This window comes from Oncorhynchus kisutch, linkage group LG5 (assembly GCF_002021735.2).
Source record: "Oncorhynchus kisutch isolate 150728-3 linkage group LG5, Okis_V2, whole genome shotgun sequence".
Taxonomy (NCBI): Eukaryota; Metazoa; Chordata; class Actinopteri; order Salmoniformes; family Salmonidae; genus Oncorhynchus; species Oncorhynchus kisutch.
The window spans coordinates 40727608-41015965 of record NC_034178.2 but is presented as its reverse complement, the minus strand read 5'-3'; the positions used below and the strand labels follow the sequence as shown (position 1 = coordinate 41015965).

The 288358-nt window shown below is 42.3% G+C and overlaps 13 protein-coding genes across 51 annotated transcripts; 8 read left to right on the top strand and 5 right to left on the bottom strand.

Moving 5' to 3' along the window:
• Positions 1-14650: 14650 nt before the first annotated feature.
• Positions 14651-27891, top strand: LOC109891534 (putative beta-lactamase-like 1). The gene is made up of 6 exons (XM_031825089.1): positions 14651-15933; positions 19984-20090; positions 20899-21056; positions 24741-24988; positions 25678-25783; positions 26036-27891. Exons 1-6 carry the CDS (start codon positions 15756-15758, stop codon positions 27012-27014), a joined length of 1776 nt encoding a protein of 591 aa, XP_031680949.1. The 5' UTR covers positions 14651-15755; the 3' UTR covers positions 27015-27891.
• Positions 27892-33762: 5871 nt separating this feature from the next.
• LOC109890202 (neuromedin-U receptor 2) lies at positions 33763-38620 on the bottom strand. The gene is made up of 2 exons (XM_031825088.1): positions 37651-38620; positions 33763-34295 (listed from the first exon to the last, which is right to left on the bottom strand). The coding sequence occupies exons 1-2, from the start codon at positions 38507-38509 to the stop codon at positions 33853-33855; spliced, it is 1302 nt and encodes a 433-aa protein (XP_031680948.1). The 5' UTR covers positions 38510-38620; the 3' UTR covers positions 33763-33852.
• A 25476-nt stretch (positions 38621-64096) lies between these two features.
• On the top strand, positions 64097-65441 carry LOC109890201 (guanylin-like). The gene is made up of 3 exons (XM_020482182.2): positions 64097-64256; positions 64579-64774; positions 64991-65441. Exons 1-3 carry the CDS (start codon positions 64173-64175, stop codon positions 65047-65049), a joined length of 339 nt encoding a protein of 112 aa, XP_020337771.1. The 5' UTR covers positions 64097-64172; the 3' UTR covers positions 65050-65441.
• Positions 65442-67800: 2359 nt separating this feature from the next.
• LOC109890200 (guanylin) lies at positions 67801-72702 on the top strand. Its single transcript, XM_020482181.2, has 3 exons — positions 67801-67944; positions 68561-68747; positions 72293-72702. Exons 1-3 carry the CDS (start codon positions 67873-67875, stop codon positions 72361-72363), a joined length of 330 nt encoding a protein of 109 aa, XP_020337770.1. The 5' UTR covers positions 67801-67872; the 3' UTR covers positions 72364-72702.
• Positions 72703-88194: 15492 nt separating this feature from the next.
• Positions 88195-106596, bottom strand: LOC109891045 (alkaline phosphatase). Of its 4 annotated transcripts, none has more exons than XM_020483328.1 (13): positions 104447-104599; positions 104123-104204; positions 101947-102069; positions 100700-100819; positions 98837-98952; positions 96967-97141; positions 96322-96497; positions 95972-96112; positions 95717-95786; positions 90876-91010; positions 90515-90706; positions 89472-89591; positions 88195-89322 (listed from the first exon to the last, which is right to left on the bottom strand). In XM_020483328.1, the coding sequence occupies exons 3-13, from the start codon at positions 102050-102052 to the stop codon at positions 89057-89059; spliced, it is 1617 nt and encodes a 538-aa protein (XP_020338917.1). In that variant the 5' UTR covers positions 102053-102069; positions 104123-104204; positions 104447-104599; the 3' UTR covers positions 88195-89056. The 4 variants fall into 4 exon arrangements, with proteins under 4 accessions (XP_020338917.1, XP_020338918.1, XP_020338920.1 ...); XM_020483329.1 differs by lacking the exon at positions 104123-104204 and adding an exon at positions 102730-102808; XM_020483331.2 differs by lacking the exons at positions 104123-104204; positions 104447-104599 and adding an exon at positions 106357-106596.
• Positions 105666-134594, top strand: ece1 (endothelin converting enzyme 1). 3 transcript variants are annotated; one of them, XM_020483326.2, is made up of 19 exons: positions 105666-105804; positions 120220-120306; positions 121795-121933; positions 123217-123429; positions 123746-123870; positions 124090-124236; positions 124601-124666; positions 125063-125251; positions 125558-125700; positions 129368-129482; positions 130555-130665; positions 130764-130862; positions 131364-131441; positions 131759-131862; positions 132192-132302; positions 132511-132578; positions 132903-133093; positions 133625-133720; positions 133901-134594. In XM_020483326.2, exons 2-19 carry the CDS (start codon positions 120220-120222, stop codon positions 134075-134077), a joined length of 2259 nt encoding a protein of 752 aa, XP_020338915.1. In that variant the 5' UTR covers positions 105666-105804; the 3' UTR covers positions 134078-134594. The 3 variants fall into 3 exon arrangements, with proteins under 3 accessions (XP_020338915.1, XP_031680946.1, XP_020338914.1); XM_031825086.1 differs by lacking the exon at positions 105666-105804 and adding an exon at positions 119707-119911; XM_020483325.2 differs by lacking the exon at positions 105666-105804 and having other exon boundaries at positions 119707-120306.
• A 1163-nt stretch (positions 134595-135757) lies between these two features.
• Positions 135758-205437, top strand: LOC109891042 (eukaryotic translation initiation factor 4 gamma 3). Of its 13 annotated transcripts, none has more exons than XM_020483321.2 (36): positions 135758-136351; positions 155588-155660; positions 180667-180834; positions 183395-183487; positions 183843-183893; positions 184101-184133; positions 186517-186537; positions 189052-189231; positions 189342-189453; positions 189668-189774; positions 191634-191768; positions 192843-193020; positions 193169-193933; positions 194238-194326; positions 194624-194885; positions 195011-195132; positions 195810-195959; positions 196282-196446; positions 196650-196847; positions 197119-197262; positions 197441-197677; positions 198172-198276; positions 198647-198785; positions 199021-199163; positions 200124-200214; positions 201437-201563; positions 201668-201870; positions 201980-202095; positions 202211-202383; positions 202483-202608; positions 202948-203029; positions 203243-203341; positions 203454-203600; positions 203802-203883; positions 203990-204136; positions 204416-205437. In XM_020483321.2, exons 1-36 carry the CDS (start codon positions 136188-136190, stop codon positions 204595-204597), a joined length of 5409 nt encoding a protein of 1802 aa, XP_020338910.1. In that variant the 5' UTR covers positions 135758-136187; the 3' UTR covers positions 204598-205437. The 13 variants fall into 13 exon arrangements, with proteins under 13 accessions (XP_020338910.1, XP_020338907.1, XP_020338905.1 ...); XM_020483318.2 differs by having other exon boundaries at positions 155561-155660; positions 191643-191768; XM_020483316.2 differs by having other exon boundaries at positions 155561-155660.
• A 471-nt stretch (positions 205438-205908) lies between these two features.
• LOC109891041 (heterochromatin protein 1-binding protein 3-like) lies at positions 205909-219674 on the top strand. 7 transcript variants are annotated; one of them, XM_031825076.1, is made up of 12 exons: positions 205909-206018; positions 214567-214642; positions 215421-215616; positions 215709-215868; positions 215964-216101; positions 216274-216345; positions 216614-216768; positions 216997-217087; positions 217188-217347; positions 217488-217599; positions 217800-217961; positions 218079-219674. In XM_031825076.1, the coding sequence occupies exons 2-12, from the start codon at positions 214576-214578 to the stop codon at positions 218572-218574; spliced, it is 1809 nt and encodes a 602-aa protein (XP_031680936.1). In that variant the 5' UTR covers positions 205909-206018; positions 214567-214575; the 3' UTR covers positions 218575-219674. The 7 variants fall into 7 exon arrangements, with proteins under 7 accessions (XP_031680936.1, XP_031680937.1, XP_031680939.1 ...); XM_031825077.1 differs by having other exon boundaries at positions 205969-206150; XM_031825079.1 differs by having other exon boundaries at positions 206005-206150; positions 216617-216768.
• A 291-nt stretch (positions 219675-219965) lies between these two features.
• On the top strand, positions 219966-231296 carry LOC109890198 (SH2 domain-containing protein 5). 3 transcript variants are annotated; one of them, XM_020482176.2, is made up of 10 exons: positions 220058-220352; positions 225066-225180; positions 226461-226541; positions 226705-226779; positions 226864-227010; positions 227135-227335; positions 227479-227674; positions 227812-227917; positions 230283-230442; positions 230544-231296. In XM_020482176.2, exons 2-10 carry the CDS (start codon positions 225127-225129, stop codon positions 230748-230750), a joined length of 1227 nt encoding a protein of 408 aa, XP_020337765.1. In that variant the 5' UTR covers positions 220058-220352; positions 225066-225126; the 3' UTR covers positions 230751-231296. The 3 variants fall into 3 exon arrangements, with proteins under 3 accessions (XP_020337768.1, XP_020337765.1, XP_020337766.1); XM_020482177.2 differs by lacking the exon at positions 220058-220352 and adding an exon at positions 223571-224723; XM_020482179.2 differs by lacking the exon at positions 226461-226541 and having other exon boundaries at positions 219966-220352.
• A 4577-nt stretch (positions 231297-235873) lies between these two features.
• kif17 (kinesin family member 17) lies at positions 235874-248401 on the top strand. 3 transcript variants are annotated; one of them, XM_020482173.2, is made up of 14 exons: positions 235874-236906; positions 237262-237408; positions 237643-237744; positions 238007-238196; positions 244438-244890; positions 245022-245116; positions 245206-245371; positions 245555-245658; positions 245777-245901; positions 245992-246220; positions 246440-246698; positions 246842-246909; positions 247006-247126; positions 247809-248401. In XM_020482173.2, exons 1-14 carry the CDS (start codon positions 236676-236678, stop codon positions 247997-247999), a joined length of 2481 nt encoding a protein of 826 aa, XP_020337762.1. In that variant the 5' UTR covers positions 235874-236675; the 3' UTR covers positions 248000-248401. The 3 variants fall into 3 exon arrangements, with proteins under 3 accessions (XP_020337762.1, XP_020337761.1, XP_020337764.1); XM_020482172.2 differs by having other exon boundaries at positions 235875-236906; positions 246839-246909; XM_020482175.2 differs by having other exon boundaries at positions 236791-237144; positions 246839-246909.
• Positions 248402-249564: 1163 nt separating this feature from the next.
• LOC109891039 (specifically androgen-regulated gene protein) lies at positions 249565-256337 on the bottom strand. Its single transcript, XM_020483312.2, has 4 exons — positions 256242-256337; positions 253509-253680; positions 253054-253249; positions 249565-251574 (listed from the first exon to the last, which is right to left on the bottom strand). The coding sequence occupies exons 2-4, from the start codon at positions 253557-253559 to the stop codon at positions 250385-250387; spliced, it is 1437 nt and encodes a 478-aa protein (XP_020338901.1). The 5' UTR covers positions 253560-253680; positions 256242-256337; the 3' UTR covers positions 249565-250384.
• Positions 256338-264551: 8214 nt separating this feature from the next.
• LOC109891038 (ubiquitin thioesterase OTU1) lies at positions 264552-269386 on the bottom strand. Of its 3 annotated transcripts, none has more exons than XM_020483309.2 (3): positions 269269-269386; positions 268256-268479; positions 264552-268134 (listed from the first exon to the last, which is right to left on the bottom strand). In XM_020483309.2, exons 2-3 carry the CDS (start codon positions 268461-268463, stop codon positions 267434-267436), a joined length of 909 nt encoding a protein of 302 aa, XP_020338898.1. In that variant the 5' UTR covers positions 268464-268479; positions 269269-269386; the 3' UTR covers positions 264552-267433. The 3 variants fall into 3 exon arrangements, with proteins under 3 accessions (XP_020338898.1, XP_020338899.1, XP_031680935.1); XM_020483310.2 differs by lacking the exon at positions 269269-269386 and adding an exon at positions 269161-269257; XM_031825075.1 differs by lacking the exon at positions 269269-269386 and adding an exon at positions 268587-269222.
• A 4753-nt stretch (positions 269387-274139) lies between these two features.
• Positions 274140-287370, bottom strand: LOC109891037 (6-phosphofructo-2-kinase/fructose-2,6-bisphosphatase 2). Of its 10 annotated transcripts, XM_031825072.1 has the most exons (17): positions 287043-287365; positions 286289-286416; positions 285451-285576; positions 285001-285097; positions 282547-282613; positions 282373-282447; positions 282126-282182; positions 281850-281974; positions 279923-280130; positions 279448-279594; positions 279118-279222; positions 278896-279025; positions 278747-278809; positions 278526-278590; positions 277856-278011; positions 277198-277220; positions 274140-274993 (listed from the first exon to the last, which is right to left on the bottom strand). In XM_031825072.1, exons 2-17 carry the CDS (start codon positions 286374-286376, stop codon positions 274927-274929), a joined length of 1599 nt encoding a protein of 532 aa, XP_031680932.1. In that variant the 5' UTR covers positions 286377-286416; positions 287043-287365; the 3' UTR covers positions 274140-274926. The 10 variants fall into 10 exon arrangements, 7 of the variants coding, with proteins under 7 accessions (XP_031680932.1, XP_020338896.1, XP_031680934.1 ...); XR_002255485.2 differs by lacking the exon at positions 277198-277220 and having other exon boundaries at positions 278526-278627; XR_002255484.2 differs by having other exon boundaries at positions 277198-278011.
• Positions 287371-288358: the final 988 nt, after the last annotated feature.

Here is a 288358-nt window from a genome sequence, read left to right as displayed (position 1 = left end):
AGTATAGAGTACAGTATATACATATGGGATGGATGATGCAATATTTACAAACAATTAAAGTGACTAAGATACAATAGAATAGTGTGGAGTACAGTTTATACATATGAAATTAGTAATGCAAAATATGGAGACATTATTAAAGTGGCTAGTGTTTCATTTCCTTAAAGTGACCAGTGATTCCTAATCTATGTCTATAGGCAGCAGCCTCTAATGTGCTGGAGATGGATGTTTAACAGTCAGTGGTGTAGTCTAGAATACAATACGGTATAGACATATGAAATGGGTGATATGTAAACACAATTTGTAAACACAATTTAAAAGTGACTAAGATACCGTGGAATAGTGTGGAGTGCGGTATATACATATGAGATGAGTAACGCTAGATACGGAACATTATTAAAGTGACCAGTGATTCCTAATCTATGTCTATAGGCAGCCGCCCCTGATGTGCTAGTGATGGCTGTTTAGCAGTCTGATGGCCTTGAGATAGAAGCTGTTTTTCAGTCTCTCGGTCCCTGCTTTGATGCACCTGTACTAACCTCACCTTCTGGATGATAGCTTGGTGAACAGGCAGTGGCTCGTGTGGTTGATGTCTTTGATGAACTTTTTTGTCTTCCTATGGCATCGGGTGCTGTAGATGTCCTGGAGGGTGGTAAGTTTGCCCGTGGTAATGCTTTGGGCAGACCGCACCATCCTCTGGAGATCTTTGCAGTTGTGGGCGGTGCAGTTGCCATACCAGGCGGTGATACAGCCCGACAGGATGCTCACAATTGTGTATCTCAAATCAAATCAAAATCAAATGTATTTGTCACGTACACATGGTTAGCAGATGTTAATGCGAGTGTAGCGAAATGCTTGTGCTTCTAGTTCCGACAATGCAATAATAACCAACGAGTAATCTAACCTAACAATTCCAAAACTACTACCTTATACACAAAAGTGTAAAGGGATAAAGAATATGTACATAAAGATATGAATGAGTGATGGTACAGAACGGCATAGGCAAGATGCAGTAGATGGTATCGAGTACAGTACTGTATATACATATGAGATTAGTAATGTAGGGTATGTAAACAAAGTGGCATAGTTTAAAGTGGCTAGTGATACATGTATTACATAAAGATGCAGTAGATGATATAGAGTACAGTATATACATATACGTTGAATAATGTAGGGTATGTAAACATTATATTAAGTTGCATTGTTTAAAGTGGCTATCTGTAAAAGTTTGTGAGGGTTTTAGGTGTTAAGCCACATTTCTTTAGCCTCCTGAGGTTGAAGAGGTGCTGCTGCATCACTCCTATCAAATCGCATCGAGAGCATACGTCATTAACAGAAACATCTTGAATTGTTGGATCTCGTTGTGTTGTCCTCCGGTGGATAGTTAGCTAGCTAAAATTGCCGCTTTCCTAAATTAGCCATGGATGGAGATAGGGATCTGGACTTGTGGTTTTACTTAATTCTTCATACATGGACATATTTTAACCATATTTAGCTTGCGGTGATTGGACTAAATTGTTTTGGTATATTTTAGTTGTCACTGTATTAGACTAAGCATAGGTGATTTGATGATGTTGAAATGTTGAAGTTGAAATGGTGCTGGAATAGTGGAGTCAGCTCCTGTTTTATGCGACTTGCGGTAACTCTCTGTGTTTCTAAATCAATAGTTGGTTAGTGGTCAGAAAATGTGGGAAACGTTATCTTACTTGACCATGCTGTAGGTCATGTAACTGTTTGTTACATGCAATATGCTTTCTGGACTTCACAGGATAGAGGTTCTCTCTGGTTTTGTGATGAAACAAATGTGTGTCTTATTGTCTCAGGCTTTAGGCCTATATATCACCGTCACAAGGCATATGAACTAACAGGTTATAGAGCAAACAACGCAATTATCACAACACATAGGTTGTAATATGTTATTTTTTTCTGGCTTCCCCAGTGATTTTACCCAAGCACCGCTGATGGAAGCACCGTAAGTGAAGATTGTATGTGCGTGTGTGTAGAGTCAATATAAATGTGTGTGCATGTTCTGTGTGTGTTGGAGTGTCAGTGTGTGTGAGTGTGTAGAGTCCTGTGAGTGTGCATAGAGACAGTGCAATAATACATATAAATACAAGGGTCATCTCAGATAGCACATGTAGCCATTTTGTTAACTATTTAGCAGACTTGGGGATAGAAGCTGTTGGTGTCAGACTTGATGCACCAGTACCGCTTGGCGTGCGGAAGCGGAGAGAACAATCTATGGCTTGGGTGGCTGGAGTATTTAACGATTTTCCGGGCCTTCCTTTCACACTGCCTGGTATAGAGGTCCTGGATGACAGAGAGCTCGGCCTCAGTGATGTTCTGGGCTGTCCACACCAAACTCTGTGGTGCCATGTAATCGAGGGTGGTGCTGATGCCTTACCAAGCAGTGATGCAGCCAATCAAGATGCTCTCAAGGGTGCAGCTATAGAACATTTTAAGGATTTGAGGGCCCATGCCAAGCTTTTTCAACCTCCTGAGGGGAAAGAGGAGGTGTAGCGCCTTATTCACGACTCTGCACGTGTGTGTGGACCATTTTAAGTTCTTAATGATTTGGACCCTGAGGAACTTGAAGCTCTCGACCCGCTCAAATGCAGCCCTGTCGATGTGGATGGGGCTTGCTCGCCTCACAGTTTCATGTAGTCCACGATCAGCTCCTTGGTCTTACTGACATTGAGGGAGAGGTTGTTGTCCCGGCATCACACTCCCAGGTAACTGTCTTTCTCCCTGTAGGCTGTCTCATCGTCGCTGGTGATCAGGCCTACCATATCATGTCATCAGCAAACTTGATGATGGTGTTGAAGTCATGCGTGGTTATGCAGTCGTGGGTGAACAGGGAGTACAGGCGAAGAATAAGCACACACACACCTGTTAAGCCCCCGTGTTGAGGACGAGATGTTGCTTATCCTCACTATCCGGTGTCGGCCAGTCAGGAAGTCCAGGATCCAGAAGCAGAAGTAGGTATTCAGTCCCAGGGTCCTAAGCTTGGTGACAAGCTTGGAAGGGGACAATGATGTTGAACATTGAGCTGTAGTCAATGAACAGCATTCTCACATAGGTATTCCTCTTATCTAGGTGGGTGAGGGGAGTATGGAGTGCAATTGAGATTGCGTCGTCTATGGATCTGTTCGGGCGGTACGCAAATTGGAGTGGGTGTCTGGGATGATGGAGTTGATGTGTGCCATAACCATCCTTTCAAAGCGCTTCATGATTACAGATGTGAGTGCTACAAGGTGGTAGTCATTGTGGTATGAAGCCTTAGAGTTCTTGGGAACAGGAATGATGGTTGTCATTTTAAAACATGTGGGGATTACAGACTGGGACAAGGAGAGGTTGACAATTACCGTGAATATGCCTGCCAGCTGATCTGCACATGTTCTGAGAATGCGCCCTGTGTTCCACTCTGCGTTAGTAAGTTAGCTATTGGTTTGAGTCTGAAATGGGGAATTATTATTTGAACGGTTTGAATATCATTTGAATCTAATTTGAATCTAATTATTTGTCAAATCCATGAAAGAAAAGTAAAACTGAAAAATATATTCTTGTCTCCTAATTTCTGCTGGTTAGCCTAGTGTCTGCAAAGGTTATTACATTGTAACTACATAGTAATTACAAATATGTGTTACTACATGTGTACATTGTTCATACATTACACTTGATTTGGTAGAGCCTTTAACCCAGGTCTTAAAGGTGCACTACGCAGAAATCGCTTTGGCATCATTTCCGTTTTGTTATTTTATTGTATTTATACTATTTCCTTTTCTTATTTGCTTCTTTTTTGGTTACTTTTTAACTCTGCATTCTTAGGAAAGGCCTTGTAAGTCAGCATTTCATGGTAAAGTCTACACCTGTTGTATTCGTCGCATGTGACAAATAATATGTTATTTGATATGGAATAACCTAAAGCAAATAACACATTATTTGTTCCAATTGTGTAATAGCCAAGACTGCTACCACCCTATTAGCATGTAATTACATAGCAATATCTATGTAACTACAATGTTATTATAGTTATTACTGTGTAGTTGCATAGTAATAAGGGCAACTTAATGTAAAGCGTTACCCAGATGTCTTTAGTTTTCTTATCCAACCAAAAATCATAGCAACAGGAATAAATAGGTCAGGTCCTGCAAATAACCAAAAAGAAAAACATAATCGGTTAGTTTCTGCATGACATGAGTAGCTACTGCCAGTGTGCTTGTTTGTTGTGACTAACACTAATCCATTTAAAGACTTTCTAAAAATGTTCCTTCAACATGAACTTTCTGGACCCCAAATGAAAGTCAAGGAGTACGCTTCTGTTTGCATATTCAATCTGTTGATTAACTCAAAGGTGTAATTAATGGGGGAAATTATAATATATATATTTATTCTGATCAACAGATGACATTACAGTGATACTGTAACACTTGTGACTCCCTAAATTATGACCATACAATCTTCCCTAAGTGACTGTCAGGTAATGTGAAATGACATCCATCTTTGTAGTTGCCCACGTCGGCCACGATTTGAGGATAACACAGTGATAACACAGGAAAACACAGTGCCACCAACGTGGCCAGCTACCAAGGACTGTGGGCCGTGTCCTCAGAGCATGCACAGACCAGCTGGCTGGAGTGTTTATGGACAATCTCTCCTTATCCCAGTCTGCTGTCCCCACATGCTTCAAGATGGCCACCATTGTTCCTGTACCTAAGGTAACTGAACTAAATGACTACCTCCCCGGAGCACTCACTTCTGTCATCATGAAGTGCTTTGAGAGACTAGTCAAGGATCATATCACCTCTACTTTACCTGACACCCTAGAAGACAAACTTCAATTTGCAGATGCACTCACACCTGCCTGCTGCCATTCCTGAGCAAGCTCTGTACTGGTGGTACCCCGATCCCACAGCTGAACCAACTTTAGGAGACAGTCCTGGCGCTTGCTGGACCTTCTTGGGCACCCTGAAGCCTTCTTCACAACAATTGAACCGCTCTCCTTGAAGTTCTTGATGATCCAATAAATGGTTGATTTAGGTGCAATCTTACTGGCAGCAATATCCTTGCCTGTGAAGCCCTTTTTGTGCAAAGCAATGATGACGGCACATGTCTCCTTGCAGGTAACCATGTTGACAGAGGAAGAACAATGATTCCAAGCACCACCCTCCTTTTGAAGCTTCCAGTCTGTTATTGGAACTCAATCAGCATGACAGAGTGATCTCCAGCCTTGTCCTCGTCAACACTCTGTCATGATGTTGCCCTCTTGGGGTACAGCAAGCCCCATAGCCCTCTCCCTCTTGCCTCCTTCAACTAGGCTGCTGTGGTCAGAGAGAGGTCGTAAATTCCTGAGGAGATGATCTCCTCGTGGCCACACAGTATAGAGAGAGAGTGAAGTTTCATAGAGAACAAAGGAATTTCTTCCACCTCACAGAACTTGAGGTCCGAACAACGTTTACGTTCCGGAGAAGGTATAAAAGATCGGTGAATAATCCAGCTACGAACTAGTCCGTTTGTTACAACTTGGGGAAGCTCATGGGAGAAGGTGTGGCCACATTACCATAACGCTGTATATATAATAGCCTCAGATATGAGGTTTACATCTAATTGTTGAATAAGATGAATGAGTGAGTATGATACTGTTTGTAAAATTGTGTAATGTGATTTAGGACTGTTTTATAAAGGAAACTCCAATTCCCTTTTGAGTTGAACTAAATCAGAGGACCACCCATGAGGCCAGTAGGGTCAGGCATCCTGGGACAGCCCCTTTTCTGCAATTCCGAATAAAAACCCAATCTTGAGAATTACTCAAGTAGACCATGTTTCTCTCAATCACGGGAGGACGAAGGTTGCAGACCATTGCTGAATATTTTAACCATACCACGTGGTTAAACTCTTAGACTATCGATACCGACAGAATAAGAACAAGTCTTTGATATTAATTATTAGTCTGCAGCTAGGAATTCGGGATCATTGAACGCGAAGAACGACAACTGCCAAAACATCCATTCTACAACAACATGAATGAATGTCGCTCTGAACTATCCCCTCTAACCGAGAGAGAGAGAGAGAGAGAGAGAGAGAGAGAGAGAGACTTTTCAACAGCAATCAAGACAACACACTGAGCGTAAATATGTACAGTATATTGATTGCAATTGTTCGCGAATGAGTGAGCATTCATGTGCAAAGGATTAGCATTTAAATTGTTATAATTATCAACTCTCTAAGAACATCTCAGCTGACCCCCACTCCCCTTTTTGTCCATCAAGCCGCGATATCGGTTTAGCCCACTAGGGCACATTTCCCTATCATTTCTTGTAACCATATTTACCTTGTTTGTTTGTTTATGCATTTCTGTGAATTACTTAGTTAGTAATAAATAAATTATTTAAGACAATTGATGTATGGACGACTCTTAGTGAAGACTGGATTCGTGCAGATAACCAACCATTTACGACGTTTGGAATGAGACTAACGTGAGGTAATGTAAATAATTCATTAATCAGAAGACTATTGATCAGATATGAAAATATCTGAAAGGTTATATTGGGAAATTATAACTTTGTTATCTGAATATTTTCCTTGGTGCCCCGACTTCCTAGTTAATTACAGTTACATTACTAATCAGTTTGATCGCGTAATACTAATTACAGAGAAGTCTTCAATGTAATGATAGTAAAGACACGACAACTCACACCTGTGTTAACGAGAGAATCACTGACATGATGTCAGCTGGTCCTATTGTGGCAGGGCTGAAATGCAGTGAAAATGTTTTGTGGGGATTCAGTTCATTTGCATGGCAAAGAGGGACTTTGCAATTAATTGCAAATCATCTGATCACTCTTCATAACATTCTGTAGTATATGCAAACTGAGGCAGCAGACTTTGTGAAAATTAATATTTGTGTCATTCTCAAAACTTTTGGCAATGACTGTACATACATTGAAATCACTGGCCACTTTAATAATGGAACACTAATCACTTTAATAATGTTTACATATTTTGCATTACTCATCTCATATGTATATACTGTATTCTATTCTACTGTAGTCTATGCCACTCCGAAATTGCTCTTCCAAATAATGTGTATCGTTGTGAAATTGATAGATTTGACTTGTTAGATATTACTGCACTGTTGGAGCTAGAAACACAAGCATTTCGCTACACCCGCAATAACATCTGCTAAATGTGCATGTGACCAATCAAATTTGATTTGATATTGTCCCTTTATTTGGTGGACTTTTCTGCCATCGAAAACACACTTAAACTAATTGAATTACTTACTTATTGACACAGACATACACCAACAAACACACAGCACATGCACAATCACTCACACACTCATTCTCCTACTGCAGGGGCACACATTTTCCTGGCAGATGTCGCTGATGGCAGTGGCAGATAATCCAGGATCCTGGTTTTGATACAAGTTGGATTTAGCCATGGCCATGATAGCAACATCTGTCAGGATGCTGCAGTGATCATCCAAACACACACAGAGCAACAGCACAGGATATTGTACATTTCCATTCTGGTAAAAGAGGGGCAAGACCTACTACCCAGAATCAAGATTTGTGGTAAGTTTATGGAAAATTGATGGGTTCTGATGTTTCATGGACAAGAATAACTACTTTATCTATGGTTGTCTCACGACAAGAACATTTATTGTCGTAATGTTTGGCAAAAAGAGCTATGGTTGGTTATATTTTATAATCTAGAAAAATATATGCTATTTTACAAAATTTACATTTATTGAATGTGGTGATTGAATATTTTTGCAATACATATCATGTTATGTTTCATACATGATATACATGATTATATCCAGTACCAGTCATAAGTTGGGACATACCTACTCATTCAAGGGTTTTTCTCTAGTTTTACTATTATCTACATTGCAGACATCAAAACTATGAAATAACACATGGAATCATGTAGTAACCATAAAACGTTTTAAACAAATCTAAATATATTTGAGATTTGAGATTCTTGCCACCCTTTGCCTTGATGACAGCTTTGCATACTCCTGACATTCTCTCAACCTGTTTCATGAGGAATGCTTTTCCAACATTCTTGGAGTTCCCACATATGCTGAGAACTTTTGGGCTGCTTTTCCTTCATTCTGCGGTCCAACTCATCCCAAACAATCTCAATTGGGTTGAGGTCAGGTGATTGTGGAGGCCAGGTCATCTGATGCAGTACTCTCCTTGGTCAAATAGCCCTTCCACAGCCAGGTGTGTTTTGGATCATTGTCCTGTTGAAAAACAAATGCTAGTCCAACTAAGCACAAACCAGATGGGATGGTGTATCGCTGCAGAATGCTGTGGTAGCAATGCTGGTTAAGTGTGCCTTGAATTCTAAATAAATCACAGACAGTGTCAGCAGCAAAGCACCCTCACACCATCACAACTCCTCCTCCATGCTTCACGGTGGGAACCACACGAGAATATCATACGTTCACCTACTCTGCGTCTCACAAAGACACGGCAGTTGGAACGAAAAATCTCAAATTGGACTCATCAGACCAAAGGACAGATTTCCACCGGTCTAATGTCCATTGCTCGTGTTTCTTGGCCCAAGCAAGTCTCTTATTATTATTTTTTGTCCTTTAGTTGTGGTTTCTTTGCAGCAATTCGACCATGAAGGCCTGACTCACGCAGTCTCCTCTGAACAGTTGATGTTGAGATGGGTTTGTTACTTAAACTATGTGAAGCATTTATTTGGGCTGCAATCTCAGGTGCAGTTAATTCAAATGAACGTATCTGCAGCAGAGGTAACTCCGGGTCTTCCTTTCCTGTGGTGGTCCTCATGAGAGCCAGTTTCATCATAGCACTTGAAGAAACTTTCAAAGTTCTTGACATTTTCCGGATTGACTGACCTTCATGTCTTAAAGTAATGATGGACTGTCGTTTCTCTTTGCTTATTTGAGCTGTTCTTGACATAATATGGACTTGGTCTTTAACCAAATATGGCTATACCCCCCTACCTTGTCACAACACTACTGATTGGTTCAAACACATTAAGAAGGAAAGAAATTCAACAAATTAACAGGTCACACCTGTTAATTGAAATGCATTCCAGGTGACTACCTTATAAAGTTGGTTGAGAGAATGCCAAGAGTGTGCAAAGCTGTCATCAAGGCAAACGGTGGCTACTTTGAATCATCTCAAATATAAAATAAATGTTGTTTAAAACTTTTTTGGTTACTACAAGAATCGATGTGTGTTATTTCATTGTTTTGATGTCCACAATGCAAAAAATAGTAAAACCCTTGAATGAGTAGCTGTGTCCAAACGTTTTACTGGTACTATATATAATCATGTACACTGCTCAAAGGGAACACTTAAACAACACAATGTAACTCCAAGTCAATCACACTTCTGTGAAGTCAAACTGTCCACTTAGGAAGCAACACTGATTGACAATAAATGTCACATGCTGTTGTGCAAATGGAATAGACAACAATTGCAAATTTTAGGCAATTAGCAAGACACCCCCAATAAAGGAGTGGTTCTGCAGGTGGTGACCAAAGACCACTTCTCAGTTCCTATGCTTCCTGGCTGATGTTTTGGTCACTTTTGAATGCTGGCGGTGCTTTCACTCTAGTGGTAGCATGAGACGGAGTCTACAACCCACACAAGTGGCTCAGGTAGTGCAGCTCATCCAGGATGGCACATCGATGCGAACTGTGGCAAGAAGGTTTGCTGTGTCTGTCAGCGTAGTGTCCAGAGCATGGAAGCGCTACCAGGAGACAGGCCAGTACATCAGGAGACGTGGAGGAGGCCGTAGGAGGGCAACAACCCAGCAGCAGGACCGCTACCTCCGCCTTTGTGCAAGGAGGAGCAGGAGGAGCCCTGCAAAATGACCTCCAGCAGGCCACAAATGTGCATGTGCCTGCTCAAACGGTCAGAAACAGACTCCATAAGGGCCCGACGTCCACAGGTGGGGGTTGTGCTTACAGCCCAACACCGTGCACGACGTTTGGCATTTGCCAGAGAACACCAAGATTGGCAAATTCGCCACTGGCTCCCTGTGCTCTTCACAGATGAAAGCAGGTTCACACTGAGCACATGTGACAGACGTGACAGTCTAGAGACGCCGTGGAGAATGTTCTGCTGCCTGCAACATCCTCCAGCATGACCGGTTTTGCGGTGGGTCAGTCAAGGTGTGGGGTGGCATTTCTTTGGGGGGCCGCACAGCCCTCCATGTGCTCGCCAGAGGTAGCCTGACTGCCATTAGGTACCGAGATGAGATCCTCAGACCCCTTGTGAGACCATATGCTGGTGCGGTTGGCCCTGGGTTCCTCCTAATGCAAGACAATGCTAGACCTCATGTGGCTGGAGTGTGTCAGCAGTTCCTGCAAGAGGAAGGCATTGATGCAATGGACTGGCCCGCCCGTTCCCCAGACCTGAATCCAATTGAGCACATCTGGGACATCATGTCTCACTCCATCCACCAACGCCACGTTGCACCACAGAGTGTCCAGGAGTCGGTGGATGCTTTAGTCCAGGTCTGGGAGGAGATCCCTCAGGAGACCATCCGCCACCTCATCAGGAGCATGCCCAGGTGTTGTAAGGAGATCATACAGGCACGTGGAGGCCACACACACTACTGAGCCTCATTTCGACTTGTTTTAAGGACATTACATCAAAGTTGGATCAGCCTGTAGTGTAGTTTTCCACTTTAATTTTGAGTGTGACTCCAAATCCAGACCTCCATGGGTTGATAAATTTGATTTCCATTGATAATTGCTGTTTGATTTTGTTGTCAGCACATTCAACTATGTAAAGAAAAAAGTGTTAAATAAGAATATTTCGTTCATTCAGATCTAGGATGTGTTATTTTAGTGTTCCCTTTATTTTTTGAGCAGTGTATATCACTTTTTTGGTTACTACATGATGTCATATGTGTTATTTTGTAGTTTTGATGTCTTCACTGTTACTTTACAATGTAGAAAATAAAAACCTGAATGAGTAGGTGTGTCCGAATGTTTGACTGGTACTATATATGATGTAGACATAGTAGCCCTTTAAAACTGGAATATTATTTTAAATCTTAAACAAATACTGAAAAAATTAACACTGTACCGAGCATTTAAGTCAGTGCAATTGTTCTTAGTAGTTAGTAATTCAATAGAGCATCATAATTCACAGTAAACTATTGCTCAACAATCTTTTAGAGATGATCATTATACTGTCTTGAGCATTTACATTGCATTCTATGCAAGTGCACACAGACGTGAATACATTTAGATAAACATTTGAATTAAAGTACATCAGATAGCCAGTCTGAATAAAACAATATACATTTTGGATTCTGTTGTACTCATGTTTGCCAAATTAGCATATTGACAGGTGTACAACATTTCAAACAATTTTATATGTATTGTCAGATATATTTTTACAGGAGAAAATGCAAATCCCAAACCAATAAAAAAATATTAAAGGAAGTATGTGAGTAGATGAGTAATTATCAAAAGTGTTTACAGAAGTAGAACACACTATACAACCTCCTTTTGCCATCACAAATCTGAAATGTTACGCTTGCTAGTCAGTGACTCAGCTATAGATGGTTAATAAGACATCACCGACGTCACTAAAGTATGAATTCATAGTTATTATTAGTGGGTAGATCAAAACACTTGGCAGCAGAAGAGAAAATGCATAGCATTCATTTGTAAACATCCTCACATGGCTTCTGCATGCGCTCCTTAATGGGTTCATCTTTTCAAGAGCATGAATAAGATTACGTGAGATGTCCAGTTCATCATATTTTCTTGTAGGAAAGGTCTAAGCCTCTCAGTGAGCAGTGCTTTACTCAGTTTGATTCACTTTGAATGCAAAGCATGATCTGTGAATGACGTCAGTCAAATAAACGACAGTATCTGAAATGTTACTTTTAAATCTGAATTTATTCTTGAAACAAATGTTTTAATTGTTGAAAGCATGATGTTGTTGATGTTATATCAATATGACATCATATACTGTAACCTGTCTGCTGCCAAACTTGCCTGCATGATAATTGCATAAACATTATGCAACTAATGTAGAACTAAACCAGATCTGCAAGAAATTATTCCTTTGGATATGATCTGAGTGGCTGAAGTAGAACATGTAAGTGATAAATTATTGGACAAATTATAGGGGGAAACATTTCTAGCAATGCCTGGACAGTATAAGTAAACCAAAATTGGCCATCAACAAGATTTGGATCAACAGGATCAACAGGAATTGGAGACAAGTCAATATGTAAAAGATTGCGACTGTTTAGTGCAGTAGGCTGTGTGTTTTATTGGCAAGCACAAGATGTACCAAAAGCCCTTTGTTTGCGCATGTAACCTACTCTATTCCAATATGAATCACCCCAGCCCAGGCAAACAGCAAGGAACCTTTTGTAACATTTGAAGACCATGCATCTTTAACAGGTCAACATCATTTATAGGATTGAACAAATATTAAAGTACAAAAGCTTGTTTCGCAATTAATTAAGAATCTCAAACTGTCCATATCCAACATTGGAAAAACATAGTTTTGTCTCACACACAATAACAATATCACACAATCACCAAATACATGAAGCGATATAATGTCATTTGTCTTTTACCTCAAAGTCATAAAGTTGTTGAACTCTTGTGAGCCCTGAGTTCCACTTGAAAATATTATTTTTAAAAGAATAGTGCTGCTGGATAGCACTTGATGGGGTTCAGGGGGCTGCACCAAATGATTGATGTATTATCATAATTGATTATGCTTATGTTTTATTAATAGAAGGGGAAGGGCAATAAGACCCCTCCCCCACTACATTTATAGGGTCCTGGACTGCAGATTAGCAATATATACATGCATTATAAGGTTTAATATTGTTCCACAGTTATTTTCTAGTCTCTGCTTCTTATAAGAAACGGTCTGAGAGATGTGTGAGTTATTGCAGTCAAAACAAGGTGTCTGTCAAGGCTAAAAGAGATGCATAGACACAGAACTCTGCAGGGGAGTGAAAGAGATAAGAGACAAGTCATACCACTATAAAGCAACTTGGGGAGTGGAAATGACTGCTGAGCCCTTAGAAAACACTGGAACTATTGTTTGCTCCTGCAAGTTTGTATAACTGTATATGCATGGGCTTGGTCTCATGAGTAGAAGGTGTTGACGTAGGCAGCTACATCACTAGGGGTTGACTGCAAGCATATTAAAGCAACTTGAACCCTTTCCTATTTTGTAGAACTTATTCGGAAACATGCGTGCTATGTCTGCAATTGCGTTAATAAATTAATGATTGATTTACTTAAAGATATTGTCTGATTACTGATTTCACCAAAAAGCAAATGATTGACAAGGAACAAGGAACCTACCCCAACACACTCAAGCATGCAATTTACCAGCTTTACCTCAGATAAATAGTCTCAATAGCTTCATTAAGAAGGCAATCCAAGTCCCATGGCGTCATCAGGAAACCTGTGAATTGCATTAGTAACAACAGGGGTGTTTATCTATGGCAGCACCTGGGAGCTGTTCTATGCTGAGAAACCAGTTTGGTTCTTTCTGTATGCTTGACAGCTTGGTGTAATGACAGGAGTGACTTAGTCAGCTTTAATTGTAATCTTTCTTGTGCCAGACTGCACACCTGCACTCTTCACACTTTCAGAAAAAAGAGAAAGTCTAGACAAGATGGCTTCATAGTTCACTTAGATAAGGCCTGCCTTACTATCTTATTTGATGTGTTGATCTATTTGTTTGATATTTCATCAGCTCAGTTTGACATTGACTACCTGCAAGTGTTTTTATTGGCTGTATTGAATTATTTATACAAATTATCTTATTAATATACTTCTATCATACAGGTATTAAAGCTATAGTGATGTCTTTTCAGTATTGCTGACTGCTAAAACTGCAAAAAAAAGTCCTGTTTGATGTAGACATCTTTTCATGTTTCAGAATGTGCTCATGAGTAATGGGGAAGACAGGCAGCAAAGTGCTGAGAGAGACATCTTTGGATGGAGTTCAGCCACAGCAGGTAAAGGCTTATATACAACACTACACACACTTCCTTAGTGGGAGACTGCAGGTCATTTGTGTGTCTGCGCTGGAGCTTATCTGACTCTGTGCCGCTTACTCACCACATCTCCTGACTCCGTTCAAATGGGACAGCTGCGTGTTCCACAGCCATCAACTGGTTATGCAATCAGGATCAACTCCAGATTACTTTCACACATTATCTCTTTCTGTAGCATCATTAGTCCTATGTATATCAGAATACATTACTGGGCCTACAATAATTCACAGCCTTCCACAGCCATCATTCTAGCTGAATTTAGAAAGATTGAATGATTCACTGGAAATGTGATGAAACTTAAGTCCAATCTATGAGAGATGGTAATTGCTGAGTAAGACAGGTTTTTGATGTTGGGCATTATATAAGTTCTGCTTTTTTCTGAACCTTGAGAAGTGCTTGAAATCCTTGATTCCTGCTTAGCTACTCTGTTTGGAAAGCCCATTCCCTGTTTAATCGAAACACAATTATCTATTTAATGAAAACAGCCAATCCCTGTTTAAACGTTTTTTTAAAAACGTTAAAATAATAAAGAAATATTTAAAAAATACAACCATTCCTAATTGATTACAACAACATTCATTAATTTATTGATTATTGAGCTAAGTCTAATGCAAACAGTCATTACTAGAGCTTGGTGCCTGTATTTAGTTTATATATATTGGTGGTTACCTCTCTCTGCAGCCAAGCAGGACCGTAACCCTAGGAACACCTAGTCTGCCCCGAGCAGACTCAGGCCCACGATCCGCCCACTGACACCTGATACAATGACCTGAGGCCTGAGTCACACAAATAGATCAATGAATCAATCAATGAATCATAGCCAAGGAACATACACCCATACACTATGCATAGTTGTACTTTACAGGATGCAGCCTATGTGTACAGTGTGTATGTTGTGTGACTGTTAGCTATGGAATAGAGAGAGTGAAGTTGTATTCCTTCCTAAGATGTCTCAGTCAGTGTCCTTCTCTTAACATATTAGTCCGATGGAGCGCTCTAACTCTGTGTGCCCATGTGATTTCCCTTGTCAACTCATGTTCCCTGCTAATGTGCCTCATGCGGCAAACATACCCTCCTCCTGTAAGGGTTGAGTAGACGCTATGTTTTTCAGCCGGGACTACTCGGTAGGTCCCAGCAGTGGCAGAAACTGGACTGAAGTGAATTGATTCGTGGGGGATTAGAGATTAAGATTTCCCCTCCCGCTCAGATGGGCTTTAGTGGAGTAAATCTGGGGATTATGATGTCAGAGGCCCGTGCTTGTCAGAGAGGAAATTTAATTGTCAGAGGAGTGCTGATGGCTAGGATTATGGCACGGCCAGTGAGGAAATGTAAGAATGGGAAGCCATGTCTGTGCCATATCCCTGTACAGTGAAACCTACAGGGAAGAACATCAACCACTATTGGAATTTGAGAGTTGGTGGTCCATGGCGCTGAGTGGATTGTTCAGATGCTTAGTCAGTGAGAGAGAGAGAGTTTTTTTATTATCTTCTGCCTGCCCTTAATGCATCCATGTCAAGTGGTAAGTAGTCTTGATTGTGTTTATTATCTAAGTACTGTACGCACTATAATTCAGCAAGTTAGCTCACTAATGTTCTAAAATGACATATGCCACATGGTAAAACCCCTCGTTCCTGTTGATCTCTTCGCATTCTTAAAGCCCATTCCTAACCGTGTGTGTGTGTGTGCGCGCGCGCCCGCGCACGTGTATGTGTGCGTGGGCGTGCATGTTTCAGCCTGCCCCTGCTGCTGCTATTGAGGGGCTCACCAAGACCAAGAAGATGAAGGTGAAATGGACTCAGTTGGGCATGGTGTTCTTCCTGTTGCTCTCCCTGGTCATGACAGGATGTTTCCTCTGGCAGTACCAGCTGCCAAAGTTACTGCCAGGTAAGGCTCACTCCCTGCATTCAACCTTGTCCGTGAAAACATTAGTACCAAACTGAAAATCATGTCAGGAGCAAGCAATTCAACATATTATGTAGTAAACAGCATCAATTCACTCTAAACATTTCAGCCTGTCAATCTCTTGGAGTTTTGTTACATTGTGTCTGAGGTAAATGGGTAAAGATTTCTCAAAGCTTATGAGAATATTAGTGGTTACAGTATCTTTACATGTAATCTCTCTTGGACAGATCTACAGAAACATAACTGGTACCATAGAATCTGTCAGGGAGGAATGGGATGTGTAGGATGAAAGCAGCAGAAATTCTTTTTTTTTTTTTTTTGTTACTGGTTATTTAGACATGATTTTGCAGGCATTAGCATCGTTCAAATTTCGGAAAGGGAGGGGACATTTCACCCATAACTTGCAAAAAAAGAGGGTGGAGCTCCTTGTTACAGTTCTGCTCATCTTTCTAGCATCTCATCATCTCTTCTATTAACACGCATGGATCCAGAACTTAATTGAGCAGCTGACCAATTTCCTGACACTTTAGTTCTGGGTTAACCGAGATTACAGTATGTAGCTCCTGCTTCCTCTGCATTAACGTTGACACATACAATCTGAGATTTTGCACACAAAGAAACGTCTAGAAATGAGTTAGAAAGTCCATTGTTTTAGGGAAATAGAGAAAAGTTCCAACACATGGCAGTTCTCCCTTCAGAATGGATTTATTTGCCTGGAAGCCACATGAGGATACATTGAAGTGCTTCCAAGCAAGTCATTACAGTTGTCTGAGGTGTGATTGTGAAATCCTATTAGCTGTTTTCTGTGTGTGGCCAATGGATTAGACGGACAGTGCTTGAAATATGGATTTTCAGGTGAATAAAAGAGAAGAGCAGTTGTGGATGAAGTCAATCAAAATCATTCTGGTTTAATACAAGTTGCAACAGAGAGACAATATCCAGCATTAGAGCAAAGAAAATGTCTAACTGGCCTCCACTATCAGCAAACAACTGTTCTGTGAACAAGGTCACTAAATCTTCTTAAAGACTCCAACTCAGACAGCAGGCTTAGCCACTGTCTGCGGAGTTTACAAGAAAGTATACAGTTGAAGTTGGAAGTTTACATACACTTAGGTTGGGGTCATTAAAACTCATTTTTCAACCACTCCACAAATGTCTTGTTAACAAACTATAGTTTTGGCAAGTCAGTTAGGACATTACTTTGTGCAATTTTTCCAACAATTGTTTACAGACAGATTATTTCACTTATAATTCACTGTATCCCAATTCCAATGGGTCAGAAGTTTACATACACTAAGTTGACTGTGCCTTTAAACAGCTTGAAAAATTCCATAAAATGATATCATGGCTTTAGAAGCTTCTGATAGGCTAATTGACATCATTCGAGTCAATTGGAGGTGTACCTGTGGATGTATTTCAAGGCCTACCTTCAAACTCTGTGCCTCTTTGCATGACATCATGGGAAAATGAAAAGAAATCAGCCAAGACCTCAGAAAATAAATTGTAGACCTCCACAAGTCTGGTTCATTCTTGGGAGCAATTTACAAATGCTTGAAGATACCACGTTCATCTGTACAAACAATAGTACACAAGTATAAACACCATGGGACCATGCAGCCGTCATACCGCTCAGGAGGGAGACGCGTTCTGTCTCCTAGAGATGAACGTACTTTGATGAGAAAAATGCAAATCAATCCCAGAACAACAGCAAAGGACCCTGTGAAGATTCTAGAGGAAACAGGTACAAAAGTATCTATATCCACAGTAAAACGAGTCCTATATCGACATAACCTGAAAGGCCGCTCAGCAAGGAAGAAGCCACTGCTCCAAAACTGCCATAAAAAAGCCAGATCACGGTTTGCAACTGCACATGGGGAAAAATATTGTACTTTTTGGAGACATGTTCTCTGGTCTGATGAAATAAAAATAGAATTGTTTGCCCATAATGACCATCGGATGAAAAAGGGGGAGGCTTGCAAGCCGAAGAACGTCATCCCATCCTCGAAGCACGGGGGTGGCGGCATCATGTTGTGGGGGTGCTTTGCTACAGGAGGGACTGGTGCACTTCACAAAATAGATGGCATCATGAGGGAAAAAATTATGTCGATATATTGAATCTCAAGACATCAGTCAGGAAGTTACAGCTTGGTTACAAATGGGTCTTCCAAATGGACAATGACCCCAAGCATACCTTCAAAGTTGTAGCAAAATGGCTTAGGGACAACAAAATCAAGGTATTGGATTGTCTAGCACAAAGCCCTGACCTCAATCCTATAGAAAATGTGTGGGCAGAACTGAAAAAGTGTGTGTGAGCAAGGAGGCCTACACACCTGACTCAGTATCACCAGCTCTGTCAGGAGGAATGGACCAAACTTCACCCAACTTATTGTGGAAGGCTACCCAAAACATTTGACCCAAGTTAAACAATTTAAAGGCAATGCCACCAAATACTAATTGAGTGTATGAAAACTTCTGACCAACTGGGAATGCGATGAAAGAAAGGAAACCTGAAATAACTCATTCTCTCTACTATTATTCTGACATTCTGACACTTAAAATAAAGTGGTGATCCTAACTGACCTAAGACAGGGAATTTGTACTAGGATCAAATGTCAGGGATTGTGAAATACTGAGTTTAAATGTATTTGGCTAAGGTGTATGTAAACATCATACTTCAACTGTAACATCAGCACTTAAACAGGCCAAAGGTCTGTTTGAGAAGTAAAATGATCATCAGTAGTCAGTTACAACAGATAATTGCAGACTAACATGAGAAAATTACCTGACCAAACATGTCATTAACACTATGTTAGCATGGGGTTTTAACATGATATTTAAAATATATGGTTAACTCCGGTTTCTCCAAACAATGGAATGCCTATGTCAGCATCTCTCCGCTCGTATAATAATTTGTATTGCATATCATTCATAATCAACATTACAGTAGATAACCAAATCAAACACAGGAAATAATTCATCATAATTTCCCCCTACAGTGCTCACAGTGAAGCAACCTACTTTCGTGCTAAAAGTGTTTTTAGATTGTCCGCCTATTTCTGATGACAGTGAGATACTACTGTACTTTCCCCTTAATTTCCTCTTTGCTAAAAGTTTCTGTGGCAGCTATCTGAGAAAGTAATATTATAGAGAACTTCTAGAGAAATATAAAGTGTAGTCAATGGTTTTATTTTCCAAATTCATCGTTACCCCTAGGCTTTATGTAACGGCTTTCTTCCTGGGAAGGATTGGCAGACCAAAAGCTTGGTTATAGTTCATGGTAATTTAATAAGGTAACTTAAACATGAACAGGATACAAAACAATAAACGTGAAAACCAAAACAGCCCTATCTGGTGCAGAAAACACAAAGACAGGAAACAAGCACCCACAAATCCCAACACAAAACAGGCTACCTAAATATGGTTCCCAATCAGAGACCATGACTAACACCTGCCTCTGATTGGGAACCATATCAGGCCAGACATAGAAATAGACAAACCAGATACACAACATAGAATGCCCACCCAGCTCACGTCCTGACCAACACTAAAACAAGGAAAACACAAAAGAACTATGGTCAGAACGTGAGACATTAGTTGCATTCTTTACTGAAGTGCTGCTTCTTACACTTTTACTCTTTCAGTTGCACACCATGGCTGTATGATCTAGTACTGAATCTGAATTCATTAACATACTGTAGGCCCATGGGCCTGTTGACTATAGTAACTCTAGGAGCTATAAAGGCAAGATCTAATCCTGTGTAAATGAAAGTCTCCGTTAACTGCTCATTCGAAATTCACAGTGCGTTCGAAATGATCACCTTTATGACTGTGTTTGTGTGCAAATTGGATCCTTTGTGGTAGCCTATAGACATGGGAACTCAGGTGATTAATGAAGCCCTGTGCAAGTCCATTATGGCACATTGTGTTCATCTCCTTGTCATGTCATACATATTACTCCACCAACATCAAGTGCGAATTTCAATAAACGCTTCTTTCCCCTTCTTCCTATATCTGTCTCTGTCTCTCTGCCAGATGAAGGCATGGGAGGCAATGCCAAATCAGAACGGATGTGCCCACGGTTCCCGGAGCCTCTCCCCCTGGAACACCCTATCCCTACCCTGAAAGAGGCACTAGAAAAGGTAAGAGCTCCCGTGGGCCATTCAGACTATGCACATTCTGTCATGTCCAACTAAGAACAGGGAACATGTGTTAGTGATAAAGCTTTCTAACAATTTCCTAGACACACTCCCCCAGAGGGGTTGTATTACCATGCAGAGAAATGTGTTTGATAAAGAAAGTATGTTTGATAAAGAAGCCTCTGAGTTGGACGTGACCGGTTCCTGCATTAATATAACTCAGACAGTGAAGGGCATTCTACAAAACAGAGAGGAGAGGAGAGCAGTCCTACCAGTCCCAGCACATATCTATATAAGCAGCGGTCTATTATGGATGAGTGTTGAAATTCCCATTGGAATCCTATTAACAATGTCCTCAGAATGACAAAACCACATTGGAACTCCTTGTATCTTTTATACTAACTGAATATCCCTGCATACATTAAGACATTACTGCTTTGCACCTCATAAAAACAGAGAGACGTAATCTATAAGGTTTCTGACTGTGTCCATTGTATGAAGTCATTCCATCTGCCTATTACCTGTGACAGTTAAGAATAATGTCAGTTCATTCAGCATCTGCCAAGCCTTGGCAGTAAATGCACCTCCATCACAACAAATCAATAGGAAGCAGTCTATTTTTGTCCACATAGTGCCTTAAAAAGTTTCAAGACCCAGGGTAACTTTTGAAAGTCTTGTTTCCTGAAACTACAGTTCAACCTTGAGGGAGAGTCTCTGAATCAATTTGTTTCTCAGTAAGAATTTCTGTTTTGTAGTGTTTACAGCTGTAGTAGTCGATATAAATGCTCATAAGTGTTATGTTCTCACTCAGGTGGACACACTGCTGCGCCAGAGTGTCAACCCTGCCAGTCTTCCCTCTTTGTCGGCCATTGTGATTTTCAATGACACCGTTCTGTGGACTGGTAACTTTGGCAAGAGGAACGGAAGTGACCCACTCTCAGCTCCACCCAATGAATACACCATCTATAGGTAAGGAGCAGCAGAGATCTCAGGGCTCTTTGGGCCCTCCAGAGTGATGACCAAGACCGGTCTGTTCTTTTTGGTTTCATGGTCATTCATTATAAGCACCCTTAACCCTTTCTTATTCATTTCTTAATTCGGGGACATGCGTGTAATTCTGTTGTCCGATTGCATTAGCTTGCAATCATAGCACTATTACATTGTATGACGTATTACGTGCTCTGAGCATGTGAATGTCCTATCAGTCACAGCTTTCTTGCTGCTCTTGATAGAGGCATTGATGTCACACAGCAATTAGCCTCTGACACAGTTAGCCACTACAATGCACCGTCATGTACCAAAAAGCTGTAATAGGTATTCTGGCTTCAGAGTAAAGTTGTCAACACTGACCAACAGGAATCTATATTCACTGATGCATAGCTTCCAGTTAGAGTGATCATTACCGAATGAAATGAGAGATGTTAAAGTCATGTGACTTTGCTTTAGGGCTTTACTTAAAGATAGACTCAGTGAGATGACTGCAACGAACAGCACCGGAGATATTTAAATGAGCGGCATGCAAGACTTCGCTCTCACACAGTCACACAGAGTATCTGTGCGCTTCACGCTGCTACAATGTGCTACTTTAAAAAACTTTAGTTTTATTTTTTATTTATTTAACTATAGCTTTGGGACCAGCTTCAACGATTTTAGTTGTTGCGGACATTGACCCACTAAGGCTGTTTACACAGCCACCGTAAGAACCAAATCTGATTTTCTGATCCAATATTTTTTTCTGACTGTCCACACTAGGTTTTAGATGTAACCCATATCAGATTTAGGCAATCACACAGATGTAGCCTCAATCACACTGAAGTATCACACAGATGCAATGCTCATTTCTTGTTACTGATCCTTTAACTTTTGAGGTGGTTGTCATGGTAACGGCAGGTCATGCGCAAAAAAAACTACTTTATATGGCTGTTGTATAAATCAGAAGTGAAAAGATCAGATTCCATGTGTATTTTTTGCTGTTTACACATTAGCAATAGATCATATAGGTTTCAGATATGCAAATAATTGGTCAAATATTGGAATTTGGATGCCTGTGTAAACAGCCTACAGTATGTGTTTGCTTTGTGCATGCAATGTCATCTCGGGGGGGCTACCTTTAATTTTGACACCTGTATTTGGGGAGTTTCTCCCATTCCTCTCTGCAGATCCTCTCGAGCTCTGTCAGGTTGAATGGGGAGCGTTGCTGTACAGCTATTTTCAGGTCTCTCCGGAGAGGTTTGATCTGGTTCAAGTCCAGGCTCTGGCTGGGTCACTCAAGGACATTCAGAGACTTGTCCTGAAGCCACTCCGGCATTGTCTTGGCTGTGTGCTTAGGGTTGTTGTCCTGTTGGAAGGTGAACCTTCACCCCAGTCTGATATCTTGAGTGAGCTGGAGCAAGTTTTCATGATGTATCTCTCTGTACTTTGCTCCGTTCATCTTTCCCTCGATCATGACTAGTCTCCCAGTCCCTACCACTGAAAACATCCCCATAGCTTGATGCTGTCACCACCATGCTTCACCGTAGGGATGGTGCAAGGTTTCCTACAGACGTGACACTTGGCATTCAGGCCTAAGAGTTCAATCTTGGTTTCGTCAGACGAGATAATATTGTTTCTCATGGTCTGAGAGTCCTTTAGGTAACTTTTAGCAAACTCCAAGCGGGCTGTCATGTGCCTTTGTCATGGTTGTGTAGAGAGACGGACCAAAAAGAAACAAACAATGAACCGTGACATCAGAGGTGCCACATGCACTAACTCAAAACAAGATCCCACAAAACCCAGTGGGGAAATGGCTGCCTAAATATGATCCCCAATCAGAGACAACGATAAGCTTCCTCTGATTGGGAACCATACCAGGCCAACATAGAAATACAACAACCTAGATTACCCACCCTAGTCACACCCCGACCTAACCAAAATAGAGAATATGGCCGCAAAACCTGACTCTATAGGGGAGGGTCCGGGTGGGCATCTAGCGCTGGTGGCGGCTCTGGTGCGGGAAGAAGAACCCACTCATCCCGTGGATCCAGCATCGGTGGCGGCTCTGGTGCGGAACTTTGCCCCTGTCCAGACCACGGGTCCGGCCCCGGAGCCAGGTGGAACGCCATGCCTCGGACTGGACTCTGCAACAGCGCAGAGGGAGGCTCCGGCCTTGGAGCGGGACTGGACATCGGCACCGAAGAAGGCTTCGGCCATGGAGCTGGACTGGATGCCGTGCCTGGACTGGGCACTGGCGCAGAGGAAGGCTCCAGCCTTGGAGCGGGACAGGACACCGTGCCTGGACATCGGCGCAGAGGAAGGCTCCTGCCATGGAGTGGGACTGGACTCCGTGCCTGGACTGGACATCGGCGCAGGGGAAGGCTCCAGCCTTGAAGCGGGACTGGACGCCGTGCCTGGCCTGGACATCGGCGCAGAGGAAGGCTCCGCCTTGGAGCGGGACTGGACGCCGTGCCTGGACATCGGCGCAGAGGAAGGCTCCTGCCATGGAGAGGGACTGGAGAGGCGCACTGGAGGCCTGGTGCATGGAGCCGGCACAGGTGGCACCGGACTGGTGACACACACTTCAGGGCAAATGTGAGGAGGAGGCACAGGACGTACCGGACTGGGGAGACGTACTGGAGACCTGGTGCGTAGAGCTGGCACAAATTGTACCGGAAAGATAACACACTCCGCACAGTGAGTGCAGGGAGCTGGCACAGGACATACTGGGCTGTGGAGGCGTACTAGAGACCTGGTGCGTGGAGCCGGCACACATTGTACCGGACAGATAACACGCTCCTCAAGGCGAGTGCAGACAGCTGAGCAAAGAGAGAGAATTCAAGAGCAAAGAGAGAGAATTCAGCAGACAGAGTGGGAGGGTCGTCACAGGGCACACACTTAATATGTTGTGAAATCTGTTGTGAATGTATTGTAATGTTTACCATTTTTTATAACTGCCTTAATTTTGCTGGAGCCCAGGAAGAGTAGTTGCTGCCTTGGCAGCACTGCTGTATTTTTTTCTTCAGATTTGTGGTATGTTGTCATCTCAGCAATAAATTGGAGACCAAAATTGGCTTGAAAATGTATGGCCAGGATGAAATCAAAGGAGTGTTGTCGACAAGCCCATTGTACCGTCAACAATGCCCGTTTCAAATCCAATTGACTTGATGTTTGTGGAGATTGCATTCACGATAAATTAAGCGGATTAAGCGTAAATTACCTTTAAAAGTTGACTGCAATACTCTTGTCTGCCATGCGCCTTTGATTGAATACTGACCAACTTTATGTCTTGAACTATGTATGGGCTATTATTCATCATGTCTTCATCAACATTGGCTCCAGATTTTCTCCAGCCCTGTCTTGAGTGGTGTCAGCATGGCCCTTGAATAGACATATACTGTGGTATGATGATGTCATTTTAAACTCCAAACCCCTGTGTGTTAATGGAGTTAAAAATTATGCTGTTGCAAGAATGTCTGCGAGATGAGGCAGAGAAAACATTGTGAGGTCAAAAGCCTGAGTGTAGAAAGCTTCAGAGAGTGCATGTACAAATGAAAGATGGTTACAATAAGAAGAATAGTACTCATTTGTGCATGCTTGCCATGATTTCTTTAAAAGCTTTTTGCAGGCATCAGGGGAATTACAGTAGTAATTAACACCTGTTTGATTCCTGCCCTACAGGATTGCCAGCCTTTCAAAGATCTTCCCAACGCTGATGCTGTACAGGCTGTGGGAGGATGGGAAGATTGCCTCTCTGGATGACCCACTTGAGAAATATGTGGAGAACTTCACCATTAAAAACCCTCTGGGCAAGTCACGGGACTCTGAGCTCAAGTACGTGACAGATGGTCTGATCTTTCTGGACAGTGGAGAGGTTCAGATCCGCTCCTCCTCTGTCACCCTGCGCAGGATGGCCAGCCAGCTCTCAGGTGAGATACGGACCTCACCCCCCCCCCCCCCCCCCCCCCCCCACCCCATCCCAGGTCATGCCGACCCTTTACACGACAGTGAGGGAAAACCCGTTTTGTACCTTATGTGCTCAGCTGCAGTGTTGAAAACTTTCATGCTATTATGACCAAAATGGCCACTATAATGTAATATTGATGATCTTATTCATTGATTTAATTTAAATGCCACCATACTGCAATCTCTAGCCAGAGCCCTTAAACCTCTAAGCAGGTTTCCAGATTGCCTTCTAAACACCTCTGAAGTTACAGAAACTGTTCAGATTGTCACTGCATCTGCTTATCATCAGAAATAGATCCTGTGAGTGCTGAGGGACGATGAGTTCCACTTATTGATGGGTGACGCTCTGAATTGACAAAAACCTTGGTAATGGTAACATCTACACAAATATAGAGGCCAATGTACCAGTGACATACACCTCCCACAGAATAGTATGTCTTGTCTTTTTATTAGCATATTACACCACAAAATCCAAGCCTGTTACTTCAATATGGCACCCTACAATTCCTTGCTTTGAAACATAGATTTGATTTGATTAGGTTTGCACTTTGATCATTGAGGCATGAAGGTTATAATAGCTAAATTAATGTATTTAATGTATTTGCTTTCTTGATACGTAAACACTAAAGATGTTGTGTTTTGTTAACTGCAGGTCTACCCAGAAGACTTAGAGCCACTAACCTGCTATGGAAGGGGAAAACACAGGCTGCAGTGAATCTGCTGCAAGACGATGTCCTCGTTGCAGACCCTGGCACCAAGTAAGACCTTAGTCATTCCCATCGTTCGATATCACAAGAGCAATATAGTAATTAAAATGTTGTGCATGTCCTTGTGCCATTTAACATTCAGTCAATATTTACGTGTGTAATATAATGGAGCATATTTTCTACACTCATTTGGATGTAAATAGACGGCTCAAGTGTTTAATTCCATCAATCCTGTGGGCTGTATTAACCCTGCAGTCTGCCCTATCAGAATGACTTCTCACTCTGCTGCTCTGTGTTTTGCAGATGCCACTACAGTAACCTAGCCTTCTCCTTATTGGCCCACGTCATGGCTGAGAAGGTGGTGGGCATGGACTACCAGCGCTGGATCAATGATAACATCCTGGATCGGCTGGGGATGGAGGATACAGGCTTCGACATCACCCCAGGGATCCACAGCCAGATGGCTGTGGGCGTCTACTCCAGTGGCCAGCCAGCCCCTCTGTATGACCTGGGTTGGTACCGCCCCTCAGGCCAGATGTTCTCCACTGCCGCTGACCTTGCCAAGCTGGCTATGATGCTGTTGGGGGCCTACCATCGCAAGCTCCTGGAGCCTGACACCCTGAAAATCATGCTGACCCCTTTGTTCCGCTGTGATAAGGACTACTTTGCCAACCGCACCGGCACACCATGGGAGGTGAATGAGCAGTTGGGCTACGAGGTGGTGCGTAAAGATGGAGACCTAGACGGCTACTCAGCCACCTTCTCACTGGTGCCCAGGCTCAAGCTGGGCCTGGTAGTGCTGATGGCTGGCACCAGACCTCAGAAGCAGGATGTGTTGGCCAAGGCTTACAGCCACATAATACCGGCTATGGAGAGGGCTTTCCGGGAGTCCAAGAAGATCCTCATCCCTCCCCCTAATCCAGACCCTTACATAGGCTTCTTCACCTACGGAAACATCACTTTCTATGAGATCAAAGCTGGGGCAGACGGAGTTCTGATCATGCAGCAGTTTGGTCCCCAGATTGAGGACCTGATCCCAGAGAGATATCGGACAATAAAGCTCAACTACCTGGTGGACAGGGTGTTTAGGGTGGTGTTTGAGAAAGAGTACCCTTGTGTCTTGCGGGTCAGCACCGCGTCTGTCTCCCTTGAGGCCCAAGACGGGCAGCTCTTTAACTTTTATGTGTTTGACAAGCGAGGTCTGTCCCCTGGCTTCGATGCACCAGGACTGAATACATACAATGTGGTCAGGATAGCCCATAGGCCGACTTTCTCAAACTAACTGAACTCATACATTGGAAAGGCGCATGAATGTGCAGGATGAAGGTCCTGTTTGGGTCTGTCGCCTATATTTAATAGTGATATTCTATATTGAAAGAGCACATTGCTGGAGGACAGTGAGTGGACAATACCATGATGCATTGCAAAAGAAGGTACACAGCCAGACAAAAAGGTGTTTAATTTACCCATTGTTGTCAACTCTTGTACATAATGTTTTCTTTGATTTCCATGTCAAATAATGGCATTGTACAAATTCATACTTTTTATACAGTTGGTAACCTGACCTTAAGCATATTATACTGTACACAGTTACTGTATTGTGGCACAGTAATAGAGGGGTTGGTTGTTTAGCAACAAAACCGACGCGTGTGCAGCCATGGGGCAAAATAGACAGGTTTGGCTTGGATTGTTGACAACATGTACACTTTATTTAGTCTCTTGAAAACATAAATACATTTGCACAATGAGAAGTTGTTGTCTCTCAAATACATTGTTACAGTTGTTGGTGAGCTAGCTAGCAACTTTTTGCCATATTAGCATTGACATGACATCAGTCAAAACACCTCAAAACAAGACATCGTATCAATAACAAGATGGCAAGAGCTGAAACAAGCCCCACATGGCAGTTTCTTGTCGTTCTTTGTAACAATCTGGCCATCCAGAATGACAACAACATGCTGTCTTCTGCCCCATGGAAGCGTGCACATCGTTTTCGTGATGTTGTCAGCTATCCCATCTATTGAGTCTTTCCTATGTTCTGCACATTGTTACTTTTATCAGTTTGTTCTGTCCTTACATTGCATTTGTAAGCAAAAACTGCATGGAAATATGGCATGCGGGAATCAATCAACACAATTAAATTGTAACACTTTAATTTGCATGTGGAAGTTAATTCTTGTTTTTGCCCTATGAATTTCATTTTGATTAATCAAAAGATGTGCAATCTATGTTTCTACTGCAGCAAAACATGGATTTATTTTGATTTGTTATCAATGAATTGCCTGATCATTTTTGACCTACGAAAAATCCACAAGATATGTTCATGCCAAACAAAAATTAAGTCTCATTTTTAAATAGTGATCATGTTGGCATGTTTTGGCAAGGAGACCTTTTACAGTATCTGTAGCCATACTGTACGGTAAGTATACTGTATGTGAGAACAGACCAAAATCCTTTTGGCAGTCCAACCTTTGAGCAAAAATATATGCTTAAAAGGGGGATTGGGGACATAGTGGTATAGTTCCAGGAATGACTGTGCACGTTATCATCCCAATTCGGACTCATTTAAATCCTCCTTAGGAATAGATTTATATGACAAATATCTGTAGCTCATAAACTGACTCACAAAGAAGAACCTTATGTGGTCCTCTTCTTTGGCATTTAGATTTTCTAATGTAATACTAAGTAGGGGAAAAACATACAGCTATGACTAACTAGTGTTCCCTCAAAGAGGGAAACAAGGTACAGCACACCTATGGGGGAGTTTGAGTGCTAGCTACTGCCTAACCAGAAGCCCCGCCCTCCACAGGTGGTAAACTTGAGGCACTGATTCATTCCTTCAATTCAGTTCCTCTCTTCACCAAGCCCAAGAACAGGTGTTGTACCTCGTTTTCCTCCTTCAGGGACCTGTAGTTATAGTAATATCGGTATGTTCCCTTTTAGTAGGTCAACTTGGTACAATAGCTATGGGGACATGAAATCAAGCCCTAAACCGACCCCAGTGGACACCAAATGAAATGGCCCATGGCAGACCACCCAGAGTTCCAACCCAACAGGTTGGTACCCGGTATTGCGCAATAAGCGCGCTGCCTAATGACCCTCTTCTGCCTCAGTCGTAAGCACACTGTGGGCTACACTAGGGTCAGTGAAATCCAAGCAATAAAACCTCAAAAGTGTGGTGATGCCTAACTCGGCGCAGCACAAATAACTCTAACAGGCAACCCTCCACACAACAATATGCCACCAGACCGCTGGTGGTGTGGGCGCATACACCATTAGGTAATCCCTGCCTTTTGCTGTCATATGCCAGAGAAAATAGCCTCCACAATCCAGTGGGAGAGACGCTGCTTAGCCGGATTAGCAAAACAGACAACAAATTGGTCACACAAACAGACACCCCAAAAGCATCTTAAGGCTAAATTCATTGTTAGGACCTTCATAAGAGCATATTTAAATTTTCAAGCCATTTCCCAAAACCATCTTCATTAACGTTGCACTTAAAATCACTTGTAATCTGTAAACGCCTGTCTCATACAACTTGTAGAACAGCTAAGTTCTTAATTAGATCACTGTTTGCCCTCCCGCGTCCCTTTACACACAGAAAATCTCAGCTAAACAAGATTTACTAAAAAGTTTGAAATGTTTTAACAAGCGAAGCAAGGATACATTTTTTTTAATGAAACCCGAGATGATATAATAGCTCAATTAGGCTACATACATCTCTTTCACATGTGCAATCGATACATCTACCTAGTATTAAGCCATTAGGCTACCCATGATCCTCTTCAATATTTGTATCTATTAGTCCTATAGGCTTCTACTACCTGAAAATTCACACATTTCACTGTAGCCCAACCAGTAACCTAAATATTAACATATTAGGTCTATGGCAGCTTCGCTTAACGTGTAGCCTAGCCTAATTTTTTAATTGTAGAATATCTGTAGGCCTACTTGAAACTCAATTCCTGCCTGTCATTAGGCTAAACAGGGCCGGCAGCAGAACAAATCATTTGAATGGACATTTGGGAGGGCACGTTTTTTTGTATGATTTTCCTATGTATGCATGCGCCTGCTTAATTTCCAGTGGTGTAGAACAACTTTTTTAGGTGTTGGAGCACCATATACATCTTTTTTATGAAGTCATCATTTCTCAGTCAAAGTTTGTACCGACAGATGTAGCGATGTGCCCGTCCCCGGAGCCTGACCAGAAGACCACTTCGTTTGCCCCTTTTATGACGTCGTTGTTTTGGGTCGCCGGCTGGGATCCGATCCATTGTCCTGGGTGGAAGGCAGAACACAGGATCCGCTTCGGGAAAGTCATATTCCTGGTCTTAATGATGTAATGATGATGTATATTCAGTAGTTCCTCCCGACTGTATGTAATGAAACCTAAGATTACCTGGGGTACCAATGTAAGAAATAACACGTAAAAAAAACATAATACTGTACAGTTTTCTAGGAACGCGAAGCGAAGCGGCCATCTCTGTCAGCGCCGGAAGTGACCCCAATCTTTTGTCTGCACTGCATTTCTGATCAATTTGATGTTATATTAATGGACAAAAAAATCGCTTTTCTGTCAAAAAAATTGACATTTCAAACATGGACATTTCAAAAAACCCAATCTTTCGAATGGTAGTGTATGTACATATTAAAATCAACACACTACGTTTTAAGTGAGAATAGGCATTGGTCTGAGGTCAAAAAAGAAAGGAAATTCACGAGCACCACAATGCCTCTTCCACACATGCTCTACAACGGTTTTCCAGCACACAGCTTGATCTACTACAGTAGCTATGTTGGTATTGTACTTCAAACAATGTGTAGGCAGGTTGCTTAGGATTCAAACCTTCTCAAACAGCCTAATTCATACTCTTAGAGGAGGTGCTTCTACAATAATTCCTCGGCGTACACATCACTTACAAACTGAAAGGGTCCACCCACACAGAAATGGTCATAATAAGATCCTTTTTGGTCAGTTGGTACCCAACATAACAACAGGTGGTGGTTTGTTGGACACAGTAGCTCAGACAGATAGAGCCTGTCTGAATTCCTGATTTCTGTAACTATTAGCTTACCTGTGTAATATTGACAGAAGCTATATTCTGTTTTTGCAATAAAGATGATGACGCAACAATAATACATATTTACAGTAGGCCTACGTCTAAAAATGCATACAGCCAAATGATATATGTATATACTGTTTATACACAGTCAGTATCTGTTAACATGAAGAGACAAAATTGTATGCCACTCTTCTCAGGATATTGAATGAGGAAATGTCCATGTGTGATATTCGGCGTAATCCCAATATCATATATGTCTATAAGACACATCTGTATTCGGTATTTGTCAGAATACGGTGCATATCCACAAAATATGCATTGAAAATGGTCTGTATTCTGTATAATCTCAAAAATGTGTCATGTAAAGAGACATCCCCTGATAATGACCCATTTCGATATCTCCATGTGATCCGACCACGGACCCAGATCCATAATGTTAGCACACACAAGCGATGGAGCTCTTCAATATGCTGTCATAAATACAGGCAGAAAATGGCCTTCAATATCTTCCTTCCAGTGGATTTTATGTGGCAGTCAAAACTAATTTGTTTTGTAGAGAATAACAATTCATCCATAGAGGCTGCCAGGAGGCGTTAAAGAATCTGTGGTCAAAAGCTTGAAGTGCTTTAATTGTCTCTCATGCTGGTTTCTCTGCATTTTTAGACACTACAAGAACACTGTGTTCGCCCTCCATTATACTGCCACTCACACTTTGAGACTACCTGTTGGTGTTGTTGTTAGGGTCCCCAAGAGACTCATGCGATACATTATCATCATAATGCTCTTTCTGTTTCAGACATTTTAAACTGCAGCTACAGTATCTGCTTTACAGGGACACCTCGTGAAATGACTACAGGTTCTGGAAAGGATGAGAAGATAATGTAGAAACAAAAGAAAATGTATGCTAACACACTGGTGAAAACCTTTTATTTGAATATTTCAAACATCAAATGAATGTCAAGCAACATAAATATGTTTAGTAAGAAAAAGCTTTACATGGATACTCAATAGACTTTGTGCAGTTATGTTGGGCATCGGTCAACGGACATAATCTCAGTCTGAAATTTACAGAGATTTACATACCGTAGGTGCAAGCAAATAAAGCAATCAATAACGGCTAGAAAACAATGCAATTCCTGAAATAATCACCAAACAATACATTAATGTTTTCCTGTTTTTCACAGAAAGGGAATAAATATTGATTTACATGAAATTACACACAATTTCTAAGTCGAAGGACAGCTGTGCTACATATGTACATTCAATTATTTGACCAGGTGAAATACACATGGGGAAGTGTTGACATACACAATAAATTAAGGGGCAGGACTAGGTGGTTATGAATACATAACTGCAGTTGACATAAGTCAATGTCACAAAGGTAAATATGGGATAATCAATCATTAGAGTTAATTATCATGTGCAACCAAGTCTCTCATTTACATACCCCTAAATCAGTTGTTTTCAGATAAATGTTTATGCTATGAGGATTTATGCTGTTTCAATAACAAGTTCACATATCACCTCATGAAATATTTACTTATCCAATTGTGCACAACGTATCATCTGCTCATTAGTCAAATCCACCTCCTGACAGACATACACATTAAACCAGACATGGGACCAAGTCACAATTTAGGAAGTCCTAAGCAAGTCAAGTCTTAACCTTCAGTCTCAAGTCAAGTTTCAAGTAATAATGGGCAAATCTCAAGTCAGGTCCCAAGTTCCAGAGATCAGGTCAAGTCACAAGTCCCTAATTTGGGGTTTTGAGTCAATAGTTAAAGGGATACTTCAGGATTTTGGCAATGAGGCATTGTATCTACTTCCCCAGAGTCAGGTGAACTTGTGGATACCATTTGTATGTCTTTGCGTGCAGTTTGAAGGAAGTTGCTAACTAGCGTCATAGATTTAAAAAAAATCTTTGCTGGAACTAGTGCAATTGCTAACTAGCATTTAGCAGATACCAATAGACTTCCAGTCATTGTGCTAACACTAGCTAGCATTGGCTTACAAAACTACCTCTAACTTACTTCCTACTGGAAAATGGTATCCACGAGTTCATGTGACTCTGGGGAGGTAGATTGCCAAAATCCCAAAGTATCTATTTTTATACCAATTTTATACCAATTTGTTTTATACCAATTTCAAAGCAATTTTTTAAATCAGGATATTTACTGTTTTCCTTACACTAGACCTACTAGTACAGTACATAGGCCTACATATTAAACTTCACAGATCATTAACTTAATGTTTTTTTATCATCATTACTAATAAAAAGGCCATCCAAATGATGATGTACAGCTACTGTTGATAGTACAACTACAGTTTGACTTATTTTATGAAATCTCCAATTACAATAAAGTGTTGTTTTTCCCCTACCCACTGAATGCACATTGAGAGGTCTGTGGATGGCTGAGAATTAACATTCACAGAAACTCAAGCTCAGAGCTCATATTTTCAAGCGACAAGCATTGAAATATAGGACAGTGCTCTATTCTTCCCCTTGCCTTTCCGCACTTGCTGGTGCAGCGGCGCTAGGCAGAACAGAATTTAACCAATACGATTCTCCGCTTTGAGCAATGGAATTGCCGTGAATGTTCACTGTGTACGAAACATTAGGAACACATTCCTAATATTGAGTTACACCCTCTTTTGCCCTCAGAACAGCCTCAATTCATCAGGGCATGGACTCTACAAGGTGTCAAAAGCAGCATTGCAGTTCTTGACACACTCAAGCCGCTGCACCTACTACCCTGTTCAAAGGCACTTCAATCTTTTGTCTTGCCCATTCACCATCTGAATAGCACACATACACAATAATTGTCTCAAGGCTTAAAAATACTTATTTAACCTGTCTATTCTCCTTCATCTACATTGAACAGGTGACATCTAAGGGATCATATCTTTCTCCTGGATCCACCTGGTCAGTCTATGTCATGAAAAAAGATTTTGTACGCTCAGTGTATGTTCACGGTGTAATAACAGAATTTAACAGGAAATTAAGTGTCCAAGTCACGTGATTCGAGTCTACATCTCTGCATTAAATATGAAATATGATTAAAAAGCAGTAGCAGTGAAGTCAGAGTCTACCACGCACAAATGTTTACTTGTCAGTGTTGTGATCTCTGTGTTCCCAATTGGAGATAACAGGGGAGTGAGGGAGTTGTGGTCACTGGGCCTGGCTTGGGTCTTAGGAACTGGGCCCGAGGGGACCAGCAGGATCTTGGCGGAGGGTGTGAAATCTTTTCCAGCAGTGGTGTCTTCTGTATGGGTGCAGACGAGATCCCAGAAGCATTCCCGGAAGCGTGTGGAGAGCAGGTTATAGATAACGGGGTTGACTGCAGAGCTGAGGTAGAAGAGGATGCCTGAAAGGAGGTGCACACACTGGTACACGGCTTGGTTGAGGTCTGTCCAGACAGACCACTGCATGATGCAGCTCCACAGGATCCGGTCAATGTGGAAAGGTGCCCAGCAGATGGCAAACACCAGCACGACCACAGCTACATTACAACAGACAGTGAAAATAGGAGTAAGACAGTAAGGGACATAGATGGAGGATGAATTAAGTGACGTGTACAGAGAGAGAAAAGGGGGCAACAACAGTCAGGGTGGGAATCCTGTTCGGTGTTCCCTGCAAAACTTGGTCCTCATAAAACTGAGACAATGTACTCATATAACTAGGGCTGGCACAATTAATGTGTAATCGTGTAACCGATGACTATGGATGAAAGCTGTCATGAAATAAAATAGCAGCCATAAATGTAATTTAAATTTTTTATTTAAAGGGTTTGCTTTTTGTTTTTGGAGAATTAATCGCTGAATGAAAACTGGAGGGCTGGGAATTTGTGCGGTTGAGTTGAGCAAGTTAGGTCTCCTAAAAATATTTTCAGTTAGAGGTTTGATGATACTTCCAACTAGGCACACTACATCATTTCAACGTGGAAATGTGGGTAATATTTGGTTGAGACATTAATCAATGAGATTTCAACCTTTAGTCATCCATTCAAAAAGACAACCAGAAGTTTGTTGAATTCCCAATGTGTTCGATATGAGGTCCGAAACATAATTTCAATATGAGGTCCTAAACATAGCATGAAAGTGCATCCTTGTAGCTGTGTGGTCAAAATGTTAGTCAAAATGTTTGCCTTTGGGTAAGTTGAGCCAATGGTTGAGCCAATGGCAAGTAGAGCAAAGTTAAGTGTTTTCTTTCCAGGTGTAATGCAAGGCGTTATCACTGGGTTCTAAAATACAGTAACAACAATGCCTGGTCTATGTTTAAAGTGTTTTTAAAAAGTGCAAACGTGTTTGTTACGAGTATGTTTAAAATTATTAAAAGACAAAAAGTGAATGTGTTGATTTGTGTTTGGAAAAAAGAAAAGTAAAGAAACATCTCAACTTACTCCATACCCGGGAGTAAGTTGTGACGAGACCATGTTTTTTGGACAAGCTATGTTTTCAAAACTGCAATGTTTACTTGAATTCTGATTATTTCCAGGGATACACAACATCCTGAAATATACGTAGATATATTTGTTAGAAAGAATACTAGATTTCCTTTGACAGAGTGATACTGATTGTAAAAAAATGGCAGAACTTATCCCATTCTCCCCTACTAAAATATATATTTGTATATTATTATTGTGCCTCAGAGAAAGAGATTTTGTTCAACAAGTATTTATTTTTTTAACAAAAAATATAGGGGTCAAAATTATTGGCACCCCTGTTTTCAATACCTTTCAATACCTTACCTTGCTATCAGGGGCATCAGTTGGGTATGGTAGGGTATGGCAGTTGCCAAACCCTACCTCAAGACCAAAAATGTAAAGTTAGCAAAAAAAGTAGATTCAAATCATTCAATCCCAATTAAAATGCGATTTCAGATTAGCATATTCATTGGTTGGCTTTAGGATCATGCGGAGCATCACTCAGAGAGCAGCTGCCAGCCTGCTGCCTTTTTCTCTCACTTTTAGAAAGCAGAGACAGTGCCAATTTGCCGGTCAGCCTTTTCGGCAGTGTGCCCATTGCTTTGAATGAATGTAATGTTGGCATTTGAGCTCGGCCTTGTAAGCCTTGTTGTAATCTGATAGCCACAGGTTAATTGAATTCAGAGGTGGGGGAGCCCTCCTTTTTGGTTACCATATCGAAACCAAAATATATTTTATTGCTATTAAAATATTGGTTGTGTTAGCTGTAGGTTTTTCATTAATTTGCCCAGTAGGTTAGTGAAATTATGGTTTCATGTATGGAAATAAACATAGCTGAACACCTTGCTATTTAGAGCATTTCCCCAAAATGCATGTCCTGTTTTTGGCTTCAAAGACAAAAGCAATTGCAGGCAATAAGAAATGTGCATTGTCATACAGTGACAGAATGATAATTGAGATAATGCAAATCATTAATAACTTCTTATTTGGGGTGAATGTTGTTACCCTCCTACTGTAGGCCTTCATCATCATTCTCTGTCTGCATCCCTAATCCTTACCTGTAGCCTACCTGCCTCTGGTATAATCCATTTCCACCTCTCACTATCAGACTTGCTTAATCATTTCCCTGAATTAAAATGATATAATCTAACAGATCTTGCTGGCCACACCACTGTGTGTAAGGATAACGGCACTGAGCGAGAATACATTGGGAGGGATCTTAGACCATTGCTCCATACAGAATCTTTTCAGATTCTTAATTTCTGGTCTTATGGGGTGCCCTCTTCAACTCAAACCATAGGCTTCCAATGGGGTTCAAGTTTGGAGACTAAGTTGGCCATTGCACAATGTTGATTTTGTGGTCAATTAACCATTCTTTGTAGATGTTGATACGTGCTTGGGGTTATTGTCTTGATGGAAGATCCAAATTTCCTGGCAGAGGCAACAAGGTTTTTGGCTAAAATGTCCTGGTACTGGGTTAGGTTCATGATGCCATTGACCTGAACAAGTTCCCCAGGACCAGTGGGTGAAAAATATCCCCATAACATCAAAGATCCCACCACCATAATTTACAATAAGTATGGGGTTATTTTTTATACAGTATATGAGTCCTCTTTTCGACGTCAGACCCACCACTGGAGTACGTGGCCAAAGAGCTCTATTTTCATGTCATCCAACAAATGTAAACGCCTGGATTTTGCTAAATGGTATTGGCGCTTGGATTGGAGCCAGTGCTATGGTCAGATGACATGAATATAGAGCTCTTTGGACAAATACAATATACCTCAATATAGCTCAGTATTTGTATTATTCATTTTATACAGTCTTTTTTGCTCTTCTTTATCAACGGTGCCAATAATTTTGGACCTGACTGTATATTTGGACGGGAGCTAAAATCCAGTTATAATACAACAAAAAGTACATTGTGTGTGTTCTTATTGCTTTGGCTGAACTGCTTTCAGTGGGGAAAGATTGATTTGGTACCCTGCTTCCATGATTTAAGTTGAAAACGTCACCTTCCCATGTGGACCATTGCCGCCAGGAGCGGAGGAGAGGAGAAAATGTGAGTCATGTTGTTCCTTTTGCTATTCAAAAGATTATAACGGTGACCGAGGTCACTTGCCTGACCAATTTGACTGAAGACGGGACAGCCGAGCATTCATGCGGTTGAGTTTGTTTCCGTGGTAACATGGACTCTTTACAATGTGATGAAACTTTGTTGTAGCAAACAAGTCATTGGTTGCCTAGGCAATGCCCCCCTTCCTGCGGCAGCAGCACATACCTTATCACAGAGTAACGTTTCACTGTGGTTACGTAGGTCGTACTCCCTCAAAAAAAAAAAAATCAGTTGAAAGTCTAAGTTATGTTTACCGTAGTAGTGATGCTTGTGACTGTGACAATGGTTAGACATGGAAATGGATGCAGAACTCACCAAGCATCTTGGTGACTTGTCTCCTGCGCACTTGCTCCACATGGATTCTCCAGCTGATGTTAGCGCTACAGTTCTTCCTCATCGTCCCCCGGGAGAGGTGTCGCTCCCTGCCCAGCTTGATACCAATCCCCAGGTACAGCCCGCTGATCACCGTCACGGGAACAATGTAGAAGCATGCGGTGGTGATCAGAATCACCAGGTTGTAGATCCACGGGGAACCTATCAAACTGCATATGGCTGACTCTGCCACCTTCTCCGGGAGATTCAAGTAGTAGATGCCATGCAGGGAGGTGTTAGGGATGGCACAAACCAGGGACAGCACCCATACAGCACTGATGACACGCTTGGCATGCTTGTTGGTGGCAACATAGCGTGTTTTTAGTGGATGGACCACTGCGATATACCTCTCCACACTCAGCACTGTCACATTGAGGATGGAGGCAAAGCATACAGTCTCGAAGAGGAAAATCTTGAAGTAGCAGACTCCCTCTCCGAAGGGGAAGGGGTAGTTCTGCCACAGGTCGTAGATCTCCAGGGGCATCCCAAAGAAGAGCACCAGGAGGTCTGACACAGCCAGGCTGAACAGGTACAGGTTGGTGGGGGTGCACATCTTCTTGTGTTTGGATATCACTGTGCATGTGAGCAGGTTGCCAGACACGCCCAGGAGGAAGATGAGCAGGTAAACCAGGGAGATAGGGAGAAAGACGGGGGAGCGCTTCGGCCCTAGAACTTCCAGTAGTCTGTCTTCAATGGACTTGGTTCCAGTGTCATTTCCTGTAACATTTAGCAACGTGATGTTACAGAACATGCCATGCTGTTCTGAGATGTTGGAAAGAGAATCCAGGCAGTACTTCTCCATTTCAGAGTAGGGGCGTGTAGTAAGTGGGAGTAGAGAGGACGGGATCACTGGTAATGTCGGCACATCGTTTGCATATGTCTGAGAGACTTCATTCCATACAGATAGAAATACAACACCTAGAGAAACACAGCAACCATTTATATTACAGTATATTACTTTCTGCTAAATAATTTCTTGCTAATAATCCTAATTCTACATGAGGTGATGTAAAAGCTTTCAAATGATGACTGAGACATCTCAGTAAAGCCTCACAAGAGATTTCTGTTTTGCATGATTGTCTTGACTTAAGGCCATAAATTCAATTACATTTTTATGTTGGTGGTATGAAACTTTGAAACAAATGAATGTAGTGCATGGAGGCACTCATTACCTGATATTATACAATGAAGGGGTAGTACAATCAATTTCACCAAGCTCAGTTTATTGATAGTCTATGGGCTTTTGTCATGCATAACAGTACCATCTGCTTTCTGCTGTCAGTTATGGTGCTGAATCACAGCTGTGCAGCTTGGGTAAATACAGAGCTGATCAGATTCAACCAGGTATAACTGTCAATTATGAATTAACATCACAAAAACACACTTTGGCTCTTACTGTAATAGTACATTGGTAGATTCACCCGTGTGTATAACATGAGTGCTGTAGAATATCTTGTGTGTATAACATGAATGCTGTAGAATATCTTGTGTATCCACAATTCTCATGTTTGTCACATTTATCTACTGCATTCTGTTCTGTGCAGAAACATGTACACTATATATGCAAAAGTATGTTGACACCCCTTCAAATTAGTGGATTTGGGTATTTCAGCCACACTCATTGCTGACAAGTGTATAAAATAGAGCACACAGCCAAGCAATCTCCATAGACAAACATTGGCAGTAGAATGGCCTTAATGAAGAGCTCAGTGAATTCCGATGTGGCACCATCATGGATGCCACCTTTCCAACAAGTCAGTTTGTCAAATTTATTCCCTACTAGAGCTGCCCAGTTCAACTGAAAGTACTGTTATTGTGAAGAGAAAATGTCTAGGAGCAACAACGCCTCAGCCACGAAGTGATAGGCCACACAAGCTCACAGAATGGGACCGCCGTCTTTCCTCAGTTGCAACACTCACTACCGAGTTCCAAATTGCCTCTGAAAGCAACGTCAGCACAAGAACTTATCGCCAGGAGCTTTATGAAAGGGGTTTCCATGGCCGAGCAGCCGCTCACAAGCCCAAAATCACCATGCGCAATGCCAATCGTAGGCTGGAGTGATGTAAAGCTAGTCCCCATTGGACTCTGGAACAGTGTTGGAGTGTTGAATCTAGCAGTCCTACGGACTTATCTGAGATCGCTACCTCCCCCAATGCAGGGTTCTAACCTCAAAGTTTGGTGGAAGAGGAATAATGGTCTGGGGCTGTTTTTCCTGATCCGGGCTAGGCCCCTTAGTTCCAGTGAAGGGAAATCTTAACGCTACAGCATACAATGACATTCTAGATGATTCTGTACTTCCAACTTTGTGGCAACAGTTTGGGGAAGGAACTTTCCTGTTTCAGTATGACATTGCCCCCATAAACAAAGCAAGGTCCATACAGATATTGTTTGTTGAGATCGGTGTGAAACAGTGGAGGCTGCTGAGGGGAGGAAGGCTCATAATAATGTCCAGAATGGATTCAATGGAATGGCATGAAACACATGTTTTGGGGGGTTTTCATGTGTTTGATACCATTCCATTCACTCCATTCTGGGAGTGGTGGAAAAAAGTACTCAATTGTCATCATTGAGTAAAATTAAAGATACCTTAATAGAAAATGACTCAATTAAAAGTTAAATTGACCCAGTAAAATACTAATTGAGTAAAAGTATTTGGCTTTAAATATACTCAAGTAGCAAAAGTAAATGTAATTTCTAAAATATACTTACGTAGCAAAAGTACAAGTATACATAATTTCAAATTCCTTATATTAAGCAAAGCAGATGGCCACACTTTCTAACATTATTTATGGATAGCCAGGTACAAGCTCCAACTCTCAGACATCATTTACAAATGAAGCATGTGTTTAGTGAGTCCGCAAGATCAGATGCAGTAGGGATGACCAGGGATGTGTGTGAATTAGACAAAAAAAAATGTAAGTACTTTTGGGTGTCAGGGAAAATGTATTGATAATTGTCTTTAGGAATGTAAGTGAAGTAATATAAAAAATACTAATAGTAAAGTACAGATACCCTAAAAAAAACGACTGAAGTAATACTTTAAAGTATAAAGTACTGAAGTACTTTACACAACTGTATTCTGCCCATTATTATGAGCCGTCCTCCCTTCAGCAGCCTCCACTGGTGTGGAAGAACTTGACTGGCCTGCACAGAGCCCTGACCTCAACCCCATCAAACACCTTTGTGATGAATTGGAATGCCGACTGTGAGCCAGGCCTAATCACCCAACATCAGTGCCCAACCTCACTAATGCTCTTGTGGCTGAATTGAAGCAAGTCCCCGCAGCAATGTTCCAAAATCTAGTGGAAAGCCTTCCCAGAAGAATGGAGGCTGTTATAGCAGCAAAGAGGGGTTCAACTCCATACTAATGCCCATGATTTTGGAATGAGATGTTCGTCGAGTAGATGCCTACATACTGTTGGTCATGTAGTGTATGTGAATGATGTTAGCTAATTAAAATAAAAAGCATTCTTCATTATATCTTATTACTTACTTCTTGAACTCAATTCGAAATAATGGTTCTTAATTGTCGACTCAAAAAAAAAGCAACCAACTTTGTTCAAGACTACCATTACTGTATAATGTAATTTGAGAAATGTTTGTAGCTCAGTAGAATTTTAACACTCACCTTTGATGCCTGTTCAGAGCTGCTAAAGATTGCTCTCAGAGAAAATGAAGTCCCTCTTGAAAAAGTCTGGACAAGCTTTTAAGAAATTGCAGGTGGTGAATGGAAATGAGATAAGTCATCCCCTGCAAGAAAACTTGACTGAAGACGGGGATAAACTGCTCCTTGGGTACCTGAAGCAAAGGGGCTGATGTACGCAGCATGCGATAGAGAGAGAGAGGGGAGGGAGGGTGTTCAGTGGGTGTCTGTAGCCATACTTTTTGTTTATTCATTTACTTACGCAACTGTAAGTCATTTGAGAACATGTTGTCATTTATGAATGTGCTAATGATGACACCTGCTAATAACATTGGAACTGTGCCGTGGCAGCATGTCTGAAGAGAGACATGGTTAGATCAACCGTTGTGACCTAAAATGGTTTGGTAACAGCACTTGAAAATGTTTTGCAGTACAAAAAAACATAAAAACACATAATGCCTTATGTAGCCTAGACTATATGCCCTTCAAGTTGGCTAAAGTGTTCTCCTATGGAGAACTTGCAGCATTTAAGAATCAAATACTTTACCTCATGATGACAACAACAACAAAAACACTTTAAAAGGTATTTGCACTTTGAGTAAGTGGTTTTACAAAATGTTATTTTGTGTTTATGGACATCATTTGTGCTTTTCTCCATTTGGACCATCCTGTATCTTTGGACCATTTAAGACATTTCAGTGCCCGTTGGTGGTGCATTAATTAATCACAATTTAATGTAATCACTGCTCCATTTCTGAGATTTTTTAAGATGCAGTGTTTTGAGAGATTTCTTGCCTTAAGTCAAGTCTCTCAGAGAGCACTTTAGCTTTATGCCCATGTCATATCTGTATGCATGAGCTGTGGCAACAGGAGTTACATGGTGTTTTCTTGCCAATGACCTTAATCACATCGTCTGGTTTTATGTTGTTTGGGGTGTACAAAGCCAGTATGTACGCTGCATGCACAGAACTGGTCAAAAGTTCAGGTTATCTTCAATTCAGGTCCCAACTTCCTTGGGTGTATTGGCGCTGCTTACTGTGCCCTCTGCAGGGTGTGGATTTCAGGTTGACCAGGCCTGAGCCAAGTGGCTTGTCCACTGCTTCTCCATCTTCAGACACAGCAACTGCAGATCTTCTTTCACTGAGCTGCTCTTATTCCCAGAAACATCTGTGCCCTTCACAGTGATTGACCTGGAGCACCTGTCATAAGAGACACCTGTCATAACCTCTTGACCCACCTTCCACTATGAAGCAATTAACCTTCCATCCCTTGTCCATGCACTACAGGCTCTACAGAGGGTAGTGCATACGTCCTAGTACATCACTGTGGCAGAGCACCCTGTCATCTAGGGAAGCTACCATCCCCCTGGGCATGGTGACGCAGGGGGGTCACGAGGAGATAATCAGTCTCTTCCTCATTGACTCTCCTGCGTTTCCCGTGGTACTAGGCCTTCCATGGTTAGCTCGTCATGACCCCACCATTTCATGGCAACAGAGGGCTCTCACGGGGTGGTCGCGAGAGTGCTCAGGGAGGTGTTTAGGAGTTTCCGTTGGTGCTACTACGGTGGAAAGTCCAGACCAGGTCTCCACGATGCGCATTCCCCCCCGAAAATGCCGATTTGGCTCTCGCCTTCTCCAAAAAGAAGGCGACTCAATTGCCACCCCATTGACGGGGCGATTGTGCAATAAATCTCCTGGTAGACGCTGCACTTCCCAGGAGTCACGTGTGAGGCGGAGACGGAGGCTATGGAAACAAATGTCTCCGAATCCCTGCATCAGGGGAACATTCGGTCCTTCACCCGCCTCCTCAAGTTTATTTTTTGTGAAGAAGGAGGGAGGTCTGCGCCTGTGTATTGACTATCGAGGTCTAAACCAGATCACTGTGAGGTATAGTTACCCACTACCGCTCATCGCCACAGTGATTGAGTCAATGCATGGGGCGCGCTTCTTCACCAAATTAGATCTCAGGAGCGCTTACAACCTGGTGCGTATCCCGGAGGGAGACAAGTGGAAGACGGCGTTCAGTACCACCTCAGGGCATTATGAGTACCACGTCATGCCATACGGGTTAATGAATGCTCCATCAGTCTTCCAAGCCTTTGTAGACAGGCAGGGTGTAGTGGTGTATATTGATGACATTCTAATATACTCCGCTACACGTGCCGAGCATGTGTCCCTGGTGCGCAGGGTGCTTGGTCGACTGTTGGAGCATGACCTGTACGTCAAGGCTGAGAAATTCCTGTTCTTCCAGCAGAGGGTCTCCTTCCTAGGGTACCACATTTCCACCCCGGGGGTGGAGATGGAGAGTGACCGCATTTCAGCCGTGTGTAATTGGTCGACTCCCACCACGGGGCCGACAGAGATGGCCGCCTCGCTTCGCGTTCCTAGGAAACTATGCAGTTTTTTGTTTTTTTTACGTGTTATTTCTTACATTGGTACCCCAGGTCATCTTAGGTTTCATTACATACAGTCAAGAAGAACTACTGAACATAAGAGCAGCGTCAACTCACCATCAGTACGACCAAGAATATGACTTTCGTGAAGCGGACCCTGTGTTCTGCCTTTCACCCAGGACAACGGAATGGATCCCAGCCGGCGACCCCAAAAAACGACTTCGTAAAAGGGGAAAACGAAGCGGTCTTCTGGTCAGACTCCGGAGACGGGCACATCGTGCACCACTCCCTAGCATTCTCCTTGCCAATGTCCTGTCTCTTGACAACAAGGTTGATGAAATCCGAGCAAGGGTAGCATTCCAGAGGGACATCAGAGACTGTAACGTTCTTTGCTTCACGGAAACATGGCTCACTGGAGAGACACTATCGGAGACGGTGCAGCCAGCTGGTTTCTCCACGCATCGCGCCGACAGAAACAAACATCTTTCTGGTAAGAAGAGGGGTGGGGGCGTATGCTTTATGGTTAACGGGATGTGGTGTGGCCAAAACAACATACAGGAACTCAAGTCCTTCTGTTCACCTGATTTAGAATTCCTCACAATCAAATGTAGACCGCATTATCTACCAAGGGAATTCTCTTCGATTATAATCACAGTCGTATATATATTCCCCCCCAAGCAGACACATCGATGGCTCTGAACAAACTTTATTTGACTCTTTGCAAACTGGAATCCATATATCCAGAGGCTGCATTCATTGTAGCTGGGGATTTTAACAAGGCTAATCTGAAAACAAGACTCCCTAAATTTTATCAGCATATCGATAGCGCAACCAGGGCGGGAAAAACCTTGGATCATTGTTTTTCCAACTTCCGCGACGCATATAAGGCCCTGCCCCGCCCTCCTTTCGGAAAAGCTGACCACGACTCCATTTTGTTGATCCCTGACTACAGACAGAAACTAAAACAAGAAGCTCCCGCGCTGAGGTCTGTTCAACGCTGGTCCGACCAATCTGATTCCACACTCCAAGACTGCTTCAATCACGTGGACTGGGATATGTTCCGTATTGCGTCAGACGACAACATTGACGAATACGCTGATTCGGTGTGCGAGTTCATTAGAACGTGCGTTGAAGATGTCGTTCCCATAGCAACGATTAAAACATTCCCAAACCAGAAACCGTGGATTGATGGCAGCATTCGCGTCAAACTGAAAGCGCGAACCACTGCTTTTAATCAGGGCAAGGTGACTGGAAACATGACCGAATACAAACAGTGTAACTATTCCCTCCGCAAGGCAATCAAACAAGCTAAGCGTCAGTATAGAGACAAAGTAGAATCTCAATTCAACGGCAGAAACAAGAGGTATGTGGCAGGGTCTACAGTCAATCACGGATTACAAAAAGAAAACCAGCACTGTCACGGACCAGGATGCCTTGCTCCCAGGCAGACTAAATAACTTTTTTGCCCGCTTTGAGGACAATACAGTGCCACTGACACGGCCCGCAACTAAAACATGCGGACTCTCCTTCACTGCAGCCGACGTGAGGAAAACATTTAAACGTGTCAACCTTCGCAAGGCTGCAGGCCCAGACGGCATCCCCAGCCGCGCCCTCAGAGCATGCGCAGACCAGCTGGCTGGTGTGTTTACGGACATATTCAATCAATCCCTATCCCAGTCTGTTGTTCCCACATGCTTCAAGAGGGCCACCATTGTTCCTGTTCCCAAGAAAGCTAAGGTAACTGAGCTAAACGACTACCGCCCCGTAGCACTCACTTCCGTCATCATGAAGTGCTTTGAGAGACTAGTCAAGGACCATATCACCTCCACCCTACCTGACACCCTAGACCCACTCCAATTTGCTTACCGCCCAAATAGGTCCACAGACGATGCAATCTCAACCACACTGCACACTGCCCTAACCCATCTGGACAAGAGGAATACCTATGTGAGAATGCTGTTCATCGACTACAGCTCGGCATTTAACACCATAGTGCCCTCCAAGCTCGTCATCAAGCTCGAGACCCTGGGTCTCGACCCCGCCCTGTGCAACTGGGTACTGGACTTCCTGACGGGCCGCCCCCAGGTGGTGAGGGTAGGCAACAACATCTCCACCCCGCTGATCCTCAACACTGGGGCCCCACAAGGGTGCGTTCTGAGCCCTCTCCTGTACTCCCTGTTCACCCACGACTGCGTGGCCACGCACGCCTCCAACTCAATCATCAAGTTTGAGGACGACACAACTGGGGTAGGCTTGATTACCAACAACGACGAGACGGCCTACAGGGAGGAGGTGAGGGCCCTCGGAGTGTGGTGTCAGGAAAATAACCTCACACTCAACGTCAACAAAACTAAGGAGATGATTGTGGACTTCAGGAAACAGCAGAGGGAACACCCCCCTATCCACATCGATGGAACAGTAGTGGAGAGGGTAGTAAGTTTTAAGTTCCTCAGCGTACACACAGACAGCATCGTGAAGAAGGCGCAGCAGCGCCTCTTCAACCTCAGGAGGCTGAAGAAATTCAGCTTGTCACCAAAAGCACTCACAAACTTCTACAGATGCACAATCGAGAGCATCCTGTCGGGCTGTATCACCGCCTGGTACGGCAACTGCTCCGCCCACAACCGTAAGGCTCTCCAGAGGGTAGTGAGGTCTGCACAACGCATCACCGGGGGCAAACTACCTGCCCTCCAGGACACCTACACCACCCAATGTCACAGGAAGGCCATAAAGATCATCAAGGAAAGCAACCACCCGAGCCACTGCCTGTTCACCCCGCTATCATCCAGAAGGCGAGGTCAGTACAGGTGCATCAAAGCTGGGACCGAGAGACTGAAAAACAGCTTCTATCTCAAGGCCATCAGACTGTTAAACAGCCACCACTAACATTGAGTGGCTGCTGCCAACACACTGACTCAACTCCAGCCACTTTAATAATGGGAATTGATGGGAATTGATGTAAAATATATCACTAGCCACTTTAAACAATGCTACCTAATATAATGTTTACATACCCTACATTATTCATCTCATATGTATACGTATATACTGTACTCTATATCATCTACTGCATCCTTATGTAATACATGTATCACTTGCCACTTTAACTATGCCACTTTGTTTACATACTCTTCTCATATGTATATACTGCACTCAATACCATCTACTGTATCTTGCCTATGCCGCTCTGTACCATCACTCATTCATATATCTTTATGTACATATTCTTTATCCCCTTACACTTGTGTCTATAAGGTAGTAGTTTTGGAATTACTTGTTGGTTATTACTGCATTGTCGGAACTAGAAGCACAAGCATTTCGCTACACTCGCACTAACATCTGCTAACCATGTGTATGTGACAAATACATTTTGATTTGATTTGATTTTAAAGGAAGTGCAGCGGTTCCAAGGCTTAGCCAATTACTACTGGAGGTTTATTAAGGGTTTTGGTCAGCTAGCAGCTCTCATTACCTTACTGCTGAAGGGGGGCCCGGTACGTTTGCAGTGGTCGGCTCAGGCGGACAGGGCTTTTGGTGACCTGAGGGCTCTGTTTACCTCGGCTTCTGTGCTGGCCCATCCAGATCCCTCTTTGGATAGGAGCCGTGCTCTCTCAGCGCTCGGGTACGCCACCGAAGCTCTGCCACTGTGCCTTCTTCTCGAAGAAGCTCAGCCCGGCGGAGCGAAACTATGATGTGGGGGACAGGGAGCTGTTGGCTGTTGTCAAGGCTCTGAAGACGTGGAGACATTTGCTTGAGGGGGCGTAACACCCTTTTCTAATCTGGACTGACCACCGCAATCTGGAGTGCATCATGGCAGCGAGGAGACTTAACCCTCGCCAGGCAAGGCGGGCCATGTCTTTCACCCGTTTTGTTTTTTACCTTTCCTACAGACCAGGTTCCCAAAACGTTAATGCAGACGCACTGTCCCAACTGTATGACACAGAAGAGCTGCCCAGGGATCCCACTCCCATACTCCCGGCCTCCTGCCTGGTGGCACCGGTAGTGTGGGAGCTGGACGCGGACATTGAGCAGGCGTTGCGTGCAGACCCCGTTCCCCACCAGTGTCCCCCTGGGTGTCTGTACGTTCCGTCTGTTGTTCGTGACCAGTTGATCTATTGGACCCACACGTCACCCTCCTCTGGTCATCCTGGGATCGGTCGGATGGTGAACTGTTTGGCTGGGAAGTACTGGTGGCCTACTTTGGCCACGGACGTGAGGGTTTATGTTTCCTCCGGTTCAGTGTGCACAGAGTGTAAGGCTCCTAGGCACCTGCCCAAAGGGAAGCTACACCCCTTACCCACAGTGGCCTTGGTCGCACCTGTCGGTGGATTTTCTTACTGATCTCCCCCTCACAGGGAAACACCACAATCCTGGTCGTTATGGATCGGTTCTCTAAGTCCTGCCGTCTCGTCCCTCTGCCCGGTCTCCCTACGGCCCTACAGACTGCGGAGGCCTTGTTTACGCGCGTCTTCCGTCACTACGAGGTGCCTGAGGATATAGTGTCCGATCGAGGTCCCCAGTTCACTTCAAGGGTTTGGAAGGCGTTCATGGAATGTCTGGGAGTCTCGATCAGCCTTTCCTCTGGGTTTCATCCTGAGAGTAATGGGCAGGTGGAGAGAGTGAACCAGGATGTGGGCAGTTTTCTGCGGTCTTATTGCCAGGATCGGCCGTGGGAGTGGACAGCATTCTTGCCCTGGGCTGAGATGGCTCAGAACTCGCTCCGCCACTCCTCCACTAACCTCTCCCCCTTCCAGTGCGTACTAGGGTACCAGCCGGTTCTGGCACCTTGGCATCAGAGTCAGACCGAGGCTCCTATGGTGGACGACTGGTTAAGGCGCATGGAGGAGACATGGGACGCTGCCCATGTTCACCTTCAGCGGGCCGTGCTGCGCCAGAAAACCAGTGCAGACCGTCACCGCAGTGAGGCCCCGGTGTTCGACCGGGGGATCGGGTATGGCTCTCAACCCGAAACCTGCTCCTCCGCCTGCCCTGCCAGAAGCTGGGCCCTCGGTTTGTAGGGACATTTAAAGTCCTGAGGAGAGTGAACAAGGTTTGTTATAGGTTACAGCTTCCCCCCGATTACCGTATTAACCCCTCGTTCCATGTGTCTCTCTTCAGGCCGGTGGTGGTTGGACCGCTCTAGGAGTCTGAGGTGCGGGAGGTTCCTCCGCCCCCTCTGGACATCGAGGGTGCCCCGGCGTACTCCGTTCACCCTATACTGGATTCGAGGCGTAGGGCGAGGGGCCTTCAGTACCTCATGGAGTGGGAGGGGTACGGTCCGGAGGAGACCTGCTGGGTTCCGGTGGAGGACGTGTTTGACCCTTCAATGCTGCGGGAGATCCACCGTCTCCGTATGGATCGCCCTGGAGCCACGGGGCTACTGTCACGACTTCCGCCGAAGTCGGGTCTTCTCCTTTTTCTGGTGGCGCTCGTCTTGTTTTCCTCACACCTGGTTTCAATCCCCTCAATCACTTGTTTTGTATTTAACCCTCTGTTCCCCCCATGTCTTTGTGTGGGATTGTTTATTGTTTGATGTATGTGCACGTTAGGCTGGTTGTGCTGGGTTATGTCAACCCGTATTGTATTTCGTGTTCGCTGTGCCGTGTGTTTTTGTTCGCCTAAATAAAAGGCTCTGTTTGCTACCCAATATCTGCTCTCCTGCGCCTGACTCCCTTATAGCCATTTCCGCATACCTTACAGTGTCAGAGGAAAGCCTAGAAAATTTTAAAAGACTCCAGTCACCTAAGAAATAGACTGTTCACTCTGCTACTGCACGGCAAGCGGTGCCAGAGCACCAAGTCTGGGACCAAAAGGCACCTGAACAGCTTCTACCCCCAGGCCATAAGACTGCTGAACAGTTAATCAAATGCCTACCATGACTTTTGCATTGACCATTTTTTAAACTGACTATATGACACTGAATCTATGCATGCCCGCACGCACACACACACACACACACACACACACACACACACACACACACACACACTGCTACTCAGTTTATTATCTATCCTGATTGCCTAGTCACGTTTAACCCTTCCTACATGTACATATTACATCAACTACCTAGTACCCCTGCACATTGACTCAGTACTGATACTCCTTGTATATAGCCTCAATATGTGTATTTAATGTGCTACTGTTTTCTATTTTTATTTGACTTCTTAACTCTGGATTGTTGGGAAAAGTAAGTATTTTACAGTAAATTCTACACCTTTTGTATTAAAAGCATGTGACAAATACATGTTTATTTTATTTGATAACATCCTTGGGGAAGATGATGTCAGCTCTTATTTCCCAGTCCCCTGCTGTTTCCAGTAAGACAAACTCATGGGAGCCTGATGAATTGTTTTTACTTTTTAAAATGTTTACCTTTATTTAACTAGGCAAGTCAGTTAAGAACAAATTCAAATTTTACAATAACGGCCTACCCCGGCCAAACCCTCCCCTAACCCGGACAACGCTGGGCCAATTGTGCGCCGCCCTATGGGACTCCCGATCACGGCCGGTTGTGATACAGCCCGGGATCAAACCAGAGTCTGTAGTGACACCTCCAGCACTGAGATGCAGTGCCTTAGAACTCTGCGGGAGTTCCAAAAAAGTAGAGGAAGACGGTGTGACACTGCCACAAATGTGAGGTGACACACACATACACACATACATATGACTGGTTTAACGTTATAAAACCCTTGTAAGGTTAAACCTTTCTATGCGTCTTTCATTTTCATACTGTTTATGTGAGGTAGTATCCGCCTGTTCTGATTGCATTATTTGCACCATCCTGGTGCTCATCTCTTTAAGACATAATGTCCCTTTATGAGGATCTTTACACAAACATTGTAAAAATTCTTAGAACATTTTATTGAGGATTTTGTATACTTAGAAGTATTTCACCAGTAGTACTCTACATCTGTTGTCAAGACATTTGGGGGGAAAACATGTTGTTTACTGATGATTCAGAAGATGAAAGCTTATGTAATACCACTCAGACAATTCAATAGCGTTGCTTTGTTGACACCACAGATTGTTCCGTTTGCTGTTTTCCATAAGTATAGAATTGCAAAACTTAAAGTCAATTGAGCCCCACATTTCTTGTGGGAGACCACACACAATCTGTGTTTTGTTGTTCATTCAACTATTTGATTCAGAAAAAATTGTAGGCTACCAATATTCTTTTAAGGAAATCCTGTTTATATGGCAACAGAGAAAGTAGCTGAAAATACTCTTTGACAAAGATGAATAGAAGGTACACAAAGCCAAAATGCACATTCCACCATTCAAATTCAGATTCCATGAGATTGGGATCATACATCTTCTCAGGGAGCATTCTCTAGCAATGTAGGCTAGGCAACATAGAAAATACTTACTAAAATAAAATAATTTGTGTGAAATAATTTGTGTGAAAGAAGTGTTGCAGCAAAGCACCCCCACAACATAATGCTGCCACCCCCGTGCTTCACGGTTGTGATGATGTTCTTCGGCTTGCAAGCCTCCCCCTTTTTCCTGCAAACATAACGATGGTCATTATGGCCAAACAGTTCTATTTTTGTTTCATCAGACCAGAGAACATTTCTCCAAAAAGTACAATCTGTGTCCCCATGTGCCGTTGCAAACCGTAGTCTGGCTATTTTATGGCGGTTTTGGAGCAGTGGCTTCTTCCTTGCTGAGCGGCCTTTCAGGTTATGTCGATATAGGACTCATTTTACTGTGGATATAGATACTTTTGTACCTGTTTCCTCCAGCGTCTTCACATGGTCCTTTGCTGTTGTTCTGGGATTGATTTGTACTTTTCGCACCAAAGTACGTTCATCTCTAGGAGACAGAACGCATCTCCTTCCTGAGCGGTATGACTGTCCCATGGTGTTAATACTTGCGTACTATTATTTGTACAGATGAACGTGGTACCTTCAGGAGTTTGGAAATGGCTCCCAAGGATGAACCAGACTTGTGGATATCTACAATGTTTTTCCTGGGGTCTTGGCTGAGTTCTTTTCATTTTCCCATGACGTCAAGCAAAGAGGCACTGTGTTTGAAGGTAGGCCTTGAAATGCATCCACAGGTACACCTCCAATTTACTCAAATTATGACAATTAGCCTATCAGAAGTTTCTAAAGCCATTACATAATTTTATGGAATTTTCCAAGCTGTTTAAAGGCACAGTCAACTTAGTGTATGTAAACTTCTGACCCATTGGAATTGTGATACAGTGAATTATAAGTGAAATAATCTGTCTGTAAACTATTGTAAATTAAATTACTTGTGTCATGCACAAAGTAGATGTCCTAACCGACTTGCCAAAACTATAGTTTGTTAACAAGAAATTTGTGGAGCGGTTGAAAAAAGAGTTTGAACTATTTAGCAGTCATATAGCTTGGGGGTAGAAGCTGTTCAGGGTCCTGTTAGTTCCAGACTTAGTGCATCAGTACCGCTTGCCATGTGGTAGCAGAGAGAACAGTCTATGACTTGGATGGTCGGAGTCTTTGACAATTTTTTTTGGCCTTACTCTGACACCGCCTGGTATAGAGATCCTGGTTGGCAGGGAGCTTGGCCTTAGTGATGTACTGGGGCGTATGCACTACCCTCTGTAGCTCCTTGCGGTCGGATGCCAAACAGTTGCCATACCAAGTGATGACGCAGCCAGTCAAGATGCTCTCAATGATGCAGCTGTTGAACTTTGTGAGCCTCCTGAGGGGGAAGAGGCATTCATGACTGTGTTGATGTGTGTGGACCATGAAAGTTCCTTAGTGATGTGAACACTGAGGAACTTGAACCTCTCAACCTGTTCCACAACAGCCCCGTTGAAGTGGATGGGGGTGTGCTCGGCCCTCCGTTTCCTATCGTCCACGATAAGCTCCTTTCTCTTGCTGATGTTGAGGTATAGGTTGTTGTCTTGACCACTTCCATATTGACTGCGTCACTGTTACTTCCTGTTTGAGTTTTGTCTTGTAAGCAGGAATCAGGAGGATGGAGCTATGGTCAGATTTGACAAACAGAGGGCAAGGGAGTGCTTTGTGTGTGTGTGTGTGTGTGTGTGTGTGTGTGTGTGTGTGTGTGTGTGTGTGTGTGTGTGTGTGTGTGTGTGTGTGTGTGTGTGTGTGTGTGTGTGTGTGTGTGTGTGTGTGTGTGTAATAAACATGATCAAGAGTTTTCTTGCCTTTAGTGGCACAGGTGACATGCTGGTAGAAATTAGGTCAAACGGATTTCAGTTTTCCTGCATTAAAGTCACCGGCCACTAGGAGTGCCACCTCTTTGTGAACATTCACTAGTTTGCTTATTGTAAGGAGTGCGGTGAGAGTTGGTAAGCAAGTTCAGGAAATGAGTTTTAATAAAATAAATGGAACACAATACAAAACAAGAAACACTAACAGCACACAGACATTAAACTGAAACAGAAACAATAACGCCTGGGGAAGGAACCAAAGTGAGAGACATATATAGGGAAGGTAATCAGGGAGGTGATGGAGTCCAGGTGAGTTTGAAGACACCCAGGTGCACGTAACAATGGTGACAGGTGTGTGCCATATCGAGCAGCCTGGTGACCTAGAGACCGGAGCGGGAGCACATGTGACACTTATGGCCCTATACAGCTAGTTGAGTGCAGTCTTAGTACCTGCATCGGTTTGTGGTGGTAAAGGTAAGGGTTAAGGTTTATGACTTTGTGGCTGTGCCAGCTTGTGACCACTCTGAAGAGCTGCCTCCTGTACATGAGTCATGTTACATTGATTATATAGTAAGATTTTAAATGTGGCCATCACTGCTACTCAGTATAAGCTATTTATCGCCCTTGTTTTTTCAGTAAACAGATGTCTAATAAGATACACAAATGTAATTTCCTATGATTTGTTTGTAGCATTCTTTCCAATGAGCAGCTGTGTACTGAGCTGCTGCAATATAAACATTGTCCAAAGACATAGCTTAACAATAGAGGGCAGAGTAAGTTTAAATAGCGTCACTGTTTAAACAATGCTCACCGCTGTGGAGGAGAGGTCATGAATACGTAGGTAAGATGCGCTTGAGAGTGTTACAACTTTAGCTTGTTTGACACCAGCCAATTGGGGAGTTACAATAAGCCTATGTGTATCTAAACAGGACGTCATTAGAATTAAGTTGAATGGACGATTCCTCATATAGTGTGCATTGTTGGGTGCAGCTACTGTACATACACTTTGCATGTGGAATGACAATGGTAGGTTACAGGTATAGCTGCGTCATTGTGTGAGGAAGCAATATGATCTGAAAGATTGTGGGAGCATTAATCTCTCATAGACAGGCTCACATAATATAAATGGTATCTCATACCTCTCCCTCCAGAAACGAATCGAGTAGCTGGCGCAATATTTTAGTTCTGGGTTGCTGATCAGGGCAGCAGCACCACATGTTGACTCAGACAGGTTTACTCATCATCATCTCTGTATTCAGTGCTGCCAGCTTCATTCAATATGACTGTAATAAAGGTGTGAATAAACAACAGGCCATGTAGACATCAGACAATGTTTTCTTTACAGGTGGGGTATCTATAATCTCCAATATGAGGTTCTAGACATGAAATGAAAGTGCATCCTTGTAGCTGTGTGGGCTAATATATTCAAAATGTTTGCCTTGGCGTCAGTTGAGCCAATGGTTGAGCCAATGGTAAGTTGAGCAAATTGAAGTGTTTTCTTCCCAGGTGTAATGCAAGGCTTTATCGCAGGGGCCTGGCCTATGTTAAAAGTGTTTTTTAAAAGTACATGGTTTTAAAAGTACATTGTTAGATGTTACGCCTGTGTTAAAAGATGCAAAAAACAATATTAAAAGACAAAAAACAAGAGCCTCCCGGGTGGCGCAGTGGTCTAGGGCACTGCACCGCAGTGCTAGCTGTGCCCCCATAGACTCTGGGTTCGAGCCCAGGCTCTGTCGCAGCCGGCCGCGACCGGGAGGTCCGTGGGGCGCCGCACAATTGGCATAGCGTCGTCCGGGTTAGGGAGGGTTTGGCCAGTAGGGATATCCTTGTCTCACTAGCAACTCCTGTGGCAGGCCGAGTGCAGTGCACGCTGACCAGGTCACCAGGTTCACAGTGTTTCCTCCGACACATTGGTGTGGCTTGCTTCTGGGTTGGATGCGCGCTGTGTTAAGGCTTGGTTGGGTTGTGTTTCGGAGGACGCATGGCTTTTGACCTTTGTCTCTCCCGAGCCCGTACTGGAGTTGTAGCGATGAGACAAGATAGTAACTACTAACAATTGGATACCATGAAAAGGGGGTAAAAGACAAAAAAACGATTGTGATTGTGTTGAATTGTGTTTTGGAAATAAAGATAGACATGGTTTGAAAATAGATATTTGTAGGCGGCTGATTATTTCCAGGGATACACAACATCCTTAAATATATATAGATATATATATAGAGAAATAATACAACATCCTTAAATATATATATATATATATATATATATATATATATATATATATATATATATATATAGAAATAATACTATATTCCTCTTGACAGATTGATGCTGAATGTAAAAAATGGCTCTCCCCTATAAAGAGTCTGTCTGTCTACCTTCCCTGGGCTGACTCACCATTAAGCCTATGAGTGAACACACATCCTATTATATTTCACACTGTCACACCTTACAGGTGCAAAAAGGCTCGTTCTTGCGCTGCTCATCAGGTCCCACTCAGCTTCGAATGCATGAATGAGCTACTTGGGGTCAGGACCCTACATCTGTCACCTGATAAAAAAAATAGGTAGCGAGAGAAAATTATATTCATTAACCATCTGTAAATTGGTTTAACACTCATCAAATGAAATAGGGAGTGTATAAGTAGTGAGTCCCTATCCGCAAGCTCACTACTTCTCCCTCTACTCACACTAAGGACAGGTGGATGGACGACACTGTGATATGACCCATGGGGTCTTATCCAAGATATGAATATATGAATAAAACTAGGGCATCAATCTTCTCTAGGAAACATAAACACTGATTTATCTTTAGGACTTTAGATACAGTATATCTAAAGTCTCCAATTGTTTGCTAGAATGACATGCAATATAAAGTAACTGACTTTGAGCCATCATGCCAATAAAAATGAAATCTATATAGCTTTCTCGTGAAAACTGTCTGTCAGTGTCTCTCATCAAAAGATTGTCAGAGCTTGAAGTGAATATTCAGTTGTTGTTGTGCTTATTTGGAGATTTTATCCATTTCATCATGATGCTACATTACAATGTGATCTGTTTTGCTAAAGCCTTAAACCAGTTAGTCATCAAGTTATTATACTGTTGTGCTCTGCCAAAGCAGGGATCAATGCAATCACAAAACATTCAGATAGAATGTTTGACACAATATATCTCTATCTTGATGCATTCCATCTGCAACACTCCACGCCAATCAACCCAGGGGGCACTGGACAGGTCCTAAGTCCTACTATTTGCAAGTGTCATTGAGTCGAAGATTCAATCAATCAAATTCAATCAATCACATTAATTTTATAAAGCCCTTTTTACATCAGCAGTTGTCACAAAGAGCTTTATAGTGACAGCAAACAAAGCAGAAGCGAGCAGAAAAAGAGGATTGTGCAGATTGACCGCTGTTTCAAATGTGCAATCAATGAAGGTTTCCGTACAAACACTTCATGCACTACAATATAGTTATTGTAACATAATATATTTCTATGAGGAATATCTCATGTGATAACTGTAAGGTAATTGATAGTAAACCTAGTAAATACTGTATATAACAATATCAGAAGTGTCATCAGCAGCTGACTAGTACGACCACCAACTTCCCTTTATTGGCTGTCCTATGACGTAAGCCTGTTGGACATGGAGCACTTGTTCAGTTTACAGCCCAGACATGATGGTATATAGTGTGCTCATCTGACCATAGGCTGCGATAAGCGATAAGGTGGCATACGCAAAAAGTCTGACACCTGGAAAACTTGCAGTATATCATGTGCAGTATACTGAACTAGATACTTATTTGATGATTATGGAAATATAAACTTGTTGTTTTTGAAAATGTGTTGAATCACTGATTATTTGGAGGTGATATGAATAATGTAAACCGGGGTTTCCCATAGTCGGTCCTGGGCTTGATGATGAGTTGGTTAATTGAATCAGCTGTGTAGTGCTAGGGCCTATGAACGAGTTAGGGAAACCTTGAAGTAAACAACAGACGAGTCAAGAATCCTTGTCCTGCTTTGTGTTATTACTTTATCACTTTCAGACAGATTGATAACATTGTTCATTTGTTCTGAAGATTTGTAACTTTGCCAAAGTTGTTGTTGTGAAGGCGCATGTGATTAAGGTACAGTATGTGTGTTCGGTTGGAATTGTTATATTGCCTCTAAATTAGCCACTAATACTCTCTTTCACACACACACACACACACTTCCTCCACAACAATTGAGTCCTGGAAATTGAAGCCTAAAACGTATCAATGGCAATAGTTTCACCATTCATTTCACTCACCATCGACATTAATGATCCATTTATATGGCAGCTCTGTCAAAACTGATAGAAGGCCTGCTTTGCATTAGTGGATAAATAAATGTGCATTTTTATGATGATTCAAATGTCAAATGGTCTTCAGAGAAAAACTAAAATGATCGCTATCTATCGCTATCTACCCTTTACGAGGGTTTGGTCAGCAGTGGTCTGTATGTTAAAACACATGTAGTCGCCTTAGTATAGCGATGCAGCTAAATATACACTGAACAAAAATATTAACTTAACATGCAAGAATTTCAAACATTTTACTGAGCTATAGGTCATATAAGGAAATCATTAAATAAAGATAAATGCTTTAGGAATGCAGATATGCATACGTTGGTCACAGATACCTTAATAAAAAAGTAGGGGCATGGATCAGAAAACCAGCACGTAGCTGGTTTGACCACCATTTGCCTCATGCAGCACGACACATCTCCTTCGCATAGAGTTGATCAGGTTGTTGATTGTGGCCTGTGAATGTTGTCCCACTCCTCTTCAAGGGCTGTGCGAAGTTGTTGGATAGTGGCGGGAACTGGAGCACGCTGTCGTACATGTTGATCCAGAGTATCCCAAACATTTCTAGTGAGTATATAGGCAAGAACTGGAACATTTTCAGCTTCCAGGAATTGTGTATAGATCCTTGTGACATGGGGCTGTGCATTATCATGCTGAAACATGAGGTGATGGTGGCGGATGAATGGCACGACAATGGGCCCCAGGATCTCGTTACAGTATCGCTGTGCATTCAAATTGCCATCAATAAAAAATGCAATTGTGTTCATTGTCCGTAGCTTATGCTTGCCCATACCATATCCCCACTGCCACCATGGGGCACTCTGTTCACAACGTTGACATCAGCAAACCGCTTGCCCACACGGCATCATACACGCTCTCTGCCATCTGCCCGGTACAGTTGAAACCATGATTCATCCTTGAAGAGCACACTTCTTGAGCATGCTAGTGGCCATCGAAGGTAAACATTTGCCCACTGTAGTCAGTTACGATGCCAAACTGCAGTCAGGTCAAGACCCTGGTGAGGATAAACTTCCCTGAGAGGGTTTCTGACAGTTTGTTGGGCAAACCCATAGATTTATCAGCTGTCCGGGTGGCTGGTCTCAGATGATCCCGCAGGTGAAGAAGCCAGATGTGGAGGCCCTGGGCTGGCGTGGTTATACGTGGTCTGCTGTTGTGAGGCCGGTTGGACATACTGCCAAATTCTCTAAAACAATATCAGCTTATGATAGAGAAATAAACATTAAAGTCTCTGGCAACAGCTCTGGTGGACATTTCTACAGTCAGCATACCAATAGTATACTGTCATACCCTGATCTGTTTCACCTGTCCTTGTGCTTGTCTCCACCCCCTCCAGGTGTCACCCATCTTCCCCATTATCCCCTGGGTATTTATACCTCTGTTTTCTGTCTGTCTGTACCAATTCGTCTTGTTTTGTCAAGTCAACCAGTGTGTTACTCCGTGCTCCTGCTGTTCCTTTTCTCTGTTCTTGCTAGTCCTCCCAGTTTTGACCCTTGCCTGCCTTGACTCTGAACTCGCCTGCCTGACCATACTGCCTGCCCTGACCTCGAGCCTGCCTGCCTCTCTGTACCTCCTGGACTCTGACCTTGTTATGAGACTTGAACCATCTGCCTCTCGTGTTTGCATCTGAGTGTTGTCCTGTGCCCTTATAGTATACAACCTTAAAACTTGAGACATCTGTGGCATTGTGTTGTGACAAAACTGCACATTTTAGGGTGGCCTTTTGTTGACCCCAACACAAGATGCACCTGTGTAATGATCATGCTGTTAAAACAGCTGTCAGGTCAATGGATTATATTGGCAAAGGACAAATGCTCACTAACAGGGATATAAACTAATTTGTGCACAAAAATGTAGAGAAATAAGCATTTTGTGCGTATGGAAAATGTCTGGGATCTTTTATTTCAGCTCATGAAACATGGGACCAACACTGTACATGTTGCGTTTATATTTTTGTTCAGTGTGTAGCTCAAAGCAATAGAAATGTACAGGAATAGTGTAATGATTCATATTCAGCTAATAGAATACAGGTGAACACACATTAATTTATTCACAGCAACACATCAACAGTCTCAGTTATCCCTCCCTCAGCTTGAATTCTAGAGAATCTGAGAGATCTGGCAGTTGTGTAGCTGATCTACTCCACCGGGATGGGAAACTCTCTAGTCAAGGGTTGTTTGATTATTCATACTTTAGGACCAGATGTGACTGTGCAACAACATCATTATTGGCGCTTCAAAATAGAGACAGGTATCTCAGTTTGGAGAGTTTGGCATTCATTTCAAGTAGTCAGTTGTCTGCACTACTGTACATACACTAAGAAACATCATTAGGATATATTAATGCATCTTGGACATATAGACCTGTAAAAACAGAGGTAAAATAGGCGGAAATATCAACTATAAATATTTATGATGAATGTAAGCTTAGTTTTTTGGTAGCTGATTAATTGACAACTTTCCAAGTCAAATGTGGTCTCATTCAGTGCTGTATGGTCTTGTCTGACAAAATACATACAGTTACACATGTTGTTTTAAATATTGTGGCTATTGTAATCTAATCGGCTCTATGGAAAACAAGTTGCCTCAGACACTGAAAAGGTTTCTCTGTGGATTTTATTTGTTCAGCCCCTACTCTTGCAATTACATTAGCCCCCACCACCTAGATTTGACTCCAGATCTAATATGGTGTCCAAAATCAAATATGGCTGCCACAATTCCATTAAATGGTGGTTTAACCGCCTGTATGTATACAGAGATATGGATATAATGATCAGATACTTATGTCTCTGCCCTAACAATGAGATTCGTTGTCCACAGAGCGGAACAGCGGCCTGTCAAGCTCCCGCCTATGCCTCTCTTTCGATTGGTGGAATCATCTCGTTATTAGAATTATTTTCCAATATTCGATGTGGGTGTTGACGTCAACCGCCTGTATTCAATGGAGAAAAGATGCTATGCTAGCCTCATGAATATGCAGATTCTCAAATTCCAACAGGGACAAATCCAGTATAAAGTGTTTTCTCTCAAAGTTGCCAGGATATCACGTGCGTCACACTTCTATCAGTACACTCATAACAACCTAAGCATTACAAAACTATTAGATCAAATAAACCTGACATCAAAGTATCAATTAATCTTTATCTACACTAAATTTGACACTCTTTCATTATCTCTCATACAAAAGCTCCTCGCCTGCTTAGTAATTAAGGATCTGCTTATTTTTATTTATTTATTTAACCTTTATTTAACGAGTCCCTATGGGACTCCCAATCACGGTCGGTTGTGATACAGCCTGGAATGGAACCAGGGTCTGTAGTGAAGTCTCTAGCACCGAGATGCAGTGCCTTAGACTGCTGTGTCACTCAGGAGCCCAAAAGTGGACAGTGCTTAAAAGTGGAGAGATTTTGGGCAGACATAGGGCTCTCGCTTCACCTCTGTGTCAGTCTATACATGTTTTAAATGAGAGACATTATTCAGATTTGTGTACTGTTCTTATGACCTGTACTCAATACTATTTTCGTGCAATTCAACTAGGTTGGGAATCTAATATGCTTGCCATAACTACACTCAAACACCTTTGTCTAGATATAGAAAAGGGAGCAGACTGCTTGGCATGACAACACCAAGTATTCCAAGTCACAAACCTTTTTGATGATCATTGAGGGAAGTGGGAGGCTCCAACAAAAGGAAAGAGAATCCAACCCTGGACTCTGACACCATCTCCCTAGCTCTACAACTTGCCCCCACTGTGGTATAACTTGTGCCTCCAGGATTGGGCTCTTAATTCACCTCCTTATCATTTAGAAGTGAGCTTTGATTCATGGCTAGTCAAATATGGCTACCTGAATCCAAGATGTATTTCTGCTGGCTCACTACATTCGTGATGCAAATTGGGATGTTCTGGTGCACTCTTATGCTGTTCAGGTTGAGATGGCACATTGCTTTTTCCAGAAAATCATGTCCAACATCATGTTTGTCTGCCCTGGAGTTGCTGTGATCTAGTGACATTTTTGTTAGGGCCCTATGTTTTGGTTAATCATGTCAAATGTCCTGGATTTGAACCTTTATTTGAACCTTTATTTTCCAGAAATGAGAATTAAATGAGTCACCCCAACATGAGAGCTGATGTCTGAGGGTGGTGCTGGGCCATCTGACATAAAAAAGAAAAGGGGACAGTTGAATGAAAAAGCTTTAAATAAAGGCTACTCCACCATCAGCCCTCCCTTCTGGCAGTTAGTACAGACAGAGTTAGTACAGACAGAGACATTATGGAACTGGGCTGCCACATGTCAGGAGGCCATTAAACAGCCAACATTCCATCTGGAAAGTGCTGGCGTGTATTGCCATAGCGTGTACATATTTTGCTCCAACCATGGCTGGCCAGCCCATGTGATCCCTGAACTGGACTTGCATGTAAAGAATGAGCTCCCATGTTGAGGTGACTCATGCATTGGTCTTGGAAACTGTGCAGTAATCCCAAAATCCCAATGCCCCGCCAGTCTTACAGCAAGGATGCTGGCCTTGTCGCAGCAGCTTGCCCAGAATGACCAGTTAGCTGTGCTAGATGGTCAAACCACAGAACTACAACCACCACTGGCTACTTTGTCTCCTCACCCCGCTGACTTGGAAATGTGTCTATAAATTAGCAACCAAAAAGTAAAGCTTACATTCATAGTTAACGTTTCCAACTATTGTATCTCTATTTACATGTTCATTTTTATTTAACCTTTATTTAACTAGGCAAGTCAGTAAAGAACAAATTCTCATTTTACAACGACTGCCTACCCCAGCCAAACCTGGACGATGCTTGGCCAATTGTGTGCCGCCCTATGGGACTCTCGATCACGGCTGGTTGTGATACTGAGATGCAGTGCCTTAGACCGCTGCGCCACTCGGGAACCAAATATATGTTTACAGGTCTATATTTCCAAGATGCATTAAGATATCCTAATGCTGTTTGTTTGTTTGTGTACGTAGGGCAGACAACTGACTACTTGTTTTCCACATTTTTGCAATATCAGAGCTTGCAATATTGGGTTATATGAGCTTCAGCTAGGCATTCACAATATCTATCAATTTAACCACTTTTGCAGTAAAAATATTTATAAACAACCATCCATTTCATTAATGGGAGACATTACAGATGTGAAAAAATATGGTTGTTTTGTTCTACCTTGGGTAGGGGTATCATAAAAAATGTGGGGGCCTTGCCACTAGCCTATCAGTTATAATACAGGGAGCTGCGATTGGGGCGGCAGGTAGCCTAGTGGTTGGGCCAGTAACCGAAAGGCTGATGGATTGAATCCCTAAACTGACAAGGTAAAAATCTGTTGTTCTGCCCCTGAACAAGGCAGTTAACCCTGTTCCCTGGTAGGCCGTCATTGTAAATAAGAATTTGTTCTTAACTGACTTGCCTAGTTAATTAAAAACTGCCAAAATAGAGGAAACACCATTATAAAGTGTTGGGCTGCCAGAGCAGCTTCAATGTACTGTGGCATAGATTCTACAAGTGTCTGGACCTTTATTGGAGGGATATGACTCCATCCTTCAATGAGAAATTGTTGATGGTGGTGGAAAATGTTGTCTCAGGCACTGTTCCAGAATCTCCCATAAGTGTTCAATTGGGTTGAGATCTGGTGACTGACACACGCACACACACACTTTTAAACTCCCTATGCTCCTTTGAAACCCCTCTATCAAAGTTACTGAGATTTCTTCTTCTAGCCATGGTAGCCAAAATAATTGGCAATTGGGCATTTATTTATGATGTTGTGATGTTAATTGCTTAATTAACTCAGGAACCACACCTGTGTGGAAGCACCTGTTTTCAATATACTTTGTATCCCTCATTTACTTAGGTGTGTCCTATAAAATACAGGTAGATTTGGTATTCCAGTGACAGAGCATGACATGCCCTACCCTCATACCATTGGTCCATACTGCTGAGTTTCGACCTTATGGAGAGGATACTGACTAATGGCCTTATCTCACAGGCACAGCGTCATCCGGGTTAGGGGAGAGTTTGGCCAGGGTAGGTCATCATTGTAAATAAGAAATTGTTCTTAACTGACTTGCCTAGTTAAATAAAGGTTTTTAAAAATGATATTATTTTTATCTCAAACTGTCTGTGTTAAGCATTCTCCTCCCATGTAGCCTACTATGGTTGAACCCTAACTCAGTAAAATCTTTGAAATTGTTGTGTGTTGAGTTTATATTTTTGTTCAGTATATAATCAATCTATACTTCAATGTTTTAAAATGATTTATGGCATGTTATGGAGGACAGAGCATGTTTTCTGTTTGACAAATAATTTTAGTGTATAACCCAGTAACAAATGATTTTGGTCCACCTTAATGGCCTTATGGATGTGTCTGGTTTTGACTGATAAACGAGGCTCCTAAAATGTCTGACTGTGTAATTATAATAATCAAATTATAATATATGCAGCAGTATTATGTTTTCAATTCATTTTAACAAATGTTTTACCATCCTTGCAGACGAAAGATAAATTGTAACAAAAATATTTTTCAGATACCAAAAAAGTGTGGCTTGTGTAAACTATGCAAAGTTTGTTCAGAATCAGAATAAAGACCGTTTGTGGAACTGTACAGGGATTACTTGTGGAGTCGGCAAGTAACGGTCCATAAAAATATCACACTGGATGAGGTCAGAGAGGATTTATGAATCTCCCTTTATGACCTTTTAAAATCCACCATCACTACTCATTAAACCGTGAGAAATAGTTTTCTCCCATGTGCAGCTTAGCCAATCCCAGGCCAGCAAGGCTGAGCTGAGTTGAATGTCAACCCTTTAAAAGGCAGAAGGGAGATGAATGGAGAGCAGAGAATGAGTTGAGACAACCTTCCAAACACACCAACAACAGCAAGACTAAAGGATCAAAGCAAACCTGTCAAAATACAAGATGAAAACCATTCTCTCCATTGCTCTTGTGCTCCTGGCTCTCTATCTGGTCTCTGAAGCCCATGCAGTCCAAGTCCAAGTGCAGGTAAGGGCTCCTCCTACAGCAAGGTTTACCTTACTATAATGCATTATACTATGAAGACTATAGACTACAGTAATATCAGATTCAAACTCATACTCAATTGGACAAAAATTGTAAACTAATTAAAAAATGTTTGTTAACAACCCTCACAATGTGGCTAACAGACCAAATTCAGAGTGGATTTTTTAAAACAAAGTGCATACTTGGTGCAAGCTATCATTACAACTCTATGGGCATCCTTGTCACCTCCTTGCCGGGTCCCCAATATGACTCACTGTGGTGCTCTCTCTAACCGTGTCTCTCTCCTCTCTTCTCTTCTCTCTAGGAGGGCGACTTTGTTTTCTCACTGGAATCAGTGAAGAAGCTCCAAGAGCTGACAGAGAGCAGCAGTGTAAACGGGAAGCAGAATCCTCATCTCGCCAGCACCAGCTTTGCTTCCGTCTGTGCTAACCCCTCCCTGCCACAGGAGTTCATGCCCCTGTGCATGCAGAGAGGGGCCAGCATGTCTCTCTCAAGACTAGGTAAGAAAAGGCCACACTATAGAATAATATCCACTATAGTCCAACTTGGTGGAACAGACCAGATTGTGATAAGACCGTTATAATTTGCTGATCGTGAGTCATTGATCAGAATCTCTTTTATGCTAGTTTGTCTCTGCAATATGTAGTTGAAGTTTGAAGTGATTGAGTGATTTTGAAACATGTTTTAACACAGTACCTTTCTCTTCTTTCTTCCAGCTACTATGCCTATAGACATCTGTGAGATATGTGCCTTTGTTGCCTGCACAGGCTGTTAGGCAAGATATCAACCTGACTGCCAGCAGAAGACAAGCCACCCACATTATCATTCTGCATATTGTGACAACAATGTGGATTTCATGTCTTCAAATTGCCATCCTCAGACATGATTGGCCCAAAAGATAACTGGACCAGAAATGTAAAAAAAAAAAGATGAAATGATGGAGGCTCATTTTCTAGAAAATATTATTTGGAGCATATTCAGCACTTATTTGTCTACGTATTCTCTTTTCCTTTTATCACTTGACTTTTATTTTGGAAATGTTGATTTGTTACAGTTCTATCTTACCAGTCTTTGTACTTATTTAATGTAGAGATGTATTTTTGTTTTGGGGGTTTTGCATTCTTTTGTATGTCTCATGTTTAATTAAAAAAATAATTGAAGAACATGTCATTTTGTTTCAGTGAGTGATCTACCAACTGCATCAGAAAACCTTGAATAGAACATACCTGATAAACTGGCTGATATTGGCACAACACAAAGAATAACACTTTATTCACTTTTGGTTGATACTTGAAATTTCTGTCTTTCCCCAACACATACACAAACACACACACACATGCATAAACACACTCGCAAACGCACACGCACGCACACACACACACACACACACACACACACACACACACACACACACACACACACACACACACACACACACACACACACACACACACACACACACACACACACACACACACACACACACACACACACACACATTGAGAGGTTAATAGTTCATCTTAAGGCTAACTGCTGCCCCAGTGCACAACTTACATCCCACAATGTATTCTATTGTCACTGTGCTTTTGCTTCACTACCTAGACATTGATCAAATTCAATTAAATTAAATCAAATCAAATGTATTTATATAGCCCTTCTTACATCAGCTGAAATCTCAAAGTGCAGTATAGAAACCTAGCCTAAAACCCCAAACAGCAAGCAATGCAGGTGTAGAAGCACGGTGGCTTCTTCTGTTGGAAATCTCAAATTGTTTGCATAGTCAACTTACACACAGCTCTGACACACACACACTTACCCCACCAGACATGCCACCAGGAGTCTTTTCACAGTTCCCAAATCCAGAATCAATTCTGAGCCATTTTTGCATAGAACTTCCTTCTATCTCATATTGCTCAAATAAACAGCAAACCTGTTTTTTTTTTTTTACAGATAAAGCAACACCTCACGGCACAATGCCTCTCCCCTATTTGCCTCTCCCCTATTTGACCTAGATAGATTGTGTGTATGCATCGATATGTAGGCTACATGTGCCTTTAATTTTTTTTATGTAGTTCTGTCCTTGAGCTGTTCTTGTCTATTGATGTTCTATATTATGTCATGTTTCATGTTTTGTGTGGACCCCAGGAAGAGAAGCTGCTGCTTTTGCAACAGCTAATAGGGATCCTAATAAAATACCAAATACCAAACACACCTGTCTCAAAAGATCTACATATTATAGTCTTTAATTTAGAATCCCAAATGCCTGTCCCTAATGTAGTTGATGCTCCCAATGTTATTTGTTTTTAGATGTGTAGTTAAGTATTATTATTGGCATTAAAGAAAAATAATGATACAGTTTACAAGCACAAAGAGACAATCACTAGCAACCTTCAGTGTTTTTAGGCCATTCTACCATTTTTACTCTAAGAGCCAGGCTGTATGTGCTAGAAAAGTATGTATTCTGCCACCTTCTCTTTGTAATGCTGACTGACAAGCAAAGAGACAACTTTTACAATATCCTTTGTGTTTCGCTAGTGGGTCAAAAATAATCAACATGTAGCAAAATAACTCAATTCAATCAAATGTCCATTTCAGTATTATAAGTATTGAACTTTTAAGTTAATGATATGTACCCATTGATTATTGAAGAATATAAGTTATAAATGCCTCATGAGCTTAGTTCAACTGTCGTACGGCCAAAATATAAGCTTCTTTTACACCATTGTTTGAAAACAACGTAATTGTAAACACTGTATAGCCTCAAAGCATGGTTAAACTAGAAGTTTGATGTAGTGTCTGTTTTGTCCTTGCATCCATATCTCTGTCTATGAATTTGACAGTGGTTACATTTCCCCAGCCCATCCCTCAGCTGTTTACCAAAAACAGTGTCAGGTTCCCACTTTCTTGTTGTTTGAACTGCATACTGCCCCATTAAGCAGAATCTCTTTTTCCCATGGTCAAAGACAATGGTACCTCTAGTACTATCAGGTATATTCATCATAGGTAGATGCTTCCAGTTCCCAGCCAAAGGAAGTGTATGCACGTCATGGGTAGATTGTAAATGAAGTCACAGCAAATGAATTGCTGTGGCAGATTTGAATGAATTACAGTCTCAGCCTCCTTGTTGCAGATTGCAAATGCCACAAATATTAGACAGACCTATCCAAACAATGTTGACAAAGTCACTATCAAACCTAAAATGCAAACAACCACTATACAACTGGACAGATTTTGTTGCTTTGTTATCAGGGTTTAATGATAAATGACTGTGGGTGAGATGGGAGAAATTCGATTTATAGGATGTTTAATTGGCACTAAGGATGTCGATATGGAACAATATGTCAACAATAAAAGCATACAAACATCATAGTGACAGGGGCATCTACAGAAAAAAAGAGGATCCTGTGGCATAACCCATTTGTGTTTTGTTATCAGGTACCCAGGGTAAAGAGGCCTCCAGCCCCGCGTTAATAAGTGACTTAATAATCTGTCCAGCCATGGGTTTATAAAGGGCAGAGCAGAGGCACACCTCAATTCAAGCTGTAGGCTCCTCTCTCTGCATCTCAAGGCTCTCTGAGACATCCCGGCTAAACTGAAAATGAAATCACTGAGTGTTTGTCTCGTGTTGACCTCTTGCATCCTCTGGGGCTCACTGAGTGTGGAGATTAGGGTGAGTATATCTCTTCTTTATGTCCATGGTCAGAAATGTTTAGAGTTGTGTGACTAGTGCTGTAACTCGTTGTTGTCTTTAACATGGGATAAGGACATTCTTCTGGAGGTGTATAGGGTTTGTTAATTGATTAACAATATCTGTAAGTGTCTGGAGTTTAGAGATACTGGTTCACACGTGTGAAGATAAGTTAGTGGAACTAGAGAAATAGATCACTTTCAACAACACACTGATAAAGAATTAATGTAATTATAATTTACGATGACTGCCAGCCTATGGCTGACTGTCCTTTAATTGTATAGAGCATTGAAAAGCTAGCTTCTTTTTGTTTGGTTTTAATTATCATATAGCAATCAATTCTGTTGGGGTTTATTCATTATTGTTTGGAATCCACACACTGTCATACTTCTTTTGAACTCATTCACAAGGTTATTAACTGGCTTATCTGTATAATAATCTATTACGCTATGAGAATCACCTCTGTAAACCTGTCACCTTAATAGTGGAACAACACATTAGGTTGTCTAATAATGACAATCTAAGGTGAAAAATCAAGGGTTATGTAAGGGTAAACAAGAGAATTTACCATCTCATCCATGTGTTTCACTGTGTCCAGGATGGAGAAAGGAGCTATCCCCTAGAGGCTGTGAAAGCGTTGAAGGAGCTGATCGACACAGATGCCATTGTTAACCCGCAGTTGATCAACACCAACATGGTCTCTGTCTGTAACAACCGTGTCTTGCCACAGGCCTTCTATCCAGTGTGCCAGGGTAAAGAGGCAGCCATGGTCTTCTCCAGGCTAGGTAAGGCTGTACCATAAACAAATAGTGGGTATACTGAAATATTGTAATTCAATATCGGTATATGACTTTAAAAATGGTTTGTCTTATTGCCCCTATCCACCTTATCTGTTGTAAAAAATAATAAACTGCATATTATAGCATTCAAACACAAGACTGTTTAGATCCTGCGGACTTGAATATGTTCTGGTCAGCCTCAGAGAACAACATCGACCTATACGGTGACTCGGGTGAGTGCGTTTATAAAGAAGTACATTGGAAATGTTGTACCCACTGTGACTATTAAAACCTGCCCTAACCAGAAACCGTGGATGAATGGCGGCATCTGCGCAAAACTGAAAGCTCAATCCATCACATTTAACCATGGAAAGAGGTCTGGGAATATGACTGAATATAAACAGTGCAGTTATTCCCTCCGCAAGGCAATCAAACAAGCAAAATGCAAGTACAGGGACAAGGTGGAGTCGCAATTCAACGGCTCAGACACGAGACGTATGTGGCAGAGTCTACAGGAAATCACGGACCACAAAAAGAAAACCAGCCACGTCACAGACACCGACGTCACACTTTCAGACAAACTAAACACCTTCTTTGCCCGCTTTGTGGATAATAAAATGCCAACGTCGCGGCCCGCTAATAAGGACTGCACCCCCCCCCTCTCCTTCTCTGTGGCTCATGTGAGTAAAACATTTAAACGTGTTAACCCTCGCAAGGCTGCTGGCCCAGACAGCATCCCTAGCCGTGTCCTCTGAGCATGCGCAGATCAACTGGCTGGTGTGTTTACGGACATATTCAATCGCTCCCTATTCCAGTCTGTTGTCCCCACATGCTTCAAGATGGCGACCATTGTTCCTGTGCCCAAGAAGGCAAATAACTGAACTAAATGACTACCGCCACATAGCACTCACTTCTGTCATTATGAAGTGCTTTGAGAGACTTGTCAAGGATCAAATCACCTTCACCTTACTGGCCACCCTAGACCCAGTTTGCATACCGCCCCAACAGGTCCACAGACGACGCAATCGCCATCACACTGTACACTGCCCTATCCCATCTGCCTACATTGAGACCCAATCACGGACCACTTTAATAAATGGATCACTAGTCACTTTATACAATGCCACTTTAAATAATGCCACTTTAATCATGTTTACATATCCTACATTACTCATATCACATGTATATACTGTATTTTATTTATAATGTTTACATGTCTTACATTATTCATATCACATGTATATACTGTATTTTATATAATCTATTGCACCTTGCCTATGCCGCTCGCCCATCGCTCATCCATATACTTACATGTACATATTCTCCTCCCCCTTTAGATTTGTGTGTATTAGCTAGTTGTTGGGGATTGTTAGATTACTTGTTAGATATTACTGCACTGTCGGAACTGGAAGCACAAGTATTTCGCTACACTTGCATTAACTAACTATGTGTGTGTGTGACAAATCACATTTGATTTGATTTGTAGGCTATTACCTGCTTCAGCATTTTTTTAAGTTGCTGAAGTTCGTGGGGAAGGTGACCTGTTTTCACAAAATGTTTACAATTACATTTTAGTAATTTAGCAGACACTCTTATCCAGAGACATTCATCTTAAGATAGCTAGGTGAGACAACAACACATCACAATCGTAGCAAGTACATTTTCCCTCAACAAAGTAATCAGCAAGTGCTATTAAAAAAAGACAAGTGCATTCATTTTTTATTGTTGCAGTTTATCCCATTTTTCTCCCTAATTTCGTGAAATACAATTGCAGTCTTGTCTCATCACTGCAACTCCCCAATGAGCTCAGGAGAGGAGAAGGTTGCATCATGTGTCCTCAGAAACTTGACCCGCCAATCCGCTTCTTAACACCCACCCACTTAACATGGAAGCCAGCCGCACTAATGTGTCGGAGGAAACACAGTTCAACTGATGACTGCAGTCAGCTTGCAGGTGCCTGGCCTGCCACAAGGAGTCACTAGAGGGCAATGAGCCAAGTAAAGCCCCCCGACCAAACCTTCCCATAACCTGGACAAAGCTGGGCCAATTGTGTGCCGCCCTATGGGATTCCTGGCCACGGCCGGTTGTGACACAGCCTGGGATTGAACTCCGGTCTGTAGTGATGCCTCAAGCACAATGATGCAGTGCCTTAGACCGCTGCGCCACTCGGAAGGCCCCATTTAATTTTTTATTGATGTTTGTATTCATGTTTTTGTTATTTTCCAGGCGGGGGGAACCATGTGATTTATTTAAGACCCACTTTAAAGAAGTAGTAGTAATTCATTATTTTACAACTTGTTGGATGGTTGCTCATCCTGGTAGTCTATGGGCCAGGAGAAACTGTAATCCATGGTTCAGTTTTCTTTAAACAGCCATTATAAACTTTCACCACTAGCTAAGAATCAATGTAGGTGAAATCAACTCCATATTTGGTTGGATGTTCCTTCAATGTAATTTGGCCAAAAAAAACATGTTCACATGTCCCCATCAATTCCATAGAGTTTTAGCTAGCAGTGGCTAAAATTAGCTGAAGCTTGTAATAGCTGAACCATGGATTACAGTTTTTCCTGGCCCATAGTCTACTTTCAGGGTCATCTAACATCAAGTTGTAAAATAGTGAACTACTCCTTTAAAGACCCCACAACCTCCCTATGGGGCCTGTTCTGAACTGAATGTATGTTGTGTACTCAGGGAAGGGTGTATGCAGATTGAAAGGCGTTTGAAGTCAATGATAATGGAAACCTAATCCATCCTCAAGGGATTGACTCTGAAGGGTTCAGCATACATTGGTAGTCATTAGCACATTGAGTGGTTTCAGTGAAACACTGATTAATATCTGCCTTGTTATCAGCTGACATGACCTCTAACCACCAATAGCAGCAGCCAAAGTGCTCTGTAACCTGACAGGATTTACTGAATTTTAGAGACAATACAACCATCCCATATCATTCATCGTTTTTATACAATCAACAACATGAACCCCCATAACTACTTGAGCAAAGCTGTGAGATCAGAGATCCAGATCACAGATGTGACAGTATTGACATATTTCCTATTTTATTCCACATGAGTATTGACATATTTCCTATTTTATTCCACATGAGCACACATGGTAAACCCAGGAAAGCGATTCTCGGAGACCGAGGCACGCGTCCTCATAGCACCTGTTGTTAGCTCTACCAGAGAGCTGTACCACATACGCAGGCTGTAGCAGTAGGCGGCTTGCTACAACAAGCAGGAGATGTTGGCCTGGACACAGCCAATCCTGCTGCCTGATGTATAATATATCCTTCTACTTCCACTTAATGACATGATTTATGTGTGTTGCTCACGAGTGATTCTACTCACAAGAGCCCAATTAAAACAGAACAAACAGCATTTGAGTGCAATAAAGTGTGCAAGACAAAGAGCACTCCCATGCCTCTCTATTGCTCTGCAAGCCCTTTAACGAGGCTGATTAACTTCCTCCCGTTGTCAATATTAGCATTTTATCTGACACTATTGCAGCCATAGGCTTATATTAACCTTCTGTGTCTGTTGTCTCTCTCCAGTGGATGCCATCACGTCTCCAGATCTGTGTGAGATCTGTGCCCACCCTGCCTGCTTTGGGTGTCTACCGTAAGACTGCCACCATCTGTTGTTACACAATCCTCTGAAGCTTTCCTATCTACACCACACATCTTCTTCAGATCTGCATCGCATATGAAGCCAGGGCATGAATAAGCCCATCCTATCCATGTGCCAGGAGCCATTGACATATTGCATACACTTGAGGAATGTTATGTGTTTGATGTTGTTTGAGCTGTACGGCCAAAATCAAGTTATTTATAATTCAGCAAAAGGCTTTAAATGAACAGTAATGTCCAGATGTTCATGACATTTCCATGGATTACCATGGAATATGTGATAAATTCACTGTAGAAACTGTGAATCATAAATTTCTATTGCTTATCAAATTGTGTCTAATCTGTTGTCCCATTTTTTCCACCAGACTGAATGTCTTTATACATTTACTGTAAAATGGGCTGATTCTGTAAATATTTCGAATTATATCTACTTTATTGACACTGTTCATTTGTTTCAATATAGATTGAAAGTGAAACAGATCAAATTATTCATACACTATATATACAAAAGTATGTGGACATCTCTTCAAATTAGTGGATTTGGCTATTTCAGCCACACCCGTTGCTAACAGGTGTATAAAATCAAGCACACCGCCATGCAATCTCCATAGACAAACATTGGTAGTAGAATGGCTTTACTGAAGAGCTCAGTGAGTTTCAAAGTGGTACCATCATAGGATGCCACCTTTCCAACCAGTCAGTTCGTCAAATTTCTGCCCTGCTAGAGTTTGGGGAAGGCCCCTACCTGTTTCAGCATGACGATGCCCCCTTGCACAAAGCGAGGTCCATACAGAAATGGTTTGTCGAGATCGGTGTGGAAAAACTTGACTGGCCAGCACAGAGCCCTGACCTCAAGCCTATCGAAAACCTTTGGGATGAATTGGAACGGCAACTACGAGCCAGTCCTAATCACCCAACATCAGTGTTCGATCTCATTAATACTCTTGTGGCTGAATGGGAGCAAGTTCCCGCAGCAATATTTCAACATCTAGTGGAAAGTCTTCCCAGAAGAGTGGAGGCTGATATAGCAGCAAAGGGCGGATCAACTCCATATTAATGCCCATATTTTGGAATGAGATGTTCAACGAGCAGGTGTCCACATTTACAATTGTATAATTTTAATTTTAGCAAATATTGTTAAACCAGCAGGGGGCAGACCTTACCATGTAAATATCACCTCTCCTCAGGAACCACCAGCCATTCCATGCATTTCAACTATTTCAGAGGTGGCACACCTGATTCTTGTTAACTAATCATCAAGCCCTTGACTACGTGAATCAGGTGAGCTAGCTCAGGGCTACAACAAAGCTCTGAAACATCTGGGTGTCCCCAATTTGAGAACCACTGATTTAGAAGACACTCTTATGCAGAGTGACTCATGGTCATGAGTGCATGCATTTTTCACAATGGTCCCCAGTGGGAATCAAACCCACAACCCTGGCATTGCAAGCGCTATGCTCTACCAACCGAGCCACACGAGACCACCTAGCACCAGGTTACACTTTGTATTTGGATAGTCCATCTGTAGATGCTCTACAGATGGTGATACTATCAACAAACTATATTTTGATAAGCAACTGCTTGCTAAGGTTACAATTAGGGTTAGGTTGAGAATAAAGGTTAAGGTTGGGGTTAGGGTTAGGGCTAGGCTAAGGGTTACATTCAGGTTTAGGATAAGGGTTAAGGTTAGGGTTAGAGCTAGGGTTAGTAGGTGGTTAGTTGAAATGTTACTGAGCGCATCTACAGGTGGTCTATCAAATACAGTGTTACTCCAGGTTCCTCCTTTACCTTACACTACCCCTAATGCTGTGTATCGTGCCCAACTGAGCATTGACAAAGGTAACTTATGTTTTTTGTCATTCATTCTTTTGAAACTAACCATGATTATAACTACGATTGGTGGGTGGGGATGGTTCATAACAGCGATTGTACAATAAATAATGTGTCACAAAATGCAAATCGATAACAGCATCACTTCAAAGGACCATCATTCAACAACAAAAAACATTTCTAGTAATGTTAGTATTTCTAGAGGATGTTTTGACGTGCAGTAAGGATCAACTCCGGCCCAGTGACATGAAAAAGAGGGCTTGAGAAGAAACATGATTGTACAGAGCACAGTGGGGGGGGGGGTCACAAAATCCTTTTCAACAGTTGTTTTACATGGAAGAGGGGAAACCCAAATAAAAACAAGTCAGTATTGCTTTGACTGACTCCCTCTATGGACATTTATCACAGCAGGCAGGCAGAGACATCTGACTGTGGAAAAGTTGAACAGTATTATGAATTAAACCCCATTACTGGCTGTGTTAGCTTGTACCGTGTTTGACTCAGTTTGCTCAGCTCCTTTGGTGAAGCTTTGAAGACATTCACAGCTTTTCAAGATGGCCAATGATAATACTACCAGTGGAAACAGCAACAGCATGACATAAAAATAAATGAAACTGTATGAAAGACATTTTCACTTAAAGCGACACTGGAAGATTCATACCTAGTCAGATGAACTTGTGGATACCATTTGTATGTCTCTACCTGCAGTAGAAAGGAAGTTAGAGACAGTTGCATGTGTCAATACTAACTAGCATTGGCGCAATGACTGGGAGTCTCTTAACATCACAGCAGAGAATAAAGTCATAATAACATGGTAATAGTCAGGAGAGAGCATGATGCTAACATGGCTCATATGTGGTCATTTTGTACCTTCTCTGGTGTTTCCTACCTAGCCCATTCATAGACGCTAACTACCTTTAGCTCCTGTTGCGTTTTTGAGCCCTGACGCTTGCTCTAAATGTTAACACACATCGCTTGCCGTGTGGATTTTGGAAATATAAGGAACGTATCTTTCATATCATCGAGAAAGCATGACTCCTGAACAGCTAATCAAATGGCTACCCAGACATTGTCCACCACCCCCCACTCCCCTCTCCTCTTTTACACTGATGCTACTCTCTGTTTATTATCTATATATACATAGTCACTTTAACTCTACCTACATGTACATATTACCTCAATTACCTTGACTAACATGTGCTCCTGCACATTGACTCTGTACCGGTACCCGCTGTATATAGCCTCGCTACTGTTTTTACTATTTTTTACTTAACACTTATTTTTCTTAAAACTGCATTGTTGGTTAAGAGCTTGTAAGTACTGTAAGTATTTCACTGTTGTATTCGGCGCATGTGACAAATACCATTTTTATTGAAATTTGATTTTAAATAACTTTTTTTACGTTTAAATTACTACGCACCTGTATAAGGTTAGGGTTCTCACAATACCATATTTCCATGTTTACAGTCCTTGTTTCCAGAAAACAGATGGAAGACAGAGTTGACTGCCTGTGCTAATTAGCTATCTGTGTCTCTGAACACCTGTGTGTACATGGATGGACACCACAAAAGTTAAGATGGAGTATTTGAATGTTTTGGCTGCCAATTCTTCTCTAAACAGAACATGTAAGGCCCTTGGACTGTAAGGAGTAACGTTTGGGTCCATTAGTCCATTATTGGGCTAGGTGTTTCCCAAAGAAATGAAAATGTGCTTGATTATGTAAATGTTGTTGTTTTAAATTGCCCCATTTAAAACTACAGAGGCTCAATCCAGTTTTACCAATACCCATGGTGTTTCAAAAATAAATAATTAATGGCACAAAGGGGAATAAGATCATTCACATCAAATCATCCCAACGAAGTTAACAGCATGGGACACATAACAGAAAAATAAACATTTGAATGTCAATGGAAAACATTTATGAAATCCAAAGAGTGTATTTTTATTTGTGTGCATTCCCTTTAATCAAATGATTAATTTGGCTGGTTGAGATGAGCGGCAACATCAGATCCAAAACCATAACACAAGGGAAGTTTGTCCTCAGCTCAAACAAAAACATCCATCAACACAATCATTTATCAACCAGTTTCTCTGTGTACAATTTACTCACAATGTCCTATCTGACCTCAAACTAACTCTCCTTTGGAGGCCCAGTGGACAAATGGACCTTTGATTACTGCAGAGTTATGTTCTCCTGGTAGGTGTGTGAACACAGCACAGCAGTGCATGACCTGAGCTGAACTGAGGTTGCTGCTGGCTGTCTGGCTGTGGTTCTCCTCAGCAGTGGGAATGAGGGGTACGCTTTCATTCTGAAGCTGAGTTTCCTCTGAGGTGAGCTGCCTGCCTCCTCTCACTGGAATTAGTTAATAATCCCATTTCATAGCCAGATGGAGAGATAGGGGAAAGAGCAGGGATTAAATGCTGATAATTACCAACTGAGAACAGCCTGTTTGTTCAATGACACACTTCCCAACACTCTCAGTCTCTCCTTTGAAATAAGCTATGGAGTTTAGAGTACTAGTGGAAGTCCTTGAATTAATGCCTTCTCTGTTAAAGAGTATCGAAGAGGAAGAGCGGCAGAGAAATCTGGTAAACTTGGCAGAAGCTTATCATCTAACAGTTACATAAAAGGACAGCAAGTAGGACAAAATGAGTTGAGGCTTGGCCTGATGTTTAGATGTATAAACGGATGTTTACGTCATAGCAGGAAGTCAGGGCCGTAGCTACATATGAAGACACTGTTGAGAGTAGAATACTAGAACACACAAGTCTCAATTTCGAAACTTGGTTGCGCATCAGCGGATTTCCTCTTGTTATTTGTCACTTACTGACAGTCACTCAATTAGCCGATGTCAGCAAATTAGTCTAGTTAGTTGAGCCAGATATCTAAACTTGTAGTGATCATGGCTGAATGACCAACCGGGGACGCAGGGTATGTGCCCAAGAGTTCACCTCCAGGTGGCACCCATTGATATATACATATATTACAAACCCGAGGTGCCTTATTGCTATTACAAACTGGTTACAAATGTAAATAGAGCAGAAAATATAAATGTTTTGTCATACCCATGGTATACGGTCTGATATACTATGTCGTTCAGCCAATCAGCATTCAGGCCTCGACCCCCACCCAGTTTATAAATATAGACATATATATATATATTGATTTGTTTAACACCTTTTTGGTTACTACATGATTCCTTGTGTGTTATTTCATAGTTTTGATGTCTTCACTATTATTCTCCAATGTAGAAAATAGTAATAATAGAAAAAAAACTTGAATGAGTAGGTGTGTCCAAACCTTTGACAGGTACTACAAATATTTTAAACATACAGTACAATCTACCTGCAGTGAATGAGCTCCATATTACATTACATTCACTCATCCAGCAGACACTCCCATCCAGAGCGACCCACAGGAGTGTCGTGTCTTTGGCTATGCCGGATTAAGTGATATGACATGATATTCTATAAACTCCTTTCTCTGTAATTAATATTACCTGATTGAGCTAATGATGTAAATGTAATTAACTAGAAAAGTCTGGGAACCACAAAATAATATTTATAGAGCAGTTATCTTCCGAATAAACTCTTAAAGACCTAGTAATATTTTACATCAATAGCAGTCAATATTAATCGTCACCTTATTTCAGTCTCATCTGAAAGTTGTAAATTCTTGGTTATCTTGATGAACCCTGGATAACAAATTGAATCAGCAATACAAAATTGCGTTTCATTATTTATTTACTAAATAGCTAACTAATCACACAGAATTACATATACACAGAATTAATCATACCTTGATTACAAATTATATCATAAAGGAAAACGTCCCTAGCGGACGGAACAGATATGACAGCTGGTTACACAAAGAAAAGGGGGATTGGTTTGAGTGAAAGAGCAGGAAGACTGAAGAACAAAGGGAGAAGCGATGTCTCTATCGTAAATACATTATCTTATGCGTTCTAAATTGCCATTTGGAAAAGGAAAATGCAATAAATATTTACTCTGAGCTACTCTGATATTTACTCTGAGCTGCACTTCGGTAGGTTGGTGGTAGTTGGAAGGCCGTGTTGCCCAACAGAGTCCTTTGTCCTTTGACGAATGTATCTGCTGGTAAATTGGTTATGTTGTAGTAACGTCGTTGTGTGGTAGACGGGATACTCTGTCTGTTCTTTCCTAGCCCACGTTTGCAACTGCTGTTGCTAACTCAACGGCTAGGAGGTATCACTTCTGTAGTGAATAAGAGTTCAAAGTTCATACCATTCACAACCAAAGCTCACGCTGAGGTTGGCTTCGTTCTGTAGTTATTATCTGAACCATTCTGACATCGGATCGCCATCCTAATGTACCCGGAACGGTTGACATGTTAGTCCTTTTAACGTATGGACCGTCGCCCTCACATCCTCGGAACAGGAGCTTACATTTTCGTCAAGGCGTGGTGGAGGGAGAAGGGTGTGTTTTCATAGTTTACAGCCCATGTCTCTTCACAGGGGCGGGTCACTGATTGAGCAGAGCCCTAACCTTATGAAAACCCAAATCTCTCATTTGGAAGCTAAAATGACATGTAATCTTTTCACCAATAATTTTATATTCAAACATTTAAATTGAACAACAATTCCATGTGAATCCGAGTTTATGAGAGTTTATGTCATCCTATCATTGATGAGAATGTCTCAGATGACAACCGAACTGGCATAATATTCATTAAGTACCACCACATATGTTCGCAGAATCTCTATGTTAACCAAGGGATTTTCAAATGTCACATCAGTAGGGTAGAGAGAGGAAAAAGGGGGGAGAGGTATTTATGACTGTCATAAACCTACCCCCAGGCCAACTTCATGACAGGAGCAACCAGGGTCAAGCGCCCCGCCCAAGTTCACAAGCACAGATCCCTACCCATTCAAATCAGGGACCCGAACCAGAAACCTCTCAGGGCACCAGCCCAAGCTCCCAACCGACAGGCCACCAACCATCCAAGATCCCCCCCACAGTACCCCTCGAGAGATGCCCCTCAACCATCCAAGACCCCCCACAGTCCCCTCTGAAAAACCTCCCCATCTACTCCCCACCCCCCCCAAGCCACTGTCCCCCTCCAACCCGACCAAAACCACCACCCAATACACCAACAACCAACAGAAAGAACTAAAGAGAGAAAAGACAACAACAAAGGAAAACAACAACAGAAAACAACAATGCCAAGGACAACAAAAATCAAAACATCAAAGCCAACCGTGTGTGTGTGTGTGTGTGTGTGTGTGTGTGTGTGTGTGTGTGTGTGTGTGTGTGTGTGTGTGTGTGTGTGTGTGTGTGTGTGTGTGTGTGTTAGAATGCAATTGTGTGTGTGTATGCATGTGCACGAGTGTACAATCGCTTGCGTGGCATCAGTCTCGGGCAAACAGGCATTGAATGTAACAACTTTAATTTTTTGTGTCAGTTAAACTTCTTTTGGGGGGGGAATTTATTTGAGACTTTTATCCCTTGATTTTGTTAGTCACTCTCACTCAGATATCATATTAACATGTCATGGCAAAATGTACAGAATTGCAGGAAATTAGCTTTAAAACTGCAAACATTTTTCTACACCCAATTGCAAAATATGTAGAATTGCAGGAAATAAACATAGTTTTTTCCTCCGCCTTCAAGAGGTTTGCCCATCATCAAAAAATGATTTGCCCGTGAGGTGTGTGTGTGTGCGCACGTGTGGTTGCACATGTGTGCTTGTGTGCTTATGCCTGCATGCTTGTGTTTGGGTGTTAAAAATTAAGCTCAGTCAGTTAGGGTAAGATATCAGATCTTACAACACTTCAAAGCCAGTCTGGGCCGTGGCCAGGGACTCAGACCCTGGCTACATCCCTTCAGGAAGTGAACATTGAACAGACATTTTAATGTGACATATTTCGTCTTTTTTCAGTCATGAGGTAATAATTTCCTATGGGCCCTTTACAAGTCAGATTTAGCAAGTTGCAGTAATACACTGTGTAGCAATTTAGCGATAGAATCAATGGATGAATTAGAGTATTGGAGCCTTCCACCACGCACTCATCAAGACCAAAAGGGTTCCCTGTTTCAAAAGAATGTCAAACATTCAATCACATGCTGTCAGCTTGAATGAGAAAATGAGATGCCTTTAGACTAACGAGCTGTAACAACTCCCGTTTTGATAATTACAATATAATGATACAAAGTATTTTAATATGGGTAGTAATTGGGCATATTATCAAGAGTGGCACCCATTTGGGAGGAGAGCTTCAAGTTCAGAAATCAGGTTAATTGGATTTTAACAATACTTGGCAAGTCATTCTCTTTGGAGATAATCAGATGAATATGCCGTCTATGAACGCAGCACAGATATGATTAGCTGCAGCAAAGAGAAGCTGCTGATCCACAGATCTGTGCAGAGACATGAGTGGTTACTCAAGTGCAAAAGGAATGTTCAAAAAGGGCCGGTTGTTTCGTTTTCTGTCCTCGCTAGGCTCAAGGGACTCTTTCTCCGGTTTGAGAAATGCTCAATCTGTTGGCTTCATCATGTGCCGTTTTTTCTGTGGCCAGATCAGACACTTTCACCATCATGCTCATCTTCAAAACCCCACAGATTCAAGAAGTCAAATATTACAAATGCATCCTCCTTTCAACGTAATGATTGACTTGTCCGCTGTGTTGCTCTTGGTTTATCCTCTTCAGTAAATCAGCTGCAACACCCCAGGGGTGACAAAGCCTGAGAGCAGTAAGAGTTCAAGGTTCAAATAGTCCTTGTGTGATGAAATTACAGAGCCACAAATGTCTGTACTTTCAAAGATTTGTATTTTTATAATAAACATCTATAACCAACCAGACAAGTACTGCTAGAACAGAGACACAACAGTATAGCCAGTCATAGTGTAGTTCAGGACTACGAAACTGACCAGAGTACTGCATGATGCATGTTACACACATAGAGTGATTTTATTCCTGGTGTATTTTTTTGTTTTTGATAACATATGATTCAGCAAAATCAGCCTTCTGCAATTGTCTAGCTAAATGTGACTATGTTGTTGTTATTGTGGCCAACCGTTGCTCCACATAATATGTATGCTCACTAAATCGCTATCTCTCAGGTTAAACTACTGTGTAGCGACTGGGCCTCTCTCTCTGTGGGGTTTGAAGGGATTGGGGGATAGTCTTCACTCCCATGTGGATCAACTGTAAGAGCTTGCAGCTGTGAGAAAGAACCAGCACACTGGGAAGGTAGGCAGGGAGACCCAGGGAGACGCAGGCAGGGATCATAGGAGTAGTCTGGTAGCTCTCCCACATCAAAGCCTCTCTCTCACAAAATGTGATTTAAAACCTATGGCTGCTTGGATTCTGGGGAAATGAGAGGACTCCAAAAGTCTACAAGAAAATGACAAATCCATAATTTTCCTGCTGTGTGAACTATTAACATTCACAGTTATGTGACTAAAATACTAAGTACGACATTGAGACCTGTGCATTTATCAAAGTTGCTTGAACAACACCCATAGTTTGATAACTATATAAAGACATCTTTAAGACACTTCCAGTTGTTGAATACTGGGAAACAAGGAACTCCCTATGGGAGGAGAAAGACTGTGGGAGAATCAGGACTCAGGAGGTTGCATGTTGAGTCTCTCTCTCTCTCTCTCTCTCTCTCTCTCTCTCTCTCTCTCGTGGGTACTTGATGTGTGGTCTGGGATACACAGGGTGTAGGCTGTGGCTGGTTCTTCTACAGTGTAGCCTGTGTTCCTTCTGGCCGGTAGGAACCTATGAACAGCATCACCCTGTGAAAACAATATTCTGTAAATCTACTGTTCATTCTGCTCGTCCAGTTTGCGTCTGGTCCATAAATAGAGTTGAATAAATATTTTACTCTGTTTAATAAGCCTTTCAACATATCCTGTGTATAAATACACAGCATAAAACAGAGCATACATAAACAGGAATATTCAGACCACCAAAGAGGTTTGTTCTTCCATTAGTATGGTGTACTTCCATCTCCCAGAATTCACTTGGTTCACTAAAGTAAATATATGTTTTATTTCTGTACTATATCCATCACAACAACCCTATGCATATGTATGAACTACACCACATAAATGAATAACTGGGAAGGAAACAAAAGACAGACGCTTTTTTTTTTACTACTGTAAGGTGGGGTGGGGCACATTGTGTGAAATCAACTGAATTGACACATAAGAAATATATAGAATGGAAGGGTTGGAAAAGCCTTCAATCATCAACTGAAATCCCCATATAATAGTTAGGAGTCACAAAGATGTTTCAAAGACCTGAGATCCAATAAACATTCATGACAGCGGATTACATTAAAGAAAATGCCCTGAGGCAGAAAGGCTGGGTACATGTGGGACTGGAGACAGAACTTACCATAAACTCACAATACAGATTTTCTTCACTATTTTGAATGGGTTTCGTTTGCTGAAAAAAAATATATTTAATAACTTATTTCAATCTCGACACATCCTTTTTCTCAAATGTTTGGGAGGGATCTTAGACCTTTCCTCCACACAGAATCTTTCCAGATCCTTGATATCCTTCGTCTACTCTTATGGACTGCCCTCTTCAATTCCAACCGCAGGTTTTCAATGAGGTTCTCTTCTAGCGACTGAGATGGTCCATGAAAATGTTTGATTTTGTGGTCAATTAACCATTTCTTTGTGGATTTTGATTTGTGCTTGCAGTTATTGTCTTGCTGATGAGTGTCGGCCTCCTGGCAGAGGCAACCAGGTTTGGGCTAAAATGTCCTGGTACTTGCTAAAGTTCATGATGCCGTTGACCTTAACAACAACCACACCATATTTTACTGTATGAAGTACGTCTCTGCCTATGCAGATTTAATTGACTGTGTGATTGGCTGTGGCATTTGTATGAATGGAAGAAAGGACTGGAGATGTGGCTTTGTGAAGCATTGTGAATCTGATTAATAATGGCGCTCAACTGAGCGCAATCACTGGGGAGCAGGGTCATGGGAGTTGGCTGGCCCAGAGGGGGTAAGATGAGGATCTCTGCTTTGAAAAAGAGAGCATTAGCGTCTTCTTGCAGCCTCACTGATCCTTTTATACAGTAGGCCCGTAGCTGTCAGCCTGCTCCTGCTGTCTCGGTTTGATCTGACAGCCCCTGCCTGGCTCACCACACCCTCACTTTTTTCAATTATTCAGCTGTGGTACACAGGCCCACAGAGTCACTCTAGGGCTGAAGATCAGCAGCCGGGTGGAACTGAAGATCACAGAGATATGGAAAGATAGAAGGAGAGATACAGATGGAGAAAGGGAGATGGAGCAATATTGAGAATCAGTAAGAGGGAGGATGATGGAGAGAAAGAAAGAAAGACAGATTGTGGGGAGTAAGAGCGATTTCACACATTGGTAGCATTATCTGACCTGACAGCATGAGTCAGTGCAGCTGATGGGCGTTTGATGCCAAAATCATGTTGAAGTGTGAGATGCTTTGATGATACAATCAGATATTTTACAGGACCAATCATAACCCTGTTTCTCTGCAGTGTAGTGGAATTTTGACATCTGGTGCACAATCCACAACTCAAAAGTAACTCACAACTTATATAAGATGTGTACCATGCCAATGACTTTCTAAAGAACAAACAAAATTGTTATTTCCAGGAGAGGGGCTGTGAGCTGTGGTCAGGGAAACAATGAGAATCCAAAACTAAAAATATCCTAAATATTCTTGAGAATCCAAAACCCACATTTCACATGCCAGATTCATCAAAGGACTGACTGCAGGACTGCCGTAGTCTCCTTTGGTACCACAGACTGTCCAGGAGTTGGAGGATGCTTTAGTCCAGGTCTGGGAGGAGAGCCCTCAGGAGACCATCCGCCACCTCATCAGGAGCATGCCCAGGCATTGTAGGGAGGTCATACAGGCACGTGGAGGCCACACACACCACTGAGCCTCATTTTGACTTGTTTTAAGGACATTACATCAAAGTTGGATCAGCCTGTAGTGTGGTTTTCCACTTTCATTTTGAGTGTGACTCCAAATCCAGACCTCCATGGGTTGATAAATTTGATTTCCATTGATCATTTTTGTGTGATTTTGTTGTCAGCACATTCAACTATGTAAAGAAATTCATTCATTCAGATCTAGGATGTGTTATTTTAGTGTTCCCTTTATTTTTTGAGCAGTGTATATGTTATCAAGGTTGAAACTGTTCAATTCTACCCAAAATTTATACAAAAGATAACATTTGATTACAAATATATCATCAGATCAGTGGCGACCCGTCATTCAGGGCATTCAGGAAAACAAAACATAGAATGCTCACCCAAATCACACCCCGACCAAACCAAAACAGAGACATTAAAAGGCTCTATCAGGTCCGTGCGTGACAGTACCCCCCCCCCCCCCCCCCCCCCCCCCCCCCCGCCCAAAGGTGGCCCTATAGGGGAGAGTCCGGGTGGGCATCTATCCACGGTGGCAGCTCTGGTGTGCCCTCGCTGTGGGCCCTGGACTGGGGACCCTCGCTGCAGGCCCCGGACTGAGCACCCTCGTTGCGGGCCCCGGACTGAGCACCCTCGTTGTGGGCCCCGGACTGGGCTACCTCGCTGCGGGCCCCGGACTGGACACCCTCGGTGCGAGCCCCAGACTGGAGACCGTCGCTGGAGGCTCCAGACTGGAGACCGTCGCTGGAGGCTCCGAACTGGAGGCCATCGCTGGAGACTCCATGCCATGACTCCTCTCTGAAGGCTTCGTGCCATGGATCATCACTGGAGGCTTCTTGCCATGGATCATCACTGGAGGCTTCGTGCCATGGATCATCACTGGAGGCTTCTTGCCATGGATCATCACTGGAGGCTTCTTGCCATGGATCATCACTGGAGGCTTCTTGCCATGGATCATCACTGGGCTGGAGAGACAACCAGGAGGCCTGGTTCTGGGAGCGGGCACAGGATACACGGGCCATGGAGGTGCACTGGAGGTTTTGAGCGTAGAGCCTGCACACCCCGTCCTGGCTGCACTGGGCTGTGCAGACGCACCGGAGACACAGTGCGCAGAGCCGGCGCAGGATATCCTGGGACATAGAGACGTACTGGCGGCGAGATGCGCTGAGCCGGCACCTTCCGACCTGGCTCGATGCCCACTCTAGCCCGGCCGATTCTGGGAGCTGGAAGGTAACGCACCGGGCTGTGAACACGCACTGGAGACACCGTGCGCTCCACCGCATAACACTGTGCCTGACCAGTACGACGCTCGCCACGGTAAGCACGGGGAGTTGGCTCAGGTCTCTAACCTGACTCAGCCAAACTCCCCGTGTGCCCCCCCAAAAATATTTTTGGGGCTGCCTCTCGGGCTTCCTTGCTAGCCGTGTTCCCTCATAACGATGGGCCCCTTTACCAGCTGCCTCCGCCTTCCTGGCTGCTTCCACCTGTTCCCATGGAAGGCGATCCCTTCCGGCCAGGATCTCCTCCCATGTCCAGGATCCTTTGCCGTCCAGGATGTCATCCCATGTCTAGTCCTCCTTTTTACCACGCTGCCTGGTCCTTTTGTGGTGGGTAGTTCTGCCACGGGCATCGTAAGAAGTGGACCAAGGTGAGGTGTGGTGAGCGACATACTCCTTTTTATTAGAATGTCACCAACAAAACAAAAAACAATACAAAATGACCGTGAAGCTTAACAGGGATATGATGCCTCTAACAAAGTTAACTACCCACACTGAAGGAGGGAAAAAGGGCTACCTAAGTATTATTACTTAGATAGACAGCTGTCAAAACATAGAAATAAAGAAACATAGAAAACAAAACATAGAATGCCCACCCAAATCACACCTTGACGAAACCATTATAGAGACATAAAAAGGCTCTCAGGTCAGGGCATGACAACCATAGCTTTGATTGTACTGATCATGTCAACATCATACTTCCACAATCTTAGTTTGCAAGCTAGAAGTCATCTTGAATCAAGTTGACAATCTACTGGCAAATCCTTTTCAATCCTTGTCATATGAAGATACATTTTAATAAAATGTATAGGTGTACATCGGCCATTACACAACAAGTTGGAAATCGTAAATTCAGCATTGAGTGGTTTGAAAGAAATCAGTGGCTAACTGCAAGAATTGCAAAGCAATCACTGGCCTGCTATTCAGTGGAGTGGGTGTGTGGTCGGTCTGGGTTTCAGGATCTCTTTTCCAAGCTTTTCCAAGCTGAAAAGGATACACATTCAACATTGGCCATGCTGTCAATGTAAACAACTGGAAACTGAACTGGGAAATCTCAGACTTCAGTGAGTTCAAGACAACTGGGAACTCAGAAAAAAACGAGCTCCGACTGGGAAAATACATTTTGAATGGTCATCCAACTCGGAATTCAAGTCGGAACTCTTTCTAGAGCTCTGACCTGAAGATCACTGACGTCATGATTCAACCTTGTTTTTTACAGTTGTCTTGAAAGCACCATAAATCTAGAGAATGCCTGACTTTGATGAGAAGGTTTGATGACAAAATTTGCCCACGGAGGACCTCCACGCCACCTTCCTGTTCGAGTGAGGACAGCACAACAAGTTGAGTCCAAAAATGTATTGTATGCTGCTGCATAAATGATGTAATATGCCAGGGAGAAATGTATACGGAAGCTAAGAAAGTAATATCAAGTGTATGTTGTGTAGTAAGCTGTTAGTAGTTCATGTGCCTCACCCTAATAATTTGCTCCTTTTTCCCTTCATAACTTAGCCCACTGTTCAGACTAGGTGGTGCACATGTAGCCTTTAGCCTGTTTTAGAGAAATGTCATCATCGAATATTGTAAGAGCTTTCATTGTCTGCTTATATGCCCCCTTTATTTATTCTACAGTTCTGACTTGGTGTAAAGGGAGAATACTGTAAGAACGGCCCATGTTCTGAATTCTGTCGTTGTACATTTCAAAAGTTATCCGCACGTCGTCCCAGTATGCCATAGTTTGTACATCTCAATTGTCATTAGAAACCACATTTGTTTAAGCAAGTCAGCCATATCAGCTATGTTTTTTTAAAGGCAGTAAATGAGGCTGAATTAACTGTTTTGCTGCCAGACACGGCTCCGCTGATAGCCAGGTGTAGCAGTGGTAAGGTTTTGGGACTGCTGAAGGCCAAAACAGTTTGTGGGCACCGTTTGTCACCATTATTGTGCAATTAATGTATTGTTTAGTGTTGTGTTGTGGCTTTGCTGGCATGCAACAACAACAAAAAAATAGGAGTTTGCCCCACCAAGATTTACATGCCAAAATCGCCACTGTTTCAGATAGATTGCTGTCTTATATTGGCTGCATGGTGGGAGATGAGCAGAGTAAAGCCTCTACTGCAGTGAGGTTTATGTAGGGAGAACACACCAGACACAGACCCCCAGGGCCCAGATTCCAAGCAGGCACCCATATAAATGATGTTCCAGAGTGTGGACTACATACCCATCTGAGCTAAACCTCAATTTTCATGCTCCAGTCAACATGAGTCCTTCTCTGTTTTTTCAACTACCATACCATGCCAAGGACTCTGTGGCTAGTGTCCATTCACATACCACACAAGCCACAGCAGTGCATGCTGTTGACAAGTTAGACGAAATGCAGGAAACCTTAAATGCTGAATATCGGTTTGTTTTCGACTTTACATTCCATGTATTCTACATTGTTACAGAGATCTAATTTCAAATCATTTCCAACTGCACTATATGTTTTATTTTCATAAATCCTACTTTTGATAAGATATATGAAACATTCTAATATAAACATTGAATCAATTCATTTGTGTTCCATTACACATTTCTTAATGAAATTACAAATTTGTTCTATTCCATTCCAAATGGTTTCCAGAATGCAAAGTGCAACCACAATCAGTTCTAAGCAAACTGACATTATCTCTACTATTTCAGAGGGGTTGGGTAAAATGCAGAAGACACATTTCGGTTGAATGCATTCAGTTCTGCAACTGACAACTACACGTATCCCCTTTTCCTTCCCATTGACAGTACACACACCAAGTACACACACCAATAATGTTATGACAACATCTTATGAAAAATGTTATTCTTTATTGGTTAAGGGATCTTGCCACAACTTCTGTTTTTGGAAATACTGGTGGGTGTGTTTCTGACTCTTTTCATTCAATGCCTTCGGGAAGTATGTACAAAGAACATGGAATTACATACCATTTCAATAATTAAAAAAAGTTTAAACTATACATTCAAATATAGCCTCTACTTTCCTCATTGCAATGTTTTCACTTCTCCCCCCCCAAAAAAATTATGAGGTAGATTCTGTTTACTGTTTGTCTTCTGTTTAGGTCGAGGGAGCGGATGAAATAAAATATTCATAGAAAAATCGATCCTTTTACAGTAGGTTTCTAAAAAGTAATGGTTTCTTTAAAAAGTTGATTAATCCAAAGTCATACAATTGACAGAAAACAAATAGGTGGGCAGCAACATTGCTTTATCATTAATACTGCGAGGTCATTTTTTCCATACAATAATTGATATCAGAAGAGTGATCCCCTTCTGTTAAACCCACTGATATGACAGAACTCTTGAAATAGTTTTGGTGTTACCAGAATGATGAACAATGCCAAAGTTGAGTAACACAAACTATCCTATATGTTACAGTAGAGTGAAAGTGATGCCCTCCTATTTACTCTAAAACTGAATCTGGTTGAACGTCACCAACGCTCAAAACACTCATCTTTAAATGCCCTTACAGTGGTCCCAAAGTCATTCAACTGGACATTATTCTTTTGAAATCAACAATAGAAAATCCCCACACAAAAAGATCTGCATTACAACAGGAAAAAGGGTGTGGGAGTATTACATGTATAAGGAGAGGAGGGGACTGTGGGGTACAGGAGGGGGGTTGGGGTGAAAGGTCAGCAGAGGAGGCGGGTGAGCGTGAGGAGAGCTGCCAGGCTGGGCAGAGCAGGGCTGAGACTAGAGGCTCCACCGGATGACATGCAGTGGTCTCTGTTCTGGCCGATGCAGGCAGCATAGGCCATGACATGGGGAATGTAGTTCTGCTCGTGGACACCGTGCAGCAGATGAGCCATGGGGCCCTTAGCAAACACAGCCACATCCTCTCCTCCATGAGTCTCCATACGCAGCGGCACTGCAGACTGGGCCTGGTAGTTAGTTCCCTCTGGAGAGAGGGGCGGGGTGGAGAGGGAGAAAGGGAAGTAGAAATAGATCAGATGGATGATTTCTGGCATACCAAAGACCAAGTGGTGTTCTCTATGAAAGAGGAATGTCAAAATGGCACTATGTCAATGACGGTAAGACTTCACTTACGATAGTCAAGGGTGGAGACGTTCTCTCTCAGACCGTTGATAACTTTGAACCCTGGTCCGTTCCCATATAAGATAGCGGTAAAGGGTTTCTGGTCCACATCACTCAACATGGGAGCCAGTCCTGTAGACAGAGAGGAAAATAATACCCCACCTCCATCACAATCCATTGTGAAACAAAGTGAATCAAATCAAATTGTATTTGTCACATGCACCGAATACAACAGGCGTAGTAGACCTTACAGTGAAATGCTTACTTACAAGTCCCTAACCAACAATGCGGTTCAAAAAATATGAATAAGAATTAAAAGTAACAAGTAGTTATAGAGCAGCAGTATAATAACAATAGCGAGACTATATACATGGGGTACCAGTACAGAGTCAATGTGGAGACTATATACATGGGGTACCAGTACAGAGTCAATGTGGAGACTATATACATGGGGTACCAGTACAGAGTCAATGTGGAGACTATATACATGGGGTACCAGTACAGAGTCAATGTGGAGACTATATACATGGGGTACCAGTACAGAGTCAATGTGGAGACTATATACATGGGGTACCAGTACAGAGTCAATGTGGAGACTATATACATGGGGTACCAGTACAGAGTCAATGTGGAGACTATATACATGGGGTACCAGTACAGAGTCAATGTGGAGACTATATACAGGGGGGTACCAGTACAGAGTCAATGTGGAGACTATATACAGGGGGGTACCTGTACAGAGTCAATGTGGAGACTATATACAGGGGGGTACCAGTACAGAGTCAATGTGGAGACTATATACAGGGGGGTACCCGTACAGAGTCAATGTGGAGACTATATACAGGGGGGTACCAGTACAGGGTCAATGTGGGGACTATATACAGGAGGGTACCAGTACAGAGTCAATGTGCGGGGACACCGGTTAGTCGAGGTAATTGAGATAGTATGTACATGTAGGTAGAGCTATTAAAGTGACTATGCATAGAATCATACCCAGATGACTGATACAGTGTGTCTACAAACAATCCATGGTTGTAAAATCATTCTTTACTCACCAAAAATGGTGTTCCCTCTTGGTGTGTAGCCGCCGAAGTTGAACATGTGAGAGTGGTCAGCAGTGACGACAGTCATTGTGTCATAGATGCTGGTTATGAGGCCGGCACGGCCGATGGCCCGGTCCATCTCCACTGCCTCATGTAGGGCCTGCTTGGCTTTGCCCTCATGATGTCCGTGGTCGATGCGCCCCCCTGCCAACGCACAGCCTGGTTAACCTCTCTCTCTCTCTCACGCAGATGAGAAAATCTAGCATCAGCATTGGCAAAGCAGCCTCAGCTGTGCAAATGTTACATTCACATTATATACATGATTCACCTGATGCAACACATATTTACAGAGTAAATGTGACAAAACGCTCACCCTCCACCAGCAGGTAGAATCCCCTGGGGTTTTTCCTCAGGATCTTGATGGCCACCTCCACCATCTCTGTCAGGGAAGGATCTGTCTCAGTGTTTCTCTCCAGGTTGTAGGGCAGATCTCCCGGCTCAAACAGACCTGTATTAACACAGGAAGCTCGGTTTAACACTGAGAAGATGATTAACAGTGATCAACATGCACTGTATCAGAAAACGGTCTATTTATACTGTAACTCTAATTGGGTACTATCAACTGGTGTGTACATGGTATTGTTGTTTCTAGCTCATTAACATATTTTGAGGCTTACCTTGTAAGAGGTTATATTTGTTGCACCTGTTAGTGAGAATGCTGTACCAATTTAACTGGTATGTGGTAGTAGTGTGACATTATTTAAAAATGTATAGGGGACAGATTGGAGTGGCAGCAAGTCTTAAACCTTTATGGTTGAGCATTTTGCCATATATTTTTGCTCTGTTTTGCCATGTAATCGCTGCCAGTTTGTGCAAACTCAAAATATGAATTGATATGCTGTATGTGTAAACACATTACTTAGCAGCCAACCTGCTTGCACCAATCCCATGTAATTACAGTAAAATACTGTGAAATGTAAATCCTATGTCCCCTCAATGAATTTCATTCATTCATTATGATTTTTACATTATAATACAGTCAATTCTACAGTACTGCTTTGATACTGCATTTAGAGCTGAGCTGTGTCACGACTTCCGCCGAAGTGTCCAAGAACACTCGGCGATGCTGCAACATCTCGGCGCCACGATAGGTCGTGTTGTCCAGAACATGGACTGCTGGGAGAGACAGGGAGTCTCTCCAGCGCCTCGACCAGCACAACCGGGGTTACCTCTACCCGTCCCTCCTGTATCCGGTCCCAGTGGGATGCGTCTTGCCCTTCCCAGGGAGTATGATGGGACGGCAGCACGGTGCAAGGGGTTCCTATTACAGCTGGACCTATACCTGGCCACCGTTCACCCAGCTCCCTCGGGAAGAGAGAGGGTGTCCTCCCTCGTCTCGTGCCTCTCGGGGAGAGCTCTGGAGTGGGCAAACGCCGTGTGGGGGGAAGGAGATGCGGCGTTGGACCACTTCTGTGAGTTCACCCACAACTTCCGGGCAGTCTTAGACCATCCGCACGAGGATAGAGCGGCGGATGAACGTCTCTTCCATCTGAGGCAGGGGACGAGGAGCGCCCAGGAGTTCGCCCTGGAATTTAGGACCTTGGCCGCCGAAGCAGGATGGAACGACAGGGCCCTCATCGACCAACACCGATGCAGCCTGTGCGAGGATGTCCGTCGGGTGTTGGTGGATCTGTCCGTTCGGTTGGATAACCTACTGGTCACCCGCGGATGTCCAGAGAGGGCTCTGTCAGTTCCATCTTCCAGTACCACCGCTCCGGTACCAATGGAGCTGGGAGGGGCTGCGCTCAGGGAGGCCGGAGGAGGGGCCTTCACGTGCACCATCTTCCTAGGTTTTGGCCTTTCTAGGGAGTTTTTCCTAGCCACCGTGCTTCTACACCTGCATTGCTTGCTGTTTGGGGTTTTAGGCTGGGTTTCTGTACAGCACTTTGAGATATCAGCTGATGTACGAAGGGCTATATAAATACATTTGATTTGATTTGGCTGCAGAGGGCACACTGCCGGTCGGTGCCGGGTTGGTGCCTCTGGGAGTTGAGGCAGCAGGCAGGGCTCTCTGGCGTCACCCCAGGTGAGTCTGCACCACTCTCATCCAGAGCCCTCTGTTGTCCACCTGTTTGAGCATGTTTTTTTCCCTGAATTTTCCCCGCATTCCCAGCATAAGGCGCTCGTCGATTCAGGCGTGGCTGGGAATGATATCGACAGAGCATTCGCCCATAGGTTAGGGATCCTCATTGTTCCTGTGGTTAGACCCTTCCCGGTACACGCTCTGGATAGTCGACCATTAGGGTTCGGGTTATTTAGGGAAGCCACCATCTCCCTGGGCATGGTGACGCAGGGGGGTCACGAGGAGAGAATCAGTCTCTTACTCATTGACTCTCCTGCGTTTCCCGTGGTACTAGGCCTTCCCTGGTTAGCTCGTCATGACCCCACTATTTCATGGCAACAGAAGGCTCTCACGGGGTGGTCGCGAGAGTGCTCGGGGAGGTATGTAGGGGTTTCCGTTGGTGCTACCATGGTGGAAAGTCCAGACCAGGTCTCCACCGTGCGCATCCCCCCTGAATATGCCGATTTGGCTCTCGCAGTCTCCAAAAAGAAGGCGACTCAATTACCACCCCTTCAACGGGGGGACTGTGCGATAAATCTCCTGGTAAACGCCGCACTTCCCAGGAGTCACGTGTATCCCCTGTCACAAGCGGAGACGGTGGCTATGGAGACATATGTCTCTGAATCACTGCGTCAGGGGTACATTCGGGTTTCTTTTTTGTGAAGAAGAAGGAGGGAGATCTGCACCTGTGTATTGACTATCGAGGTCTAAATCAAATCACGGTGAGGTACAGTCACCCGCTACCTCTCATCGCCACGGTGATTGAGTCAATGCACGGGGCGCGCTTCTTCACTAAACTTGATCTCAGAAGCGCTTACAACCTGGTGCGTATCCGGAAGGGGGACGTGTGGAAGACGGCGTTCAGTACCACCTCAGGGCATTATGAGTACCTCGTCATGCTGTACAGGTTGTTGAATGCTCCCATCAGTCTTCCAATCCTTTGTAGACACGATTTTCAGGGACCTGCACGGGCAGGGTGTAGTGGTGTATATCGATGACATTCTGATATACTCCGCTACACGCGCCGAGCATGTGTCCCTGGTGCGCAGGGTGCTTGGACGACTGTTGGAGCATGACCTGTACGTCAAGGCTGAGAAATGCCTGTTCTTTCAACAGGCCGTCTCCTACCTAGGCTATCGCATTTCCATCTCCATTTCCACCTCAGGGGTGGAGATGGAGAGTGACCGCATTTCAGCAGTGCGTAATTGGCCAACTCTCACCACGGTAAAGGAGGTGCAGCCATTTTTAGGGTTTGCCAATTACTACCGGAGATTTATCCGGGATTTTGGCCAGGTGGCAGCTCCCATTACTGTATGTTTGCAATGGTCAGCTGAGGCGGACAGGGCTTTTGGTAACCTAAGGGCTTTGTTTACCTCCCGTGCTGGTCCATCCGCGTCCGAGGCTGGGATAGGAGCCGTGCTCTCTCAGCGCTCGGTACGCCACCGAAGCTCCGCCCCTGTGCTTTCTTCTCGAAGAATATCAGCCCGGCGGAGCGGAACTATGATGTGGGGGACCAGGAGCTGTTGGCTGTGGTTAAGGCTTTGAAGTAGTGGAGACATTGGCTTGAGGGAGTTAAATATCCTTTTCTCATCTGGACTGACCACCACATCCTGGAGTACATCCGGGCAGCGAGGAGACTGAATCCTCGTCAGGCAAGGTGGGTCATGATCTTCACCCGTTTTGTGTTTACCTTATCCTACAGACCAGGTTCCCAAAATGTGAAGGCAGACGCACTGTCCCGACTGTATGACACATAGGAGCGGCCCATGGATCAGACTCCCATTCTTCCGTCCTCCTGCTGGACGCGGACATTGAGCAGGCGTTACGTACAGAGCCCGCTCCCCTCCAGTGTCCCGTCGGACATCTGTACGTTCCGTCTGCTGTCCGTGCTCAGTTGATCTATTGGGCCCACACGTCACCCTCCTCTGGTCATCCGAGGATCGGTCGGACGGTGCGCTGTCTGAGTGGGAAGTACTGGTGGCCTCCCTTGGCAAAGGACATGAGGGTTTATGTTTCCTCCTGCTCGGTGTGTGCCCAGTGTAAGGCTCCTAGACACCTGCCCAGAGGTAAGCTACATCCCTTACCCGTTCCACAACGGCCTTGGTCACACATGTCGGTGGATTTTCTGACCGATCTTCCTCCCTCACAGGGAAACACCACGATCCTGGTTGTTGTGGATCGCTTCTCTACGTCCTGATCTAGTGTCTAGTGTCTGATCGATGTCCCCAGTTCACTTCGAGAGTCTGGAGGGCGTTCATGGAACGTCTGGGCACACTCTTGGCATTCTCTCAACCAGCTTCACCTGGAATGCTTTTCCAACCATCTTGAAGAAGTTCTACATATGCTGAGCACTTTTTGGCTGCTTTTCCTTCACTCTGCGGTCCGACTCATCTCAAACCATCTCAATTTGGTTGAGGTGTTCTAAAACTTTTGACCAGTAGTGTATGCATTTGTTGGTCACAGATACCACAGATACCGTTGTAGGCCGTCATTGTAAATAAGAATTCGTTGTTAATTAACTGAATTGCCTAGTTAAATAAAGGTTAAATAAAAAATAAAAATATGTCTGGTGAGTATGCAGGACATGGAAGAACTGAAACATTTTCAGCTTCCGGGAATTGTGTACAGATCCTATCATGCTGAAACATGAGGTGATGACGGAGGATGAATGGAAGAGAAATGAACATTGAATTCTCTGGCAACAACTCTGGTGGACATTCAAATTGCACGCACTCTCAAAACTTGAGACATCTGTGGCATTGTGTTGTGTGACAAAACTGCACATTTTAGAGTGGCCTTTTGTTGTTTGTGCACACGGTGCACCTGTGTAATGATAATGCTGTTAAATCAGATTCTTGATATGCCACACCTGTCAGGTGGATGGATTATCTTGGCAAAGGAGAAATGCTCACTAACAACAGGGATGTAAACACATTTGTGCAAAACATTTGAGAGAAATAAGCTTTTTGTATGTATGGAACATTTTTTAAATATTTTATTTCAGCTCATGAAACATGGGACCAACACTTTACATGTTACTTTGATATTTTGTTTAGTGTACAACCAACAATGATAATAAAAAAAGAACTCACCCAAAATGTAATCCACATTATTAGGATTTACTGATAGAAGTTCTCTCTTGTTCCATACATACTGGGCTTTCTGTTCATTTAAAAAAAGAAAACAATATATCATATGGGATTGATCTAAACATGCGACAACTTAAAACTATTCAAATGTCCTTGATAAGAAAAAAGAGAAAGGAGGAGGACTGAGAGACGGACATGGAGGAAGCAGCAGGACATGGTAAAGAGGAGTGAAAGACGGACTAAGACGGAGCAGCTGACCTTGTTTTTCATTCTGTTAGTCCACTCCTCCACCAAGTTCCTTCCATCTTTGCGGGTACCAAAATGTTTCTTATCTCCAGGATACTCCACATCTGACTGGTTTTTGGGGAACATGTACTTCCTCCCTCCTCCCATAATCACCTAGACATACATTATAGAGATAAAACATTTGATTTATCTCTATGGAATACAAAGCAAGAATAATTAGGAGAGGATTTACTATCTGTGAGTCGTAACATTACAGGTGAAAGTTGCTCAATATTACTGGCTGAACAATGGACGCAGTTTGCATGCAGGATTACTGGATGTTTTCTGTAATATCAGGATCCATATTATACGCTGTGACTCACGTCGATGTTGGGAATGTTCTCAAAGAGCTGCCTGGCGATGTCCTTGCAGCCCGCCTGTACTGCCTCAGCGGGCATCTCCCCATCAGAGAACCAGTCCCTGTCCACACAGTGAGCGTAGGCTGCGCTGGGGGTGGCATGGTTCACACGCGTTGTTGTGACTATTCCCACCGACTTGCCTGGGTGACAAACACACAAACAGTTTTCGAACGTGTTGCTTGGATTCTGTGCAATAGTCTCTTACATCAGAAGTCAACCAATTGATCCAAAGAATCTGGAAATTCTAAAAGTAATTACTATATCAGACAGATAATTGTGGTGTATAAATATCTCCACTGAGAATCAGTGGGTCAGCAACTAAAGAGCTATTGTCTGTTCCTGAGGTGATTATGTGAAGTATCTATTTCTGTGTTATGTGAAGAGCTCAGGTCATAAGGTCACAGCCTGCCTGGTCTGGTCTCTGGGAAATTATTGGATCCCTGATCATCTGTAGCTATAAACTCCCCATTGACATCAATGCATGCCTACAGTACGTTTACAATGTTATCATGCTGTGTCTCTACTGCTTTTCCCAGGATGGCCAAATAAACCTTAGTAGATCTGGTGTGGAGAGGTAATGTGAATAAACATGTTATGATGGCACTGTACCTGCTTCCTTGGCCCATTTTAGGATGGAGGTGACCTCATTACCCTGTGTGGTGTTGCACTGGGAACGGACAGCAGCTGCACTCACGCCCACAGTGCCCTCGTTGGCCTTCACCCCACAGAGGTATGCTGTGGCCGTGCCTGCACTATCTGCTACCTGGGCATTGGTGTTATACGTCTGCAGAGACAGGGCAGTACCATGTGTCAATTACATATAATTGTAGTAGGAGTCATTGCTGTGCATGACATGTTGGTGTTATACACCCCCTCCAAACATCTTCATACTAAATGCACTGTTGTGTAATTACATGATAAATAATGTGTGGAATTTGCTGCTCCATTAACAGTGCAGATACAGTAGTTACATTATGTCTGGCTTCTTGACAAGTATGTAACATAATAACACATCATATCGTACACCATACACTAGTGGTCACCAACCAAGCTCACTTTCCGAGTCAAAATAAAATGCAAGCCGAGATCTACCGTTCAGATTTTTAAACATGACTTAAAAAGAGTAAGCCTATGTATGCAACATTAACCAGCTGATTGTGAAACTCAAGATGCACTGAATTATTTCTGCCTCGTGCAACAATTCATGTTGTTAACCCAATGCCCAGATAAAGTGAAATATTACTCGAGAGACAAGCCGATGCAAGCTCATCAAAACACTTTTCTATTGTCATTCATTGCGGCTGCAGTGCTGGTTGTAGCGTGACTAGAAGTAGGGAGAACATGCATATTATGGCTTATAAAAGTGTTGAACAAAGCATTGACAGTGCTGAATAACAATTTAAACATGAACTGAATCATAAAAGCAGCAGCTCTTTGCTGTATTTGTTGAGTCTCTCTCTAGTCATGGTTTAACATTTGTGAAACCTCCCAGTATGAACTTTGTTGTGCGCTCTAAGAGTTTTTTTACAGTCTATGAGGAAACTGTGCAGACACGGTGATCGGAGCTATCTGATTGGCCAGCGGTAGGCCTGTAGGTACACTTGATTTGCTCTCTGAGCCTGTCGGGTAGGCATAGTTCTACTTTCTGAACTGGTTCAAAATGGGAACACTTTGCCTTCCTGGCGCTAGCACAGCTGAATCAAGTGCACCTATAGACAACAGCACAAAAAAATATGATTAAAAATTGGAAAGCAAGGCTTTATCATTGTTTTGTTTTTTACAGACATGTTTGGTGATCGATGAGGAAGGCCTTGGAGATCGACAAGTCGATTACGATTGACCGGTTGGACCACTGACGTAGACCATATGTGGCCTTGTATCTTGCTGCTGGTGCAGAATTCATTGAGGGATAGTTCACCCAAATTAGAAAATGACGCATTGGTTTCCTTACCCTGTAAAAAGTCTATGGACAAGGTATGAATTCAATCCATGCTTTAGTTTAGTTTCCCTGTCACTGTTTCTACATGCTAACGTTTTAGCCTTTGCGGCGCAAATCCCATTCAAGTCATGGGACCGATATTCAAATCTATGTTAAAATCATCTATAAGAGACTTTGTTGAACTTCAAAATACATTTTTAATTATTTTGGATGATTTGGAAATGATGCGCAAAAAAATGCACCCCCGAGCTGACAAGGTACAAATCTGTCGTTCTGCCCCTGAACAGGCAGTTAACCCACTGTTCCTAGGCCGTCATTGAAAATAAGAATTTGTTCTTAACTGACTTGCCTAGTTAAATAAAGGAAAATAAAATAAATAAACCAAAGCATGGCTTTCTGTCATAATTTTTCCATAGACTGCTTAGAGGGTAAGGAAACCAATCTGTCATTGTGTAATTTGGGTGAACTGTCCCTTTACTTACAGATCAATGTTGCATGCTATTTTCTAGCGCTTCTATATGATAACAGACCAGGTCAGACCTTGGAAAGCGCCACAAAGGGGAACTTGTCCATCTCCAGCTGGGTCTCCTCTCCACTCTGTCCGCTCAGCTGCCCCTTCAGTATTCGTGCTGCAGTCACTGTGGGAATGCCCATTCCTACACAACAAAAGCAAAGTGGCGCTCTCTCTGTTAGGGTGTCAATCTATTTAAGAGGCTCAGAGCCTTTCCATCTCATGCATTAACACCTTTTAGTTTTCCATCTGGTTAACATTGCTCTGTGCTCGCTTTTCACAGCAGCTGCTCTTTCCACTAAACAGACACCTATACATTTGATGAAAAGGACCCCCCTTTTACTTGAGATCTGCCTTTTCACAAGTCAACGAGATTGATCTTTTTAGAGTTGACTATCTATTTTTCCCTTAGTTTTCATATACACTACCGTTCAAAAGTTTGGGGTCACTTAGAAATGTCCTTGTTTTTGAAAAGAAAAGCTATCTTTTTGTCTATTAAAATAATGTCAAATTGATCAGAAATGCAGTGTAGACATTGTTTGTTACCACAGCGGAAAATTGTTCAAAATGGACAGAAAATATTAACTTTCTACTGAAACTCGTCAGTCTATTCTTGTTCTGAGAAATGAAGGCTATTCGATGCGAGAAATTTCAAAGAAACTGAAGTTCTGTTGCTGTTGAGACTGGTGTTTTGCGGATACTATTTAATGAAGCTGCCAGTTGAGGACTTGTCTGTTTCTCAAACTAGACACTCTAATGTACTTGTCCTCTTGCTCAGTTGTGCCCTGGGGCTTTCCACTTCTCTTTCTATTCTGGTTAGGGCCAGTTTGCGCTGTTCTGTGAAGGGACTAGTACACAGCGTTGTACGAGATCTTCAATTTATCGCATGGAATAACCTTCATTTCTCAGAACAAGAATAGACTGACGAGTTTCAGAAGAAAGTTATTTGTTTCTGGCCATTTTGAGCCTGTAATCAAACCCACAAATGTTGATGCTCCAGATACTCAACTACTCTAAAGAAGGCCAGTTTCTTTGCCTCTTTAATCAGCACAATGGTTTTCAGCTGTGCTAACATAATTGCAAAAGTGTTTTCTAATCATCAATTGGCCTTTTAAAAGGATAAACTTGGATTAGCTAACACAGCGTGCCATTGGAACACAGGAGTGATGGTTGCTGATAATGGGCCTCTGTACATCTATGTAGATATGCCATAAAAAAAACAGCCGTTTCCAGCTACAATCGTCATTTATAACATTAACAATGTCTACACTATATTTCTCATCAATTTTATGTTCTTTTAATGGACAAAAAAGTTGCTTTTCTTTCAAAAACAAGGACATTTCTGTGACCCCAAACTTTTGAACGGTAGTTTTGGTATCAAAATAGATGATTTGGTAGAGAATGTGAACTGACGTACATGTCCACTTCATTCAGCATTACTTTTTTAAGCATGGTAGTCATACATGACAGAGAAATGTGCACTGTATACTGCTGCATCTAAAACATAGACAGTTAAGGTCCTTTGGGGTACACAGTTGAATGGGTCACTACATACTCTAAGCAGCAGCCAAGTTATCTATTGGCATTGGCAGCATGTTTGTGAAATGCTTGATAGCTAACATACTCAACATCCAATTTTGAAAGTGTGACATTCTATTTACTTTTGACTGGATATACTGTATCAGTCCACCAGAATGTTTTGATAAAAACGGCTATGGATTGATGAGGAGGATATACTCATTTTCTACTACAACCATTAGGAAAGATAATCTAGAACTGCATAAAAATATTAAATCAGTATGCGGCACATAAGCTCTTTGAGTGTATTACATTGCGTTAAGACTCATAGACATACTCATGGATTGAAATAGGCTCCTGCAATCATGGCTTACCATCACCAAGGAAGAGGATGAGGTTCTTTGCAGTGTTTTGGTTGAGCTTCTGAAGTGTGAGGGCATTCTTCAAAGTATGCTGGGCCCATGTGTTCCAGAACAGGGGATCTTTCTCTTGGTCTGCAACACGGAGGTAGTTTTAGTTTTAAATGAGGAGGAAAAGAGGCCAGTGGAAGTGATCTGTAACAACTGTGAAAGTAGTGGGACAAGTGGGACAGAATATGCCCAAATTAAATAAAATCCACTTTGAGGTTTATCCATAGAAGCATTTTTTGATGGACAAAAATTTGATAAACACAGAAAAGATAGAAGCCATCTATAACTTATTAACTTGTATTTCATAACCTAGTTATAACCTTTCTAATTAATGTTTTACCCCCAGAAGATGACAAAATTCCTTTGTGAGTAACTTATTGCTTTACTGTTTTCAAGTCTCAGCATGACATATAATATGACTAAGTATGGACAATAAAAACAAAGAACCAACAGGATGACTATAAGCACATACACATGTACTGTCTGTATTAATAATGACACGTTGTAGGCTCTGGCAACCATAGAATCTCTGACAACTCCATAGGCTTCTTATTTCTGAAATCACATGTTGCCTACTATAGCCTAGAACTGCACACACATGTATGATGTTACAAGACGGAACATCATTTTCTTACTGTATGGGTAGAAATATTATACATCTGGAATCCATTTTGTGAACCTCTCCTGATCTGTACATAGTCTTTCAGGAGCTAAAATATTCTGGTCATTTTGTAGAGAGGACTAAGAAAACAGAGGTTCACTTGCCATACTGTAAATACAGTGTGAACTATGTTCAGCTGGGTAAATAGACTGACAGTTATAACCCTAACGAGCCGTGTTATTCTAAACAAGACGCAATAAACCACAGAAAAGTAGCACTTCCTTCATAAGAGCATTTGGAGACTTCTGCACATCTCCAATAAATCAAAGCCAAATTGTGTTTCTCTTCCTTCTCCCTAAAGTGTGCACTCATTCACTCCTCAAACATTGGATTGGTATAAGCATGCGCTAGAGTGAGTCTTCACCCCATTTCCTAAACGAATCCATTTTCTTTCAAATCTATGAGCAGGATTGAACAAGTGCACACTTCAGGTAGAAGGGGGAGAGAAACAGTTAGTATGTGTTCCTTCTTAGCTCTTTCTGAAGGATTTCAGTCAAACAGTTGGATGCTGTTACAAGACATTACATTTATTGACGGGTTTGTGTCTCACCAGGAAACTGAGGCTTCCCCAGGCCTCCCCAGGCCAGACATGAGCAGATGATGAGAAAAAATGTCATGGTCGTAGTGTTACCTGGGACTACCGTCACATACCACATCCCAAACTAGAGTGAGTCTGGAAAATAAGGAGAAATCAGTGCTGATGAAAGAACACACAAAATTATGTTGATTCACAGAAATAAAGTTGATGAGTTTGCTGTAAAGTGCAACAAAGAAGGGGGGAGCAGGTAAGTTTCAACTTAGGCCTTCACAGTGAAAATAAACAGTGGTATTGTGGTAATGTAGTCCCAACCCGGCCCCAAAGGCTCTGGTTAGCCAGCCTTTAATATATTATTATACCCCCCCTTCCTTCCCCAGTCCCTCCCCTGTCCCTCTCCTGTCCCTCTTTTGTGCTGTGGTCAAGGTCACTTTAATGGGATTGTGGGCCATAACACAGAGAGACTTAACAGCCATAACAAAGCCGATTAACTCCAAATGATCGACTGGACACTTCCACCCATAAGTAAATGAAAGAACATTATTAAATTAGGTTTAGAGTTTATAAAGAAGAGAGTTTGAAAAAATAATTTTTACACATGCTCTAAATAAGCATTATGTGCTTGAAAGAAAATGGTATTCAACAAAGTCTTGAAACTGTGTGCGATTGAGTCCTGTTACTTTGATATTAAAACAGACAACGCAGACAACGCAAGTCCTACAAAATGTGTGTAAAATATGCTAAAGTTGAGCTCATACAAATCTGCTAGCTGGTCTCTAAGGAGAGGAGAGGTTTTACCGTGCCACAGACGCAGGTCTATCCTCTGAGTGAAGCTCAGAAGTGGTTGGGCCCACCAATCGGCATCACACTAGCCAGCCTGCAGGTGAAATAGCAGAGCAGTGCCAGGATGGCCACCAGGAGAATACCAGAGAAAAAGAGGGTCACTGCCATCGAGAGTCCATCTCGGCCCATGGTGTCAAGGAGAAAAAGTGTCCAGGTTGGAATTCGTATATAAAAAGAAAGACAGATGTTTCCAATTTCACCTGCCAGCTCAGTACCTGAGCTCTAGGGGGTGAGTCCCTGTACAGGGTTCAATCTGTTTGAGTGGATCTGGGATTAGGTTTAATAATGTTGGTGAGCTCAGGGCTCAGTGACACATTCTGGGATAACACTGACCTCAGACACATTCTCCCAAACAGATGACTTTAGCCCTCCAAAATGTGATAGAAGAAGAATTAATAAATCCAGTTCAATCAATGTTGTGTTCCAAATGGCATGTTTTGATCGTTTTCTTTCAAAAACTCTAGGTTCTGGCATTATCCTAGGGTATGCTGTACACTGCTACTGGTTCGATCCCGGGCTGTATCACAACAGGCCGTGATCGGGAGTCCCTTAGGACGGCGCACAATTGGCACAGTGTTGTCTAGTTTAGGGGAGGGTTTAGCCGGGGTAGGCCGTCATTGTAAATAACAATTTGTTCTTAATTGGCTTGCCTAGTTAAATAAAGGTTCAATTAAATACAGAATATCTATGGTGATATTGGTAATGTCTCAGTGTCTCTAGCATTGGCATTATTTTCCCCTCTGAACTACCATTGCCTTGTTAAGGTGATGATAAGATGTAATGCCTGTATAGCTTATAAAGGCTCCATGAATATCTGCATAAGACCATACAATGAGTTATTCACTCAGTCATTAGATAAGGCATGTACAAGAGAAATTGTAGATGAGATGATATCATCCTCTCCTAAGCATATGCTACACATTCCACTCCATTGGTGTCAGCTCAAACATAAATCACCTTGGAAGATAAGTATGGCCATGTCTAGGGAGCAATGACTGTCTAATATTTGCAATTGGTTCAAATAAAACCTGAAAAGAACAAAGGCTTGCATTGTTTTTTTTTCTTCTTCTGTTTACCTGTAAAAGGTGAGCGTGTCCAACCAATTGAGGTATTGTGCAACACGGTGCATTAGTTATTTTACTATTGTTGAGCACTCACTACTAGTTGACCTTTATAATGTTGATAATGAACATCCAACAGCATAAGATACCAACCAAAATGAATTAAATTGTCTGTATATCTAGATACGTGATTTCGTCTGGTGATGTAAAACTTGCAAACAATCATCACAATCTCTAAAATCCCGAAATCAGATATTGGTGCAAACGCTAATAAAAAATGTTTTTACCAAAAGGAAGGAAGGAACGTATTGCTATTGTTATGTTGATGCTCAATCACGTGTTGGAAAGTTGAGTTCTACCTACAAGAATCTGCAATCACAAAAACGTACAGAACAGCTACATTATAGCGTAATATGGCTTTAAGAAGATGGAAAGCGATACACGCCATGAAACTATGTAGCGGATTGTTAATTGCAGCGATTTTCCTGACAATGCAGCCTATTGCAATATTGTGTTTTCATATTTTCAAAATAGCCTGTACGCGAATAACCATTGACATCTCCTGATATTCCAAAGTCTATTAGTGCAAAAAGTTAAAGGAATACACTTACTGCGGGATCTATTTAAGCTTCTGTAGCAAAAACACTTCTGTCCGTTGACAAAGCACGTTCACCTTTTCATGTGTGTTCTTGAGGATCTTTTGACCATCCTTTTATAAGCCTATCTGCTCTGTCTGGACGGCTGAGAACAGCGGTCGGTATTTCACCTCGATGGTGAGAACCACGCTATAAATAATGGCACCATAATATGAAGAGCTGGATCTTGAGTGCCGCCTGTCGACCTGTTTCACTGTTGCATCTAGGCTACTCAAAATTATTTGTATTCAAGCTTCACGTTCATTTAAATCAGCCGAGTTCATTGTCAGCTTGTGAAGAACTGAAACATATTATAGGCCTACATACGTAATATAGAGGTTTATAAATAGCATATAAACTGTCATTAGTTTATTTATAGCCTAGTTTATAAATGTGTGAAAACAGTTGCTTAACAAATTGTGATATTATATGACTGTGCTTAATGCACTATACTGACTTTTACAATTATTAGTCTATTGCAGTACAGCCATATAAACTCAGTAACTATGTGGCAAGCAGCTAAATAAGCAAACAATTTCAACCAATGTATTATAACTGTTTATTACAGAATTATAAACTATGAATTAATAATTAGCAGTTTATAAACTAGATTATTTAAATTACCCATTTTTCCTCGGTGATTTTTGCTGTTCATTTAGTGTCCTTTAGATGTCACTAGAGACCAGTGACCATTAACAAAATCCATTGAGGGAGTTCGATTAGAATGAACTGGGTTGCACCGGTTTATGGCCCGTCATATGACCGGGCAAAAGCGCTTAGGTTGGTTGGTTCTGTTTTGCTCGAACAGTACTCTGCACCTCCTGGTCATTTTGTCAATGTCAAGCAGGCAGCACGATGCATCATTCAAAAACACACAACATATATTTTCCATAGGATAGGCATATGCTTGATTTTAAATGTAGTTTTGCTTGGGAAGGCAGATAATATAGGCATTCTTATGAAGAACAAACAACATGTTAGCATATGAAACCTCAGAATCCTAAGTCATTACTCCATGTTCATGACATACTTTAGTTAGTTTTGAACGGGGCACCCAAAAAACCCTGGGAGCAGTCTGGTTTCAAAACGAATGTGATCACTTTTCACCCAACGTTAACTCCGCTCATCCGGGCACCGGGGACAGCTTAAATCGAATCCCCTCCTTGGCTCCCTCTCATACAGGAAGGCAACACTACCTACCCTCTCTCTCCAAGTATCCCCCACAAACAAACCCCAGTGTGAACCGGCAAACACTACTGGGATTATCTCTCCACTGCAACAACTGTAGCAGTTGAGGGGGAATAGACATAGCAAGACTTGAATTTACGTTTGAGGTAAGTACGCTATTACCGCAGGGCCTCACCTGCACTGAGGCTACAATATTTGAACAGTATATTTCAATTAAGTAGAAATAATTGCTTGGATAAAATAATTAACTGAATAATAGTAGGCCTACTTAGTATAGGCGCCATCTGAGTCCATCTGCTATTCCCATTCCTGTTAGTTTTACGAACAAAAAAACTATTATAGCATAGTATAACGTTACTGTCACATCAAAAACAGCACCGCATTTCTTATGAGGTTTAACTGAAATAAAACATATTTTATCATGCGGCCAAAACTGCGAATGTACAGCAAAATCATCCTGTTGTCCCACATTTGGGTATTTTAAAATGTGGTCAACTGAACACTACCTCATGTCATGGTGGTAAACAGTGAAAATTATAATTGAGCACCATACATTTTTACGGATCGGGTCATCGCACAGAGATGGTCAAATGTTCCAAATGTAGAGTACTTGTTTACATCAACGGCAGCCAAAACATACATTGTAATAAACATATGGTATGTAATTAATAAACATTTTAAACGGAACAGGTTCTTACCACCATTATTTCAACTCAATCTGTCTACGCAGTCCTCTCATATGCCTTCAGCGGACAGCTGTTGGTTTGCATAGACGCTACAAACGACATTAACTATATTTTCAGTCGTGTCACCACACAAGGCGAAAGCTTCACTGTAAATATTGAGTTTACAAGTTACCCTTGAAAAGGCATTTTCCCGACCAATAGCAGGGTGAGAAGCGACGGTTATCTATCATTCTAACAACAGGATTTGAGAAATGGGCGAGTCTTAATAAAAATGTTTTGTTACCTTTTCTTAGAACGTTTTGCTTGATTTGTGGTTGCAATTAATGTGCCATTTTCAAGGATTTGCAAATAAAGCGATAGATAATTTATCTAACGCAATAAGGGGTGGTTTAGGTGTAATTCATGTAAATTTGTTCACACAGGCCTACACAATTTTCTCAAGTGTTGAAGGATTAAGGAACTTGAATTGTTGACTGGGTATTTCGTTACGGTCTAACATGTAGCGCAATCACTTAAGGTGTGGAGATCAAAGAAAATACAACTACAATAAGCTTCTGAAGTAAACAAGTGCCTAATAGGATCAATGGGATTATAATTATTATAATGCCCTCATTTTCACAGTTCTCCAGGAAATTTGTGAAAGTTAGCCTTGAGTGCCATGCTACTAGGCCTAATGGTTATGTAGAAGTTAACAACCTCTTGGCTCTGGCTGGTCCAATCTTTGTAATCATCCTTTGCTATTATAGGTATATTTGGTTCTGTTATGTAGAATACTAATTCATCAGTATGTGATCTTCCAAGACATTGCTTCAGCTTTCGTCTAACTTTACTAAATGAGCACCATACAGCTCCCGCTTCCTGAACGAGCTACTCTGAACTAAAATATAAACGCAAACGCAATGTAAAGTGTTGGTCCCATGTTTCATGAGCTGAAATAAAAACATCACAGACATTTTCCATGAGCACAAAAAGCTTATTTCACTCAAATGTTGTGTACAAATGTGTTTATATCCATGTTAGTGAGCATTTGTAAGGATCGTCGTAGGTGGAAGAAGGTGAGGACCAAGGTGCAGAGTGGTACATGTTCATAATTATTTTAATAGAACACTGAAAATACAAAAACAACAACGTGAATGAACAAAACCGAAACAGTCCTGTCAGGTGAAACAACACATTAAACAGAAAATAACTACCCACACCCATAGTGGGAAAACAGGCTGCCTAAGTATGGTTCTCAATCAGAGACAACGATAACCAGCTGCCTCTGATTGGGAACCATACCAGGCCTAGAAACACAACACCTAGACATACAACATAGAATAAAACATAGAATGCCCACCCCAACTCACGCCCTGACCAACCTAAAACAGAGACATACAGTGCCTTGCGAAAGTATTCGGCCCCCTTGAACTTTGCGACCTTTTGCCAAATTTCAGGCTTCAAACATAAAGATATAAAACTGTATTTTTTTGTGAAGAATCAACAACAAGTGGGACACAATCATGAAGTGGAACGACATTTATTGGATATTTCAAACTTTTTTAACAAATCAAAATCTGAAAAATTGGGTGTGCAAAATTATTCAGCCCCTTTACTTTCAGTGCAGCAAACTCTCTCCAGAGTTCAGTGAGGATCTCTGAATGATCCAATGTTGACCTAAATGACTAATGATGATAAATACAATCCACCTGTGTGTAATCAAGTCTCCGTATAAATGCACCTGCACTGTGATAGTCTCAGAGGTCCGTTAAAAGCGCAGAGAGCATCATGAAGAACAAGGAACACACCAGGCAGGTCCGAGATACTGTTGTGAAGAAGTTTAAAGCCGGATTTGGATACAAAAAGATTTCCCAAGCTTTAAACATCCCAAGGAGCACTGTGCAAGCGATAATATTGAAATGGAAGGAGTATCAGACCACTGCAAATCTACCAAGACCTGGCCGTCCCTCTAAACTTTCAGCTCATACAAGGAGAAGACTGATCAGAGATGCAGCCAAGAGGCCCATGATCACTCTGGATGAACTGATCTACAGCTGAGGTGGGAGACCATCCATAAAAAGTGTCGTTTAAAGTTTGCCACAAGCCACCTGGGAGACACACCAAACATGTGGAAGAAGGTGCTCTGGTCAGATGAAACCAAAATTGAACTTTTTGGCAACAATGCAAAATGTTATGTTTGGCGTAAAAGCAACACAGCGCATCACCCTGAACACACCATCCCCACTGTCAAACATGGGGGTGGCAGCATCATGGTTTGGGCCTGCTTTTCTTCAGCAGGGACAGGGAAGATGGTTAAAATTGATGGGAAGATGGATGGAGCCAAATACAGGACCATTCTGGAAGAAAACCTGATGGAGTCTGCAAAAGACCTGAGACTGGGACGGAGATTTGTCTTCCAACAAGACAATGATCCAAAACATAAAGCAAAATCTACAATGGAATGGTTCAAAAATAAACATATCCAGGTGTTAGAATGGCCAAGTCAAAGTCCAGACCTGAATCCAATCGAGAATCTGTGGAAAGAACTGAAAACTGCTGTTCACAAATGCTCTCCATCCAACCTCACTGAGCTCAAGCTGTTTTGCAAGGAGGAATGGGAAAAAATTTCAGTCTCTCGATGTGCAAAACTGATAGAGTCATACCCCAAGCGACTTACAGCTGTAATCGCAGCAAAAGGTGGCGCTACAAAGTATTAACTTAAGGGGACTGAATAATTTTGCACGCCCAATTTTTCAGTTTTTGATTTGTTAAAGTTTGAAATATCCAATAAATGTCATTCCACTTCATGATTGTGTCCCACTTGTTGTTGATTCTTCACAAAAAAATACAGTTTTATATCTTTATGTTTGAAGCCTGAAATGTGGCAAAAGGTCACAAAGTTCAAGGGGGCCGAATACTTTCGCAAGGCACTGTACAAAAGGAACTAAGGTCAGGACGTGACAGCATTTCTCTGTTGCCTAGATAATCCATTCACCTGACAGGTTTGGCTTGTCAAGAAGTTGATTAAACAGCATGATCATTACACAGGTGCACCGTGTGCTGGGGACAATAAAAGGCCACTTTAAAATGTGCAGATTTGTAAGCAATGCCAAAGATGTCTCAAGTTTTGAGGGTGCATGCAATTGGCATGCTGCCTGCAGGAATGTCCACCAGAGCAGCCAACCGGCCTCATAACAGCAGACCACGTGTAACCACGCCATTCCAGGATCTCCACATCCAGCTTCTTCACCTGCGGGTTCTTCTGATGGGGCTAGTGCAGAGGAGTATTTATGTGGGGAAAAACTCATTCTGATTGGCTGGTCCTGGCTCCCCAGTGGGTGGGCCTATGCCCTCCAAGCCCCCTCATGGCTTCACCCCTGCCCAGTTATGTGAAATCCATAGATTAGAGCCTATTTAATTTATTTAAATTGACTGATTTCCTTATATGAACTGTAACCCAGTAAAATCCTTGAAATTGTTGCATGTTGCGTTTATATTTTTGTTCAGTATCATTGTATTGCACCTAGCCTACTCTTCCCTCGTGCAAAAATTTGTGATGCAGAAACGAGAGACCACATGTGCAGCTGTTTTATGAAGATCTAGGAATATGTGGCCAAGGAAACAGTTCTAGTTGGTCCCAGGAATTGAGACTTTTAAAACAGGATTGAGTAAAGTAACAGCAAATATGTTGAATGAGCAACTAACGAGCATGGAGAACCTCCCAAGCCTTTCAGTCTAATATGGCTATTTACTGACTTTTATAGCTCTTCGTCACAAACCAGCTTTGTAAGTAGCTAGGCCTAACTGTCCTCTCAAAGTTTAGCTGGTATTTTCCCGAAAGGATTTGGGAAATGTGATTGGTTGACGATAGGCCTATGACATTGCTATGCTTGTCTTGCTCAGAATATCAGATCTCAACAACGATTGGAGAAGTGTTTAACATCAGTTTCACATCCTGATGATATAGGCCTACATCTTTTCACAAATGCAACATGACTGCAAAAGACAGGTTGGAATTTGTGAATGAAATACAGGAGGAACCAACATTTTTTCTTTCCAAATTAGTGGTGTTTGAATTTGTTGATAAAATGCAGGACATGATTGTTTGGTTGAGGAAGAAAAGGCCACTGTCAGGGACATGTGGTCACCCTAGTGTGTTTTGCATCATTCCCAGCGGGAACCGGTTTCTGCATTACCAAAACAAGTCATCCCTGAATTTTAGTCAAGCCTACTCACTGACTTAAATAAAAGTGTTTGCCTTATGATCATGTTGGCAGATACTGTATAGCCTACTACTACAGCAAAGAGGGTTTGAAAACACTATTGAACACACTTTTTCATTGAAAAAGGAAAAATAATCATTTTAATCCATAATTGGGTTGTCACTTGTTGTTGTCATACTTGTTTGCATAGTGGTTATTCATTAGCCTACCTAGGGCCCAGGGGCGAGCTTGAGAGTTTCTTGGAAGCCAATATTAGGCCACATGCAGAAGCAGACACAGGTAATCTAATGTTATCTAGGCCTACCTGAGCTGTAAATCCCACATCATGCAGATAATATATTCTCCAAAGGTATTCTCATGTTACACCTGGACGTTAGCCTACAAAGTGCCTCCCATTCATTGTGCAGTAGTCTTTACTGTTTTTTTTGAGGGATGTTTTTTTGTGTTTCAGGTTATGTCACTGACTGACATCATATCAGATACAGAATGATCAACTGCAGTATTGTACACATGACTGTATACGGGTTACGTAATGAAGATCATGAATCAAATCAAAATCAAATGTATTTATATAGCCCTTCTTTCATCAGCTGATATCTCAAAGTGCTGTACAGAAACCCAGCCTAAAACCCCAAACAGCAAGCAATGCAGGTGTAGAAGCATGGTGGCTAGGAAAAACTCCCTAGAAAGGCCAAAACCTAGGAAGAAACCTAGAGAGGGTGGCCAGTCCTCTTCTGGCTGTGTCAGGTGGAGATTATAACAGAACATGGCCAAGATGTTCAAATGTTCATAAATGACCAGTATGGTCAAATAATAATAATCACAGTAGTTGTCGAGGGTGCAGCAAGTCAGCACCTCAGGAGGGACACCAAGTTCATAGTGTCCTTTGACAAGGATGTGCGAATGACATTATTAAGTGTTTGGTGCTGGTTTATGGATGGGATGGGTGGGGTTGAAGTAGTATAAAGGTATAAGTAACTCTACAAACATTGCTTTATTAACACTTGCATTAACAAACTGTACTAATACTTTCATCATTGTTTTTTATGAATTACTTGGATATAAAACATGTCATTGGAGTAATTCATGTGGTATTTATATGATGATAATGGACGTTGTGTATGCCTATAGAGAGAGAACAGTGTATGAGAGGACCCACCTGGGTGTCAGAATTTGCAGAACCTCTCAGAGTCTTAATAAATTAATGCTCCAGGCTAAGAAGGGTAAGCCTTTAGTTTTTGTATGTTTATCTTGTGTTACTCTTATGCTTATATTGGCCTGGATACAGTTGTTTTTACCCGCCACCTCACAGTATCAGGGTGTTTTCTCCAAAGGAAGCATGCAGGGGAAGACATTTAACACCAGGGCCTGTTTGACGTCACAGGTCATGAGCTGCAGTGTTCAGCCGTGCAGTCTGTCTTTATCTATGTCCTTCAAGCAGCCCGGGGTAGTAAAACATTAGACCTTGTGTTGGGCCTATGTGATATTTTGGACTGGTTTGTGTTGTAGGCTGGCTGTGACTACTGTGTCTAATCACCTTGAACACATTTTTACATGGCTGTGTTTGTATCCGTTTGAGTGCCTAAAGTTGGAATCTTTGGAATGTGTTCCTAGCTACAGCTCTTCTCCCTAGGTTATACTAAAGGGTTAACATTTGTTTGACTCCTGGGGGGCAGTATCTAGTGCTGGGAATTCCCATGTCAAATCAAATCAAATTTATTTATATAGCCCTTCGTACATCAGCTGATATCTCAAAGTGCTGTACAGAAACCCAGCCTAAAACCCCAAACAGCAAGCAATGCAGGTGTAGAAGCACGGTGGCTAGGAAAAACTCAATAGAAAGGCCAAAACCTAGGAAGAAACCTAGAGAGGAACCAGGCTATGTGGGGTGGCCAGTCCTCTTCTGGCTGTGCCGGGTGGAGATTATAACAGAACATGGCCAAGATGTTCAAATGTTCATAAATGACAAGCATGGTCGAATAATAATAAGGCAGAACAGTTGAAACTGGAGCAGCAGCACGGCCAGGTGGACTGGGGACAGCATGGATTCATCATGTCAGGTAGTCCTGTGGCATGGTCCTAGGGCTCAGGTCCTCCGAGAGAGAGAAAGAAAGAGAGAAAGAGAGAATTAGAGAGAGCACATGTCCTCTTCTGGCTGTGCCGGGTGGAGATTAATGAGATGTCAAGGGCCACATGAGCACTAACGTGAAGTTCATAGGAGCACATATAATTTGGTGTCAAATGAAAGCTAAGAGTCTATGTTTTTTTTTAATTAAGGCACGTCAATCTTTCAACCAATTTCCATCCTAAAATTAGAAATAAGCAAAGGCTTTGCTTAAAAGGTGTAAAAAAATACACCAAAACACAATAATGTTGAAGTTGTTAAAAAGTGTACGTGAATGACTCACGTCGCAGAGTTATATAAGGTGCTATCATAATCATTTACTCTGGTAGTAAGTCATGTTACAGGTCGTGACATCCTAATCGGGTACTGATAATGCACTTGTATATCTATCATTGATAGGCGGCCTACTAGTACCATCTCTGGGTTGGCCCATTATCTCAACATCCTCCTTTTCATATAGAATTAACTCGAGACTTCATACAATTTTAACACCAGCCCTTATGAATATAACTATTTACAACATTATTATCATCTTTCTTTTTTATAATTAACAAACATCAGTTCATTGTCCATTTTAGAGGTCGACCGAATATGATTTTTCGACGCCGATACCGATTATTGGAGGACCAAAAAAGGCCAATACCGATTAATCGGCCAATTTTTAAATGTTTTATTTGTAATAATGACAATTACAACAATACTGAATGAACACTTATTTTAACTTAATATAATACATCAATAAAATCAATTTAGCCTCAAATAAATAATGAAACATGTTCAATTTGGTTTAAATAATGCAAAAACAAAGTGTTGGAGAAGAAAGTAAAAGTGCAATATGTGCCATGTAAAAAAGCTAACGTTTAAGTTCCTTGCTCAGAACATGAGAACATATGAAAGCTGGTGGTTCCTTTTAACATGAGTCTTCAATATTCCCAGGTAAGAAGTTTTAGGTTGTAGTTATTATAGGAATTATAGGAGTATTTCTCTCTATACGATTTGTATTTCATATACCTTTGACTATTGGATGTTCTTATAGGCACTTTACTATTGCCAGTGTAACAGTATAGCTTCCGTCCCTCTCCTCGCCCCTACCTGGGCTCGAACCAGGAACACATCGACAACAGCCACCCTCGAAGCAGCGTTACCCATCGCTCCACAAAAGCCACGGCCCTTGCAGAGCAAGGGGAACAACTACTCCAAGTGTCACGCGGGACTAGGTGGGTGCAGGAATCAGACGCAGAGAGAGAGAGTAACTGAGTAAAGTGCTTTACTCTTGCACTCCAAAATAATAAGCCCAACACAATACAGGGCGCAGGACACTATACAAGACAACCCAAAACCACATGGTGTCAAGTAAAGAAAAGAAAATACATCAATACCTAACATGCACACACGTAACATAAAGACAATCCCGCACAAAACAAGGGCGGGTCAAACTACTACATATAGGGAAGCTAATTAAACCAAAATACACACAGGTCAAACTAATAAGACAAAACCAACAGACAAACAAAAAAGGGATCGGTAGCGGCTAGTAGGACGACGAACGCCGAGCACCACCCGAACAGGCAGGGGAGCCAACTTCGGCGGAAGTCGTGACACCAAGTCTCAGAGCAAGTGACGTTAGCATGTTGGTCATAGTACTGTTTTGATGTCTCCTGATGTGCACACGTGTGCCTGCACATCCCCAATGACCTTTGGTGTGAGGAGCTTGGGAGCTGTTTGCAGCAGAGAGCAAGTGCGTCTAGATATTAAACGCTGTGCAGGACTGCTACTGAACGCTTCGGTGGATGTATTTCTCTATGCCAAAATAGCTTGCTTCACATCTTTGCCGTCCTGCATAGCCTTTGTGATGAAAGCCTTGCTATTTTCACAGCTGACTCAGCTTTCCCATTACTCTGACTGTGGTAGGTTGAAGAGGTCACATGATGGAATTCCCAGGCTTTCACTAACAAAGTCTTGACTCGTGAACTGGGGGACATTATCTGTAACTACACCACTGTCAGGTATGCCATATCTGCTGAACTGCTACTTACAACAGTCGTTGATGCAAGCCGCTGTTGTGTCAACCACTTTCTCCACCTCCCAAAAATCTGAATAGTAGTCCACTATAATAACAAAATTTAAATTTTTGACTGAACAGATCCATTCGCACTTTAGGCCAAGGGCGTGCTGGTATGTCATGTGGCCGCAGCGTTTCCTTTTGCTGCTTGGGTAGATTGGGTTGGCAGGGTAGTCTAGTGGCTAGACCGTTGTAGTAGTAACCGGAAGGTTGCAAGTTCAAATCACCGAGCTGACAAAGTACAAATCTGTCGTTCTGCCCCTGAACAGGCAGTTAACCCACTGTTCCTAGGCCGTCATTGAAAATAAGAATTTGTTCTTAACTGACTTGCCTAGTTAAATAAAGGAAAATACAAATTAGCATTGCATATGCTGCATGTGGCCACAAAGTTTGACCTTTCTTGGGCCAGAATAATGAGTCTGGATTTCCTGAGGCTTTTCTACCCCTGACTGCCCTGCATGGATATGAGAGAGGGGCATAGAGTTTCTGGCACAACGACCCTGTCGCCTTGGTAGACGACCTCTTCCTGCACTGTGAGTTCGTCTCTGTACGTCCAATAGTCCCTAACCAGTACCCTTCCTTGTGTCTGGCTAGCCTCTTAGGATAAAAGACTGCAGCGTTCGAGATGTCTTGCCCTCAGCAGAATGAGCTTTGATAGCATCCCATGTTGGCAGGGAAATGTAAACCATGCTACTGGACAAAACATCTTCAAACTCAACTTGTAGAGCATACAGTCTCATTTGTCCGATATTGCAGGTGACTAGTTGTTAGTAGTGCTGGCCTGGTCAAGAAATCTGCAATGTGGAGCTCTATTCCTTTTTGTAAACTACCTCTAATTGATAACGCTGAAGCTGTAGCATCATCCTTTGTAGTCGCTTTGAGGCAGACAGAAGATAACCTCCAGTGGCTTGTGGTCAGTGTGCACCGTGATAGACTCCCTGCCATGAAGGTATTAGTCAAAACGGTCACAAGCGAACACAATGGCTAGACACTTGTTTTCAATTTGGGCATAGCCCTCCTCTATGGGTGTCAATGTGCTTGAAGCAAATGCAATGGGCTGCCCCTTCTGCAGGGGCTCTGCCCCTAGACCTTTGTCACTTGCATCACATTGTAGCATCACTTCCTTTGGAGTGGTCATAGTACCCAAGTATTTGTTGGTGTATGTGAATGACTCACATCAGAGAGTTAGATAAGGTGCTAGCATAATCATTTACTCCGGTAGTAAGTCATGTCCGACATCCTACTCAGGTACTGATAATGCACCTGTATATCTATCATAGATAGGCGGCCTACTAGCTCCATCTCTGGGTTGGCATGATGCCCATTATCTCAACAGAAGTAAAGACCCCTGCCAACTAATATCAACATTTATATTTATTTTAGCTGAAATGATTTGCCTTCTGTAAGTTAAAAAATATCACAGTGTTACCAAACTCCAAATATCTTAAAGATATTTTCAAATTTCTCTCCCTCATGAGGAGATTGAATGAGATCTGTTACTCACTTGCCAGTCAGGAAAATAATTGAATAGAAGGAGAGGATAATCTTCTATGTCATTTAGCAATCCAAGGATAGCTATGTTTACGCCAAATGAACAAGAGGCCAATGTTGTCAGTTGTGGGCCAAAACCACATAACCATATGATCTCATTTACCATAGACATTAATCCTTGTGAAACTGATATTATTTTTGGAGTGACTGCGGGTCCGAATTCTCTGGAACCCTCTTCCCAATAGCTAAAGTTCTGAAGCTTCTGCTCATGTGCGAGATTCTCTACTTTAATAAAGTTAGATCAAAGCTGAATCAATGTCTGCAAGATCACATAATGATAGTATTTTACCGAACATAATATAATAACAGAGTATAACGTTACTGTAAGACAAAAAAAGCACTTAATTTATTATGAGATTTTAGGATGATTGTGCAAATGGTCGCATTTTTCTCTTATGTGGCCAAAACTCAACCGTATGCACCACAGGGCGGTTACCTTCGGAATCACAGCCTATACCTCTTTCTTTTGTATAAATTGTGTTCCTAGCCATGCATGTCCATTGCCCATATCCCAGAAACACACACCCAAATACATGCACAAACACACACTCCCCTTATACAAATAATTGTCTGGTTTGCAGGATCTGTGACGAATTACTGACGCATGGATGTGGTTTCTATCCTCTCTCAGAGGCCATGGCCTCACTAGGGTTCAAGAATCCTGGAATATTGACCTCTCATAGCCATCTGCTGCTCTGTGAGACACATCCCCACATGCTTTGGAGGAACACAAACAAAGACACTGTAGAGCCAGAGTCATGTCACAGACCCAGACCATGAGAACACCAAGGGATCCTGTGCAAATAAAAAAATAAAAATAAAATGGTCACATGTGCCTTATAGGTGTGGCTCTTACAGTGAAATGCTTATTTACAAGCCCTTAACCAACAATGCAGTTTTAAGAAAAATAAGTGTAAAAGTGTAATAAGTGTAAAAATAAGAAAGTATTTACGAAAATTAACTGAGGTAAAAAAAATATTTAAAAAAATAGAAGCAACAATAAAATAACAGTAGGGAGGCTATACACAGGTGGTACCGTTAAAGAGTCAATGTGCGGGCCACAGCTTAGTCGAGGTAACTGAGGTAATATGGTTGTTGTGGGTCATGTAGGGTTCATTTACCTGATGAAGACCATTTTGGTCGAAATGTTGTTTGTATATCACAGTAAGTTTTTATAAATAATCAACTTTGGGTGCAGCAAATCATTCTATGCACCAGACCCAGACAAGTCTTAGGAAATCAGAGTGAATGTGTCCTATCTTCCTGTTAGGATCTCATAGAATTACTATGTTATGGAATGCCTATGACCTCATGCTACAACTATGTGTGGCCTCGGTAGCATCCGGCTCCTACAGTATAGAGGTGTTTTCATTGACAAAAGCCTATTGACAGGATACACACTTACACAGGTGTTCATGGTGAGTCACAACAAACCTCCTACCATTAGCTTTACATTCGTCTCTCCTACACCTCTCAACAGCAGGAAAAGGGAGTCTGCGTCACCATTGGTCTGAAATTCAGTGTTGTTAACGACGGCGATCTGTGGCAACATGCAAGAATGCTCTGAGGCACATCTGCACACACATCAGTGCCAAGAAAGTGTCTAAATATGAGTGTGTGCTCTCAGGAATGAGTGCGTGCCATGGATGGGTTTGTGCCGGTGAATACCACAACTTATGAAGGCCGAGGACTGTGATTAGTAACATGGTGCCTGGGCTATTCCACTACATGTGTTACCTTTATAATGTAGTCATTTTAAAAGGAATGTAGATTGTGACTAAAGAGTCGCATTATTTAGTTTGTGTGTAAAATGCATTCACTGCATAAAAGGAAGCTTAGGGACAGCCATATTAATAAACTGAAAAGGAGAAGAAAATTCAAGAAAAGTCATTCAAATCTCAGTCATCAGCTATGCATATACAGTAGAGTAGACATTATGATGCTGAGAACTGAAGCCCACTTTAGTCTGGAAATGTACTTTAGAAATCACTGAAAAAAAGTGGTGGCCACAAGTATTCTCCCAGTCCTTTTCTAACCTCTTTCATCCCCTCTGTGTCTCTCTCACCATCTCTCTCTCATCAGAACGGTCCCTCCACAGGGTGATGATGGGACTAGGCAGGACCTCGTTAGGGAGAGCCAAGTATATCAGTGTGGACATCGGTGGGGAATTTTGCATGAGTGGCCTTGTGGAGATTAAGACAACACTAGTGGCTGTCCGCTGCGCTGTTAGGGACTTGTGATAGTGCCAGTAGGGTTGACATGTGATAGTGCCAGTAGGGTTGACTTGTGATACAGCCAGTTGGGTTGACTTGTGATACTGTCAGTAGGGTTGACTTGTGATAGTGCCAGTAGGGTTGACTTGTGATAGTGCCAGTAGGGTTGACTTGTGATACAGCCAGTTGGGTTGACTTGTGATACTGTCAGTAGGGTTGACTTGTGATAGTGCCAGTAGGGTTGACTTGTGATAGTGCCAGTAGGGTTGACTTGTGATACAGCCAGTTGGGTTGACTTGTGATACTGCCAGTAGGGTTGACTTGTGATACTGCCAGTAGTGTTGACTTGTGATACTGCCAGTAGGGTTGACTTGTGATACTGTCAGTAGGGATGACTTGTGATACTGCCAGTAGGGTTGACTTGTGATACAGCCAGTTGGGTTGACTTGTGATACTGCCAGTAGGGTTGACTTGTGATACAGCCAGTTGGGTTGACTTGTGATACTGCCAGTAGGGATGACTTGTGATACTGCCAGTAGGGTTGACTTGTGATACAGCCAGTTGGGTTGACTTGTGATACTGCCAGTAGGGTTGACTTGTGATACTGCCAGTAGGGTTGACTTGTGATACTGCCAGTAGGGTTGACCTGTGATACTGCCAGTTGGGTTGACTGGCGCTGTCCATGTACTAGAAAGCGGGGTTTGGTTTGGCTGGTCTAGTAGTCAGAGCTGCCTATTTGCTGTCCATGGAGGCTGAAGATGCAGAGCCATTGGCAGGAGTTATAGGAGAAAGTAACTACACTTGTTGTAGGCTAGGGGAAAGTGTCATGGATAGATTGATAACAGGAGAAATATAAGTCACTCTGGATAAGAGTGTCTGCTAAATGACTCAAATGTAAAATGAGAAGAACTAGTACTACACTCTTAAATTACAGCTGTTTACCTCAGTAGTAAAATACGATTTTTTAAGAAATAGTGCATTATCCTTCTGGGTGAAGGGTTAGACAGGGTAAGAACAATCAACTGTCATGCCTATCAGGTGACGGTAACCCAGGCAACAACTGAAAGCATGCAGTGGGAGAGTGTTTCTATCCAGACTCCACCCTCTGGTGTAGCCCTATGGATTGGAAAGTGGGAGTGAACTAACCTACAAATGTTCCCTCCCTAAATCGAAATGAAACCACTGTGGAATGCACATACACTCCCTCTTACACACCCTCACACTCAGTCATGCCCGTCGATCAAGTCAATGCTGCTTCCTGTTTTTTGCGAGTTCCCTCTGTATTGTCTCGTTTGGCTAAATTGGGCTTACTGAGAGCTCCTGAGGAGAGTGTACTGACAGAAGGCTGAGCAGAACAACATAGCTGCTTGAGAGGAAGGGCTCTTTGTAAACCTTTACAGGACTTTTTGAGTGGGTGAGTTTTGACGGTGCCCATGAGATCAGCCCCCAGGGGGGTTGTTGAGTAGGGGGTTAGGGGGAAGGGAGGAGGTGAGTGTGTGCCTGAGAGGTGAAGAGAGAATTTAATATTCCTTCCCCTGGACTGGAGCAACCCAAAGCAGACAGACAGAGACTCTTCCTGATGGATCTGAGGGTGAAACCATTCCTAGAATTCCCAAAGACTGTTAAAGAGTAAACGTCACACACATCCTGACAAAGGAAAGGAGAAGGGCCTGGAGGAGCATGGAAGCACTGAGGGAGTCTTTTCTGCATTTGACCTTTCAGATGTCCACGTACAAGAGGGCCACTCTGGACGAGGATGACCTGGTGGACTCCACCGGAGATGAGATCTACCCCTCCTCTGCCATGCAGGTAGGCACAACTATTCCTTTGTATAAACATTTTCGACCAACTCTGACACATGCCAAGCCTGTCTAGAGATGCACTCATTCTGCTTCTTTTGTTGTTATGTGATGATCTGCTTACATTGTATGACAAATTACATTCCATTCCAAAGAAATTCATAACCATTGAGCTAATCAAGATTTTCTATTGTCTTTGTGAGGACTATGAGCGCCATGCTATTTCCTGACAGCCTGCTATTCTCTGTCAGCCATGTGCTACGTTTAACATTAAGGGCTACTTGAAGAGAAAGACTTCAGTCTCAGGAGGAACCCTTTTATAAAACAAACTACCCTTTACAGCGGCCCATATAGTATCTGCATTTCTGGGAGCTTCAAAAATCCTGGATAATCAGTTGCAGAGCCCAGCAGAATACAACAGTCTTATAACTCTGAAATAACCCCTGTGCAGGATCCTTCTTTTTCCCCTGCACTAAGTAGAGCAGAGATATATCCACAACTGATTAAGTAGGAGAATGCAGAACAACATACTGCACATACTGTGGATTGATGTTTTTTTTTGGATTATCGTAGAAACAAACATATCAATAGATAGAGAAAGGTATACTGAAGACACTGTTGGCAAACATTTTAGAGGCTACAACAACAGTAGCTATGTAACTGAAACCAAAACAGGTTTTTACAATGGACCTGCGCTGTCTGAGTCAGTGGCATCACACATGTCTAACTACAAGTCTTCTCAATTGCACACATCAATACAGATTACAAGTTCAAACCCACCCGAACCTCAAAGTCTGTCGGATTGGGAAGCCTGTGCCGGCTTTGTCACCAGGGCTGCTCACATTCAGTGTGACATTTGAACTTTGCCTTAGTTAATGGGACTAAATCTAATTCTTTAACAGGTCTAGGATAAATGTTTTTTGCGGTGTGTGTAAAGCTCAGTGAGGGGAAGCCACATTAATTGCTATAGTAATTGAGCAGATCTAAAACTCAAGTGAGCTTTCAGTAAAACGCAGTCAGGCTGACATTTAAAAAACATGACCATGTCCTAGTTCATCCATTGTGGTTAGTGCTCTGCCTTCCCCTTATCTGGGGCAGAGGCACAATGCATTTTAATGATGCTGGCTGAAGAACTATAAAGAAATAAACAAAATATGAATTCATGACCTTTATATAGAGGGGTGTTGAAAGGCATTATTGTGTGGAAGCCATTATCTATTGTAATATATCATGTGAGTCATTTCAACCATAACCAATACATTTTAGTCACACAGTATTAGCACTTCTGCCTCTGGTGTTCAGTGTATCATTTATGACCAGAAAGAAGAAACCATTCATCATAGGATCATAGAACATAGAGTGGTTTGTTTGCCTGAGTACTGTGGTTAAGGGTTGTATACCAATCATTGTAACCATTACACACAGTAACCAGTGTATGTGTGTCTATGGAGATGACACTGGGGTGCTCATTGCTGTGTGTGTGTGTGTTTCTGTACAGGTGACACTGCAACATGGCCCTGGTCCCAGGTGTTGGGCTGAGAAGACACACACTGAAAGGAGGCTGTTGGTCTTAGTGTGTGCTCTGTCTGTTGCCTTGTTCTTCTCACTCATCACTGTCGGGATCTTCTACAAAGAGAGTGAGTGGCTAAGATTGTTAAGCCTGATTTGGCTAAATAATCCTGAGAAGAATTGACCAAACAATCTAGGTTTTCTCTTTTATGTTCATATAATCTGACAAAATGTTCCTGGGTACAAATCTTTACTGAAAGATTTTCTCAGCTCAGTATTCGTTTCCTTGTATTTTGAGAAGGGAAGCAAATGCCTCTTCCTCCTATTCAACCACCTATCAGCCCACATGACAAATCCCCCGCTGTCTGTTATGAGAACCGACACAAGAATGTGCTTTTACTACACCATTCACTTTCCACTCCTTTTATTCAGCTCCTGTTATTCATGATCCAAAGTCCAGTTAGTGCATTCTCATTCTGTCTCATGTCTATGTTGATCATTGATTAAAACATTTTGAACTTATTGTCCTTAAAGAAACGTACACTTATGTACAACATAGCCTCAAACATAGACACGAGACAGAATGAGAATGCACTAACTAGACTTTGGGTCATGAATTATTATGCCTCTAAAGATATAAAGATGTTTTCCACATCTTCTCGCAAAATAACATAAAGGGAGTTGCCAAATGCCCCTTGGCTGTAAATCAGCTTTTGCAACTAAGCCCTTAAAAATTCCAGAGCACTTTCTAATATAATACTGTATTATCCATCTCCTTATTCAGTCCAGTGAAAGAGAAAGAATACTCCCTGAACATCCGTTTACACTTCAGCTTTTACAGCCAGTTAATGTATGGCAATCACGTCAAAGCCAACGAATGCCCATCTTAGAACCAATGGCCGCATCGGACAATGGCCTGCTGAGAATTTACACAACCGTGCCTCAACATTGTCTATGAGACAGGGAACCCAGAGAGATGGGCCTGGCTGGGTGAGTGATACGCTGCACCTGTGGAGAACATTCAGGTGTGACAGGTGCAGGCCAGGGGCAAGAGCAGTGCATCAGAACCAGCTGTTGGAACTGTGGGACAATGACTGACAGTAACCTCGTCTGTGGCACAACCTCTCGATCCCTTCTCTCTTCAATTTCACTGTTTATTTCTGTAGGAGTTTAGAGAAGGAAAAGTAATTTTTCTTTGAGGTTATATATTTTTTTCAGTTAACCCGTTGAAAATAATGATTTCCATCCATGTCGTGACATATTTTGAATTATTTATTGAAGGACCTTGAAATATACTGTCTGTTTAAGAAAATAAATAGTGTTGTCCATGTTGAGGCTGAAGTAGCACAGTGCCTATAAGAGGTATCTGATACAGTATGTTTAGTTGTCTTGTCCCACTCCCTGTTGGCAGCTCACCCTGGTATGTGTCTGACGGAGCCATGCATTACTGTGGCCAGTGCTGTGATGGGAGCCCTGGACCGCTCGGTGGACCCCTGCCATGACTTCTACAATTTTGCCTGTGGGGGATGGGTGAGGAACAACCCCCTCCCTGAGGGAAAGTCCCGCTGGGGTCCCTTCAGCAACCTATGGGAGCGCAACATGGCCGTCATGAAGCACCTGCTGGGTAAGGTTTCTCCTCACGGGGTGGGGTGTCCTTAGCTGCCCCTCTCACCCTTTTTTTATTTTTATTTTTATTTTTTAAATTTATTTATATAGCCCTTCGTACATCAGCTGATATCTCAAAGTGCTGTACAGAAACCCAGCCTAAAACCCCAAACAGCAAGCAATGCAGGTGTAGAAGCCCTTAACAGCCTAGAGAAATATAAACAAACAGTTAGCTAGTTCTTATTGGCCCACTGTTCTCTATATTTTTGTTATCCCATTGTAATGTAAGATATGTTTGTTGAAGACTTAACTGTGAAACCTGTTGTGTTTGGCAGAGAACACCACCATGAAGGGGCTAAGCAAGGCTGAGAAAAAGGCCCAGAGGTATTACAAAGCCTGTATGAATGAGACTAAGATTGAGGAGTTAGGGGCTCAGCCTCTACAAGAGCTCATTAATCAGGTGAGTTCGCTCATCAAGAGGCATCCCCATCCAGTCTTCTGCCATAGCGCTATGCACATAGAAGCTATGTTTATGATGTGCTAATAGATGTGTAAAATGTTCTTTATGTTATACAGTTAATTACCCTAAATGTATCCAATGCCCTGATATAAAGGATCACCACCTCTCAGGTTTTAAGTGAGCCTCTCTCTGAAGGAGGTCATACATTTTTTCTTTCAGACGGGGGGATGGGCCCTAACCGGCTCCTGGGATAAGAACAATTTCCAGGAGGTTCTACGCACAGTGTCGGCCAACTACCGCTGCTCCCCATTCTTCACTGTGTTTGTCAGCACTGACTCCAAAAGCTCCAACAGCAATATTATCCAGGTGAGAGAAGAGCCAGTGGCCCCAGTGGTTCAGTGGCTGTAGGCCCAGTTACTCCCACAGGCCTCCTCCTCACTCCTTTAGCTTTTGATTCTATTTACATTTGTCAGAAAAATCATCAAACATCACTTATCCCCAGATCTGCTCAGAGAGGATTGACATATACATTTACATGCTATTTAAAAAAAAATAAAAGATGTGCAGAGGGACATTAGAAATTGTAAGGTTAATTGAAGCTGCAGTATACTGTAGAGTAGATCCTGCAATACTATACTATCAAAGAAAGAGGCTCACTGCTGAGAGAGCTGAAATGTTTTAATGAAGTGTGAGATGGTAGTCATGAACTAACTGTTCCTCGTACCTACAGGTGGATCAATCCGGGCTGGGGCTCCCCTCACGGGATTACTACCTTAACAAAACTGCCAATGCAAAGGTACTGACAGGCGGCCGCATTATGGCACTGTGGTGAATATGCTTAAAGATTGTAGCATGATGACAGACAGGGTAAGGGAGGACATGAAATAGAACAGTGCCTTGATGCAGAGGCCTGATTAAATTAGGAAACTAACTTTATAAATTTGTACACTATACTGAGAAACTTATCTCGCTAGATATGTGTTTCATTAGGAATAGAAAATATCCAAAGCGGCAGTACAAACCCTACAGTACCCCACTTGGACAGACCATGTATAAATAGTATAGAAAGAATGTATAGCTCAGGGGATAACTCGGTGCTTGTAGTAGTCAGTATTTTCCTAGCGCTGGATTGTGTTTTTAAATGAATTTAACCAACATTTCTCCCCCTGTGCTTCCCACTTGGTCTCGGCAGTATCTGAATGCGTACCTAGACTTCCTGGTGGAGTTAGGGGTCCTGTTGGGGGGCTCAGAGGAGACGTCCAGATCGCTGATGCAGGAGATTGTGGACTTTGAGACCACCCTGGCCAACATCACCGTACCCCAGGAGGAGAGGAGGGACGAGGAGCTCATCTACCATAAGATCCAGGCAAAGGATCTGGCGGTCAGTACCCATCTCTCTATTGCTTCAGCTGATCCAAGCATCATGTCAACACCAGATATCCACCTGAAGTATCACTAGATACAAACCTACAGTAGATGACTCCCAGATTGAGATGTGTTAATGAAAGTTCAATTTGCATAGATTGTATTTTGGTTTAACAGTGCTTTCTGCAAGGTCTTTCTTACTGCTTTCTATTCATACCTGCTGATTAAAAAAGCAATATATATATATATATATATATATTTGATAGGACAGGTGCACCAGTAGATATGTTGACAGTATCATTGTTTCTTTGTGTTCCTGTAGACCTTGGCTCCTGCGGTGGACTGGATGCCCTATCTCACAGATGTGTTTGCTCCTGTACCCCTCAATGACTCAGAGCCTGTGGTGGTGTACGCCAAGGACTACCTCCAGAAGGTCTCTGACCTCATTGCCAGCACTAACAAGAGGTTAAAACCACTTTCTAGCCTTGCCTTCCACTCATTATTCATATTTGAATGGTGATGGACAGCACTATGTAATTAAGGTAACCATTGGGATGATATGGTTTATGTAATATTTCATATTGGTCTAGCAGTGATATTATTTGAGCAGCACAGGTGACATTCTAAAACATTATGCAAACTGAAGTGGCAAGAAAAAGTATGTGAACCCTTTGGAATTACCTGGATTTCTGCATAAATTGGTCATACAATTTGACCTGATCTTCATCTAAGTCACAACAATAGACACACATAGTGTGCTTAACACTTATGGATAGGGGGCAGCATTTTCACGTTTGGATGAAAAGCGTACCCAGAGTAAACTGCCTTCTACTCAGTCACAGATGCTAATATATGCATATTATTAGTAGTATTGGATAGAAAACACTCTGAAGTTTCTAAAACTGTTTGAATGATGTCTGTGAGTATAACAGAACTCATATGGCAGGCAAAAACCTGAGAAAAAATCCAACCAGGAAGTGGGAAATCTGAGGTTTTTAGGTTTTCAACTCAGCCCCTATTGAATATACAGTGGGATATGGGTCATCTTGCACTTCCTAAGGCTTCCACTAGATGTCAACAGTCTTTAGAACATTGTTTCAGGCTTCTACTGTGAAGTGGGGCTGAATGAGAGGGGAATGAGTCAGAGGTCTGCCAGCAGCCTCGGTCTCGTGATGCGCGGTCATGACAAAGTTACCTCTCGTTCCATTGCTTTTCTACAGACAAATGAATTCTCCGGTTGGAACATTATTGAACATTTATGATAAAAACATCCTAAAGATTGATTCTATACATCGTTTGATTTGATTCTACGAACAGTAATATGACTTTTTGGAATTTTCGTCCAACATTTCCGCTGAACTTGCCCACGCCTAGTGAGTTTCGATTTGTTTACTAAACGCCCTAACAAAAGGAGGAATTTGGACTTAAATTATGGACTTTATGGAACAAATCAAACATTTATTGTGGAACTGGGATTCTGACGAACTGGGATTCTGCATTCTGACGAAGATCATCAAAGGTAAGTGAATATTTATAATGCTATTTCTGACTTATGTTGACTCCAACATGGCGGATATATTCTTGGGTTGTGTATGTCGTCTGAGCGCCGTACTCAGATTATTGCATGGTTAGCTTTTTTTTTGTTGAAATCTGACACGGCGGTTCCATTAATAAGGAGAAGTATATCTTTAAATCAATAACACTTGTATCTTTTATTAATGTTTATTATGAGTATTTATGTGATTTGATGTGGCTCTGTGCAAATTCACGGGATGTTTTGGAGGCAAAGCCAAATGTTTTTTGATATAAATATGAACTTGATCGAACAAAACATACATGTATTGTGTAACATGTTGTCCCGGGAGTGTCATCTGATGAAGAATATCAAAGGTTAGTGATTAATTTGATCAATATTTCTGCTTTTTGTGACTCCTCTCTTTGCTTGGAGAATCACTGTATGCTTTCTGTGACTAGTTGCTGACCTAACATAATGATATTTTTTTTAAATCGGACACATGGTGGTTGGATTAATGAGAATTTTATCTTTAAAATGGTGCCTAATACATGTATGTTTGAGAAAATTGAATTATGAGATTTCTGTTGATTGAATTAAGGCGCCCTGCAATTTCATTGGCTGTTGGTTCCGCTAGCGGAACCCCAGTCCTAGACACGAATAACACACCAATTATTGAATTGCTCTTGTCTATATTGAATACATCATTTAAACATTCACAGTGTAGGTTGAAAAAAGTATGTGAACCCCTAGGTGTCACGTTCGTTGAAAGGATCGGACCAAGGCGCAGCGTGGTATGTGTACATTCTCTTAATTAAAAGAATGAACACCGAACAAACGAACAAAATAACAACCGAAACGTGAAGCTATACAATATAGTGCTGACAGGCAACTACACATAGACAAGATCTCACACCAGAAAGTGGGAAAAAGGCCTGCCTAAAATATGATCCCCAATCAAAGACAACGATAAACAGCTGTCTCTGATTGGGAACCATATCAGGCCAACATAGATATACAAAAAACCCTAGACCTACAAAAACCTTAGACATACAAAAACCCTAGACATACAAAAAAACTAGAGTACCCACACTAGTTACACCCTGACCGAACCAAAATATATAGAAAACAGAGATATCTAAGGTCGGGGCGTGACACTAGGCCAATGACTTCTCCAAAAGCTAATTGGAGTTAGGAGTCAGCTAACCTGGAGTCTAATCAATGAGACGCGATTGGAGATGTTGGTTAGAGATGCCTTGCCCTATAAAAAACACTCACAAAATTTGAGTTTGCTATTCACAAGAAGAATTGTCTGATGTGAACCATGCCTCGAACAAAAGAGATCTCAGAAGACCTACGTTTAAGAATTGTTGTCTTGCATAAAGCTGGAAAGGGTTACGAAAATATCTATAAAAGCCTTGATGTTCATCAGTCCACAGTATGACAAATTGTCTATAAATAGAGAAAGTTCAGCACTGTTGCTACTCTCCATAGGAGTGGCCGTCCTGCAAAGATGACTGCAAGAGCACAGCGTAGCATGCTCAATGAGGTTAAAGAGAATCCTAGAGTGTCAGCTAAAGACTTACATAAATCTCTGGAACATGCTAACAACTCTGTTGACGAGTCTACGACACGTAAACACTAAACAAGAATGGTGTTAATTGGAGGACACCACGGAAGAAGCCACTTCTGTCAACAACAAAAAAACATTGCTGCATGTCTGAAATTTGCAAAAGTGCAGCTGGATGTTCCACAGTGCTACTGTCAAAATATTCTGTGGACATGAAACTACAGTTAAATTGTTTGGAAGGAACACACATCACTATATGTGGAGAGAAAAAAGGCTCACCAACATCAAAACCTCATCCCAACTGTAAAGTATGGTGGAGGAAGCATCATGGTTTCGGGCTTCTTTGCTGCCTCAGGGCCTGGACAGTTTGCTATCATCGACGGAAAAATTTATTCCCAAGTTTATCAAGACATTTTGCAGGAGAATGTTAGGCTATCTGTCCTCAAATTGAAGCTCAACAGAAGTTGGGTGATGCAACAGGACAATGAACCAAAACACAAAAATAAATCATCAACAGAATGGCTTCAACAGAAGAAAATATGCCTATTGGAGTGGCCCAGTCAGAGTCCTGACCTCAAGAGAGCAGTTCACACCAGATATCCCAAGAATATTGCTGAACTGAAACAGTTTTGTAAAGAGGAATGGTCCAAAATTCCTCCTGACCGCGGTGCAGGTCTGATCCGCAACTACAGAAACGTTTTGTTGAGGTTATTGCTGCCAAAGGAGGGTCAAACAGTTATTAAATCTAAGGGTTCACATACTTTTCCCACCCTGCACTGTGAATGTTCACACGGTGTGTTCAATAAAGACATGAAAACATATACATTTTTGTGTGTTATTAGTATAAACATACTGTTTGTCTATTATTGTGACCTAGATGAAGATCAGATCGAATTTTATGACTAATTTATGCAGAAATCCAGGTATTTCCAAAGGGTTCACATACTTTTTCTTGCCACTGTACATATATAATATAATATTTTGCTTCCTTTCCGGAAATGTTAATGTGATGAATGATGTACTGAATGAATATACTCCTACCTGTGCAGCGTCCTGAACAACTACATGATCATGAAGGTGCTGAGGAAGATGGTGTCCATCCTGGACCAGAAGTTCCAGGATGCTGAGCAGCGCTTCTTTGAAGTCATGTATGGAACCAAGAAGGTGAGAGAGAGAGAGATGGAGATAATGTCAGTGCTTTAAGCTGGCAGGTAAATGGGCAACAGACCTCAGATAAGAGTACTCAAGGGGACTGACTTTTCCTGCTGCTTCAGTCAACAGAGTTAAGCTATATTTGCTTATAGCACAGATAAAAAATAAATGAGTGGCTGAAACTATGTGGCTATAAAGTACACTGTAAACGGAAATGTGCATAGATAGAACGTATTAAGATATGCACTTGTCAGTAGCGAACTTAATTAAACAAGGAGCTGATAAGAAAATATTTTAGTAGCTATCACTGTCATCACACATTAAATTGACCGGACAGCTTTTTCCCTTAACTGTCTGCTGCTAACAGCTATCTGCTGTGTTGTGTTGTGCTGTCGGGGTTCCAGATATCCAAACCCTTATCTGAGCTAGATTTCCGTTGGGGTCACACTATTGAAACATACCAAGTGCTTTCTCGTCCTGTGTGTGCGTGTTTGCAAATGTGTGTGCACAATTCCTGAGACCATCCACACTACACTATTAGCACCCCTCCCATTCTACCTCTATCACTCCCTCTGTCGTTATGTCCCCTTTATCTACTCCTATTTGTCTCTTGCGCACCCGTTTCCACTCTGTTGGCCTCTTCCTTTCCCCCTGGCTGCATAGTCTCAGTTTGGATTCTAATATCTATAGTAGGAGAGGGGAAGTTGGGGGGCGAGAGGAGTGTCCTGTCATTGCCAATCTCTGAGAATCTCACAAAAACAACAGTCATCCCTTTTAGAGGGTTATGTGCTGTCTCCCTACACACTCTGATAAAGGCCTGGCTTCGCCTTGAGGTAAAGGATTCCAAGGAAAGATTGTTTGCTTCATATGCAAAACCAACACTACTACTTCATGCTTGAGGGGCATTATAAAAGCTGTGTTAGGATCATGCAGTGTTTTCAAGTATTTGTATAGACTTTGTATAGTCTGAGAGACAGTGCTATCTTCTGTGTTTAGGTGATGTCAGTGTTTTTGTGTGTAGGTGGTGTAATTGTTTCCGGTGGTGTGGTGTCATAGTTCTCATGTGTTCAGTGTGATGTTTCAGAGCTGCACCCCACGCTGGAAGCTGTGCGTCAGCGACACGGACAGTGCCCTCGGCTTTGCTCTCGGGGCCATGTTTGTCAAAGCCACCTTTGACGAGGACAGCAAGGCCATTGTAAGTGTTTCAAGGTATCACCCACTCACACACTACCTCCACTGTGAGCTGCCCCTGGGTGAGATTCTGACATGCCTTTCCTTTTCCCTGTCTGTCAGGCAGAAGATATGGTCTCTGAGATCAAATGGGCATTTGAGGATAGTCTGAAGTATGTGGGCTGGATGGACCAGGAGACCAAAAAGGCAGCCAAAGAGAAGGTGGGCGAGACAAGTTGCTTTGAATAAATGCCAGAAATATGTCTTCCACTGTTAGAGTGAGGGAATTGTCATTACACTGACCTTCAAACTATGGAAATGTTTCTTGCCTCATAATTAACATGCTGTGTCTGTTACAGCTATAGCATTTCAATTGTATTCCATAAGAGATTGCCCGGCAGGACACATAAAGCATTGTCCACAAAAAGTAAAAAAGAACACCCTTGCCTTGTTTGCACTAACACTTGTCTTTTCCTGCCAGCACTGACTTTGCTGATAGCTACTTTTATCAAGGAAAAGTGTACTTACTATGACTGTGATATGTGGTTGTCTCACCTAGCTATCTTAAGATGGATGCACTAACTGTAAGTTGCTCTGGATAAGATTGTCTGCTAAATTACTCAAATGTAATGGTCATGTTTCGCGTAAGGCTCGTGAAACAAACTCTACAGTGCCATCTGGTGTTAGCATCTGTCTCAATTCACCTCGTCTGCTCTGTTATAGGCTGATGCCATTTACAACATGGTTGGATATCCAAAATTCATCATGGACCCCAAGGAACTTGACAAAGTGTTCAATGATGTAGGTAAATATGTAATTAAAATAAATATGCATACTTCTGTTTTATGAAGATGTCCATGTCATATCATATGTTGATAAAAATACACAACTCTTTGTTCTCTTACTGTAACCCTAGTATTGAGGCGGGTTGTCAATCTTGTTAGATATTGCTGCAGTCGGACCTAGAAGCACAAGCATTTTGCTACACTCGCAATAACATCTGCTAACCATGTGTATGTGACCAATAGAAATTGATTTGCTCTTACAGTATCTCCTGTTTGCATTGCTTGTGTGTAAACCTCTTTCTCTCTCTAACCTGATTCCTCTCTCTTTCTCAGTTTGAGGTGGGGTCTGACCTGTATTTCCAAAATGTCATGCAGTACTACAACTTCTCTGCCAGAGTGACTGCGGACCAGCTGAGGAAAACCCCCAACAGAGACCAGTGAGTGTCTATAACCCGGCCCTCACCCTCCTGTTGCTCGCCTCTCCAGAGAGGAGGTCAAATGCTCTGACAGGAACAAATTCCCATTCTGACTCTAAGGAATACTGCTGGCATCCAGAAACGTTCCCCAGGAACCAATATCCCTCAGCTGTACTGATCCTTTTCTCTCACTACATAGCCGAGTAGCTCAGGGTTCTCATTCTTTCACACTGATCTGAAGTCAACAGCCTAGCGAAGGGGATAGGGGAGAGTCAAATACTGTTTTTTACCACCCTGATCTCAGACTTTTGTGCTCAGTTGGTGTTATATCCTATGTCTTGCATACACAGGTGGAGCATGACCCCTCCTACAGTGAATGCATACTACAATCCCACCAAGAATGAGATGGTGCTCCCAGCAGGAATCCTCCAAGCTCCTTTTTACAGCCGCTCTTGGCCAAAGTAGGTCCCTCTTCCCTCTTCAGCCTATACAGTTCCCTAATACGTCCCCATTTCAGGCACAAATACAGGTACACCACATGTGCACGCCATACTTCATCAATTGTATACAGTATGTGTGTCTCCTTGAGTGTCTTCACATAGCCAAGAATTGAATTGCAAGTTATAAAATGCTTTTATTTACTTGAAAGGATTTTGAATCTATTTCCAGGGCCCTGAACTTTGGGGGAATTGGTGTAGTTATGGGACATGAGTTGACACACGCTTTTGATGACCAAGGTAAGATCTTTTATTTTAATACAAGTTGTATTGTCTTCATTCTTATTACTTTATATGGGAAATAAGAAGTTTTGCTACAATTTTTTTTTAAATAAAGGCTGTATACTTACATGGCAGGGGAGACACTTTGATTACAGGGCGAGGTGACCCCTGCAAATTCACCAGAATCTCGACTGCATAATCTTGTCTCCCCTCTCTCTTAAAAAAAAAAAATATTATAGGCTGTTGTAAATATCCCACCAAAAAACATCCCACCGAAAGTGATACATTACGATATTAAATGAGGCATCCAGTTCTACGGCATATTTTTATTTTATGTTAAAGGGAGGGAGTACGACAAGGATGGGAACCTCCGCTCCTGGTGGAAAAACTCGTCTGTGGAGGCCTTTAAGAAGCAGACCCAGTGTATGGTGGAGCAGTACAGTAACTACAGCATCAACAAAGAACCCCTCAATGGAAAACACACCCTGGGAGAGAACATAGCTGACAATGGTGGACTGAAGGCTGCCTACAAGGTGTGTATGATAGAGAGGTGTTGTTAGGGTGGGATAGAAGAAAGTAGAGTTGACAATATGAAGAACAAGAGCAATTCAACTTATACACACACGTACTGTAAATGTGCAGACATTTCGGAATCATCAATGTGAGATGCAGTATTTGGAAGGTCAGAACTATGACACACATTTCATGTTTTCTTGTTCACTTGATTGGGTCATTGTGGGTCGTGTCTTTACTCTGTGGTGGAAAAAACGGGGTTGCCTACATCACAGCAAAGCCTGGAAATGCAACAGGTGGCTTGGTCAGCCTCAGAGCGAGCTCTCAAACATTCTTTCCGTCAAATGAAAGTCATAGGTTATGGAGCAGATGAGCCAATCATATGGCAGAAAGGGGGACCTGCATGAGCGCTGTCTGTTAGTGAGGACTGAGGAGGAAATAAAGCTGAGGGCGAGCAGAAAGTCTCCACAGTTTTTTTTCTCATACTGTTCTCTATGGCGAGAGGAGGATAATGCATGCTGTCAGTAATATGACCCTTGTCTGCTTTGAAGGCTTATATGAACTGGATTGCAAAGAATGGAGAGGAGGCCACCCTGCCTGCCCTGGGGATGACCAATCATCAATTATTTTTTGTTGGATTTGCCCAGGTTTGTGCCACTTAAAGTATATCCATGTCTGTGGCAAATGTAGTAATGCATTCTCTAGCATGCCTACCTTAAACAGTGTTATGTATTAATTATAATGACCTATTACATTGATAATGTAAATTAAGGACTTTTCACTCTGAAATGCTTAATATGTGTGTCTGTGCATCCTGCTATGTGTAGGTATGGTGCTCAGTTCGGACTCCGGAAAGCTCGCATGAGGGCGTCATCACAGATCCACACAGTCCATCAAGATTTCGAGTTATTGGCACCATCTCCAATTCCCATGAGTTCTCTGAGCACTTTGGCTGCAAGGCAGATTCCCCCATGAACCCTAAACACAAGTGTGAGCTTTGGTGATGCTTTGCTACCCATTTGTCTGTACGGCAGGTGGCAAAATGGGCATTGGGGATTTGGAGCAAAATAGAGGCAAAGTCTCTAAGGAAGGAGAGCATTTGTCTTGATACCACTAAAAATCCATCTGTTTTACCCACTTTACCCTTCTCAGGGTCTTTATGAGGGCTGGAGGTTGAACCAGCCCCAACTCTCTTCATAAAGACAATTTGTTTTAGAAAGCTGCCTCTTTTCCCCCATTTAAACTCTATGAAAATGTGCCTTTGTGTTTATATAAAGGAGGAACAATTTTAACACTGGAAACCGAAGAAATGGTTATAAAAAAAGGGAAAACTAATGGAACTTCTCTCAATCAGGTTTTATGTAGAGTTGTCATATGCCTTATTTTTCAACAGGAAGTGATATTTATTTTCTGTCGGTTTCTTTCTTTAACTGTTACAATTTGTATCTGATCAATCCACCTCCATATGTTGTCTTCACTTATTGTATATTTTTAGACTGCAAAAGAATGACGAGTTGCAATTACTGGATTTGGACTGAAACAATATAATCCAGAGGAAACCGTCAATCACATCTAGAATACAAGTCAAGTAGATTGTAAAAGTCATATTTTATTATTGCCCATGATTGACCCGATTCAATAAGCTATGTGTATGTCATTTCTGCATCAACAAACTTAACACAACATCATCATTTGTGTAAAGTCTGATTGCTTAATGTCTCCAGTTTATACAGTAGTGATGTTGTAAAGAAGTGATACTCCGAATTGCTGAATGCCTGATATGATAAGGGACATATTATTTGACTAGTTTTCAATCAGAGAATTCCTGAAACTTGTGAAGGATGTATTGACCATCGAACAAGTCACATAAAGTGTTTTCGCATTCTGGAGTTTCTCATGCATGACAAGGCTTTTGTGTCATAAAAATATTTTTCTTATCTAATAAAAATATTGTCAGCATTCTTTTGTATGCCCATCTTTTTCTTTGACTCGTCTGATGCTTCAAAGGGACTTTGAAGTTGTTGATTCCAAAACAAATAAAAACCGTATCCATATATCAAAGAAAAAATAATTCAGTCTTTTTACTTAGAAAAAAAAAGTATGTCAATTGATGGTTATTAACGACAGATGTCGCTGCACACAAACAATGCAGTACTGAGTACAGTACAATCTACTAGAAAGTTTTGACTTCTCGGTCTTTGAATGTAAATACAACATTATCATTATGTGTACATTTTACAGTACCTGAACCTGATTACATGTGTATACATTATTGAGCGGTTCTTGAGAACGACCCCATAAATGTAGCATGGGGCGGCAGGTAGCCTAGTTGTTAGAGCGTTGGGCCAGTAACCGAAAGGTTGCTGGATCGAATCCCCGGGCTGTCGTTCTTCCCCTGAACCCACTGTTCCCCGGTAGGCCGTCATTGTAAATAAGAATTTGTTCTTAACCGACTTGCCTCGTTACTAAAATGATTTATTTTACACACACACTTCAAGACAGACACTGCAGTTAAAATAATAAATACCATGCATTCTTTAAAAATAGCACCAAGCATAGTTATTTATTAGAACAAGAATAATGCAGTGCTCATCAGTATAGTAGACTAGATGATTTTGGGCCACATGGATGCAACAAATTAAGCGTCATTTTCGATCGCTCTAGGTAAGCCGAACATACCCGTAATTGGACGAGAATTGTCGAATCGTCTGTCCTGCCGGACTGGAAGCGGCCACAACGCCATGTTAACGAAGTCTCTCATCTCCGTGGAAAAATGATTAGCTAGCTATAGAAAAATCAGTTGTTGATAACAAATGTTAAATTATCGAAGGAGGAAAGACACCGGTGACAGTGCTCGGAAGAACTGAACCGGATCTGCAGAGGTCCTGGACGGGCAAGGGAGGCAAACCTCCCACCGTCCCCATGAATAACACCATAGACCCGAACAGCGACTTTCCATGAAAAAAAAGCTTTTCTGCGTTGCTAATAGCTAGCCCTGTCGGGAAAAGGATTTGCGGCCTGCTTCAATAATATTAAACGCTTGCTAGCTACATTTATGCAAGCTAGCTATATTTTGTATCAGTATTTATTAGTGTATTGTTTAGTTTTTTTGCAATGAGTTTGCCGACGAAAATAGTCCCAAAACCCGCCACTGTCGCAGTAAGTGGACCTGGAACTGTCCCGTCTCCGTCGAGCCAACTGCGGGCTACCCTGACCTCCGTGTCTTTACCACCGGGAGCCCCAGGTGCTCCTCAGTCGAACGCCGTGCCGCCACCTCAGTATCCTTCATCGGCAAGAATGCCCCTGGCATCTCTTGGTCAGGTATTCGGGGAAACACATTTAGGTATCTAGCTAGTAACGTTATTGGTTGGGTGCGGGTTAATGACTGATGTTTCGAAGAGCAGGATGGAACAATTAGCTAGCTAGGTAGTTGGCTAATGTTAGCTAGTTAACAGATTAGTAGCTTGTTGACTAACGTGACTTGCTAAACTGCACATAATTGATTTTGATGCATTTTGTTGGCCAATTGCAATGTAATTTGAACGTGTGCATATGTGGATCAGAAACTGCTGGCTAACTAACATCACACTCAATTTGACGAGGTGGCGTAGGCTCAACTAACTGCTAGAGGGCCACCGGCTTTGTTTCGTTTACCGGCGGTAGCTAGCTAGCCACTTTCATATTAGAGAGGTAGGTTCATTTGCAACTGAAAACACGTAGCAGCGGCTAACTAATCCGCTAGCCCATTGGCTAACTATAGTATTGGGGGCAGTCTTTGTGAGAGATGAATGTTTTGGGTGGACCAGCTAACCAAATGTAGCCATCACCCTAAAACTGTAACATTAGTTATTCTTGCTAGCAAGTATGAGTGAATGTTAGCTAGTAGTAAGTTACATGGGCCTAGGATCCCCTCCCCGGTTTCCATAGAAGGGATACTAACACCGGTTGTTATTTATCTATGTAGGAGGTAGTTGCACCGGCTGTCATCTACTACCCGGTGCAACACCGGTATGCCCATCTTGACAGGGGAGTGTCGCCAGGCATATGGTTGTTGGTAGCAATGTGTGCTACGTTACTGTAGCACGGTAGTACTAGTGTACTGAGTCTGATCCAGTTTGCTTTATACCTATTTTATTTGTAAGAAGGGATATGTTTAATTGTGCATATTTCATGATTGTATGAATTATATTCAGTAAGCCCAGCTAGCTATTTCAAGTCACTGCGTACTGAGACTCGTGGCTTTTGGATTATTTTGACAGCTAACTTTCTGTCCAGTTTGTGTAGCTTCAATATAATGTGGCATGATTCAAATATCATTTTTGTAAACAAATGGATCAAGAGCATTTCCCTCACTTCAGAAACCCTTGGTCCCTGTCAACACTTTTGATCCCTGTGGAATTATTATTCCAAATATGACCTCCTAAAAACAATTCCTTACTTGATTTTCACGGATTTTGTCCTAATCCATTTGAGATGGATACTTGCTAATGGTCATTTTTTAAAAGTTAGCATCTATCCTAGTGTCTTTTTATGATTGAAATCATAAGATGTTTTAATCTAATGTCCAGTCATAATGGAAGTATTGTGTACAGAGTGCACATGCTGCTGTTTTGTGGTTGTTATTCATGCTATTCTGTGAAGTCGTACTGTCACCTCCTGTTTTATTTACAGCTCGGTGGAGGTGGTTTGAGGATTGGGTTGAATTAGCTTCCTGCTTCTGCCTATAACAGTGATGGTGTTCTTCAGTCCAGGATTTCTGTGGTATCCAGGGTGTTCCAAGGATCTTAATTTGTGTATCTACACCGCTTCATTCACATTGTAGGATGTTGGACTTACAAGCTCTGTTCAATGGTGCTCTGTGTCTCAGTGATCTCTGCATTGCTCATTGTCTAGATTCATATTCATTAGTCTTTCATCTTGGTCAACTGTGTCTCCTTCATGCCCCAGGGCGCTCAGGTGGGACTGTTCCACAGTCTGATAATGGAAGATTCTCCAGGCCTCTTGCAGCTTTCATTTCTATATTACATTTTTATACTATATTTGTTTGTATGTCAACTGGGTACCTAACAGGTTTCATAACTTAATTCTGCCATGTAACCACCACTTAGGCAGTACTGTTATAGGTTGAGCAAAGAAAAGTTTAGGCTACAACTGCGAGGTGACAGATAAGATGCATCAAACTATGCAGATTCCTCTCTGTCAATAGAAAAACAATGTCATTAAACTCACTGACCCTCCTGGTGTCTGCCCCTCTGCCTCCCTGAGGTCAAGAGTGTGGGAACATGTTATTCTCTGTCTGCCCTATGCTCCCAATGGAAGGGATTTGTGTGTGTGTGTGTGTGTGTGTGTAGGCTGAGATGGTGGGTAGGCGGGGCTAGTTGCTACTCCTGTTTGCAAGAGAGAAACCCGGTGCATGCGGCTACTGCTGCACTCCCCAGACAATGGCAGTGCTGCTTAGCATTCAGCACGAGAGGCCAAGGCGGCGCTTCCCACCGTCTGACAACAAAGACCCAGGTCAGCCTACAGTAGTGCCCTATAAAATCTGCGGTGTGGACTCAATCACAGAATCTAGACATTCAGACATAATTCAATAATATAAAATAATGAAGAAAATGCATTAATTTGTCGAAGTTAAACATAAGACATTAACAAAATGCATCAGTGATTTGTATTTTCCTGCAACTTTCTGAAACGGAACAGGAGTGTGTGGTATGTATGTGTACACTTTAGCGATGATGGTAATGATGACCATCTTCTGGTTGAGATGGAAAGGCTTTCTCAATTAATTGTTATCTACAAAGTAGCCTATGCCTACCTGGTAGAATGATATCAATTTGTTTTGCAAACTCTGCAGTCATATGAGCTCTATAGAAATATTGCTAACCTAACAATGGTCTCTGGCTGGTGCCCAAAATCAAAATGTTTTAGCTTTTTTCCCAGACATTAAGTGGTTGAAGTGTTGTTGTGGACTTAGAACATTGAATTTAGTTGTTTTTCTATTAAGATAAAGTGTGATTTTTGAGAGCAAAAACCTAGGTGAACGGAAACCAAGTAAACAGAATTTGGGGTAAAAACAGATTCCGGCGAAAAGTAAAACTGATTTTTATAGTGCCCTACTACAGCAGCCCTGGCTGGGCCGGGAACTAAAGGCCTCACTCACTCTTTATTTTTTCTTTCTCTTTCTACCATCATCACTTAATTCTTGTCTTTCACTTTACTTTTCTAGCATTATTTTGTCATGCTTATTTTTGATAGTTTCTTATCATGAGCAAATTAACTTGTTAAAGTGAATGAATGGGACATTATGGGTGTGTTCCACTAATTAGAAACAGCATGGAACGGCGAGGTTATTGTTCAGTGCAGCCTTTGATGTTATTGATCGTAAGTTGTTATTGAAGAAACTCACTTGCTATGGCTTTACATCACCTGCCATCACATGGTTGGAGTTATTTATCCAATATAACCCAGAGAGTGTTCTTCAATGGAAGCTTCTCTAATTAAACAATAAGGCCCGAAGGTATGCAGTATATGACCAACATACCACTGCTAAGGGCTGTTCTTAAGTACGACACAACACTGAGTGCCTGGACATAGTCCTTAGCCGTGATATATTGGCCATATATCACAAACCTCTGAGGTGCCTTATTCCTACTATAAACTGGTCACAAACGTAATCAGAGCAGTAACAATACATTTTTTGTCATACCCGTTGTATACAGTCTGATATACCACGGCTATCAGCCAATCAGCATTTAGGGCTCAAACCACAGAGTTTATAACTTCAGTTATATGACGGGTGGGTCTAATTCTGAATGCTGATTGGTTAAAACCGCATTCAAGCCGGTGTCTATTCCACAAGTTACCACCGGCTAAATCTATGACGTTAAAATTTACTCTGTTCCATCTGACTGTGCAATCCACTGTCTCATCAGCCCAGCCTTTTCTTGAACTTGATCTCCACTATAAAAAGCATTTAGACATTATCTCACATTTCTTTCAGACTAACATTTCGTTTTCAACAGTGGAGATTTGTATAAATCTTTCTGTTTCTCTGACATTTGCGACATTGTTTTAATATTCAAATTCGATCTCCAGATATCCCATAGTAATTAACGTGTCAGGATGAGACAGGGAGGCAGCTTTTCTCAGCCAGTCGAAAATCATGAATCAGTGTAATTTTTATGTATATATACAAAGAACTATTAATAGAAAACGGGTCAAACAAAACTAAGTGCAACTAGTTTTCTGTCTTTCAACTAAAATTTTATTAGTCACGTGCCGAATACAACCAGTAGACCTTACAGTGAAATTCTTACTAACCAACAATGCAGTTTAAAAATAAAAAGAGAAAAGTAACAAGTAATTAAAGAGTAGCAGTAAAGTAACAATAGCAAGACTATATACAGGGGGGTACCGATACAATGTGCGGGGGCACTGGTTAGTTGAGGTAGTATGTACATGTAGGTAGAGTTATTAAAGTGACAATACATACGTGACAACAGAGAGTAGCACTAGTGTGAAGAGGGGGGATGGGAAATGCAAATAGTCTGGGTAGCCATTTGATTAGATGTTCAGGAGGCTTATGGCTTGGGGGTAGAAGCTGTTTAGAAGCCTCTTGGACCTAGACTTGGCGCTCCGGTACCGCTTGCCGTGCAGTAGCAGAGAGAACAGTCTGACTAGGGTGGCTGGAGTCTGACAATTTTTAGGGCCTTCCTCTGACACCGCTTGGTATTGAGGTCCTGGATGGCAGGAAGCTTGGCCACGTTGATGTACTGGGCCGTTCGCACTACCCTCTGTAGTGCCTTGTGGTCGGAGGCCGAGCAGTTGCCATGCCAGGCAGTGATACAACCAGTCAGTCAGACAACCATGCTCTCGATGGTGCATCTGTAGAACGTTTTGCGGATCTGAGGACCATTGCCAAATCTTTTCAATCTCCTGAGGGGGAATATGTTTCCAGCTTCAGTTTGAAGTGATTGTGTTAGCTGTGTTATTGGCTAGCTCCTCTGAACACGTGTCCTGACAAGAGAGCCCATTTTCTACGCCAGGTGAAATCGCAAATTATTATCTCATTGTTATGGATGTATCCAAATGTCACTAGAAAACAGCTTAAACAATCGCAAATGCAGCTACTTTGCTGTTATTCTGGCTGCACTGTTTGAAGTGACTTAAGTTAGTTGTAGTTGGCTAGCTAGCAAGCAAGGGATAAGAATGTTGCCAGCCAGTATGGCAATGGAACATTTAGAATGAACCGCTGGTTCGCGTCTATAGATACAGAACAAAAGGACTGAACGACTGGGTCGCATCTCTCACAACCAAACCAATAGAACAAACAACCAGCTGGCTTGGGTAGCAACCCTAGATTTGTGTCTGGTCTATATCTTGTGGAAGGATGAAATATTATGAATAAATTCATCAAAATGTTTAATGAAAATATTGAAATATGCTGGTAACCCGTTTATATAAAAGTATAATGCCCTCGAAGCTGATGTTTGGAGGATATATTGACATGGTTTGAGGGTCCGAGACGAGCAACACACGTGCCAGTGCCAATATATCCTCCAAGCGCCGCTTCGAGGGCATTATCACTTAAATATGTGCAGTGTCCCTCAGGGCAGTTGCCTTGGGCCGTTACTCTTCTCTATGTTGGTTTGCCACTGGTCTTAAATGACGCTAGAATGACTATGTATGTGGATATGTCCACACTGTACATCCACACTCAAAGCCAGTGAATTCACTGAAATTCTAAATAAGGAGTTAGTCAGTATCAGAATGGGTGATTTAATAATAAACTGGTCTTAAATACAGTACATCAAACATTTTAAGCGTTGTATTTGGTTCAAAACATTCTCAGACCTAAACCTCAACTGGAATTTTGCATAGAAAATCTTTGCCTGCGTGTGGTGTAGGCTTCCTCCCCCTCCCTCCTAGGCATGCACAGTCTACTGTAGCTACTGACGCTTACAGGCGTGATTTAGAAATGAGATTTCTGAGATTTTTTTTTATTCGAGAAGAATGGATTCACTTTTTCAATGCTAGTTAAGGATACTATAGCTATCACGTTTCATGTTGGATTTATTAACTATAAAAATGTAAGATGTGTTTTTATTTTTAATTCTCTTGCCACTCTGCACACTCAAGCTTGTTCGCTAGCTGCATTATGTGTAATGTAATGGAACTTAGAATCATGATCAAGGGCTAGCACTGGTCCAACATTAGTTCAGCCAAATCTCTGAAGTTCAAAAACATTCAAAGTTCCTTCATAGAAGCCACTCCTCCATAGGTATAATTCTGTGGGCCTGGTTCAGATAACGTCATAACAACATGTCCAGCCCTCTCCTTACCTGCAAATTTCAGTCGCACCCTACACTGCACTGCACTTGTCTGTCCAATGCATGTACATTGCTTTGCCCCCTCCAAAGCAAGCTGTACAATCCATTGGTGAAGTAATTTATTGTTTTGCTAAATAAAAATTCAGAGGTTTAAAAAGGACAAGAAATGAACTTAATAAACCGTTACTTTTTTGTTAGAAACTTTATTTTGCTGGTCGGAACAATGGAACAGAACCCCCAAAAATATGATTCTATTCAGAACAAAACAATGGGAAAAGAATCTTGGTTCCAACCCCTGGAACCAACATCAACAACATGCATACCATTTTTTTCCTGGTTGGGTGTTTTTATGAGAAATATTACTGTGATGAAAATTCCAGATTGTCTGCATAATCAAATAACATTCAGCTCAGACACCCATACACACCCCACAAGACATGTCACCAGGGGTCTCTTCACAGTCCCCAAGTCCAAAACTAATTCACGGCAGCGCACATTATTATACAGAGCCATGATTGTGTGTAACTCCCATCTCCAATTACTCAAGAAAATAGCAAAATTACCTTTTAAAAAACAGATTAAACAACATCTCATGGAGTTTCTGCAAATGCTAATAGGGATCCAAATAAAGCATAAAAGTCACGTAGGGCCATATATCAGCCGTTAGAGTTTAGGACAGGTGCCTCGTGTATTCATGTAGAAATGTTCTCATAAGCCCACTCGCTGTTGTAGATAAAATAAACTGCTGAGTAGTTCTGAGCTAGCATTCAGATGGCTCAGGTCTAGCCTATGCCTTGCAGGCTGGGAGTGTCTCACTCCTCAACCCCCTTTTCTAGGTTTTCAAGCTGATTCTTGTACATAAATATTTTTTAATTTACAGATGAGAGACCTAGTGCTATTTTGCACTGTGAATGTTAGATTATATTCTGGCTATTAGTTTATAGGTATGCCATAGTGCAGTCATTTGAACCCCAACATTTAGCCTCAAGAATAATTTTGCAGTGCTTTCAGGCGTCCTCAACTTCTTCTGTATGTTATGGAGGGATAGGGTCCTCGCACTGATTTAAAAGCCTATGGTACTCTTTGATGGCTGTTACTAAAGATAGGAGATGTTTTATTACATTTATAGTCAACTGTACATTTTCTCAAGAATCTTGATCCAAGATCTGATAAAGGGGTCTGAATAAGCAATGTCAGTTGTAGGCCAACTGTAGTGAGAGAGCAGTCCCAGGCCACAGCAGGCTGCATCTTAAACCCTGTGTTTATTCAGTGCTCTGAGAGCCTGGTCTGGTGGGGCAGCAGAGTGGAGTACAGTGAAGGGGTGTCTGCACCATCTGGGCTCCAGTCACATCCTGTGACTCAGCTGCACTCAGCCTCAGGTAGGCTATAGCTCCAGGCTGCTACAACTAATGGGCAGACTGGGAGGGAGCCTCAGGGTTAGTCACTGTGCTAATAGACGGGTAGAGAAGACTGTAGTCAGGCACTAAACCATAATTGCTCCAGGGTCACTGTTGATAATGGCAGATCCTGCCACTCTCCGAGAGGGTGTCTCAGAGGTAGTTAGGCGGAATTTTTTTGTTAAATAGTTTTCAAAAGATATCTGGATTCACCTATCAGATAGGATTAAATGCATAGGAATGGAACGGACAAATCATTGACTTGACTGGGGATAGAGATTTCTGCCAACATTTTGTCTGGAATTTGGGTTCTTACAGCAACACTTTTTTAGTTTGTCATTTTGTGGAGAAGTCAAGACAGGATTTTCTGCTATTTGACTTTCTAACTCTGAACTACTCCTTCTCACTTTCTCTTGTTCTATCAGCACCTCTATCCGTCTCTTTCCCACATGCCCCCGTGATATGCAACTTTTCAGGGAAGCTAGAAACCAATATAAACAGGCAGTTAGAAAAGCCAAGGCTAGCTTTTTCAAGCAGTAATTTGGTTCCTGCAACACAAACTCAAAAAAGTTCTGGGACACTGTAAAGTCCATGGAGAATAAGAACACCTCCTCCCAGCTGCCCACTGCACTAAGGATAGAAAATACTGTCACCACCGATAAATCCACTATAATTGAGAATTTCAATAGGCATTTATCTACGGCTGGCCATGCTTTCCACCTGGCTACCCCTACCCCGGTCAACAGCACTACACCCCCCACAGCAACTCGCCCAAGCCTTCCCCATTTCTCCTTCTCCCAAATTCAGTCAGCTGATGTTCTGAAAGAGCTGCAAAATCCAGACCCCTACAAATCAGCCGGGCTAGACAATCTGGACCATTTCTTTCAAAAAAATTATCTGCCGAAATTGTTGCCACCCCTATTACTAGCCTGTTCAACTTCTTTTGTGTCGTCTGAGATTCCCAAAGATTGGAAAGCAGCTGCGGTCATCCCCCTCTTCAAAGGGGGGGACACTCTTGACCCAAACTGCTACAGACCTATATCTATCCTACCCTGCCTTTCTAAGGTCTTCGAAAGCCAAGTCGACAAACCGATTACCGACCATTTCGAATCCCACCATACCTTCTCCGCTATGCAATCTGGTTTCAGAGCTGGTCATGGGTGCACCTCAGCCACGCTCAAGATCCTAAACGATATCTTAACCGCCATCGATAACAAACAATACTGTACAGCCGTATTCATTGACCTGGCCAAGACTTTCGACTCTGTCAATTACCACATCCTCATCGGGAGACTCGATAGCCTTGGTTTCTCAAATGATTGCCTCACCTGGTTCACCAACTACTTCTCTGATAGAGTTCTGTGTGTTAAATCGGAGGGCCTGCTGTCCGGGCCTCTGGCAGGCTCTATGGGGGTGCCACAGGGTTCAATTATTGGACCGACTCGCTTCTCTGTATACATCAATGATGTCGCTCTTGCTGCTGGTGAGTCTCTGATCCACCTCTACGCAGACGACACCATTCTGTATACTTCTGGCCCTTCTTTGGACACTGTGTTAACAACCCTCCAGACGAGCTTCAATGCCATACAACTCTCCTTCCGTGGCCTCCAATTGCTCTTAAATACAAGTAAAACTAAATGCGTGCTCTTCAACCGATCGCTGCCTGCACCTGCCCGCCCATCCAACATCACTACTCTGGACGGTTCTGTCTTAGAGTATGTGGACAACTACAAATACCTAGGTGTCTGGTTAGACTGTAAACTCTCCTTCCAGTGTTAAATCTAGAATTGGCTTCCTATTTTGCAACAAAACATCCTTCAGTCATGCTGCCAAACATACCCTTGTAAAACTGACCATCCTACCGATCCTCGACTTCGGCGATGTCATTTACAAAGTAGCCTCCAATACCCTACTCAATAAATTGGATGCAGTCTATCACAGTGCAATCCGTTTTGTCACCAAAGCTCCATATACTACCCACCACTGCGACCTGTACGCTCTCGTTGGCTGGCCCTCGCTTCATACTCGTCGCCAAACCCACTGGCTCCAAGTCATCTACAAGACCCTGCTAGGTAAAGTCACCCTTATCTCAGCTCGCTGGTCACCATAGCAGCACCCACCTGTAGCACCCGCTCTAGCAGGTATATCTCTCTGGTCACCGCCAAAACCATTTCTTCCTTTGGCCGCCTCTCCTTCCAGTTCTCTGCTGCCAATGACTGGAACGAACTACAAATATCTCTGAAACTGGAAACGATTATCTCCCTCACTAGCTTTAAGCACCAGCTATCAGAGCAGCTCACAGATTACTGCACCTGTACATAGCCCATCTATAATTTAGCCCAAACAACTACCTCTCCCCCTACTGTATTATTTTTGCTCCTTTGCACCCCATTATTTCTACCTTGCACTTTCTTCCACTGCAAATCTACCATTCCAGTGTTTTAATTGCTATATTGTATTTACTTTGCCACCATGGCCTTTTTTTCTGCCTTTACCTCCCTTATCTCACCTCATTTTCTCACATTGTATATAGACTTATTTTTCTACTGTATTATTGACTGTATGTTTCAGAGGTCGACCGATTATGATTTTTCAATGCCAATACCGATTATTGGAGTACCTAAAAAGCCCATACCGATTAATCTGACATTTTTTAAAATTTGTAATAATGACAATTACAACAATACTGAATGAACACTTATTTTAACTTAATATAATCAATCAATAAAAATCCATTTAGGCTCAAATAAATAATGAAACATGTTCAATTTGGTTTAAATAATGCAAAAACAAAGTGTTGGAGAAGTAAAAGTGCAATATGTGCCATGTAAGAAAGCGTTTGAAAACGTTTGAGTTCCTTGCTCAGAACATGAGAACATATGAAAGTAGGTGGTTCCTTTTAACATGAGAATTCAATATTCCAAGGTAAGAGGTTTTAGGTTGTAGTTAATATAGTATTTATAGAACTATTTCTCTCTATACCATTTGTATTTCATATACCTTTGATTATTGGATGTGCTTATAGGCACTATAGTATTGCCAGTGTAACAGTATAGCTTCCGTCCCTCTCCTCGCCCCTATCTGGGCTCAAACCAGGAACACATCGACAACAGCCACACTCGAAGCAGCGTTACCCATCGCTCCACAAAAGCTGCGGCCCTTGCAGGTCCAGGGGAATAACTACTCCAAGTCTCAGAGTGAGTGACGTTTTAAACACTATTAGCGCACTTCCAGCTAACTAGCTAGCCATTTCACATCGGTTACACCAACCATTAGGCTGATAGGCTTGAAGTCATAAACAGCGCTGTGCTTGCGAAGAGCTGCTGGCAAAACGCACGAAAGTGCTGTTTGAAGGAATGCTGCTGCCTACCATCGCTCAGACTGCTCTATCAAATCATAGACTTAATTGTAACATAATAACACACAGAAATACGAGCCTTTGGTCATTAATATGGTCGAATCCAGAAACTATCATTTCGAAAACAAAACGTTTATTATTTCAGTGAAATACGGAACCGTTTGGTATTTTATCTCATGGGTGGCCTCCCTAAGTCTAAATATTCTTGTTACATTGCACAAACTTCAATGTTATGTCATAATTACGTAAAATTCTGGCAAATTAGTTCGCAATGAGCCAGGCTGCCCAAACTGTTGCATATATCCTGACTCTGCGTGCAATGAACGCAAGAGAAAGGACACAATTTCACCTGGTTAATATTGCCTGCTAACCTGGATTTCTTTTAGCTATGCAGGTTTAAAAATATATACATCTGTGTATTGATTTTAAGAAAGGCATTGGTGTTTTTGGTTAGGTACAGTCGTCCAACGTTTGGAGTTTTTTCATAAATCATCCCCCAGCGTTGCATCGATTATATTCAACGCAGGGCACGCTAGATAAACGAGTAATATCAATATCATCAACCATGTGTAGTTATAACTAGTGATTATGATTGATTGATTGTTTTTAATGCTAGCTAGCAACTTACCTTGGCTTCTACTGCATTTGCGTAACAGGCAGGCTCCTCGTGGAGTGCAATGAGAGGCAGGTGGTTAGAGCATTGGACTAGTTAGATGTAAGGTGCCAAGATTGGATCCCCCGAGCTGACAAGGTCAAATCTGTCGTTCTACCCCTGAACAAGGCAGTTAAGCCACCGTTCCTAGGCCGTCATTGAAAATAAGAATGTGTTCTTAACTGACTTGCCTAGTTAAATAAAGGTATTAAAAAAATGACGCCCAAAAATACTCATTTCCGATTTGTTATGAAAACCAAGGCTATCGAGTCTCCCGATGAGGATCGGCCATTCCGATTAATCGGTCGACCTCTAGTATGTTTTGTTTTACTCTATGTGTAACTCTGTTGTTGTATGTGTCGAACTGCTTTGCTTTATCTTGGCCAGGTCGCAATTGTAAATGAGAACTTGTTCTCAACTTGCCTACCTGGTTAAATAAAGGTGAAATATATATTTTTAAACATACACACTCAGCATGTAAGTGGCTTTACATTAAGCTAATGATGATGCAGGGACACCAGCTGCTTTTCCTCTTTTGCTGGCTCTAAATGGGGCAGGTCAGTGTACAGGTGTGAGGGACTTGCAGTGGCCCCAGAGTGATTGATAATGAACTATCTGTTGCAGAACGTGGTGATCTATATCAGAGCCTGGAAACATGTACTTGAGATGGACTTCGGGGTTATGTTTAGAATTTAGATACAGGGCTGTCCTGGCATGGAGGCCAAGGAACAGATTGGCTCGGAAGGTAGTTTTTTTTATTTGTCCGTGTTATCATCAGGGTGCAGTGCCTGTGTCTACTGAGCTGTGATAGGTGCCCTTCACAGATCAGTGTTTTACATGTAATTCGGAAAGTATTCAAATCCCTTGACTTTTTCCACATTTTGTTAAGTTACAGCCTTATTCTAAAATGTATTATTATTTTGTTCTTCCTCGTTAATCTACACACACTACCCCATAATAACAAAGCGAAAACATGTTTTTAGAAATGTTGCCAAATTTATTACAAATAAAGAACAGCAGAAATACCTTCTCAACGTAAGTATTCAGAACCTTTGCTATGAGACTCAATTTAGCTCGGGTGCATCCTGTTTCCATTGATCATCCTTGAGATGTTTCTACAACTTGGAGTCCACCTGTGGTAAATTCAATTGATTGGACATGAATTGGAAAGGCACACATCTGTCTAATATAGAGGTCGACCGATTATGTTTTTTCAAAGCCGATACCGATTATTGGAGGACCCAAAAAAGCTTATGCCGATTTATATATATTTTTTCATATATTTTTTATATATATACAGTGGGGAGAAGTATTTGATACACTGCCGATTTTGCAGGTTTTCCTACTTACAAAGCATGTGGAGGTCTGTAATTTTTTATCATAGGTACACTTCAACTGTGAGAGACTGACTCTAAAACAAAAATCCAGAAAATCACATTGTATGATTTTTAAGTAATTCATTTGCATTTTATGCAGGAAAATCTCCAAAATCGGCTGTGTATCAAATACTTGTTCTCTCCACTGTGTGTGTGTGTGTGTGTGTGTATATATATATATATATATTACTGCTAAAAAAAATAAAGGGAACACTAAAATAAAACATCCTAGATCTGAGTGAATGAAATATTCTTATTAAATACTTTTTTCTTTACATAGTTGAATGTGCTGACAACAAAATCACACAACAATTATCAATGGAAATCAAATTTATCAACCCATGGAGGTCTGGATTTGGAGTCATACTCAAAATTAAAGTGGAAAACCACACTACAGGCTGATCCAACTTCGATGTAATGTCCTTAAAACAAGTCAAAATGAGGCTCAGTAGTGTGTGTGGCCTCCACCCTACAATGCCTGGGCATGCTCCTGATCAGGTGGAGGATGGTCTCCTGAGGGATCTCCTCCCAGACCTGGACTAAAGCATCCTCCAACTCCTGGACAGTCTGTTGTGCAACGTGGCGTTGGTGGATGGAGCGAGACATGATGTCCCAGGTGTGCTCAGTTGGATTCAGGTCTGGGGAACGGGCGGGCCAGTCCATAGCATCAATGCCTTCCTCTTGCAGGAACTGCTGACACACTCCAGCCACATGAGGTCTTGCATTAGGAGGAACCCAGGGCCAACCACACCAGCATATGCTCTCACAAGGGGTCTGAGGATCTCATCTCGGTACCTAATGGCAGTCAGGCTACCTCTGGCGAGCACATGGAGGGCTGTGCAGCCCCCCCCCCCAAAGAAATGCCACCCCACACCATGACTGACCCACTGCCAAACCGGTCGAGGATGTTGCAGGCAGCAGAACGTTCTCCACGGTGTCTCCAGACTGTCACGTCTGTCACATGTGCTTAGTGTGAACCTGCTTTCATCTGTGAAGAGCACAGGGCGCCAGTGGCGAATTTGCCAATCTTGGTGTTCTCTGGCAAATGCCAAACGTTCTGCATGGTGTTGGGCTGTAAGCACAACCCCCACCTGTGGACGTCGGGCCCTCATACCACCCTCATGGAGTCTGTTTCTGACCGTTTGAGCAGACACATGCACATTTGTGGCCTGCTGGAGGTAATTTTGCAGGGCTCTGGCAGTGCTCCTCCTTGCACAAAGGCGGAGGGAGCGGTCCTGCTGCTGGGTTGTTGGTCTCCTCCACGTCTCCTGATGTACTGGCCTGTCTCCTGGTAGCGCCTCCATGCTCTGGACACTACGCTGACAGACACAGCAAACCTTCTTGCCACATCTCGCATTGATGTTCCATCCTAGATGAGCTGCACTACCTGAGCCACTTGTGTGGGTTGTGGACTCCGTCTCATGCTACCACTAGAGTGAAAGCACCACCAGCATTCAAAAGTGACCAAAACATCAGCCAGGAAGCATAGGAACTGAGAAGTGGTCTGTGGGCACCACCTGCAGAACCACTCCTTTATTGGGGGTGTCTTGCTAAATGCCTATCATTTCCACCTGTTGTCTATTCCATTTGCACAACAGCATGTGAAATTTATTGTCAACCAGTGTTGCTTCCTAAGTGGACAGTTTGATTTCACAGAAGTGTGATTGACTTGGAGTTACATTGTGTTGTTTAAGTGTTCCCTTTATTTTTTTGAGCAGTGTGTGTGTGTGTATATATATATATATATATATATATATACACACACACATATATATATATATATATATATATATATATATATATATATATATTGAATGAACACTTTTAATTTAACTTAATATAATACAAAAATAAATCTATTTAGTCTCACTCAAATAATGACACGTTCAATTTGGTTTAAATAATGCAAAAACACAGTGTTGGAGAAGTAAAGGTTTTATATATGCCATGTAAAAAAGCTAATGTTTAAGTTCCTTGCTTAGAACATGAGCTGGTGGTTCATTTTAACACGTGTCTTCAATATTCCCAGTGTAGGTTGTAGCTATTATAGGACTATTTCTCTCTATACCATTTGTATTTCATATACCTTTGACTATTGAATGTTCTTATAGGCACTATAGTATTGCCAGCCTAATCCCGGGAGCTGATAAGGCTTGAAGTCATAAACTGCGCTGTGCTTGAAGCATTGCGAAGAGCTGCTGGCAAACGCAGGAAAGTGCTGTTTGAATGAATGCTTACGAGCCTGTCGCTGCTCAGTCAGACTGTTCTATCAAATCATAGACTTAATTATAATAAACACACAAATACGAGCCTTGGGTCATTAATATGGTCAAATCCGGAAAATAGAATTTCAAAAACAAAAAGTTTATTATTTCAGTGAAATACGGAACTGTTCCGTATTTTATAGAGCGGGTGACATCCCCTAAGTCTAAATATTGCTGTTACATTGCACAACCTTCAATGTTATAATCTTCACACAGTTTGCAACGAGCTAGGTGGCCCAAACTGCTGCATATACCCTGACTCTGCTTGCATAGAACGCGTGGCACAATTAGAGAAGTGGCACAATTTCCCTAGTTAATATTGCCTGCTAACATGAATTTCTTAACTAAATATGCAGGTTTAAAAATATATACTTGTGTATTTTAAGAAAGGCATTGATGTTTATGGTTAGGTACATTGGTGCAACAACAGGACTTTTTTTGCGAATGCACTTGTTACATCATTACCCGATTGGCAAAGTAGGCTGTGATTCGATGATAAATTAAAAGGCACTGCACTGATTATATGCAACGCAGGACAAGCTAGATAAACTAGTAATATCATCAACAATTGTAGTTAACTAGTGATTATGTTTGATTGTTTTTCATAAGATAAGTTTAATGCTAGCTAGCAACTTACCTTGGCTCCTTGCTGCACTCACGTAACAGGTGGTCAGCCTGCCATGCAGTCTCCTCGTGGAGTGCAATGTAAACGGCCATAAACGACGTCCAAAAATGCTAATTTACCGATTTGTTATGAAAACTTGAAATCGGACCTAATTAATAAGCCATGCCGATTAATCTGTCAAACTCTAATCTATGTAAGGTCCCACAGTTGACAGTGCATGTCAGAGCAAAAACCAAACCATAAGGTCGAAGGAATTATCCGTAGAGCTCCAATACAGGATTGTGTCGAGGCACAGATCTGGGGAAGGGTACCAAAGAATGTCTGCAGCGTTGAAGTTCCCCAAGAACACAGTGGCCTCCATAATTCTTAAATGGAATAAATTTGGAACCACCAAGACTATTCCTAGAGCTGTCCTCCTAGCCGAACTGAAGAATCGGGGGAGAAGGGTCTTGGTCAGGGAGGTGACTAAGAATCCGATTGTCCGCACTGAAGGAGCTCTAGAGTTTCTCTGTGTAGATGGGGGAACCTTCCAGAAGGACAACCATCTCTGCAGCACTCAACCAATCAAGCCTTTATAGTAGTGGTCAGACGGAAGCCACTCCTCAGTGAAAGGAACATAACAGCCTGCTTTGAGTTTGCCAAAAGGCACCTAAAGGACTCTGACCAGGAGAAACAAGATTCTCTGGTCTAATGAAACCAAGATTGAACTCTTTGGCCTGAATGCCAAGCGTCACATCTGAAGGAAACCTGGCACCATCCCTACGGTGAAGCATGGTGGTGGCAGCATCATGCTTTGGGGATGTTTTTCAGCGGCACGGACTGGGAGACTAGTCAGGATCGATCGAAAGATAAATTAAGCAAAGTACAGAGAGATCCTTGATAACCTGCTCCAGAGCTCTCAGGACCTCAGACTGAGGCGAAGGTTCACCTTCCAACAGGACAATGATGCAGGAGTTGCTTCAGAACAACTGTTGCTTCTGAATGTCTATGAGTGGCCCGGCCAGAGCCCAGACTTGAACCAGACCTAACATCTCTGGAGAGACCTGTAAATAGCTGTGCAGTGACACTCCCCATTCAACCTGACATCTTATCTGCAGAGAATGATGGGGTGAATCTCCCCAAATACAGGTATGCCAAGCTTGTAGCGTCATACCCAAGAATACTTGACGCTGTTGTCACTGCCAAAGGTGCTTCAACAAAATACTGAGTGAAGGGTCTGAATAATTATGTAAATGTGATATTTCCTTTTTATATATAAGTTTCTAAACCTGTTTTGTGTGTAGATTGAGGGAAAGAAAACAATTTTTTTTAACTTTAGAATAAGGCTGTAAACGTAACATAATTTGGAAAAAGTTGAGGGGTCTGAATACTTAACGAATGCACTGTATGTAAAAAGGTTGCTGTCTGGGGCAAACCAGGCTTTCCTTTTCCTGGTTCCACTGTGTTCTGTCTGCTGCATCAAAACCTGACATGTTTTGTAATAAAGTAGCCTATGTTCACTACAGTTGCTCTAGCCCACTTGTCTAGTCCCTATTGGCCACATTTTGCTATGTGTATAGGCATTTATTTTATTTTGTCTGATCTCTTGGCCTTTTTGTTACTCTAATAGATTACATATTTTCCTCCTCTGTTGCTGCAGAAACTAAATTAATCTTTGACTAATGACTGATTAGTGTGGTCAGTGACTCTGAGTGGCTGGTGCTCGCAGGGTTGAGTGGGTAGTGCCAGTGCCTCTGAGGGTAATATGTAGGTAGGTATGTCACTAAGTCCCAGTGGAATTTGGCTTTCATAACAAAATATGATAGCTAGGACACTGGCTTTTGTTGACACCAGTTTTTTCTAAGCCAGATGTTACCACACAAGCCACATGTTGCCAAATACATTGATGGATTCACATTTTCTTATTAATAATTTTGTTTTAACAATGTTTTGCTTTGCACATGCAAAGGGATTTGGTTATGCAATTCCGAGCTAAATAGCAATTGCAGCAATCGGATCAGATTGTAATTCCAGTAAGAGTAATGCGGTCCCTCCTGCCAAATCCCCGGGGGTGTCAGCTGTCTCATCTCACCTGATCATTTTCCCCTCTGCAGTCATGCAGCCTGCTAACCTCTGACCCATGGCGGAAACATCCCTGCTGCCCACCCCCTCGCTGGTTTCACATGCTCAGCACAGAGCACCCTCTCACTCTGTTTGCATTCCACAACACAGACAGCCCTGCCAACCGGTTCTGGGCCCATACGGACAGACAGATCAGATTCTCTCAGTGTCACTACCCGCTCCCCTCCAGGCCCCCTCACACAAGCACAGACACACCACACAAGACAACACTGCACCAATATTCACTCCCTGCTGTTTTATCCCCAGACTGTGACCATGGCTGTTCCCTGGCTATGTTAAAGGTTAGAGTGAAGACACACTCACAACTGGGATCTCCACTCTGACTCTGTTTGTTTTGGCTTTATTTAAGACATCAACTGTATCCTGTGTTTCCTCCTTTTCCAGGCCCTCTTTATGCTGTATAGCTGCTGTCTTCAGTTCCACTGTTATAAAACATATTCTCTCTCTTTTGGGAGGAGTGGTGGTCTTGGCGGGAAGCCAATGGAGATGAGGGCCCATACAGGCAAGGAAAGAGTGAGTGAGAGGGGGATTGGGGGGAGGAGGGTGGGATTTTTGGGAATGGACAAAAAGTGTCAGAGGGGAAAGCAAGAAAGCCAAACGCTCTCATTTCCTTGTAATCATGTGACTGGTGTGTGTGTTGTGTGCCTCTGCCTGTAAGTCCCAATGAACTGCCTGAACAGGTTACTGAGGTCCTCTCCTCTGTCTGGCACCCCCACGCCTTCATCAGTCTCGTCACTCTTTCATAGCAGTCACTGATAAACAGAGTCCTGACTCATGATCACATGTCAACAACCCTATCTGGAAATAGAAAGCCTGTCCCTGGTTAAGGGGGTCTTTATGTAGACTAGTCCTAGATGTGAGACAGTACATTTAATGCATTTATTTTCAGCAGTCATGATTGACCTATTGAGTTAAGAGATTCTAAAATGAACTTTTGAATTTGGTACCTTGAATTAACATAATTTATTGAATAAAATAGGAATCGTCTATCTGGAACACTAACGTTCTAAGTGGGAGTTTTGGAAATCCATGTCGGGATTTCCCTTTGACACACACGCTCCCTGGTAAAGGAACACAGTGTACTCTTAGAGATTGAGCATTTAGGGAGGGGGGCAAGCGGTGTCGGGTATTGGGAAACATTGGCTAAAACCCCGCCTAGGAACTAGAGAACTTGCGTACAAAGATGTGATCAACTTGTATTGTATGAACATTTTAATTGGAAGAATTGTGTTTTTACCAGATGTAAGAAATTGTTGTTTAGTACAGAACAGTAATGTTCCAAAGCATGTTAATGTGTCCCTGCTGTTGAGCTTGTTGATGCCTCCACCTTTGACCCGTTTTGGCCTTAAGTTGATCCTTTTCCAGAATTTTCCTTAATATGACGCGTCCCAGGATCCCTCGGGTTCAGCCATCCCTGGATGACCGCATCTTCCCCACACAGCCCGGCGTCACTGCCGTCTACAGCGTGAGTACACACTCACACATTCACACACATTCATGCTCCATCACAGATACATATGCTCATACCACACATGCTGGTTGTGAACCCTAGCAAGCATATTCCAACCACATATCTCAAGTCTGACACTGCAGGGCGCCAGACTCGACCATTTTGTGACATTTTTCAACCCTTTGACTTGGTCATGCGAGTAAAATGTTTAATTGGTTGCATCGGTGCTAGCTGCATATTCTACATGGTCACTAGGGGTGTAGCAGTTCACCAAAACCACCATTTGATACTTATTGTGGTTTTGGGGTCGGTTTCGGTACAGCAGGAAAATGTTATGAAATTAACAATGTAAAATCAAACTCTATTTGTCACATGCGCCGAATACAACCTTACCGTGAAATGCTTACTTACAAGCCCTTAGCCAACAGTGCAGTTCAAGAAGAGTTAGGAGAATATTTACCAAATAAACTAAAGTAAAAAATAATAAAAAGTAACATAACAACAATGAGGCTATATACAGGGGGTACCGGTACCGAGTCTATGTGCGGGGGTACAGATTAGTTAGTAATTTGTATATGTAGGTAGGGGTGAAGTGACTATGCATAGATAATAAACAGTGAGTAGCAGCAGTGTACAAACAAATAGAGGGGGGGTCAATGTAATAGTCTGGTGGCCATTTGATGATTTGTTCAACAGTCTTATGGCTCAGGGGTAAAAGCTGTTAAGGAGCCTTTTGGTCCTAGACTTGGCACTCCGGTACCGCTTGCCGCGTGGTAGCAGAGAAAACAGCCTATGACTTGGGTGACTGGAATCTCTTACAATATTATGGGTTTTCCTCTGACCCCACATATTATATAGGTCCTGGATGGTGGGAAGCTTGACCCCAGTGATGTACTGGGCCGTACACACTACCCTCTGAAGCGCCTTACGGTCAGATGCCAAGCAGTTGCCATACCAGGCGGTGTTGCAACCGGTCAGGATGCTCTCGATGGTGCAGCTGTAGAACCTTTTGAGTATCTGAGGACCCACACCAAATCTTTTCAGTCTCCTGAGGGGAGGGAATGGTTTTGTCTTGCCCTCTTCATGACTGTCTTGGTGTGTTTGGACCATGATAGTTTGTTGGTGATGTGGACACCAAGGAACTTGAAACTCTCGATCTGCTCCACGACAGCCCCGTTGATGTTAATGGGGGCCTGTTCGGCCCGCCTTTTCCTGTAGTCCACGATCAGCTGCTTTGTCTTGCTCACATTGAGGGAGAGGTTGTTGTCCTGACACCACACTGCCAGTTCTCTGACCTCACTATAGGCTGTCTCATTGTTGTCGTGATCAGGTCTACCTCTGTTTTGTCATCGGCAAACTTAATGTTGGAGTTGTTTGGCCATGCAGTTGTGTGTGAACAGGGAGTACAGGAGGGGACTAAGTACCCACCCCTGAGGGGCCCCAGTGTTGAGGATCCGCGTGGCAGACGTGTTGTTGCCTACCATTACCACCTGGGGGCTGCCCGTCAGCAAGTCCAGGATTCAGTTGCAGAGGGAGGTGTTTAGTCCCAGGGTCCTTAGCTTAGTGTTGAGCTTTGTAGGGCACTATGGTGTTGAACTCTGGGCTGTAGTCAATGAATAGCATTCTCACATAGGTGTTCCGTTTGTCCAGGTAGGAAAGAACAGTGTGGAGTGCGATTGAGATTGCGTAATATCTGGATCTGTTGTGGCGGTATACAAATTGGAGTGGGTCTAGGGTATCCAGGAGGATGCTGTTGATGTGAGCCATGGCCAGTCTTTCAAAGCACTTCATGGCTACTGACGTGAGTGGTACGGGGCGGTAGTCATTTAGGCAGGTTACCTTGCTTCCTTGGGCACAGGGACTATGGTGGTCTGCTTGAAACATGTAGGTTTTACAGACTCCGTCAGGGAAAGGTTGAAGATGTCAGTGAAGACACTTGCTAGTTGGTCCGCGCATGCTTTGAGTACACATCCTGGTAATCCATTTGGCCCTGCGGCTTTTCGAATGTTGACCTGTTTAATGAAAGTTTGAGTTTTAAAGCGTTTCATTTGAATTTGGCGCTCTGCATTTCCCGGGCCAATTGGCCACTTGAGACGCTAGCGTCTCACTATCCCCAAGAGGTTACCTCTTGAAGCTAGGGGGCACTATTTCTATTTTTGGAAAAATAAAGTTCCCAAAGTAAACTGCTTATTTCTCAGGACCAGATGCTATAAATATGCATATAATTGACAGCTTAGGATAGAAAACACTCTAAAGTTTCCAAAACTGTAAAAATATTGTCTGTGAGTATAACATTACTGATATTGCAGGCGAAATCCTGAGACAAATCCAATCAGGAAGTTACTTTTATTTTGAATGACAAACATTAAGTACACTTAGCATCAGGTAGCTTTGTCACGAAAATCAGAAAAGCAATCAAATTAATCGTTTACCTTTGATGATCTTCGGATGTTTTCACTCAAGAGACTCCCAGTTACACAACAAATGTTCCTTTTGTTCCATAAAGATTATTTTTATATCCAAAATACCTCCCGTTTGTTTGGCGCATTATGTTCAGAAATCCACAGGAAAGAGCGGTCACGACAACGCAGACAAATTCCAAGTAATATCCGTAATGTCCACAGAAACATGTCAAACGTTTTTTATAATCAATCCTCAGGTTGTTTTTTAAATATATAATCGATAATATATCAACCGCAAATGTCTTTCACAGTAGGAGAGGGAAAACAATAGCTGTCCAAATTCTGTTGTGAGAGCAAAAGTCATGTGACCACTTGACGCGATGTTATCGTTCTGGCTCATTTTTCTAAATAAAAGCCTGAAACTATCTCTGAAGACTGTTGACACATTAAGGAAGTGATAGGAAAAGGAATCTGGTTGATATCCCTTTAAATGGAGCAATGGGAGGCTATGGAACATGGAGTTTTCAAAATAGAAGCCACTTACTGGTTTGATTTTCCTCAGGGTTTTGCCTGCAATATCAGTTCTGTTATACTCACAGGCAATATTTTGACAGTTTTGGAAACTTTAGAGTGTTTTCTATCCTAATCTATCAATTATATGCATATTCTAGCATCTGGTCCTGAGAAATAGGCCGTTTACTTTGGGAACGTTATTTTTATAGTGCACACTAGCTTCAAGAGGTTAAATATGATCCCCAATTAGAGACGATGATTACCAGCTGCCTCTAATTGGGAATCATACAAATCACCAACATAGAAAATAAACTAGAACACCACATAGAAATAAATAAACTAGATCAGTCAGTCTCCTTGTAGAGTGCAATGTAATCGGTGTCCAAAAATGGCGATTACCGATTTATGAAAACATGAAATCGGCCCTAATTAATCGTCCATTCTGCTTAATCGGTCGACCTCCCACTAGTAATTACCAGTTGGAGGGCCGTACAAATGGATTTATCCCCAGTTGTATGTGGTAAATTGCCACTTGGTTACGAATGCACCATGACACTGCCTCCTTCAATGACAGATGCGCACCTGTGACTCTCATAAAGGGGGCGTGTCTGTAGCATGGTACATTCCCCACTCCGTGCTGTGATGAGCTGTCACTGTTAAGAACAACACAGGGTGCATTGGCCAATTCATTGAACGCTTTGGCTTGCTTGTATAGAGCGGGTACTATGTGTTTGCTGAATTGAGTGCAAGAGGTAAGTTCGTAATGTGGCTCGAGCACTTTCACAAGGTGCTGAAATGCTCTTTTCTCAACCACTGAGAATGGGTGCATATCTTTGGATTGTAAAAAATATTAACATAGCCTACCTATCGCTCTTGTAATTTCTTTGGCCCGGTCAGAATCAGCTGCCAAGGGCTGCTTGAATGCAGATGGGAGACGATGTTGTGTTTCCATCTTGCTCCGGAATACTGGGGTGATGTCGGCGTTTGAGGTGTTGGCAACTGGGTAGGCTATTCTCATTGAGTGTGGTGACATACTGTTAACGTTTTATCCACAACTCTGTTCATCGCCTTTGTAATCTATACAGAACAAAAATATAAACATAACATGTAGTGTTGGTCCCATGTTTCATTAGGTGAAATTTAAAGATACCAGAAATGTTCCATAAGCACAAAAAGCTTATTTCTCTCAAATGTTGTGCACAAATTAGTTTACATCCCTTTTAGTGAGCATTTCTCCTTTGCCAATATAATCTATCCACCTGACAGATGTGGAATATCAGGAAGCTGATTTAAACTGCATGATCACTACAAAGGTGCACCTTTAGCTGGGGACAATAAAAGGACACTCTAAAATGTGCTGTTTTGTCACACAACACAATGCCACAGATGTCTCAAGTTTTGAGGAAGTGTGCAATTGGCATGCTGACTGCAGGAATGTCCACCAGAGCTGTTGCCAGAAAATGTAATGTAAATGTTTCTACCATAAGCCGCTTCCAACGTCACTTTAGAGAATTTGGCAGTACGTCCAACGGGCCTCCCTACCACAGATCACGTGTAATGTTCCTTAGTGCCATAGTTAGACTTTCAAGTAGATTAAAGTAAAAACTATGGCAAGACCTGAAAATTGTTGTCTAGCAATGATCAACAACTCCTTTGACGAAGCTTGAAGAATTTTGAAAAGAATAATGGGCCAATGTTGCACAATCCAGGTGAGGAAAGCTTTCAGAGACTTACCCAGAAAGACTCACAGCTGTAATCGCTGCCAAATGTGCTTATTAACTCGGGGGTGTGAACACTTATGTAAATGAGATATTTCTGTATTTAATTTTCAATACATTTGCAAAAATATCTACTAACACGTTTTCACTTTGCCATTATGGGGTATTGTATGTAGATGGGTGAAAGAGAAAGTAATGTAATTAATTTAGAATTCTGGCTGTAACGCAACAAAATGTGGAATAAGTCTAGGGGTATTAATACCTTTTGAAGGCACTGTATACACTGCTCAAATAAATAAAGGGAACACTTAAACAACACAATGTAACTCCAAGTCAATCACACTTCTGTGAAATCAAACTGTCCACTTAGGAAGCAACACTGATTGACAATAAATTTCACATGCTGTTGTGCAAATTGAATAAACAACAGGTGGAAATTATAGGCAATTAGCAAGACACCCCCAATAAAGGAGTGGTTCTGCAGGTGGTAACCACAGACCACTTCTCAGTTCCTATGCTTCCTGGCTGATGTTTTGGTCACTTTTGAATGCTGGCGGTGCTTTCACTCTAGTGGTAGCATGAGACGGAGTCTACAACCCACACAAGTGGCTCAGGTAGTGCAGCTCATCCAGGATGGCACATCAATGCGAGATGTGGCAAGAAGGTTTGCTGTGTCTGTCAGCGTAGTGTCCAGAGCATGGAGGCGCTACCAGGAGACAGGCCAGTACATCAGGAGAGGTGGAGGAGGCCGTAGGAGGGCAATTAGATCCATAGTATCGACAGAAATATGGCAAACGTTTTTATAATCAATCCTTAAGGTGTTTTTCAAATATCTATTTAATAATATATCAACCGGGACAATTGGCTTCTTAGTAGGAGTGAGAGGCGCCTTTGTCTATTACGCACATATCACTCTGAGAGCCACCAGCTGACCACTGACGCAATGCTGTCGTTCACGCTCATTTTTCAAAATAAAAGCCTGAAACTATGTCTTGTGACTGTAGACACCATTAGGGAAGCCATAGAAAAAGGAATCTGTTTGATATCCCTTTCAATGCTCGATAGGGAGGCATAGGAACGCAGAGTTTTCAAAATAAGAGTCACTTCCTGATTGGATTTTTCTCAGGCTTTCTCCTGCAATATCAGTTCTGTTATACTCAGACTCTTTTTACAGTTTTGGGAACTTTAGAGTGTTTTATATCCTAAGCTATCAATTATATGCATATTCTAGCATCTTGTCCTGAGAAATAGCCCGTTTTACTTTGGGAACGTTATTTTTCCAAAAATGAAAATACTGCCCCCTAGTCTCAAGAGGTTAACTTCTTGGTGACGGGGCAGTATTTTCATGTCCAGATGAAATACATGCCCAAATTCAACTGCCTGCTACTCATCCCCAGAAGATAAGATATGCATATTATTAGTAGATTTGGATAGAAAACACTCTGAAGTTTCTAAAATTGTTTGAATCATGTCTGTGAGTATAACAGAACAGAACTTATCAGAACTTATTTAGCAGGCGAAAACCTGAGGACAAACCATTCAAACCATTTGTTTGTTTTTGAGGTCACTCTCTTTTCAATGGGTTTTCATTGGGGATCCAGATTTCTAAGGTACCTTCTTGCAGTTCCTATCACTTCCACTGGGTGTCAACAGTCTTTAGAATTTGGTTGACTTTATTCCTTTTTGTAATGAAGAAGTACGGCCATCTTGAACGAGGGTCACTTGAAGTGTACTGTTAGATTAGAGGCGCGTGACCAGAAAGCATGCTTCAGTTTTTCTTCCTGTATTGAACACAGATCATCCCGTCTTCAATTGTATTGATTATTTACATTTCAAACGAAATAAAATACCTAAAGTTGTATTACAAAAGTAGTTTAAAATGTTTTGGCAAAGTTTACAGGTAACTTTTGAGATATTTTGAAGTCACGTTGAGCTAGTTGGAACCAGTGTTTTTCTGGATCAAACGCGCCAAATAATTGGACATTTTGGATATATATTTACGGAATGAATTGAACAAAAGAACCATTTGTGATGTTTATGGGACATATTGGAGTGACAACAAAAGAAGCTCGTCAAAGGTAAGGCATGAATGATACTTTTATGTCTGCGTTTTGTGTCGCGCCTGCAGGGTTGAAATATGGTTTCTAGCTTTGTTTATGGATGTGCTATCCTCAGATAATAGCATCGTTTGCTTTCTCCGAAAAGCAGTTTTGAAATCTGACATGTTGGCTGGATTCACAACAAGTGTAGCTTTAATTTGCTATCTTGCATGTGTGATTTAATGAAAGTTAGATTTTTATAGTAATTTATTTGAATTTGGTGCTCTACATTTTCCCTGGCTTTTGGCCAGAGAGGTTAAAGCAAGACCCCTGAACTCTCGTGTATTTTCCGCAGTATGCAATGATATTGGCAGCGACCATGTAACGCTTTTACAACATACAGAAGTGCGCTGTATGTTTGTTTTTTAAATTGAGAGACCAGCTTAAAGTTTTCTTTACTGGCCATCTATTTCACTTGCCTGATCACTTGCATGATGATGAGTGTCTCACACTACTGGCATATCTGGGTGATTTTTTTTCTTCTTCTTCCTTAGCATCCCACGTACCCTAGAGAGGTTAACGTCCCACCGGACCAATATCCAATGAGGTGCAGGGCGCTAAACAGAAATCTTATACATGTATTATACACCATTTTAAAGATAAACTTGTTGTTAATCCCACTACAGTGTCAGATTTCAAAAAGGCTTTACAACAAAAGCATAACATGCTATTATGTTAGGTCAGTACCGAGTCTCAAAAAAACCAAATTTTTCCAGCCAAAGAGAGGAGTCACAAAAAGCATAAATAGAGATAAAAATGAAACAATAACCTTTGATGATCTTCATCAGATGGCACTCATAGGACTTCATGTTACACAATACACGTATGTTTTGTTCGATAAAGTTCATATTTATATCCAGAAATCTGTTTACATTGGCGCGTAATGTTTTGCCTCCAAAACATCCTTTGAAAGTGCAGAGAGCCACGTCAATTTACTGAAATACTCATCATAAATGTTGATGAAAATACAACTGTTATGCATGGAATTAAAGATCTACTTCTCCTTAATGCAACTGCTGTGTCAGATTTCAAAAAAGCTTTACGAAAAAAAGCACACCATGGAATAATCTGAGTACAGCGCTCCGAGACCAAAACAAGAAATACAGAAACACACGATGTTATGGAGTCAACAAAAGTCAGAAATAGCATTATAAATATTCACTTACCTTTGATGATCTTCATCAGAATGCACTCCCAGGAATCCCAGTTCCACAATAAATGTTAGTTTTATTTAAGTAATTTATTTCCAAATACCTCCTTTTTGTTCGCATTTAGTACAGTAATCCAAATGCGCAGGCACTAGGTCCAGACAAAGTGAAAAAAAGTTATATTACAGTTTGTAGAAACATGTCAAACAATGTATATAATCAATCTTCAGGATGTTTTTAATCATAAATCTTCAATAATGTTTCAACCAGAGAATTCCTTTGTCTTTAGAAATGAAGGGGAACAGAGCTAACTCTCACGGGCACGCGCCTGACTGAGCACATGGCCTTCTGGCAGACCCATGACTCAATCAGCTCTCATTCTCTCCCACGTCACAGTAGAAGCCTGAAGCAAGGTTCTAAAGACTGTTGACATCTAGTGGAAGCCGTAGGAAGTGCAATGTGACCCCACAGACACTGTATATTGGATAGGCTAAGACTTGAAAACCTACAAATGTCCCACTTCTTGGTTGGATTATTTCTTAGGTTTTTGTCTGCCATATGAGTTCTGTTATACTCACAGACATCAGTCAAACAGTTTTAGAAACTTCAGAGTGTTTTCTGTCCTAATCTAATAATATGCATATCCTAGCATCTGGGCCTGAGTAGCAGGCAGTTTACTCTGGGCACGCTTTTCATCCAGAAGTGAAAATACTGCCCCCTACCCCAAATGATCTGAATCTAGGATTACAGGGACTCTCCGCAACTATATTCAATGTGCGGGACAAAATTGAGGCTATGGTTAAGAAGTTGGAGCTCTTCTCTGTCTGCATTAACAAAGACAACACACAGGTCTTTCCATCATTGTATGATTTTTTTTGTGTGCAAATGAACTGCAATTTACAGACAATGTCAAATGTGATCTAGCGAAGCACCTGAGTGAGTTGGGTGCGCAATTACACAGGTACTTTCCCTAAACGGATGACACAAACGACTGGATTCGTTATCCCTTTCATGCCCTGCCTCCAGTCGATATCTAAACAAGAGAGCCTTGTCGAAAATTGCAATAAGCGGTTCTGTGAAAATGTAATTTAATCAGAAGCCACTGACAGATTTCTGGTTCGGTCTGCCCTCAGTATCCTGCCTTGGCAAATTGCGCTGTTAAGACACTAATTCCCTTTGCAACCACGTACCCATATGAGAGTGGATCCTTGGCCCTCACTAGCATTAAAACTAAATACAGGCACAGACTGTGTGTGGAAAATGATTTAAGTGTGAGACTCTCTCCAATACAACCCAACATTGCAGAGTTATGTGCATCCTTTCAAGCACACTCTTCTCATTACCCTGTGGTGAGTTATTCACAATTTTTGATTAACAAGAGGTTTTATACGGTTAAATGAAAAGCAAAATGGTTGATTTATTATATTATTATTTGTTCCGTGGTCCTATAAGAGCTATTTGTCACTTCCCACAAGCAGGGTTGTGACAAACTTACACTCATGGCAGGCTTACAATGATGGCAAAAAACAATATGTGAGTGTGTGTTGACCCTGGTGCTAGATGGGGTAGGCATCTTGAGGTTGAATGTTTTGAAGGGGTACGGGACTATAAATAATTTGGGGACCACTGGTCTATCAATACACTTACTTTATAAGATGATACTCAATTTCCTATTGCTTGATGCTGTGGAAAACAATTGATCGCACCAAATAATGGGCTGGTGCCATCAACTTAACTTAGTGGCACCAATGCCACCAGGGGGAAATGTTAGTCTAGAGCCCTGCACTGTCTGTTTAGTTTACACATTCTTTACAGCTTAAAAACGAAGTGTGTGTGTGTAATGTATGACAGAAACATAGGGCATATCACTGAGCTCAGTCTACATCTGGGAAGATGTGGCTGTCACCTTAGGGCTCACTGCCACATGATTCATCATAACTGTCAGCTTCACCCCCCACCTACCCGCTGCCGTGTGTGTGTGTTGCCCACACTCCGTTACCCTGCTTCTCCCAGTCTACTTACTCTGATGCCTGAGTTGACCCCCTCTCCACTGCGGTGTGTGTGGTGTGTCAGAGCCACTGCTGTGCTGAGCCGTGCTGTCTGCCTGGAGGCAAGGGTCTGTGCGGGGGAGGAGACACAGTACAGGAGCCTCTCATACAGTGGAGCTCCGCTCTCTGGAGATGCTTCTGCTGTGGATTAATTTAGAACATATGAAAAATAGGAAAAAAATTCAGAACCTCTGCTAGCAATCCAGACACATACAGTGCATTCGGAAAATATTCAGACTCATTGACTTTTTCCACATTTTGTTACGTTTTTGGCCTTATTCTAAAATTAAGTTTTATTTCCCTCATCAATCTTCACACTATACCCCATAATGACAGCAAAAACAGACCCTTTACTCAGCTGGCTGGTGTGTTTACGGACATTTTCAACCAATCCCTATCCCAGTCTGCTGTTCCCATTTGCTTCAAGAGGGCCAGCATCGTTCCTGTTCCCAAGAAAGCTAAGGTAACTGAGCTAAACATCTATCGCCCCGTAGCACTCTTCCGTCATCGTGAAGTGCTTTGAGAGACCAATCAAGGATCACATCACCTCCACCCTACCTGACACCCTAAACCCACTCCAATTTGCTTACTGCCCCAATAGGTCCACAGATGACGAAATCACACTGCACACTGCTGGACAAGAGGAATACCTATATGTATATACATATTTCCTATGCTGTTCATCGATTACAGCTCAGCATTTAACACTATATATATAACACTATAACACTATAGTAGCCATGTGTAACTGGGTCCTGGACTTTGACGGGCCACCCCCAGGTGGTGAAGGTAGGAAACAACATCTCCACCCCGCTGATCCTCAACACTGGGGCCCCACAATGGTGCGTTCTCAGCCCTTTCCTGTACTCCCTGTTCACCCATGACTGCATGGCCATGCACACCTCCAACTCAATCATCAAGTTTGCAGATGACACAACAGTGGTAGGCTTGATTACTAACAATGACGAGAAGGCCTACAGGGAGGATGTGAGGGCCCTCGGAGTGTGGTGTCAGGAAAATAACCTCACACTCAACGTCAACAAAACAAAGGAGATTGTGGGCTGTTCAGGAAACAGCATAGGGAGCATCCACATTGACGGGACAGTAGTGGAGAAGGTGGAATGTTTTAAGTTCCTTGACCTACACATTGCGGACAAACTCAAATGGTCCACCCACACAGACAGTGTGGTGAAGAAGGCACAATAGCGCCTCTTCAACCTTAGAAATTTGGCTTGTCACCAAAAACACTCTCAAACTTTTACAGATGCACAATCGAGAGCATCCTGTTTATTCTGTATTACCTCCTGGTACGGCAACTGCTCTGCCCACAACCGTAAGGCTCTCGAGAGGGTAGTGAGGTCTGCACAATGCATCACTGGGGGTAAACTACCTGCTCTCCAGGACACCTACACCACCCGGTGTCACAGGAAGGCCAAAAATATCATCAAGGACAACAACCACCCGAGCCACTGCCTGCTCACCCTACTATCATCTAGATGGCAAGGTCAGTACAGGTGCATCAAAACTGGGACCTAGAGACAGAAGCTGTTTTTCAATCACAAGGCCATCAGACTGTTAAACAGCCATCATTAACATTGAGCGGCTGCTGCCAACACACTGACTCAAATCTCTAGCCACAAAATTGGATGTAATAAATATCACTAGTCACTTTAAACAATACCGCTTTATATAATGTTTACCTACCCTACATTACTCATCTCATATGTATATACTGTCCTCTATACCATCTACTGCATATTGCCTATGCTGTTCGGCCATCGCTCATCCATTTATGTTTATGTACATATTCATTCCTTCGCGCGCGCATGAGTGGTAGTTAAATTGTTAGATAACTTGTTAGATATTACTGCGCGGTCGGAACTAGAAGCACAAGCATTTCGCTACACTCTCATTAACATCTGCTAACCATGTGTGTGACCAATACAATCTGATTTTATTTTGTACAAATGGTGGAAAAACAACCCAATTGTCATACTTGAGTAAAAGTAAAGATGCCTTAATAGAAAATTACTAAAGTAAAAGTGAAAATCACGCAATAAAATACTACTTGAGTGAAAGTCTGACCTTTTTTAAATATGCTTATGTATCCAAAGTAAATGTAATTGCTAAAATATACGAATGTATCAAATCAAAAGTATTTATCATTTCACTTTCCTTATGTTAAGACAACCAGATGGCACGATTTTACAAACAAAACATTTGTTTAGTGAGTCTGCAAGATAAGATGACTAGGTATGTTCTCTTGATGTGTGAGAATTTGACAATTTTCCTGTCCTGCTAAGCATTCGAAATGTAAGGAGTACTTTTGGTTGTCAGGGAAAATGGACTAAAAAGTACGTTAATTTCTTTAGGAATGTAGTAAAGTGAAAGTTGACAATTAAACGGGCCTATTTATATAATGAATATGAATTTGGAGGGCGGTGTGCGCAAAGCTGTCATCAAGACAAAGGGTGGCTGCTTTGAATAGTCTCAATGTACGATGTAGAAAATAGTAAAAAATAAAGGAAAACCCTGGAATGAATATGTGTGTCAACTTTTGACTGGTACTATATCTATATTTGCAAAATAATATATGGGGGATTGGAAGTGATGCAGACAATTACATTGATGGATTCTACACTTTATCTGCAATATTAAAGCTGATCTACCCCCTAAAAAAAATATATGAATAGAAAAGTACAGATGCCCCCAAAAAATACTAAAGTAAAAATACTTCAAAGTACTACTTAAGTTCTTTACACCACTGCTCAGTACTTTGTTGAAGCACATTTGGCAGCGATTACAGCCTCGAGTCTTCTTGGGTATGACGCTACAACTTGGCACACCTGTATTTGGGGAGTTTTTCCCCATTCTTCTCTGCAGAGCCTCTCAAGCTGTCAGGTTGAATGGGGAGCGTCGCTGCACAGCTATTTTCAGGTCTCTCCAGAGATGTTAGATCGGGTTCAAGTCCGGGCTTTTGCTGGGCCACTCAAGGACATTCAGAGACTTGTCCCTAAGCCACTCTTGTGTTGTCTTGGCTGTGTGCTTAGGGTCGTTGTCCTATTTTGAAGGTGAACCGTAGCCCAAGTCTGTGGTCCTGAGTGCTCCGGAGCAGGTTTCCATCAAGGACCTCTCTGTACTTTGCTCTGTTCATATTTCCCTTCTTTAAAAAAAAAAAATCCCCACAGCATGATGCTACCACCGCCATGCTTCAAAGTTCAAAAGTGTTCAATCTTGGTTTCATCAGACCAGAGCATCTTTTTTGTCAAGGTCTGAGAGTCCTTTAAGTGACTTTTGGCTAAATCCAAGTGGACTGTCATGTGCCTATTACTGAGGAGTGGCTTACGTCTGGCAACTCCAAAAAGGCCTGATTGGTGGAGTGCTGCAGAGATGGTTGTCCTTGTGGAAGGTTCTCTCATCTCCACATAGGAATTCTGGAGCTCTGTCAGAGTGACCATCGGGTTCTTTGTCACCTCCCTGACCAATGCCCTTCTGCCCCGATTACTTCGTGTGCCCGGCGGCCAGCTCTAGGAAGAGTCTTGACGGTTCCAAACTTCCTCCATTTATGAATGATGGAGTCCACTGTGTTCTTCGGGACCTTCAATGCTGCAGACATTTTTTGATACCCTTCGATTTTTGATATCTCCATTCGATTTGCTTCCATTTAAGAAAAGTTTTTCAATAGAATCGATGGAATGAATACACCTCTGGTCACACGCAAATACAGTTCACTTTCAGCTGTCTGACCAGGTGAAAAAACCCTTTCCAAGCCAAACATTCATATTATGACTCCTGTAACCGCTATACACAACCTGCATTGTCACATCATGGTATGAAAGATGGCTGCCGTTTTATTGGCTCTCAACCAACTGCTATTTTGTTATTTTTTTTCTTCATTGTTTGTAACTTATTTTGTACATAATGTTGCTGCTACCGTCTCTTATGACCAAAAAGAGCTTCTGGACATCAGAACAGCGATTACTCACCTCAAATAGGACAATGAATTTTCTTTAATGAGTCTGATGGGAAGGATATACTCCAAACACCCGAACAGGCCTTCATCCCCATAATTCACTGTAGAAAGAAAGAGATTTTGCGGAACGAGATCTGGGTGCCTTCTGAGGATCAGGTGACGAGTGGCTAATATGCCTTTGCCATCCGTACTTTTAGCTAACGTTCAATTGCTGGAAAATAAATGGGACGAACTGAAAGCACGTGCAGTTGAAGTTGGAGGTTTACATACACCTTAGCCAAATACTATTAAACTCAATTTTTGACAAGTCCTGACATTTAATCAAAGTAATAATTCCCTCTCGTAGGTCAGTTAGACTCACCGCTTTATTTTAAGAATGTGAAATGTCAGAATAATATAAGTGATTTATTTCAGCTTTTATTTCTTTCATCGCATTCCCAATGGGTCAGAAGTTTACATACACTCAATTTAGTATTTGGTAGCATACCCTTTAATTTGTTTAACTTGGGTCAAACGTTTCAGGTAGCCTTCCACAAACTTCCCACAAGAAGTTGGGTGAATTTTGGCCCATTCCTCCTGACAGAGCTGGTGTAACTGAGTCAAGTTTGTTGGCCTCGTTGCTCGCACATGCTTTTTCAGTTCTGCCCACAAATGTTCTATAGGATGAAGTCAGGGCTTTGTTATGGCTTCTCCAATAACTTGACTTTGTTGTCCCTAAGCCATTTTGCCACAACTTTGGAAGTATGCTTGGGGTCTTTGTCCATTTGGAAGACCCATTTGCGACTAAGCTTTACCTTCCTGGCTGGTGTCTTGAGATGTTGCCTCAATATATCCACATAATTTTCCTACCTCATGATGCCATCTATTTTGTGAAGTGCACCAGTCCCTCCTGCAGCAAAGCACCCCCACAACATGATGCTGCCACCTCTGTGCTTCACGGTTGGGATGGTGTTCTTCGGCTTGCAAGCCTCCCCCTTTTTCCTCCAAACATAACAATGGTCATTATGGTCAAACAGTTATATTTTTGTTTCATCAGACCAGAGGACATTTCTCAAAAAAGTACCGTCTTTGTCCCCATATGCAGTTGCAAACCGTGGTCTGGTTTTTTTATGGCGATTTTGGAGCAGTGGCTTCTTCCTTGCTGAGCGGCCTTTCAGGTTGTCAATACAGGACTCGTTTTACTGTTGATATAGATACTTTTGTAACGGTTTCTTCCAGCATCTTCACATGGTCCTTTGCTGTTGTTCTGGGATTGATTTGCACTTTTCACACCAAAGTACATTCAACTCTAGGAGATAGAACACGTCTCCTTCCTGAGCGGTATGACGGCTGCGTGGTCCCATGGTGTTAATACTTGCGTACTATTGTTTGTATAAATGAATGTGTTACCTTCAGGTGTTTGAAAATTGCTCTCAAGGATGAACCAGCCTAGTGGGTGTGTAGAGTTTTTTTTCTGCAGTCTTGACTGATTTCTTTTCATTTTCCCATGATGTCAAGCAAAGAGACACTGAGTTTGAAGGTAGGCCTTGAAATACATCCACAGGTACACCTCCAAATGACTCAAATGATGCTTATCTTGACTTGGAAGAGTTCCAATGGTGGATAGCCATAGCCAGCTAGCTAACAACATAGCATCCCTCTCTGTTTGAGCCGGGTGTTTGTGTAGGCTAAACTAGGTAGCTGCATTCTCTAGCAAAATGAAAGATACAACCAAATAAAGCTAGTTCTATCGCTTATCCTTAATTTTGTGAAAATTTATTTGTTCACTACTTTTCAACTATTGTCTCTCTCTGAGTCAACTATTTCCCACATTGTATGCACTGCAGTGCTAGATAGCTGTAGCTTTTGCTTTCAGTATTAAATTCATTCTCTGACACTTTGATTGGGCGGACAACATGCCAGTTCATGCTGCAAGAGCTCTGATAGGTTGGAAGACGTCCTCCGGAAGTTGTCATAATTACTGTGTAAATCCATTGAAGGGGGTGAGAACCTTGAGCCTTTTGTATTGAAGTCAATGTTCCCAGAGGAGGACAGAAGCTGACTGTCCTCCGGCTACACCAGCGTGCTAACCTACAGAGTGCCCCTGAGGCTATTGTAGACCTTCACTGCAAAACATTGTGTTTTAATCAATTATTTGGTGACATTTAAATATATTTAGTGTAGTTTTATCTAAAGTATAATTTAATGTTAAACATTTATCCTCTGAGTAGCCTCCACAGGCACACACACACACACACTAGTCTCTCCCGTTCTCTTTCACACACGCACAGCTTTAAGTGCTGTTAAAGCCTCAGTCTAAATGAGTGTGACTTTAGAAAAAAAGAACAGGCTCTATGTATACAGTGAACAAAGAGCTTTTTAACTTGTCTAACAATGTTACGAAAACACTGTAACCATCTGTACTGTTCAGATAACTTTGCACAAGTAGGCCTACACACTCTTCCTCCCACACCCTCTTTCTCTCTCACTTACTCCCACTCTCACACACAATCATACACACCCCACTCTTGCATATGCAACCTACCTTTGAAGCATCTCTTTGAGTAGCCTATTCCTTTTCAGTTTTTCCTGTGCCATCCAAATTTGTGCATAGCCTAGTCAGTGGTCAAGTTCAGATTGCTAGCTCGGTAGGTAACATGACTAGCTGGCTAAACATTGTGTCTTTTCTAACCAAAAAATAGCGACTCACAAGTAGTTTAAAACAGTCTGCGACATGCACACGAACCCGGTAGAAAGAAAAAAACAGCTACGGTAATATTGGGCATAACATAATGGTTTTGGCTGGAAGCACACAGCCTTCATCAGTGTAAAGGCACAAGCATTGACTGTAGCTGTGTTTTGGTGTTGTGTTCTGCGCTTAAAAGGGTCTGTCAAACACATGGAACACAAGTTTCTGTGCGGTGAAGAAATAGTGACTCGATTAACCGCTGACTTTTTTTTACAGTTAAAACGTGTTAACTCTGACTTAACTTTTACAGCCCTATTGTTCTCTGATGGATTTAGAGCTCTCAATGTGAAAACATCACAGCAAGATGACACTGTTATTGCTGCAATTACTATACTCTCCTATTTCATATACCGTGTTGAAAGCGGAGCACCGAGGTTCACAGCCAGAGGAAATTGATCCATTGTCTGAATAGGCCAGAAAATGTGACGTATCGCTCCCTATGCAGATTGTCTTACCTTCGTATCTTCATACCGACTTCGACACATCCCGGGATATTCGCTAATACCGATATTGAACACAAGTGATGCTTTTTTTCAAGCCCCTGTAATCCGAAGGTTAACGAGACTAACAATTACAGTGGGGCAAAAAAGTATTTAGTCAGCCACCAATTGTGCAAGTTCTCCCACTTAAAAAGATGAGAGGCCTGTAATTTTCATCATAGGTACACTTCAACTATGAAACACAAAATGAGAGAAAAAATCCAGAAAATCACATTGTAGGATTTTTTATGAATTTATTTGCAAATTATGGTGGAAAATAAGTATTTGGTCACCTACAAACAAGCAAGTTTTCTGGCTCCAACAGACCTGTAACTTCTTCTTTAAGAGGCTCCTCTGTCCTCCACTCGTTACCTGTATTATTGGCACCTGTTTGAACTTATCAGTATAAAAGACACCTGTCCACAACCTCAAACAGTCACACTCCCAACTCCACTATGACCAAGACCAAAGAGCTGTCAAAGGACACCAGAAACAAAATTGTAGACCTGCACCAGGCTGGGAAGACTGAATCTGCAATAGGTAAGCAGCTTGGTTTGAAGAAATCAACTGTGGGAGCAATTATTAGGAAATGGAAGACATACAAGACCACTGACAAATCTCCCTCGATCTGGGGCTCCACGCAAGATCTCACCCTGTGGGGTCAAAATGATCACAAGAACGCTGAGCAAAAATCCCAGAACCACACGGGGGGACCTAGTGAATGACCTGCAGAGAGCTGGGACCAAAGTAACAAAACCTACCATCAGTAACACACTACGCTGCCAGGGACTCAAATCCTGCAGTGCCAGACGTGTCCCCCTGCTTAAGCCAGTACATGTCCAGGCCCGTCTGAAGTTTGCTAGAGAGCATTTGGATGATCCAGAAGAAGATTGGGAGAATGTCATATGGTCAGATGAAACCAAAATATAACTTTTTGGTAAAAACTCAACTCGTCGTGTTTGGAGGACAAAGAATGCTGAGTTGCATCCAAAGAACACCATACCTACTGTGAAGCATGGGGCTGTTTTTCTGCAAAGGGACCAGGACGACTGATCCGTGTAAAGGAAAGAATGAATGGGGCCATGTATCGTGAGATTTTGAGTGAAAACCTCCATCCATCAGCAAGGGCATTGAAGATGAAACGTGGCTGGGTCTTTCAGCATGACAATGATCCCATACACACTGCCCGGGCAATGAAGGAGTGGCTTCGTAAGAAACATTTCAAGGTCCTGGGGTGGCCTAGCCAGTCTCCAGATCTCAACCCCATAGAAAATCTTTGGAGGGAGTTGAAAGTCCGTGTTGCTCAGCAACAGCCCCAAAACATCACTGCTCTAGAGGAGATCTGCATGGAGGAATGGGCCAAAATACCAGCAACAGTGTGTGAAAACCTTGTGAAGACTTACAGAAAACGTTTGACCTCTGTCATTGCCAACAAAGGGTATATAACAAAGTATTGAGAAACCTTTGTTATTGACCAAATACTTTATTTTCCACCATAATTTGCAAATAAATGTATTAAAAATCCTACAATGTGATTTTCTGGGGGGAAAAATCTAATTTTGTCTGTCATAGTTGAAGTGTACCTATGATGAAAATTACAAGCCTCTCTCATCTTTTTAAGTGTGAGAACATGCACAATTGGTGGCTGACTAAATACTTTTTTGCCCCACTGTACATGTAAATTCCCATAGGGAATGCTAGCTAGATTATAACCGGTGCAAACTATTTGACAAACTATTTTCAGGACAGACATCCCAGCTACTCACAAATATTAGACAGCAAGGCTCTTGGTGCAGGGGGGGGGGGTTCTCTGCTGTTACGAAAAGAAGCTTGGTCAAGAAGCTAACCACTTAGCTAGGTAACATGCTACTAAATTAGCAAACCAAATCAAAACTGCAGGACTTTTTAGCACAGTTAACTTAATAGTTATAAGCTGCCAAACATTTAGTTGTAAATTCCATACTGTAACTAGATCATGTGGCAGGTGCTGCACAACAATGAATGTTTCACAAGGCTCTGGTCTCTTGTGGATATGTGCTTGTAAACAAAAATCACGGGACTATACTACCGGTAAGCTTCATAATGAAAATTGTGACCGATGAAATGTAGAACGTGATCTGCTTTATCTCCTAAAGTATTGCAGAATTTGACTGCAGATATTTACATAAAAAGTAGCTACAAATATTCACATTAAATTTTTTATGAAGAAATAGTTTCCGTTCACGGTATTAGAAAAACCATCCCTTGGCTATTTCCAAATACCCTGGTGTATGGTGTGTGTGTATATATATATATATATATATATATATATATATATATATATATATATATATATATATATATATATATATATATATATATATATATATATATATATATATACGGTATACCACCCAAGCCTAGTGTCAGATTTCACGGCATGTGAAGCAGGACTACCAGAGGTTTAACCGAGTACACAGCAATTTATGTTATAACGTCTGTAAACACGTCGGCCTAAACCGGTCCAGAACCGCTCAAAGTCCCCTAAATAGGGGACTTAAACATTTTTATTATGTTGAACAGATGCGATTTGTTTTATGTAATTGACCTATCACATAATTCTGGTTGATAGGTACATGTATACACAGTATTGAGTAGTGTCAGTTTCAAATGACTGTGTGGGTTTGTTGGCGGTCTGCAGGCATGACATCAATGGAAACTATGTTCCTGGGAAGGCTTTGGTCTGCTCTGTGGCCGAGGAGAGGACCGCTTTCTGGACTCTCCCTTCCCTTCCTTTCCCTATGCTCGGCTGTGCAGGTCCTGCCCCTCCCCCACCCTTCCTGTCATTCTGCCTGTCAATGGAATCAGTCACCGGCAGAGACTCATCCCCTGGCAACAGCAGTCCGATTAGCTGCCTTTATCCTGTCAACCAGAGAAAGTGGGCCAAACCGAGATATGTTAGGGATTAAGAGTGAACCAGGGTTGTTGAGAGAATTTTGTCCGAAGACAATCGGAGGGGAGAGAGAGGGAGAGTTACCATTACCTCACAGAGGCTCATGTGTAGCAGCAACAGGTGTGTGGGCAGCAGAAAGCCCAGGGGAGCAGAGGTGAGCCGGCCAGCCTGCATTATCTCTGCTGTGCCAGGCCTGCTACTACAGCAGCACCTGCAGTGTTTTACAGCTCACAGTACAGGACAGTGTCAGGGAAAGGGATACAGCACGAATCACACTGCATGCCCAGCACTGTAAAGGGACAGACCGGGCAGCACAGCCCAGGGCAGAGCCTAAGTCTGCACAGCAAGGCACAACCCGCTTCATGTACAGCATAGGTCCTCTGCTCCTCTGCACAGAGCCAGACAGGAGTTGATCCCTACCTTAAAGTGCCTAATTTACATTCCTCCGCAGGAGCAAGTCTAATGACCTGTGGAGTTCTGTGTGTGTGTGTGCTAGGGTTGCAAAACTACCAGTATCAGTTACCGGATTTTTCTTTATACTTAAAAAAAGATATAATAATATTTGTCCATAGGGCTTGGCGATATAGCCTAAAAATCATATCTTGATTTTTCTTTTAACCTTTTATGGGTGGTTCACGTTACATACAGTGGGGAGAACAAGTATTTGATACACTGACGATTTTGCAGGTTTTCCTACTTACAAAGCATGTAGAGGTCTGTAATTTTTATCATAGGTACCTTAGACCACTGCACCACACGGGAGGCCCCTACGTCTTGATTAAAGAAAAAAAATCTCTAAATAAGCTTTGTTGTACAATTTAAAGGTGAAACACGCCGAATTTCAAACAGTCAGCAATAATCTAATGAATTCAGGGCTTGTGAAATTATACCTAGGCTAAATATAAGCCTCCCACAACCATAAGACCCACTAATAATTGTTTCAAATTTAACCAGAACCATGCATAATGCACATTCACTAATACTTCTTGTAGACGGAATTATAGAAAAGGTCTCGTAAACAATCTTTCAAACACAAGCCCATGTGCTAGTGAATAGCCAGCTAATCTTTACTTCCAACTTGGATCTATTTGCTAGGTAATAAGTTAATAAGAACAGTTTAATTGTTATGAACCCACCCTTCTGTCCGTCTCCAACTGTTTGAACAGCACGCTAGCCAGTCCACTTTGTTCAGATGTTGAAATCATGTGGCCTACTTTTATTTCTCAGAATGAGAACGAGTTACCAATTCCTTTTGTGCTTAATGCTTATTGCACATTTATCAAACAGACTAGACAGATATTTTAAGTCTTACGCTAAAGTGCTGATAGCGGTAGTTAAATGCCGCGTGACAAACTGAGCATTACTTTTCCAGAATCAATGTTCATTAATACTTCTGTTTCAGTTGTCTGCGCTGCGTTCAATTTGAGAGGAGTTGAAACATAAAAAGGGCATTTTTCGACATTTTTACCTCCGTATTACAGTAAAATGTCTCTGTGCTTCTGTGTCCATATCAAATGCAATAGCGACTTGAAACTTCTCATCAGAGAGGAAGAAATGATCTCTTGTGTGTGAGAGAGAATAAGATGCACATAGCACAGAAGGGGACTAGACCAAAAAGACATGAGAAGAAGCGGACATAAACGCTCATAAAAACACAAAATACCTTGATTCTTGCAATACAGGTAATGACGTACTAAAACATACATACATTTGAATGAATCAAATCAATTAGAAAAATTGCCCAGCCCTAATTGTCCATGAGTTTCTTGTGGAAAAACTGGTTCAAGAGAAAATAGCCGCCTGAAAAAAAGCATCTGATCAATAATGACATCTTACAACTATTTTTCACAACTGCCACCAGTTCAACCCCAATACATTTACAACAGACATATTGACTTAGTAAAATAAATAAAAATGAGTAAAATAAATAAAAATGTGTAAAATAAGGATGTAACGATACACATTGTTCCCGATTCACATGTTTAAGATAAGACTGCATAGGTTTGCAAACCCCAAACCGATCCAAATGTAGCATGCATCGGTCAGAAAATCTATTAAAATGTAACGAATCACAGATTCACTCATGTTTTGCTCATATTTTCTATTCCTTCTCAAAATACCTCATACTTTGTGTCAAATCAAAGTTTATAAGTCACGTGCGCCGAATACAACAGTGAAATGCTTACTTACAGGCTTTGACAACTGATGTGTCCTCTCCTTCAGTGTCGAACTAAGCATCTAATTTTGCTTCGATAAAAACCCTAGTTCATATCAGAAGCCAAGTCAAACTGTGCACTGTGCTGACCAAAGAAATCAAAAGTTCTACTATATATGAATTGGCTATGTCATAGCTAATTTGTAAACAAGAAATATTGTTACAATACTAGTTAACACTTAATCTGCAAAAATGACAAATCAAGTAGTGGGGACAAAAAACAGGCTACATTGGGGTTATGGTATGGATAGGCAAAAGCTACGGACAACGAACACAGTTGCATTTTATCGATGGCAATTTGAATGCACAGAGATACCGTGGTGAGAGCCTGAGGCCCTTTGTCGTACCGTTCATCCGCCGCCGTCATATGTTTCAGCATGATAATGCATGGCCCCATGTCGCAAGGATCTGTACACTATTCCTGGAAGCTGAAAATGTCCCAGTTCTTCCATGGCCTGCATACTCATCAGACATGTTGACCATGTTTGGGATACTCTGAATCGACGTGTATGACAGTGCGTTCCAGTTCAAACAGCCATTGAAGAGGCGTGGGACCACATTCCACAGGCCACAATCAACAGCCTGATCAACTCAACGTGACAGAGATGTCGCGCTGCATGAATGGTGGTCACATTAGAAATTGACTGAAATTGAAATCCATAGATTCGGCCTGATGAATTTATTTCCATTGGATGGTTTCCTTATATGAGCTGTAACTCAGTAAAATCTTTGAAATTGCTGCATGTTGTTTGTTTTTGTAAGTCTTGAAAGAGAAAAATGCACAAGAATAAATTATATTCCAGGCTGATACCCTCATAACATCAACGTTATTCCCTAAATTTATGGGTTATATTTAGGATCATGTTTTACAGGTTTTGTCATTTTATATTTCATTTTCAAAACTTTTAATAATAATACAATTTTATTATTTTATCTCTCCAACATGTGAATTTAGTCTTTGGTTGTTTCCACAATTCTAGTAGATTACTGGTAAATTTCTCAAGTTCCGAGTTACATTCCCTCCTTTTGCAACCCTAATGTGTACATTCTCTTGGCAATTCTTTGCCAAAACGTTACAGCTTCAGCACACTAACAAATACAGGATATAATATAACTCAAACACGCACAAGCATATACAGCGCATTCGGAAAGTATTCAGACGCCTTGAGTTTTCCCACAATTTGTTACATTTCAGCCTTATTGTAAAATTGATTAAATATTTTTTTCCCTTATCAATCTACACATAATACCCCATGACAAAGCGAAAACGGGTTTTTAGAAAATGTTTCACATTTATTAAAAATAAAGAACACACACCTTATTTACATAAGTATTCAGACCATTTGCTATGAGACACCTGATCTCAATTTCAAGTATCTTGTTTCCATTCATCATCATTAAGATGTTTCTACAACTTGTTTGGAGTCCACCTGTGGTAAATTCAATTGATTGGACATTATTTGGAAAGGCACACACCTGTCTATATAAGATCCCACATTTGACAGCGCATGTCAGAGCAAAACCAAGCCATGAGGTTGAAGGAATTGTCCGTAGAGCTCCGAGACAGGTTTGTGTTTTTGGCACAGATCTGGGGATGGTTGCCAAAAAATGTCTGCAGCATTGAAGATCCCCAAGAACACAGTGGCCTCATCACTCTTAAATGGAAGAAAATGTGGAACCACCAAGACTCTTCCTAGAGCTGGCCACCTACCAAAGCAATCTGGGGAGAAGGGCCTTGGTCGGGGAGGTGACCAAGAACCTGATGGTCACTCTGACAGAGCTCCAGAGTTCCTCTGTGGAGATGAGAGAACCTTCCAGAAGGACAAGCATCTCTGCAGCACTCCACCAATCAGGCCTTTATGGTGGAGTGGCCTGACGGAAGCCACTCAGTAAAAGGCACATGACAGCCCGCTTGGAGTTTGCCAAAAGCCTCTCAGACCTTGAGAAACAAGATTCTCTGGTCTGATGAAACCAAGATTGAACTCTTTGGCCTGAATGCCAAGCGTCACGTCTGGAGGAAACCTGGCACCATCCCTACGGTGAAGCATGCGGGTGGCATCATCATGGTGTGGGGATGTTTTACAGCGGCAGGGACTGGGAGACTAGTCATGATCGAGGGAAAGATTAACAGAGCAAAGTACAGAGATCCTTAAAGAACCTGCTCCAGAGCGCTCGGGTTCACCTTCCAAAAGGAGGACAACCCTAAGCACACAGGCAAGACAACGCAGGAGTGGCTTCGGGACAGGTCTCTGAATGTCCTTGAGTGGCCCAGCCGGAGCCCGGACTTGAACCCGATCGAACATCTCTGGAGATACCTGAAAATGCCTGTCCAGTGCCCATCCCCATCCAACCTGACAGAGCTTGAGAGGATCTGCAGAGAAGAATGGGAGAAACTCCCCAAATACAGGTGTGCCGAGCTTGTAACGTCATACCCAAGAAGACTCAAGGCTGTAATCACTGCCAAAGGTGCTTCAGCAAAGCACTGAGTAAAGGGTCTGAATACTTTTGTAAATATTATATTTAAATTATTTTGTTTCATAAATTTGCAAAAATCTCTAGACCTGTTTTTGCTTTGTCATTATGGGGTATTGTGTGTAGATTGAGGGAAAAAGTATTTTATCAATTTTAGAAGAAGGCTCTAACGTAACAATGTGGAAAAAGTTGAGGGGTCTGAATATTTTCTGAATGCACTGTACCCGACTGCCTCTGTCTTTTCATGTTGTAATTATCTGATGTCCTCTATCTTTTTCTCTTTGTGTGCTGTAGGTACCGAGGCACCCTGGTCCTCCCTACACGGCTCATGACATCACAAAGGGACACCCTAACTTGGCGGGCACACCGCCAGGGCATGCCCACTCACCGGCGCTCTCTCAGGTATCAGTACCCACAGCTTCCCCATATCGCTACCCTAAGGGCTGGGAGGCAGGCGGAGGGGTGAGTCTCTGCCGCCATCCTCTCTGCGTATGACCTTTTGGTCTGTCTGTTTTTATTTTTGTCTCTCGCTCTCTCTCATTCTTTCTCCTCCTGTTTTTCTGTAACATCTTTATCAAAATGCCTGTTGCTGCATGCTTTGTTTGCATTCATTTCTTAATTAATTAAATGCACAATGGCCTGTTGATTGGTCAAATAGTGTTTTTGTATTTCTGTATGTCCTGTGTGCTGCCTGTCAATAAATAGTCCAAGAGAAGGACATTTGTTTTAATGATAGTTCCACAGGACATCAGCAACTTCTAAACTGCTGCGGTGTGTTCTCTCTGCTCTCTATAAGAGCCTGCTAAAGGGTTAATGTATTAGTCACTGGTACAGCAAGTCAATTACATTGCTGCTCCTGGGATTTGCTAGTTTCTCCTACTGCCTTGAAGTGCATGCACACACAAACAAACAAAAACACTTATTGTCGATTCCAGAATGAGTCAGCCTTTGCATAAAGTGTGTGTGTGATGAAAGGGTTCCCATATCCCACTGTGTTCAGCTGCTCTTTCTGGCCTATTAATAGTGTCTGCAGCCGGTGGCACAACTTGAATTATCCCAGCTATATAGCCACACCACGGCTCTTTGTAAAGCATCTGTGTGACGTCACACACACTCAAGAAGGCTCAACCAATCACCCAACGGATTATGTCGAGACTCATAAATATTCATGCCATTTTTATTTCTCACATGTGCCGAATACAACATGTATAGACCATAGCATGAGATGCTTACCTACGAGCCCTTAACCCATAATGCAGTTAAGAAAAATTATATTTTATAAATAAAGGGGAAAGAAGTAGCACAGTAAAATAACAGTAATGAGGCTATATTTAAAGGGGGTACCAGTTCTGAGTCAGTGTGCGGGGGCACAGGTTAGTCGAGGTAATTTGTACATGTAGGTAGGGGGAAAGTGACTATGCATAGATGATAAACAGCGAGTAGCAACAGCATTTAAAAAATACAAATACATTTAAAGGGAGGAGCGGGGGGGTCAATGCAAATAGTCTGTTAAGCTGTTAAGGAGCCTTTTGGACCTAGACTTGGTTCTCTGGGGGGGAATAGGCTTTGTTGTGCCCTCTTCATGACTGTCTTGGTGTGTTTGGACCATGATAGTTTGTTGGTGTTGTGGACACCAAGGAACTTGAAGCTCTCGACCTGCCCCGTCGATGAGAATGAAGGTGTGCTCTGCCCTCCTTTTCCTGTAGTCCACGACCATCTCCTTTGTCTTGATCATGTTGAGGGAGAGGTTGTTGTCCTGGCACCACACTGCCAGCTCTCTGACCTCCTCCCTATAGGCTGTCTCGTCGTCGTTGTTGGTGATCAGGCCTTTCACCGTTGTGTAGTCGGCAAACTTAATGATGGTGTTGGAGTCTATCTTGGCCATAGAGTCATGGGTGAACAGGGAGTTCAGGAGGCGGCCCCCGAGGCCCCCCTGTGTTGTGGATCAGCCTGGTAGATGTGTCCAGGATCCAGTTGCAGAGGGAGGTGTATTTGTCCCAGGGTTCTTAGCTTAGTGATGCGCTTTGAGAGCAGTTGAACGCTGAGCTATAGTCGATCAGCGGAGCAAACTTGTTAGCAGCTAGCTAGTGCTAGTTGGAATGGCCATTACTGTAGCTAGTTTACCAGCTTGCTGCTGAAGTTGTACTGCACCGAAGTATGTATTTGACTCTGATAGACTGGCACTTTTGACTCGGTACTTTGTAACATTTGGCCAACGCGATAACGTCGCAACTAGAGTAGTCAGCTGCTACAGAACTCGGTTAACTAAACACGGCCAAACACTGTCTTATCATGAAAACATATTCATTGTGCTATTAGATATAATTGTACTACACTAGCTAGCTACCTTGAGGGAGTATTTATTAAGCATTGAGTGCGTTTACTGGCGTTGGGTTAACATCGCTTTCGTTTTATATGGAATGATGACTCACTGCCTTAGCTAGCAGGCAAACTAGCTTAGCTAGCAAGCAATTTACAATACTGATTCTACAACCACCAAATACTTATTAGCTAGATATATAATTAGGTAGTTAAGACTTGCTCGTGATGAAAACATAAAAATGAGCTGCAGATTTTTGACTGATATTTGACTCTGAGGATGGAGGTTCAGTAGACAATGTCACCTTGGTAACATTTTTTTATGTTATGACTGTGTATTGTAGACAAAATACTTAAAAAAATCTATCCCATGAGTGTTTGCAAGTCATCATATAGCCCAATGACCTTCTGCACCAATCTATATGACGTAAGACAATGTTTCACTAAACTACTACACTAGATTACCATGCTAACACACACGCTGTCCATTATTCTTAATTGGTGAGGAGAGCAACAGTTTGGTTGGTCTAAATGATTTTGACCCAGGTAAGATGTTCAAACCGCTGTAATTCATCAAATCTCTCCTCAACTTGTTCTTAACCACCATTTCCGTTTATCCCCCCTTTCTCTCTGTCCTTCATACATCCCCCTCTCTATCCCTCTCTCTCCTACGTTCACGCCGCTGTCTCTCCCCCTATGACAGTCTCCATACACCACTGGACAGAATGCTGGCTCCACACCTCTAGTGTATTCTCCTCAGACCCAGCAAATGAATGCACAGCCACAGAGTCGCCCGGTAAGTGCCCGCTTGCTCTGTGTCATGCGTATGTATTATGTCTGCTGTGCTTTTGGAAATCCAGACATTTTGATTGGCCTAGAGGGGTACAATGTCATCGGAGGTAGTGATTGTTCAGTAATGATTAGCCCTGATGTGTCTGCCAAGCAGTCCTGTACACACTTGGACGTCTGTGATGCTTTCCAGTCTTTGAGTTATCTAAAAGTTGTAGATAGCCGTTCAAGTTAAGTGTGATAATTGTGTGTTACCTAATGTTAAAATGTCACCCATTCATAATGTGTGGATTCAGTATGCCCATGACTTCAACATGATATACTTAAAGTACTTTACTGTTCTATCTGCACTTTCAATGTAGTCATCCATGCCCAGCCCCAGCCCCAGCCCCCCTGTCATATGGAACCACCAGGTCTGCATCATCTCCTCTAATGGCAGTAAACATGACAACGTGGCAGCTCCACTGCACTCTCTGTGGTTTTGTATTACCATGCCTCAGTGTGCCCCTCATTGCTCATCTTGTCTCTCTGTATCTCTCTCTATCACTCTCTTCCTCTCTCTGCTTTGACATCGCTACCCTATCTCTTTCTGCCGGACCTCACACTCTCTACCCAATCAGTTTGCGACGGGCCCTCGACCAACCCACCATCAGGTATTAAACCCCATTTCCTCTGTCCTCTCCCTTCTGCTCCCTCAGCTAGAGCTGCTTTGTGCACATCATCACACCACTGTTATTGGTCGGCAAAGAGCTACTGCTCTCAGTGGAAATTGGCCCCGTTTATACAGAAATGTGTCCCCTAAGTTAATGAGAATGTCTCCCCTTCTGCCTGCTTTCCACCCAGGCACACAACAGTCTGATTTGTTTGTCAACAGCCATTGTCTGAGATTTTTTCCACATAGTCGTTAAAGGCATATCTAAGATGACAGTTGCCTGACTGCCAGTCAGACAACGATGCTAGATGTTTACCATACTATAGTGATGACTCTCTTCTCATGTTGCATTGTTGTGGACTTGCTTGTCAAACTGTTGGTCAGACTTGGTGTTAACAAGTGTGGTGCTGATGGCACTGCTCCAACATTTTAGGAACATCTAATGCCCTGTTGCTCAGATGTTTATCGGACATTGGCATACACAATGTTCTCGATGCTTCTCCTTTTTCAAAGGGTTATTCCGAGTCAATATGTGTTTTAGATTATCCGATGAAAAATTGTTTTGTATAAATATGATTGCATGTTGTTTTGTTTGAATTGTTTGTGTTTTTGATTGTGTGTGATTGAACATAAATATGTGACTGCTGAGATGAGCCTGGGCACAGAGACGAGAATCCCCCAGCGCCTCCCTGTTGAAATTGTTTATTTCTCTGTCGTAATGAGAATCAGATGCCCTTTGAAGACACTGGGTCACACAGGCAGACAGGCACCCCCCCACCCCACCCCATCCATAACTTGTTGTCCAACATCCTTCTGGATGATTCTGTGTTGACCATTTTGACAGACTATTAATAGGCAGCCTCCTAGGTCAGTCAGGCTCAGTGTGTCAGAATCTGAACTGTTTACTGGCACAGAGTACACAGTACCATGCACTGTCACATACGGGCTCTGCTCTGTCCTGGTGCTGGCCTCTCTTGTGCTGCCACGGAAGTGGAGTTGGAAAGCAGATGAAGCAGAACAAAAGGGCTATTATACATCCAGAGAAAATGAGCCTCGCCTCTGACATAAGTTGCAATCGCCCCCGCACAATGAGCGCAACATAGTGATCTGGAAATTCATTCATCTGCCGAAAACCTCTCTTTATTCAGCCTGCTGACGTCAGCCGACCTCTCAGTGTTATCTTGATTTCTCATTGCGAAAGCAACTTCAGTCTTTCACTGTTTAGGGCTGCAAACCAAGAGGTCAGACAAAGGATACAGTTGTTTTTTGAATTGACAATGTTAGTTGTAGCCTATACGTCCAGTGTAGACATCAAAAATAATTAGTTTTTTGTTTTTGAGCGTGTTTACTGTGAGCAGTTGAGCAGCAGCAGAAACCTGTGAGCAGCAGGTTTCCAGTAAGAGTTCAAATGTCAGCCAGATATAAGCATCATATTAACATTTTGAGTTAAGATTTAACTTAAGCAGTTGATTCCATAACTTTATACTCTGTTTGAAATGAGCAGAACTAGCATTGTTGGTGTTCCCTGATACTAACAACAAGCTCATGTCTGACTGCCAAAGTGGAGCAAAGTCTTAGTTATTCTACCGTGTATGTTGCAAAGCAAAGTGAAAGGGAAGAGAAGAGCGTTCCAATCAGGACTGACTCAGACTCCCGCCCTCTGTCTGTACCCCGAGGTGTTGGGAATACCACTGTGATGACACCACCAGTGGAGCCTGTCTGAGTTTAGCCCTTGGTGAATGGTAGCAGCTAGATAGACAGAGCTCTGTGATGTCACATAACTCCCTCCAGAGGGTGGCGCAGGCTCACAGCCCTCCACACTCTGTCTGTGTTGCTAAGTCACCTCTGTGGGAATACAGCCGGCTCCACGCTGGGACTGAGAACAGCTCAACCTGCAAAAGGGCCCACAGGCTGCACAATATTGTGACAGGCGGAAAGCCTTATGATATATACACTCGTGTATGTGTGTGTGTTGAAGGGTTGGGCCAATATATAAATCGAATATCGTGATATTTGATATTGTGACGTGCAAGACGATATGTCGTGAGGTGCAAGACAATACTCTATGTGAACTTCACAAATCAAAACGGAGCAGTTGAAAATGAAGTTTCACCATAATAAGGTTATTTAATTACACTGCGACTATAATATCTAAATAAGCACAACAATTGCATAGTCTAGAATTATCTAGTCATTAACTGCGCAAAACTATATCGAATATCGCGATATTTGGAGTAGCATATCGTAGGAGAGGTCTCCCCAAATATCGCCCAACCCGAGTGTGTTGTGAATGATTGCCCGCTCACTGTGTTCGTGTTGGGCTCCACACTCATCAGTGCAGTCTCCCATTTGGCTTTTCTCTCTTTCCTGCTTCAATACTCAAGGGAGGATTCAGGCCCATCCAGGTAATAATGACTCTTGTCAGAACTCTCTGCAGATGCATGGCATGAGGAACACCCCTACCTACCGGTCCTAACCCCTTTTAACCTCTAACCCCAGAGCCCTCCAGTGGCCATCATCTTAACTAAAGTATGCTCAGTAGAAAACCCCTCTCTCTCCCTCCAACATAACAATATAATACTGCCTGAACACCACACTCACTAATTTTCTCTCTTTTTAACCTACGTCTTTTTGTAATCATTCAATCATTTCCCTTCATTCTTCTTCACCATTCTTAATCTCCCATGTTTGCTTAGTTTGGATGAACAGCATGCAGAATATTAGAATTGTTAACTTCTTCTTTCCAAAAGTGTTTTTCATTTTTATGAAATGAACCACATTTTAAATAAAGATTGTGTATACTTCAAGGTATCTGATCGCTGAAGAATTATTGAACCCGAGTCAACTGCTTGTGGTAACCTTGAGCTCTAGTCATTAGGATGTAGGCCACAGCTGTTGTGTGGAGTCTTTCATCTTGCTTGGAGTACATTGATTGCTGCATAACATTTTATGAGCTCCCCAGAAAAAGCTTGGCAGCCCTGAGCACCCCATTGATTGTGATATTTAGTTTCCTGCAAACATAACTTCTGCATTCATGAGAACGTGTTTTATGATTCTGTGTTTTATGACGCATGAAGAAGAGCTCTGTTTCCACATTGTAAATAAAACCTCACCTCATTTAACAGAACAACACAGAACAGCCCTATAATACATTGTGGCCCCAGTTATTTAGCAAGAGTTCCCAAACTTTTTGGCCCATGATCCAATTTGAAAATTCTCATGACCCCAACCATGTAAATTTTTTGTTGTTGAAATTAACAATGGCTGTTTGGGGGGGGGGCTATGGCAGTCAATTGCAAATCAGTCAATTGCAAATCAGTCTGACATTTCTGATTCTCTTATTTCACCACCACTAATGAGATGGGTGTGCTTGATGCATGTCACGTCGGAGCTTCTCAAAGTCAGGGTACGTGGTCGACAGTACGCACCTCATATCTCCTGTCCTGGATCAATATTTGATTTTAATTCAGACGAGATCACAGAATCCTGCTTCACACAGATATGAGCTGGCGAAGGGTACCATGAGTTTTAATGCTCGGGGGGAAAGGGCAAGGTATTCCCTTTGAGTCAGGAACCAAAACTCCTCTGTAATGACCTGTGAATGCGTTGTCTGCAGCATTCAGTCACATGACCGCTCAATCAGCTGTGATTTCACTTGCTGGCATGCCAACTGAGCCAGGATCACAGTCAAACTAATTTTACACCCAGTCAAACGTCATGTCCAAGTCCGGGAAGTAGGTCCCAAAGTGCTCTTGAAAGCGTTGGAGGTGAGCAGTCGCCACTCCTGTGGGACACTCACTTCTGCTGTTGTCTGTTAGAAACTTCCACAGCCAAGGAAAGGGGGCATGGTTTCGCTTATGTATAAGAAATATTTCCTCTGAATGCACATCTGTGGCACGTTTTTGGATTTCCCCTGCATGCTTGCATTCAGTTTTCAAAATAGCCTATGTCTGTTACATCGGCAAGGAGACACCATTTTCTTTTCATCACAAAGAAAGTTGTTTATTTTAATTTATTTTCTTTACATCCAGTTCGTTTCTCATTTAGAAAAATCTTTCCAATATTCTCCCTGTTGATAACGGGTGTGAAATAGCAAATTGTCATGCTCTGATCCCATATCTCCACACAGTTTGCGAACAGGCGTGCACGCAGTCGATGTGTTTTGATGTATTTTACAATCGAAGTTGCTGCAGTATGTCTTTGTGGATATTTTTTGCTGCCAGTTGCTTTCTGTATATGATGCATTGTGTCCATATGGCAGTGGGAGACACAATTACTCGTGACCCATAGTTTGTGAACCGCTACTATATAGCATAAACATGAGCACTTTACAAATTTGAAAGTTGTGGACACTGCATTGTAAACTAATGTGGTTGCATATAAAGTCAGCGTGTGTGGCGTTTAACAGCATGTGTGGTAGGTACAGGGTGTTGCTGTGCGCTGGTTGGTGGTTGACTCTGGCAGCATGGAACCGTGCTCTCTAAGCCCTGTTGTAACAGCACAGCAGGTTGGGTGGCGGAGGCTGTTGGTAGACCGCTGTGTTCTGAGACCTTTCACAACCTTGATCTCTCTCTCTGATGAGGGCAGAGGGAACCCAGCTGGAGGAGTCAGGACTCACCCTGCAGGCCTGTGTCCTGTGGGTTTGTTTATGCTGCTTGGGGAAATGTGTGCTGTTTGAGTGCAATGGAGTGGAAGTGCCATCCACCTGGTCCTCCGAGATAATGCTCTCTGTCTCTGAGGTCTCCTTGGCTTCATCTCTCTGAGCTCCTGCGTCCACAAAGCTGAAATGAGACTGCACAGGACACGCATGAAGAGATTAGACTGCTGTTGGGAAAGTTGTGGATCCTCTCTTGCTTCTCTGGGACTAAGTTCTCTTACATGTAATATCGGTCTCTCTGTGTGTGTCTCTCGCCTCTCAGTTTTTCCAGAGGGCTCAGATGCAGACAGCGCGGCCAACCATCCCCACCAACACTTCATCTCTGCGGCCCGGCTCTCAGAACCCCACAGCGGCGGTATACCCCCCCAACCAGCCCACCATGATGATGATGGCCCCCATGCCCTTCCCCTCCCCACAGGCTGCCCAGTACTACATCCCACAGGTGGGACTGACTGACCAGGCTGCTGCTGCTCTCCAGCAGGCATTCCTCTACCACTTCCCCCACGCAGCTTTTAACCCTTTCTTCTATGCCCTCCATTTCTCCCTCTACAGTATCGCCACAGTACGCCCTATGTGGGGCCGCCCCAGCCGTTTTCAGTGCAGCCGCCGGGGTCTGGCACCTTCTATCCTGGCCCTGGGCCGGGGGAGTACCCTGCTCAGTATGGTGAGTCTCCGCCAAACACACACACACACACACACCACTTCAAACCCCACCAGTCTGATTTAAAATAGCTGTCTCCTTCCACAAAGCACACATCTGTCCTTTCTAGCGCAATTATATTCTTGTACAGACCCCATCAACTCAGTTTGTTCCTCAGCTACACACACAGAGAGTGACACACACTATACTCAGCTTTTCTTCCTCCTTCCTGACTCAGCTCCCGGACCTCAATTCTATCCAGGACAGCAGGTGTACCCCCCCTCACCCCCCATCATAGTGCCTACACCGCAGCAACCTCCACCAGCCAAGCGTGAGAAGAAACCAGTGAGTATCTCAGCAAGCTGCCATCTCAACACAGACATCACACGCTCCCTATGTATGTAAGCATTACACATACGGATACACACTAGCGTAGGCCATCTGTGCTCAGTTAGGCACCAGATCTTCTGTTTCCACATACATACTGTGAAAGAATATGAGAAATGATCCCTGATGAAGAGACGTGTCTGGATCCATGAGCCCCTTTAACTTGCATTTTGAAACCGAATATTTATTTTACAGAGAAGGTATTTGGGGGATGACATGGTTTAATTTAGATCTAGGTTGCCAGTAGAGTTTTTCTGTGTAGAAGCAGGGTTTGTTTGAATTGTTTTATTTAACTAGGCAAGTCAATTAAGAACAAATTCTTATTTTCAGTGAGGGCCTACCACGGCCAAACCCGGACGACGCTGGGCCAATTGTGCGCCTCCCTATGGGACTCCCAATCACGGCCGGATGTGATTCAGCCTGGATTCGAACCAGGGACTGTAGTGACGTCTTTAGCACTAAGTTGCAGTGCCTTCGACTGCTGTGCCACTCGGGAGTCCTAGCCTTAATGTATGCCAGGCCTTAATCTAGCTATTTAACACCAGAAAGCTGGACCCACCTGTCTATATAAGGTGCCACAGTTGACAGTGCATCAGAGCCGAAACTATACAATGAAGTCCAAGGATCTGTTCGTAGATCTGGGAGAGAGAATTGACATGAGGCATATCTTGGGAAGGGTGTTAAACAATTTTGAGAGTGTTGAAAGTTTCCAAGAGCACAGTGGTCTCAATCATTGGGAAATTAACAAAAAATGTAACTACCCATATTCGAGAGCTGGCCGTCCGACCAATCTGAGCAACCTGGCAAGAAGGACCTTGATCAGGGAGGTGACCAAGAACCCAATGACCACTCTGACAGAACTATAGAGTTCATTGGTTGAGATGAAGGAACCTGCCAGAAGGACAACAGTCTCTACAGCACTTCACCAATCTGGGCTTTATGGCAGAGTGGCAAAACATTCTGTGGTCTGATGAGAATGCTATGCTCTATGTCTGGAGAAAACCAGGCACAGCTCATCACCCGTCTAACACCATCCCTGCTTGGGTTGCACATTTTATATAAATCAAAACGTCTTACCTGCATGTGACAGTTGGAGGATTGAACACTTATGGGAGATTCTGGAGCAGCGGCTGGGACTGCGTTTTCCACCACTTTCAACAAAACACCAAATTATTGAATTTCTCACGCAAGAATGGTGTGCATCCCTCCAATAGAGTTCCCGACACTAGTAGAATCTATGCCAAGGTGCATTGAAGCTGTTCTGGTGGCTGTTAAGACACTTTTGTTGGTGTTTTCTTTATTTTGGCAGTTAACTGTAGTTTGATGTGCCATCAGCTGCACAGGCTGACTGGCGATGAATGAGGGGGAAAATGGCTTCATAAAGCTGCTTAATACACAAATGATGTTTGTGATATCGAAATTCTAACAACATACGTGTGTTAAATATACTTATTTTGGAAAAGTCAAGGACGGAAGGGTGATGACTTTAAAAATGGCTTCAATCCGGAGTCGGGGGGTGTTATATTTTGCTGTTCAGTTTGAAGACCCACATGAAAAGACATGATCTTTTCAGAAACCCTTTTAAATGCCTTAACTGAAATATGAGATATTGTAAAAAGTCAAGTGTTAAGCTTTTTCTCTCCATTTGCACAAGATTAATAAGAAAGTCTGAAACGTTTGGTCACAGATGTATTAATGCTTCTTTAGACTCAGTCAGTACTCCTGTACATTACGCGCTCCACTGTTTTAAATGGCTGGGGGAGGGTTGCTCTGAGACACTGGTGCTTTAGTGAGACGGCGTTCCTTTTGTGTCATTGTCCTCCCAGATCCGTATCCGTGACCCCAATCAGGGAGGCAGGGACATCACAGAGGAGATCATGGCAGGGGGCACAGGGAGCCGGAATCCAACTCCCCCTGTCGGACGACCCTCCTCCACCCCCACCCCTCCGCAGGTAAGTACACATCTACTCTCATGCTTCCTGCTCTTAGGCTTAATGCTCTCTCACTCACTTACACATACACACACACAAAGGGTGCCATGGTGTGCCACTGACCCACTGAGCTGAGCTATTAGCCTCTCATTCATGGCTGTGTAAAACCTGTGCTTAGGTCAAACTGCTGGGTATTAGGAGGGAGCGGGCAATTAGGCCAGGCCACCAGGGCTTTGACACCACAACATACAGAGAGCCATGCACCAGACCAGAAACATTTTCCTCAGTCTGTGTCTAATCCATCCTCTGCCATACTGCGTTAGACACAGCCAGCCACATAGACTTCAGCCACTGTCCCTGACCCACTGATCTGCACCTAGCACACTTACCTGGCCTTAGGTTCATAATCTTTGCTATTCAATTGGAGTAATAGGAAACCATGGCTATTTTACAACAGTGACCTAAACACACTGTATTTCATTGGTCATAGTTGGTTATCATGTTAATCTTGGACACAGATCTATGGCTTACACATCTATACCTACTAGTACCTATCTACATGTATCAGTGTATCTCCTCCCTCTCTTCTGGTACAGTAAATGTTCTTATGGAACATGTCGTTTCTGCTTTCTGTCCCTCCATGAAGAATCCAGAAATAAGATGTTCTTATTTATTTTTTAAAAAGGAGTCATTGCTGAATGCATTCTAATAGAAAGGGGCAATCATCTTAAATGACAGTTCTTGTTCTGGATTTTGTGGAGGGAAGTCTTTTGTTGTGACACTTCCTTCTTGTCCTCTCCTTGGACGTTAACAGTGTGTCTTTCCTCTCTTTCTGTCTTTTGTCCTTTTTACACTCCTCCCTTTTTGTTGCTTTGTTTTACCTTACGTGCCTCCATTTCCCTGTCATTTTCTCCTACTCTTGGGCTCTTCTCCTTTCCCCTTTTTGCCTGCTTTCCTTGGTTGCTGTCTCTCCTTGTCTTCCCCTGTCTTTTTTGTTGCCAATATTTCTAACCATACCCACTGGTTTCCTTGTTTCCGCTTAATTCTATTTTTGTGCTCGTTTGTGCTTATTTGGCTGTCTTTCCATGTTGCTAGTTTTTATGGCCGCACCCTCATTATCCTCACATTTTCTACCTCAAATCGCAGCAGCAGCAGCCGAGCGGCAGCCAGACTCCGGAGCAGGGCCAAGGCCAGGCCCACCCAGCCTACAGCCTGGAGCCCCCCAAGCAGCAGCAGCCCACGCCTGGGGCTGCAGACAGCAAACCAGGGCCAGGTCTGACCCTCACCCCTCCACCCTCCAGGCACAATACATCTCTGCTCTGAGAGCAGAGCCCTGAGCAAGACGTTGACTCAGTAAAGAGAGAGCACAAATAATTTTCTCTTTTGTGTTTAATGTCAGTGTTATCTCTTCGCTTTTCCAGTATATGATAAGCCAAAATTGGAGCCGGTTATCCGGAAGCCTTCCTCTCCCGGGATTGGACAACCAGAACCTTCTATGGCGTGGCGAGAGGCCAGTGCACCTGTAACTGCCCCATCTCCCCCTGTAGAAAAAGAGCTTCCCTCTCCTGCCCCAGTGATGGTGGCGCCCATCCCTGCCCCTCATCCTGTTGCCAGCCCCAACCCCATTGAGCAGCCCTCTGCAGTGGAGCCTGCTACTCCCACTCCCTCTGCAGCTGAGCCCAAGACCCTGCCTCCCACGACTCATTCCCAGACCCCAAACACAGTGGAGCCTCTTCCAGAAGCCCAACACACCCTGGCTGCTTCCCCCACCCTAACCCCAAAAGCTTTGAATGGCCATGCTGACACTGGGGCTGAGCTGGACACCCAGGCCCAGGAGCCCTCCCCCCTAGATCCCTCCCCACCCCAGCCCCAGGCTTCAACCCCGGCCTTCAGAGAAGACTGTAGTGAGGCTGTGCCCAGTGAGGTGAGAGCAGAGATCCCCCCTGCTGTCACGGACTCTATCGCACCCATCACTGTAGTGCCAGTCACTCTGACCTCCAAACCTGCGCCTGCTTTTCCAGCACCTCCCCCTGGCCTTCCACCACTAGTGCAGGCCACAGCGGAGGCCAGCAAGCCCGCCGACACTAAAGACGTCCCTCTCAAAGCAGGGGCAGAGGCATTCATAACACCAGACAACAAGCCTGAACCACAGCTACAAGCCCTCTCCAGAAAGAGTCCCACTACAGGTATGTACATAACCATGGGTACAGATGACCGTGGGAATGTCCCATGGATGCCTGTGTGTATACTATATATAAACTGTTAAATGTTGCTGCTGGACACAACTAAGACTGTCCACGGTTATAGAATATGTTTCAAACAGGATCAGTGCTGAGCTCAACAGCTGGAGTTCATGATTATTCTGAGTGGAAGGCCACTATTTTCCGCTAGTAAAAGTATCTAGTCATAGATTTTTACTGAGTGCAATTTTGGGTAAATCGTTAGCCTATAGCCGACTTTAAAATGTCTTTGCTATTGTTTTCGCTGCAGGATGTCAGGCTGCTCCTGATGCACCAAAGACCTGGAAGAAACCAAATGAAGAGAGTCCTGTTGGAGATGCCCAACAGAGGGAGACTGAGGTAAGCAACAACCCTTCTTATTCACTCACTGCGGGGGAACAGGAGGAGGAGATGGAGGGGGGGAAGCATAAACAGAGTAGACGGAGAAGAGGGAGAGAGATTATATGGGGAATAGTTCAAATGGAAAATGTTTCCACATGTGTGGCGGTGGAACACAGACATGAATGACTGGAAGTGGTGTTATCGTCAGAGTACGTTGGCAAGGAGTTATCCATCATGATCAGTGTTCCCAGCCGACTCTTTGAAGGCAGCTCTGTCCCTCTATCTAACCCCCTCTGCTTCCCCTCCCTCCCCCAGGAGGAGCTCAAGCCTTTGGAAGAGGCTGCTGGAGACCAGGCCCTGCCACCCGCCAGGAGCTGCAGCACCTCTCCCCCACCCTCAGCAGCTCCCTCAGCCCTGGAGGCAGAGGAGAGGCCCCCAGCCCCTGAGGAAAACGGGGAGGCTGAGCCCATGAGGAACGGAGCAGGACACACCTCGGAGACTGAGAGCAGTGACAGCGGGGCCACCCCTGGGGACAATGATGGCTCCACAGGAGCACCCCCAGACCTCTTCCAGGAAGGTAGGGGGTGGTTATTATTCATTAGTGTCTCTTGCTTAGTTTTCACTATCAACAGTCATACAACCTTTGCACAGTATGAAATGAGCAGGGCTGTTTTCCTCACCTCTCTCTTGTTGTTTCCTCAGATCTGGAGACTAATGGGAAGCGTCAATACAAACGGGACTTCCTGCTGGGCTTTCAGTTCATGGCTGCCTGTACACAGAAGCCAGACGGGCTGCCTCAGATCAGTGACGTTGTGCTGGACAAGGTGTGTGAAGAGTGGGCTGAGCAGAGCTTCAACCTAGTGGTCAGAATGAGTTAGCTGTGAGCAAGGCCCTAAACCCCACAATAAATATTCAGGACTATAAATTGATAGTGTAAGATGTTAGCAAAGTAAGTTGCTTTTGAAAAAAGCTCTCAAGCGAAGGGATTATTTGTATGGAGCAAACAGTGTGAGTAGCCTTATTTGTTCCCTTTAGTAAATACATGGCCCAATGTCATTAAAAAAAAAAAAAATGTAGCTATTCATTATGAAATGATATGCTTCTGGTAAGTTCATCTCCCTCTGCTGCACTCTGACCGAGCCAATAGCAGCTAGCCCATAGACATCCTGTTTTGATTAAAATCACATAGCTATTATGTCACACTTGGCAGTGTTGATAATTCAGCCCCAGAAAAGGAGCAATAGACTGGCAACGATTGATGTACAGTCCCTGGGAGTCATATTTTTCTCCCTGAGAAAATGTTCACTGGAGGAGAGCATTAAGGGAAGTCAACGACAGCTGAGAGCGCTGGAGTTGTTAGTAGGGCTAGTAGGGTGTTGTTTCTGAACCAGGCCACAGCTCTCCCCATATGGCTAGGCCCACGGTGTTAAAGGATCACTGCTCCCCCTGCTGGTCAGCTGTCTCACTGTCCATCGCTCTCTCTCCCTGTGTTTCTCTGCAGATAAACCAAAACAAGCTGCCAACCCGGGCGGTAGAATCCAGGGTGATCTCCCGAGGCCCTGACTTCACACCGGCCTTTGCTGACTTTGGCAGACAGATGAGTGGAGGACGCGGCGGAGCTGCAGTGAGTCACACTCACTCCCAGGCTCACGTAATTACTACCCCTCCCGACACAAACACCAATCTCTTTCTCAAATAATGTCTCTTCTTTTTGTTACTTCTCTCTTGCTCACGGACTCACGCTCTCTCTCTGGCGCTCACACTCACACACACTCACAGAATATTACTGGTATCATAGTGAGATAAATGAATCATGGGGAATGATTTGCATCTTGTTTGTTTACTAGGGATGACTCATTTCCCAAAGTCATACTCATTCAAGGAAAGTTGTGAATTAGACTTCAGCAGTCGTGGCGATGTGTTTGGTGTTGGTGGCGAGCTGTAGAAGTGACATGTTGTTCTGTCTCCTCCAGCAGATGATGAACATGGGGGGGGGTGCCCGGCGGCCCCCGCCCAGGAAGATTATCCTGAACGTGTCAGCGAATGAAGAGGTGCAACTGAAGAAAGCTGAGAATGCCTGGAAACCCGGCATGAAGAGGGCGGGGCCATCAGATGACCCTGAGGTCATTACAACACAGGTAGGAGGAGCCAAACCTTTCATCTGACACCCAGACACACCCACACAGTGAAATCAAAAACGCACAAGATGTTGAGTTTTTTCAGCAGTGACTCCACACAGGAAAGAAATATTGTGACCAAGGAGTTGTCAAGAGACTGAAGATCAAATGAAGTGAGTGAATTCTCACATCAATAAATGATGAGGATGTTGTTGCCGTGCCAGGAGCTCTTCCGGAAGGTGCGCAGTATCCTCAACAAACTGACGCCTCAGATGTTCAACCAGCTGATGAAGCAGGTGACAGACCTCACCATTGACACGGAGGAGCGCCTCAAGGGCGTCATCGACCTGGTCTTTGAGAAGGCCATCGACGAGCCCGGCTTCTCTGTGGCCTACGGGAACATGTGTCGCTGCCTCACCACGGTATGTTAAGCTCAGCTCTCTATTGTTTGGACATGATTATCTGTGGTTTCTCTGAATGCTGCTAGTCAACATCAAAATATAAACTGTACATGGGTGCTCTTAAGCCCCATAAACATTCAGCAAAATGTCCCTAAAGGTATATTTTTCTGCCCCCCTTTCACTCTTTCTAGACCTCATCTTCCGTTCAATTCTCAGTTTTTCTTTACTCTACTCTTTCCCCTATATCTCTGTACCTCTAACCAAATAGCTTGTTACCTCTGTTATTCTCCAGCTCAAAGTGCCCATGACGGACAAACCCGGAACCACAGTGAACTTCCGCAAACTGCTGCTCAACCGTTGTCAGAAGGAGTTTGAGCGGGACAAGGTGGATGATGTGGTGTTTGAAAGGAAACAGAAGGAACTTGACTCTGCACAGGTACCTAAACCCCACACACACACTGCTCAGATCACTAATCTGTCTGTCACCTTGTAGAAGGGGAATACAGAGCAGAGAATTGTATGGGACTGATGTATTGTGAAGAGTTAGTGGGGGCTCATTGTTAGCTGTTGCTAGTTACTTAGTTCTGACAATCTACTCTCCATTTCCTTTCCAGTCCAGTGATCAAGAGAGACTACGGTTAGAGCTGGAGGAGGCCAAGGACAAGGCCCGCCGGCGCTCCATAGGGAACATCAAGTTCATCGGGGAGCTGTTCAAACTCAAGATGCTGACAGAGGCCATCATGCACGACTGCGTGGTCAAGCTGCTGAAGAACCATGACGAGGAATCGCTGGAGTGCCTTTGCAGGCTGCTCACCACAATCGGCAAGGACCTGGACTTTGAGAAAGCCAAGGTGAGCCATGGGGAGGGAGCTTAAATGACTTCCAGCTGGTCAAATGAGGAGGCCTGGGAGGACATGGGTGAGGAGACATCTCACTGCTCCCTCGCGCCTGCTGTTGTCTGACCTGTTTTAACCTGCTGCTGGCCAAAGGAAAGACTCCTACACACGTACCAGTGTACAACCTCTTTGGGCTCTACCAGAGTTTTAAGACTCTGTGGTCCTCATATCTACAAATACTGTAATGGTGTATATCTGGCATGATTAACACTGAGACAGGAAATCACATTTAGTAGTCTGTGTTTTATAGGCTAAGAAAAAAGGCTTTTGTTGTACCTGCTCCCAAACTGCTCAGTTTACTTTGAGACAATACTATATCACACTGAATTTTAAAATGGAGTGGAATGAAATGACATGAGTGTCTGGCTGTCCACTGGAGTGAATAGTGAGAATTGTGTATTCATACATCACTTTGCAATGACCCTTCATCTCTCTCTTTCTTGTCATAGCCTCGCATGGATCAGTATTTCAACCAGATGGAGAAAATTGTTAAGGAGCGGAAGACATCGTCTCGGATACGGTTTATGCTGCAGGACGTGATAGACCTCCGATTGGTAAGTGTGTGTGTGCATACTCGAGCATTGTGGTTGTGTGCTGTCTGCAGCTCAACCCACCAGTGAGGGTTCTTTTTTAAATTATTATTACAATAAATAGGAGAAAACATTCTAATTGTCAGTTCTTCACGCGGGCTCCCTGAGCAGACCAGTAATTCACTCTAAGGAAGAAAACAACAGACTGTAATCAGTTAAATTTGAGCATAGAATAAAAAATTCTGCATGAATAGTCATCAACAAAATACTGCTGTGCCATTGGGGCTCCTTGACTGTAGGCTAATTGTGTTGTACGCAGTTCAGTAATTAAAAACACCAGATTGTCTCTCTGAGGAAACTCCCTGCGTAAGTCTAACACTGCTCGTTCCAACAGCACAACTGGGTGTCCAGGAGAGCTGACCAGGGCCCTAAGACCATCGAGCAGATCCACAAAGAGGCCAAGATTGAGGAGCAGGAGGAGCAGAGGAAGGTGCACCAGCAGCTGCTCTCCAAGGACACCAAGAGAAGGCCAGGTCAGCCAGGCCCATGGGCTACATCCTCTAAGGCTTAGAGCTACACTGGCATTCCCTCCCCATAGCCTGCAGACGGAGACACTACAGTGGCCCACAGTGGTCAGAAAGTTCCCCTACTATCCAATCTGTCAACTCACCCCACAGTATTCTCTTAAACCTGGGGCACTATTTGATTTGTCTTTAATAAACCTGTTGACATGTCATCCCTCCTGTGTGTGTTTCCTCTGTCCTCCAGAGCAACAACAGCAGCAGAGAGAACAGCAAAGGGAGCAGCAGAGGGAGCAGCGTGTGCAACAGAGAGACGAGACCTGGAACACTGTGCCCATGACCAAGAACAGCAGGACAATCGACCCCACTAAGATCCCCAAGATCTCCAAGGTCAGCCACTAAAGCACCTGTAGACCTCATCTTTTGACTGACTCGTTTGGGTGTTTTACCATGGAGGTTCACTGGTGTTTTTAAGTGTACTTAATTTTAATTACAAAATGGCATCTGTCAATCATTTATGTTTGGTTCCTTCAAGTCTGTAGAAGTTGGATGACAAGAGTTATGTTCTCATTGGTCTACAAGCACAAGTCTTTATGGACAAATATCAACTTAACATTCAACATTTTACTGAGTTATAGTTCATTTAAGGAAATCAGTCAATTGAAATAAATTCATTAGGCCTTAATCTATGGATTTCACATCACCCACTGGGGAGCCAGGCCCACCCTTGTGCGTATGGAACATTTCTAGTATATTTTATTTCAGCTCAGTATAGTAGATGAAACGACTGTGTTGTAATGTATATACTGCATTAGGCATCGCATCATTCACAGGATTCCTGTGGTTCTTCATCCCTGTCCTCAAATGATACTGATAGTCCAAATCCCTACCTCTTCAAAGAGGTATTTTAAAAATACCCCTCCCCCCAAACACACACACACAAAAAGCCTAACACTCCCATTTGAGTTTTTTTGTGGATAATAAATGTGCTTCCTATGACTGATATGTGGTTGTCTCACCTAGCTATCTAAAGATGAATGCACAAACTGTAAGTCACTCTGGATAAGAGCTTCTGCTAAATGACTAAAATGTAAATGTAGTGGTGAAATGATACAGGTCCAAATGCCAGATAGTTGGGGTACAAGCACACCCAGCCTTGCATACTGGAGCATGGCTCCCCATGCCATACAGAGCTGTTATAAACCCACATCTGTGTGTCAGTACCAATGATGTATTAGGCAGCTCTCCATTCTCCTCAGAGACTGTTGGTCGTTATAGCGTTGTAGGCCCAGATCACATGATATGAGTATTGGAAGGAAAACTGTTTCTGTCTGTTATCATCCTGTTTAGCCTCAGATGGATGAGAAGATCCAACTAGGACCACGAGCCTCACTCAACTGGATGAAGGGCAGCAGCGGAGGGGCCAAGGCCAGTGACTCCGGTGAGGAGACATATTAGGGCTGGGCGACATATAGAATATAGTTTTGTTTATTTTAGCGCGATATTCCAAATGCCTGTATCGCAATTAATCACGTATTATTATTTTTCTCGTTTTTATGAGCACTTCTGTACTGTACATCCTGTTCTCATGTTGTCTTTTGGTCTCATCTCCTTCACTCATTCTGCTGTGAATGTGCACCTTCCCATTTATGCACAATAAGCCCTCCCCCTGCCACTCACAACAACAAAGATGGAAAATAACTGTTTCCTCTCTGACAACAGGATGTTTCAACTCGCTATTTGTGGTTTGGTCCAACAGAATCAGTCATATGGACTCTGAAACACATTAAGACATTATTTAACTGTTATAGATGAGAACTTAACCTTTCTGACGATACCTGAATTCATTAGATCATTGCTGACTATTTGAAATGCAGTGTATTTTATAATGATAGTGATGTGACATTTTTGGCCGATACGATAACCGATATTAAAAATTTTAGGGGCCTTTAAGCATTCTAGTACAGTTAAATAGTTAACACACACATGGACGCGCACACACATATATCCATTTACTCTGTACAGGGTTCTAGCATAGGATGGATTATGGATCGGGGATGTTCTTTCAATCTACCTTTACTTGACGACACTTCCTTCATTCTCCATTTGGAAAGCACCGGCGTCTTTTAAACGTCTGTTTCCAGTTGTTGGTGGAACTACGATAACGAGGAAATACTCAGACTTCATCCACTTTCTGTACCGAGTACCTCTTGCATTTGTGTAGGTAGTTGTTTTGGTCGTCCTGTGTGAAGCACTGTCATCTTCTATATGTGGCTGCAGCTGCGTCGCTTAAAATTGAATATTTCCTGCAAAGATGTCAGGAAATGCGAGATGTTCAGCAGCTAAAATTGCAAGGGAACTCCTCACTCGGTGAAAAAAAGTGAATTTTATATTTTTCTGAATATTCTCTGGTTTTTGGAGTTCCACCTGCAACTAGTAACAGGAGTTAAGACACCGCCAAGTAAAGGTTGGTTAAATGTTGTACTGTATTGTCTATGTACCATCTGCTCGACCTCAGACACAAGCTATAGCTTTAGATATGCCACAGAGGTTCAAGCCTGCTTGGCTAACCGTCACACACACAATGGTGATGCAGGTGAACTAGTCATACTTGTGTCCTGGTTGAAATGTAATTTCTGCTGCTTCATTTTGTCTCCTATCAGAATTATCCCGGTCTGGTGGTGGTGGTGCCAGTTTAAACCGGTACTCTGCACTCCAGTCCACTCAATCTCATCAAACCACCCCACCGGCACAGAACCTAGAGTATGACACTAGAAGAACCTTGGGCAGGTAATGATCACATTTTGAAACTTTTGTATTATGGAATAGGTCTCAAACTCTGAACGTCTCATTTCAGGGCAAAACATTCTCTCGTGTGTGTGTTCTCCTCCCAGTCGAAGCAGTGCAGGGAGAGAGCGAAGTGAGAAGCCCCTGAGCCCAGCTCCGTCGAGGCCCGGTTCCTTCGTCCGAGGCGGGAGTGCCAAGGAGCTTCTGGAGAGCCCAGCCCTGAGCCCTGAGGAGCCCCGCAGAGAGCTGGAGAGCCCCAGCGTAAGCGAGGACAAGACTGAGCCAGAGCGCAGCAGTGCCAGGGAGCCTGGTGAGGGAACAGGACAGTTCTAGACTGACTAAACATACGGAGTCAGTGGACACTCACTCACACACTCTATAAGGGGAGCACTCTTGTAATGGTGGTCTTTCCCCTACAGTGAAAGCAGAGCCTGTGGTGGCCCAGTCTCCAGACAGACCTGCCCTCTCTGAGGAGGAGATGGAGAGGAAGTCCAGAGCTATCATTGACGAGTTCTTGCACATCAACGATTATAAGGTGCAATCACTTAATAATGCTATTATATTGCATACTGTATGTGAATGCCTTTTGTGTTTTACTCTCGAAAGGAAGTTTGTAAAACAAAGATATGTGTTTGTTGTATTCTCTGTAGGAGGCTGTACAGTGTGTGGATGAGCTGGACATGTCCTCTCAGCTCCATGTGTTTGTTCGTGTGGGCGTGGAGTCCACTCTGGAGCGCAGTCAGATCACACGGGACCACATGGGCAAGCTCCTCTTCCAGTTGGTGCAGCAGGACATCCTGGCCAGGTCCCAATTCTTCAAAGGGTCAGCCTGCCTACATATCCATCTGCTCTCATTCAACATGTGTCATATAACAACTGTCCTGTATCTAAAATGGCCGTCTCATCGGATTATCTTTCCCAGGTTTGCTGACACCCTTGAGCTGGCGGATGACATGGCCATTGACATTCCCCATATCTGGCTGTATCTGGCCGAGCTGCTCAGCCCTGTGCTGAGAGACAGGGGCTTCTCTATGAGAGAGCTCTTTAGGTAACACCGCTACTCTACAGCACCACAATATTGTATTGTTATCTCCCTGTAAAGTTATGGAGATCAAGAGGGGGTTACTATTGCATCAACAGAGCTTATCAGATCAGTCCACATGCAACCCAAATTTATTAAGTTCTCACAGGATGACAAATATACTCCATTTAGTTTTCTCTCAAATATTACTGACTGGCTATCTCAGTTCTCATTATGGAGTGTTGATGTTGGCTCTCACACCTCCATTCCCTGCTGTGGCTTTCTGTAAACTGAGATATGAAGAAAAACAGTTGGGTGGGATGGAACCGCTGGAGACATCTAATCGTTTTCTCTGTTTGTCCACAGTGAATTAAGCAAACCTTTACTTCCTGTGGGAAGAGCTGGGATCTTATTTTCTGAAATACTGCACATACTATGCAAACAAATGGTAAGTGACATTTTGTCGGTTTTACTCCTAGCCCCTTTACTGCTTTCAAACAACATTTCCCTCACAGAGAACAGTTAACATAGCTGTCAGATATTGTTGCATGACTTTTGTGTGATTTAGACGAGAGGTGTAAACGAGTCGGGTGTGAGTGCGTTATAGTGCATATCAAGTAAAAAAGTCAACAAACCAATTAACTGTCTGTCTCCTACACAGAGCCATAGGAAAGTGGGCACCTTGTGGAGAGAGTCGGGCCTCAGCTGGAGTGACTTCTTGCCAGAGGGAGAGGATGTCCAGGATTTCATCTCAGAGCAGGTTAGTGAGATAAACCCTCTGTATTACGGCATGGAGGCATCCCAACAGAAACAGGTTCACAGCAACCTAACCCTCTTAATTTCCACTCCTCTCCATGTCCTCCTCCTGTCAGAAGCTCCAGTTCACTGAGGCGGACTGCTCCAGCCATGAGGCAGCCCTCGCCACGACAGCACTGTCCCTTGTGGTGCTCAACCAGCAGCTAGAGAGACTGCTGCTGGAGGACATGGCCAGTGATGAGCAGATCTTTGACTGGGTAGAGGTACGGACTGTAGTATTACGCCCGCCACACAGCTCAGCACAGCCACGTTTGACTTCATGTCATACGCATGTTGTGTTTATACATGCATAGTGTTGCATATTTCAAGTGAAGTGTCACAGATGCAGGCAGTGATATCGAGAAGCTTTCACCTCTGTCTAAGCGGAGCTCCTTTGTGCTCCTCTGTTATCATCCACATCCCAGGCAAATCTAGATGAATCTCAGATGAGCTCCTCTCCGTTCCTGAGAGCTCTGATGACGGCTGTGTGTAAGGCAGCGGTGAAAGGTAAGCTCTCCATTCCTTTAGCAAGGCACAGATCAATGTTGTTTTTTATATGTTATATAGCTAGAGGAATTCAACAATTCTTTTCCATCTTTTGTTTCTTGTGTAGATGAAAGTGCTTCCTGTCGAGTGGACGTAGCCATCATACAGAGGAGATTGCCCGTATTACTCAAGTACCTTAACTCAGACACTGAGCGACAGCTTCAAGCACTTTATGCACTGCAGGCGCTGATAGTCACTTTGGATCAGCCTCCTAGTAAGTAGTATCCCAATCAGACCCTTCAACCTCGATATTCACGATAAAGATATAAGCACGGTTCCTGCCCGGTCTCCTGCCCTGCATTTTACTTTTTTATTCTTGACAGCAGACATCCTTTTGTGGTTTTATCTCATGCTATTATATTTTTAAAAAAGTGTATTCATTAACCTACATGCATATCTATACCCTCACACACTCTGAAAGCAGAGACTAATTTAATTTAAGCCATGGGATTTGATGGTTAGCACTTTTCCCCTCTTGTCTCTCTTTCTCCAGACCTGCTCCGGATGTTCTTTGATTGTCTGTATGATGAGGACGTCATCTCGGAGGACGCTTTTTACAAGTGGGAGACCAGTAAAGACCCAGCAGAGGAGCTGGGCAAAGGTGTGGCTCTCAAGTCTGTAACGGCTTTCTTCACCTGGCTGAGGGAAGCCGAGGAGGAGTCGGAGGATAATTGACAAGGGAGCAGGCGGCCGCTGTAAGCCCCCAGGACAAGAGGCCAGCTGTTGCTACATAGAATAACTGCATCTTCATAGCAAAACAAACAGACAAACCTACAAAATGTGCGCGGGCAGGACGACATGTTTACGGCTGGAATTTTTTCTGCGGTACGGTTCTGAGACAATTTTGAGTTTGAATTCCAACGGCTGAAGCACTAAATACCTGTATTATACATAGAAAATATTTTTGTTTTAAATTTTAACTTTTCTTTTGTTACTTTTTAAGAAGAGACTTAAAGATACATAGGTTCCAGACTCTTTAATTTATTATTTTTTTAAAGGACTGCAAATATGGAAGTTTATTTAACATTTGCAGATGCTCATAATGAGGAAAACATTGATGACGAATAGAAATAACAATATTATTAATTATAATAACAATAATAATAATTTTGAAATAAATAGCCTCCCTGGATTCCATGTTTGGTTGAAAACAGGGTAAAAAGGTATTTTGGGATGAAGGGGAAGGCAGAGAAAGGGTGGATGCACAGAGACAATTGACATTGTAAGACATTAGAGGTCAAAGGTTATCAGTAAATAACCACAGGAAGTGCACTCTGTGATATGTACATAAACCTTCCAAGAGGAAGAGATATGCATTCAAGAAGCAATGCAAATCAGTCCACAAAATAACATTTAAATGAACGTGAATAAACAACAATGAACAATGGATAAAATGCAAGATTAAAAAGAAAATGCCAAGGTTGCTGAACATGAAGTGCTTGTAATACTTAAGACCTACCGAGCAAATGAAAAGCTTGTAAATACATTAAAGACAAAAAAAGTATTTAAAAAATATTGCAAATGCAATGGTGATTTTGTGGAGTGTGATGTCTGCACTGCAATGTGAAGATTTGTTACTGTGTTTTAACATTGCTGGCGATACAGTCTGAAGATGAAAGTTGTGGCAGTGTCAAGCATTTATCTCTAAATTGAGGCTACAGTATAGGGATTCTGAAAGATATTGAGTAACTCTTGTAGGACAATGGAAGTTAACTAGAACAATTATTTTCTAATATATACAAAGAATTTGAGTCAACTTCCATTGTCTTCCAAGAGTTGCCCGTTTGTTCCTTTTTATTAATGCGTCTTGGTTGAAAAGTGAAGTATCGACTATCTTTTCCTCCACAGGAATGTACCCTACATCTTATTTTAGACCCCGTAGACTAGCTGAGCCTGATGCGGCATGAAGGATGTAGGACAAGTCATATCTTGCATGTCTTAAATTGCCTTAGGATGTTTGCCAGAATTCCTATGTAATGCTCTTGTATCTTTGACCTGTGATTCAGGTGTAGAGTCAATGAAGTGACAGTCAACTAGTGGATGAGCACAAACATCTGCAGAAAGCATTCGCATACAGCCTGCAGAAATGTAGGAGGGTAAGAGAGCCTGTATCACACCATTCTTTGATCACATTTCAGACAATTTCACCTTCTGACAGACCGGAAACCAGTATGGTATTGGAGCTGTCGTCTACAGTCTTGCTTCTGCAGGACAAAGGTTGGTGACTGGTAAGCATATCTGGGAGCGCCATATCCCAGATACTATACTGCAACATTGCAATTATAATTGCTACGTTGTCACTTTCAGGAGTTCCGAATCATTTTCAACATTTGGCATTCTATGGGAACCGGTTAAGCACATCGCAGTGCAAAATCACTGATTTAAAAATCATATTGGATCCCAAATAACTGTTAAATTAATGTTTTAACTATCCCTATATTCTGTTATTACGGTGCTATCACTCTGTTATTAGTACGCTTGTGCGGAAGTCTGCTGATGGACCTGGCCCGAGGTAAATGGCAACCATGTACTGTGGAAATAGTGTTCAGTGAACGTTGTTAATCTGGAACCTAGTCGTTGTCATTTTAAATTAACGTTAGTAGCAGAAGATGGCTAATAACTACAATGTGCCACCTCGCTTCGTCGAGGAGAGGTCGTATGAAAGTTGGAAAAATTAACTTGGAATCTGGACACTTGGTTATTTACTAATCTGGACGAGAAAAAGCAAGCACGTGTAGTGGTATTATCGCTCGATGAATAATACCACCGCAAGTGGTATTATCCCTCCTTTGAGGATTTGAACAAGGATGATGGTATGGGAACTTTGATCAGAGCACTGGTTTCTGTGTTTCTTAAAGAGAAAGACTGTGCCTACGAGGCATATTCAAATTGACAGTTAACGTTACTAGAGACATTTCGGTTGCGTTGACGTACTACATAAATTAATTCGAATAGCGGTACAAAAGGATGCGCAAGTACGACATGGTTCTCCTGAATGCAGCTTTCAAGTTACTCGATCCTGCCTGGATGGTAGGGTGATACGGTTGGCTTTGACTGCTTGTACTGTGCTGAATTCAGGCAATGAATTCGGCACTGGTGAAAAGTCGTCTCGCGACAATAACAGATGGAACGCAAGTGAGTGACGCAGCATGTTACACTGCGCGTCAGAGAAAAGGCGCCAACAAGTTACGTTCTCAAGATAACCAGACGAGGGCGCCATTGCCCGGCACAAATCCACTGGATGGGGATCAAAATGTGCTATTTGTCAAAGCACTTACCATTGGGTTAAAGACTCTTCATAAAAATGAGCACGTTTAACTAACAGAGGAAAATGTAAACAGAGAGAGAGAGCAGTGTAACATTACACTGCTTTCAAACAAATCTGCTTCTGAGATCTTTATAGTTGAATCCTTAGGATCTGCTGTGAATGATACTGCATTTACACACACAGTGTGTGGCACAAAATGATTTGATGGCTATGTCATACAAAATATGATTGACACCAAACAGAGCTTTCAAATTTGGAGATGGGAGAATCGTCTTTCCTACCAAGAGAGTCAAGATAACAGCAAAAATTGGTCAGACTAAGTGTCACATTGAAACAGAGGTGGTCCCTACAGATATCCCCTTACTATTAAGCAACATGCAGTTGACAGACTTCCGAAATGACTCAGCAGTTCTGGGAATAATGATGATGTGAGTTTTTCCATTCTATGGCAGATTGTTAAATTGTGAGACATGCCAGAATACAGCAAACCTAAGCCCAGACCAGCTGTTGGTTTGCCACTGGCTTCCAAGTACAATGAAACCGTGTCTGTAGATCTACACGAGCTAGAACCAAGTGTTTGGTACCTTCACATAATCAACCACTTCACACGCTTCAGTGCTGGAAGCATTTGTGAATATTAAGAAACCCAGTGAAATCGTCAAGCACTTCATTCATTCCTGGATAAGTGTGCATGGCCCGCCCCAGAAATTGTACAGTGACAATGGAGGAGAATTCAGTAATAATTCAATAAGAAAAATGGCTGGAGAAATTACAACATGGATGTAAAGACAACTGCTGCATACAGTCCATGGAGCAATGGACTTCTGGAGAGACATAATTGAACACTCACAGAGATTATGCAAAAGTGCACCAGTGCTCGACCAGTTGGCGAAAGCCAACATCACCCACGACAGAGAACGGTTGATTGTCAAGGGCAACGAATTACATTATCTTGGCGTTAAAGGATTTTGCCTTTTTAAGTTGTCTCGCTGAAATGTTCCTACTCTTTCAAATGACTGCTCGACTTGTTGACTGCTCGATCCATGCAGCAGACATTGTGGGCTAGGTTAGGAATGCTGTGTTGCACATGTGACGCAATTTTACGTGGCGTCATTACGTCATGTACCTACGTTATATGCAAGATGTTCTCATCGATCTGTGTTATATAGGTATGCACGTCAGCTTTGACATCGGTATTGCACATCAGTGTTAAACTAGACATCAGGCTGATACCGATGTTGGCATTTTTAGCTAATATCGTCAGTTTCTGATATGTTCACTGATATATCGTGCATCCCTAGTTCCTGAGATGTTACACACTTTTCTCCAGGCCTTTTGAGATCTGCTCATCTGTACAGTGTGACTGCAATGATGACTACCTGGAACATTTGTGGATGCTTTGCAGATTTTTTTATATATCTTTTTTACAGATAATCTGATTTAACTGGAGAAGTGTGTAACATCTTATCAACAATATAGCAATCTTCTGAGTTGCAGAGTGCAACTGCTAAATGGCTTAAATGCCACCTCACATTTGAGTTCCAAGTCATCTTGTTTTCTGTTCACTTGTAGAAGATTGCTAAAGTGTTTCAATGTCATTCCTGATGGGTCTCGTTCCCCTGCTCTGATGTTGCATACATCAACTAATTTTGCATGCCACGTCATCGACTGACAGATTGCTATAACATATGTGGTTAAGGTGAAAACACACTGGTAAGAATGGGTGCGTTCAAGTGGATCACTTTTGTCAAGTCAGGGCCTATCTTTGCCTTTCAAATGGTCCGACATGCACCTATATGTTGCCTGCATGAACTTTACAAAATCATGTGATCAAAGGTCATGATGTTTTGACTGCAGTCTCAACTGCAAGTTTCTGCAATTGCTCTTTGCCAACTTCATCCTGCAGCCATCGCCTGCATTGTGGGAGGCTCTGTTGTCACCCAATCATAGGGTGTTTTTGTTTGACCCACTGGAACATTACTGAAACAGGAACCAACTTTGCTGTGATATATATATATATATAGCAGGCTAGTGGATAAAAACAAATGGATGCCATATTTGAGGCTCTCTCATTCATTGATTTTACAATGTACACACAGGATTTCAGTTTGAGAGTTAATGATATTGGGGTTGGAAACCCCACCCCCAAAAAGTTTATAAACAACACTGCCATGTTGATCTAAACCTTGCTGTTGGAAAACCAGTTCGCTTCCGACTTTCGGCTGTTTGTTTTTTTTGCTACTCGTAGAATGGTTTGGCCCACTCGGTTGTCAGTAGAGATTAGCCAATCAGAGAGCACAGACCTCTGCAAAAACAATTTAAAAAAATAGGGCCTTTTCACTGTTTATTCCACACATTTTTCATAGGAATTGCTAACTAAAACAATTAAACTGGATAATAGCTACATATTTTTTTTGTAGAGCAAGTCTTTTACATCTGTTAGATAAGGGAGTTTCGTGCTTCAAGAAGCATTTTTGATAATGGGCACTTGCACATTAGTTCGCAAGCTGCAGCTAGTAGCATTATTATTAAATCATCAGGAATTAGAAAAGACAGTACAATATAAAGATGGGCATAAACTGCTTCTTCAATAGAAATTCCTGGTGACGCTTGTAGGCGATGTCATAGTGACACAGGCTAGCTAAACAAACGAGTTTTACGACAAAACCGCTCATTGTTCTATCTGCGGCTAAACTCATGCGTAGAAACAGGTCATTGAGTCTAGGTCGTCTCGCGACGAACTGCGCATGTGAGGCCATGTCATCAAATTGTAAATGTGTCGGTTTGTCACTTTCATGAAATTGGAGTAATATGTTCAACTATTTAAAAGCATATTCATTAGTTAATAAAAATCGGCTTCTTCTATAGAAATAGGTCCTGCCTCTCGCTAAATGGTAGAAAGCAGATTATTCAGTCGACATTCCTATTGGTCCTATGGCAACCATCTACAGTACATTCCGAAAGTATTTAGACCCCTTGATTTTTTTCCCACATTTTGTTACATCACAGCCTTATTCTAAAATTGATTAAATAGCTTTTTTTTCCCTCATCAATTTTGTTACATCACAGCCTTATTCTAAAATTGATTAAATAGCTTTCTTTTTCCTCGTCAATCTACACACAGTACACCATAATGACAGTGAAAACATATTTTTTTGAAATGTTGGTAATTTTATTAAAAATAAAGATACCTTATTTACACAAGTATTCAGACCCTTTGCTATGAGACTCAAAATTGAGCTTGGGTGCATCCTGTTTCCATCGATCATTGTTTCTACAACTTGATTGGAGTCCACCTGTGGTAAATTCAATTGTTTGGACATGATTTGGAAAGGCACACACCTGTGTATATATAAGATTCCACAGTTGACTGTGCATCTCAAAGCAAAAACTAAGCCATGAGGTCGAAGGAATTGTCCGTAGAGCTCTGAGACAGGATTGTGTCGAGCCACAGATCTGGGGAAGGGTACCAAAAAATGTATGCAGCATTGAAGGTCCCCATGAACACAGTGGCCTCCATCATTCTTAAATGGAATAAGTTTGGAACCACCAAGACTCTTACTAGAGCTGGCCGCCCGGCAAAACTGAGCAATCAGGGGAGAAGGGCCTTGGTCAGGGAGGTGACCAAGAAACCGATGTTCACTCTGACAGAGCTCCAGAGTTCCTCTGTATAGATGGGATAAACTTCCAGAAGGACAACCATCTCTGCAGCACTCCACCAATCAGGCCTTAATGGTAGAGTGGCGAGACGGAAGCCACTCCTCAGTAAAAGGCACATAACAGCCCACTTGGAGTTTTCCAAAAGGCACCCAAAGACTTTCCGACCATGAGAAACAAGATTCTCTGGTCTGATGAAACCAAGATTGAACTCTTTGGCCTGAATGCCAAGTGTCACATCTGGAGGAAACCTGGCACCAACCCTACGGTGAAGCATGGTGGTGGCATCATCATGCTGTGGGGATTTTTTTTTTTTAAGGGAAATATGAACAGAGCAAAGTACAGAGAGATCCTTGATGAAAACCTGCTCCAGTGCACTCAGGACCTCAGACTGGTTTACCTTACAACAGGAAAACAACCTTAAGCACATAGCCAAGACAACGCATGAGTGGCTTCTGGACAAGTCTCTGAATGCCCTTGAGTGGCCAGGACTTGAACCCGATCAAACATCTTTGGAGAGACCTGAAAATAGCTGTGCAGCGACGCTCCCCAAACGACTGGACAGAGTTTGAGAGGATCTGCAGAGACGAATGAGAGAAACTCCCGAAATACAGGTGTGCCAAGCTTGTAGCGTCATACCCTAGACTCAAGTCTGTAATCGCTGCCTAAGGTGCTTCAACAAAGTACTGAGTAATAGGTCTGAATACTTATGTAAATGTGATTTTTTTTTTTTTTTTAATTATACATTTGCACCAGAAAATTACCTGTTTTTGCTTTGTCATTGTGTCTATATTGAGGGATTTTTTGGGGGTTTGATGGATTTTTAAATAAGGCTGTAACGTAACAAAATGTTGAAAAAGTCAAGAAGTCTGAATACTTTCCGAATGCACTGTATAATGAAGTGGCAGCCTCATTCGTTTAGCCGTTAGATTCAGTTAGTCATAGTACACAACGTTTTATCACTGCGTTCTCTACCAGAAAGTTTGTTGTCCCTCTTCCATGTCACATGGGTTGATACATTGCTTTGTTTTCATTTGTAAAACCCTTTAAAAAAAGTCCCACAATACTTATCATTACTAAACATCATTACTAGACATGAGTTACCACAACCGGTCTCAGGGATGGCTAACACTGGAAACGTATTTGGTCTCTACTGTTAGGTAAATCAGCTTTTAGTTTTCTTTCACCTTATTTGTGGAACAATCTTCAACATGTTCTTAAATTTGATGTTCTGGTGCCTCTAGGACAATTCAGAAAGCTGATTGAGGATCTTATTCTGTATTTATATATTGATGTGTGTATTTTCTGTCATTTAGGGCTCATCTGTAAAATAGACCTTGGTCTCAGTATGACTCCCTGATAAAATAAAGGTTAAATTAATATAAATACAATCTGGCTAGTTATAAAAAGGGCTTTGTACAACAGTAGCCGCATTAGCGCAACTAGTTTGTTAGTTAACATTGGCTAGCTACTAGTGATAAGTCTTTCGCGAATTTGAATATTGGGAATCGCATCGGTGAAAGATCCATTTATTTGCCTTCATGATTTGCATACTGCTACCAAAGACAGTACAGTATGAAGATATGCAGAAACTGCTTTTCCCGATATGAATCCCAGATAACGCTTGTAGGCGATGTCATGAAGACGTTGGCTAGCTAAACTCATGTGCAGAAACACGAAATTAGGTCTAACGGTCATCTCGCACCGAACTGCGCATGTGTCAAATCAAAGGCACTCCGATATAGTTGTTTTTGCTGAAAATAAAAGCGTGTTAGCTTGTCACTCATGAGGTTGGAGTAATAACATATTCAACTACTTAAGACATTGGCTCGAATCCAGGTTGTGCATTTGGATTTCGAGAAAGTTAACAACTAAGGAACTATTTTTCACTTCTCATTGACTCCTCAAACCCCGGACTGGTCTGTTTCGCGAGCGTTCCAGGAAGTCTCGCGATGCGCATCTGGGTTTAGAAACTGCTGCTACTACTTTTTGAGCTTCAAACAACTATCTGCAAATAAATTACAAAATTATTCTCTGAAGACAGTAAATAATACATATTGCTGGCTATCTAACAAACATTTTATTTTAAGGTGCATATCACAAGCTGACATACTGGTAGCCTACTGTTCGTGCTTTACAATAGATATGCATTTTCTTCGTGTTTCCAGGTCGATTTTCAAGTATTTGAATGAGGAGCTCTTTTAGGTGAACAAAGCCAAATGATGCGGCTACAGATGTGGCTGACAGAAAAGACTCGGAACAAATATATTTATAACTAAACCAAGCTAGACCACAGCCTGTCGTTTCCAGTGGGATCAAATCAGTCATAAGTGGGCAGAACAAGCAAGGAGGGGGGCAGAGGCAAGCATGGGCCAGTGAGATCCTATTGGCGCGATGTAGCACGTATTTGCATATTTTCTTTAGAGAAGGCCTACCCTGAAGTGTGCGTGTGCAATAACTCAATTCACCCTTGCGCTCCTAAACAACGCAGAGTAAAATCCACAAAACTTTGTCCAATGTTTTAAGAGATTTTGGTAACCGAAAACTGTAGTGAGATCAAACGTTTCATCGATGAGAAAGTTAGCATAATGTTGGCCAAAATGCAACTAGCTTTCATCTACTCCCGCTTCTGGCCAGTAGGCTTCCTCTCATGACCATATTTGGTCATGAGTGGAACCGCCAACCGGATGCTTCACACTTCAATACATTGGCTAATTCTTCTGGCTACCACTAGCGTTACGCCGAGGGACATTCCCAATAAAGCTTAATTAAGAAAGCGACGCTACTGTCACCTTCTGGTTTGGACTATTTTAACAAGGCTGACGGACGGTGATCTGCCGCCTGGAAGAAAAAAAAGTTTGACTACCAACACTGTTCAGATGTGTTAAATATTCTCGGCCGGCAAACGTTCGATGTACCGGTGAACGTCAAACGTACCGGTGTGTCTGAGCCTTTAGCTGATACGTAAAATACATATGGAGGCGTTGTAAGATCTGGCAGGCGTCAGCAACGCCTGGTCAGAGGAACGCGCCCAAAATCTGCGCAGGACGACTGCACTTATTTTGGAACGCGCCCAATACCTTACCACGACGCTACGAGTACGTTCAAGGGGGAGGGGCACGTAAACAGAATTCTAAACAAAGGAGAGGGAATCAGTTTTTATTTCAACATCTTTGTAGAGAGTCGAAAGGTAAGAATATTAATAATTGTACATGATTAGTTCCTGCAAAAAGTGTTTGACGATAGAGCTCTGGCTAAAATGCATGCACCGTTTTCTCCTTTGCCAATGCAATTTCGATGCATTTACCATCAGCTCTTTGCAGCGCCATTACTGTGTAGGGTAAATGAACAAAATGGCCATATTATTACTGAGGACGTGCATCTTCCTCGTTATGAATTTTTGCTAACTATTTCCATGCCCCCCACCATTCCAAAACTTCATACACACACCTTATTTATTTTGATTTTGAATTATTCTGGTCGATAATGTACTTTTTGCAAAGGGCAGTAACTTGCATTTGATGAGTGCACAGGCCATGATTAATGTTGCCTCGCACATGGATATCAGAAGCAGTGGGTGACTTTTACGACTGCAAGATGTTACCATTGGGTCTTGCTAAGTTGCTTTGTATCAAACTGTATTGTGATTTTAATAATAGAGTTAATAACTTATCTGAACATGCAAAGGAAATGTTTTAATTCCTATCTCTGGTCACCAGTTTGGAGTCATGCCTATACGTCGTGCAGCTAGGACACCACCCCAGGAGATGCCCCCCTCGGCTGCACCAGAGGGAGGTGAGTTCAAGAATCTCAACATGAACAGGAACTCTATGGTGTTCATATCAATGATGTATATAAACCCTGGATTGCTGATGCTATGTATTGGCATTTGAGAGGTTTGAAGCAAATGGTGGACCATATTGGGGCTCCACAGTAGTGGAAACGGTACAATTTGGTCATCTCTAAAAATATATATTTGTTTTATATTTAGCTCACATTCACCATAATGCTTACTTATTATATTATGTGAGCTAAACATAGAAAAATATATAAAGTATATGTGTTTTAAGATTACTAATGTTACTGCCCCCACTACTGGGGATTGGCAATGTCTGTAATAGAATAAATGTGGCAAAAATGAATGTTGACAATAATACATTTTATTGCTATGGCTTCCAAACTATTATTTACAATTGTGGGGGAGTGCCAAGATGATGGAGTCAAGGTGGCTTCAACACTGCGCCCCCATGTGTCATCTAGTGTGTGTGTGATTGATAGATATATAGATCTATTTATCTATCATTGGTTCATATGTACCCAGCATTGACAGGCTAGGGGTGAATATGGTAACCACTTGGCAGGACTTGGTTCTTTCCCCCAATTGAGTCCCATTTGTCATAGTCACTTATCGAATCCTTTCATATTAGTGGTTTAAGAGTGGAATCGGACTTCCCAAATATTTGACAATGTTCTGAGTTCTTGTTGAGTGGTATGTGAATAAAGCATGACATCGGCTTGCTGAATTAACCTATTCAAACTTATGTCGTTCTCCCTCCCCCACATCTCTCTCCAGAGCCTGATGCCAGTTCTGAGGAGTCTGCCTCTGTTGAGGAGGAGCAGGAGATGGCATCCGCTGCCCTAGTAGCCAAGGAGGGGGAGGGCACAGGTGAAGGAGAGACCAAAGAGAATGGTGAGAAATCTGAGGGAGAGAAAGGTGATGAATCGACTGGCGAGAAGACTGCTGAGGGGGAAGAGTCTGAGAAGAAAGAGTGAGTTGCTTGTGCTCATACCCTGTGGTTGTTGCTTCCATATTGGTGCAGATAAATGTTTAATTGCTCTTTATTTTGTTGGTTGGTTGCAGAGAGAAGGATGGCGTGAAAGAGAAAGTGAAGAAGCCAGTGAAAAGGGCCATTCCCGCCTGGGCAACCATGTCTGCCAGCAAACGTGCAACACTCACTAATAAGAGCACCTCCACCATGCAGCTGCCTAAGATGGACGACATCCTCATCGAGGCCATTGAGGTCTGTACACCACAAAACACTTACCTTTGTATTATGTAGTTCTCCCTTATTCCCCACGAATGCAACACCTGCAACTCATCATATTTCCTCTGCAGTCCTGCAAGGAGAAGACTGGGGCCTCAGCCCATTCTGTCATGAAGTACATTGTGAAGAAATATCCTATCCTAGAGAAGAGGAAATTCCTCCTTAAGAAGGCTCTCAAGAGGCAGCTGGAGAAGGGCACCGTCAAACAGGTGAGGAGTCCTTATCACGGACCAAAGCTTACCATCTATTAACGTGAATTGCAAATGGTAGGCAGCAGTCTTGGTGTTTTTGATCTGTGGGTTACTTGTTGTGGTGCCCTATATCCTGTTTGTCTGGTGTTTTACCTGCCTACTGTTGCTTTACCTTTTTATTCACTCACAGCTAAAGGGTAAAGGTCTTTCTGGGAGCTTTACCATTGGGAAGCAGTCCTCTAATAAACCACCTGCTAAAGGGGTAGGTAATTTTCAGTCGCCGATCTACAAACTTCAACACTAACAATTACAATTGACTATTATGTGATTGTTCCATTGGCTTTGAGTAGGCAGAGTTTGGATAATATATGCCATTTAGCAGACACTTATGTGAAATCATGCTTGCATACATTTTTTTAAACTGGAACTGAACCCACTATCCTGGCGTTGCCAGCGCCATGCTCTACCAACTGAGCTACAGAGCACCACTTTGTTTGACAGTGATTCTGATTGTGATGGTTTGGTGCTAGAAGCCGATCGTCGTGGCACCTGGGTTGAAGGCAGAGACCCTTGGGGATGCTCTGCCCCTGATCATCACACGGCTATGTGAGCCCAAAGAGGCGTCTTATATCCTGATCAAGAAATATGTGGAGCAGCACTTCCCTCAACTCAACGTGGAGCATAGGTAAATACCTGTTTTACTGTTATATTGGGATGGTTGGGGTCTCTTATTCTGTTTGGAGTACGTAAACACATGCTAACTTACAGTATTACTTGACATAGCAATGCAACCCTGTGCACAACCCAAATCTACAGAATGTTTAATGCAGTACCTTTGAACTATGGGATGTTCATGGTGTGTATTGGTGGAGGTTAAATAGAATTTCCAATGCAGTCACTATTTCATTCCTAGGCCAGATATCCTAAAGAGTGCCCTGGTGAGAGCTGTGGACAAGGGTCACCTGGAGCAGATCACTGGAAAAGGTGCCTCTGGAACATTTCAGGTTAGCCTTATACTAAAGGAATTCAGTGTACTTCATGAAGTCTGATGTTGGATCTCTGTTGTATGAGGTGTTTATCTCAGCCCCTCTTACACTCTCACAGCTGAAGCGGGAAGGGGGCAAGTTCCTGCTTAAAGGCGGGCCCCTGGAGGACGCTATCATGACAGCCATTGTGGCAATGAACGAACCCAAGACTTGCAGCACCACCACACTCCGCAAATTCCTGTTAGAGACAAACCAGGACAGCATGGAGTACCGTGTGGGTAAGACCTGCTCCCTGACTCTCTTAAAAGAAACACTGCTTTGGCAAGATGTGAATACCTACCTGCAACTGCAGGAGCACTCTCGTTAGCTAGGTTAAATCAGAGATGTAAAGATGCTTTATTGACTTCTCTTCCCTCAGTGAACAACCTGAAGAGGACCCTGCAGAAGTGCAAAATGATGGGTTGGATGGATCAGATCACTGGGAATGGGCTAAACGGAACCTACCAGCTCTGCTACCCTTACTACCCCAGGTAGAACACCACTATAGGAAGGTTACTATGTAATGTACATTGCTACCCTCTGTACATCATTGCATTGCTACTATGTGACGTATATTGTTGCCCTCTACATCATTGCATTGCATGTGCTATACCAGGAACAGTATTTCCTGAAGTTCACTCACCTGGAACCGGAAAGGTTAAAGATCAGACTGTCTCTTCTTATTCCACAGCCCAGCCATTCTGTTCCCTGAAAAACAGAACGTGAAGGAGCAGAAAGTGGCGGAGAAGGACAAACGCAGAAAGAGGGTTGACTTGTCTGATGAGGACTCTGATGAGGAGGAAGAGGACTCGTCCGAGGAAGAGGACTCAGATGATGAACCCCCTCCTAAGAGGTGAGTCGAAGGTCAAGTGGATAAAATCCAATGAGAATATTTTGATTGATATTGTCATACATGGCAGTGAACCATTTGAAACTCACTAACAGTGTATTTGTTCAATACGATCCTTAGGAAAGCTGGGAAGAGGCCACCACCTAAAGCGCGTCGTCCCCCCCCCAGCAAGAAGTCTCGGCCGGCAAGTCAGTCAAGGGCTAAGGGCAAAAAAAGAGCTGCCCCAGCCAAGAGGTCTGCACCCCCAGCCAAGAAGTCTGCACCCCCAGCCAAGAAGTCTGCACCCCCAGCCAAGAAGTCTGCACCCCCAGCCAAGAAGTCTGCACCCCCAGCCAAGAAGTCTGCACCCCCAGCAAAGAGGTCTGCACCCCCAGCAAAGAGGTCTGCACCCCCACCAGTCAAGGTAGTCAAGGCACCCCCACCAGTCAAGGCACCCTCACCAGTCAAGAAAGCTGCACCTGCGAGCAAGCCCAAAACGCCCATCATCAAAAAGCTGATGAGCAAGGCATCTAAGCGGCCAACGCCCAAAAAGTCACCTCCTGCAAAGAAGGCAGCAGCCAATTCTGCAGTGAAGGCCAAGCCAGCAGCTCGCAAGTCCCTGAGGGGGAAGAAGTGAGTTTACTATTGCCCAGCAGTGGAAGTTTAACTGTAGCTCTGAAGACAGTGGTGCTCTGCCTCTCTCCATGCTCTCTTTCGCATCATTGTTTTCCTCCAGTTTGGGGCTATAGAATTCTTTTCTCTGTAGGATTGGGATGTGGCAGTTATTAGTTCATGTCAATTTACTGTACTTGGGGAACTGTTCTATTTCTGTGAACCCAACTTTTAATCTCCATTGTGTAGAATGGCCTCTTAAAATATGTAAAACTGCCTAGGTAAAGAATTGTGAAATTTCCATCACTACTTTTATTTCCCTCACACACTTAATTTTGATAATGTATAGGGCAGAGATCCAGAATCAGTGACTTTTACTTTTTGCATTTTGTCCCAGTCCACTCTACCATGTTTTACCTGGACACATTCCTTTTATCAAATAATTTGTTTAGCATTTTGAAAACTTTCTTCCTCTACAACATTTTGGTTTCTCTACATTTAATCTGGAGTGAACTCATCTAAAAGGATATTGAGATTTGTTATTAAGTGAATTTGAGAGCATAATGACAGCCAACTTTTCATGTAATGAATTATTGTTTATTACGAATTCTGTTATTTAAATGATCGTATGAGTGAAACATATCCATCGCTGGGCCTGTGGTTAAAATACTTAATTTGATTGGAGACTAACTGATCAGGAAGCACTGTTTGTCATGGTGATTTTCAGTACTACTGCATAGTATTAGGGGATTTTTTTTGTGTGTGTGTGTAAACAAACAAGCTAATCAAAGTGAATTGGTTGTGTCCTATAAAGCGAAAAGAAAACAGACCAATACAATCTTCTACATTCTGTGTAATAGTGAAAGATTGTGAATAACACACTTTGTTTTGAAGGAGCGTAGCTCATACCCTGCATGCATGCGTGTACTCTTTATGTTATGCTTTTTCCCAAGTCATTATTAAAATGGCTATATTTGTACTTACTTCATTCTGTCACGGTCTCAAGGGGAGACAAACACAAAATAGTGTGTCTGCTGTTGGAGCATATATATATATTTTAAATACTACACAATACAAATCCATAATGTCAATTTGGTTCACTCATGAATAAAGTGCTGGATAGTTTGAGTAAAGGGTTATTAAATAGACTAGAACGTTACAATTTATTAGGCCTATGTCCATACAGTTTATAAATCATTATTTGGTGCATTAAGTGGATCCTCTCATTCAGAGAGATGCAACAACTTTTTACTTTGCAAATGTTGAGCATGTTGATGAACAAGGGGGAAATTATGAAATTAACATTTAAATTCAGGATGGATGGGCTGCTGCAAATCGGTGAAGGGTGTATTAATCATTAGTTAAAACTAGTGTCTTTCAGACAACTGCAGGTGTGTCACTCCATTTCGTTCCGTTTGCTTCCGTTTTAAAAAAACCCGTTTTGCAACAGAAGTCGCGTAATGAATATATCCCATATCTAGGTCTACACCTATGTTGCGCAATGAGTGTATGGACCATCAATATGGGCTGCAGAAATGCCTTTGAGTATGGGCTGATTTATATCGGCGCATCGTGCGTTTTAAACGTTTTTTTTTTTTCATCTCAAATATGTCTCGAAAGGTAAACGTTTCTAGTCCCGCCCAAACACACCGGTGAATAGCCAACTCTGAATTGAGTCGGGGCGGGCGTCAACTTGACGATGAGGTAACTTTGACTGGGAGAGGAATTCAGAGTTTGGAACAGTGGAACGGGGTCCGGAGTACAAGAGTGCGGAAGTGAAAAGAGCGTTGTTGTGGCCCTAAAGTAAGATATTTGATTAGCATTGATTTATTTACATGTTTATTTTGCCAAAGCTGTACATGCGTTTAACTGAATCCTTGCATAAATGTTTGCGCTCATAGAACAGACTAACAAATTTGGGAGTAACGGATTACATATAAGAGATTACAAAAACGGTCCTTGTAATATATTATCAGCAAAAATATTTTAAATAGATACTTTTGAAAAACTAGATGATTACTTCAAGGATTACTTTTAAATTCAGAAAGGATGTTTGCAAAAACAATCTTTGTGACACTTCTCTGTTTTGTAAATGACACTCAAATTAGCATTGAAAAAAAGGCACACATTTAAATTAGTTCCACCTGAGCGAGTCTGACCACAAGTCAGACACCACTATGATGACACACGAAATGTGTTTGATCGATCGCGGGAGAAGCGCAGGAATAGGCTTTTGTAGGCTACAGTCAAAGGTATGTCTTCCAATGGTGCGACTGATGTCAACATCCAAAGATTATCCAATTTGAATCAACGCTTGGAGGTAAGGATGACAGCAGTGTAGTCTACGGCGATACGGATATCACTTCTTATTGATATCTACACAGCGCATTGATGTGAATCACACTGCTGCTCTCTCATTTAGCTATTTGTGCCTTATGGAATGTGGTTGTTGTGGATGGCTGTTCACAAATCCAAACGTGTATTTGAATACGATAATGGTTGAATTCAAGAAGTTTAAACTGCCCATCAATCATTGTTTTTGAAACCAGTGGACTGCCAGTGAAAAATGCGCTCTTGCAACAGCTGCATAGTGCGGATCCCAGCCTATGGAATAAAAATCGTTTTTTCTCCCCATAGGCCTAATGGACACATGTTCAAACTCGTACACTTTTGATATACTTAAAGGGGCAATATGTTGTTGCTACATCCAATTTTTGACTTATAAATGATGAGCTCATGAGTTTAATTCAACTTTCACACTCCATGAGAACCCAAAATATAACCTTGTTTTTATCCAATGTTTGTAAACATTGTAAATGTAAACAAACACTGTATAGCCTCATAATATGGTTAAAACAATTATTTTGATATCATGGATGGTCAGTCCTTGCATCCATAGCTCTGTCTATTAATCTGAGAGTGGTTACATTTCTCCACGCCCATCCCTCAGCCTACCAAAACAGAGGCGACGAAACGATTTTGTTCTTGTTTCATCGGTGGATTTTCCCTTTAAACTGCTATCAAGATATCAAAGTGTCAACAACAAAAATGTAAACAATAGGCCTATAGCAAATGCAGCATATGGCATAAATTTTTCACATGTAAATAGCACTTTTCAGTAGTGCTCAAAGCATGTCATTCCATGAGCGCAGCATTTCTTTTTCAACTCGAATCAATGAGCCCAATCAGTCCTCCATGACAACAAAATCATAAACAACAGAGTAGGGCTGGCTAATAAATCCTTAGTTTTGGGATTATGCTCAAGCAAAATAATTTGGCTAATCTATACTTCCATATTTCCAAATCCAATTCTTGAAGATCAAGGGGTATAACATTTATTGGAATGACTGGAATTGTGATAGACTTTGGTTTTTAATGTAAATATATAATTTCATTGTATTATTATATGTAGTGGGGAAGAGATTGGTTAGAAGAAGCCTACATAACCAACCCATAAAGTAACATTTAACATCCATATGGCCAGCTATGTAAACTTTAACATTGATTTATCCTGCAATAGATGTAGTTCAATTGGTAACATACATTTTTGTCTTCTTCTAATGCATTTTTAAGGGGAAAGTAATCTAAAAGTAACTGAATGTAATGAGATTACGTTACTGAGTTTGGTTAATCCAAAAGTTACTTTACTGATTACAATTATGGAAAGCCAACTAGTAACTGTAACTGATTACATTTAGAAAGTAACCTACCCATCCCTGCAGACTAATGGGTGATACCTGCATGCTCTGAATGATGTAGGTTATGGAATACATTTTTACATCTGGTTAAATCCACACCAGTAATAGTGATTTGTATGCTACTCAAAATGTGTGGCGTGTAATTAATTAGAAGATTCAAACACAACAATGCAACAACCTATCAGATTGCAGGTGCATATAGCCTTTTCATAATATGGCCAAGAGGAGAAGGGGAAGATAATAACCTGACAGACTTGAGTTTTGGAAATTGCTGAAGCCTTCCTATCTACCACCACACCAGTGGTGGAAAAAGTACCCAATTGTCATACTTGAGTAAAAGTAAAGATACCTTTTATAGAAAATGATTAAAAAAAAGTAAAAGTGAAAGTCACCCAGTAAAATACTACTTGAGTAAAAGTCTAAAAGAGTTTGTTTTCAAATGTACTTAAGTATCAAAGTAAATGTAATTGCTCAAATATACTTAAGTATCAAAAGTATAAATCATTTCAAAATCCTTGTATTAAGCAAATCAGACGGCACAATTTCCTTTTTGATTTTTTTTTCAATGGATAGCCAAGGGCACACTTCAACACTCGAGACATAATTTGTGTTTAGTGACCTCTGCTAGGTCAGAGGCAGTAGGGACGACCAGCGATATTCTCTTGATAAGTGCATGAATTGGACAATTTTCCATTAGGATCCAGCTGCGACATCATCTCTCAGAGCAGTCATCCCTCAGGGTCTCTATGCTGCCACCTACTGATATGTCATCTCTCAGTGAAGTGCATCGCTCAGGAAAAGTGGAGGTGTCGAAAGGAACCATATAAGGAGAAGTGGGGATTTTGAAAGGAACCATATAAGGAGAAGTGGGAATTTTGAAAGGAACCATATAAGGAGAAGTGGGGATTTTGAAAGGAACCATATAAGGAGAAGTGGGGATTTTGAAAGGAACCATATAAGGAGAAGTGGGGATTTTGAAAGGAACCATATAAGGAGAAGTGGGGATTTTGAAAGGAACCATATAAGGAGAAGTGGGGATTTTGAAAGGAACCATATAAGGAGAAGTGGGGATTTTGAAAGGAACCGTATAAGGAGAAGTGGGGATTTTGAAAGGAACCATATAAGGAGAAGTGGGGATTTTGAAAGGAACCATATAAGGAGAAGTGGGGATTTTGAAAGGAACCATATAAGGAGAAGTGGGGATTTTGAAAGGAACCATATAAGGAGAAGTGGGGATTTTGAAAGGAACCATATAAGGAGAAGTGGGGATTTTGAAAGGAACCATATAAGGAGAAGTGGGGATTTTGAAAGGAACCATATAAGGAGAAGTGGGGATTTTGAAAGGAACCATATAAGGAGAAGTGGGGATTTTGAAAGGAACCATATAAGGAGAAGTGGGAATTTTGAAAGGAAACATATAAGGAGAAGTGGGGATTTTGAAAGGAAACATATAAGGAGAAGTGGGGATTTTGAAAGGAACCATATAAGGAGAAGTGGGGATTTTGAAAGGAACCATATAAGGAGAAGTGGGGATTTTGAAAGGAACCATATAAGGAGAAGTGGGGATTTTGAAAGGAACCATATAAGGAGAAATGGGGATTTTGAAAGGAACCATATAAGGAGAAGTGGGGATTTTGAAAGGAACCATATAAGGAGAAGTGGGGATTTTGAAAGGAACCATATAAGGAGAAGTGGGGATTTTGAAAGGAACCATATAAGGAGAAGTGGGGATTTTGAAAGGAACCATATTAGGAGAAGTGGGGATTTTGAAAGGAACCATATAAGGAGAAGTGGGGATTTTGAAAGGAACCATATAAGGAGAAGTGGGGATTTTGAAAGGAACCATATAAGGAGAAGTGGGGATTTTGAAAGGAACCATATAAGGAGAAGTGGGGATTTTGAAAGGAACCATATAAGAAGAAGTGGGGATTTTGAAAGGAACCCAATAAGAAGAAGTGGCGATTCAAAGGAGTCTTTTAACACTAGAAGTGCTGGAATTCCATAACTGCTAGAACTGAAATGACTTGATATTTCAATTATTATTATTATTATTTAAAATATTCAATAATAAATCATGTATTGTTCAAGTTCAGGTATCTAACGTTAGCAAGTATTTACATTTACGAAAAACGTAACGTTACATACATGGTTACCAGTAGGTAACGTTCAAAGACACAGCTCACAATGGGTGAATAGACAGTAAGGAATTTTAGTTATCCCCCAAAAATGTCATCTCTGCAGAACATTAATGACATCCTGAGTGGCACCTTTCAAAACCCACACTTCTCCTTATATGGTTCCTTTCAAAATGTCCACTCCTTTCGAAACCCCCACTTTTCCTGAGAGATGACATTGTAGACCCTGAGGGATGACTGCTCTGAGAGATGACATTGTAGACCCTGAGGGATGACTGCTCTGAGAGATGATGTTGCAGCAGGACCCATCCAACTTTCCAGTCCTGCTAAGCATTCAAAATGTAAGAAATACTTTTGGGTGTGAGGGGAAAATGTATGGAGTAAAAAGTACTGTATATTATTTTCTTTAGGATTGTAGTGACGTAAAAGTACTTAATTAGTACTTTAAAGTATTTTTACTTAAGTACTTTACACCATTTCACCAAACATACCTGTTTCTAGCTTAAAATGAAAAGGTTTGAATTGTTCACAGCTCATTTTAGCACTTCTACCTGCCTACAAAAGCATTTTTTTCACATGGGGAAAATAACACTACCGGCTAGTGCATATGACACATCATTCACATGTCTAATGTTGATCATACTGGGTGCTGTAAAGCTCTCTGCTATATTCTGATTCTGCAGAACTCAGGGGAACTCCTCCAGAAACAGCAGCATAAAGAAGTAGGCTAACTCAGGAGTGAGAATGATGGGTGAGACACCGGTCAGGGAGGATGGCACAGTTACAAGGTCAGCTGAGGTAAGCCATATCCACTGACAGAGCAAAACACATCTTCCTCCTCCCCATATAGGAGTTGGTTACTACACTGAATAAAAATATAAACAACATGTAAAGTGCTGGTCCTGTGTTTCATGAGCTGAAAGAAAAGACCCCAGAAATGTTCCATACGCACAAAAAGCTTATTTCTCTCAAATTATGTGCACACATTTATTTAAATCCCTATTAGTGTGCATTTCTCCTTTGCCAAGATAATTCATTCACCTGACAGGAAGCTGATTACACAGCATGATCATTACACAGATGCACCACTCTAATATGTGGGGCACCTGTGTAATGTGCACTCTAAAATAATGTTATCTTTAGGCCACTTTGTACCATAAGCCGCCTCCAACGCTGTTTCAGAGAATTTGGCAGTACGTCCATCCAGCCTCACAACCGCAGACCACGTGTATGGTGTCGTGTGGGCGAGCGTATTGCTGACTTCAACGTTGTGAACAGAGTGCCCCATGGTGGTGGTGGGATTATGGTATGGGCAGGCATAAGTTACGGACAACGAACACAATTGCATTTTATCGATGGCAATTTGATTGCACAGAGATACCATGACGAAATCCTGAGGCCCATTGTCGTGCCATTCATTCGCCACCATCACTTCATGTTTCAGCATGGTAATGCACAGCCACAGCACAGCCACATGTCGCAAGGTTATGTACACAATTCCTGGAAGCTGAAAATGTCCCAGTTCTTCCATGCCCTGCATACTCACCAGACATGTCTCCCATTGAGCATGTTTGGGATGCTCTGGATCGATGTGTATGACATCGTGTTCCAGTCCCTGAAAATATCCAACAACTTCTCACAGCCATTGAAGAGGAGTGGGACAACATTTCACAGGCCACAATCAACAGTCTGATAAACTCTATGCAAAGGAGATGTCACACCATATGCTGACTGGTTTTCTGATCCATGCCCCTACCTTTAAAAAAAAGTTATCCGTAACCAACACATCTGTGTTCCAACTCATGTGAAATCCATAGATTAGGTCCTAACTAATTTATTTAAATTGTCTAATTTCCGTATATGAACAGTAACTCAGTAAAATCTTTGAAATTGTTGCGTGTTGCGTTTATTTTTTTGTTCAGTATATTCGTTTTTTAATTTTTTAAATGTGTCCTAAGAGGATGAAATCTGAGTGGAGTCTACTTCCCTTTTAAGACCTTGTTAATTAGTTACATTACGTGTTTATCTATAATCAACAATTGATAGTATGTGTAACATAGTCTTTCTTGTTTATATAGTATGTTGGGTCTTTTCATGTGGACGACTGCTGTTTGGACGATCAGATGCAGCAGTTGCACACACAGCTAAAGTCTCTCAAAGTAGGTGCTGGTAGTGACAGGCTAGAAAGCAGCAGCAGTACATTAAAACACATTTTGACTGTTCACAACTTATTATGGTGGAGATGTGGAATTTGTAGACAGCCCGAATGCAAAGGCAAACACGAAAAGCTTTGCCTGAGGTGTTGAAATGTCTTTTTCACAGACATGCAAGAAAAGGAGGCCTGTGTCCCTTAAATTTTCCATCAAAGGGGTGAAGATGTATGATGAAGATGAGACGGTAAGAGTTGAAATTCCCAGTCTTAAAAGACATCAACATAATTTCTTTCCTTTTGTGAATTACTTTCCTCTTCCTTGTCTGTAGACCCTCCTCATGGCCCATGCTCTACGAAGGGTCTCCCTTTCCACTGCCCACTCCACGGACGCCCAGTTCGCCTTTGTTTCCCACAACCCCGGCAGCCCTGATGCCCAGCTATACTGCCACCTTTTCAAGGCTAGGCATGCCAGAGCAGTAAGAACCTGTATTGGATCTTTATCTCCCAAGATGATTGACAAGAAAATCCCTCTGTGTGTCTGTTAAGCTGCAGTTTCTTGTATCTGATTTGTCTCTCTGTTGGTATGTTGTTTTCTCCCAGGCCCAGTTCCTGAACCTGTTGCTGTGCCGCTGTTTCCAGCTGTCCTACCTGGCAAAGCACCCAGAGGAGGCGCGGGATGAGTCTGTCGGCCCACTGCCGAGCCGTGCCCCCTCCCTCCTCAACCAGGGCTTCCCTCTCTGTGTCAGTGCCCTTGTGTCATTCCGAAGGGCCCCCACTCAGGGCTTACTCCCAGGGGAAAAGGTCAGGACAAACTTGTTATTATGTTTTAACTGAATTGTGAAAGTATTATTTCACTGTGCTATTTTTATTTGCTTTGCTGAGCCTGTACATTTTGCTGGCTTAGCAGTTGGCCAGTTAATACTTCCTATGGGTCTTTATTTTAGGTCTTCCCATTGAAGAACAACGGAACAACAACTGAGGAACAACCGAGCAGCCAAGAGGAGGTCTTCAACTCCTCTCCTTCCCTGGTGCGCAAGAGAGCCATCCGCAACAAAGTACTGCGCTCAGGAGCCTATCGCTCCTTCACTTACAGCCCTCACAAACAACGTCCCCTCCAGGATCAGCTAAACTCTCCAGAAGGTGGGCTAAATGTGCAGAGAGCACTTTCAAGAGTGAAACAATTCATTAGGTAATGTTGAAATAATTCCCTAGAGGGACCACTTGGAATGGGATCATCACATGATGCTAAGGAATCTCTCTTCTTATGTGTGAAACAGGGAAGGGGCAGGACAAAATGCCAGTGAGGAGAGCCCGGGCCCCAAGCCTTGCTGAAACAGAAGAAGCTCTGGCTCAAGCAGTGTGGTGTTGGGCTGGCATTGCCACGTGAGTCCTCTCTCTTGCATTTACCTCACTCACACGGATGCTAGTTCCTAGTGTATTTTATGGAGTGTTCACTTGACTGTGGTGTAAAGTACTTAAGTAAAAATACTTTAAAGTACTACTAAAGTATTTTTGGGGGGGTATCTGTACTTTACTATTTATATTATTGCCAATTTTTACTTCACTACATTCCTAAAGAAATTAATGTACAGTTTACTCCATACATTTTCCCTGACACCCAAAAGTATGCGTTACATTTTGACAGGAAAATGGTCCAATTAACACACTTATCAGGAGAACATCCCTGGTCATCCATACAGCTTTTGATCTGATGGACTCACTAAACACAAATGCTTTGTTTGTAAATTATGTCTGAGTGTTGGAATATGCTCCTGGCTAAATGTAAATTAAAATATATATAATTATTATTGGGCCTTCTGGTTTGCTTAAAATAAGGAATTTGAAATGATTTATACTTTTATATTTGAGCAATTCCATTTACTTTTGATACTTAAATATGTTTACAACCAAATACTTTTAGACTTTTACTTACAGTGGCAAGAAAAAGTATGTAAACCCTTTGGAATTACCTGGATTTCTGTATGAATTGGTCATCAAATCTGATCTGATCTTCAGTCACAACAATAGATAAGTCACAACAATAGACAAGTCACAACAATAGACAAGTCACAACAATAGACAAACAGTCTGCTTAATCTAATAACACACAAACAATTATACGTTTTCATGTCTTTATTGAACACACCGCGTAGACCTTGACAGTACAGGGTGGGAAAAGTATGTGAATCCTTGGATATAATAACTGGTTGACCCTCCTTTGGCAGCAATAACTTCAACCAAATGTTTTCGGTAGTTGTGGATCAGACCTGCACAATGGTCATGAGGAATTTTGGACCATTCCTCTTTACAAAACTGTTTCAGTTCAGCAATATTCTTGAGATGTCTGGTGTGAACCATTCTCTTGAGGTCATGCCACAGCATCCCAATCTGGTTGAGGTCAGGACTCTGACTGGGCTACTCCAGAAGGTGTATTTTCTTCTGTTGAAGCCATTCTGTTGTTGATTTACCTCTGTGTTTTGGGTCGTTGTCCTGTCCTGCATCACCCAACTTCTGTTGAGCTTCAATTGGCAGACAGATAGTCTAACATTCTCCTGCAAAATGTATTGATAAACTTGGGAATTCATTTTTCCATCAATGATAGCAAGCTGTCCAGGCCCTGAGGCAGCAAATCAGCCACAAACCATGATGCTCCCTCCACCATAATTTACAGTTGGGGCCTTTTTTTCTCCACACATAGTGATGTGTGTTCCTTCCAAACAACTCAACTGTAGTTTCATCTGTCCACAGAATATTTTGTCAGTAGCGCTGTGGAATATCCAGGTGCTCTTATGCGAACTTTAGACGTGCAGCAATGGGTTTTATTTGGACAGCAGTGGATTCTTCCATGGTGTTGTCCCATGAACACCATTCTTGTTTAGTGTTTTACGTATCGTAGACTCGTCAACAGAGATGTTAGCGTGTTCCAGAGATTTCTGTAAGTCTTTTGCTGACACTAAGATTTTTTTTACCTCATTGAGAATGATGCGCTGTGATCTTGCAGTCATCTTTGCAGGACGGCCACTCCTATGGAGAGTAGCAACAGTGCTGAACTTTCTCCATTTATAGACATTTTGTCTTACCGTGGACTGATGAACATCAGGGCTTTTAGAGATACTTTTTTAACCCTTTCCAGCTTTATGCAAGTCAACTATTCTTAATCTTAGGTCTTCTGAGATCTCTTTTGTTCGAGGCATGATTCACATCAGGCAATGCTTCTTGTGAATAGCAAACTGACATTTTGTGAGTGTTTTTTATAAAGCAAGGCAGCTCTAACCAACATCTCCAATCTCGTCTCGTTGTTTGGACTCCAGGTTAGCTGACTCCTGACTCCAATTCACTTTTGGAGGTCATTTGCCTAGGGGTTCAAATACTTTCCCCAACCGACACTGTGAATGTTTAAATTATGTATTCAATATAGACAAGAAAAAGACAATAATTTGTGTGCTATTAGTTTAAGCACACTGTGTTTGTCTATTGTTGTTGAAGATGAAGATCAGATGAAATGCTATGACCAAATGCTATGACCAATTTATGCAAAAATCCAGGTAATTCCAAAGGGTTCACATACTTTTTCTTGCCACTGTAAGTAGTATTTTACTGGGTGACTCACTTTTTATTGAGTCATTGTCTATTAAGGTATCTTTACTTTAACTCAATTATGACAATTGAGTACTTTTTCCACCACTGTCACTTGATGAGAACTCATCTGAACTGTCAGTGGTCTCTAAATCTTTATCATGTGTTGCAGTGACAGCAGCTCCTCCCTGCTTGCAGAGGATGTCCTGGGGTCGTACCTGCTGTGCCCCCATCCTAAGAGAACTGGCTGTGGCTCTCTCATAATTCGTTTCTCTTCTGGACTGGTCACCCACCTCATAAACAACACCTCCAATGGGAAATACATGCTTGAGGTGAGCAGTCTTGTCAGTTATTCATATTTGACTTGCTTTTAAGTTTAATGTATTTTCCACTAGCAATGTAGTAATTTGTATTTTTTATGTTGTTATACAAGAACTGCCACATAGAATTTAGCACCATTGCTGCCTTGATAGAGCACTGCACCGATATCAAGGGGGAGCTGGACTGTCCGCTGAGTTGTGCCCGTGTGAACCACTGCTATGAGTGGGAGGAGAACCTTGCTAAGGCACTGCCTTTAGCCTTACACCAAGGCCTCAAAAGAAAGAATGCAAAATATACCCAGAGGAAACACTGGGTTTAAAAGTCATTTCTGATCATTGGATTGATCAATGTATCTCATTTTCTAAAAGACACTGACCATATGTTACACTGACACCTTAAATATAATATAATTCATTAACTTGCATGCTTCACTTTTGTTATTGTTTTCAGATTTCTGATAGAAACACAACTCTAACTATCAAATTTACTTCCAGCAGGTGAATTGTGATGAGTAGAGTAACATTTTGACACTTAGCCTCTGGGATGTAGGGCTGTTTTAATGTCAAAAAGCTATGTGTGTTTGAGTATATTCCTCTATGTTTTAGCTGCACCTACTTTACTTCACCTACGTTTCAATGAAATTATTTTAATACATTTTAATTACATTATTTTAAAACGTAGGAATATTACGTGTGTGTTTGTATAGACTATATAGGGACATTTTTTAAGGATTAAGCAGACTAAGGTTTTTTTGTACATTAACTCTGACTCATGTTAAGCTGTCTTTTTGAATTTTAAAGTGTTCTGTGAGAACTAGCAGTATTTCTTCATTTTGATTACAGATAAATGTACTTGCTGAATGAAAGTATATTGTTGTGTTTTATATTTTTAAGCATAATGCATTGCCATATTGTATACTGTAAACCAGGTATTCCCAAACTGGGGTATGCCAAATAAAAATGTGATTCACATATTTAAAAATATATACATATATAAATCTTCAAATTTTCAAACAGTCCATTTATATTTTCCAACAGGGCTATACATTTGGGTGAACTCTTTTTCTCGCCTGAGTAGCCTCGTTTCACTGCCAAAAATAAAATGAAACCATCTAGTGTTCAGCGAAATAACAACACAATGTCAAACACAGGTAGTCCAGTCAAATAATTAACATCCAATCACATTAACCGTTACTATCTCGCGGGAATTCTAGCTAACCTTAACGTATCTGCTGCTCATTCCGTTTGCTTGAAAATTGATAAATGGTTAAAAAAAAATACCAGCAGTACTACACCTGCAAAAGTTGTTCTGCTTCCACGAGCACCTCCAATGCTAGCATCAGTAATTCTACATTTGTTGTTAGCCCAGCTAGCATGGACACTTACAGTTGTGAATCTGATGCAGCTGAAGAGCTACTGCCCACTTACCCGGGAAAGCATCAAACAACAGACAGGGACGTTGGACCATTGAAGAGGCACAAATATGATGAGAACTACATTGATTTGGGGTTCACTTATATTGGGAGTAGTGCCTTTCCTCAGCCACAGTGTGTTATATGTGCAAAAGTACTATCTCACAACTCAATGAAACCTTCACTCTTGTGCAGATATTTAGAAACAAAACATGCCAATTAGAAAAATAAGCCACGGGAGTTTTTTGAGAGAGAATTAAGATGACTTTCGAGTAGTAAGACATGTATAAAAATAACAGATACCATTAATGGTGAGCTACCAAGTGGCTGGGACAGGCAAGCCCCATACTATTGTGGAGGACTTAATTCTTACTGTTGCTGCGGATATGGCTGGGACAATGCTGGTTGGAAAAGGCAAAAAAAATATACAGATGTTTTCATCAAACACTGTTTCATGACACAGGAGATGTTTTGAAACAATTACTGCTTTGCATACAAGCCAGTGAATTCTATGCGTTATAGCTGGATGAGTAAACAGATGTGTTGGGCCTGGCACAGCTCCTGGTATATGTCCGTTATGTTTGTGGGGGGTCAATTAAGGAAGCCATCGTCTTCTGCCAACTACTGGAAACCAGGACAACAGGAGAGGATAATTTTTAAATACGGGACAGCTTTGTGACATCAAATGGACTTTGGTGGTCAAGATGTGTTGGGTATCTGTACTGATGGCACAAAAGCCATTACAGGGAGACATAGTTGAGTGGTAATGCGCATGCAAGCATTTGCTCCCAACACCACTTGGTGAGTACACTGCAGCATCCACCAAGAAGCTCTTGCTGCCAAGGAAATGACCTGACAGCTTGAAAGATGTTTTGGACACTACAGTGAAAATGGTTAACTTTGTTAAAGCAAGGTCCCTGAATTCTCATGTATTTTCTGCACTATGCAATGATATGGGCAGCAACCATGTAACGCTTTCACAACAATCAGAAGTGCGCTGGTTGTCAAGGGGCAAAGTATTGACTGTAAGAATTTTCATAGGTGGAAGAAGGTTAGGACCAAGGTGCAGCGTGGTAAGTGTTCATAATTTTAATGGTAAAACTGAACACTAACAAACGCACAACTGAACCAGCGCCATCAGGTACTAAACAGAAAATAACTACCCACAACGCATAGTGGGAAAACAGGCTGTCTAAGTATGGTTCTCAATCAGAGACAACGATTGACAGCTGCCTCTGATTGGGAACCACACCAGGCCAAAACCAGAAATACAAAACATAGAACAAAAACATAGACAAAATTAACATAGAACGCCCACCCTAGTCACACCCTGGCCTAACCAAAATAGAGAATAAAAAGCCTCTCTATGGCGTGTGACATTGACCCATTTTTTTTCATTTAGAGAAAAGCTTAAAGTTTTCTTTACTGACCATCATTGTCACGTTCTGACATTAGTTCCTTTGTTTTGTCTTTTGTTTTAGTATGGTCAGGGCGTGAGTTGGGTGGGTTGTCTATGTTAGTTTTTCTATGATTTTCTATTTCTGTGTTTGGCCTGATATGGTTCTCAATCAGAGGCAGCTGTCAATCGTTGTCCCTGATTGAGAACCATATTTAGGTAGCCTGTTTTCTGTTGTGTTTTGTGGGTTATTTTCAGCCTTTGTGTGGCTGCACCAGATAGAACTATTTCGGTTGTCACTGGTGGTTTGTATTTTTGAAGTGTTCAGTTCATCATTAAAAAGATGAACACTAACCATGCTGCGCTTTGGTCCTCTCCTTCTTCCACCCAAGACAGCCATTACAATCATTTTCACTTGTCTGACTGCTTGCAAGATGAGTTTCTCACACAACTGGCCTATCTGGGTGATGTTTTATCTCGCCTGAAGGATCTGAATCTAGGATTACAGCGACTCTCCGCAACTATATTCAATGTGCGGGATAAAACTGAGGCTATGATTAAGAAGTTGGAGCTCTTCTCTGTCTGCACAACACACAGGTCTTTCCATCGTATGATTTGTTGTGCGCAAATTAACTCAAGCTTACAGACAATGTCAAATGTGATACAGCGATGCACCTGAGTGAGTTAATTACACAAACAACTGGATTCGTTATCCCTTTCATCCCCTGCCTCAAGTCCACTTACCGATTTCTGAACAAGAGAGCCTCATCAAAATTGCAACAAGCAGTTCTGTGAAAATTGTATTTAATCAGAAGCCACTGACAGATTTATGGATCGGCTGTGCTCAGAGTATCCTGCTTTGGAAAACCGTGCTGTTAAGTCGCTAATTCCCTTTGCAACCATGTACCTATGTGAGAGTGGATTCTCGGCCCTCACTAGCATGAAAACTAAATACAGGCACAGACTGTGTGTGGAAAATGATTTAAGTGTTAGACTCTCCAATACAACCCAACATTGCAGAGTTATGTGCATCCTTTCAAGCACACTCTTCTCATTAACCTGTGGTGAGTTATTCACAATTTTTGATGAACAAATAAGGTTTTATATGTAAGATTGTTAAATAAAGAGCAAAATGATTAATTATTATATCATTATTAATGCCCTGGTCCTATAAGAGCCACTTCCCACGAGCCGGGTTGTGAAAAAAAACACATTCTTATGTTTAATAAATGTATCGTATAGTGTGTGTGTGGCAGGCTTACAACGGTGGCAAAAAAACTACATTTGAGAGTGCGCTGACACTGGCGCAAGAGGGGGTACGCAGCTGGAGGTTGAATGTTTGAAGGGGTACGGGACTATAAAAAGTTTTGGAACCACTATTGTATACAATACCACTCATTCCAGGGTTTTTCTTTATTTGACTATTTTCTACATTGTAGAATAATAGTGAAGACCTCAACTATGAAATAACACACATGGAATCATATAGTAATGAAAAAAGTGTTAAACAAATCCAAATGAGAGATTTGAGATTATTCAAAGTAGCCACCCTTTGCCTTGATGAAAGCTTTGCACACTCTTGGCATTCTCTCAAACAGCTTCATGAGGTAGTCATCTGGAATGCATTTCAATTAACAGGTGTGCCCAGTTAAAAGTACATTTGTGGAATTTCTTTCCTTCTTAATGTGTTTGAGCCAATAAGTTGTGTTGTGACAAGGACGGGGTGGTATACAGAAGATAGCCCTATTTGGGAAAAGACCAAGACCATATTATGGCAAGAAAAGCTCAAATAAGCAAAGAGAAACGACAGCCCATCATTACTTTAAGACATGAATGTCAGTCAATCCAGAAAATGTCAAGTACTTTTAAAGTTTCTTCAAGTGCAGTCGCAAAAACCATCAAGCAATATGATGAAACTGGCTCTCATGAGGACTGTCACAGAAAAGGAAGACCCAGAGTAACTTCCCGCAGCAGAGGATATCATTAGAGTTAACTGCACCTCAGAATACAGCCCAAATATATACTTCACAGAGTTCAAGTAACAGACATATCTCAACATCAACTGTTCAGAGGAGACCGTGTGAATCAGGCCTTCATGGTAGAATTACTGCAAATAAACCACTACTATGGTGTGGGGGTGACACTGTCAGTGATTTACTTAGAATTCAAGGCACACTTAACCAGTATGGTTACCACAGCAATCCTTAGCGATACGCCATCCCATCTGGTTTGCGTTTAGTGGGACTATCATTTGTTTTCAACTGGACAATGACCAAAAACCCACCTCCAGTCTGTGTAAGGGCTATATAATCAAGAAGGATAGTGATGGAGTGCTGCATCAGATGACCTGGCCTCCACAGTCACCCAACCTCAACTCAATTGAGATGATGGTTTGGGATGAGTTGGACCACAGAGTGAAGGAAAAGCAGCCAACAAGTACTCAGCATATATATGTCCTTCAAGACTGTTAGAAAAGCATTCCTCATGAAGCTGGTTGGGAGAATGCCAAGAGTGTGCAAAGCTGTCATCAAGGCAAAGGGCAGCTACTTAAACAAATCCAAATATATTTTAGATTTTTCTAACACTTTTTTGGTTGGTACATGATTCCATATGTGTTCTTTTATCGTTTTTTTATTTTAAAAAATCTACAATGTAGAACGTAGGTGTGACGGGTACTGTACATATGCATAAATTAACACATATTTCTATGAACTTGATCTAAATCTGTTGTTTGGGTAGATTTGGAAGATTGGACGATTCTTCTGGGCACTTATAACATGACGTGCTTTGATCGCAGAAGTGTGTGGTTGCCTAGCAACTTGGAACGCCGTGGGAAGACAGACAGACAGACAGAGCGAGCGGGCGATCTAATAGTCTCTGTTTAGCAGTTTTGTTTTGTTTTTGTGCACGGATTGTATTCATTGAAGGACATGTCATCTGCCAATCCAACCGATAAGCGGCCTGATATGTTAGCTAACGTCGGTAATGTTACAGGTTGTGTTTGCTTTGGTACTTGGTCAATGTGAAATAGCTAGTTTAGCTACTGACTATATCATGCTGATTTGCTATCCTGCTTCTGTGACCAGATCAACAGGTTGATGTTAGACTTTACTATTTTGATCAGATAGTATGTCAGCTGGATGAAGTATGTCATAGCTGCCAGTGAGATAAATTTTTTAGCTACAAATGAACAGTAATCTAAACTATTGTAACGACAATGATTGTTTCTTGCCGTTAGCTTGCACAATGCCTGAAATGGATTCAACAACTGATGATTGATATTGACATTCGTAGCCAATAATATCAATGATGATATTGACGTTTGTTGCCAATATCAAGAGATAATTCTTATAGACAAACATTGGTGTCAGACTGCCTTGCTAACTTGTCACCAGTGCTTGCCTGATATCAGACATACCAAGAAGACAGAGGCAAAAATGGCTTCAGAGGCAGTGAAGGTAGTGGTCAGGTGTCGGCCGATGAATGATAGGGAGCAAATCCTGAATTGTAAGATGGTAGTATCAGTAGAGACGAGTAGGTGTCAGTGTTTGATCAAGAAGCCAGGGGCGAAGGAGGAGCCACCAAAACAATTCACCTTTGATGGAACCTACTTCATTGGCCAAACTACTGAGCAGATGTACAACGAGATCGCCTACCCTTTGGTTGAGGTAGGCCTACAATAAATCCTACTACATTTCCACAACTTGATTTTGGTGGATTTCAAGCAGAAGCACCAGCTCTTGGGTTATTGGACACCTCCAGTAGAGATGTGAAACGAAATACATGTCACAGTTAGGAAACCAAGTGTGCCACTGCCACCTAAGCTACAGTATATCCCCTTGCTAATGACCTTGGAGCTCATCATTTAGAGAAGAGGCTGCTATCAATCTACTGCTGAAATTAATTGTAAGCATATCGGCATATATTGCTTAAAAAGGTCTACAAGCATGTAAATTTGTCTTTGCACTGAATGTAATGAAAATGTGATGGTTGATGCAAACAGACTGTTCTTTCTACTGACAGGGGGTGACTGAAGGGTACAATGGAACAATTTTTGCATATGGCCAGACTGGAAGTGGCAAGTCCTTCACCATGCAGGGGGTATCTGAGCCAGCAGCCCAGAGAGGGGTCATCCCAAGGGCCTTTGAGCACATCTTTGAGAGCATTCAGGTACAGTCTTCACCTTCAATATTGTAATGCCACCAAGGATAAGTTGGTGGGGATCATTATTTTAGAATTGCTGTGGTTGGAAAAGCTGACCTCAGACAAGGCCTTTGTATGACTGGCAGGGCCTATTTGAGTGGCCAGGTTGTATTACTGTAGGTCACATGAATGTGCTTCATTATCAAGTGTTTCCTCTCAAGAATAGGTTCTTATTCATTAGTTGTCTTCTGTGTAAGATAGTGTGCAGAAAATACAAAGTTCCTGGTGAGGGCTTCCTACTTAGAGATCTACAATGAAGAAATCCGAGACCTTTTGGGAAATGACACCAAACAGAAAATGGAGGTAAGAAAGCATAGTACCAGAATATTAGAGGGGTATTCATTTTTTAAGTAGTGCACATTTATGTTTCTGACATAGAGGTTGTTTCTTGCCAAGGAACCGCTTCATTGTGCGGTGGGCATTTGTATTTCCGGCACAATGGTTGTTACCTTGGCGACTTAAGAATAGGACAGGGAAGTGTGTGCCTGTTTGTGAGTTTGTTCATGTGTCCTCATATGATGATAGGTTTGTTGTTTGTGTGCATGTGCTTGTTGGCGGATGTCAGCTGAAGGAGCACCCAGAGCATGGTGTATATGTGCGAGACCTCTCCTTGCACACAGTGCACAGCGTGGGGGAGTGTGAGCGCATTATGGTGCAGGGCTGGGGGAATCGATCTGTGGGCTACACCCTGATGAACAAGGACTCCTCCCGCTCCCACTCAATCTTTACCATTCACATGGAGATCTGCAACACAGGTGAGATCACCCCTCTGTCTGTGCATCAACACACACAAACTCCGTCATTCACAACCTACCTCTACAGATGTGTCACTAATACACACATATTCAGTGAGTTAAACAGAAACTAGTGAGGAGGCTGGAATGTTGAGTCATATTTCTGTCTCTTTGCAATCCATGGAACTAAAACAGACCTATCAGCTGCATAAATAACCTCAAAAACCATATACAGAGCCTTCAGAAAGTATTCACACCCCTTGACTTTTCCCACATTTTGTTGTTACAGCCTGAATTTAAAATGGATCAAATTTAGATTTTTGGTCACTGGCCTACACACAATACCCCATAATGCCATAGTGGGGAAAAAATGTACACACATTTTTACAAATGAATAACAAATGAAAAGATGAAATGTCTTGAGTCAATAAGTATTCAACCCCTTTGTTATGGCAATCCTCAATAAGTTCAGCAGTAAACATTTTCAAAACAAGTAACAATAAGTTGCATGGACTCACTCTGTGTGCAATAATAGTGTTTAACATAATTTTTTTAATGAGTACCTAATCTCTGTACCCCACACATACAATTATCTGTAAGGTTCCTCAGTCAAGCAGTGAATTTCAAACACAGATTCAACCACAAAGACCAGGGAGGTTTTCCAATGCCTCACAAAGAAGGGCACCTATTGGTAGATGGGTAAATGAAGCTGACATTGAATGTCCCTTTGAGCATTGTGTAGTTATTATTTACACTTTAGATGGTGTATCAATACACCCAGTCACTACAAAGATACAGGGTGTCTTTCTTAACTCAGGTGCCGGAGAGGAAGAAAACGTCTCAGGGATATCACCATGTTGCTAATGGTGACTTTAAAACCATTACAGAGTTTAATGGCTGTGATAGGAAAAAACTGTGGATGTCTCAACGACATTGTAGTTACTCCACAATACTAACCTATGCGTTCTATGGAAAAGAATGAACGATGTGGAAGGTGTGTTCCATGACGCGCAAGCGGAGAGGAACTGAGCTTCCAAGGCGTTGCATTATTTTCCAGGGAACACATAGAGCCCCGAGTTGATTATCCCTTTTATACCATTAACACATTTGCCACTAGAAATGTGTTCATTTGCCTGTAGAAATGTGTTCAAAGTCCATTGAAGTAGCTAGCAAGTTTACTAGATAGCTAAAGTACTAGTTGCTGTGGTAACCAAACAAAGAGACTTGTTAGTTTAGCTAAACAAACCATTCAATTCTACTGTGGGAAATAATGCACGCCCTAGAATGCCTTTCAAGCTAATCAGAAAGGAGTATTCAACGATTTCATGGTATAACAAGTGTTATGTTTGGGGCAATTCCAATACAACACATTACTGAGTACCACTCTCCATATTTTCAAGCATAGTGGTGGCTGCATCATGTTATGAGTTAAGGGGGGTCCGACCCAGTACTAGATTAGTGTACCTAATAAACTGTTCAGTAAGTGGAACATTGGCTCTTTCCATGAGACTGAACAGGTGAAACCTATGATCTCTTAAATCACTTGTTAAATCCACTTCAATCAGTGTAGATGAAGGGGAGGAGACCAGTTAAAGAAGGATGTGTATATATGTGTGTATATGTGCCATTCAGAGGGTGAATGGGCAAGACAAAAGATTTAAGCGCCTTTGAACAGGTATGGTAGCAGCTGCCGGGCACACCGGTTTCATTGTGTCAAGAACTGCAAAGCTAGTAGGTTTTTCATGCTCAACATTTTCCCATGTGTGTCAAGAATGGTCCACCACCCAAAGGACCGCCAGCCAACTTGACACAACTGTGGAAAGCATCAGCATCAACATGGGGCAGCATCCATGTCGAAATCTTTCGACACCTTGTGGAGTCCATGCCCTGACGAATTGAGGTTGTTCTGAGTGCAAAAGGGGATGCAACTCAAAATTAGGAAGGTGTTCCTAATGTTTTGTACACTCAGTGTACATAACATAATATTCTGCATATTGGTTGTGATCGAGGAGTAGCTGGCGAACTACCAATGGAGACCAGTTGCTGCAAGGTGCCTTGTTCAATTACTCTCAGAGGACATGTATTTTACTCTGACCTAGTCTCAAAGGCTTCCCCCTGAATGTGACATGATATTCCCTCCCTCTCTCATTGATTATTAACTATCACATTTCTTAATTTATTAATTTAGCTACAGTACCAATCAAAAGTTTGGACACACCTACTCATTCAAGGGTTTTTCTTTATTTTTTACTATTTTCTACATTGTAGAATAATAGTGATGACATCAAAACTATAAAATAAGACCGATGGAATCATGTACTAACCAAAAAAGTGTTAAACATAACCAAATATATTTTATGTTTTAGATTTTTCAAAGTAGCCACCCTTTGCTGATAAAAGCTTTGCACTTTTGGCATTCCCTCAACCAGCTTCACCTGGAACGCTTTTCCAACAGTCTTGAAGGAGTTCCCACATATTGCTGAGCACATATTGGCTGCTTTTCCTTCACTCTGCGGTCCAACTCATCCCAAACCATCTAATTTGGGTTGAGATCGGTCGTTTGTGGAGACCAGGTCATCTGATGGAGCACTCCATCACTCTCCTTCTTGGTCAAATAGCCCTTACACAGCCTGGAGGTGTGTTGGATCATTTTCCTGTTGAAAAACAAAGGATAGTCCTACAAAGCGCAAACCAGATGGGGTGGCGTATCGCTGCAGAATGCAGTGGTAGCCATGCTGGTTAAGTGTGCCTTGAATTCTAAATACATAACAGACAGTGTCACCAGCAAAGCACCATCACACCTCCTCCTCCATGCTTCATGGTAGGAACCACACACGCGGAGGTCATCCGCTCACCTTCTCTGCATCTCACAAAGACATGGCGGTTGGAACCAAAAATCTCTTATTTAGACTCATCAGACCAAAGGACAGATCTCCACCGGTCTAATGTCCATTGCTTGTGTTTCTTGGCCCAAGCAGGTCTCTTCTTATTATTGCTGTCCTTTATTAGTGGTTTCTTTCCAGAAATTTGACCATGAAGGCCTGATTCACGCAGTCTCCTCTGAACAGTTGATGTTGAGATGTGTCTGTTACTTGAATGCTGTGAAGCATTTATTTGGGCTGCAGTCTGAAGTGCAGTTAACTCAAACTTATCCTATGCGACAGAGGTAACTCTGGGTCTTCCTTTCCTGTGGCGGTCCTCATGGGAGCCAGTTTCATCATCGCGCCTGATGGTTTTTGCAACTGAACTTGAAAAAACATTAAAAGTTCTTGACATTTTCCAGATTGACTTTTGATTTGATTAACACTTTTTTGATTACTACAGGATTCCAAATGTGTTATTTCATAGTTTTGATGTCTTCACTATTATTCTACAATGTAGAAAATAGTAAAAATAAAGAAAAACCCTGGAATGAGTAGGTGTGTCCAAACTTTTGACTGGTACTGTATATTTACATACAGTTGAAGTCGGAAGTTTACATACACCTTAGCCAAATACATTTCAACTCAGTTTTTCACCATTCCTGACATTTAATCCTAGTAAAAAGTCCCTGGCTTTTAGGTCAGTTAGGATCACCACTTTATTTTAAGAATGTGAAATGAAATAATATTAGAGAGAATTATTTATTTCAGCTTTATTTCTGTCATCACATTCCCAGTGGGTCAGAAGTTTACATAAACTCAATTAGAATTTGGTAGCATTGCCTTTAAATTGTTTAACTTGGGTCAAATGTTTCAGGTAGCCTTCCACAAGCTTCCCACAATAAGTTGGGTGAATTTTGGCCCATTCCTCCTGACAGAGCTGTAACTGAGTCAGGTTTGTAGGCCTTCTTGCTCGCACAAGCTTTTTCAGTTCTCCCCACACATTTTCTACAGGATTGAGGTCAGGGCTTTGTGATGGCCACTCCAATACCTTGACTTTGTTGTCCTTAAGCCATTTTGCCACAACTTTGGAAGTATGCCTGTCGTCATTGTCCATTTGGAAGACACATTTGCGACCAAGCTTTACCTTCCTGACTGATGTCTTGAGATGTTGCTTCAATATATCCACATCATTTTCCCTGCCTCATGATGCCATCTATTTTGTGAAGTGCACCAATCCCTCCTGCAGCAAAGCACACCCGCAACATGATGCTGCCACCCCCGTGCTTCACGGTTTGGATGGTGTTCTTCGGCTTGCAAGCCTCCCCCTTTTTCCTCCAAACATAAAGATGGTCATTATGACCAAACAGTTCTATTTTTGTTTCATCGGACCAGAGGACATTTCTCCAAAAAGTATGATTTTTGTCCCCATGTGCAGTTGCAAACTGTAGTCTGGCTTTTTTATGGCGGTTTTGGAGCAGTGGCTTCTTCCTTGCTGAGCGGCCTTTCAGGTTATGTTGATATAGGACTCGTTTTTCTGTGGATATAGATACTTTTGTACCTGTTTCCTCCAGCGTCTTCAGAAGGTTGTTTGCTGTTATTCTGGGATTGATTTGCACTTTTCACACCAAAGTACGTTCATCTCTAGGAGACAACACGTCTCCTTCCTTAGTGGTATGATGGCTGCGTGGTCCCATGGTGTTTATACTTGCATACTATTGTTTGTACAGATGAACATGGTACCTTCAGGCGTTTGGAAATTGCTCCCAAGGATGAACCAGACTTGTGGAGGTCTACAATTATTTTTCTGAGGTCTTGGCTGATTTCTTTTGATTTTCCCATGATGTCAAGCAAAGAGGCACAGATTTGAAGGTAGGCCTTGAAATGCATCCACAGGTACACCTCCAAATGACTCAAATTATGGCAATTAGCCTATCAGAAGCTTCTAAAGCCATGACATAATTTTCTGGAATTTTCCAAGCAGTTTAAAGGCACATTCAACTTAGTGTATGTAAACTTCTGACCCACTGGAATTGTGATACAGTGAATTATAAGTGAAATAATCTGTCTGTAAACAATTGTTGGAAAAATTACTTGTCCTAACCTAACCGACTTGCCATAACTATTGTTTGTTCACAAGAAATTTGTGGAGTGGTTGAAAACAAATTTCCATAATAAGTGTTTGTAAACTTCCGACTTCCACCTTATGGGCTGCAATTCAGCTGTTAGCTGCCAATGTTGTACACCATGATTGACAAGCTAAACCTTATATACAGTGCATTTGGAAAGTATTCAGTCCCCTTGACTTTTTCAACATTTTGTTATGTTAAAGACTTATTCTAAAATTGATGAAATAGTTTTTTCCCCTCATCAATCGACATACAATAAATACCCTGTAGTGACAAAGCAAAAACATGTTTTTAGACATTTTTGCAAACTTGTAAAAAATACAAAACTGAAATTTCACATTTACATAAGTATTCAGACCCTTTACTCAGTGCTTTGTTGAAGCCCCTTTGGCAGCGATTTTACTGAGGAGTGGCTTCCGTTTGGTCACTCTCCATAAAGGCCTGATTGGTGAACTGCTGCAGAGATGGTTGTCCCTCTGGAGCACTGTCAGAGTGACCATCGGGTTCTTGGTCACCTCCCTGACTCAGGCCCTTCTCCCCCGATTGCTCAGTTTGGCTGGGCAGCCAGCTCAAGGAAGAGTCTCGGTGGTTCCAAACTTCTTCCATTTAAGAATGATGGAGGCCACTGTGTTCTTGGGGACCTTCAGTGCTCCAGTACCCTTCCCCAGGTCTGTGCCTTGACACACTCCTGTCTCGGGGGTCTTTGGACAATTCCTTCATCCTCATGACATAGTTTTTGCTTTGACATGCACTGTCAACTGTGGGAGCTTATATAGACAGGTTTGTGCCATTCCAAATCATGTCCAATCAATGGAATTTACCACAGGTGGACGGACGCCAATCAAGTTGTGGAAACATCTCAAGGGTGATCAATGGAAACAGGATGCACCTGAGCTCAATTTTGAGCCTCATAGCAAAGGATCGGAATACTTATGTAAATAAGGTATTTCAGTTTTTTATTTTATAGCATTTGCAAAATTGTTTTCGCTTTGTCATTATGGGGCATTGTGTGTAGATTGATGAGGAAAAAAGTTAATTTAATCACATTTAGAATAAGGCTGTAATGTAACAAAATGTGGAAAAGGAGAAGGGGTCTGAATACTTTCTGAATGCACTGCATACACACTTCATCTAGATCTCAGGGTCCAAAAGAAGGGAGAGGAACTAGTACGGCAGATTATGACAGCTAACTCAACCATAATGCGTGTTCTTGTCTGTGTTAGCACTTGGCTTTGAGGCCAAACATTCACTGTCTGTGTCCTGTGGTCTCAGATTCAGCTGGCGAGGACCACCTGCGTGCTGGAAAACTGAACCTGGTGGACCTGGCAGGCAGTGAGAGGCAGTCTAAGACTGGTGCCACCGGGGAGCGGCTCCGTGAGGCCACCAAGATCAATCTGTCCCTGTCGGCTCTGGGCAACGTCATCTCTGCCCTGGTGGATGGCCGCTCCAAACACATCCCCTACCGAGACTCCAAGCTGACCCGGCTGCTGCAAGACTCCCTGGGAGGGAACACTCGCACCCTGATGGTGGCCTGCCTCTCGCCTGCAGACAACAACTATGAGGAGAGCCTGAGCACCCTGCGCTACGCCAACAGGGCCAAGAACATCCAGAACAGGCCCCGCATCAATGAGGACCCCAAGGATGCCCTGCTCCGAGAGTATCAGGAGGAAATCAAGCAACTACGCGCCCTCATCTCTGGCCAGCTGGGCAGTGGCAACCTGTCATGTGAGAACCATGTTTTTCTCCACACTTTGTCTTACCATTGAGAGTAAGAGTTTTCACATAGACGATCAAACTGCTAGGTTATTATGTCTAGTCTAAAATTTGATTATTCTCAATTGTACCATTTTCATCAGCGCTTCTGGCTGGTCAGTTGTCTGCGGGGCCTTCTGCTGGTCCATCAAGGCCACAGTCTAGCAGTACTGAGGGGGAGAAGGAGAAGATTAAAGAGGTGGGTAGGGTAATCTTTCACTGGGTTAGTTGACTGAGAGGCTGTTGAGTGGGAGGGGTAGATGAACTGACCTATTTTGTGACCTCCAGGAATACGAGGAGAAGCTGGCCAGGCTTCAGGCTGAGTATAACGCTGAGCAGGAGTCCAAGGCCAAGCTACAGGAGGACATAGCTGTTCTGCGCTCTTCATATGAGACCAAACTGTCCAGTCTAGAGAAGTCTAGGGCCAGCAGAGGGCACTATATTACCACGGCTGGTACCGTTATAACATCCCTGTCTACATTAGAATAACCAACCAATTCATTATCACACAGTTAGACAACCATAGCCAAGGATTTTAATAAGATATTTTATTAAGATAAATACCTTTAGCACTCAAGTGTATAGATGTTGCTCTAGTACTTTACATGATACTATGCCTTGTTTTCTCATTGCCTAGAGTCAGAGATCTCCATTCTTATGAAACAAGCTCTTGAGGAGGAATCATGCTGTGTCACTGCTGCCCCACATGAGCATGCGGATTTGGAACCAGCCCTGGCCAAGGTACACATGCCTCAAGTTCCCAGTACTTGTGGATAACAGGTTATGCATGCATTTTGTAGAAGTACACATCAGAATGGAGCGGTCCCTTTAATGACGTGTGTAACTTCTCTTCTTGTAGGTGAGCCAGACACAGACATCTCGCCAGGTGACCAGTGTCCAGACAGAGTCTGAGGGGGAGGAGAATGCGGACTCCCCTCCCATTGGCACCCCAGGCCCTCTGGACCAGAAGCATGTCCTCGAGAGGTGAGTGACCACACACCCACAATATACCCTTTGTATAACATCATGTCCAGTGGTGTGATAGTGTGACATGGTGCCCTGTCTTGTCTCCAGGCTGCAGCAGTTGGAGCAGGAAGTGGTGGGAGGGGAGCAGGCTCGGAACAAGGAGTTACAGCAGAGACACCGACAGAGGAAGACCCTGGCAGACCAGAGGAAGAAGCAGCTGATTGAGGCCCTGGCAGAGAACCGTGAGGAGAGTGACAATGTGATGCTCAATGTCTACGACTCCATCCAGGAGGAGGTCCATGCTAAGAGTCGGCTCCTAGAGAACACCCAGGGCAAGGTGGGACATCTTCATGGCAAATAAATGCCAGATTAATGATTTATCTACTAGCACGCATGTTCCTGTACTAGATTTCTTACGCACATTTTTATTATTGATTCTGATTGCTGATTCTGTTAAGAATACATTATGAACTGTGATATAGATATAAGGCTTAAGAGTAAACCTAAGCCTGTATGGTCTAGTTTTAAGTGGTGTTCTCCTGATGTGATTTCACAGCTGAAGGCGGCCAAGCTGGAGATCCGGGACCTGCAGGCAGAGTTTGAACTAGAGAGAAATGACTACCTGGCCACCGTCCGCAGGCTGGAGAGGGAGGGCCATTTGCTGCAGGCACTGCTGGAGCGCATGGCCCCTCTGGTCCGCCGTGACTGCAACTACAGCAACCTGGACCGCCTGCGGAAGGAGGCCACCTGGGATGAAGACGGTGCCACCTGGAGGCTACCTGAGGTGGTGGTGCAGAAAATGGCCCTGCCATCAGGTGAGTGTAGGACGGGGAGAAATTATGTTGTGAGGATTTCTTTGAAGATAGGATTAATGTTCACATTTTTAGTAGATGGACTTTTTGTGTAGATTTATATGTTGAGATTGCGTGGATCCTCTGTCCCGTTTCTCTTTCAGCAGTAGCTCCTTCAGCTCAGAGGCTCTCTGTACGCAGGAGCTCAGTGGCTGACACAGGAGAGTCCTTTCAGGTGGGTACTCATCTTTTTAAAAACGTTCCATATGGGATATGATAATTAAAACATAAAATGTCTATGGTCCCTCATTGTTGCCTATCTTTTGTGCAGGATGACGAGGACCGATATAAGGAGATGTTGAACCGCAGCGACAGCGAGAACTTCGCCAGCAACTACTTCAAGCCTAAGAGAGCCAACCAGCTGCTGGGCGGTGAGCCACTGAAGGGACTGGGTAAGACCAGGCGCTACAGGCCCTTCCCCTGACCCCACAGCCCAGGCTACAGGAGGGAGAGCAGATCTGCTCACTAAAAATGTACTGTATTTACACAAATAAACTATGTTAGCCTCGCCCAGCCCAGTGTATTTTCACTGCTCTTACTGTAAATGTTATACATGGATAGGGGTTTTTTCTTACGGAAAACTGCAGAGGTCACTCTTATCGGAGTTCAACTGTCACTGGAGTTACAACTCAAATCAAATGTATTTATAAAGCCATTTTTTACATCAGCAGATGTCATAAAGTGCTTATACAGAAACCCAGTCTAAAACCCCAAACAGCAGGCAATGCAGATGTAGAAGCACAACTGTGACTGAGGTGTAGTTAATGTTAACATAAAAACAGGCAAACTATGAATTGGTATTTAATAAGGTGTGCAGGTCGAAGGGGGAGGTGCCTGAAATTATAAGAAAATAATACAATTCAGAAACTTTTGGAATGAACATTCAAATAAAATGTGACAATTATAGCACCACATATAATACCAACGTACTGCTTGCTAGTATACAATTGTTATATAAGGGTCCAAGTCAGTTACTGGAAACATTTAAAAAATCTAGCCTGCTATCCACTTAACTTCAACAGATCCTTTGCTCTATATTTGCTGTTGTCCCACTGATGACCTCTTCCCCTGCAGCAGTTCACTCAGCACCCCAGGGGAACGGGACGCCTCACCTGACCTCCAGCGGCTCCAACATCGGCCCCTCACTCAGCACTGAATCCCTCCTCCCTCGCCCCTTCCGCCTCGAGTCACTGGGGATCACCCCATCCAATGGCAAGGTGAAGAGGAAGAAAAGCAAAACGCACATCCCCTATGAGGGGAACTGAGAGAGCTGGGCTAGAGGGGAACTCTTCTGCAACCTCTCAATTTTTACCTGCCACCCTTTTTGACTCCTAGAGACCTCACTATTTGTTGACTTGTTTTGGTAGAGTATTTCGTTAATTCACTGTGATTGACCCTGTGGTGTTGGTGAACTATTGAACTTTTGCTAACCAGCAATATAATGTCACATTTACATGGACACTTGGTCTGGCAATGTGATGTTACTGGTGTGTTTGTTTTTTAGTACCTTTTTAAATGTTAGCTAACATTATGCTACTACCTAATGCCACACACCATAGTGCTTGCACTGACTCTTAATGCTGTGATATGGGTTATCCAACCCTGAATGTATTATTTATCACTGTTGTGGTTTTTGGATGAACTGTTAATACAATATATTTTCTGTAGATCTTGTTCATTTCATATCTAGTTCTCAATCACTTCACAGAATGCGACTGTTTGTAAAATATTTAGCTGTGAGCATCAGTAATAGGAAGGTCATCTTCACCATCAGGGAAGAAATTAGATCCGAGAGCCAAACATGTTAGACCAGTTTCAATGTGACATCAGATGGATGACTCAACGAGTGCTCTGCGGCCAGGGTGGTGTTGTCATATTAGCAGAGTGTTAACAGGCCACAGATGACCGTGTAGGTTAGCCTCCGGTTTCCTGGCCTCTGAAAAGATGTGTCAAAGACAAACCTCCCTGTTGTCTGCAAACAAGACAAGTGTGGAGCGACCTTGTGATCTCCAGGGAGCTGAGTGACACAGCCAACTTGAATTGGTTTTTACAAGCAATCTGAGCCAGGCTTCCTCGGCAAAAAAATGTATTTAGCATTCCAGAAAATGACAAATTCCAGTACCTCTGACAATTCTGAATATGACATTTAAGGTAATGTCCCTAACCACGTACATTACCATCACAATGGAAAATCATTCAGGGTTGTGTGTCCCTTTCATCTGAATATCGATGAATCAAACCATCTCTTCTTTCTCCGTATCGTGTTTCCCACTTAGATGAAAAAAATCTAGCCATTGCCTATTGTTCAATACGACTTGACCGACCGCGGTTCTTTCAGTTGCGAGATGTGACACCATCGTATGAAAGTACTCGGCTCAGACATGGATACGGCTCCACTATAATAATAATACCTCACTGAGAGAGAACTGCAGTGGTACCACTGATGATATGACAATTACCAGAGAGCATTCCAACAAGATATAAGATACTACCTTTCTCTTATACCGTTAAATGAAAATAAAGAGTTCTTTGGACATCAAGAATGACCAGCACAGAAAAGAAAGCACTGGTCAGTCTGTTCAGTAGGACAAGTTCATAGAGGTGCAGTCCAAGATAATCTGATAACACACAGATATCTGAGTAGGCTTTCTCATTGCGAAAGTGGCATGTGTAAAATGAGTAGTCTGTAAGAGAGGAGGGTGCATCGAGGGGGAGATAGGTAAGGCAGGTGGAAAGGTGTTTTGGGTGAATAAATGTTTCTTTGGGACTCTGTTTATAGTCAATTTAAAAATAAAAAAAACTTTACAGTAAATGGGGACAGTACGTGAAAAACAGCACATCTTGATGTCCACTTTATTAACAATATCTTATTTAATGTGAAGAAATTATATTTACCTATTAGAAATAATTTGAATATCAAAATCACAAAAATGCTACCCTTACTATAAAATGTGCTAATTGTGATGGTTGCCATTTTTGAAGAACCAGGCAGAAAAAAATCAAGTCACACCCTCACAAGTGAGATCATTGAAAAGCCCAGAATGTCCTCTCAAAGGTACAATGGGCCCTAACACAATTGCATGTATGGCCTTTAGAGATATGGACCAAAAACAAATATGCATTAGAGAAGACAAAATATATATGGTCAAATAGATGTTCTCATCTCAAGCATACCATGAACGCAGTCTGTTACACAGCAATTATACCAAAAATATGATGAATAGGAAAGGGGGATACCCAGTCAGTTGTACAACTGAATGCATTCAACTGAAATGTGTCTTCCGCATTTAACCCAACCTCTCTGAATAAGCAGCCTGTTGCATTCATTCCTCTGATCTACTGTATAAGTGTGCAGTGACTGATTCTGTAACAGCAAAATCCTTTAAAAACAATTTGCAAATATCATGTTAATAAACAACTGACATGAAAACTAAACTGCAGTAAGAGGTTTTACAGACAGAAAAGGAAGAAAGAAGGTATTTTCCTGATAAACCAGCACGTTCAGTGCTAAAATATATTTACAGAAATCCATTCGATTCCCTCTTTATGCTGCTTCTCTGCCTACGGTGCTGGAAGTCTGTTCCATTTGATACCCCTTTTATATATCCATTTAACCACTGGGAAGAGATATGGCTACCTTCTCTCCAGGCCTAGTCTTTCAGCAGCCCCAGCTTCCTAAGAGCCTCTCGTCTGTCTTCTCCCATGCTGGGCACCATCACCACACTGAAGCCCGGGCAGTGCGGGGTCTTGTGGGTGGACACTGGCTGGGCAGCGAGGGTTGTTTTCTCCTGCTCTGGGGCTTTGGTGGGAGCAGGTGGGGTGCAACGTCCACCCTGGGGAGGGTTCCGGTGGTCGGCCACATAGGTCCCAAGCCCCACCCCAGAACGCTCTAGGGTGACAGCTTTGACCCCACTGGGTTTGGTCAGGTGTGAGGGTGGTATGGGGCGCTGCTCCTCACTCCTAGAGCGATGTAGGAAGCTGCTGCTTTGTACCGGCCTGCTGCTTGGTTCTCTGGGTCCTTGGGAGGTGGATGAGGGCTGACTTCTTGTTGAGTTACCGTGGGGTTGAGCTTTAACTCCCACACTGGCTGAAGTTGGGTCACAGGTGGAGTGAAATTTAGAGGAGCACAGTGGCGTAACAGACTTAGGTTGGGACTCATTACTGTCTCTCAGGAGCCCCAGCTTCTGCAGGGCCTCCTTTCTCACTTTTTGGGAGTCCGACAAATGCCTGTCAGTGGGTGATGAGCTCAAGGAAGGGGCACTGGAGTCTGTGATGGGGTTGGCTGTAACCTTTTGGGTATTCAGGGTAATGTGGGAGGGTATTTTGGGGGGTTTTGGGAACACTACTGGAGGACTGTCATTCTGCTTGCTGGGCTCTTGGGGGAGTGTGACCTGGGCTGGGGTGACTGAGGGGTCTCTGGGTGTGCTCCCATGGTGTAGGTCAATGGGAACGGCTGATGAAGAGGGCTGCCTGTTCCAGTCTCTGGTCTCAGCTGTGGCACTTTGAAGGGTTCTCTTTGTGGATGCACTCTTCCTCAGCTGCACTAGGGCCTCATAGGACAGAGGGCCCCTGGGTGAAGGGGGTGGTCTCTGACAAGGGTAGTCTTTGGGCTTTGATGGAGGGGGTATCACCACAACATTGACCTCAGGGGGTACACAAGGGTGATGGCTCTGAGATGGCGTGTTGTCCAAGGCAATGACCTGGGGATTTGGGTGAGAGTTCTCATTATTTGGGGGTATTCCTGGCCTGGGCTTGGACAGGATGCAGGAGGTGCTATTGGCCAGGATGAACGGAGTAGGAACCAGGTAACCGTACTCATCACTGGGATATTTTGATACATCTAAAAGACAAACAAAATGATCATTAGATGCTTTTTTCCCCTGCTGAAATGGATGAATGTACTACAGTAGCGGTGCGTGGGTAAAAATCACTATGGAAGCCAGGAAAAAAAGCCATATCACAACCTGTGTGTTGTGATAATTGTGTTGTTTGCTCTATAACCTGTTAGTTAATTTTCCTAGCGACCGTGATACACTACATGACCAAAAGTATGTGGACACCGGCTCGTTGAACATCTCATTCCAAAATCATGATTACTAATATGGAGTTGGTCCCCATTTGCTGCTATAACAGCCTCCACTCTTCTGGGAAAGCTTTCCACTAGATGTTGGAACATTGCTGCAGGGACTTGCTTCCATTCAGCCACAAGAGCATTAGTGAGGTTGGGCACTGATGTTTGGCGATTAGGCCTGGGTCGCAGTCGGTGTTCCAATTCAGCCCAAAGGTGTTCGATGGGGTTGAGGTCAGGGCTCTGTGCAGGCCAGTCAAGTTCTTCCACACCGATCTCGACAAACCATTCCTGCATGGACCTCGCTTTGTGCACAGGGGCATTGTCATGCTGAAACAGGAAAGGGCCTTCCCCAAACTGTTGCCACAAAGTTGGAAGCACAGAATCATCTAGAATGTCATTGTATGCTGTAACGTTAAGATTTCTCTTCACTGCCACTAAGGGGCCTAACCCGAATCAGGAAAAGCATCCCCAGACCATTATTCCTCCTCCACCAAACTTGACAGTTGCCACTATGCTTTGGGGCAGGCAGCGCTCTCCTGGCATCCGCCAAAGCCTTACACCACTCCAGCCGACGCTTGGCATAGCACATGGTGATCTTAGGCTTGTGTGCGGCTGCTCGACCATGGAAACCCATTTCATGCTGACCAACAGTTATTGTGCTGACATTACTTCCAGGGGCAGTTTGTTACTCGGTAGTTAGTCTTGCAAACGAGGACAGAACATTTTTACCCGCTATGGGCGTCAGCACTCGGTGGTCCCGTTCTTTGAGCTTGTGTGGCCTACCACTTCGTGGCTGAGCCGTTGTTGCTCCTAGACATTTCCACTTCACAATAAAAGTACTTACAGTTGACTGGGGCAGCTCTAGTAGGGCAGAAATTTGACAAACTGACTTGTTGGAAAGGTGGCATCCTATGATGGTGCCACGTTGAAAGTCAACCTATGAAGGTTGCATGGCTGTGTGCTCAACGTTATACACCTGTCAGCAATGGGTGTGGCTGAAATAGCCGAATCTACTAATATGAAGTGGTGTCCACATACTTTTGTATATATAGTGTACATTCAGCCTCTTCCGAATTGAAGGGAAATTATGAAAACACAGAGAGATGAAAGATAAATAATTGTATATCTTTTTCTTGGTCAATTTTTTAGGAAAGACTGGCTTCCTTTGGCATCCATGAATGCACACCACTAAAATACGCTATGTTGATATTCAAGAGGATGTAATTCCCTCCTGGGCAGGTCACTCACTGTTGAGCTTGTTTTGGCCCATGGAGGCAGAGAGGTGGGCCATCTTGGTGGCCACGTTGCCGGTGGTGGGCAGGCAGTCAGGCTCATCATTGGACAGTCCATTGTCCTCCTCAGTCTCTAGGGACTCTATGGTCTCCTCCAAGAACATGAGACATGCCCTCTCCTCAGCAGACAGGTGCTTGAGGCTATTGTCACTCTGTAAGACACACCAGACCAACTTAAAAGACAAACAAATCGTTGCCATGAGTTCATCTGACTCTGAGTGAGTAGAAAAAGGGGCTTCATTGCCAAAATGTCAAACTGTCCCCCACAAATCCCTGAAGCTATTGTCAATTCAGTTCATTCTGAGATGCAGTCATTTGTCACAAAATCTATTTCTTGTTGGGACAGCTTGCTTTCCTATGCAGGTTCAGGAATACAACTTGAGAAATGTGAGGATGACCAAATGTACTTACAAATCCAGAGTTCATACTGAAAACACTGTCACAGCTGCCCGCACTGTCCATGCCAGTGATCGTCCCTATGGTGACGCCACCGGGCCATGTGTCACTCTTTGGAATTGTAAAGATGAAGGTTTCTCAAGTCCAAGGTAATAAAAGAAGTTGGTAGTGGAGAACCGTTCTTTCCCTGTCAAAAAGAAATACAAACAACTTGATGTATGAATAAAACCACTAACTAAACTTGGAACTTTGAATATATCACTCGTTACTATTTCTAATTACTATATCTAATTGTCCACAAATAAAATTTAGCTAATCAAATATAATTTGATTACACACACACACACACACACACACACACACACACACACACACACACACACACACACACACACACACACACACACACACACACACACACACACCTGATGAATGGGTAGCAGAGCTAGTGGAGAATAACAGGGTATCGTAGCTAAGTAATGTTCTGTGCGATATCTTAGCTAACTACTCTCCTGGCCACACGTGACTCAGATTACAGCACGCTACTCTAATCTCCTTCAGCAGGATCAATTTCAGTGAGAATGATAGACAATACAAATGATATCTCTCCTTAACGCTGCATCCTACTTAACCATATACCTGTTGGTATAGATAGAGTAGCCTCTCCTGTATGTCTTTGAAAAATTTAGAATAATGTAGGTAACGATGTTGTTGAACATCCCTCTTCACACCTTTTTCCATATTGTGTGAATGAATGCACAACTAACAAACAAATGTGACATAAAAACCTCAAATATTATATTGAAGTAGCTCTTGTGGTGTTTTGACTGAGACCATAATAAAGTAATACCTGATTTATAAGAAATGCCTCTACTCTGGTTTCAACACCTGAGTGGGGCTACTAAGTAGGTCAGTATACACAATAGCAGTCCTGTTCTGTTCACTGCTGAGGCTTTGTCACGTTACAGTGCTCCATCCTGACCAGGCCATTTCCCTGTGGAAGTTAAGTCCCCTATCCACAAGCATTTATGTAAAGTATACATCCAACCTGCAATCTTCAGCTCTTGAGCTCTGAATTTGAATGTGAAGTTCGTGATAACGTTTGTTGTCTTTCAACCTGGCACAATCTAGACTGATCTCATGCAAATAGCAGAGCAGTAGCAGGTCATTCAGACAATGGATAGTACACAACACCATCTATTCTGGTTCGAAAGACAAGTGTTCTAAAGGGGAATAACAATACAGTCGATACTGGATAGAAAAGTAATAAAATGCCTTATCAGTGGTTATCAGTCTCCTACTGTATAGCATGTTCCAATGTATGATTCACTAGATGTGAGATATGCACAATATCGAGAGATTAGGATTTAAGATTCTACCTGCATATTTGTCACCTATATGATACTGTAAATACCCCAATTCATGTTAAATTCAAAGAAATAGAATATAAAAATTGCTGACACCATTCAAACCAATGAGGATACAGAACCTTTTACATTTACGTCATTTAGCAGAAACTCTCATCCAGAGCAACATACAGGAGCAATTAGGGTTAAGCGCCTTGATCAAGGCCACAGACTTTTTTCACCTAGTCAGCTAGGGGATTTGAACCAGCAACCTTGCGTTTACTGACCCAACACTTTTAACCACTCAGTTACTTTACTGTTAAAAATATTTTTGTCACATACACCGGATAGGTGTACTGAAATGTGTTGTTTTACAGGGTCAGCCATAGTAGTATGGCACCCCTGGAGCAAATTATTGTTAAGTGCCTTGCTCAATGACACATCGATTGATTTTTCATCTTGTCAACTCGGGTATTTGAACCAGAAACCATTCGGTTACTGGCTCTAAACTGCTAGGCTACCGGCCGCCACTTTTAAGTCAATTATCTTATCTCAGAATCTGCTTTTTGCAGATAGAACCTTCCAGTCCCAAGCGCTTAATATATTAAATTAATAACCTCCATTGTGTCTTGTACTATGTATTTCACAGATGTTTAACTAAGAGAGACAAAATACTTGAACCCTCATACCCCTAGCATGCCAATGTGTGTGATCCGCCTGCTCTATGGCTGAAAGCAAAGTCTTGGAAAATATTGTTTGAGGGTTCACAAGAAGGGAAAATAAATCTATGCAGGTTATCACCACACAGTATATTCAGTTGCTGTACTGCGTGTACAAAGCTTTAATAACTATTGTGCAGGTGGGGTAAAAACCTGCTGACATTTCCTCAGAATGACAGACCACAGATCATCTAGTTAATCATTACTTCAGCTCACCACTTCTGACATAGAAGTATGACTTTGATGGTGAGTCACCTGACACACAATGAAAAACAAATGTGTCATTCCCAATCCATTTAGGACAAACTGCACTGTAAACATTGTTGCAGGAATTGTTCAGACATACACATACGCTGGGGGCATTAAAGTAACATGGGCAATAACACTTCATTGTCATAAGGCAGGTCAAAGTATTTTTCTGATCTTGCCACTCCCATAAGGACTATTTCAGTTATGTTTTAACAAAGGCAATTGTAATTAGGATATAGCTCACATGAGTAAATAATGGTATTGTGTCTTATTAACAGTAGCCATACAATCTTGGCAAAATACAGTAGCCATGCAAATAGTTTACAGCAAAATATGAAGGCTATACATTTGTTTTAATTTCAAGAATCATTCAGTTTAATATCAAATAAAATATACAAGTAATCTATTCACTATTGTTTTATAATTTCGCTTACCTGTAATTTTACAGGCTTGTGCTAGTAACACCACATTCCGTTAATCGCGCAGGCCTAGTCCATCTGACCTGTTGCCTGTTCGGTCCGCGCTTCTGTTCAGAACCTCGCTACTACAGGTGAAAATATACCATGTGCCACACATTATTAACCAATCAGAGCACAGTACACCTAGCCGTTAAGGCTTCGTTCAAGCTGCACATCTATGGCTGCGTTTAGACAGGCAACCCAATTCTGATATTGGTCTTTTAGACCAATTAGTGTAAAAATAAATAAATAATAATAATAATTGTTGCTGCCTGTCTAAATGCAGCCAGTTTAGTTGTAGGTCTACCAAAGATGGTGGATAAATGAAGATAGTTCACTGAGGCCGTTTACCGTTGAAAAAAAATAGTCAGTTCTGGTCTACTTAACTGGTGTGTCTTCCATAGATTCATCGAGGCTGGTCTTGTTAGTTCAATTGCCAAATTCGAGAGGATCTAAACCGTATGTAATTATTGGTATTGTAAAGGACTGACTGATCTACGAATAATAACAAGTAGTTATTATGAGGATTCTGTGTTATGCACTATAGCCCGTTACCATATATGTGATTGAATATTATCTGCTGTTGGCTTGTGTGGATGTATGTATGTGTTATGCAACATATCTGAATTTAGTTTTGTGAGACACCTGCTTGATGTAAGTAACCAAATTCTATTAATTTATATTGTTAAAGGATCATGAGGAATACATAGTGGTAAAGGCAATTTTGAACTGATTGTTTGCTCTTATGGTATAACAACGAATGCAATGTACTAAATGGGTCGGTTGGTGTAACGCGTACCCAGTTGTTTGAATGACGGTGAATCGGATTGGTTAAAGGAATTCACTAGTGTGTGTGTGAGCAGGATCGCAATGTAACAATGAATGCTGTGTACTGGTATGCATGAGGAAAATTGTCTAGTATAAATGGATATTTACTTTGGGTAAATTTAGAGTGAGTGCAGTAACACTGGAATATAAGTGGGCGCGCTGTATCAGAGTGAATGATCTACGGATAGAATTTGCAGGCCAACAAATTAAAAAGACCTGTGTTACATTGGATGGTTGCTGAAGCATACAGTGGGGCAAAAAAGTATTTAGTCAGCCACCAATTGTGCAAGTTCTCCCACTTAAAAAGATAAGAGAGGCCTGTAATTTTCATCATAGGTACACTTCAACTATGACAGACAAAATGAGAGAAAAAAATTCCAGAAAATCACATGGTAGGATTTTTAATGAATTTATTTGCAAATTATGGTGGAAAATAAGTATTTGGTCAATAACAAAAGTTTATCTCAATACTTTGTTATATACCCTTTGTTGGCAATGACAGAGGTCAAACGTTTTCTGTAAGTCTTCACACGGTTTTCACACACTGTTGCTGGTATTTTGGCCCATTCCTCCATGCAGATCTCCTCTAGAGCAGTGATGTTTTGGGGCTGTTGCTGGGCAACACAGACTTTCAACTCCCTCCAAAGATGTTCTATGAGGTTGAGATCTGGAGACTGGCTAGGCCACTCCAGGACCTTGAAATGCTTCTTACGAAGCCACTCCTTCGTTGCCCGGGCGGTGTGTTTGGGATCATGGTCATGCTGAAAGACCCAGCCACGTTTCATCTTCAATACCCTTGCTGATGGAAGGAGGTTTTCACTCAAAATCTCACGATACATGGCCCCATTCATTCTTTCCTTTACACGGATCAGTCATCCTGGTCCCTTTGCAGAAGAACAGCCCCAAAACATGATGTTTCCACCCCCATGCTTCACAGTAGGTATGGTGTTCTTTGGATGCAACTCAGCATTCTTTGTCCTCCAAACAAGACGAGTTGAGTTTTTACCAAAAAGTTATATTTTGGTTTCATCTGACCATATGACATTCTCCCAATCTTCTTCTGGATCATCCAAAAGCTCTCTAGCAAACTTCAGACGGGCCTGGACATGTACTGGCTTAAGCAGGGGGACACGTCTGGCACTGCAGGATTTGAGTCCCTGGCGGCATAGTGTGTTACTGATGATAGGCTTTGTTACTTTGGTCCCAGCTCTCTGCAGATCATTCACTAGGTCCCCCCGTGTGGTTCTGGGATTTTTGCTCACTGTTCTTGTGATCATTTTGACCCCACGGAGTGAGATCATGCGTGGAACCCCAGATTATCATTGGTCTTGTATGTCTTCCATTTCCTAATAATTGCTCCCACAGTTGATTTCTTCAAACCAAACTGCTTACCTATTGCAGATTCAGTCTTCCCAGCCTGGTGCAGGTCTACAATGTTGTTTCTGGTGTCCTTTGACAGCTCTTTGGTCTTGGCCATAGTGGAGTTTGGAGTGTGACTGTTTGAGGTTGTGGACAGGTGTCTTTTATACTGATAACAAGTTCAAACAGGGTCCACTAATACAGGTAACGAGTGGAGGACAGAGGAGCCTCTTAAAGAAGAAGTTACAGGTCTGTGAGAGCCAGAAATCTTGCTTGTTTGTAGGTGACCAAATACTTATTTTCCACCCTAATTTGCAAATAAATTCATTAAAAAAAAAATTCTACTAATTTTGTCTGTCATAGTTGAAGTGTACCAATTACAGGCCTCTCATCTTTTTAAGTGGGAGAACTTGCACAATTGGTGGCTGACTAAATACTTTTTTGCCCCACTGTATGTAGTACATTAGATATTTCAGTTGTAGCTGGTATCAAGTTTGAACGAAAGGTTTATAGATCCTTATAAGGGTTATAGTACCTGGTTATATTGCATAAGAGTAAGGGAGGATAAATAACTGCGCATTTGAGTGATTCGAACTGACATATGTTTGTAAGGTTTGAGTGATTCAACCGTATATGTTTGCAGGTTGGAGTGATTCAACCGTATATGTTTGCAGGTTGGAGTGATTCAACCGTATATGTTTGCAGGTTGGAGTGATTCAACCGTATATGTTTGCAGGTTGGAGTGATTCAACCGTATATGTTTGCAGGTTGGAGTGATTCAACCGTATATGTTTGCAGGTTGGAGTGATTCGAACTGACGTATATTTGTAAGGTTTGAGAGAGTCGAACCGTATGATTGTGGTACATTGGGTATTAAGTCGATGTACTAATACCAAGTTTGTATGACCTTCGGGTAAATAACAGGTGTGAGACCTAGGTTATGTTTTGAAACGGTAAAGGAGAAGTGCACGGTGTTTACTAGACAGTGGCTAGATTGCGACACATTCTAAGGCAGCACACAATTGAACCTGATAATTTATATTGTATTCAAATTAAACAAGTAATTGAAATACATTAAACAATGGCTAACCAGGAGGCAGAGAATGTGTTGAAAACATTGAAATCAGAGGCCAATGGAGGAAAAGAGGGAAAAGATTGGAGAAAGAAAGGAGAAATTATACAGACGATGGATAGAAGAGGGCAGTATTGCCGCGCCCAACGGGCTCCCAGTCGACGGGGAGCCTGGTTAAATACTGGTGACATAGACTAAAATTAATTCTGATTGTAATTCAAATATTTATAGGTTTTGCATCATGGGGAACAATGAAAGGCCCGCAAAGTGGATTGCAGGCTGAGTTTATTTTATGTTAAAGGGACAGTGTACGTTTTTCACAGTTGTGTGTGTCTAATGGCAGGGTTTTTAAGACGTATTTTGGGGAGAAAATTTGGAGGAAGATTGAATGAGTTACATGAAACATCGAGTAAATTTAAAACTAATGATTGGAGGGAGTACATTTCCATTTTCCCAGAGACATGATATCTTAAGGGGGTACACTCACATATGAAATATTATACGTTTTTATTTTCTTAGTCTTAATTAAATAGGTGAAATATTTTGATAAAGGAATGTTGTTTAATATAATAAGAAACACTTCTTTGGAGGGGTGGTATGATTTATGACCTCCATTGTAACTTTCCTTTGTGGTCTGATCAGCCTCATTGGAAAGCCATTTGGATGGAGAATCTAGGGTCATTTGTAATAGTGATATTAAGGTAATTTAATACAAAAAGACAGTGAAATTTACATTATAGTGTCATTATATTTTCTCTGATGAATGTGGTGTGAAAATTAGCTAGGATAAGTTTTAATTATGGTAGACTCATGTTAAGTATTTGGGACATATTTTGAGCCAACAGGGCAGGGAAAAAATTGAGATATTTGTGTTTGGTTTTAACACCTGTGTACAGGAGTACCTGTGTAATGAGGGAGGGTGTCCATATGGCAATTACATGATAACCAACTTGGGACAGTTCTGGGATTGGAGAAGTGGGTATCCTTATAGCATAGGGGATCCCACAAAGGTGGATAGGTTTTCCATGATATGGGGGAAACCTGGGAGCACTGTTGAACTCTGTAAAGGTGATGAAATCCTACTAACCATCAAAACTACACCCTCGGACTACAAAGGACCGGGACAGGCACGATGGGTGTGTTTTCTATGAAGGTGCTGCCAAAACCACAGAGGTCCCAGACGAACCAGAGCCAGACACACTCCTCTACCACCCCTGGACCGAACCTGCCACCCACCACCACTGTGTCAAATCCCATTCAGGTAATTAACATTAGAGACTATTCAGCTATTGATCAATTAGGCACTAAGACTGGTTTTGATGGTAGGGACAATTTGTGGCTGTATTATATGAGGTATTCAGCTAAGACCCTGAAAAGAAAGGACTGCATTATATGTGGTCATGCTAGACCTGTTCTGGCTACACACCCATTTGCTATAGGAGAAGGAGAGGGGTGGTTATGTATTCTGAGAAGTTTTTACCAGGTTAAGCCCAATTCAACCCTCTGTTCCTCTTTGAGCCTTGTGTTTCCTACAATACCTCCTCATCGGGTCCCTTGGGGTGTTAAGGCATATGGGGGCAATTACAGTTGCATCACGGGTACAGGTAATGGCATAGACTATGGGAGATTGCCTGAAGCAGATTGCAGTAGTAACATGACCATCAATGCCACTTGGCCAGTTGCAGGCCTAAACCAAACTAGTGGTCTGGCCGATGTGTGGTGGATATGTGGACCCAAAAGAATACTGAGACCCATTCTTAGAGGAGACTGACAAGGTACGTGTGCTCTGACCAGTCTGATAATTCCACTGACCATTGTTGATGTTGCTGCTGAACAGCTGTTGGGTTCTGTATCCAGGGGGCCTGAAAACATTCCATCCCATGGGAGACATAGACGTAGTGCTCCATGGACGGAGGATGTAGTTGACATACACACTAATCTGTTGTGGGTGCCAGTGGGGGTTCCTCATGAGTTCAGGCCTTTTTTATTATTGATGTGTTGTGCTGCTTGCATCATACCGTGTTTTAAGAAGTCTGTTACAGATGTGGTGAAGGCTTCGGTCATGATGCCTTTGCTTGATGCTCCAGTTGGAGATGCTGATACTGAATCAAGCTTTCAGGGGAGGATGGGACTGACTGAGGATGACCCATGGTATGCTGTGGGTGAGGTAGTAGAATAAATATTACACCACCACAGTTCCTTCTTTTACATTTTTGTTTTATGATACGTTTTCTTTCCAGTATGTTTGTTCTCCCTGTTGTGAAGGTTTGGAGTGGCATGGAGCCCACCTGGTACAGGATAGGAGTAGCTGAGAGGACCAGATGGTTTATAATAATGCTTTACTCTGTTTTCCATGACCAAAGTTTTATCCTATATCTTACAGTCAATAAACAATAAAGTTTTATCCTGTTTTTGATAAGTGACAGGAAGGCCATAAAGATCATCAAGGACATCAACCACCCGAGCCACTGCCTGTTCACCCCGCTATCATCCAGAAGGCGAGGTCAGTACAGGTGCATCAAAGCTGGGAACGAGAGACTGAAAAACAGCTTCTATCTCAAGGCCATCAGACTGTTAAACAGCCACCACTAACATTGAGTGGCTGCTGCCAACACACTGACACGGACACTGACTCAACTCCAGCCACTTTAATAATGGGATTTGATGGGAAATGATGTAAATATATCACTAGCCACTTTAAACAATGCTACCTTATATAATGTTACTTACCCTACATTATTCATCTCATATGCATACGTATATACTGTACTCTATATCATCGACTGCATCCTTATGTAATACATGTATCACTAGCCACTTTAACTATGCCACTTTGTTTACATACTCATCTCATATGTATATACTGTACTCGATACCATCTACTGTATCTTGCCTATGCTGCTCTGTACCATCACTCATTCATATATCCTTATGTACATATTCTTTATCCCCTTATACTGTGTATAAGACAGTAGTTTTGGAATTGTTAGTTAGATTACTTGTTGGTTATTACTGCATTGTCGGAACTAGAAGCACAAGCATTTCGCTACACTCGCATTAACATCTGCTAACCATGTGTATGTGACAAATAAAATGTGATTTGATTTGATTTGACACCCTTATGGGTGTCAAAAGGGGGAGACAAAAGCATATATCACTTGTTGATTTTTAATTTTATTTTTTTCTTGGTTGATTTTTCTTTTCTTCTGTAAAAAAATTAAAATAATGTTTTATTAATAATAAACTTTGTATTATTTTCATGAAATGCTATTAACATATTACTATGTTGGGACCACTAAAATAAAGGACAATGAGTGACACCCTTGTGGGTGTCAAAAGGGGGAATCAAAAACTCCAGTTTATATATATGTTAATCAACAAAGGGATGTGCATCACTTCATATATTCACAAAATAAAGGTTTAAAGTTCCTGGGTTCATTAGCAACCTAGTATATCGGATGGTGTGGTTACACCACACAGGGGTGTAAAAAGGGGGATTATGAGGATTCTGTGTTATGCACTATAGCCCGTTACCATATTATGTGATTGAATATTATCTGCTGTTGGCTTGTGTGGATGTATGTATGTGTTATGCAACATAGCTGACTTGAAACATTGTTAACAGTTTCAGGGCCATGGGCCTGTCTCATGATGGAAAAATACAGAATAACATCAAGACAGGAACTGTACAATGAGTTGGGGGGGGCACATTCAGAACGTAGTGTTGCGAGAACAAACGGTCTTTTGTTAGATAACAGGAGCCAGGTGCGAGATAACGGTATCAAGCATGAGCGCATATTCTTCACAGCAACAGTTACATCTATCAACTGGAGCGCCCGGAAGCCGGGACCAGCTCTGCGCCAACAATCAACGATAGGCTGGGTGAGTCTAAACCACGCCCAGTCTCTACTCTGACAGGCCGGCTCGGAAGCAGGAACTATTTCTGTCAGAGTATATTTATAATATCTTTGTCAAGAACAAGTCAGTTCTCTGTTTGCCCTGCGAGGTGGGACAGAGAGCCTGTATATACGAAAATTGCATTTATCACTTATTGCTTAGCTAATAAAAAATACATAGTATACAATCGGTGACTCAGTGTCATACTTATCCTGATACCAGATTCAAATTGATGCAACCCTAACATTATTGATGATGGAAGTTGATTTGTAAATCAGTCAGTAGGCTGCAATGACGAAGAAGCCCATTGACATTAATTGAACAGCGAGTGGGGTGCATCACTTTCTCTTCCGTCACTGGGTGTACTACATGTTTTAGGGCTGCTAACCTTGATCCTGGAAGCAGTAAGCAATTTTGTTACAGTATTTAAAATAATGCCTACCACTAATGTCTTATATTCACAGAATACCTGTTTGAAAATGAGTGTAGACGTGTGTCACTGTAGTCATGCACAGGTTTCCAATCCTATTATTGGAGGTTGAAGGTTCTTTTAAAATAACATGTCTAATCCAGCGAATTGGCAATGATTCAATTGATTTAATCCTGTTTGCAGGATTGTGATTCATTATAGCTGCTTTTGGTCACTGAACTCTGGTCCCATGTTTCATGAGCTGAAATAAAATATCCCCAAAATGTTCCACAGGCACAAAAATATTATTTCTCTCAAATGGTGTGTACAAATTTGTTTACATCCCTGTTAGTCAGCATTTCTCCTTTGCCAAGATAATCAATCCACCTGACAGGTGTGGCATATCAAGAAGTTGATTAAACAGCATGATCATTACATAGGTGCACCTTGTGCTTAGGACAATAAAAGGCCACTCTAATATGTGCAGTCTTGTCACACAACACAATGCCACATGTCTCAGTTTGAGGGAGCGTGCAATTGGAATGCTGACTGCAGGAATGTCTACCAGAGCTATTGCCAGATAATCGCAAAAGGTTAACAGTGAATGGCAGCGGTACTATTGCTACGAGAGATCATTCATTGGTTGACAACATGGTATCAATTTGCAGGGCTCAAAGCACATTAGAATCTGAAACTAAATACAAAAACACATTCACTCAAATAATCTCCTAAATGGTGACTTTTATTGTGAAAAATCAAGTAAACCCAGTTTCTCTGTAGTGCTTTGTGTGCAACATTCATTGAAAGTGTCTTTGAACATCCATGTAATGGAACGTGAGAGAAGTCATATTTTAGTCACATCAACACCCAATAGAACAGGGCTCTCCAACCCTGTTCATGGAGAGCTACTTACTGTCCTGTAGGTTTCACTCCATACCTAATCTGATTTTAATAATTAGCTGGTTGATAAACTGAATCAGGTGAGTTACAACTGGGGTTGGAGTGAAAACCTACAGGAAGGTAGCTCTCCTGTAACAGGGTTGGAGAGCTCTGCACTAAAACCATGCCCCAGACCCATACCTCTTACATGTCAAAGGCTTTGGAAAGTCCCAGCAAGAACAGGCAACATATACTGCCCTACAAAGGAAAAATGCAGAAACAATGTATTTTTCTTACTGCAAAATCTGTCTTCAGTCTTTTTCTGTCTAGAGACAGCAATTTCTGATACACCATTATATATTCTGATCAATTGACTTGTTCTTGTGTCAGGAAACGAAATACCACATTAATCAGAAAACATACCTGGCCATTACAATAGATCAAAGATTTTTGACCAACTTCGTAGTTACTGCATTTTGCCTTTGTAGGGCAGTATAGGCTACCACACAAACTCGGCCCTGACCCAGAGTATTTCATTGTAAGACAAGATTTCTAGTGCTGATACATTTTCTATAAATAACAAGTCACAAGTTTTCTGAAAGGGACACTTTGGTATCCGTTTATGACCAGCTGACAAAAGCTAATTTTTAAAAATTTTGTTTAGAAAAATGGGAATAGATGTGTGAGAGAGCTTTTAGACTGTATTAGTAGTCTGATGGGGGAAAAAACCCAAATCACCAGCATTTCACCATTACACTGGTCTCTGCCAACAAACATAATGGGATGAATCTTTTTGCCAGTAACATTACCAACCACTTGAAGAAAAGTCAGAATTCATGTTTAAAGGGTTCAATTATCTATATCAACGTCTTCTACACTCCGTTTCAATAGCAAGGGTTGCCAAGAAACCCCAACATTGAATTGCAATGAATTCTACGTCGGACAAAAATGAGCATTTGAACCAGGAAAGTTTCCTCTCACGACATCTACAAGCCAGAATGTTGAATAAAATTATATTTTAACGTACTTTACCGGTTGTCAGTGCGATTTGTTCTTTGGTGGTAGGAATGTGAGACAATATATATCCACAGGACTGTATTATTACATAAGCTTTTCAAAGCACTGGTAGTGGGTTCAGATATCTATCACCTGAAGCATGCACAGAACCATGTAAACACATGCATGAGCTTGGCAAGTATGCATGCATCTTGTACATGCATTTTTATTTTGTGCGCATGCTTCAGGTGATAGAAATCTGAACCCTCTACCAGTGCTTTGAAAAGTTTATGTAATTATACTTTACTGTGGAATATAGTCTCACATTCCTACCGCCAAAAGGACCAACCGCATGGACAACCAGTAAAGTATGTAAAAATATCATTTTTTTCAACATTCTGGCTGGTAGAGGTCATGGGAAGAAACATTCCTGATTAAAACAGTCATTTCTGCCCAACGTAGAATTCAATGCAACTCAACATCGGGTTTCCAGGCAAGAGCAAGGCCGTGGTGGCTTTCATTGGTGAAAGTATAATAAAGAGTCTCAGTCTTCCTCTGACATGCATTTAGATTTAACATACATAGTTCAACATGACAACACTTGGTGGTCCTCACAATAGTCCAACAATATGAGTGAGGGTAATGGGGGATAAAAACAAAAAACACTATCATGAAGTGAATGTTGAGATGCAAAGCACATTGTGTAGACAGTACCTGAACTGCAAATGTAAGAGGATTCATCCCTTAGATTTACATTATACATCATAAAGTCTATTAATCTATCAATTTCAAGATTAAAAGCTCCAAAATACAACAATTCAAAGGTTATGTTCATTAAAAAGAATTACACCATATAAAATACACAAAAAAAATAAAGAAAAACCACTCTCACTATAGGTAATGCCAAGGCCTTTTAATGGCAGAGTGCCATGGCATAATAATAATTGCATTAAATATTTGTTTCACACCAAGATGCAGACACCTCACACTGTATAAAAGAACTAATTCAGCAATAGCCTACATTTGGAAAATAAGCTTGTCACAGCACCATTGAAGAATTTAGGGTTGTATTGACCTATAAGGAATCTAGCTAAACTCCGCTATTATCTAATATTAAAGACATTGCCACTGTAAAACAATGAAAGAACACATTTTCTACCAAGTAACTGGGTTTATATTTGATCTTTTGCCGTTTTCACTTTTTTCAAGTACTGGTGAGGCATCTACAAACAAAACCTTTTAAATTAATATTGTTATTGATGTGTAAAACCAAACGTGTATCATGCCACAATGGCCCCAGAAAAAGATTTCTGATTTCTGTGGTAGTACTGAAGAGTCTAGCCATACTAAACCTTTTATGCCACAAGTTAACTGTCAAAGTAAGGCATTTTCAGGCATCTCCAGTTCTGTTAAGAAAGCTTTCTGCTCCATTAGTGTCGACAAACTGAACACATGCTACATTGCTGAGCAACAACACTTCAACGAACAATCACCCACTGTGTATTGGGTGAGACTAAAAATGTCCCCAAAACAATTGTACAGAATATTTTTCATAAGCTCATAACCTTGCAGTAAGGTAACCTGTGAGCTGACAGCTGTAGTTGTAATACTGAACGGGTAAGACTGAACACAGTGTCTGATGCTGGATCAAGTGAGGTAGAGGATCATATAGACACACATCGTTGTAAGATATGGGGGTTTGTGGTGGTTGTGAGGAAGTGCTCTGACTCACACCTCTCCAAAGTTGGCATGGCCCGTCTCCTTGGCATGTTCCCGGGCCTCCTTCTGTCCTACTAGGCCTGTCTGACACACCAGGCAGCGCAGGGCAAAGCGGTTGACGTCCGTAAACTGCCGCTTCCTTCGCGCCTCATCCGCCAGCTCCAGGGCCTGGGCCAGGATGATGTCGTCTGTGGTGGAGAAGATGGTCTGGGGTGGAGCGTCGGAGCCAGGCGTCTCCTTTTGCAGTGGGTCGTAGTGGATGCCGTCGTAGATGAGCAGCACGCGTTTGTGGTAGCCAGCGTCCTCACCAAATCGATCCACACGCACAGTCTGCGTGTCCACTACACAGATCTCACATTGGTGGAACTTAGACAGGATGGACACCTCGATGGCTCCACCCCAGGTGTCGTCACGTCTGATCCAGGTGCAGTACTCCTCGTTGGTCTTTCCCAACACCGCCTCAGAGTAAGCCATGGGGTTGCTGGACACAATCTGGGTGATGAGGCCTCGCATCTCGGGGGCACAAGCTGGGTCGTATACCCCTCCCTCTACCACGTAGGAGACACTGGTGAACAGGCAGGAGTTGTCTGCTGGAACGACCCGTCTGGCCAGCACCGGGGGAAACTCCAGACGGGGTCCCTTGGTTACAGCTGAATTTGTGGTCTGGGTCTTCATCTTGTTCTTCTCCTCCTCAACAATGAGAGTGTCTCCTGCAACAAATGTGTCATTTTTTAAAATCAAATGCAGCCATGACATAGCAGGGTGAAGTCTATCCAGCTGTGTGAAAGTAACATTTGATTTATTCAAGTAAGAAGAGACACCATAGCCTACCTGATTTGATAGGGTAGTCCCTTAGGTGAGCATCTCCGTTTCGGAGGTCCAAGCTGGAGGGAGGGTAGCCAACCATGATCTTCTGTACATCACAGGGAATACCAGTCAGCTCCTCTACCTTGCTCTTCAGCTCCTGCACACTGGACTGGTGGGTCAGGCCCTGCATTATGTGGCTCCCATTTTTGGTCTTACAACGCAGACGCAACATCCTGGTGGTCCTTAAACTGTGGGAGGAAAAAACACCATTCAACAAGTTGTTAGTCACCTACAAGCCTGTGAAGTGTATGCTAGTTTATTCAGGCCAAGGAACCTTAAAGCTAGACTTACTTACATTTCTAATGAAAAAGTTATTTGTTTCAGATCACACCATGCTGATGACACTTTGGTGGAGCTAAACAAGTGGCTAAACTGCTGATCACAGCAGTGAGAGCAAAACAACTGACTGCAACCATTTCTTTGTCCTGCCACTCCCAAGAGTATTTCTGTTTTAGCAGCAGTCACCAGTTAGCAAGCTAGCTAGCATGTTATGGACACCTTCTTCTTCTGCTAGCTACAATACTAGACGAGCTGGCTACCTGGCTTCAATTAAAATGGTAAACTCAAACTGTCTAGCTACACACAAGCACAAATATTTATGAATGAGCAATATCATTGATTAACTGATTGGTAGTTAGCTAGCTAGCTTGACAACTAGCTACCATAAACAGCTAACGTTACTAAGCTAGCTGGCTAAACTGTTCAAATCAAATTGTATTGGTCACATATATTTATCAGATGTTATTGCGGGTGTAGCGAAATGCTTGTGTTCCTAGCTTCAACAGTGAAGTATCTACAACGCACAACAATACACACACATCTAAAAGTAAAATAATGGAATTAAGAAATATATAAATATGGTACTTTACACTAATTAACGACATTGCAGCCTTGCTTTACGTAACTAGCTTCATAGATACCAACGCTACGTAATGAACCTGTTTAATTAATAATTGGACCTTTATTTAGTTGCTTACCTGATGAAAAGTGTTACCCTGCGGCGGCGCGAACAATCAATATCCAATGACAGTCTCTAATGTGTACAACGTCACAACTGCGTCGTTCGTAACGTTGTTACTCTACACAAATATGACGTATACACAAGCTTGTTTTCTTTTGGCATGAAGAGATGATTGATTCATTTTATTATCAATTAAAAATATAATCAAATCAAATCCTATTGGACGCATACATACAGTATTTAGTAGATGTTGTTGCGGGAGTAGGGACATGCTTGTGCTCCTAGCTCCAACAGTGTAGTCATATATATCTAACACACAACAATACACACAAATCTAAAAAGTAAAATAATGGAATTAAGAAATATAGAAGGTAATGGTGGTATACAGAAGATAGCCCTATTTGGTAAAATACCAAGTCCATATTATGGCAAGAACAGCTCAAATAAGCAAAGAGAAATTACAGTCCATCATTACTTTAAGACATGAAGGTCAGTCAATACGGAAACATTTCAAGAACTTTGAAAGTTTCTTCAATTGCAGTCGCAAAAACCATCAAGCGATATGATGAAACTGGTTCTCATGAGGACCACCAAAGGAAAGTAAAACCCAGAGTTACCTCTGCTGCAGAGGATAAGTTCATTAGTTCAACTGCACCTCAGATTGCAGCCCAAATAAATGCTTCACAGAGTTCAAGTAACAGACACATCTCAACATCAACTGTTCAGACGAGACTGCGTGAATCTGGTCTTCATGGTCGAAATTTCTGCAAAAAAACCTACTGAAGGTCACCAATAATAGGAAGAGACTTGCTTGGGCCAAGAAACACGACGAATAGACATTAAACCGGTGGAAATCTGTCCTTTGGTCTGATGAGTCCAAATTTGAGATTTTTGGTTCCAACCGCCATGTCTTTGTGAGACGCAGAGTAGGTGAACAGATGATCTCCGCATGTGTGGTTCCCACTGTAAAGCATGGAGAAGGAGTTGTGATGATGTGGGGGTGCTTTGCTGGTTACATGGTCTGTGATTTAATTAGAATTCAAGGCACACTTAACCAGCATGGCTACCACAGCATTCTGCAGCGATATGCCATCCCATCTGGTTTGCACTTAGTGGGACTATCATTTGTTTTTCAACAGGATGATGATCCAAAACACCTTCAGGCTCTGTAAGGGCTATTTGACCAAGAAAGAGAGTGATGGAGTGCTGTATCAGATGACCTGGCCTCCGCAATCACCTGACCTCAACCCAATTGAGATGGTTTGGGATGAGTTGAACTGCAGAGTGAAGGTAAGGCAGCCAACAAGTTCTCAGCATATGTGGGAACTCCTTCAAGACTGTTGGAAAAGCATTCCAGGTGAAGCTGGTTGAGAGAATGCCAAGAGTGTGTGAAGCTGTCATTAAGGCAAAGCCTGGCTACTTTGAAGAATCTCAAATATAAAATATATTTGGATTTGTTTAACACTTTTTTGGTTACTACATGATTCCATGTGTGTTATTTCATAGTTTTGATGTCTTGATGTCTACAATGTACAAAATAGTTTAAAAAATCATGAAAAACCCTTGAATTAGTAGGCGTGTCCAAACTTTTGACTGGTACTGTATATATACACAGTATAGGATGGGATTTATAGACATTATAGACAGTATATGGATAGAATATGTAGTATATCTGAAGAATACGTAGAGTAGAATAGTATACAGCAATAGTTAAATAGGATAGGCCTCGACTAGAAATCTGAATATACAGTACATACAGTACATATTAAGTGGGTAAAATAGTATGTAGACATTACTAAAGTCACCAGTGTTCCATTATTAAAGTATTCCATGACTTTGTTCATAGGGCAGCAGCTTCGAAGGTGCAGGGTTGAGTAACTGGGTGGTAGCTGGCTAGTGACAGTGACTAAAGTTCAGGGCAGGATACTGGACGGAGGCCAGCTAGTGGTAACGATTTAACAGTCTGATATCCTTGAGATGGAAGCTGTTTTTCAGTCTCTCAGTCCCAGCTTTGATGCATCCGTACTGACCTCGCCTTCTCAATGGTAGCAGGGTAAACAGGCTGTGGCTTGTGTGGCTGAGGCCCTTGATGATCTTCTTGGCCTTCCTGTGACACCAAGTGTTGTAGATGTCCTGGAGAGCATGCAGTGTGCCCCCGGGGATGCGTTGGGCAGACCGCACCACCCTCTGGAGAGCCCTGCCGTTACGGACAGTGCAATTGCCATATCAGGCGGTGATACAGCCTCACAGAATGCTCTCAATGGTGGTTCTGTAGAAGCAAGTGAGGGTCTAGGGACCAAGCCAAATTTCTTCAGCCTCTTGCGGTTGATAAGACTCCGTTCCATTTCAGATTGTTAGTGATTCGTACGCCGAGGAAAGTTTCATCTTCTCCACTGCAGCACCATTGGGGGCGTGCTCTCTCTGTTGTCTCCTGAAGTCCACGATCAGCTCTTTAGTTGTGTTGACATTGAAAACACACAGGCTGCGATAACACAGGCAGACCAATTCTGATATTTGTTCCACTAATTAGTCTTTTGAACAATCATATCAGATCTTTTCACTTTTTCAGAGCTGATCTGATTCGCCATGAGACCAATTAGTGAGAAAAAAAAGTATTCACACAAGTTTAACATTTCTAAAACGTGACAGGGATATCACTTCAAAGTCAGAGACTTGTTTCCATTGTGGAAATTGTGGATGGATCCAGCTATGATACCAAGTCTCTTTTAAAAATAAATGTTAACTGTGACATAGACATAAACTGTGACATTAACTGTGACAGTTTATTAGGTACAACCATCTAGTACCAGGTCGGAACCCCCTTCGCCTCCAGAACAGCCTGAGTTTTTCAAGGAATAGTAATGTTGCACAATTAGTATCAAGGGACCTAACATGTGCCAGGAAAACATTCCACACACCATTGCCACCAGCCTGTACCATTGACACTAGGCAGGATGGGTCCATGAGCTCGTGCTGTTTAAGACAAATCCTGACTCTGCCATCAACGTTATGCATCATGATCCAGGATTGGTCGGACCAGGCAATGTTTTTCCACTCCTCGATTGCGTGCCCACTGGAACTACTTCTTGTTTTTAGCTGATAGGTAAATCCGCACCGAGCTAAAGGCTAGAGCTGCCGGTTTCAAGGAGAGGGACACTAATCCGTACGCTTATTAGAAATGTCGCTATGACTGCAGACGAACCATCAAACAGGCAAAGTGTCAATACAGGACTAAGATTGAATTCTACTACACCGGCTCTTACACTCGTTGGATGTGGCAGGGCTTGAACATTTTTACGGACTACAAAGGGAAACTGAGCCACGAGCTGCCCAGTGAAGCGAGGCTACCAGACGAGCTAAATGCCTTTCATGCTAGCTTCAAGGCAAGAAACAGTAAAGCATGCATGAGAGCACCAACTGTTCCGGACGACTGAGTGATCACGTTCTCTGTAGCCGATGTGAGCAAGACCTTTAAACAGGTCAACATTCACAAAGCCGGGGGTCCAGACGGATTACCAGGAAGTGTACTCAAAGCATGCACGGACCAACTGGCAAGTGTCTTCAATGACATTTTCAACCTCTCCCTGACCGAGTCTGTAATACCTACATGTTTCAAACAGATGAACCATCCTGACCGGTTTCATCACGCCTGGTATGGCAACTGCTCGGGCATCTGATCGTAAGGTGCTACAGAGGGTAGTGCGTATCTCCCAGTACATCCTGGGGCCAAGCTTCCTGACATTCAGGACCTATAGACCTGGCGGTGTCAGAGGAAGGCCCCAAAAAATTGTCAATGACTCCAGTCACCCAAGTCATAGACTGTTCTCTCCGATACCGCACGGCAAGTGGTACAGTAGCGCCAAGTCTTGGGCCAAAAGTGTCCTTAACAGCTTCTACCCCCAAGCCATAAGACTGCTGAACAATTCATCAAATAGCCACCCAGACTATTTACATTGACCCCCACCCCCTTTGTTATTACACTGCTGCTACTCGCTGTTTATTATATATGCATAGTCACTTTACAAATTACCTCGACGAACCTGTACCCACACATTGACTCGGTACCGGTACCCCCTTTATATAGCCTCGTTATTGTTATGTAACTTTGTAACTTTTTTATTTTATTTTTGGACATTAGTTTATTTATTAAATATTTTCTTAAGTCTATTTCTTGAACTACGTTGTTGGTTAAGGGCTTGTAAGTAAGCATTTAACAGTAAGGTCTACCCTTAAACTACACCTGTTGTACTCGGCGCATGTGACAAATAAAATGTTATTTGATTTGCTGCAATAGCCCATCCGCCCATTCCGTTCTGCAAAGCACTGTTGTACTGAGATGCTATTTGCCTATTTGCAGCCCGCTGTTAGCGTTCTTCTTTGACCTCTCTCATCAAGCCGTTTTCGCCCACAGGACTGCTGCTGACTGGATGTTTTTTGTTTGTCACAACATTCTCTGTAAACCTTAGACACTGTCAGGCGTGAAAAGCCCAGCAGGCCGGCCGTTTCTGAGATACCTGAACCTGGACGCCTGGCACCGACACTCATACCACACTCAAAATTGCCTAGGTCACTAATTTTGACCTGTCTAAATTTCGATCGAACAGTAACTGTATGCCCCGATGCCTGTCTGCCTGCTTTATACAGCAAGCCACGGCCACGTGACTCACTGTCTGTACAGTCTGTATGTAAAGTACATACATCTGTCAAATACAAAGTACAGTGAAATACTAAAGCCTCATATAGTTAATATTCTGATAATGTATTTGAAGTGACATGACATGAATTTTGTGTGTAGTGCTTGATAGTTATCTTGAGCCCTACAAAGAGTAGGGAATGAACTTGAAACCTGATACCTCCTTCCCCAAAACTCACACACAAAAAGGAGAGAACAATTACATCTGTTTTATATCTTCATTGATTCTTTAATACAATTACTGGAGAAACGTCTTAAATACAATTCAACAATGCTAAACTAGCTGATTGATGCAATGAAGTCCATATCAACAGGCAACATTTGGCATGTTAAAATTCACGCAGCCGTGTATTGAATACAGTACATTCTTGAGCAGAGCAGGCTATCCTTGGAAAACTATCAAATATATAGTCACACCTCTTGACATTTATTTGGAACCTTCATGTGTATGATTATACACATATTTATTATGCAGCATGCCCCAAAAGGCACAGGAAATAACTTGCAACATTAAGAAATGTGACCATTTCAGTATACAATAATTTAATTTTTAAAGAGCACTGGACTAACTTCTAATCTAAAATTATATATAATATATATACACAGTGCCTTCGGAAATTATTCAGCCCACTAGATTTTTTCCCCACATTTTGTTACGTTACAGCCTTATTCTAAAATGAATTAAATAATCCTCAGCAATCTACACACAATACCCCATAATGACAAAGCGAAAACAGGTTGAAACACCTTATTTACATAAGTATTCAGACCCTTTGCTATGAGAATCGAAATTGAGCTCAGGTGCATCCTGTTTCCACTGATCATCCGTGAGATGTTTCTACAACTGCTTTTTTTTGTTACAGTATTCCACCAGTTGTTCCAGAGGTTTGGCATGCAGAGAAATGGAGGAGAGGATGATGATGAGCTTCAGGTCACAGGGAGAAACTGAGGCACCAGCTGAACATGAAGGTGACTTCGTAGTCACTCAGAAGCGGAAACAGCCACTAGTTTCTGGGCTGTCATAGTCGACTCCTTCACACAGGGAGTCCTTCAAACAGAACAGACATGACTCATATAATATTCCTGGTCTCTTTTCTATCACTGTCTTAACGCGTTTCAGAGCAGTCTGATTAATCATTGACTTAAAAAGAAAAGACAGGTCTTCCATTACTACTAGAGGTTTGCTTCAGAAAAACCAACGCACAGAGATCTCTGCTAGGGAAAATCTCTCATGATACACCATCATCATTATACTACAAAGAGGGAACAAAATTATTAGTACTATCAGTAACTGAACATTTTGATACAGCATCCCATCATACTATATGCCGATATTATTTAAAGGTGATACATAATCCATTGTTTGAGATTACTTCTCGTGAATAAATGAAATTATAAACTGGGTAATTAGCACCCTGAATGCTGATTGGCTAAAAGCTGTGGTATACAGTGCCTTGCGAAAGTATTCGGCCCCCTTGAACTTTGCGACCTTTTGCCACATTTCAGGCTTCAAACATAAAGATATAAAACTGTATTTTTTTGTGAAGAATCAACAACAAGTGGGACACAATCATGAAGTGGAACGACATTTATTGGATATTTCAAACTTTTTTAACAAATCAAAAACTGAAAAATTGGGCGTGCAAAATTATTCAGCCCCTTTACTTTCAGTGCAGCAAACTCTCTCCAGAAGTTCAGTGAGGATCTCTGAATGATCCAATGTTGACCTAAATGACTAATGATGATAAATACAATCCACCTGTGTATAATCAAGTCTCCGTATAAATGCACCTGCACTGTGATAGTCTCAGAGGTCCGTTAAAAGCGCAGAGAGCATCATGAAGAACAAGGAACACACCAGGCAGGTCCGAGATACTGTTGTGAAGAAGTTTAAAGCCGGATTTGGATACAAAAAGATTTCCCAAGCTTTAAACATCCCAAGGAGCACTGTGCAAGCGATAATATTGAAATGGAAGGAGTATCAGACCACTGCAAATCTACCAAGACCTGGCCGTCCCTCTAAACTTTCAGCTCATACAAGGAGAAGACTGATCAGAGATGCAGCCAAGAGGCCCATGATCACTCTGGTTGAACTGCAGAGATCTACAGCTGAGGTGGGAGACTCTATCCATAGGACAACAATCAGTCGTATATTGCACAAACAACAGACACACCAAACATGTGGAAGAAGGTGCTCTGGTCAGATGAAACCAAAATTGAACTTTTTGGCAACAATGCAAAACGTTATGTTTGGCGTAAAAGCAACACAGCTCATCACCCTGAACACACCATCCCCACTGTCAAACATGGTGGTGGCAGCATCATGGTTTGGGCCTGCTTTTCTTCAGCAGGGACAGGGAAGATGGTTAAAATTGATGGGAAGATGGATGGAGCCAAATACAGGACCCTTCTGGAAGAAAACCTGATGGAGTCTGCAAAAGACCTGAGACTGGGACGGAGATGTCTTCCAACAAGACAATGATCCAAAACATAAAGCAAAATCTACAATGGAATGGTTAAAAAATAAACATATCCAGGTGTTAGAATGGCCAAGTCAAAGTCCAGACCTGAATCGAATCGAGAATCTGTGGAAAGAACTGAAAACTGCTGTTCACAAATGCTCTCCATCCAACCTCACTGAGCTCGAGCTGTTTTGCAAGGAGGAATGGGAAAAAATGTTAGTCTCTCGATGTGCAAAACTGATAGAGACATACCCCAAGCGACTTACAGCTGTAATCGCAGCAAAAGGTGGCGCTACAAAGTATTAACTTAAGGGGGCTGAATAATTTTGCACGCCCAATTTTCCAGTTTTTGATTTGTTAAAAAAGTTTGAAATATCCAATAAATGTCGTTCCACTTCATGATTGTGTCCCACTTGTTGTTGATTCTTCACAAAAAAATTACAGTTTTATATCTTTATGTTTGAAGCCTGAAATGTGGCAAAAGGTCGCAAAGTTCAAGGGGGCCGAATACTTTCGCAAGGCACTGTATCAGACAATATACCATGCGTAGAAACAAAATGACTTGTCTACTATTATAATTATGTTGCTACCCAGTTTATAATAGCAATAAGGCACCTCTGGGGTTTGTGATATATGGCCAATATATGGCTAAGTGATATATCCAGGCACTCTACGTTGCGTCGTACATAAGAACAGCCCTTAACTGTGGTATATTGGCCATATACCACACCCCCTTGGGCCCTATTGCTTAAACAGAAACCTTCTGCAGGAATATATCTAAAATACTCACAGAAAACAGCTTCCTATACGAGGCTGTAATGACAGACAGACAGACAGGAAGGGACAAAAGGAAGAGACACAAATGGGGGGACTAGCTATAGTACTGAACTCACAACAAACCAAATTGAACCAACAGACTTGCACCACAACAAGAAACGTTGAATATGCATCTCAAAACATCAACATGTCTATATTTACTGTCCTTGTGTGGTATTGAGCTCTGAAGCTAATTGTTGTACAGAGCATGCTTCTCCTAGGATCACCAGCTGGATTTAACTGACTAATGTATAACACCTGCTTACTGGAAGACGTTTTAACTGTGTATCTTCTGGAATGGTATTCAGAAGACGTAAATGAGTATAAGAGGTGCAGTTTGTTTGGGATAGGAATAGTGCTATGCATATTCAAGCTGGAGACATACAGCCTATGAAGAAAAGGGGAGACCATGCAAGACAAACAGCTGATGTTGGAGGAGAGACAGACATAATATAAAGAGAAGCCACCAACAAGACCACAACATGTCTGGATTATCAAAGGGATTTAAGGGTGAGGGGATGCTAAGGATAAAGAGGGATTGGCTTGGGGTGAGGGTGGCAGGTGGGAAGAGGGAGGTGACCGAGTTGAATTAAGAGTGATTCATTAAGTGGGTGCCAATTTTTGACACTAACTTGGCTTTGCTGCAGCATCCCCTCTGGCATCTCAGGGAGCCAGGGCCGGTTGCCGGCACTGTAGAGCCTGGGCCGCTTGAACTGGTCGAGACTGGACAGGGGGGTATAACTATTCCGTCGGAGCAGCATGGGAGCTGGGTCCCTCGGGACATTATCCTGGTTGGAGATGGGGAAACACCAGGTGCATTAAAGAAAGAGCCCCGGGCACACCCAACGTTACTGGGACAATTCCCCAAAACACAGCAATCAAACGATAGTTTTCCTTGACCAACCACCACACACACAAAAATAAAAATGCTATTAGACAAGAAAAAGGTGATTCTGCAAAAAAAAGACAATCTAAAAGCAACTTCAGGGGGCAAAGGTTATGGTGCAAAGACTGTTGTCCTTTGCACCACACTGTGTTGTATACCAATCAATACAAGTCAGTTATTAAAGGGGACCAGAGCATTGGTGGTGGTGTTTGCAAGCAGGGAAATGTGATCAGTTATAACTGCCTCCAAGTTAAATATAAAGTCACACTAACTACTCATTTAACCAGACATACTGTAGCTTGAGCTAGTTTGGTTAAAGAGGAAAAATAACCAAAAATATGTTCAGTGAAGCATGTGATATGTGAGCAGAACAGAGCAGAGCCTTGCCACTGAGGATAACGTGCAATGTTACTCACAAGTGGTCGGTCGCGATGTGTGTTCACTGCCTTCACATTAAGATAAAACATTTCCACTTTACAGCCTGGGGAAAGTTGCAGAGAAATTGATGTGACCCGTTCCTAATTGCAATACAAACGACACGTGGTGATAGAGGAACAGGAACTCAGATGTGAACATGCATAAAATAATTGTCAGAACAATTTGTTCAGCATTTAATCTAATGAACACAAAGACTTACCATACGCAACAGGAGTGAGTTTGAGCACTGTGTGCAGTGGACATTTCAGGTAGGGCAGGTCATCTATGAAAGACAAAATAAAGTGTCATTACCTCTGGTGTTTGTGAAACTGTCAGTAAAAGTGTACTGTGCGGTGTGTGCTCACCCACCTGCACTCTTATCCAAGAAGTAGGCCAGCAGGCAGCGCATGACAGCCTGGTGACAGATAACCAGCACATTGCCCTGTCTCTCTAGCTCCATGATGACAGGCTCTAACCGCTGCACCAGGTCCTGGTAGGACTACAGGGAGGGAGAGGGGACACACTGAGGCTTAGTGATTCCTCACCCTGGCAGGAACAGGGCCCCAGAAAAGTGAGGGTAGGAGACTTTACCTCTCCCCCTGGGTAGCGGTAGTGGTACTTGTCCTGGTCCCTCAGGGCAAACTCCTCTGGGAAGGATTTCTGGATCATATCATAGGTCATCTCCTCACACACACCCTAACAGACAGGAAAGAGAAAACTCTGGAAAATGTGCCTTGTCAGTTGAGTTGACAGGTAATGATAAATCATTAATTATTATACAAACATGGAATATTACAAGTCCTTTATCACAGAATAAGTTCGTTTTCATCACAAAAGGTGTCTACCTAAATGAAACCCCCATGGTATTAATTATGTTAGACCAGTGATAAGTGAGAGATCAGAGGTGAAGTCAGCACTGACAGCATCAATCTCATTGAGGATCTTCCACTGTTCGTAGGGCACAATCAGCTCCTCAGCAGTCTGGATGGTGCGTCTCAGCTGGCTAGTCCATACCTTCAAGTCAGACAGTTTGTGCTCCTCAATGAAGCTGTGCAAGGCATGAGCAAACTGGACCAGAGGGGGGCAAATGAGAAAGATACAGTAAAACTAGTGAAGAGAGATTAGTTTCAATAACAAGCCCATCCATCAGGGTACGATTTACTGTACATGGTCGTAAACATGCTATTAACTATTTAAGAGTACATCATAATTACATGATCAGATTACCAGTGTTTTCTCAAATTCAAAGTACAGGAGCTTTAATTAGTATTTTCCATTAGCTGTAACTAAATCGAAATAGAAACTGGTAGGGTCCACTGATTCAAATACAGGGGTCAGTGTCATGCTGACTGTTCTCCAGAGCGGGCCTAACCGTTATGGCAGACAGGACACATACCTGTTTTCCTCCTGGGGAGAGCTCCGAGTCACCTCCGATACGGCCCTCCATGTTGTGATTGCTCTCTCCATGCCGGCACAGGTAGAGGGAGTGAGAGTGCACTTGGATGTTCATGAGGTAGTACACTATCTTACTCTGGATGTAGTCCTGCACCCGGTTCACCAGGAAGCGCCGGCCCACGTTCTCCACCTTGATGAAGGATAGGTCCCTAGGGGATACACATTAACACAATTGTCTGTATTCTGTATCCACCTGGCGGCTTACATCTGAACTGTTGCAGCAAATTTACAGGAATTCTGGAGAATTACTGTTAACGCCTACTAGGTATAACAAATGATCCGTATGAACAGTTCTTGCCTCTAATTGAGGCAAGCGGTCGCTTAGGGGCCCGGCCGCTAGGGGGCCCTAACTCAAAAAAATAAAACAACTCAGTTGTGGTTTCAACTGAGAGAAATTGTAGAAAAACACCAGGTGAAATATATAAAATTGGTTATGCATCAGCAGTTTCTCTCTTACGTCACTCAGCCAAGTCAGCTATCAATTTTTGAATTTGTAGTTAGTCTAGATGTAACAGTATAACTTTACATCCGTCCCTTTGCCCATACCCGGGCTCGAACCAGGGACCCTCTGCACACAGACAACAGTCACCCACAAAGCATCGTTACCCATCACTCCACAAAAGCCGCGGCCCTTGCAGAGCAAGGGGAACCACTACTTCAAGGTCTCAGAGCGAGTGACGTCACCGATTGAAACGCTATCAGCGCGCACCACCGCTAACTAACTAGCCATTTCACATCGGTTTCACTCACCCCCCTTTTGACCTCCTCCTTTTCCGCAGCAACCAGTGATCCGGGTCAACAGCATCAATGTAACAGAATAACTTTAGTCCGTCCCCTCGCCAGGCTCGAACCAGGGACCCTCTGCACACATCAACAACAGTCACCCACGAAGCATCGTTACCCATCGCTCCACAAAAGCCGCGGCCCTTGCAGAGCAAGGGGAACCACTACTTCAAGGACTCAGAGCGAGTGACGTCACTGATTGAAACGCTATTAGCGCGCACCACCGCTAACTAGCTAGCCATTTCACGTCGATTACATAGACAGCAATCTAAACTTGCAGTAATCATGGCCGAATACCACGCTGTTACACCCTGACCATAGTTTGCTTTGTATGTTTCTATGTTTTGGTTGGTCAGGGTGTGATCTGAGTGGGCATTCTATGTTGGATGTCTTGTTTGTCTATTTCTATGTCTGGCCTGATATGGTTCTCAATCAGAGGCAGGTGTTAGTCATTGTCTGTGATTGGGAACCAGATTTAGGTAGCCTGGGTTTCACTGTGTGTTTGTGGGTGATTGTTCCTGTCTCTGTGTTTTGCACCAGATAGGGCTGTTTTAGGTTTTCTCACGTTTGTTGTTTTTGTTAGTTCTCATGTGTAGTGTCTTTATAAATTAAAGAACATGAACAACCACGCTGCATTTTGGTCCGCCTCTACTTCACCTGAAGAAAACCGTTACACACGCAGGGCACGTGCCCAGGTGCCCTGACCGCCAGGGGGCACTCAATGATTCTGTTAGTCACTCCCACACAGATATATTAACATGGCAAAATGTGTAGAATTGCAGGGTATTAGCTTTAAAACTGCACTGTTTTTCTCTCTGCCCCATTAAAAAAAAGAAGAGTATAATTAGATTAAATGTGTTATAAAATTGCAAACAATTCTCTCCACCCAAGGCAAAATGGGTAGAATTGTAGGAAATGAACTTTAAATAGTACATTTATCTCTCCACCATCAAGAGGGGGAGCCGCTACATTTTGTTGCCACGAGGTGGGGGGCCCCCAAACAAAAAAGGCTACGGAGCCCCCCTGGCAAACTCCTATTCAAATGCAAAACACTGAGATAGACAATATGCTTTGGTCATTCTTACTTGTCATAATCATCGGGATCCAAAGGTTGGTATGTAACCTTATAGCACTCTATGCGTTTGAGAAAGTCATCCATCACTCTCTCTCTGTGCCTCTCTGGGTAGTCTGGACTGGATACCTTCACTTCCTGTATAGAGATAACACATTAGAATGTGGACAAAGAAACAATGAAAGTCGTCAGTCACATAGCAGGGATATAGTCAGTGTATAAATAGGTTATAGTTTTGACCGTGGCGTGGGGTCATAGTAAAGCGTTACAATCTCACATCGGAACATACCAGAATATTAGCAGCAATGACTTCTGGGTCGTCACACACTGACTCCACAAAGAACACCTGTTGGAAAGAAAATAGCACAGACTACAACAATATACTGTCTCACCACAGGGCTGGATGCAGAGTCCCATGACCACAAACTATCAGATTCATCTCAATATTAAATGCCGGTCCATAATACAGTAATGTTATATGGAGATACAATTCAAACACAAAACTATATTTGGCAATTTAGCACATTGCATGTTACCTTGAATGCATTCTCTTTCCCAAAATCAAGAATGAGGTCTCTCCTCTCCCTTGTTGTGTTTGTTGCATCAAATACCTAATCAAAGCAAAGCAAACATCACAAAACTGGTGGATAAAATGTAAAATATATTGAGCAGACAAAAAAAGAACCAAAATGAGAGAGTAAATGCCGTACAGCGATTTGTCCACCTTCTTCAGTTAGATATCCCTTCACATCCTCCAGGGCTACCAGGGCACACTGTCTGTGGGAGAGGAGGGAAATACAGGTACAGTTGTCTGCAGCAAAGGGGGCAGGTATGCAATCCAAACTACTATACTTTTTATTTATTTAGATACTTTATCTTAACGGCCCCTGTATCATTTATTTGCTCATTTCGTGTTTGATTATAAGGGAAGCGGGCCAGAAGACCAGAGTGATCTACTGTATGTCTATCTTTCTTCTGTACCGACACCTGAATAGTAACACTGACGGAACAGTGACAGAACATACCGATTCAACATTTTGCAAGGCTCATACGAGCAGAAGAGTGACAGCAGCAGCAGTATATTTTAGATCAGCATTCTGTAATGTCAAGAACAGTAAAGCCGTTTACAGGTCCATAAAGGGCAATTCTGTACACAGACTACGACATTCACTTTCTGAGCCTATTTGGATGCCGTCCTCATTCAGTGATTATACTGGATACATTTTTGTGCTTGCTTAGAAAACGTTCAGCTAGTTGGAAAATAGTAATCCATCACAAATTACTATGAAAAACAAAGCAAATTTCAGTTTGAATCCTGCACACACACACACACACACACACACACACACACACACACACACACACACAGCATTCGGAAAGTATTCAGACCGCTTGACCTTTTCCACATTTTGTTACAGCCTTATTCTAAAATAGATTGAATTGGTTTCCCCCCCTCATGGATCTACACACAATACCCCATAATGACAAAGGAAAAACTGTTTTTTAGAAATGTTTGCAAATATATAAAATAAAAAAACATCACAATTACTCAGTACTTTGTTGAAGGACCTTTGGCAGCGATTACAGCCTCAAATCTTCTTGGCACAGCTGTATTTGGGGAGTTTCTCCCATTCTTCTTTGCATATCCTCTCAAGCTCTGTCAGGTTGGCTGGGGAGCGTTGCTGCACAGCTATTTTCAGGTCTGTCCAGAGATGTTTCGATTGGGTACAAGTCCGGGCTCTGCTGGGCCACTCAAGGACAATGAGACTTGTCCCGAAGCCACTCCTGCGTTGTCTTGGCTGTGTGTTTAGCGTCGTTGTCCTGTTAAAAGGTGAACCTTCGCCCCAGTCTGAGGTCCTGTGCGCTCTGGAGAAGGATTTCAAGGATCTCTCTGTGCTTTGTGCCGTTCATCTTTCCCTCGATCATGACAAGTCTCACAGTCCCTGCCACTGAAAAACATCCCCACAGCATGATGCTGCCACAACCATGCTTCACTATAGCCTGGTTTCCTCCACATTGGCATTCAGTCCAAAGAGTTCAATCTTGGTTTTATCAGACCAGAGAATATTGTTTCTCATGGTCTGAGAGTCCTTTAGGTGCCTTTTGGCAAACTCCAAGCAGGCTGGCATGTGCTTTTTACTGAGGAGTGGCTTCCATCTAGCCACTCTACCATAAAGGCCTGATTGGTAGAGTGCTGCAGAGATGGTTGTCCTTCTGGAAGGTTATTCCATCTCCACAGAGGAACTCTGGAGCTCTGTCAGAGTGACCATCGAGGCCCTGACCAAGGCCCTTCTCCCCCGATTGCTCAGTTTGGCCTGGTGGTCAGCTCTAAGAAGAGTCTTGGTGGTTCCAAACTTCGTCCTTTTAAGAATGATGGAGGCCACTGTGTTCTTGGGGACCTTCAATGCTGCATAATTGTTTTGGTACCCTTCCCTGGATATGTGCCTATACACAATCCTATCTCTGAGCTCTACGGCAATTACTATGACCTCATGGCTTGGTCTTTGCTTTGACATGCACTGTCAACTGTGGGACCTTATATGGACAGGTGTGTGCCTTTCCAAATCATGTCCAATCAATTGAATTTCCCCCCTTGTGGACTCCAATCAAGTTGTAGAAACATCTCAAGAATAATCAATGGAAAAAGGATGCATCTGAGCTCAATTTCAAGTCTCATAGCAAAGGGTCTGAATACGTATGTAAATAAGGTATTTCTGTTTTTATTTGCAATAAATATGCAAAATTAATAAATCAATTTTAGAATAAGGCTGTAACATAGCAAAATGTGGAAAAAAGGAAGGGGTCTGAATACTTTGAGTGCACTGTATTCTGTAGAATATGAGTATTTTGTACACTGAATAACTGCTTGCACAGCAGACAGTGTGTTGATTCAGAAACTCATAAGCCATTGACGCAGCAGCCAACGCTGCAAAGTAAATGTGTGAAATCAAGCATGAGAGAACCTGGTGTACTGCTGGAGTAATGAGATTGACTCAGATCTGACCATGCTGATGGAGACACAATACTTGATTAATGATTTTCTTCCTAACATTTGACCATTTATACAAAACTTTGGCTCTCATCTGTGAACTAAAGTGTGCAACGCAGTTCTGACTGCTTTTTCAGTATGACTCATGCATATGAACAAAACAAATGTAACTTACTTCCTTATTTCCATGGCTTCCTTGTTGTCGTGCCTGAAGAAGTCGTAGGACTTGTAAGCTTTGACGGCCTCTCGGCGGTAGACACCCAAGTTAAACACTACAAAACGAACAAAATGGCATCAACAATAGAGTTATGACTCGCTTTTATCAGTGTCTACATGGTCTACTGTCTCCTTTCATAGAAATGGGACGGGTTTAAAGTAGGATCCTTTTCAACATGGGGCGTCTCAGTTCTCAGGAGCTTTAAAACTTGACAGTTGCCTAACTAATGAAAGTACCTTACTTCGTAGGCCACAATACACTTGTGATTTAAAGTTGAGTCATGTGCTTATTTAGATCTCTCAAAAACCAGAGGGTTAATAGTCAATAGGCTGTCATAATGGAAGACTTAAATGGACATGTCTAATGTCTTCAAAAGTAATGTTGTAGAGAGGCTCTTCCCCCACTCACCTTTGGTTGGCACCCCTATCCAGTTGAGGTACCGTGTCAGTTTCTTAGACATGTAGGTCTTTCCCCTGGCAGGTAGGCCGATCATTACAATCACTGTGGGAGAGTTTGTCATGTAGGATGCCCATGCTGAACAAAAAGACAGACACACATACATACTATAGTGTATTCACATTGGACTAAATCAGATACTACTGTATACTGTCTATACAGTATACCTACAAAATGATACACATCCCTGACAATGAAATGAGATACAGTAGATAAGGCAAAACAATTGAACTATCAAAGTGGTTGGTTGGTGTGATCAAACATCACTGGATTAATTTCTTGTCCTTGATTTCCCATGTACTGTATACTCAGATGAAAAGGGATAGATCAAAGTGCACTGGCAAGCCATAGTTTGCTATTCTCATATCAATTACGGACACAACAGGAATACTGTTCAGAATATGGGCAAATTATGATCATATTTCACTATAATATGCATTATACAAATATGATGTGGAAAGAGAATGAATCATTTGTCCAAAATATGCCAAAGGAATCATTTTCAGAGAAGACTAGATCTCTCATAATATTATTGATGCACTTGTATTTCTTTGAAACTCATTTGCTTGAGAATGTGTGCATCAGCTTCATGTGTTGCATGTCAGGCATAGGGACAGCTTTCAGAGATAAAGCCAAAACAACACCTGCAGACTCATTCTGTGCCAGTCAAAACAACCTGAGGCAATCACGCAGACTGCAGAGGAATTGATGCCTGTCCTGCTCATGACCCTGCCTGTGCACAGCTCTCCTGCATTGAAGATTTTTCTATGGGAGACTTATCAGTACTTACAGCATTTCTTCTCATTAATTCTGAGCTCTGTTTTCTTGGCTTCAGCAGAGTTGGCCAAGCCAGTCTTTCTCTGAATGGTTTCTGACATGGTGAAGTTGTGTCCTTGTTGAGCCAGGTTTCCAAAGGCTCTAGAAGAGCATCACCCCAGACAATCAGAAACAGAAGGTTGATTTATTGTAGCAGTAGGTCTAGGCCTAGTAACGGAGTATTTTCGTATTTAATTTCTTAGTAACTCATAACATTTTCATGTCTATTCCCTGAATAAGAATTACTAATTGATTCACTATCTGAACAATATTCAATTAAAGTTGATGTACTGGTATAAAATGTAAAAGCACTTAAATACATCAAGTAATATGAGTTTGATATTAACTTTCAAATATATGACAAAGTAATGGTATACGACTTGACATATTGCTGTAATATAGGCTACTTGTATATTCTGCCCACAGCCTTCAAGAACACAGTAACACAGCAAAGTGAGGGAGACATCTGGTCTTCACAGCCACTGCACTGTATGTAGCCTACTGGGCGACCATATCTGAGGCTATCATCAAAAATAGCACACGCACTAAAAACGGACATCACTAAATGATGCTAAAGGAAGCCATTTACCGCAGCACGTTATGCGACGACACTACTGTAGTGCAATGGTAGTCTCGGGCCGGGGTCTTAAAATGTCTGTCTGGAACACTGATAATAGGCTTATTGGTTGTTTCGCACACATACACTCACCAAAGTTATTGCAATTTACCTGCAATGTGCGAGACGATGAGGCAATTAGAACTGAAAAGGTTAATCTGACGACGGATACGCGATCTTTGGCTCTACGAGGTTTCTGTCCCACTACAGCCTGCGTTGCGAATGTCTGGTCGAGGTCGATGCTGTCCTTCGTATGTTGGTGGCGCGGACCCAGTTGATGCCCTTCCACTAATTACCACAGCCACACAGTCAAAATATATTGTAATTCATGTCAACACAAATGTGCTTTTTGGTGTTAATTTAAATATATGGTTAGGCAAAAGAATAGAAGTGTCGTTAACATGAGGTTTTAAATCACATTTTAAGATACATTGCAGAAATAGGCGGGGTTTAGGACTTTGTGGCTGTGGTAACTATTGACTACACCTTCCAAACCAGAAAAGCATGAGGTGTGCCTGAGTCACAATCACCTTACCGTAATCTCCATAATATACAGACCTCTGAAGCGCATAGGCAGTAAAAATCGGATTATATGCAATGACCAGACAGCAGTAATAATACAATCATTAGCCTATTGAAGGTCTTTATCAAACTATACTATTAGTGCATTTGCTTAGCAGAACATGGGATGCTCGAGGGGGGAGTTCCTGCAGGAACAGTGGAGGCTCCTCAGAGGAAGGGGAGGACCATCCTCAGTGAATTTGATAAAAATGGTAAAACATTGAAAAAGTTAGATAAAACTATACTAAACATATTCATGTCACCAAATAAATGATTAAAACACACTGTTTTGCAATAAAGGTCTACAGTAGCTTCAACAGCACTCTTGGGTAGCACCATGGTGTAGCCGGGGGACAGCTAGCTTCCAACCTCTTCTTGGTACATTGACTTCAATACAACACCTAGCAGGCTCTTGGTTCTCGCCCCCTTCCATAGACTTACACAGTAATTATGACAGGTTCCGGAGGACATCCTCCAACATATCAGAGCTCTTGCAGCATGAACTGACATGTTGTCACCCAATCAAAGGAACAGAGAATGAATCTAGTAGTGAACGCATAAGCTACAGCTAGCTAGCCCTGCAGTGCATAAAATGTGGTGAGTAGTTGACTCAAAGAGAGAAAGACAGTAGTTGAACAGTTTTTAACAAATGAATTTCTTCAAAAATAAAGAAGCAAGAGAGAGAGAGAGAGAGTAAATTTTTTCACTTTCAGTTTCACTTACTTAGCTAGCAAAGGCAGCTGGCTAGTTTGGTTACTCAAACACTCTGCTCAAACAGCGGGATGCTATGTTAGCTAGCTGGCTATGTCTATCCAACACAACACTGGAACTCTACCAAGTCATGGTAAGCTTTTGGTTTTATTAATG

Coding starts and splice junctions, on each gene's coding strand:
- LOC109891534 (XM_031825089.1), top strand. CDS start 15,756: ATGTGTGCGTGGGCGTGCATGTTTCAGCCTGCCCCTGCTGCTGCTATT. Junction 15,934..19,983: donor GCTGCCAAAGTTACTGCCAG/GTAAGGCTCACT, acceptor TCTCTCTGCCAG/ATGAAGGCATGGGAGGCAAT. Junction 20,091..20,898: donor TGAAAGAGGCACTAGAAAAG/GTAAGAGCTCCC, acceptor GTTCTCACTCAG/GTGGACACACTGCTGCGCCA.
- LOC109890202 (XM_031825088.1), bottom strand. CDS start 38,509: ATGGAGAAGTACTGCCTGGATTCTCTTTCCAACATCTCAGAACAGCAT. Junction 34,296..37,650: donor ACAAGTCACCAAGATGCTTG/GTGAGTTCTGCA, acceptor GTTGTAATGTAG/CTGTGGTCGTGCTGGTGTTT.
- LOC109890201 (XM_020482182.2), top strand. CDS start 64,173: ATGAAAACCATTCTCTCCATTGCTCTTGTGCTCCTGGCTCTCTATCTG. Junction 64,257..64,578: donor CAGTCCAAGTCCAAGTGCAG/GTAAGGGCTCCT, acceptor TCTTCTCTCTAG/GAGGGCGACTTTGTTTTCTC. Junction 64,775..64,990: donor CATGTCTCTCTCAAGACTAG/GTAAGAAAAGGC, acceptor TCTTTCTTCCAG/CTACTATGCCTATAGACATC.
- LOC109890200 (XM_020482181.2), top strand. CDS start 67,873: ATGAAATCACTGAGTGTTTGTCTCGTGTTGACCTCTTGCATCCTCTGG. Junction 67,945..68,560: donor CACTGAGTGTGGAGATTAGG/GTGAGTATATCT, acceptor CACTGTGTCCAG/GATGGAGAAAGGAGCTATCC. Junction 68,748..72,292: donor CATGGTCTTCTCCAGGCTAG/GTAAGGCTGTAC, acceptor GTCTCTCTCCAG/TGGATGCCATCACGTCTCCA.
- LOC109891045 (XM_020483331.2), bottom strand. CDS start 102,052: ATGTGGTATGTGACGGTAGTCCCAGGTAACACTACGACCATGACATTT. Junction 96,113..96,321: donor AGAACATTCCCAACATCGAC/GTGAGTCACAGC, acceptor ATGTATGTCTAG/GTGATTATGGGAGGAGGGAG. Junction 89,323..89,471: donor CGTCTCCACCCTTGACTATC/GTAAGTGAAGTC, acceptor CCCTCTCTCCAG/AGGGAACTAACTACCAGGCC.
- ece1 (XM_020483325.2), top strand. CDS start 120,178: ATGGAAGCACTGAGGGAGTCTTTTCTGCATTTGACCTTTCAGATGTCC. Junction 120,307..121,794: donor ACCCCTCCTCTGCCATGCAG/GTAGGCACAACT, acceptor GTTTCTGTACAG/GTGACACTGCAACATGGCCC. Junction 130,666..130,763: donor ACGAGGACAGCAAGGCCATT/GTAAGTGTTTCA, acceptor CCTGTCTGTCAG/GCAGAAGATATGGTCTCTGA.
- LOC109891042 (XM_020483316.2), top strand. CDS start 136,188: ATGAGTTTGCCGACGAAAATAGTCCCAAAACCCGCCACTGTCGCAGTA. Junction 197,263..197,440: donor AGGAACTTGACTCTGCACAG/GTACCTAAACCC, acceptor TTTCCTTTCCAG/TCCAGTGATCAAGAGAGACT. Junction 201,564..201,667: donor ACTAGAAGAACCTTGGGCAG/GTAATGATCACA, acceptor TTCTCCTCCCAG/TCGAAGCAGTGCAGGGAGAG.
- LOC109891041 (XM_031825078.1), top strand. CDS start 214,107: ATGCATGCACCGTTTTCTCCTTTGCCAATGCAATTTCGATGCATTTAC. Junction 216,102..216,273: donor AGAAGGGCACCGTCAAACAG/GTGAGGAGTCCT, acceptor ATTCACTCACAG/CTAAAGGGTAAAGGTCTTTC. Junction 216,346..216,613: donor ATAAACCACCTGCTAAAGGG/GTAGGTAATTTT, acceptor GTTTGGTGCTAG/AAGCCGATCGTCGTGGCACC.
- LOC109890198 (XM_020482176.2), top strand. CDS start 225,127: ATGATGGGTGAGACACCGGTCAGGGAGGATGGCACAGTTACAAGGTCA. Junction 226,542..226,704: donor CACAGCTAAAGTCTCTCAAA/GTAGGTGCTGGT, acceptor TCTTTTTCACAG/ACATGCAAGAAAAGGAGGCC. Junction 226,780..226,863: donor TGTATGATGAAGATGAGACG/GTAAGAGTTGAA, acceptor CCTTGTCTGTAG/ACCCTCCTCATGGCCCATGC.
- kif17 (XM_020482172.2), top strand. CDS start 236,676: ATGGCTTCAGAGGCAGTGAAGGTAGTGGTCAGGTGTCGGCCGATGAAT. Junction 236,907..237,261: donor TCGCCTACCCTTTGGTTGAG/GTAGGCCTACAA, acceptor TTCTACTGACAG/GGGGTGACTGAAGGGTACAA. Junction 238,197..244,437: donor CATGGAGATCTGCAACACAG/GTGAGATCACCC, acceptor CTGTGGTCTCAG/ATTCAGCTGGCGAGGACCAC.
- LOC109891039 (XM_020483312.2), bottom strand. CDS start 253,559: ATGGACAGTGCGGGCAGCTGTGACAGTGTTTTCAGTATGAACTCTGGA. Junction 253,250..253,508: donor TCAGTATGAACTCTGGATTT/GTAAGTACATTT, acceptor TGTGTCTTACAG/AGTGACAATAGCCTCAAGCA. Junction 251,575..253,053: donor GGGCCAAAACAAGCTCAACA/GTGAGTGACCTG, acceptor TTTGTCTTTTAG/ATGTATCAAAATATCCCAGT.
- LOC109891038 (XM_020483309.2), bottom strand. CDS start 268,463: ATGTTGCGTCTGCGTTGTAAGACCAAAAATGGGAGCCACATAATGCAG. Junction 268,135..268,255: donor GGACTACCCTATCAAATCAG/GTAGGCTATGGT, acceptor CATTTGTTGCAG/GAGACACTCTCATTGTTGAG.
- LOC109891037 (XM_020483304.2), bottom strand. CDS start 286,376: ATGTCAGAAACCATTCAGAGAAAGACTGGCTTGGCCAACTCTGCTGAA. Junction 285,098..285,450: donor GATAGGGGTGCCAACCAAAG/GTGAGTGGGGGA, acceptor TTCGTTTTGTAG/TGTTTAACTTGGGTGTCTAC. Junction 282,448..282,546: donor AAGAAGGTGGACAAATCGCT/GTACGGCATTTA, acceptor TGCTTTGATTAG/GTATTTGATGCAACAAACAC.